This window comes from Acartia tonsa, chromosome 4 (assembly GCF_053477335.1).
Source record: "Acartia tonsa isolate MP-2025a chromosome 4, ASM5347733v1, whole genome shotgun sequence".
Taxonomy (NCBI): Eukaryota; Metazoa; Arthropoda; class Copepoda; order Calanoida; family Acartiidae; genus Acartia; species Acartia tonsa.
In genome coordinates this window covers 24116749-24405106 of record NC_137263.1, presented here as the reverse complement: position 1 = coordinate 24405106, position 288358 = coordinate 24116749, and the positions used below count along the sequence as shown (strand labels likewise).

At 32.0% G+C, this 288358-nt stretch overlaps 16 protein-coding genes and 3 long non-coding RNA genes across 37 annotated transcripts; 8 read left to right on the top strand and 11 right to left on the bottom strand.

Moving 5' to 3' along the window:
- The first annotated feature begins 105277 nt into the window (after positions 1-105277).
- On the top strand, positions 105278-114747 carry LOC145316529 (stromelysin-1-like). The gene is made up of 13 exons (XM_080157102.1): positions 105278-105422; positions 107636-107675; positions 110057-110171; positions 110377-110498; positions 110596-110670; positions 111230-111343; positions 111892-111970; positions 112134-112227; positions 112786-112919; positions 113189-113348; positions 113601-113741; positions 113821-113960; positions 114224-114747. The coding sequence occupies exons 1-13, from the start codon at positions 105359-105361 to the stop codon at positions 114665-114667; spliced, it is 1722 nt and encodes a 573-aa protein (XP_080013228.1). The 5' UTR covers positions 105278-105358; the 3' UTR covers positions 114668-114747.
- A 557-nt stretch (positions 114748-115304) lies between these two features.
- LOC145316531 (uncharacterized) lies at positions 115305-116795 on the bottom strand. Its single transcript, XR_013878561.1, has 3 exons — positions 116718-116795; positions 116297-116422; positions 115305-115473 (listed from the first exon to the last, which is right to left on the bottom strand). It is a non-coding gene; the product is annotated as an uncharacterized LOC145316531 (long non-coding RNA).
- Positions 116792-122557, bottom strand: LOC145316527 (uncharacterized). Its single transcript, XM_080157099.1, has 5 exons — positions 122516-122557; positions 121368-121463; positions 120904-121000; positions 118678-120258; positions 116792-117676 (listed from the first exon to the last, which is right to left on the bottom strand). The coding sequence occupies exons 4-5, from the start codon at positions 120249-120251 to the stop codon at positions 116926-116928; spliced, it is 2325 nt and encodes a 774-aa protein (XP_080013225.1). The 5' UTR covers positions 120252-120258; positions 120904-121000; positions 121368-121463; positions 122516-122557; the 3' UTR covers positions 116792-116925.
- On the bottom strand, positions 122554-128213 carry LOC145316530 (chromobox protein homolog 5-like). Of its 2 annotated transcripts, XR_013878560.1 has the most exons (8): positions 128093-128213; positions 127082-127121; positions 126155-126237; positions 125175-125211; positions 124643-124792; positions 124302-124395; positions 123224-123450; positions 122554-122836 (listed from the first exon to the last, which is right to left on the bottom strand). XR_013878560.1 is itself a non-coding variant. In XM_080157103.1 (7 exons), exons 1-7 carry the CDS (start codon positions 128155-128157, stop codon positions 123389-123391), a joined length of 531 nt encoding a protein of 176 aa, XP_080013229.1. In that variant the 5' UTR covers positions 128158-128213; the 3' UTR covers positions 123212-123388. The 2 variants fall into 2 exon arrangements, 1 of the variants encoding a protein (XP_080013229.1); XM_080157103.1 differs by lacking the exon at positions 122554-122836 and having other exon boundaries at positions 123212-123450.
- Positions 128214-128825: 612 nt separating this feature from the next.
- Positions 128826-129776, bottom strand: LOC145316532 (uncharacterized). The gene is made up of 2 exons (XR_013878562.1): positions 129613-129776; positions 128826-129078 (listed from the first exon to the last, which is right to left on the bottom strand). It is a non-coding gene; the product is annotated as an uncharacterized LOC145316532 (long non-coding RNA).
- A 1135-nt stretch (positions 129777-130911) lies between these two features.
- On the bottom strand, positions 130912-145725 carry LOC145316528 (lysosome membrane protein 2-like). Of its 2 annotated transcripts, none has more exons than XM_080157101.1 (19): positions 145600-145725; positions 144970-145098; positions 144524-144621; positions 142737-142848; positions 140852-141011; positions 140155-140257; positions 139703-139803; positions 139074-139158; positions 138729-138814; positions 138322-138372; positions 137772-137874; positions 137204-137293; positions 136574-136699; positions 135075-135163; positions 134726-134888; positions 133560-133702; positions 133245-133373; positions 132670-132805; positions 130912-131254 (listed from the first exon to the last, which is right to left on the bottom strand). In XM_080157101.1, exons 2-18 carry the CDS (start codon positions 145067-145069, stop codon positions 132700-132702), a joined length of 1845 nt encoding a protein of 614 aa, XP_080013227.1. In that variant the 5' UTR covers positions 145070-145098; positions 145600-145725; the 3' UTR covers positions 130912-131254; positions 132670-132699. The 2 variants fall into 2 exon arrangements, with proteins under 2 accessions (XP_080013227.1, XP_080013226.1); XM_080157100.1 differs by having other exon boundaries at positions 131183-131262.
- Positions 145726-150400: 4675 nt separating this feature from the next.
- On the bottom strand, positions 150401-153404 carry LOC145316525 (uncharacterized). Of its 2 annotated transcripts, none has more exons than XM_080157096.1 (2): positions 153342-153404; positions 150401-152816 (listed from the first exon to the last, which is right to left on the bottom strand). In XM_080157096.1, exon 2 carries the CDS (start codon positions 152767-152769, stop codon positions 151603-151605), a length of 1167 nt encoding a protein of 388 aa, XP_080013222.1. In that variant the 5' UTR covers positions 152770-152816; positions 153342-153404; the 3' UTR covers positions 150401-151602. The 2 variants fall into 2 exon arrangements, with proteins under 2 accessions (XP_080013222.1, XP_080013223.1); XM_080157097.1 differs by having other exon boundaries at positions 150401-152679.
- A 1184-nt stretch (positions 153405-154588) lies between these two features.
- Positions 154589-172236, bottom strand: Sec16 (endoplasmic reticulum export factor secretory 16). 5 transcript variants are annotated; one of them, XR_013878556.1, is made up of 17 exons: positions 171753-172236; positions 170353-170831; positions 164025-165424; positions 163678-163794; positions 162103-163047; positions 161835-161988; positions 161139-161452; positions 159832-160126; positions 159444-159625; positions 158974-159157; positions 158415-158660; positions 158241-158311; positions 157962-158079; positions 157536-157670; positions 157201-157377; positions 155217-156953; positions 154589-154767 (listed from the first exon to the last, which is right to left on the bottom strand). XR_013878556.1 is itself a non-coding variant. In XM_080157094.1 (16 exons), exons 1-16 carry the CDS (start codon positions 172234-172236, stop codon positions 155454-155456), a joined length of 6801 nt encoding a protein of 2266 aa, XP_080013220.1. In that variant the 3' UTR covers positions 154589-155453. The 5 variants fall into 5 exon arrangements, 1 of the variants encoding a protein (XP_080013220.1); XR_013878557.1 differs by having other exon boundaries at positions 154589-154812; positions 155268-156953; XR_013878558.1 differs by having other exon boundaries at positions 155268-156953.
- On the bottom strand, positions 172109-175822 carry LOC145316524 (uncharacterized). Its single transcript, XM_080157095.1, has 4 exons — positions 174592-175822; positions 174140-174345; positions 173264-173672; positions 172109-173136 (listed from the first exon to the last, which is right to left on the bottom strand). Exons 1-4 carry the CDS (start codon positions 174811-174813, stop codon positions 172897-172899), a joined length of 1077 nt encoding a protein of 358 aa, XP_080013221.1. The 5' UTR covers positions 174814-175822; the 3' UTR covers positions 172109-172896.
- Positions 175823-176251: 429 nt separating this feature from the next.
- cert (ceramide transfer protein) lies at positions 176252-185439 on the bottom strand. 11 transcript variants are annotated; one of them, XR_013878551.1, is made up of 15 exons: positions 185114-185424; positions 184557-184759; positions 183939-184248; positions 182984-183057; positions 182572-182677; positions 182249-182485; positions 181783-181936; positions 181264-181346; positions 179762-179928; positions 179240-179323; positions 178260-178343; positions 177743-177868; positions 177042-177501; positions 176832-176916; positions 176252-176429 (listed from the first exon to the last, which is right to left on the bottom strand). XR_013878551.1 is itself a non-coding variant. In XM_080157093.1 (12 exons), the coding sequence occupies exons 1-12, from the start codon at positions 185300-185302 to the stop codon at positions 177805-177807; spliced, it is 1755 nt and encodes a 584-aa protein (XP_080013219.1). In that variant the 5' UTR covers positions 185303-185439; the 3' UTR covers positions 177619-177804. The 11 variants fall into 11 exon arrangements, 1 of the variants encoding a protein (XP_080013219.1); XR_013878549.1 differs by lacking the exon at positions 177042-177501 and having other exon boundaries at positions 177656-177868; XR_013878546.1 differs by lacking the exon at positions 177042-177501 and having other exon boundaries at positions 176252-176383; positions 177656-177868.
- A 547-nt stretch (positions 185440-185986) lies between these two features.
- Positions 185987-193655, top strand: LOC145316518 (elongation factor Tu-like). Its single transcript, XM_080157092.1, has 9 exons — positions 185987-186176; positions 189942-190033; positions 190374-190507; positions 190725-190885; positions 190994-191116; positions 191702-191898; positions 192105-192176; positions 192568-192806; positions 193304-193655. The coding sequence occupies exons 1-9, from the start codon at positions 186032-186034 to the stop codon at positions 193497-193499; spliced, it is 1359 nt and encodes a 452-aa protein (XP_080013218.1). The 5' UTR covers positions 185987-186031; the 3' UTR covers positions 193500-193655.
- On the top strand, positions 193605-194883 carry Lamtor4 (Late endosomal/lysosomal adaptor, MAPK and MTOR activator 4). Its single transcript, XM_080157091.1, has 3 exons — positions 193605-193741; positions 194070-194129; positions 194615-194883. The coding sequence occupies exons 1-3, from the start codon at positions 193669-193671 to the stop codon at positions 194740-194742; spliced, it is 261 nt and encodes an 86-aa protein (XP_080013217.1). The 5' UTR covers positions 193605-193668; the 3' UTR covers positions 194743-194883.
- On the top strand, positions 194742-198336 carry Tango4 (transport and golgi organization 4). The gene is made up of 4 exons (XM_080157090.1): positions 194742-194883; positions 195723-195824; positions 196717-196834; positions 197118-198336. Exons 1-4 carry the CDS (start codon positions 194788-194790, stop codon positions 198182-198184), a joined length of 1383 nt encoding a protein of 460 aa, XP_080013216.1. The 5' UTR covers positions 194742-194787; the 3' UTR covers positions 198185-198336.
- A 9-nt stretch (positions 198337-198345) lies between these two features.
- LOC145315405 (selenoprotein F) lies at positions 198346-199792 on the top strand. The gene is made up of 4 exons (XM_080155386.1): positions 198346-198409; positions 198781-198968; positions 199020-199118; positions 199682-199792. Exons 1-4 carry the CDS (start codon positions 198346-198348, stop codon positions 199790-199792), a joined length of 462 nt encoding a protein of 153 aa, XP_080011512.1.
- Positions 198979-213936, top strand: LOC145316515 (radical S-adenosyl methionine domain-containing protein 1, mitochondrial-like). The gene is made up of 14 exons (XM_080157089.1): positions 198979-199118; positions 199682-200277; positions 201873-201976; positions 203907-203991; positions 204547-204611; positions 204975-205111; positions 205293-205353; positions 205584-205652; positions 205871-205907; positions 206240-206396; positions 206671-206756; positions 207449-207613; positions 213301-213406; positions 213739-213936. The coding sequence occupies exons 2-14, from the start codon at positions 200142-200144 to the stop codon at positions 213929-213931; spliced, it is 1401 nt and encodes a 466-aa protein (XP_080013215.1). The 5' UTR covers positions 198979-199118; positions 199682-200141; the 3' UTR covers positions 213932-213936.
- LOC145316519 (uncharacterized) lies at positions 209453-213238 on the bottom strand. Of its 2 annotated transcripts, XR_013878544.1 has the most exons (4): positions 212629-213238; positions 211269-211348; positions 210701-210892; positions 209453-210583 (listed from the first exon to the last, which is right to left on the bottom strand). It is a non-coding gene; the product is annotated as an uncharacterized LOC145316519 (long non-coding RNA). The 2 variants fall into 2 exon arrangements; XR_013878543.1 differs by having other exon boundaries at positions 209453-210892; positions 212629-213233.
- A 661-nt stretch (positions 213937-214597) lies between the features above and the next one.
- On the top strand, positions 214598-230723 carry LOC145315403 (proton channel OtopLc-like). Its single transcript, XM_080155385.1, has 27 exons — positions 214598-215338; positions 215693-215755; positions 216582-216627; positions 217196-217265; positions 217582-217686; positions 218072-218143; positions 218586-218659; positions 218879-218939; positions 219052-219168; positions 219655-219756; positions 220596-220719; positions 221643-221735; positions 222060-222116; positions 222261-222283; positions 222714-222778; positions 223286-223382; positions 223845-223921; positions 224196-224253; positions 225214-225267; positions 225497-225624; positions 226469-226547; positions 226970-227040; positions 227514-227576; positions 227984-228070; positions 228427-228518; positions 228941-228994; positions 230531-230723. The coding sequence occupies exons 1-27, from the start codon at positions 215214-215216 to the stop codon at positions 230574-230576; spliced, it is 2103 nt and encodes a 700-aa protein (XP_080011511.1). The 5' UTR covers positions 214598-215213; the 3' UTR covers positions 230577-230723.
- An 8469-nt stretch (positions 230724-239192) lies between these two features.
- LOC145316513 (tubulin alpha-1A chain-like) lies at positions 239193-249343 on the top strand. Its single transcript, XM_080157087.1, has 5 exons — positions 239193-239321; positions 240016-240097; positions 240788-240928; positions 241672-241973; positions 248453-249343. Exons 1-5 carry the CDS (start codon positions 239319-239321, stop codon positions 249281-249283), a joined length of 1359 nt encoding a protein of 452 aa, XP_080013213.1. The 5' UTR covers positions 239193-239318; the 3' UTR covers positions 249284-249343.
- Positions 249344-259109: 9766 nt separating this feature from the next.
- Positions 259110-269381, bottom strand: LOC145316512 (uncharacterized). Its single transcript, XM_080157085.1, has 14 exons — positions 269300-269381; positions 268319-268467; positions 265464-265549; positions 265031-265084; positions 264408-264634; positions 263972-264052; positions 263421-263600; positions 262849-263090; positions 262565-262659; positions 262017-262393; positions 261575-261766; positions 261315-261389; positions 260492-260629; positions 259110-260050 (listed from the first exon to the last, which is right to left on the bottom strand). The coding sequence occupies exons 3-14, from the start codon at positions 265524-265526 to the stop codon at positions 259987-259989; spliced, it is 1788 nt and encodes a 595-aa protein (XP_080013211.1). The 5' UTR covers positions 265527-265549; positions 268319-268467; positions 269300-269381; the 3' UTR covers positions 259110-259986.
- Between the last annotated feature and the right edge of the window lie 18977 nt (positions 269382-288358).

Here is a 288358-nt window from a genome sequence, read left to right as displayed (position 1 = left end):
TAAAGGTGGATTTTTCAAAAATTCGCAGCCTTTCAAAAGTAGCATTTGCATTTGGTAATAATATTATGCTTTCTTCATATTCGGTGTGACTTTCAGTTTTATTTGACAAATTTTGTTCATTATCATGGGGTTGATTTAGAAATTCATTTACTATTTCTTTTCTCATTTTTTCCCTTTCTTCCCTGTCGGGTTTTTTATTGAGTTGTTGTTCAAAATGTGCCATTTTATCTGCCATGGCTTTATTTGAGCTATGTCCTACTGTACTGTGTTCTTGTGTATTTAATAGGACTTCAGAAAATGATTTTTTTGTATCAATGCTTATCCCTAAGTCCTCAGTAGTTTCAATATTTATTTTTGAACTCGTGTTAACATTTTGTTCAATAGGGTCAGGAGTCAGGGGATCTATATTATTAAAATTTATTGGTTCATTATCTGGAAGACTATTTATTGGATTTTCTATTATTTTTTGCCCTTCGTCAGGGAAAATTGGAATAGGATCATTTATAATAAATTGTTCATCTACGGGCATAATATCTATTGGATTATTATCCTCAATTGTTATAGGAATTGGGTCATTAAAAAGTTGTTGATTTTTATCTGAATTTGTATCCTTAACCCCTGAATCAAAATTAACATTTTGGTCATCAATTTTATTTGAGCTTTTTTCAACATGTGTTTTATTGTCTGATGTCTCGGGGACAGGGATAGGTATACTTGTACTTTCCTGCTGCACATTAATATTTCCTTCGGATGGATTTTTAGCAGGGACAGGAGGCAAAACTTGTTCTAGTAATTTTTCTGCTAAAGCTTTTGATTCTTGCAATTCCTTTTTACTAGGCTTTTTGGTTTTATCCTTTTTTGCCCTTTTATTGCGGGTTGTTAATTCCTCATATTTCTTAAGAACTTCGTCAGCTTTGCCTCTAGTTACTGCTAAAATTTGTACATCCGTGTCCTTGTTTATAAAGTTTTCTTTGTCCCTAATAATGGGTGCTGCATCAAAAATAGCAAAATTTTCCCCTTGATATACAGGCTTTATTTCCTCCACCTGAAAGTCAAGTCTTTCAGTAGCATGGGGCATTAGACGACTGATAAAATTGGCCAGCTGTTCGTCTGTCCGAATAGATAGAAAGGAAACCATTTTTCCAAACCAATAGAGAATTTTTTGACTTAAGTAGTCAAGTTTACTCTTACGATTTTCAATTTTCTTGTTTCTAAGGATCTTATAACAAGCCACATTGTCTGTCAGTATTAATGTCCTTGTACCTTTGATCTCCACCTCAAAGAAGGTGAGGCCCTCGTATATGGCCAGGATCTCTAGGTACACAATACCTGTGGTCTCCATAACTTTGGGGGCCACGGTTTTTGAGAAAAATCCTAATATCTTTCCTCTCACATTAATATCATTTAAATTATTTTTCATGCTTTTTTCGAGGAACGTATAAACTTCTCTGTCACTGACGTCTAGATTCTGAACTGTCTTTTTGTATTTTCTCTGTTTTATTTCAAAATTTTCTTTTACTCCCAAATAATAAAAATTGTCATTATTAACAAAAATTATAATTTCAGAGTTGGAGGATTCAGTGAATCGCTGGTAGAGCAAGTTCTCGAGGATGGATCCGTCTTTGCTTGACAGGTAAATTATTCGAAGTTTATGCTTTGAAAACATTGAAAAAGAATAGAATAGGAATGTCTGAACGTATGGATTATTCATCGGTAGAGCCCCTGCTCTAAGTAGATTTATTTTCTCTACAAATATTTTATTCATTTCTTGTTTAGTCCTTACAACATCGTCAGATGTGACTTCCAAAAGATAGCTTAATTGTGAATACATTGTAAAATTATTTGAAAAAATTTTATACCAATTTTCATATGAATTTGAAAAATCTAGTTTTAAGAAGATTGATATCTGATAAAATAGTTTTAGATAATCTGATTCTTTAAAGAGTACCCCTATCTCTTCATGGCCATTAAAATATGCTTTTAGTTCAGCAGGCATGTCCATAAAGTTAGGCAGCTCGGATTGAAAAAGGTCTTTAATTTCAAATCCTAGCAAGCTGGAACCTATGGCATGCTTGCTGGCGTCTGTGTATAACATCTGAAAGTCTATATTTCTTGCTGGTTCATTGCTGAGATTATCAGATGCAAGTATTTCTTTGATTTTATTGAAGTGAAAATCGGCTTCTTCATTCCAATCAAAATTCCTTACTTGGGGGAACAAAGCATTCATATGTCCATGGATAGGTAGGGGCAAAAGTGATCTATAATATTGAAGATTTCCTATAAATGATTGAAGTTCTTTTAACGTTTTTGGAGCCTTTAGTTGCATTATATATTTGACCTTTTTGTCAGGGATGGTAATCCGTCCCTGGCCTATTTCATAGCCCAGTACAACTACTTTATCTTTGTTTAAGTCTGTACAGAAAGTACATTTGTCCAAATTTAATTTTAGATTTAGCCTATTAAGGCGGGATAAAAAAGTTTCTAGTTTGGCGAGGTGGTCCTCGATGTCTTCTTCATACCATGAGAAGATTGAGAGGTCATCGAACCAAACTAGCAACAATTCTATTATGTCATTAATTTTTAAGTCATTTAAATGAATATTTGATAATATATAATGCAACAAAAGGCTGGGTGTTCCCGCATAGCCTGTGATGGCTCTCTTGAAGCGGAAACACCCAAAGCTGGTCACAATGCAGGACACTCCTGAATCAAGAACTTTTTGGGATAGTTTAAGATTATAAAATGCATTTTTAATATCTACAAAAGTCCCATATCTTACTTTAGGTAGCAGATTTTTTAGCGTATTCATCGGATCCATTGTGATCGATGATACGCTGTAAGGAATACTAGCATTTACCCCCCTAGAGTCAATGATTATGCGTGGTGGCGCCTGTTTATCCTTACGGGTCGTAAGGAAAACAGGTGACCCAAACTGCTGGCTGGGTGGGGAGCATTCTATAATGTCCATTTTTAAGCATAGGTCTATGAAATATCTAAGATGGAGCGTATCTGTTAGGGAGAGATTATAGATTTTAGTATTCTTATCATAATTTTCAGGGCAAGGGAAATCCATTTCTTCAATACTTTCCCCAATATCGAAGTTGTGGGACGCCCCACTTTCAAATTTTAATAAAAGATTAGCTACTCTTTGTTTTACATTTTGGTCCTCTATGTAGCTTAATTTTCCTAATATTTGTTCTAAGGTTAATGGTGGTGGGGGTAGTGGCGCAGTCAACTCAATTCCCTCTTTATTATCCCCAAAAATATCTGCTATTTCTTCGAGACTTAATTCATTTTCTGGTTGTATTGTATTTACACTATTTATTTTAATAATCTTATCTATGTTAACATATGTTTTATCATTCTTAAAAATATCAACATTAGAGCGGGGCTTTATACGTTTTTTAGCACTATTTTAAATGGTATCTTATCCAATAGTTTATTTACAATATTTTTTACTTTATTCTTAACATATTTTATTATATTTAGGATGGGTTTAATTAGATAATCGCGCGTTTTTGACAGAATATTGGAACCTTTTTTTATTTTATTAAGCTGCTCTTTAATTCCATTGTTTCCTCTCAAGACAGCGATTGATTTAATTGAACCCATTTTAGGTGCTTTAAAACCTTTTAATTCTAAATTTTTGTCTTTTTCAGGTTGGCAAGGCAGGAGAGAGATCAGAAACCCGCCTGGTTTGATTATAAGAGGATTTTCTCCTACATTTTCACAGTATACCGCGAGTTTATTTTCCCCTGTCCTAGTTATTGAATACATTTTGTATTTTATTTTTATTTGAGTATACATATTTGAAAGGTGTGGGATAAAGTGTTCTTGTTTTGGGTCTTTATCTTTGACTTCCAGTTCTATTAGTTTTTCTTCTCCCTTTGCTAGTTCTAATTTTTTGATATTGACAGCAAAAGGATTTTTTACCTTCTTTCTGTTAGGATTTATTTCTATGAAGACCTTTTGCCCCTTTACTTGCATGCCTATATTGCAAGTAATCAAAAATGGGCGTCCTAATAGGCAAATATTTTTTTCTTTAAGTACATGGAAGTCCAAGAACACTTTTCCCACTCCTTCAAATTCGACCCCTAGGCGTCGGGCATCAATGACGTTTATTGCTTTGCCTTCTACTGAAGACAAACGGTAGGCTGAACAAAGCTCCATCTCGTGGTAATTAGGCAGCACTTTTAGTAAGATATTTTCTGATACGCAGTTTACTGCGGCCCCAGTGTCTAGTTCAAAAATTATTTTGCTGCCATTAATTGCCACGGGAATTTGGATCTTGTCCAGCACGCCTAGGTGGCTTTGAATTGCTTTAATTTCCAAGTTTGTTTCTAATTTGTCTATATCTATTATGTCGGTTGTCCTCTCAGCCAGCAGTTGCAAGAAATATCTCCCATTGGGTATATTGACATATAGGAAAATTATTGTCAATAGCCCATATGGAGCAAGATAATTTCCCAACAACATGGCTGTGAGCACAATCATAATAATTGTCATAAGTTTATTTTGGTTTGGGTATTCGTGTAAATAACTCAAAAACGATATTGTTTTTGCAATTTTTACACGATTCTCCAATGATAATTCATTTTTAAAATAATGTTTTTTATGTTTTATTCTGCTTTCAGACTCATCATCAGGTTCTAAAAATGACTGCTCAATGTTTCCGGCTTTATGTTCTTCCCTAGCAGACGCTGCATTATCAAATTCGTCCAGGTAAAAACAGCCGCTAGCGATAGTTTCAACTTCAGTCTGTTCGTCTGTTTTTATTTTGTTTGCCATATCTATGTTAGCTATGGTTTGATTGATATTCAATAAGTGTTCCTCTACAGATTTATCTCCCCGATACTCGAAATTTTCAAATATTTTTTCCAATCCGGATTCGGAGATTGATGGGGGAATTTTTTCATCCTCATCTGAGCTAAAATCGCTACTATCTAAGTCACTTAAGTCTGATATAGAGTCTTTGTCACTATCTAATTCAATTTTTTCGATTTCGGCCATGATTTCAGCCCTAGTTAATCCTGTAATATCTGTTAATAGATCGTTTTCATCTATATCATATTCAGGGGTATCTTCCATTGAAGGGTTTTCTTCGGAAAGAATTTTTAAGTCATTTTCTTCAATAGATTGGGTATCATCAGAATTACTACTAACATTTTTTATTTCTATTTTAGGATATAGCGTTGTGTGTTCAAGAAGGGTGCTATTGGCTTTATCTTCGTTCGAAATGGGTAAGTTGCTATTATTGCTATCATTAATTGGTTCGTTTTCTGATTCTTTAAGCTCTTGTAGTTTTTCGGATATACCCTTTTTTACAATTTCTTTGACAGGTATGGTTTCTGTCAAATTGATATCTAATATTTGGTCATTATTTATACTATTACTATTTACAATATCACAGCTGTTACCTTCATTTAAGCTGCCAGGGGCTGCTGATTTATTATTTACAGATTCATCTTGAATATCATAATTAAGTGGAATATTTACAGGGTTATTTTGTTTGTCTTTATTGGTTGAACATTCCAGTAGTTTAATTTCTTGATTTTCATTATTTATTTCTGTTTTTAGAGTGAGTGTAACTGCCACTGGGATGGATATTTGATGTTTGTTTATAGCAGGTGAGTTTTTCCCTTTGTCAGGGGCGCCGGGTATTTCCCAAGAATCCGTATTATGTATTTTATTGATTTCTTGAGAAGTACTCGGCGGCCTTAGCCGTTTTTTTCCGCTGGCAGTGGTAAAGTACACGCTGCCAGTGGATGATGGCGTCTCGTTATCCCATAATGTAGGCATCTAGGGCATTGTTCTTGGGCCGGTGTCACATTGGGGTAATAGTGACAATCGGCACTACCATGGGTGTCAGAATTACATAGTAGGCAAACGATGCGATTGGCTAATTCCTTCTCTTTTTTCTTTTTGTCCCACCATTCCCCATTAGCTTTCCTAATAGCAGGGTCTGGGTGTTTAAGACAATGTTTGCTATAATGTCCTTTTTTGCAATGTTCGCAAACAGGTTTAGGTTTTGTAGATACATCTTTGGCATTTTTATCATTTTGTTGTCCTTTGTTTTTGCCATTATCTTTTGGTGTCTCTTTTTTGGCTGTTAGGGAATTTAGGCGATTTTTTCCTAATTGATTAACATTCCCGTTTTTCTGTTTTTCCATCCTTCTTTTTCTGTCCACAGCTGCATGATAATAGCTGCGATTGTTGCTAAACCAGTTTAGTATTGTCTCTTTTGTGCAATTTGGTATATTTGTCGTTGCCAAAAATGCAGATTGCAAATATTGCGGTACCAGATAAAAACACACTTTTTCTCTAAGTTTAGCCATTTGATTTTCGTGGGAATTTCCCGTTTTTTGCAACATTGCAGCTAGATTTATGACAGCTTTGTTAGGTCTGTCCTCGTCCTCTGTCGTTATCCTATAGGTGTGGAAACGCCTTTCGTAATCCTGTGGCCCAAGTATTTCGGCACCTATGGTAGTTAGGATGGCTTTTACAAAATCCTGTGCACTTAGCACATTAGGATCTATTTCTAGCATGTCCAGTTTGTTCCTTGATTCTGGGTTAAAATAGTGGATTATTATGTTGTTGTAGGAACTATGGGTGAATGGTTTTATATATGTTTCTAGATATTTAAAGGTGTTGAAGAAAGTAAAGGGATTTGTTTGTTCCCCGTATAGATTAGGTATTTTGCCAAGATATTTTATTTGGCGGAAAATGCGCTCATGTTCTGCGGTACCCCATACTAGATTGTTTGGGATAAGTTTCATGATTTTTTTAATATTTAGATCTGTATGGCTGGGCGAGTCTTGGAGAAGGAGCCTCAATTTATTCATCTGTTCAGAGGTTAGTTTATTTTCTAATAAGTTCATTTCGTTCATTTCCTCTCTATTTCTATTATCTCTATTGTTAGAGGATGTTCGTCTGTCCCAATCTGATTCCGTATCAGATGAACTGGAACTTGAACTTGATGTTGGACTACTACTGTCTCTGCGTTTATTCATTCTCTTTGGCATTGAGAAGTTTTTATCGTCTTTCCTTCTGTCCTCTTTGTCGCTATCGCTTTGTTTGTCTTTTTGTTTGTGGCGGTGTTCATGATGTTTGTGATGTCGCCTATCCTCAAAGCCATGAGGATTGAGAGGATCATAGTGTCTGTATTTTTTATCTGTGTGTTTTTTATTTTTTCGTTTTTCTGAATAATCGCTAGATTCAGATTCATATTCTGGTGGATCTGATGATGGTTTATTTTCTTTTTTATTTTTAGGCTTTGTGCCTGTTTGTTCTTGTTTTATTGTTTGTATATTATGCTCTATCTCATTTTGGGGGTTGAAATGTAATTGTGGCCTATGCAAGATTCTATTTCTGCGTCTGTTATTTAAAACAAACATGGCTGGTATAGTGTGAACCTCAGGCTCAGTTTGAATTCGAGGTATTTCCTCAATTTGATCATTTATATTTTCTAAGTGTAAATACTGCTGTTCAGTATTATCTAAGTTAGGTTGATATTCAGGGTTGTATGGTGGAGGATTTAATACATCCTCGTCTATATTATCAATAATATTATCTTCCATTTTCAGGACATATATTCGAGGCTAGAAGAAAACGATGTTAATTCTGACTATGGATATCTAGCGGTAAGACTTATTTAGTGGCTTTGTAGCCCTCTCCCCCCCTAAAGGAAAAGTTAAATCTTACCTGGGTTTATCCGGTAACGGAACCAATTTTATGGGTCGCCTCCGGGTTCCAGGGACAAATGCAATCCTTTATCACAGAACCACAATCTCTCACCTATGTCTCCTTTCCAGATCAGCGACGCATTAATCCCTGTTTTAACAAATATATTTAACCTTAGAATGGTGATACTATTTTACACCGATCCTAAACCCAAATATATTTAAGGGATAATCTTTTGCCTATAAGCCCTATTCCGAAAATGGTATTAAAATATTATCGATAACTTTATACTATTATTTGTGCTAAGAAATTTTTTTATTCCTAGGTAGCTAACTTTGCCGACACTTTTGGACTGGAAGTATCTGTTGTGATTACTAGAGCCATGCGAACATGACTACAACATTCCGTTCAGCTGCCTATATCCCCGTGAGGCGTGAAATTCTTTGTTAGGTACCTTTGTCAGGTAAGAAAATCACTAGGTTAGCTCCGAACCGATCTTCCAGAGTATTAACAAAGCAAAACTACCTTTAAGACGTGAACTTATTTAGAGTTCTAATCCGAAAATGTTAAATTGTCCGAATAGGTAACGATCTCCAACTTTCCTATACTTCAGAAGCTGGGGGAGGATACAGTTGTTAGTATCGGCCGTCAGATAGCGTGCTATCATCAACCGTTGGTAGCCGAGCCACCACTGTACCTTCCCTGTGTTATTCCTATTTAGCCCCGTAGTGACTTGCGACTTGCTGGTACCTAGTACCGCGCTATAGGAGTTCTCTTCAGAAGAAAATTTGGAGATAACTATCTGTCCGGATCCCTAATCCTTTAGGCCCTAAGAAGGCCCTATCCTTAAATTTATCTCAATTGACCAAGATCAAAATGATATTCTATAATTTATTTAACAAAGTATTATGAATTTATCTAACAAAACTTTTTATTTTTTAGGTGTGTTCCAAATGTAAAATCCTAAGTTTGAGCCGCCAAGACTCTCAAGAAAATTCCAAAGAAAGAGAAGGGAGTCTTCCCTTAAATTTTAGAATTTTAACAAGAGTTTGTGTGATATATAAATTCCGTAAAACGACTGCCTTTTTCTCTCTTCCAGGTTCACTTTTATAGGCCTGAGGCCTATGCAAAAAGGAGAGACAAAAAGGATGACTTTTATTTTGTGTTGATTTTTATGTTTAATTAAAAATTGGCGACCTGATTTTTAAGATTTTGCATTTAATAGTGTGTGTTTAATTCAACTAAATCACAATATTCATTTCATAAATTAGTAAGATCACATTTTATTTTATTTTACATCAAGAATACATTAAACTATTGGTTTCGAATTAGTTTTTTCTAATGATGTTTTTTCAATGTCCTCTTTAATTCTTACAGATTTTCATTCTTTTAATTTAGTTTTTTATCACGAAACCTCTAATTTTATGATTCTTGTATTGTTTTACTAATGTTAATTTATATTGACAATATTTGCTAATAATTTTTTAGCTGTACTATGACCATTCTATTAAAAAGGTTATGTTCTCTAATATTATCTTTTAGGGTCTTCGTTTTATAGATCTTATTTCCCCATTTTAATAAATAGGTCTTTATACAAGCTTTTTTACTTAAAAGTTATATTAAATTGTTTTAAATCTGTCTAATTTTGATAATATTTTTATAATCTCTTACTTTCATTAGAATAAATACATAATTTAAGGTATGGGTTGGATTTTTCCCCAGTAAAGCTACTCTACAAGTTATTCATAGAATCGGTTTAGGGGAAAAGGACGAACCACTTATATGGATGTTATCATCCTTTTTAGTTTTTGTTCTATTGCAAACTAAATACTGATAAACATCTAAAGAAACCAAAAAGTGGAAGGTTTTTTCTGGCTAATATGGAATAGTTAAATATTTTTTTCAATAGTGTGGCACATTCAAAATAAGGGTACATCCTTACGGCTAATCGTCCGAAAATTTGACTGTAAATGCTTTATCTCTTTGCATAATTCAGAACTTCTTCAAAAATTGCTTTGAATGAAATAAGCTATAAAACGATAATATATTTTTTCACAATTTTTAGATATTATCTGTCTAAGCTTTATCTATTCATTCATTTTAAATTAGTTATAGATTGATAAATTACCTATTACTTTGTTCATGAATAACACAGTAACCACTTTCTTTGTGAAATAAATAAATAAGTCATTATATATTTTATTTTTAACATACTTAATTGTCTTTTTAGAGGATGGGATCATTAGTGAAACTTATAATAGTCACTTATAAAAATTCTAAAGATTATGATAAATGAACTAACAAATCAAAATTCAATAATTTTCTATTAGGTTGTTTAGCAAACGAATAATAACTTTATTATATGACTTTGGGGACTAGTGTATTAAACAGCTCAATGTCCCCTCCCTCCCTGCTCTTATACACTGAAAGATTGAAAATGTATAAACAATGATTGTTAAAACAGATAATTTGAAAACAAGGATAAAAAGCATCAAAAATAGTACTTACTGCAGAAGCAGCTTATAGATCCTAATAAAACTAAAGTCACACAATACCAATGGCCAATGATAGGCCAGTGTTTTTTTACCATTGTTCAATTACAATGTATACTGGCCTATCATTGGTCATCTAAATTTTATGACGTCATTTTTTATTAGGCACTATAAGCTGCTTTTAGTTTCAGGCGTTTTTTCTACTCATTCCTTCCCCTTCGAATTCAGATCCCCTAGATGATAGGGACACCACCACTAGTTTTAGTATATAAAGGTAAAGCACTCTTAGGATTATATTACCGGCAAATTAATTCTTTCTCTGTTTTCATTGCGGAGGAGGAAAACGGATAAAGAAAACAGGGTAGCCAACATTTTAAGCTACTTTCCACATATTCAATTATTTTTTTCAATTAAATTTCAATTTAAAAAAAGGAAGGATGTCCGTATGTCCCACTAAGCACTGGACAGATTCAGTTCTATTTTAAGATCTGATTTTTACAGATTTTAAGGAAGTACGGTCGGTTTAGAAAAACAATATTTATACAAATTAGTCCTTCCCCTTTCTACACATAGAAAAATGATTTTAAAAATTTTACTGATACTTCTCTAATGGTGATGCTCATAAAGACTAGGGACGAATCCAGAAAAATGATAAAATGAGTGTTCCATAAATTAATTCGGCAACTCTGATAGGAATATTATCGGCTTAGATTTTATGTGTTGACTTTAGGCATCTGCCAAGTATTTTCTTTGTCTTATATTTTGAAACAAATTAATATTTATTTTAGTGGCGAGGCTTTTATATAATTCATATATGGGCTCTGTTTTAAAGGGGCCCCTATAAAATCTAAAACTTTGTGAAGCTCACCTTATAAAGGAAACTCATCCGGTTCTGTAGTTATTAATATCTTCAGCTTCAGACAAAAAAAAATTACTGCTATAGAAAACAAATTTAAAATAGTTAATATTCCTTCATATTCCTACCTTCATTACATATCTTCCTGACAGTTATTTCAAAGTAAAATGTTTTCTTTTAATCCTAACACACAGACACACACACATGCTTACGTGCACGCACGCTTAATCCTGCACACCCCAAACTTGACGCAAAACCCAGGGAAAAGGTATCAAGAAGATTTATCCCCTAACTAAAATAAAGCCTGCAGGAAAGTTACATTTTAATCCAATAAGAAGACATACATAACATCTTTGCAAAGAGTTGCATAAATTTTTACAGTAAGTATCTGAATTAAGTATTGATTGATGTTTAGAAACGATACCTGCCAAATTTTGCTCTAATTTACAACTTACATGATACATATACACTTAATTTTATCCGTACCTATTCTCTGAATTTAATGTATATGAAATATTTTGTTTTTATTTCATTAAAACGAAAGTAAAATCATATTTAAAACTATTTTTAAAATATGTTTGACATTTAACTTTTATTGAAATATTTAATGCTAGCGGCTGCTCCCTTAGCATCTATGGGCTCTGCATTCAAAAAGATAGGAAGGGGGCAGAAAAAATAGCCTAAAACAATATGACTAATAGCTGCTCCTAAAAGAGTTTTTACTTGTAGTAATAAAAATTATAACAAATGTTAGTGGCCAAAAAGCCTACTTGCAGATTTTTCAATAATTTATAGGTACCAAAGAAAACCACTAATACCTTGTTTCTAGTTGACAAATTTGTGCTTTATATGCAGCTTTATGTTGGTGGATTAAAATAAGATTTAGTGTGTAATGTATCTTGGTTTTTATTCAAGTTTTTATCAACAAATATTTGAATACAAGTATTAAGAGATAAACATCTTAACAATTCTCCCTCCCCCCCCCCCCCCACCCCCTCCTCAATTCACTCAAGATTTCTCCCTAATTTTTAAGACATGCTTTAAGATTGAACTTAAATCATAAATATAGTTTAATTAATTTTAAAATGTAAAAGAGGTTGGTTCTGGTTGTATTCATTTTCATATATGTGTATGTCTGTCCCATAAAATCTCTTTAACTCAGTGCACCGCGTACAAATTGTGTTCAACTTTTCATGGTAGCTTATTTCATGTCAGGTTTACTTATTAAATTTGATGAAGTTAGTTTAGTCATCGTAAGGGAAAAGTACCATAAAAAATTATCCTCCTTAAATATCTTTAATTCAAAACTAAACATTTAGGTGAATATACGATTTTTATTGAAAATCATTTATAACCAGGGATCTCAAGGGATAAGATAATGGACAATGAAAGAGTTTACTTCCCCAATGCCGAAAAACAAAGTTACCACTTCTGTAAATCAAAGTTATTGGTTAAAATGTTAAGACACCAACTTATCAAAATGCTATAAAAGAAACCACTTGTGTACCAGTGTAATTGTAAAGTTGATAAGTTCAAATATTTTCAATTCTCTTCTCTTTAACGTTTATCTTTAAAATATTTCCCTCTGAGTAAAGGGTATCAAAAATAAATACTTTTAACACTTAAAAAGTCGTAGCTTATCTTTAGATTTCTTTTTTATGAGTATGTAATCTTTAAATCTCGTGTAGAAATTGTTAAAAGAGAAACAAGAACGATTACATCTGATATTAGCGAAGCTCTTTAAGGAAGCAATAGAATAATGAACTTGAAAACATAAATAAACAAGGATGACAACATCCATAAAAGCGAAGCTCTGAAACGGGAGGACAAACGGACATTAACACTTGTATAATGTCAGAACTGAATAATCAGAATGCGAATGTATAAGAGTCAAAGCAAAATTGTAAGTAAACTTGTTGAAAAACTGCTTGATACATGATAATGATTATGGACATACTTACATTTTTAGGACTTGATTATAGAGTTGCTTCGCTTATAATATTGTACTTTGTTGTCCCAGGAATCAGTATACCAAAAATCAGACCAATCGGATAATTAGGTCACATACAAATTTGATGTTAAAAATGTAAAAAAAATCAACATGTTTAAAATGGACGTACGGACATTTTGGTAATGATTATAGAGTTGCTACGCTTTCTATCTCGTACCTAACTATTACAGGAATCACCATGCAAAATTTGAAATCAATAGGACAATTCTAACTTGCCTAAATTAACGAAAAAAGCTATTTAAAAAAGTAAAAAAATCAACATGTTTAAAATGGACGTACGGACATTTTGGTAATGATGATAGAGTTGCTACGCTTTCTAAATCGTACCTAACTACTAAAGGAATGACCATGCAAAATTTGAAATCGATAGGACAATTCTAACATGTCTAAATTAACGAAAAAAGCTATCCGTGACGGACGGACGGACGTACGGACGGACGTACGGACGGACGGACCGACCCTAATTATAGAAAAGCTTCGCTTTTAAAAAATAAAAGAAAATTTTGTTGGTCATATAGCAATTAACAATTGTTTATATTTACCGAGCATTGTAAAGCTCTGGGCATGCCTTTGTTAGAAAGATCGTGTAATTTTCTCCTTTTTTTTACAAATGTTTATATGCTATATAAAGATCAGATATAAATATCGGGCCATCCTAGTATTACAGAAGGACAGGCAGACAGAAAGGCACATAGAATAGATTCACTTCAAAATAAGGATATCGACATCATTTGTAATGGTAACTGGTTCAGTAAATTTAAGCAAATTTTTTGTTGCATATCTTTATGACAGCAAACTAAATCAAGTTCCAATAAGAAACCAATAATCCCATATATTGGCAGACAAAGAAAAATAGGGATTAGATGCTCGTTGATCAGAAAAATACAAAAAAATTATGATTTACCAATAGTATTGTGGACCACATGATTTAATGGGCAACTAATTATTTATTAGTAGGAATCTTCACTAATATTAGGTGTACATTTTTATAGTAGCCTAGATAATTTGTATTTTTCAAAGCGTTTGACAGACGTTTGAGCTGAGCGTTTAGAATTATATATAAGCTTTGCAGCAGACAAAGGTGAATAGGTATTTAGAAATTTAGAAAGGGGTTACAATGTTCATGTATAGGTGATGAAAGAAAGCTACAACAGTGAGTTTAAACTGAATATGGGTTACAGATTATATTTATTAGATCTTTTCATTAAATTCAATCCATGTAATAAAGTAGTAAGTTATTTGGTTGTGTCTAGAAATATCTCGTAAATGGCTAGACTCTCGGCTGCACAATTTTTAGAAAAGTTTACTTTTTGGTTCTCGATAGGTTTTAACATTTTATTCGGGGAGGCAGGAAAAAATAATCTCCCCATCCTCACTAAGAGAAATTACTTTTTATAAAAAAAAAATAATCCACCCTTTCCCCCCCCCCCCTTCCTTCTAGCCTCCTACTTACGTTGGGCCATAAGAAGCAATGAGATTCAAATTTGAAATTGAACAAATCAAAAGACTAAAGCTTAATATACATTGAAAGTAATTAATTAAAGAATGCTACTTAAATTTATAAATATCTCCTAGGCCTAAATACCTAGAAAGAAATACTTTATCTGTAAAATGTAATATTTATCTTTTTTCAAGAAATGCAGCCAGACAGAATTTTCAGTGCTATGTATGTATGTTTAGGTAATATAGGCATACTTTTTTATCTTGCAAAGTACGTTCTAAAATATTTCATTTCCCTACTCTGTTCAAATTTTTACATCAATTTTGTATGTAATTCAATTAATGTAAATGTTAATGTAGTCTTTTGGTAGGAAAACTACTCTATAATTCTATATGTCCTTCATTATATTTTCCTATACGTCTGAATGCCTATCTGAAATACTGGGTTGAACATGAATTTCTTGACGACCAATTGGGATAGACTGCTTTGCATCTTGTCTACAATTTGCTACAAAGTACTAAAGATTCATGTAGAAAAAAATCTATTTTCTCAGCTGCTATCTAAGATATACGGCTGATGTGTTTGTGATGATTCTACTTGCTTATGATTATCTATTCTGTAACTCACGTGGTCCGCCAGTCCCCTGTAATGCTCTAGTGGACATACAATTTTTAAGTTAGGAATGCGATTTTCCAGTATTTATAAAAGATAGATGGCTAAATTTCAGTGTGAATGTTCTGAATCTGAATTACCATATTATTATCATTTGTATCCTTGTTATAGTGTCAAGAATATTTGCCACGTATCTTAGAGTACAGCTTTAAATATATTTATTTATGTCAATATTTCAAATTAAAGCAAAAGCTTTATCATATACTTTTGAATATATTGAAAAAGTTAGAATTTTTTTGGATTTTTTTAAGAATGGGGGAATGTGCGGATTAAGATTTCATGGGGCAATATTTATTCAGGAGGATTCTTTTAAAATGTAGTTCAAAACATTGCTATTTCATTGTATGCTATGCTATTAATCGTAATTGTCCTTACTATTTCCATAAATTCTGCAATGCAGATAAATATTATAACATTATATCTCATTCAAATGACCCAACAACTTTGTAACTGGGCAAACTTGGCTCTTTTTTTAATTGCGGAGCTACTTTATAGTTCCAAATATTAGTCTTTCCATTGGAAACTTTATTTTCTCAGCTCCTATTTGAAATAGACGTCATGTATATTTTGTAGTTAATTTCGAGACTATAGACTCATTTTTTTCCGTACCTCCATTAATTGATAAAATAGTAATAAAGTTTTGAAAAAATGTTTTAACGGCAATATGCCTCTTATAATCCTTTTGAGGATTCGTAGACGCGAAAAAGGGTTTTGAAATTCTTTATCTCAAGCGCGACTGATAGATATTGTTCCCAAACTGTCGAAGTAAAATTTTATTTGAAATGGGCGGTGCAAACAAAATCAAAGTTAATGGAAAAAGGCGTTTTGGATTACAATAAAATAGTTAAATTTTAGAATATCAAAGGAAAGCAGGGGCTCGTCAACTGAAGCCGCATTATTTGAAAACTGCTGCCGTAACTGTGGGCGCAAGTTGGGTTAAATCCTATCCTATCGATTTAAAATTTGGCATGATGATTCCTATAACAGTAAGGTACGATTTAGAAATCGTAGCAACTCTATTATTGTCTATCAGAAAGTCTGTACGTCCATTTAAAACATGATGATTTTTAAAAACTTTTTTGTATGATAAAATAATCCTATTTTTGGAATACTGATTCCTAGTACAACAGGGTACACTGATATGTGCAAAGCATTTTTATAATCAAGTCCTAAAAATTTATATATGTTCTTAAAGAAAACTTATTAAGTTCTGATACTATTAATGTTCGTTTGTCCTACAGTCTGATTTATAGACATTGTCATCCTTGTTTCTCAACATTTTCAACAATATCCGGTTCATTATCTTTTATAAATTTTGCCTTTTTATATGATTCTTATGAAGAATTTATTCCCTATTGTCCTCTCTCTTTGAAAAAAGGTTCAATAACACAAAAAAGTTTGGGTTTGGATTTAAATGCAACTCAAATTCCCTTTTCTAATCCTTGTAACTTGCCAATAAATACATAAATACATACACCAAGACACATAAATAAGCCAGAAGCTGAATGTTTAAGAAGGGTACTGTACCATGACTTCCGCATATATATTCAAAAAGTGTTTATTTTTTGCAAAATATCATGGTTATTGAATAAAAGGTGTTTACTGTTTAAAGATGACGGTGAACCAAATAGAAAGGTGCAGTTTTGGCTGTAGTGTTGATTCGCGGTTCTGATGATTTATTAATATTATATATTGCGGCAGTGATGGTACGTCAATTAGTGTTGCTTGTGACGAATTTGAGCGCTTTGCACTGTGTCTTATAGTGTCTTAAAAATATTTTTTTTCTGTGCGCTTTACATACTATGATGACAAAATTCTGATACCAAAAATGAACAGCTACGATACTTATATTACATGAATTACAGTTTTGATATAAACTATTCACGACATGTTTAAAAAACACAGAAATATCACCTATTGAGTTTTTAAAAACACATTATTTTTATATCCTTTCATTTGTAATTCGTATCTATTATAAATGTATAAAAATTCATAAATTCATAGTTTGCATCATGTTTACCTCGAATTATACTATTCGAAATCAAAACACTGTACAAAAAAACTTTGTTTCGTCACATCCTATGAATTAGTGTAGCCATATGCTCAGAAATTTGAACCTTGTTAGAATTTGACATTTACACATGAGAGCTGGCACTAATAAATCCAAAATCTCAAAAAGTTCCCGCTGCAAATAAATTAACCCCAGTTTTTATGCACTATGGGTCAAACAGATAGTTTTTTGAATTTTTTTGCGCTTAACTTTTTAAGCACTTTTCACGGTTCTAAATATATCTCAACCATAACATTTAAAAGTTTTAGTATTACTAAGTAATAGTTATTTTTCGCATCGTATTATAGACAGATCTCCGCGGGTATTTAAATGGAAAATATAAGATTAAAACCAGTTCTGTTAGCCACCGTCCGACCACCTGGAGTAACAAGACTGGTATTAATTTATGATTTTTATTTTAATATTCGTGGAAAATTGTTTGTAATACGATGCTATACATGATTTTTCAGTATAGCAGAGAAGATTTGAAAATGATTTTCATTGTTTTCCCGCATAAGGACACAATTGTGTTTGTAGGTTTAAGTTTGTTGAAAATACTTATTTAATAGTCATCTGCTAAGAAGTGTGTGTAAACTTTCCAATTTGTAAACATTATGCAACAAGAAAATTCATGCAATAAAATAATATTTGTGTATTTTCATTGTATTTGTTTTTATTTTTACTAACATTTGCCAAAATAAAAGGGAAAGCTGCCACAAAGGGCGTAGTCAAAGAATTAAGAAAAAATATTTATTGCATCGTATTATAGACAACTTTCTGGATAGTAAAACATTAAATTATAAGATTAATTCCGGTTTTGCTAGCCTAACAAAACTTTTATTATTTTTCATTTTACTATTTGTAGAAAATTGTTATAATACGATACGATACATGTGCATAATCTAAAGCTTTAAAAAAACTAAAATCCCTTAAGACATATCCCTGTTATACTCTATTACAATGTCGGTGTGGCAGCATTTTCGCAACGTTTAAAGATCATAAAATGCAAAAATTTCTCAACATTTCACTAATTTTATGTTATATCACGTACAATAAAACAAAAAGGCAGCTTTCCTGAAAAGCACAGCATATTCAATTCAACCTTTCTGAAGCTAATATGCATGCTCATTATCAAAAATATTTCTATTTATATTATTTCATTTTTTTAAACTGCTCTCTATCAAATAGATTTGCATATCTTAGGTTCTTTGCTAAAATAAAATAGAAATTATTCGCGCAAATGATTAGACACTGGCAATATCGCGAGAAACATGCAATTTTGGCGCGCCTGCAAATTTTTACAATTTTGATAATTTCATGGCAATCACTGAAATAGTCACAGTTCTAACAAGTGTATCCTCTCACCTATTTCATAAATTTACAATAGTTCAAAGTTACATTTATCATAATTATGAAATGTAACTGTGTTTAGTGCCCTATTTAAATGGAGATAGATGTCACCGCTTTCGTCCTACCTATTCTATTGACGTCATAGTAGAGGGAAAGAGAAAGGGAAGGGGAAAAGAAACCACCTTGAAAAGAGATAGGGTATAGGCGTCAGTAGCAGAATATTTCCATAAGAGAACAAAGTGAGTTGTAGAGTGAATACGAAGGTTCACAAAAAAAATCATACATTTACAGTTTCTAACCAATAATTAAGTAGAATTGTTTTTACACTGTGTTCCTATTGGTCCATTTAAGGGATGGATCATCTTGACTTTTATATATTTATTACAGCATCTATCTTCAATAACAACTAGAATTAGCCCGCAGCACATATATTTTTTAGTAAGTCGGTTTTCTTATGCCATACTGATTTCTCTCTAAAGCTGTGCTACAGTAAAACATACTTGTTGTTCTTTTCAAAAAATTACTAGAAATCTTATGAAATTGAACATTCAAATAATGTGACAAATCTAATATTGTTCCCAAATTACAAAAACAATTACTAATAGATATATTCTAGATACATACTCTCTAAATCAGCCAATAGGAAAACAGTTTATGAAAAATCCAGCCATATCATTGGTTGAAAAGAGTACAAATGTGGAGTTATTTTTTATTTCTCTCGCATAATGAATCAGCTCCAAATAGTCGCATTTTTTAGGATATAAAAAAAAAGTTCGTCGCTCTTAATAGTGGAATGAATTAGATATAAATATCAATAAAAAAAAGGGCTCGTCTTCTTGGAATCCCTTTTTTAGTTTGGCGTATTTTGGATCAGATTGTCCATCTAGATATTTTTTGAATTACTACAACTTTTCTCATAATTTTAAATTATTGAAATTATGATCATAACTCTATTATAGAATGTTGAAAAAAGGGTCAAAAATGATAATCTGCTTAAATCATAGGGAAAGAAATGATATGATAATGAACGAAAGTCAATATTATTTCTATATAAACTTCTGTCATTAGGCAGCTTTAAAAAGTTATTTATTGGTGATCCTTATAATAAAGTAACAGGAGGTTTTTCTGTGCGTACAGAAGGATTTCGCTAACTGCAGAACCGATATGATTCTCCTTTACAGTGTAGCTTCTCATAGGTCCTAAGAAGTTCATAACTATTTTGGAGGAGGGTACCACCACCCTGCCAAAATAAATTACCCCACTCCAAATGTTTTTTAAGTAAAATTAAAAATGGGGTGATGGTGGTTGAGTCCTCTAGAGGCGTAGCCGCTAGTATATGAGAAAGTGTTGAAGTTTTTAAGGCATGAACCTTTTTTACTTTTTTCTTTCATATATTGATTAAGAACGTAAAGACGGAAAAACAAAAAAGCTTTGCTTTCAAGAAAAAAATAATTATATAAAAGAAATTTTGTAATTCTGATGTTAAGATTAATGAAATATAAAAACATAAATAATGATTACATGATGAATTGTATATTATTTCAAATTATCTACAGACCATTTTATGAAGCAAGAAAAAGTGGCTCCACAGATTATGACGTCATACGATAGAATAACCAAGGATAGGCAAGCATAAATTTTACCATTGATGTATACTGGCCTCTCATTGGCTATTCTATCGTATGACGTCATAATCTGTGGAGCCACTTTTTCTTGCTTCCATTTTATCAAACTATCAGAGGAGTTGATTTCTGAAAAGTAGTTCAACAAGAGAAATTACAATATTATTGTTTTACCAAGTACTTTTCAATGTAACATGATCTAGAATTTATACCATAATAAGCCTTAATTTAGTGCTCTTTTTAAATAAGTTCTGGCCAATAAGCAATTATTTAGACCAGTTAACTTCAACTTGTAAACAATCAATTTATATGTTAAAAATCAAATTTGAACTTGAAATAAATTAATTAATTGTAAAGACAAATTAACTTGATAGCATTAAAATGGTTAAAGAAATAATTACTATTCATAGAAATATCCCCGAATAATAATTTTTGGGAGGTTAGTTGCAAAAATATGATCATCAATATTAATCAGTTTTCTCCTCAATGGTTTTTTTCTTGTGTCAGAAAAAAAATATTTTCTCCAATATAAAAGTTATATTTAAAGTATTGAAAATATTAGAGGAGAATCGGTTTTTGCTAATTTTTAATAAATTTAAATATTTTGTTTAGAAACCTTTAGTTAGACATTTTTAATTAACTTACGGTTATTTGTTAGACGTGACACTGTTATAGGTGTTGCACAAGATTTATTCATCAGATTGGTGACTGGGTTACACCACCCCCTTACCCCCACTACATTTTTTTCAGTTAAGAAAGATAGGATAAAATTGCACCACCACATGACTTCTAAATTGTAGAAGAAACAAAATTGGTCACATTTTTTGGTCTCCAGCTGATTTTTATGGCGTGGCAGGAACCTGGGGGGTCCACATTTTTCTTCAACTAAACTAGATACTCCATCTCTCACTCTCTCTCTCTTCCTCTCTCCCTCATCTCTCTCTCTCTTTCTCACACATCCAGGGTAGATGGATATATTGCAGCAACTTTTAGTCATTATTTAGTCTATGAAGCTACTCTGCAAATGATAATGATTCTCTAGTCGGTCAGTCTCGTTGTTTTTTCCAGTTTTGTTTGTATTAGACATGTTGACTAAAATCATCACCTTTCTGCATAAACGACCCATGCTACTCAAATTAAAAGAAAGACTCAAAAGAATATTTTGTCTGCATAAGTTATTTTTTACTTCTTTAGAATAAAGTATATCTAGGAAACAAAGCATATGTCAGTTGATATATTTTAATCAAAACAACTAAAAGATAATTATGTCTAAATAAAAAGTTGATTTTGCTAGTAAAATTTTGCTTTTTCAATCCAGCACTACCAACAAATAGACACAATTTATATTATACTATCATTAGCTCCTAAAGATAAAGGCTTTTTACAAATTTGTCGTTTTTTAAAAGATTTAAAAGTTAAGGTTTTAAGTGGTGAAGATACTCTATAAGGCTTTTTTTGATATGTTAGACTTTTTAAAAGTAAAACAGCAATGTTTTAATCATACTATTGTTGAGTTAAACAACGACAATACTAACAAAACAAGAAAATGATAGTTATCTGTCGCATTTTATTATAGACATTTTTCTAAGGAAATAAATTTTATAATTTTTATTCTGATACTAATAGAAAAAGTTTTGGATCATGGAAAGAAAACAAAGTCATTCCTTAATTAGGACAGAAGTCACCTTCCTAGGAAGGACATAAGTAGCTTCCCTTATGTGAGAATTTGTTAGATGAAGGGCATAACTTGTCTCCCTTAACAAAGATTTTGCAAGATGAAGGACATAGATAGCCTCCCTTCACCACACAAAACCTAGCTTTTTGGTCCTTCACATAGCAAAATCTTGCATAAAATAGTTTATCTGTCCTTCACATAGCAAATTCTTGCAAAACCTAGCATTTATGTCCTTCACATAGCAAATTCTTGCAAAACATAGCAAATTCTTGCAAAACATAGCATTTATGTTCTTCACATAGCAAATTCTTGCAAAACATAGCAAATTCTTGCAAAACCTAGCATTTATGTCCTTCACATAGCAAATTCTTGCAAAACATAGCAAATTCTTGCAAAAAATAGCAAATTCTTGCAAAACATAGCATTTATGTCCTTCACATAGCAAATTCTTGCAAAACATAGCATTTATGTCCTTCACATAGCAAATTATTGCAAAACATAGCAAATTCTTGCAAAACATAACAAATTCTTGCAAAACATAGCATTTATGTCCTTCACATAGCAAATTCTTGCAAAACATAGCAAATTCTTGCAAAACATAGCATTTCTGTCCTTCACATAGCAAATTCTTGCAAAACATAGCAAATTCTTAGAAAACATAGCATTTCTGTCCTTAACATAGCATTTTGGTCCTTCACATAGCAAAATCTCACAAAACATAGGTTTTTCTGACCTTTTTCTACCAGGAGATCAGAACTAAATCAGAACACACATAACAAGAGTTTTTACATAAAACATTAAGATTATCAATTATGCATTTAACTCTGCATAAATTATGATAATTCATTATTATTACCCCTCCCCCCCCCCTATTTAAAATTTACCCCTGCATAAATTATGATAATTTATGCTGAGTTAAATGTACTGTTTGAACTTCTATCTAACAGGATATGAGAACTTAATCAGAACACACATAACAAGAGTGTTTACATAGTACATTCAGATTAACAATTATTCAATTGGCCCCTTTTTCAGTCCATCATATGACTTGGGAAGGAGGTTGAGGAGCATTTTATGCAGCCTAAATTCCACTATGCTATGCCACTTTTCCTAAAAGGCGTCATAGCTGGCCTCTTTTGTGTCCATCATATGACATGGGAGGTGGTGCCATGTAGGAAAAGTGGCATTGCATTCTTGGGAATTTAGACTGCATAAAATGATCCTCAACCTCCTTCCCATGTCATATGATGGACTGAAAAGGGGCCAGCTATGACGCCTTTTAGGCCCTAGAATGCAATGCCACTTTTCCTACATGGCACCATAGCTGGCCTCTTTTGTTATGTGTGTTCTGATTAAGTTCTCATATCCTGTTAGATAGAAGTTCAAACAGTACATTTAACTCAGCATAAATTATCATAATTTATGCAGGGGTAAATTTTAAATAGGGGGGGGGGGTAATAATAATGAATTATCATAATTTATGCAGAGTTGAAGGCATAATTGATAATCTTAATGTATTATGTAAAAACTCTTGTTATGTGTGTTCTGATTTAGTTCTGATCTCCTGGTAGAAAAAGGTCAGAAAAACCTATGTTTTGTGAGATTTTGCTATGTGAAGGACCAAAATGCTATGTTAAGGACAGAAATGCTAAGTTTTCCAAGAATTTGCTATGTTTTGCAAGAATTTGCTATGTGAAGGACAGAAATGCTATGTTTTGCAAGAATTTGCTATGTTTTGCAAGAATTTGCTATGTGAAGGACATAAATGCTATGTTTTGCAAGAATTTGCTATGTTTTGCAAGAATTTGCTATGTTTTGCAAGAATTTGCTATGTTTTGCAAGAATTTGCTATGTTAAATGCTATGTTTTGCAAGAATTTGCTATGTTTTGCCAGAATTTGCTATGTTTTGCAAGAATTTGCTATGTGAAGGACATAAATGCTATGTTTTGCAAGAATTTGCTTTGTTTTGCAAGAATTTGCTATGTGAAGGACATAAATGCTATGTTTTGCAAGAATTTGCTATGTTTTGCATGAATTTGCTATGTTTTGCAAGAATTTGCTATGTTTTGCAAGAATTTGCTATGTTTTGCAAGAACTTGCTATGTTTTGCAAGAATTTGCTATGTGAAGGACATAAATGCTATGTTTTGCAAGAATTTGCTATGTTTTGCAAGAATTTGCTATGTGAATGACAGAAATGCTATGTTTTGTGAGGTTTTGCTATGTGAAGGACAGAAAAGCTAAGTTTTGCAACTTGAAGGACAAAAGCAGCCTTCCTAATGTAAGAATTTGTCAGACAAAGGACATAAGTCACCTCCCTTAAGTTAGATTTTGTTAGATGAAGGACATAAGTAGCCTTCCTTAGACCAATTTCCAGTGACTTCTGTCCTAATTAGGAATGACTTTGTTTTCTTTCCATGATCCAAAGTTTTTAAAATTACAAAATAATATGATGGAATTACGAAAATTCTGAAACAATAAAAGTTGTGTTATTCCAAAAATAACTATAGGGACGGGCGAAGTTATGGGAGAGTGAAAGAAAATGAATTAGCTGCACTAAAAATCAGTAACTAACAGACAGACTGACAAAACTTAAAGAGCAGGTTTTAAAGGTTTCTCAATTAGAATTGCACTGCGAATTTTAAAAGAAAAAAAGTTGACCCTTAAAATTCCACCTTGAAGTGATACTTTTCTAATAGTTTATAGTCCACTAAGTCGTAAGCAGTAAAAATTAAAATCTATTATGTCCCTTCTAACGAGATATTGGCAACTTTTTGCACACATTTTTGCAAACGGCAATTATTTCCTTTATTTGGAGTTTTGGTTAATAACATTTTCATAAAAGTTTTCAGTAATAATCATTTAAGATCCATTGTTGAGAAGAAATGACTGAAAAAGTGTGTTTCCATGCAAAATAAGCTTAAAATCTAATGATTTTAAAAATTAGCGATTTAATAGTAAAAAAAAAATATTTTTAACTTTTTGATAGCCTGAATATGTTTAATTTAGTTTTTTTTGTATGATCTATTCTTTAAAAAGACAGGCATATTCTTTCAGATTTGAAAAAAATTTAAAAAATTAAAAATCAGAATTAATCCAAATTAATCTATAGCCTTTAAAAAATACTTTTGATATTTTTAACCTATATAATCAATAAAATCAATGGAAAATAAAATATTTTTATAAAACAAACTTTTGGAAAAGGTTTAAGATAACTTCATAAAAGTAGCATTTAAGTAGAATATTTTTCTTGTCTTTAAAAAAAATGCAAATTAAACATAGTTAACGACTATTTAATTAGCAAGAATGGTAATAAAATATTTCAATAACTGCTTAAACCTTTTTGTGGCCATGTTATTTACTTAAACAGAAAATCTATTTTGTCAGAATTATAAAAATAATGAAGTATTTTTAAAAAAGCTTGCAAAATAAACGTAATTTTATCAAACTTCCTCACAGTTTATAGAGGGTATTGTTGTAAAATGTTAATTATCAAAATAAAATCTTCAATTTACAATGTTTAAAACACCTAAAAGTAAATTCTAAGCAAAATTAGATTTATTTCCTAGATTTAGAGTAGCTGCACTACTTAAAAAAACATCTAGTATTAAAACCAATCAGCTGATCAAATTGCTATAGACATTATTTGTTGGGTTGTTATTAACTGAAACATTTATTTTCTTTTTAATTCTAAAACGATGCTTGCCATGCTAAAAACGCTACGCCCCCAGCAATCATTATGGGCACTAGAATTTAATCCCCTCTATTTTTTAATTTAAGTTTTACAAAAAAAAAACAAGGACCACATCTGTTCAGCGGATAACGAGTTCCTTTGCTAGAGACAGATATACATACATCCCGTTATTTCCATATAAGGACTAGCGGCTACGTACCCCTAAATCCTCTAGGGACACTTGGGGATAGGAAGGGTAGGGAGGGGGGGGGGGGGGTGGAGAGTCGCAACTACACTTAAGATCATAGTTTTTCAAAAATTTTAGAGGGTTATTTTTTGTTAGGAGCAATTTTTATATTGTGGAGGTACCCTTTCCCAAAATAGTTATAAACATGGCCAGGACATATGTATATAAAGCTTTAATGTAAAGAAAAACCATATCTGTCTAGCAGTTAGCGAGATCCTTTGAGAAAAATAGATAAATAGACATCATGTTACTGTTATATAAGGATAAAAATCAAAGACACCCAAGCTTTTTTGGGATTCAAATTTAAAAAAGAGTTATGCGACAGGTTTGTGGGTAAAATGATGCACGGAGTATCAAAATGCAGTTTCACACTAACTTAAAACTTATATTGTGGGATCAGAACAAAAATTTTAGTATTATTTTTTTATGAACATTCTTCTTATAAATATTTTTGACAAACTGAATTTGTGATATATTTTTATTCATGAAAGTACCCCCTTGCAATTTCAGAACAAACTAACATGCTAAAATTTATTGGGTTATACTTTGATCATTGTCAAAATAAAACATTTATGACAACAACCATTAGTAGCAAAGTACAAAAAATCTTGTAATGGTCAAATGCACAAAGTGAGAGCAGATGTTAAGTTTTCTTAACAAATACAAATGAGAGGAGAGAATATGTAATATGTCTTTTGAAGCATGACCAACAGACAGACAAAAAGGCATTGTAAAGAATAAATGTCAAAAGAATCTTCACTGAATATTTCAGTTGTCTCCAATAAGACCTAAGAAAATTACATTTTCCCCTTAGTGTTACGGACTAACTAACACACAGAAAAAGTGAATTATAGAGTAGCTTCACCACTAAAGATTTGATTCTGAATAGTATTAGCTCAAACACCCCCTCACTCCTAAACAAAGCAGCTTCACATTGCTGAAATCTAATATGAATTATCATAAACATTAACAGTCCTTTTAAAGAAGATTGTAATTATAGAGTAGCAGCACTTAACTACTTAACTATAATTAAAGAAGAAAGTTATTTGTAGATACAAATTTATTTAAATATGCTCTGATGAAAATTCAATTGTAGCTCTCAGTAGAAAATAAAATATTAATAAAAAAAAAATAAAGGCAGCCGTTAGTAATATTTAAGTAAAAAAGGACCTAAAAACAAAGGTTGTTAAATAAAAGGATGAAGAAAGCGAAAATTTACTTTGAATCACTTATAGTCGGAAATTTATTATCAAACAGGGGACATACACAGAAATTTTAAGACCTCTAGCTCTAATAGTGGCTCAGATAATAGGGGAGGGGGCGTCGAACACCACCCTCCTCACCCCCGACCGATAAAGATGCGGCAAGGGGCCCGACTGTTAAGAATTAAGTAAATTATACAATATGACATTTAGTCAAATTTCAAACAAATATTTTTTCATTAATTCATTTATAAAAATCAATATTATAAATATGAACTCACAAAGAGACGTTGTATGTTATCATAATACATTTAGTCTGCTATGTAAAACAAAACAAATTTTTTTCTTCTTTCATTGCAGGGATGATTCTGGTACAAAAAAAACAAAAAAAAAACAAATTATTTTTAATTTAATTTGATATTACCGTACAATATTTTTTTATATACATAATTTAAGAAATATATTCATAACATCTTCACCTGTCATAAAGACGACATATAAAATCAACATCCTGATAAGGATATTAAAGTTTATGTTAAAAATTTTCAAATTCATTTTATGCTTAAGAAGGAACGAGAAGGAATTGAATCTCAACATTAACTTGTTATTTTGCTTGTATATTTATCATATTTGTTTACAGTTTATTGGTAAAGTTTGGTAATACTTTATTTCGAGTCTATCATGCAGTGATTGGAAGGGAATAGAACATGTGTGCCTTATTAAAAATTCCATATCATCTTCCCCTTAATCTTAATGATTGTGTATTAGTTTTTCAAATCATGGGACAAGTGCAATAAAAGATAAATAAATAATATGATAATTGCCATTAAGAAAAGTGTATTATATTTAACTTATTTTGCCAAATTATTGCACAGCAATTCATCAGGGGTGTGTGAAACCGAAACGGAGGCACAGACCATCCAAATTTAAATTTTAAGGAGATTCTTGACAACACCTCTACACCAACCTACAGCATGCCAATGGTTTTACTACTATTGAACGAAACAACCTTGTTTAAAAATATGTATGTACATCTTTAATTAGTGTATGCGCCAATACTTTAGAAAAACGACTAGCAAACCTTTTTTAGACGAATGTATAAAAGGCCTTGCAGACCATGATTAAAACAATGATATTACTTTCATAATCAGCGTGGCTATAATAAAAAACTAAATAAGGACTTTTTCAGCAGCTGTTTTAAGCCTTCTTAAAGGTAGGTTGTAACAATCTGTGAACATTTAAGGTACGGTCAGCCATTTTGCTGCTAGCTGGTTATAAAGGTTTTTTTTGCGCGAAAATTTTCGATTTTAGCAACATGAACTTACTAGATGAAAATATGTATATTGAATTTAAAGAAGGAAGATAAGGTCCATTTGCTTGATCTACTCACGGACAGACCATATTCTTAGTGTGGCTGCACCACTAAACTAAGGAAAGGTGGAGTATTCTGTACATATATGCTTACACTAATTACCACCATTCATTATAATACATTTTGCATAGCAAAACTTCTTTTATTTTTTTGATATGTCCGTCTATACGCGGTAACGGCTAGCTCTGATAGTTATATACAAACGGCTATGCCCCTAATAATCTAGGGTCCCTGAATTCGAGGTATCTTTAAAATAACCTAAAACTATTGTTAAGCTTTCCTAAAATGGAAAACTCAATCTGTTTAGTGGTTACCGAGACTGAAGGACAAACATAAACGATATTACTACTTTATACGATAGGATAGGTACGTTAGTAAATAATATTATTCTAATAGTCTCGTCATTGCTTAAAGATTCTTTTAAAATCTAGGATGCATAGCAACTTTAAACATTCATTTTTTGGCTTACTTTTTATATGTGCTGGCATTCTTGTTCATATTTTAATCTCTAGATCTGATTATTTACAATGTATTCATATATGTAGAACCAACACAGTCTTCTAAACGATAAAAATATTTTTATTAGATTTAAAAAGGTTTGGGTTATTTAGGAAGGCGAAGAAATTCCCTCAATGACGTTATAAAAATAAGTGGTGAGGAGAGGAGGAGTGGGAAAGAAAACCCCTAAAAAAGATATGGATAATCCCTCGTTTTTATGACGTAACATGCTGATTTTTTGAGGGACTTTCTTCGTCTGCTTATTTAGAGAAACAAGGATAAAATTACCTTTAAGAAGGGAAATGTACATTTACCTTTTCAAAAAGGAGACCAACTAAACTTTTGTTTTATATTAACACTTTATTGAACACTGGCGGCTACACCTTCTAGAGGCCTCCTGTGGCACTTGTGGAGGGTGGTGGTACTCTATTCCAAAAAAGGTATAAACCTTACCTGGACTTATGAGAAGCTACCCTGTAAAGGAGAACCATAGAGGTTCAACGGTTAGCGAGATCCTTCGGTACAAACAGACAGACAGACATCCAGTTACTTTATTATAAGGAATTAATACCTTTTTTGAAAATTAAAGAAATACTGTGAAGTTTGAGCATAGAATAAGGAGGAATAGAAGTGAAAACCCTAAATATTTCTGGGAAATTTGAAGGAATCTTTGACTTGCGCAGTAAAGACAATAATGCTAAAGTACAAATCACACTGAATAGTTGGACAAAATCAAAAAAGTTAAATTTGTGTCAAAATCTAATAGATACTGTTAAATATTTGTTTAAAGCCATTAAACTTAGTTTTATATTGTATAATGTAAGATTTGTCCGTGAATAAATTGCTATCATTTACTGTGGATAGTAGGTGCTCTTAAATCCTTAAAAATATTGGTGTCAAACTAAGAATATCACTACTACAACAAACCTCATGTGGTGGTGATTCCAGCATTAGATGCTTGGTCGTTTTAGACAAAGATGAAAAGTTACTTTATATGTACACCTTGTTTTGATAAGTATGATTGACCATGTAATTTTTAAGGGTCAACTAAATGGGTACAACCCCCCCCCCCCTCCCCTACCTCATGTTCATGTATGGATGTAGTTGCTAGTATGTATAATCAGCTGTTTGAAAACAGCATAGGAGCAAAACCTATCATATAAATGCTGAGACCAATAATTTTGGTACATTTTTGAAAAGTAAGTTGCTTACTTAATTAAAAGGCTTTACACATAAATTCAATTTTAATCCATTGTGAATAGGGTAAAGAAAGCTGGACACTTGGCTACAAGGCTTTTAATAAATTATTGCAAAAGGAATTTATTTTGAATATTTTTTTAGAATAATTACTTAAATCATGTGATTTACTAACAGCCTTATAGACGTTTTGGTCTTTCAAATGTTCCAATTTTAATTCAGGCTAGCCAGGCAGAATCTTCTACCTGGATTCTATTCTATACTTTATCTTCTTTGAGTTTGAGTTTTTTTAAGTAAGTAAATTGTTTTGTTCCAGATGATTAAAATGAAATGAGGGGTACACGGTACACACAACACTCTTTAGGTACACATTAGAATACACATAAGACATGTCCACAATTTTTACTTTTTAAAAAACTTTATTTTTCCGAAACTACACTTTCAATAAAAATGCAATGTAATAAAGTTAAAAGAATTAAATTGTTTTTTTTTATAATATTTCTTTTAGAGTTGTAAACATTTACTTATTTTTAAAATTATAAGCCTCAAAAAAGGTACAAGAACTTTCATAAATAATTACGTGAATAACATAGAAAACAAGGGATTTGAATTTAAAATAAATGCAGGGATCTAAAGGTTTAATGATGTACATCCCTAATAATGATGCACAAATTCATCCCTTCTGTAGATTGCAATTAGCGGTTGAAACGTACACTCAACTTAATGACCATCCAATTAAAATTCAATGAAAGTCTCCAAAGTTGTTAAGCCAAAGAATAAGAAAACGTTTTCATAAAAATTTTGGGACTAGTGTAATTAACAGCCTATTGTCCCCTCCCTTCCTACAAAAATACCAAGAATTAAAGGATAGGTTATGCCTCAGATTTCTGGGCAATCATATCGTAAGTTTATAGTATTTTTCAAAATATACTCAAAACGTCTAACGATGGGTGATTTCGTAGTGAAATGTTACTGTCTTTCAATATTTTCTAAATACTAAAATAACCCTAAAAATATACAAATTCCCTAATATTTTTGAATAACAGGAAATTGAGACTTCACACCTTCCTCAGTATTTTCATACGGATAGAATGGGTCAACTTATACTAGATTTGGGATGTAGTTGTAAGATATACTACATATGTTCATATATCTTTACAATCACACATGGTCAGAAAATAATCAAAATTCCGGTAAATATGATCAAACGAATATGTTTTATGGCCTCGCAAGAATTTTACGACTTTGAATAATAAGGTTTCGTGAATAGATTTATTTTCTAACATCAAGCAATCTTGTAGCAAGGTTATCTTTAGTTAAGCATAGTTGTTATTGCTAATTTCTCTTGCTTTTTTATCTAGCGGCAATTTTAGATTTGCTCAAAAAATTTATCATTTTAAATTTTCATTTTGGCGGCATTTCATGCTTAATGAACCAACCAATCAAAATTAAATAAAAAAAAATCTCCAAAGTTGTTATTGCTAATTTCTCTTTTTTATCTTTTTTATCTAGCGGCAATTTTAGATTTGCTCAAAAAAATTGCTCCTTTCACAACACTGAATATGAATTGTATTCAAATTATTGGAGGGAAGGCAGTTTTTCTCCTATTCACCTATCTCTTTTCACTATAAAAGAAAAAAAAATGCTTTTGACCTTTCCAGTTACTTTATGTTCTGTTGTTTTTGTCAGTTCAAATACAGAAATAGGATTTTGTAGATTTTAATTATGTATTATTTGTGAAAAATGTAATGTAAACCCCCCCCCCCCCAAATCATATTTCTTAAAATATCTTATACGTGAGTCACACAAAGTAGAGAAACAGGTGCATATATATTGTTCATAAATTCCGACGTGGGGGGGGGGGGGGGGGTGGTTTAACAATTATGCATCAATGATCAGATTCAGAAGTAGCTATTTATTTATCTAATATACCAACCAAAGTTTTTTTTATAATATCTATTTGAGATACTTAAGTTTTCAAAATATTGCTTGACTTTTATACAGAATAATTCTTACAACATTTCTGTACGAACACCTTGGCTGACCGTAATATCATGTTACCAGTTACCACCCCCCCCCCCCCCCCCAATATTCCAAGGCTTAATCCCCATAAATCATACATTTATAAGGTCGAATTTGATCCACTGACAAGAGTTCTTGGATTTATTGTAACTGGTTTCTACCCCATCCCTTATCCTCTACCCCACTTTTGCTTTCATTACAAAATTCTTCCATCCAAACTTAACAACGCTACTCAATAATGTAGCTCACCAAATTTACACATAAACTGACATTAAAATGCGAAATACATATCATTCATTATGAAAATGATATATCCAAGTGCGTCTGTCGATAAAAAGAGAAAGACGCAATCACTCATTTAGCTCTTTATTTTTAATTTTTTTAGTTTAAAACTAAAAAAACTGTACTCAGCTAATCCTTGGCTGATTTAGGCTTTTAATTATATCCTGGCTGAGACAAATTTAGATCCGTTGACTAATCAAAAATCGGTTCAGTTAGAGGGATACCCAACGTCTCATTTTATTGCTACCCAAGTCTTATAACTACGTTGTAATAATATGTAACCCCCTAAATTAAGTTTAGATAAATGTGTACTATATATATTTAAATCACGCCCCTACCGCGTGGGTTAGTTTGGCAATCCTTTGTCAACAACCTTAAATAAATACAGGAGACACTTTATAATAATTTTACTCGAGTTCTGTACGAACACCCTTGTTGACCGTAATATCATTATCATGTTACCTTCACCCGCCCCCCCCCCCCCCCCAATTGTTAAAACTTTTCTGTACGAACATTGTTAATGAATTCCGGCGTGGGGGGGGGGTGGTTTTACAATGATGTATCAATGATCAGAAATAGCTATTTATTTATCTAATATACTAAACAAAAATTTTTTTATAATATCTATATCAGTTACTTAAGTTTTCAAAATATGGCTTGACATTTCTACAGAATAATTCTTACAACATTTCTGTACGAACACCTTGGCTGACCGTAATATCATGTTACCAGTTACCACCCCCCCCCCTCCCAATATTCCGAGGGTTAATCCCCATAAATCATACATTTAAATAAATACAGGAGACACTTTATAATAATTATACTTGAGTCCCCTCCCTCCTCTTACAATTGAAATAATTTCTTTAGTAATATAAATAAAGACATCTTCTTACTTTACTTTACCAAGTCCGAGCCTTACCAAGGAGAGTGCAAAATCTGTCAGACGACACAAAACAAACGGACCAATGAGAGTTTGAGTTGGCTGGGTTAGCGGAGATTGTTAAATAACAAATTAGCTTTAATAAATAATAGGTTTATTTCATATTATTCAAACAAAATTGAAAATACAAATACAATACATTATGATCCTGTTACTTTTAATTTAAATTTCAATTGTATTACTTCATTGATAATTCAATAATAAGTTTATTTCATTTATTATTCATACAAAAAATACAATATTTATTACAACAATGATTGATCTCAAAACAAACCTCATCATGGCTTATCTTAAAAAATCCGTGAGGTTTGATTTGGGAACCAAATCATTGTATCCAAGGAACATCAGTTCCTTAAAGGGCGAATATAGTTTCAATATGATATGAGCTTATATGAAAGGTGCCATTACATACTTTTAAAATATCTATGTTAAATTTAAAAAATCAAAAAAATCCTTAAGTAGATTTTGCAATTTTTGCTTTTACTTCAACACATGATAAATGAGAAAGTCAACAAAATCGTTTATTTTACCCCTTTACAAGACTTTTTTTGACTAGTTTTCTTAAGTTTAATTGATTATTACATTGGCATCCATCTTAATTGATAATTAAAGTGTTTATTTTTTTTATATTATATACTATTTTATTGATTTTTTAAAAAGCATAAAATAATTTGCGTCAATTTGCGTCCGGAGTAATTACTAGGGTAAATAATACATTTTAAAGTTTTTTTTCTGTATAAAGATCAATGATTAATTCTTGATGATATAATTACCCTAGTACGCATTTTTCAACACACACACACAAACGCACCGATCGCCAGATTTTCTCCAGAAAAAAAAATAAGAAAAAAAACACTATTCACCTATTATTTTTGTCCTCTTTAAATTAATTATAACAATTACCATATAATTTTCATACTTACATGAAATAAAATTTCTCCTGTAAAGGTTTTTTTTTTTAAATAAAATTCATATACTTTACACTTTGTTGGGGAATATTGTCAAGGAAGAAATAATCCACAATACAAAAAAATAGATTGATAACTGGTTTCCACTTTTATTACGACTATCATTTAACGAAAGCTTTTTAATTCAACCTTAAACCGAAGCCTTGTGTGATGCTAGGGTGTTTGGAGTTCTTAGGGAAACACACTTATTACATAAATTTATCCTGAGAATGTTCAGGTTTTAAGCTATAACAGACTTATACATTTGGATATGTCAATATCTTAAAGTTACTTATAATCTATGGAATTGCACGGTTTTTTTGAGCCCATATTATATTCAACCTGTATTCGCCCTTTAACCAGGTGGCCCTTTATGTTATACCTCCTTTCGCTGAAAAGCAATTTGAGGTGGGAAAATATTCTTTCCACCCTCGAATTGCTTACAGGCAGAAGGATAAGGTTCCCTAAGAGCTCCCTGATTTGTGATGGGTACTGGTCTTCTCCTATCAGGTTGGCATCAGTTCCATGGATGAGCTCCAGTGTTGCTGATCTGGAACCCCTCTTCTGTGCTCCGTTAGTCCATTTTTGATAATAGTCTGTCAGGGTTATGGCATTTTGATCGTGCTATTTTCTTAATCCTTGGAAAAGTTCTGATCTCAAGAGTGCGAGTTCATCAATTTTCTTCTTTGCTTTCTCCTGTTCTTGTTTTTTTCTATTGGCCAGCTTTCTTTGTTCGAACATAGCTACGAAGATAGATGATCCAAGAACATTTCTTCTTGGTAAACACTGCTTGGGCTTGTAGTCTCAGTCTCCTCCTGTTGTTCTGCTAGTCCTGAATCATTCTCCTCGTCCCCTCGATGCTGGTGGCTCTCCTTCATTCTGCTTTTCATCCTCATCAGACAATTTAGACAACTGGCTCCTGATTAATCTTTCTCCAATTATTTGTGCACAATGGTAGCCACGTTCCAGGATCCTGTTGGCCATTTCTTCATCAACTAGCTGACTGGGAAGTTGGCATTCCTGTAAATATAAAGAAATGAATATTCTTAAAGCCTTAAACTTAGTTTCAATTTTAATATCTTTAGTATGACGAGTATTCAGTATTTGCTGCTATTTGATAAAAATTACATTTAAATTAAATTTGATAAAAAACATTAAATTTCTCATACTTTAACATTTTAAGAAAACTTTATCTCAATTTCCATATCTTTATTATGACGAGTTTTTGTTGCAATTTTATTATTATTATATACAGGGTGGGGCAAATAAGACCGGACATATTCTAACTTCTAAACAAATGAACATAAAATCCTCAATTTTAAAAACTGGCAAGCAAAATAGGTATATGACTATCAGATTATTCAATAAAATCGCCGCCAGCCTTAATCACCTTCTCTACCCGCCTTCTCAACCGCTGGCAGGTCCAGGTCAAAATGTACCTGTCCAAGCTGGCGTAGTTCTCCTTGATAGTGGCAATGAGGTAGGTCTTTGTGGTATGGGCACGTATATTGGTGCATGCTTAAAAGTAGCCCCAGGCCCAAAAGTACATTGAATTAAGATCAGGCTGCTAGGAGGCCACATTTCCTTAGGAACGTGAGTAAACGCAGGATCTAAATTCGCCCAACATTTAAGCTACTCTTATACACGGAGGCTCTTATTTGGACCACAGTTGAGCTAGAACGACGTTCTTTACCTTTTTTTGAAATGGCATGAAGTTTCAGCTAGGGTTGTCAGCGCAATGAAAATGAGTTTTAAAGTTCAATATGGGTCCCTGAAGTCAAGAACCAAGAAATTTTCACACTTATGTGACTTTTTTTACAACTCAAAATCTGCCCCGTTTAACTTTGCTGGAGTACTACGGCCAAGCCATTTCAGATAGAGAGCTCTCATTTCCAGTGTCTTACTTATGTATCTAACAGTATCCCCAGCAAGTTGCATAACTCTACCTCACCTACAGATGGGCTGAGGTCAGATTTAGTGGGCCCTAGTCGAGAATCAAGATTAAACCACTGGCGCGTTTGGAATCTGCCTTGTTGAACACATGCATGGCCAGCTCATTGTACACGTCCATCTTTGTCCAAAATTTTTTTTGTGCTAAAAGGTCATTACCTAAGCTTTTTATAGTGTGGTCAAACGTCCTGATTGGTCAAGTAGTTTTGGAGCTATGGCCGTTAAAAGTTTGTCCGGTCTTATTTGCCCCACCCTGTATATAATAATCATTTACCTGCACCATTTATAGGTTCATCTTGCTAAAGGGGTGCAGAACCAACAGCGTGGTCCACCCTTCACTATTCAGCATTTTCTCCACCCGCTTTTTCAGATTGGCATACACTGTGGCAGCAAACCTATAAATACAAATAAAATAAAATATGTTTTTAGATGGTTTTGTTTGTGTATTGCTAATTATATTGCTATCATGAATGAACACTCCTCCCCTCCCCTCTAACTACTACTTTGCTTCAATTTTATTTTTGATATCTTTAGTATGGCGCATTTTTAGCAACTAAAAGGCATCTTATTTATTATTAGCAAATAGTAAAAAAATAAACACCAACCTGTTGTCACACAGCTGCAGGTTATCCAGATGAGAAAAGCACGTGTCCAAATTACTGAACATGCTAGGAATGGTGGCCTCCAGTCCTTGGGCGCTCTTGGTGATCCACCCCCTCCAGGACAATTCTGATGTCTGCTAGCAGACCATTCTGAATGGCAGATGGCCATTTTACATCTTTGACTAAAACATAAAAAATACTTGAAATATTATGTCACCACATAAAACAATAATTTTAACTTTTATTTATAATTTTGTGTCACCACATAAAAAAAATATTTGAAATATTATTATAACTTACTTCCTTGTGCCTTCAGAGATTGTTTTACTTCATCTAACAAGTTCTTATTTTTCAGCAGCTTGAAGTATTGCACGACCATATTCACTCTGCTGCTCCACCTTGTATCCACTGGTTTTACAAGTCTGAAAAAAAGATAATTAAAATTAAATGAGCTCAAAAGTTAACCCCAATATAATGCGTAGTTAGTACAAAAATAAATGTGATCACGTGATGAATTTCATTGGTCAAAATAAAAATATTATGCATTCACCCTATTGGTTGAAATCCTTTCCCCTAATCTTTTTTATAGAACTCAAAAGTTAACCCCAATTTTTTAGCCCTAAATATACCAATTATTTTCAATTAAAGTAAGCTTATCCTTTTATAAAAAAAAACCCTATTTTAATACACCATTTTGAATTTTTCGGCCATTTATATTCTATACTTTAATTCGTGAACATACACTTCGAAATCAATTATAATTAGTTAATAGTTACAGCATGACCACTTATATAAATGATAGAAGGAGAAGCTTGAGGATTCTTCAGCATGCGGAGGCAGAGGAGGCTGCCCTGGACCCGGTCCCTGTAGGACCAGGTGATGACCCAGTTCCACCTCCGCCACCAAGAAGTGGCCCGGAGCCCGCCGTCCTCAAGGTGGACTAGGACGTGGACATGATGATGGCTGTCACGTTTTTAATATTCAAATGGGTAATAATTGTAATATTAATAACCTGGATCCTTTCCCTAGAGTTGCGGAGCCACCAGCTGTCCCTGTCCCTGGAGGACCTGATAATGAAGCAGTTCCACCTCCCCCCCCTGTGCCTGGAGTTGCGGGGCCACCACCCGTCCCTAATGGAAGACCTGATGATGGACCAGTTCCACCTCCAGCTCCAAGAGGTGGCCCTGTAGCCCGCCGTCCTCAAGATGGACGTGGGGCTATCAATATCCATATGGGATCGCACTGCCAATGTAACAACAATACTTTTATTTTTTATTGATTGGCAGTAAATATCATGTAAATATCTGTGATATATTTAGATTTTTTGTTTTGTATTATAATTATATCTGTACTAGTCCTCCATAGTTCTTTAATTGTTTGTTAATAAATTTAGTGTAATATAATATAATTTTGATTTAATTTAAGCATAGCTACTCTTTAACTACAACTGTCCATTTGTATGTCCGTCTGATATTTTACTAGACGACTAACTAAGACTTCTGTGGATGTTGTATTCCGTTTTTTTAATTGAATATTCTTAGAAAGATTAATTTAAGTGTAATAAGCAAATTATCGGCGGAATCCAGTATACTGCGCATTGAGCACAAATATCCCTCCCCCTTTTTTATTTTTATTCTTAATTTAGGTTAGGTTAAGTTAAGTTAAGGTTAGGCTTGCCCCGCAGGGTGAGAAAAGAGGTTTAGTTAGGGCCCCGCAAGGGTTAGCGCCCCCTACATGGGCTTGAATTAGAAAAAAACGGAAAATCTACTATAAAGGGGGCGATACATCCCCCTGAGTTAATTTGTTTCAACCACTAATTATAATCAATAAAAATATTATGATACACCAAACCGACAAGGTCTAACATTTAAAACATGACCTACGATCAATGATTCATTTCATCAGTTTTTTATAAATATACGGCTTTAATTAAAAAATTAATCGCGCAATTGAAAGGATTTGCCTTTTACGGTTGACTGCTAGGACAGCTATAATTCTTTTATTTTGTGAGAAAGAAAATAACCTGCATTACTATTGCAAACATTTTTTAATTTCTCAAAGATTTATTTCTTTTTTAATCCTTTTTTTAACATTCAATGATTCATTTCATCAGTTTTTTATAAATATACAGCTTTAATTAAAAAATTAATCACACAATCGAAAGGATTTGCCTTTTACGGTTGACCGCTAGGACCGCAAGTAAAGAGGTCTTCACCCACTTAGTATATAAAGGCAGGTATTAAGCTATTTCAGCTCAGTATTGAGAACTTGCTAACAGTCTAAGCATACATCATTCCAGTAACATTCCACAGTCATCACTATTAATATTATTTTATTCATTATTCATCACTTTGTGGCAGTTACCCGCAACAAGAGTAGAATGGTCGTGAATGCAGGCGATAATTCACGAGTTGTCGTTCCGGCACCGCAGCCGCAACCGGAAGCAGTGGCCATACCAGCCCCCATGCAACCACTGCCAGCCCCTGTACAACAACTGCCAGCCCCCACGCAACTCCCCCCTGGAATTTAAAATTTCACTGGCCAATTTGCTGCGGGTGTGAACTTGACGTTGACATTTAATAATGTCATGTTCACCAACTGCCCCCATCATCATTAGTCCACCATCTACTTATTAACCATCATTGTAAATAATCAACAGTATTACCATTCATCTCATCATATCCACCTGTAAATAATCACCAGTAACCTTATAAATCTAATGATTATATATTTATTATATTATTAATTAATTGTAATGTAAGTTTGTAACATATCCCAGTAACCTTCATCATTCACTAGTCAGAAACCTTTAAATGAGTAACCATTATTAGTAACTTTTTATTTAACTAACTATTGTAAATAAATTTAAAAATAGTAACTTTCTGAATTTTTTTATTACATGTTATTGGTCACGGATAGAATATAGATAGATTCAGATTACAATTACACGATTTTTTCGGAATTTTGTTACATTTTATTGGAAATATTTATAGCAATTTTTTTTGGAATCTTAACCCGTTATGTAAATTTTAACTAACTATTGTAAATAATAGTTCCTAGTCTACAAGGATGACAACATCCATAAAAGCAAAGCACTGAAACGGTAGGACAACGGACATTAAGCATGAAATGCCGCCAAAATGAAAATTTAAAATTGCAACTAGAAGATAAGAGTAAGATAAATGAGCAATTTTTTGAGCAAATCTAAAATTGCCGCTAGAAAAAAAGCAAGAGAAATTAGCAATAACAACTTTGGGGACTTTTTTTATTTAATTTTGATTGGTTGGTTCATTAAGCATGAAATGCCGCTAAAATGAAAATTTACAATTGCAGCTAGAAGAAAAGAACAAGAGAAATGAGCAATTTTTTGAGCAAATCTAAAAAAAATGGTTTTAATATTATGATTTTACATTATGATGCTAGACATATTTTTAATAATAACCAGTAAATAATAATATACGGGAGTGGTTAAAATTTTAGTACATTAAATATCCGTAAGAGGATGAATATTTCAAATTGTTTATCATTTTTAAAACTTTCATTGGTAAGAAAACAAATAAACACAAATGAAATCTAAAGTTTTCCAAAACTATTTTAAGAAATGTTAACTTAAATATGTCTAAATATTGTTTTAGGTTCTTCATTGATTTTATAATTACCAAAGAAAACCATTAGAGCCCCATTAAATCCACAAGCAATCAATTGGGCTATGAGGTGAAAGAGCATGCATTGATGTTCCCATTTGGCCATGATAAGTTGGTAGATTAGTTAATATACAATTCATTCATACCTCTTCTGAATGCAAATAACAGGCTTCAGTATGGAAAAAAAGCATGAGGCACTCTATCAGATGAAACAAATCATGTAAATAGGTGCCCTTTTAAATCTTCATGCTATCAATTGCTTTTAAAGGCAAAAATGCCTTCTTGTAAGGTTCCATATAATCATCATTTTAAGGGGAATTGGAAATCTGATTACTATTAGGTATTAGGTGAGGTCTAGATATGTACACAAAAAGGGCAGGGGGAATGAAATATTTTCCCCTCATCAAAGATTATTTATATATATATAGATGTTTAGATTAAAAGGATTAAATAAATTTGAAAAATATTTCTAGAGGCATTTCATTTATTGTGATAGTAGTTTGATTTATTTTTACATTCATACAGTTACTTTGGAAAGCATCATTCATCACTTCTCTGGTCTGATCATACATAAATGTTCTGCTATTAAATTACCCAAGGATTGAGAGGATAATTCTACATATGTACCACTAAAAGGGACCCTTCAACATTGCCTGTTTCTCCTCTCAAACATGATACTATCTTGTAAGGAAATACTTTTACAATTGCTATTTTTATTTTATAGTGGGCTCTATTTGTCTATTCTATGATGATTTGGAGTTGACTTCAAATAGGGGAAAGCAGTTCAATATTTACAGAGTTGAGTTTTTAAATAGCTTAAAATGAGAATACACGGCCTCCCCCAAAAAAGAGTATGGGGGCCCCCCCATACTCTTTTTCACTCCCCACTCCCCCACCTCTCTTTTAAAGGCACACGATAGGGAAATGGAAGAGGGAGGTGTGAGCAAGGAGCAAGGGATATGAAGTGGGAAAAAAGGGGTAAGCATTCAATAGTTGCCAACTAGAAATTACATTTTTCTAATAATGTAAAAGGATGTGGTATTAAAATATTACTCGTAAGATATAATAGTAAAAGAAAGCTAGAAGGATTATAAAAAATATTAGAAATCTTATTTTCATTTTTAGTTGGCAACCATTACTAGTATTAATGGCACCTTCCCCTTTTCTCCCTGTGTATATCGCTTGCTCCTTGCGTTCATCTCCCTTCTCCCTTTCTCAATCAACATATCATGTGTCCCAGCACGCTTGCCTGCCTGTGGCAAGAAACTGGCCCGACACGCCTGCCTGCATGGCAAGAATATGAGACGGCACGTTTGACTATCCCTTTTCTTGCTGTTCAAATCCCTTGCTCCTTGTCTCCACCTCCCTACTCTGTTTCCCTATTCTCTGCCTCTAAAAGGAGATGGGGGGTTGAGGGGAGTAAAAAAGAGTATGGGGGGCCCCCATACTCTTTTGGGGGGGGGGCCGTGTATTCTCATTTTAAGCTATTTAAAAACTCCTCTCAGTACAAAGGTTTATTTTGTACAGCCTTCCCTTGTTCAAAGGCAGCCCCAAAACATCATAGACTATATAAATAGAGCCCAATATGAAATAAAACAGCTAATGAAAAACTAATGAATTTGTTAAATAGGACATTGATACAGAAAAAATAATAGTTAGAAAATATACTTATTGCAATGCCACAAAAATATAACCTTTAGGAAATATTTCATTGGGAACATCAATGCATGATGTTTCACCTCATAGCCCAATTGATTGCTTGTGGATTTAATGGGGCTCTAATGGTCTTCTTTGGTAATTATAATATCAATGAAGAAGCGAAGAAAATATTTAGACTATACATATTTCATTGTTTTACAATTACACAATCAAAATATTTTTAATTGGATATCTATGTATTATTTAATGAATGATACTTCCACTACCAGTTTCCTCCTATTCTAAGGGTCATTTTATTGAGGCACTTTGGCATAACATTGATAACAATAATTATACTGAATATAACTGTGAATTACTAATACTACATCTCTCTAAAACCATTTGAGGGCGCCTAAACTTGTGTTTCCATAATTCATTATTCCTCACTAGTTCTGATTGCCTGTTATGTTAGTTGCACTAAAATAAGCTGAAAAATATCTTTTTAGACATTTAGTCCAACATTTTTAGACCTTAATTGCAACTTTTTCAGTTGTCAAAAAGCAAAATTGATAACAACAGTATAAAAAGCAGAAATTTATCTCTATTTTGTAAGTATGAATTTTATTAACTCCATCTATGTTAAGAGAAATGCCAACAAATCTAAAGGTTTGTTTAGCACAGAATTGTGTCAATGAATTTTAGTTATACTGTAGCAAATTTAAAAATATGAGTTTTAAGGCACTTTTTATATCAAATTTAGCAAAATTTTTGTCATGATTCTAAATAACTAAATAATTCCAACTATGTATCAAATTTTTGTATCAAATGTATCACTTGCTTCGTGATCACTTTAACCCCTTTCTTTCACACGTTTGACCCCAGTATGAAAATTACAGAATTTAGCAATATATAGCCCTGATTTTAATATTTTGAAGCCTTAAATTAGTTTTTGAAACTTACGATATGTCTGTAAATTCTGGGAACATCTTAAAAAAAAAAAGTTGATCCTAAAAAGGAATGTACTCTATATCAAAAAATACAAGAATTAAATATGTATATGATATAAATTGCATTGTTTTAAACATGTTTTATTAGCAGGAAATAATATACATATAAATATGTCAGATATTTTAAAGTAAGATATTTAAAAGAATTCCTAGTTTAGCATATCTTGCATATCTTATTGTGTTAAGAAAAAGTCTGGGAGGTAAATGTGCATTAAGGAATAATAGTTTCTAGGAAAATTTAACGGACAGAATTTCAATAAACATGTTATAATAAATTCAGGTGCTTTCCCTCTTGGTGCTTTAACCATGCGGTGCTACCTAGTACGCAATATAACCTAACATGACCTAAAACAAACAAAAATTTAACCCCACCCTTATTTATTCTTTTTCAAAACAAAGGGTGTAGTTCATTGCTCAACAGGCAATGTGAGGGAAACCGCGGATATCCATCAATGCTTTTTTCTGTTTAATCCATTAAAACATAGCTTCTTACAATCTTGAGAAATGAGAAAACAGATAGCTGCCTAAATGGCAGTAGGATCTTTAAAAATGTGCTTACCTTCGGCGGATTCTATTTTTTCTATAAAAAAAAGTACCTTTAAATTTACCAATATTTATCTCTTAATGTACATGTTAGTATTTTTATTAAGATGTATTGTGTATTGTAATTTATTTTTCATAAATATCTTTTCTTTATTATTAAAGGTACTTCTTGCGCATACGTTCGTTCTTGTTTAATTTATGAATTTATGTACATGTTTAAAATTTGATGAATATTCTTTTGTGCTCTTATGACTCATATGATTAAGTTGTTACGATGAAGCTTCAGATAAGAGTAGATATCTTAACTTTCATATTTCAGGCATGAACATTTTCATTATAGATAAGCAATGCTTTTACATAATTACGGGGTCGGTCCACCCGTACGTGGCTCATATCGTTAATTTAGGAATGTTAGAATCGATTTCAAGCTTTGCATGATGATTACTGTAACAATTTTTAACTTATATTTCATCTTCCTACTATCCTATTACAAAACAACGTAGTAAGGATTTTTTTGTGTGGAGCTAAAAATTTTAATAACTACTGAACTGATTATGTTCTCCTTTTCATAGCTTTAAATAGGTCCTTGGATAGTTGTAAGCTATTCTATTTCGCGATTATGCATTGTATGACAATAAAAAAATAACGTCCTTATGTCTAGCATAAGGAGATATATGTTGATATGATATCGGCCATAAATATTTCACATTGAGAAAAAATTAATAGTAATTTCTCGCATCGAATTATTAACAGCTTTCAGCGGATATAGAATGTACAATTATATAATTAAAACCAGTTTTTTAGCCCCAAGGTGCCGAATGCACGGGCTAAAAAAAACATTTTTTTATTCGTAGAAAGCTGGATATAATACGATGCTAGACATAGTTTTTTCGTATGGATGAGAACCAGTTCCTATCCAACGGATTCGAATGAATACGAGAAAAATTATTTCTTTGAACCATCATTTAACAATTAAAGATTTTTTTGTGTTTTTTGGGGGGTTGTCTATTCCAAAGAACCTCGCTAACCGCTAAACCGATATGGTTCTCCTTTACAATGTAGTTTTTTAAGGCCCTGAGAAGGTTTAGGGAGGGTACTACCACCCTTCCAAGATAAACACCGCTAAAAATAAAGCTCCCCCCCCCCAAAAAAAAAAATTTTAAAACAAAAAATAAAAATGGGGAAGGTTATACTTCCCCTTATATACCTCAAGTGCCCCTAGATACTCTTAGGGACGTAACCGCTAGTATAAACATAAACAACTATATGCAACTAGGCATATTTAATAATTACATTAATCATATACACACCCTCATGATTAAGTCATGTCATAAATTTAGTTATATAAGAATTAGAAATTTTACATTTTTACATTTTCCGGGGAGATGATAGAAAAAGTTATGTTGCCACCTAGTAGTAAAAACAGCTTATTTACTGGTAATATTTTTGGTTCTTTCAAATATTATTTTAATTTCATGTTAAATGTAAAAATATTTTTTTAATCTAAGCATTAAGCTTATTAGACATAATATTTTATTATTTTTATTATTTTCTAGCATACCACTGCTGACAGGTCACGTAACCTAATGTTATTTTTTATGTTAATTATGTACAGGCTAATTAATCTATTTAAATAGGACATTAGGAATTAAGAAACACAGGATAGGCCAACCGCAGCTGTATTCAGCTGCAGGTTTTTATGACTAAGGTTTTATGTAAAATTGTTTTTATGAATTGGCAGCTGATTTCATAGAAACTCAACAATTCGCAGCTCCAGTCGTTTAGGGCTCTACGTAATTCGTCTGTTCTCTGTAGCAGCTGCAAAATATAGCCTGTGGTGTGGTTAAAAATTTCTTTCGAACCTTCCTAAAATCATTATATGAATTGTCCTAATATGTTGGAAAACTAAATACATAAATAATTATAACATTTTAATGTATTACTATAATAATTTATGTGAACGACACTGATATCAACAAACCACAACCCTAAGTTTCTGTCACAATTTAAGAGTATGCATGCGACTGCCATTCAGTCAACAATCTACAGTCGCCGTCAGACTCCTTTAATAGTTATATTCTAACTGCAATAAAAAATTTTTTACATCAATCCTAAGCCGCAGAAAAGCAGGAATAAAATTATGCGGCTACCGGGCCTTGAAGTAGCACATTATTGGCAATTATTCCACCACCTTACTTATGGACAATTCATTGCTGGAATTTAAGGCATGTTGCAAAAGACAATTTATTTTACGCTAAAGATTCAAAATATTTTAAGTAGCCAATCTTTGCTGCTATAAAAAGGAACAAGTCTACCTGCTTTTTAGATTTTATAACATCAAAATATGATTAAGATGATAATTCTTATTGTCTTAAACAATTGTTTTTTATGCCCGTATGAAAAACTTTATATTGTCGAACTATTAATTTTGCAACCTCATTATAAAATTACTTATTAAAACAAGTTTAAGAAAGTTTATATAGTTATTATTTTTTAAAAGAAGAAAATATGCCCAACTACCCAACTGTCTAGTTATTAGGCCTATTTATATAGTTTTTATCTGGAATATAATTGAGTTTAAAATATACCCAGAATATTCGAGGAATTTTAATTATTTCTATTCATTACTTGTCACTGTATAATGTGTATTGTAAATACTCAATAACATGAATGGTAACATTCATAAAAGCCAAGTTCAACAAAGCTTACTGAAGGAGAAACGAACATAATCAATCAGAAGCAATTATTCTATTACTAACGCCATTAAATATAGATACAAACGTTCTCTATATAAAAAGAATGTATAAAAATCAACTACATCTTAAAAATATGGTGTAATTTTGTAATTGTAATCATAATATTTTGCCTAGTCGAGCTAAAATTTAGCAATCAAAGTCTCAAATAAATACGTTGATCCTTTCATGTAAAAATTATTTTCTTGATGCTACACTTTCTACATTGAACTTTACTGTCAAAGGAATCTGCAAAAAAGTTTTTACAAATTGAATTTTTATGACATGCTTACCAATTTTTATTGCATTATTTAGTTTGAAACGCTTCAATTGTAGAAAAGCTTTGCATTTAAAAAGAAACTTCTTATTTTTTGTAAATTAGGTTAAACGGTTAAATATTATTTTTTGAATAAGACTACTCTATAAATTTAAAGATAGTTCTGTCAGTTAGTTCACAATTCAGTCGTGCTCTGAAACGTTATGCTTAACACGCACTATACAGTAAAGAAATGGGTTTATTCAATGATTAAATGAATGGATTTTTTGTGATAAATAATCCGACTTATCTGATAAAATAGCCTAAAAACAGTCAATACCAGACTTCCAGAAATTAAAGAGTTTAATAAAAAAAACATACAAGCATTCATCTTATTGCATTTTGATCTGAACAGTAACACCCTTTAATTAACATAACATTTTTCTTAAAAAACATGTTCATACGATCACCCTATTACTATATTGTATGGAATATTCTTGAAATGTGATGTAAATGGCTGTTGTCAAGTCTCTATTATGTCTTCAAATTTAGAAATTGACTCAGCAATTTTTCAAAAGTCTGAAAATAAGCTCAAGCTCTGTTTGTTTTGCACAAAATTTTATTACAAGGACGAGATCATCCAGTAGAAGCGAAGCTTTTTGAAACCACAAGTTTCCAATGAGAGCAACCACAGGGAGTAATAGAGAGAGAGAAGTTTTATTAGCAGAGCTACTTTACATTTTCATATAAAAAGGACAATTTAATTTCACCTCAATTTTTATTTTTATGGTTTCCATCAATGTAAATTGCATGATAGTCCTTTTGATTTCCTTTCCAACTTCTTATCATTCAAATAATCATTAAGTCTATTTTATTATATAAAAAAGTATAATTTTATTTGTTTGAGCTACATCATTATCTTAATTTGGTTTCCGTCCAACCATAACTTTTTAACGGATTTCTTTAGTTATTTTTTTCATAATGTCTTCATCTTTATACAATTTTTAAAGTGTTATACTTAATTTCTATTTTAATATTTTTAAAAGCGAAGCTTTTCTATAATTATTAAAAGCGAAGCTTTTCTATAATTAGGGTCGGTCCGTACGTCCGTCCGTCCGTCACAGAGAGTTAGCTCTTTTCGTTAATTTAAACAGGTTAGAATTGTCCTATCGATTCCAAACTTTGCATGATGTTTCCTATAGTAGTTAGGTACAATTAAGAAAGCGTAGCAACTCTATAAACAATACCAGAATGTCCGTACGTCCATTTTAAACATGTCGATTTTTAACTTTTTTGACAACAAATTTTTGTATGTTAAAATTATCCGATTCTTCAGATTTTTTGAAAACTTATTCCTATTACAACAAGGTACAATGTTATAAGCGAAGCATCTCTATAAACAAGTCCCAAAAATGTAAGTATGTCCTTAAACAGTATCATCTATTTATGCAGTTTTGCAACAAATTTTCTTATAATATTGTTTGTACTGATGCATTAATATTCTGCTAATTCAGTTCTGACAATCTACAAGTGTTAATGTTCGTTTGTCCTTCCATTTCAGAGCTTCGCTTTTATGGATGTTGTCATCCTTGTTAAATTTATTTCTATGATGGAAATGTTATTCCCCCGGCTGCTTATTGAGATAAGCTTCTTAAATTTAAAAAATATATAAGTTGCTTTGTCAGTCCGTAAGTTTTTATGTTTCTAAAAAAATTTGTTTTGACTTGCATTTAACCCCGAAAAAACTTCAATTTATTATTTTTAGGGATCTCGAGGGATAAGACATTTGGTGAATTTGATTTACATCTCCAATGATGATACACAAAATTATCCCTTATAGAGATTAAACTATTGGGTAAAATGTTTGGACAATGCTATTTTATTCCTCAAATCAAAGTGCACAAAGTTTGGCATTATCCTCTTAGAAATTTTTTTTTCAATTTTTTTCAATTTTGTTCACCCCCCCCCCCCCCCCCCCCCCCGACTACCAACGAACAACTATTTTAGGTTAGGTTTTAGGCTAGGGAGCCGAGCGCTGCGGCTAGGCAGGCAAGGGGGCCGAGCGCTGCGGCTAGGCAGGCAAGGGGGCCGAGCGCTGCGGCTACACAGGCAAGGGGGCCGAGCGCTGCGGCTAGGCAGGCTAGGAAGCCAAGCGCTGCGGCCAGAGTTCATAGTTCGAATGAGTGAATGTGTTTAAATAACGTTGTGTACTAGTATAATCAACAGTCCAATGTCCCCTTCCTTCCATTCTTTAAAAAATCAATTATGTTTTATTAACTTTGCTGTAAGTATTTTTTTTAAATCAAGGAATACTTTTCAAAAAGTGAAAATATATAAAATTTATTATAAACATAACAAGGATTTGCAGGTTTATTCCTTCTTTAAATCTCTTTTATGTCTTTAAATCTTCAATATCAATCAATTAACGAGAAGTTAACGTATTTTAGTTAACAGATTCAGTCGGATGAACAAAACTTGGAGCTTTAAACTTTGGTTATAGAGTAGTTTCGCTCCTAATAATATATTCTAAGTATAAAAGATATTCTGCGGAAACTTTGAATTGCATGATAGCAATACTGCAATATTACCCATAGACTAAATTTTAGTAGATTAAAATCTAGGAGTGTTTCTATATTTTTCTGTTCTGATTTTTAAAACCTCAATTGGGTGATTTTCTGACCTTCTCTAGAAATTATACAGGGATAGAAAAGTCGTATTTAAACCAACCTCCGAATACAAACTATTTTCCAACCTAAGGGCTGCCCAGTTTCCTGAATTGGCTATTATAAATACCATGTACAGACCTATGGACCGCACAGTTAACTGCAGGGTCTGCATTTTAGTATGTATACCCAGTATTCAACTCTGGGCTGCCCAGTGTCTAAGAGGTTAACCTATATTATATACACACTGTATGTACTTATCCAGGGGCTATCCAGGTAGAGTGTCGTACCTACTAGGAAGTATGACTGATTTTCCAACCCTTAGGCCCTTGTATCATTTAAACATTTAGCTTTTTCTGAATTCTGTAGGTATCTATTCCTTACATTCCTTAACTCCTAGTTACTTTGAGGTTTTCTCCATTTTTTGAGAATATCCCCATTTGGATAGAAAAAGCATGCTACCTATCGTATTTAACGTAGATGATCAAAAAATGTAAAATTTATTAAAACAAAACCAATCTATATATTAACTTGTCAATGGAATGAAATGGAAAGTTGTAGAAAGAGTTAATGTATAGAGATAGATAGATGGATGGATGAAAGGATAGATAGATAGACGGAGGGTATAATATCTGTTTTCAAGGCCAGAGAGGACATCAACTTTTACTGCTATTTTCACGCCCAGGTTTACATTTATTCAATCTCATGTTTCCTTTCCATTACAAAACTACATATAACAAAGTAGTTAATTGTAATTCTAAATGCCTTTGCGATAAAACCTCGACTGTGGTATGACACAGCATAACGCATCCGTTAGTTATTGAATAGGTAATTGGTTCGAATTTTGGCACAACACCGCGTCATAATTAAAGACGTAAAAATGGTTCCTACCTCTGATGTGTCAGAGTAAGGTGAATGCTATGGCCTTAAATCGGCGCATCTTATTAACTTTCACAGTTAGAACTTTCAGACAAAAGTCGTGCAATTTAATCAGATTTCACATCCTTGGTTAAGAATAGGTAATGCAATTTTTAACAGTTTTTTAATTGATAATTTCGCGTAGTTTCATTATTTATCTTTTAAATGATAGAATTCCTTTTGTAATCGCATGTATTATGAATCAATTTCGATATATTGAACACTCATTACAAGAATTAGAATCTAATTTATCAGAGAATATTCCCCTTGAATTTAGCATGTAATGTTTACCTATCCACACAGTGTAATATTGAATTCTTTTACTTTACAAAGGGAAACAAAGTTTATTGGGCTATTATATGTTCATTAGACCTGTCCACTTTTAATTGAATTTTATTTTTACAATTATGTATCATACTGTGTATGTTTATACTTATTAATTAGTTGTGTTTATTATGAAAATATAAATATTGGACAGGTCTAATATTCATGTTATAGAGAGCATATCATTCTGTGTGTGTTTATACTTAATAGTTAGTAGTGTTTATTATATTGGACAGGTCTACTGTTCATAATACAGAGAGCAAATCATACTGTGTGTGTTTTTACCTAATAGTTAGTTCTGTTTATTATATTGGACAGGTCTACTGTTCATACTATAGAGAGCATATCATTCTGTGTGTGTTTATACTTCATAGTTAGTTCTGTTTATTATAAAAATATGAATATTGGACAGGTCTACTGATCATACTATAGAGAGCATAACATAATGTGTGTGTTTATACTTAATAGTTAGTTCTGTTTATTATAAAAATATGAATATTGGACAGGTCTACTGTTCATACTATAGAGAGCATAACATAATGTGTGTGTTTATACTTAATAGTTAGTTCTGTTTATTATAAAAATATGAATATTGGACAGGCCTACTGTGCATACTATAGAGAGCATATCATACTGTGTGTGTTTTTACTTAATAGTTAGTTCTGTTTATTATATTGGACAGGTCTACTGTTCATACTATAGAGAGCATATCATACTGTGTGTGTTTTTACTTAATAGTTAGTTCTGTTTATTATATTGGACAGGTCTACTGTTCATACTATAGAGAGCATATCATACTGTGTGTGTTTTTACTTAATAGTTAGTTCTGTTTATTATATTGGACAGGTCTACTGTTCATACTATAGAGAGCATATCATACTGTGTGTGTTTTTACTTAATAGTTAGTTCTGTTTATTATATTGGACAGGTCTACTGTTCATACTATAGAGAGCATATCATACTGTGTGTGTTTTTACTTAATAGTTAGTTCTGTTTATTATATTGGACAGGTCTACTGTTCATACTATAGAGAGCATATCATACTGTGTGTGTTTTTACTTAATAGTTAGTTCTGTTTATTATAAAAATATGAATATTGGACAGGTCTACTGATCATACTATAGAGAGCATAACATAATGTGTGTGTTTTTACTTAATAGTTAGTTCTGTTTATTATAAAAATATGAATATTGGACAGGTCTACTGTTCATACTATAGAGAGCATATCATACTGTGTGTTTTTACTTAATAGTTAGTTCTGTTTATTATAAAAATATGAATATTGGACAGGCCTACTGTGCATACTATAGAGAGCATATCATACTGTGTGTGTTTTTACTTAATAGTTAGTTCTGTTTATTATATTGGACAGGTCTACTGTTCATACTATAGAGAGCATATCATACTGTGTGTGTTTTTACTTAATAGTTAGTTCTGTTTATTATATTGGACAGGTCTACTGTTCATACTATAGAGAGCATATCATACTGTGTGTGTTTTTACTTAATAGTTAGTTCTGTTTATTATAAAAATATGAATATTGGACAGGTCTACTGATCATACCATAGAGAGCATAACATAATGTGTGTGTTTTTACTTAATAATTAGTTCTGTTTATTATGAAAATATAAATATTGGACAGGTCTACTGTTCATACTATAGAGAGCATATCATACTGTGTGTTTATACTTCATAGTTAGTTCTGTTTATTATAAAAATATAAATATTGGACAGGTCTACTGTTCATACTATAGAGAGCATATCATTATGTGTGTGTTTATACTTCATAGTTAGTTCTGTTTATTATAAAAATATGAATATTGGACAGGTCTACTGTTCATACTATAGAGAGCATATCATACTGTGTGTGTTTTTACTTAATAGTTAGTTCTGTTTATTATAAAAATATGAATATTGGACAGGTCTACTGTTCATACTATAGAGAGTGAATACATCATACTGTGTGTGTTTATACTTAATAATTAGTTGTGTTTATTATGAAAATATGAATATTGGACAGGTCTACTGTTCATACTATAGAGAGTGAATACATCATACTGTGTGTGTTTATACTTAATAATTAGTTGTGTTTATTATGAAAATATGAATATTGGACAGGTCTACTGTTCATACTATAGAGAGTGAATACATCATACTGTGTGTGTTTATACTTAATGATTAGCTGTGTTGATTACTATATTAACCTATCCTATTCCTAAACAAAGGAACTAATTTGTTGATAAATATTGAAAATATTTTTTTTTGCAATTTTTTTCCTAATTCTATGTATCTGTAGTTTTTGTAGTTGAATCTCACAAATTAAAAAAAAGTAAATCGATTTTTTAAGGGTGGTTACATATCTCAAAACAAAAAGCTGAACCATTCAGTACACAAAAAAGTTCAAATTGAAATTGTTATAGAGCTACAGGGTGGGGCACATAAATCCAGACTTTTTAAAACGGCCATAGCGTCAAAACTACTTGACCAATCAGGACGTTTAATCCCACTATAAAAACCTTAGGTAATGACCTTTCAGCACAAAAAAATATTTGGACGATTGGGGACATATACTCCGAGCTGGTTCAACAAGGCAGATTCGAAATGCGCGCGGTGGTTTAATCTTGATTCTCGACTAGGTCCCACTTAATCTGACCTCAGCCCATCTGTAGGTGAGGTACGGTTACAAAACTTGCTGGAGATACTCTTAGTTACATAAGTAAGACACTAGAAAAGACTAGAGCTCTCTATCTGAAATTGCTTGGCCGTAGTACTCCAGCAAAGTGAAACTTGGCAGATTTTAAGATGTTAAAAACGTCAAAAATCGTGAAAAATTGTGAAAATTTCTCGGTTCTCGATTTCAGCGACCCATATGGAACTTCAAAACTCATTTTAGATTATAGATTGTGTTGACAATCATAGCTGAATTGTCATGCCATTTCCAAAAGGGTTAAGAACGTCGTTCTAGCTCAACTGTGGTCCAAATAAGAGCCTCCGTGTCTAAGGGTAGCTTGAAAATTGGGTTAATTTGGATCCTGCGGTTACTCACTATCCTAAGAAAATGTGGCCTCCCAGCATCCTGATCTTAATTCAAAGAACTTTTGGGCCTGGTGCTACTTTGAAATATGAAAAAAATACATAACTTTTCAAAACTAAGGGCATTAAATTTTTCATTTTGGGGGGCTTTCAGAGGTTTTAATTATTATAAACCGCATAAAAGTTTTTCTTTAAGATAAAATATCCATTGTCTCATTTAAAATCATTAACTTATTTTTTTACCTTTGTAAGAAAAAAAGATATGCATGGGACCTATAATTTATTGATGATATCAACTTTTTTGAATATTATATTAAAAGGTGTAAGATAAAGAGTAGGGTCATTACTGTCAAAATTATTTTTTATATTTCAATATGCATTCTCAATTTTAAATTTGTGAATCAGGGAACTTGATTAACAAATTTAATTCAACTTACAAATGCTCAAATATTTAGATATTTTGTCAGACTTAACTCAGGCTATACATACTTAATTTGGGAAGTAACTAAAGGGAAGTGGGTTAAAGGAAGTGAAGTTACAGTATAAGACAATCCTTATATTAAAGTAACAGGATCTGTGTCTGTCTGTGTATTCGCTGAACCAACCTGGTTCTACTTTACAGTGTAGGTTCTCATATGTCCTAAAAATGTTTTTGACTATTTTGGGAGAGGGTACCACCATCCACCAAACAAGATGAACATAATAAAATAAGGGATAAATGATTAAAATCTTTCGCCAAAGATTGTTTGTATGAAATCATGTCTCTTGTTCAAAAATATGAGTAAAAATATTGAATTGAATACTCTAGTATTATATTATTTGAACATTTAATGAAATTCAAATTTTGAGTCAAACCATTGAAACTAATATTTTGAAATAAATAATTAATAGGAGTTAGTATCGTGTTAAAAAAGCACTTTTAGGAATATTAATGGATTAAAAATAATGACAACATGCCTATGTCAAAGCAACTCGTACTCTTTTAAAATAAAAAGTATAAATGAAATTAGATGTATTAAGAAAACTGATATAAAAATTGTAAATACTAGGGTGACAATATTCATAAGATTGAAAATTTATTAACTGATTTCATTATCCCATTGCCAAATTTATTAAAAATTTGCGGCCACGTACTTAGAGACCTCTAGGAAAACTTGTTAAATTGGGGAAGTCGACTACTCCCCATTTTATTTTTTATTTTAGCTTTGAAATTAAAAATTAGAAAAAAAATTTGGGGGAGGTTAATAGTGTCTCAAAAATCAGCCTTGTTAAAAATGAGAGATTATCCATCTCTTTTTTAGGGATTTTCTTTCCCATTTTTCCTCCATCTCCCTTATTTTTATGACGTCATATGGCTGATTTTTGAGACAATTGTTTAGCTACTTAAATAGTATTTATCCAGATGCACTGTTACATATGTACGATAAAATACCTTAATTTTTTATTTACTTCGCTACTTAATATCTAACTGTTGGTGTTTCACAACCATAGTGACGAACAGATCCTAATTATAGAAAAGCCTTAGTATAGTAATGTATATATAAGGTTAATTAGGCGGAATGTTATATATAAAGTTTTCAATGCAACAACAACAACATGCATTAATAATAAACAACAAAAAAAACAAGGATAAGTAGAGCTATGTTTAGCGTAGCTTAAAGTAAAAATAACAACATTTTATATAAATAAGGATTTATTGAACATTATCTAAAGTAAAAATTATTTTCATATAATCACTTATTAATGTATTTTAAATTTTTTAGTATGGCTTCACAAATGATTAATAGAACCGGTTCTCAGCCATACTGAAAAATCATGAATATTATAATAATACAGACAATTTTTCACAATCATCAAAATGAAAACATAAAATTAATACCAGTTTTGTTAGCCTGGGACTTCGGCCCCTCGGGTCAAACAAAACTAGTTTTAATCTTATAATTTTAACATTCGTGGAAAGCTGTCTATACTATTCCCAAGTTTGAGCAATTCTTAAAAATCCGTCAAATGATGAGAAATTTGACTTTTAATTTTCTAATGTCTGAAAAGCGTACTTACATACATACTTTAGTTTTAGAGTAGCTGTGCTTCCAATAATGCATCAGGAACAGCATTCAAACTTTCCTTGTATCCCCCCAATTATATTCCACTTTACATTATATAATCCTCCCCCTCTCCCTCAGGTATTTACCTTTTGTATTGGTGTATTTCCCCCTTCATTAATAATAGCGAAGCTTAACTACAATTTTGAATGTCTGTACTTCTGTCGTCTATCCGTAAGAGATAGTAAAAAGAACTAAATGCTATTTGATATTATATAGTTCTTTGGAAGGAATGTGATTTGCTTGGCTGCTATACCAAACTGACTTCTAGAATATACATTTCTGGTGAAGATTCCCTGACAAATAAGCATCCTTGTCTGTCTATTCCGTCTTGAACTATGCTTTCACAAGAGACAGACTTTGAAAAACTTTATATGAATATTCTTCTAATTGACCACTGAGTATCTATAAATTTTTATGTTCTTGAGCTGTTAATAAATGGTTTTATATTTCTTAACTCTGCTAGTTTTGTATGTTGTTATACTTGATAGTATTTGTAAGTATATTATATGAAAGCATTGATAATTTTACTCCAAGAGTGATTGGTAGAAAATATTCCTTGTTCTTTCTAAGTCAAAAAATCATTTTAAGGTTCTATTTGAATTTCTCACACAGGGGACTTCAACCAATAAATAGCCTGTAGTCCATGTGGGGAGCCTAAACCCTGCAGGATATCTAGCACCATCTTGCATTATGAAGCTATCAATGATGATAAAAACATAGAAAATAAATCAATTGTCAACTCTTTGAATAATTACTCCAAGTTGTGATGATTAGCTGGTCTACTCTTTGAATAATTATTCCAAGTTGTGATGATTAGCTGGTCTACTCTTTGAATAATTACTCCAAGTTGTGATGATTAGCTGGTCTACTCTTTGAATAATTATTCCAAGTTGTGATGATTAGCTGGTCTACTCTTTGAATAATTACTCCAAGTTGTGATGATTAGCTGGTCTACTCTTTGAATAATTATTCCAAGTTGTGATGATTAGCTGGTCTACTCTTTGAACAATTACTCCAAGTTGTGATGATTAGCTGGTCTACTCTTTGAATAATTACTCCAAGTTGTGATGATTAGCTGGTCTACTCTTTGAATAATTATTCCAAGTTGTGATGATTAGCTGGTCTACTCTTTGAACAATTACTCCAAGTTGTGATGATTAGCTGGTCTACTCTTTGAATAATTATTCCAAGTTGTGATGATTAGCTGGTCTACTCTTTGAATAATTACTCCAAGTTGTGATGATTAGCTAGTTACTGATTTTGGATAATCCATAAGTTTCAGGGATATTAAGGGATAAGACCTTAAACTAAAAATTGCTTTACATCCCTAATGCATGATGATAAACAAAATAATACCTTCTGCACATCAAAGGTATTGTATGAAAAGTTATTACAGTGCCTGTTTGAATCAACCAATCAATATTTAGTAAAAAGTTTTTAAGCTAATGAATATGAGAACTTATAATAAAAAATAAACTTTGGGTATTAGTTTATTAATTTTCTGTCCAATGTCCCCTCCTCCCTCCCTGATAAGCATACATCATCTCTAATGATTAGGTAATGGTAAATAAAAAGATAGATAAGTAAACCAGGACATTTATGTTCTTAAGAAGCACAGCAAAGTGATCTTTTTGTAACTTTACAAAATGTCTCAAAAATCAGCCATGTGACGTGATGACGGAGATGAGAGGAGAAGTTGATAAGGAAACCCCTAAAAAAAGATGGATAATCCCTTATTTTTATGACGTCACATGGCTGATTTTCGAGACACTTTGCAATATTTTTTCTTTTAAATAATCTTATATAATATATACAGTACTGAGTAATATAAAAAAAATGCTCAATAATGTTTAGTATCTAAGTAGTCAATTAAACATTTCATCAAATCCTTTAATAATTCAACAAGTATGACAATATCCATAAGTAAAGAAGCACATAACTATGAAAACTCTAAGTTATTTTTTCTGAAAAAATTGTGTAACATGTCTCCATATGATAAATTTTGATTAAAAAATGGACATTTTAGAATATGAATTAAAGACTTGAAATTGAATAAAATAATTTATCATTAATTAAAAATGTATCTATAATTTAGTTGACAAGCCGCATATCTATAAACTTTATCTACAGATTTCTATCTTTAAATCTCTCTCTCTCTCTCTTTCTCCCTAAGTTTATCCCCTCCCCCACCACCACCACCACCCTATGTGTTTTTGACAGTCTAGGTCACATTTTAAAAACCTGACCTAACAATTTAATAAAAACGTTATATTCATATTGCTAAATATACAGGTTTTAAATAGACTAAGGATGAAAATATCCATATGTTTCACTCAAGAAAAAGAAGACAAAAAAGATCAAAGAGGTTGTAATTGTGGGCAAGGAGATTCTTTTGAAAGCATATCTCACACGGAAGCGGAGAAAATCCTATTTTCAAAAAGTGAAAATCTCCCCCAGAAAATCTTTAACATATAACCGCATTAAATAAAATATCAAACATGTATTTTTCTGCTAATATTCACAAAAATTTTCATGCTTAAATTTTTATACTTAGCAGAAAAAAATCTTATTTCTACCATAATTATTAACGAACAAACTGATTTATGTAAAAGATGAAAATTTTCACCCGTAGCCGAGCAATCAGGCAGACAAAACTACCCCAACCTTTGATAACGAGGTTTTTTATTTGTGGCTAAGCTAATGTTTATTTAGTTCCTGTTTTTTTTTTTATTTTTTGGTGCGAAAACTAGAGGGGCAGATTTTTCAGATAGTGTCAAATATCAAATAAATCAGCAATTTTTAACAACGCAGCTACTTTTTTCATCTAGGTATGTCCGTCTGTTTGTATGTGTAATTGTGTTATTCCTTGCAGAACTTACTAGTGCTGATCTCATCTCTATATTCGACCCTGTTGTCCCAAGAATATGGCTATACTTTTCCTCGATGACGTCCTGTCCTTAACTTGATCCTTAGCCTCTCCCCATGAGCATTCTATCTCTTTAATTGTACCCTTCAGTGCTCCGCCTCCAGGTCATTTTTGCCTCTTCTTGCTTCGCATACCTGGGGGGGTTCCTACTTAAGCAATAAGAATCCTTTTCTGCACCATTCAAATAACAATGTCTAGTTAAATTTGACTAAAGTTTTTTTACATACATATCTTACATGCTTACATATAATTTTAGATATCTGGATTGTCGCTGCGTTACTTCGGTTTATGATTTTCTTGTTAATTCATTCAATTAGATAACGATGTTTACGATTCCTTCGGTCTTAAGATAGAATATTGAATCTTGAAAATCATTTTCAAATATTTGTCGATTTTTATTTCAGAAACTAACTTGAATATATGTGTACATTTTTTGGATTATTTATGTTATTTTTTTTACGACAATGTTATATTCCTTTTTTCACGTGACAAGGATTGGTTCAGCTTTTCTTTTTAACTTTGCACTAATTATGAATTTTATTGTAATTTTTGTGGTAAATTATTGATACATTTTAAAAAAATTATTTTATGCCATACTAATACATGAAAGTTAAATGTTTCTTGGCTAAAATTTTATTATTATTTTTTAGCTAATTGTACTCTAAGCTAATGATTAAAATATTTGTGCTCTGTTTGGGTCAATAATTACATATAAGCCGTGAAGTTATGTGTCAACATTTACACTCCCATACATGATACACATACACATACACCTGCATCTGAACTCCTATACCTGACATTCATACACATACACCTGCACCTAAACTCCTATATATGACATACATACTCATACTACTGCACCTAAACTCCCATACCTGACATATACCTGCACCTAAAATCCCATACCTCACATACATACACATACACCTGCACCTAAACTCCCATACCTCACATACATACACATACACCTGCACCTAAACTCCCATATCTGACATACATGTAAACATACACCTGCACCTAAACTCCCATACCTGACATACATACACATACACCTGGACCTAAACTCCCATACCTGACATAAATACTCATACACCTGCACCTAAACTCCCATACCTGACATACATACACATATACCTGCACCTAAACTCCCATACCTGACATAAATACTCATACACCTGCACCTAAACTCCCATACCTGACATACATACACATATACCTGCACCTAAAATCCCATACCTGACATACATAAACATACACCTGCACCTAAACTCCCATACCTCACATACATACACATACACTTACACCTAAACTCCCCTACCTCATATATATACACATACACCTGCACCTAAACTCACATACCTGACATACATACACATACACCTACACCTAAACTCCCATACCTAACATACATACACATACACCTGCACCTAAACTCCCATACCTGACATACATACACATACACCTACACCTAAACTCCCATACCTAACATACATACACATACACCTGCACCTAAACTCCCATACCTGACATACATACACATACATATACCTACACCTAAACTCCCATACCTCACATACATACACATACACCTGCACCTAAACTCCCATACCTCACATACATACACATACATCTACACCTAAACTCCCATACCTCACATACATACTCATACACATACACCTAAATACCATACCATAAATTCGTCTTTAACATACACATTACACATAGGTTTCCTTTTAGGGTTAAAAACTGGTTTGATACTGGAGGAAAAAGGATCTGAATCGGTGCCATATCGCCAAGAAAAAAGATGTGTTTCTTTGTGACTGCCGCAAAGGCAAAAATTTAAATTTATCTAAATTGGAATTGACGTTAGTGGACAATAAACCAGATTAATCGCTCACAATAAATCTGGATTTAGGGATCATTCAGTTTCATCAAAATCATAATTAGATTTTTTTCAATAATCTAAATTATAAAAAGTTCTAAGTTGATTAAGATAATATATTTTTAAATGTAATAAATATGTAATAAATGTTTTTTTCTGATGTTTATACATTTGTTTTGCATCCTGCACCTAAAAAGCTGGAGGAAAAAACGTCTTCGTTCATGGAAAATGCAATTTTAAGATGTAAACTTTATTGATACTAGATCTTAGCAGACACACACATACATACTTACATACAGACATCCGAATTCATCAAGCTGCTTGCTTTCTTATCAATCAGTAATAGATTTTCATAGATTAGGTGCGTGCACAGAAATTGATTTCAGTTGAGACCCCGGGGAGGCTTTAAAATAACACCCATTGAAATTGACATCAACACAAAAAACCAATTTCCCCCAGGGAATGTGCATTTCTTGCGAAAGTTTTCAAAATAAATTGAAAGGTCTTAATTTCGTTAACATTATCATTAATTTCGTTGGGAAATGATCATATTTTGTCGAAAATGAAATATCAAATAAGGCTTGGCATTATTACAAGGACATTTTTAAGTCGTAGCCGCAGATTTTTGTTAAATAAGAAGCTAAGGTCACTATTAAGTCACCATCAGCAGACGAAGCCGAAAAAGCAAACATATGAGTTGGTTGATGCTGAATTCAGCCAAGTTTAATATTGTTCAGAAGCCGCAAAAAAAGTCATTATTTTGCAGCTAATCATCTGTTCACAATCCGCAGCCGCATCTAAGCTTCCCTGAAATTACATTTATCTCTAATAAAAACAACAACAAAAACAATTTATTTATTTAGCTTATCCCAACCTTAAAAAGTTTTATTGCTTCTGTTCCTCTAAGAAAAACATAAAATTCTGCCTTATCTCAAATATTTATTTTTGCATCCTTTTACAAAAATTGAAAAAATAGATAAGTTTGAAATAGTTTAGTCTAGTAAAAATCAGGGATCTTGAGGGATAAGACAATGGAGGATAACTGTATACTCCAAATCATGATAAACATAATTACCCCTGTAAATTTTGGAAAAAGTGGACACTGTTAGTTTGTATTGAAATTGATTTTGATCCAATAAATTTTTTAAATCAACGAATGAGGTTTAGAAAACATCAGGAACCAGCATAATTTCCAGTCTAATGATCCCTCCTTTCCTGAAAAAGAAATAGCCTCTATTCATTAAATATCTTCAGAGAAAAAAATTATATGTTAGGCTTATCTATTTAATAGATCAACCAAAATGGAAAATGAGCATACCTACTTCTGGTTAGTTTCTCTTCTTGGTTTTATGGTAAATTTACTAAGCGTCTCAAAAATCAGCCAAGTGACGTCATAAAAATGAGCGTTTATCCAACTCATTTTTAGAGGTTTTCTTTCCCACTTTTCCCTCATTTTTATGACGTCAAATGGCTGATTTTTGAGACACTTTGTAAACTTTTGTATACGATTTTGTGTAATTCCAGCTAGATTATTCAAAAATAAGTAATGTTATTAATTAGCAAAAATCTTCCTATTCCTTTTTATTCTAATTATACATATAATACTACAATTCATAAAAAAAAAGATGTTAGTGAATCTTACTTTACAGAACTACTAAATGTAAAAGTTGCACGCATAAAAACAAAAAAAGCGCCAAAAAGAATTACAAAGCATTGTAAAATGTAAATGCTTTTTGGGCATTTTTTTGCCAATATTTGACTTTTTTATTATGACCACTTTATTTACAGCTGGCGGCGTGGTCCCCAGCCTCTGATCAACCCTGTCTAGTTTAAAGTGCATTTCGGGGGAAATAACTTTGTATTATTTTTGAGGGAGGCTCTACGGCTAATATAAGCAGCTAGTAGTAAAAACTATTTGTCAGTCGTAACTGTGTTTCTAAGGAAAAAAGGTATCCTTGTTTGTAGCGAAGCTACTCTTTTATAGGTTATGTCTTACGTCAATTCTTCCGTTATTCAAAGCTTCACTAAGTAACGGTACTAGTATACCAGCTGCACCTTTATCATCGAGGGTTATGTAATCAAGAAGAAACTCTTGACAATCCACTTGAGGCGCGATGTCTGATTATAATATGATTAACAAATTGCTATTCAAACATATATAACACAATATTCTTTTTATTGTTTTACAGTTTACTGTTCCTTGATAGCAGCTCCGCTAATTATGTCCATAATTGTCCTTGTTGCTAGTATGAATACCTCAGGTCAAACCTCAAATAAATGTTCATCACGAAAATAAGTAATTTACTCTTGTTATTATCAAGAATTGAAGGATCAGTAAATAATTAGTAAGTTTTGTATTAAACAGATAATTTTGAAGACGTAATTACTTACTAACATTGTTTAATATAAAAACAATAGTTTAATTTTATCTTTTTGGTTTATTTAATAATATTTTTTTGATGGAGGTTCTGCGGTTCTTATATTATACCTTGTTTTATATAAATACTAGTGGCTTCGCCCCTAGCCTCTAGGGGCTTTGCCCCAAGAGGTGATAAAAAAATTAATATTTATTGTTTTTAGTGAGAGAATGTTGCTATTATTTCATTCAAAATAAATGCTGGAATAAAAAATAATAAAAAGGGCAGCCTGCGGCAGCCTATACCAGAGCAAAATAAAAAATAAGGGGGGGATTTTTTTGTTTTTGGGGGGGTTAGGGGTGTCCCACCTCCCAAGAAAATAGCTTAAAACCACCACAGGACTAATAGGTATATAGCCTCAAGAGTAGAATTTGATCGGTTCAGTGGTTACCGAGATCTTAAGCTTCAGACGGACGGACAGACGGACGGACGGACAGACGGACGGACGGACGGACGGACGGACAGACGGACGGACGGACGGACAGACGGACAGACGGACAGACATCAAGCTACTTTGTATATAAATATATCTTTATAAGATCCATTAATTTGCTATAGGTCTATCCATTACAGAAGGAGAGACAAGATATAATTAAAAGTGGATAGAGGCAGATTCTGGTAATTTTAATCAACTTAAATCAAGTTATGTTGTTGTTGTGTTTATTGAAATCTAATGGTCCTTAAATGAACATGCACAATTAGATGATTTTTACATTTTAAACAGCCAAGGCCATTTTGCAGCCATTAGAGCCGTTTTAACATTTAGCGGCTACTTAAGAAGAAAAAAACAAATGCTTCTACTTTTTTTTCGCAATCTGTATTTACTTATCCATATTGCCTGGAATGTCCTACATAAAAACTTTTTGCAAAGTATTTATTCTTAATGTATTAAAATATCCGAATAACATTAATACAAGTAAGACATAACTCATTACAGCGAAGCTTAATAATTCAGACATTAAAAAAAAACAATTGAGGGAGAATGGGTCAATTTATAAAAAAAATAATTAGTGGAGGGGGGGGGGGGGTGTTTTATTTTAGAGATGAGGTAACCTTCCCCAAAATAATTATAAACTATATAGAAGATAGATATAGATATAGAAAGTACAATTATGAGATTAAAACCAGTTTTTTTAGCCCCGAGGTGCTGAAGGCACCGGCTAAAAAAACTGGTTTTAATCTTATGATTGTACATTTCTATATTCGTAGAAAGCTGGATATAATACGATGCTAGACATAGACATTCGTATGGATGAGAACCGGTTCCTGTCCACCGGATTCGAATGAATACGAGAAAGACATAACTCATTACAGCGAAGCTCAATAGTTCAGACATTAAAAAAAACAATAGAAGGGGAAGGGGTCGATCCTACACTTTTCAAATTGGTTTTATAAAAAATGAGTAGAGGGGGTAGTTATTTTAGAGGTGAGGTAACCTCCCCCAAAATAATTATAAACTTTTCCTGGGCCTATACGAACCTTCACTGTAAAGGAGAACCATATTAGTCCTGCGTTAATCACATATACACGGACAGAGAGACATTCTGTTACTATGCATAATAACAAGGATGACAACATCCATAAAAGCGAAGCTCTGAAACGGTAGGACAAATGAACATTAACAATTGAGTAGAGTGTCAGAACTCAATAATCAAAATATAAATGTATTAAAGTCGTATTAAACAAAATTATAAGTAGATCTATTGAAAAACTGCTTAAATGCAGGATATTGTTTAAAACCATACCTACATTTTAAAGACTTGATTATAGAGATGCTTCGCTTATAACAATATACTCTGTTGTCCTAGGAATCAGTATTCCAAAAATCAGACCAATCGAATAGTTTTTTAACATAAAAAATTGTTGTTAAAAAAGTTAAAAGCAACATGTTTAAAGTGGACGTACGGACTTTCTGGTAAAGTTTATAGAGTTGCTTCGCTTTCTGACTCGTACCTAACTCCTATAGGAATCATCATGCAAAGTTTGAAATCGATAGGACAATTCTAACATGCCTAAATTAACTAAAAGAGCTATCCATTACGGACGGACGGTCGGACGGACCGACTCTAATTATAGAAAAGCTTCGCTTTCAAAAATGAAAACAGGTAAAAATATCCTCTAAAAGAACATTCAGCGTGCTAGTTGATGAATAACAGAGATCTATTTTCTTTGTTTTGAAAGTCAATGTCAATATACACAACAAAAACAAGGACAAACACAAAAAAGTTTTAGATAAGGCAGTTTTACTTTTAACGAGAATGAACCACAAAGTTAATAAAAAGTTTGTTTCATTCTTATTTTAGGCTAGGTAAGGCTAAGTAAATCAGAGTAGGATCTAGCAAGGACTAGAAACGCCGACTTATAAAATTAAAATAAACTCAAAAGGAAGTAGGGGGTGTTAAATATTATCAAATGCACAATGAAAAGCAAAAGTACGTATAAACGTGAATATAAAGTATGTTGCCGTCAGACTTTATAAGTTTTTACAAGAAATGCTACGTTAAATAATCATTTGCTTGATTTTTTATCAAGGTATGAGCTTATTTGTTTACAAAATAATGCATTTAATAACTCCTTTACTTTTGAAAAAGTGTAGTATGCTAAGCATTCTAGAAAACACGCCGAGTGTTAGCAGGGACAATTATAACCTCATGTATCGCAGCAAAAACAAACCTTTGTTACAAAAAAGAGAAGTAATTTTCCTTTTAATATCTGCGGAAAGATGTCTATAATACGATGGGATAAATAACTGTTCTAAAAAAAGAGCTAGCTTGCAAAGGACGGGTAAAATGAGAGGTTTCACAAGTTTTCAACAATCTCTTTTTTATTATTATTATGAAGAAGTTGCGCTACTAAAAATGAGCATTATTCCCTCGCTGTATTTGATGTAAAAAACTATCGAGTTACAGCGGACGCATGTTTTCCTCTCCTGATGTTTCTAATACAAATGCAAAGTATATCGACTATACAAAAAAAACTAAATAAGTAAAACAAAAATTTGGCAGATAAAAGGTCATCATCACTAAATAGACCCCTAAAAACAGCTGGAATCACCAAATATATTTTGCGAATTAATTTTGTCGCTGGTTACAGTTGCTGAAAATTATAATGTGAAAATAAGATTTTTACACGAAAAAAGCTGGCTTGGCAAGGATGTCCAAGCTTTTTTTGAGAAAGGGAAAATAGGAGGTTCTCAAGGTTTCAGAGATAACACCTCTTTACATTTCCTTTTCCCTTTGGATGTCTACACTCTACATATGCAAAAAATTGCTTTGTTTTACTTAAAAAGTGTATCCCCCTAAACGTTGCGCAGAAGTTTTGGAATAACTTTATTTACTAACTTTGTTCAAATGTCACATATTTTACTCTCAATTCAGAAATTTACACTAAAAAAGATCTTTTAATTTTTAGATTAATGCTGTTTAATAAAAGAGAAGCACTTTAATATATTTGTTTGTGTGTCTGTCAGACTCTTTGTAATATAACTAATATTGATGCTTGTTAGAACTATCCTACCAATATTAAACCGTGTTTGAACATTTATGTAGCAATAATACATAATATCAAAAGCGTAGAAATCTTTCGTTATAGTCAGGGGGGCAGAAGGTGTTTCTTAAACCAATTTGGCATAATCAAATTGTTCCATTGATTTTGATTTTAAAAAGGTGATTTCTTGGACGTTATGACATAATGTCATATGCGAAAGCGTTGCATTAATTCATACATCAAGCAATATTGATTAATGAAATAGTTTGTTTGGTGGAAATTAAAAGCGAGGCTTTATCATCATTTCTAATTTTTGTTTGTTTCCATATCTGTTTTTAATCTTCACTTTTATTGATATCCTTAAACAAAAGTCTGTCAGTATATCTGATTCTTTACCCAAAGATCTCGCTGCTGGGCTAATATTTTAAATGCATGTAAAGGTGACTAGGGGAGAGGCCGCAAGTATTTCAATAAAATAAAATAAAAACAATCTTAGTTGTCAATGCTATATGTTTCTCTTAACAATAAAAATTGTGTAAAATTGTTTTTTTTTCTTAGCCCGCAGTTTTAGGAGTTGAAATTATGTAGATTGAAAGACCATGTATGTCAGCATAAATTTTAGATTAAATCAGGGCTTCTCTCACTACATTATTAAAAGCGAATATTTTCTATAATTAGGGTCGGTCCGTCCGTACGTCCGTCCGTCCGTAACGGATAGCTTTTTTCGCTAATTTAGCCATGTTAGAATTGTCCTGTTGATTTCAAACTTTGCATGGTGATTCCTGTAGTAGTTAGGTACGATTTAGAAAGCGTAGCATCTCTATAATCATTACCAGAATGTCCGTACGTCCATTTTAAACATGTTGATTTTTTTACTTTTTTAACAACAAATTTTTATGTGATCTAATAATGCGATTGATCTGATTTTTAATATACTGATTCCTGGGACAACAAAGTACAATATTATAAGCGAAGCAACTCTATAATCAAGTCCTTAAAAATGTAAGTATGTCCATAAACATTACTCTGTATCAAGCAGTTTTTCAACAATTTTACGTACAATTTTGCTTCGACATTTATACATTTATATTCTGAATATTCAGTTCTGACACTATACAAGTGTTAGTGTCCGTTTGTCCTACCGTTTCAGTGCTTCGCTTTTATGGATGTTGTCATCCTTGTTTTTATTTTAGTTTACATAATATTAAAACAATTTACAAAATATCATTATAAGCTTTAGTTAATTGTGTACAAAGTATCAAAATTGTTGTACTTCTTATTTAACATCTTCATAACTTATGAATTAAGAATTTTTTACCCAAGGCTTTGGTTTAGTGTGATTAGGGCTTTTTTATAGCTTAAAGAGCAAGTTGGGTATATTGAGAATTATATAATTGTTCTTTTATGGGTAACCTAATGTAAATTATATACAAACCTGCTTTAAATTTTTATATTTATAGACATGTAACAATTTAAAAATATTTGTAGAATTCCTTGTCTTCAAATACATCATATAATATGGAATATCAGAAATCCATTTTTTAAAGAACTTTCAATTTAGAGAAACATGACAACATCCATAGATTCTAGTCTAAACAAAATTGTACATAGATTTGTGGCAAAATGGCGTAAATATAGAATACAGTAAAAGGCCATACTTTTTAGGATTTGATTACAGAGTTGCCTCTCCTATAATACTTTACCTTGTTGCCTTAAGAATCATTATTCCAAACATCAAATGAATAGCATAATCATATCATACAAAAAATTGTTGTCAAATTGTTAAAAAATCAACATGTTTTAAATGTATGTACAGCCTTTCTGGTAACATTTATAAAGTTGCTACACTTTCTGAATTGTACCTAACATGCAAAGTTTTAAATTGATAGGATAACTCTAAAATGTTTATTCTTACAAAAAAACTATTTCTCTATCATATATTATCTTTTAATGAATAAATGGATTGCAATTAACAAAAGAGTAAGATATAGGGTTCCAGGACAAACGCAGGAGTCCCAAACGTCGGAGTGGACAAACGCAAGAGTGTTAAATTATTAATTTTATGAAGTATTTCTATACAGATTAGGTTAGGTTAGAATATGAATGAACAAATAAGCCCCCCGCAGGGGTTAGGCATTTAAAAAACCTATCAGATGGTCTAAAATAGGTTAGGTTAGGTATCCACTCCGACGTTTGGTACTCCTGCGTTTGTCGTAGGACCAGATATAGTAAAAAACAAAATAAAATATAATGAAATAATGTTTTTAATAAAGTTTTCTGCAAAGAAATAAAGTTTTTTTGTCGATTAATATCTCAGATACATTCACGATATGTTGTGAAAGTCATAAAATATATTTCTTGTAGTTTTTCCTACCTAGAAAAGTTTTATATTTTTTTCAATGGGATTTTCATGCAAATTTAAATAGGACAAACAGGCTAGTACTAGACCAGTTCAATATTTTCAGTTTAATTTTTTGGGGAACTGAAAGAAAATAAAAAATATACCTACACTTATATTGCGATAATTTAAAAAATTGCATCAATAGTTTTAACAACAAACATTACAAGGATTAGTGAGGTTAGGTTGGTTCCCCGCAATGATAAGGTATCTACAATGGTTATGCCCTTCATAAGAACAATGGTCTTGGGTTCACTAATTAATTAGTAGAACCCGTAGCATGTATAAATCAAAAAGGACGGATTTTTCAAAACTTAGAAACTTAGAAGAATGATTACTAATGAACTCGTCTAATACACACTTTCATATAAAGAGTTTTTCTTTCTTTCTTTGTCTTTTTTATGCTATTCATCAAATATTCCTTTGTGCTTAATTTTTATAAATTTAAATATGGCTTTGAAATACACAAATATAATATTTTTTCACATTATTATTACATTCTACGTTGCAGTGCTCACCTGAAAAGCATGTGCAAATCCTAACAAGGAGTAAGGTTTTTTGTCTGAAACTAAAGATCTCGGAATAAAATGGTCCGAAATGGATTAACTTTTTAGTGAAGCTTTATCATTTACTTAATGTATTTGGGTTGTTTTCGGCTATTTATCTGACCTTCCCTGCCCTCCCCTGTTTTAAGTTTTTTAAGTTTGTTTTTAATAGTGTTTATTTGTAGCTGAATAAAGTGTATAAAAAATCAGACATGTGACGTCATAAAATGAGAAAGTTGAGAGGAGAAGTAGGAAAGAAAACCCCTAAAAAAAGTTGGATAATCCCTCATTTTTAAGACGTCACGTGACTGATTTTGAGACACTTTGTCCAGCTACGTTTATTTTACCAACGAAAGATGAAGGTTGTATCATTTGTATTAAACTAGCAACTGCGTCTCTAACTTATTGGGGAATAATTATTTTTGGTTCTCACTAATATCATAAATAGAACAGGGACCTATTTCAAGCTTCCATGAAACGAAATAACTTCCTGCATTATATTACAGATTTTAAAAACATGAATCTCTATTGAATTGAACTTTATAAGTGTGAAAAGAAGGGTGTACCATCACTTCCACTAAGTAATCAACTTATCAAAATTATTAGTAATTTATTTGCTACTGTGTTTTTTGTGAATATAAAAAAGGATCTTAAATGGATAAGACAATGGAAGATGGAAAACATCACCAATCATAATTAACAAGCTCAACCTTAATGTTCAAAATTATTAGTTGTAAAGTGTTGAAACTACTACTTTAGTACCACATGCTTTAAGTCAACGAATATGATAACTATGGATAATATGGGTACCACTATAGTTTATAGTCCATGATAACATATACGAAATATATTACACACTAAATTGAATGGGTTGAGAATCCCATAAAAAAATGGTCCAACCCTCTATCCATAATAATTACCACAAAACAGGACTAGGGGGTGGGGGCAATGGAAATGTTTATTTTATCTTTCAAATAAAAGATTAAATAAGATTATAATTTTCATTTGTTAAGTTAAGTGACTCTTCTTTCTTTCTTTAGAGGCATATTTTAAAAATCAATTTGATATCTACATAAAAAGCAATATCCTCCTCCGAGGAGTAAAAAGTAATTTTTACGAGAAAAGAAGCAATTTCAACCTCCTAACTGTGGGAGGGGGCAAAAACTGACATTATTTTGGCTGAGCTGTCTGAATAACAATACCAACCCCTTGCCTACAATAGCTAAAGTTGAATCAATTGGATTTAAATTTAAATAATTCCTTCTGAATAAAATATATCATTGTTAGATCCAATCCGATGAAAATTTAATTTTAAATTTAGCAAAATATAATTTTTAAGGAGGAAGTTATTTCCTAGCCCCTCGTCTCATATGCGTTTTACACTCGCGGTAATAATTTGATGGCAGAGGGGTAAACAATTTTTAAATGCACGCTTTGCGCGCACAGTTTTACCATCCCTCTGCTTGATGTTTTTATTGATTGATTGCGGAGCCTTTTGCACTTAACATTGCGCAAACTAAAAAGAATAAATTTAATTGTTTTATCAATCTTTTTTGTGAATGTGTTATTTGCGGAATCATCTTTTTCCAAATCTGAAAATGTAGGGGCACCAAATAAAACACCTCCATAATCATATATGTATTGTGTACATATGAAACAAGGATGAACACATCCATAAAAGCGAAGCTTAGAAATTAAACAATAGAACAAACGAACATGACCACTTGTAGAAAGTCATAGCTAAATAGGCAGAACATTAATGTATACACAGGATTCTGATCAAGGATATACTTATATTTTTAGCACTTGGTTGTAGAGATGCTTCGCTTAAAATATTGTACCTTGTTGTCCTAGGAATCATCATTCTAAAACTCAAATGAATAGGATGATTATATCATATAAAAGTTGTTGTCGAAAAATTAAAAAATCACAACAGCGGTTTTTAAATTCTGGTAACGATTATGAGAAATGCTATAATTAAAATCAACATCCAATGTTTGAAATCGATAGGACGATTCTAACATGCTAAACTAACGAAAAGAGCCAACCGATACGTACGAACAGACGTACAGACTCTAAGTTAGGAAAGTTTCGCTTTGAAAAACAATTGTTATGAATTCAATATAATTTGTTCAAAACCACCTTCCCCCTATAAGAAAAATCAGCGAGAAAAAGTTTCCCTATAAAAAATTCTTAAATAATGATGAGCATTAAAAAGAAAAGTTAGACATTGTAAGAATGCTGTAATGCTAAAAGTGAAATAGTAATTTTCTGCTCTAGATGTGAGATGTATCATATTTCAAATTTCTGTGTTTTTAGTCCGCGTTCTAAAAAAACAAAACGTTTGCCCTTTCCTTTCAGTGTTTATCCATGGAGGGAAGGGACAGTGTACTGCAAATTATATATGTAGATACTCAAAGTTTTAAGAATTTATTTTTCATCCGTAGGCTGAAAAAATTAGGATACTTTTTTGTCCTGTCCAAACTTTTGAACTGAAGTGGTATTGTTGTTTGACATCAACAGGGATTTAAAATTATCCCTTTATATTTCTGTTATTTACCTAACTTTCCATGCTAAAATTTTATTGCTTTGACCTGAAATATAAAACAAATATTCTGCGGGGTGGCGAAATGTGTAAGAATAATTTAAAAATTAGGTAAATTTGTTTTCCAAGATGACTATTTTGTTGGTAGATAGGTACAACCTGGATAACGCTTATAAACCTTTTTTAATGTATATTGGAGTTATCTAGATATATATGTATATAAATTTGTCTGACATATCGGGTTTACCATTAAATGTATTAAGTAATAAGTATAGATGTATAACCTAGACAACTAGTGTTGGGGACCTTTTTCGACTGCGAGCAAATTGCTTTCTGCTCTTTTGTATCGTCTTGGCTGTGTTAATATTCCCGACGCTATCGGCTGATTTTCATAGACCCAATTCAAATGATATTACGGAATGGGGACATACAGTTACTTAACATATTCCCCTCTATAATTTTACTTTAATGGAATACCAAAATACAGCCCTATAGAGTAAATTTTAACGTTTTACCTCCCCACATCCACAGCATATAGCTATTCAAGCGGTTGCGCCCCTAGCATCTAGGAACTCTGTCTTCAAAGGGGTGAGAAGGGGGCAGAAAAATAGCCTAGAACCTTCCGAATTTTTTTTTAAATAGACTTAAACCAACCCCTGATTTATGTGAATCTTCCCTAAAGGGGACATCTCAATCAGTTTTGTAATTATCGAAATCTTAAGCTTCAGACAGAAAAAAATCTTACTGCTTTATAAAATACGAGTATGTTGTTAATTTAGGTTTGTTTTTTTTTTATCCTAATTTTATAATCATGTGTACTAAGAGAGCAAAACTGAGCTTAAATGTTTCAAGTTATGTAAATTGACAGTTAAAACTCTAAGAGAAATATGTAAAAACACATCTAAGTTAAAGAAACAAATATTCAGGGAATTTCAGCCGAAATAAAAAAAAAACATTTAAAGAAACAAAGATCCAGGGGATTACAGCCGCATTTAATCGCTGTTTTTGATTAATACACCATAGGCAAACGCCATGCACAAAAAATCCGCGACAGCCCTATTCGAATTTTAGAGTTTAGACTATCCGCAGCAATACACATTTTGTGGAGGATTTGCGGTTTCTATATTCTGTCAATCCGCAGCAAGTTGCCGCTGCTATTTTAATTTATTTTTTTCTCATTTTTGAATTCAGAAGGATAACCAACCGCAAAAAAAAACCAGCATTGATTTTCTCAACTTTCAGCAGTCAATAGGAGACCACAATAAAAATAAGCGGCTGTGGGGCCATGAAAATATGTATACAGTAACTAGAAAGTACTTTATTGCATAACTTTATCAACTATTTTGGACTTCATGTAGGGATAACAAGAACATAGTTTTCCATAAAAAGCCCAGCAAAAGAATAACAATGAATTTCCCTTTTTAAAATCCACAGTTTCCTGAAAACTGTGAGAGAGGACAAAATTACAGGTCTGTTAAATAACAATTGTGTTTGAATGGCTGCTAGTATGTAGACTACAAGAAAAACCCTCTTTCTCCTTTTTTGTGACAACATTCATCGTCGCATGTAAGTTAGAACATGCCCTAGCTTTGTATATTTAGAGTAGTTGCGTCACTATCTAAAAAGAATTTTTTTTCACAAGCTAGCTACAAAATGGAAATAAAACATTCTCTCACTTTTCAATTTATAATATGAACTAACTGCTGCGCCCCTGAACTCTAGGTACATCTTCAATTTGAAGAGGAGACATTGACCGGTAAATTTGTAAGCGAGATCTGAACAGACAAACGAAAATCAAATATCCTTCTTATAAATATTATACATAAAAAAGAAAGACAACATCCATAAAAGCATAGCTTAAAACGCAGATCAAACGGTAGAAAAAAATCGAATATGAACTCTTATAACACACAAAAATTAGTCCAAAAAAATCAGCATGTAATTTACTTACTTCTTGGTAAAAAGAGTTTCAGACCATATTTATGTAAAAGCTACGCATTTAAAAAGGAATGAATTAATAGATATAGGTCAGGAAAAAATATCGTTTTCATCTTTCACACAGAGTGAAGGCAATGTTTGAGATATAGATCTGTAATATATGTAGTTTTGTGTGTGTGTGTCCGTTTGTGTGTATGTGTGTGTGCGTTTGTGTGTATGTGTGTTTGTGTGTAATCTAATAAAAGCATTTGCTGATTAGCTGACAATATTTATGTTTGAGATAAAGCAAAACCAATCAAGATAACTCAAGAGTTACATTTTATTCTCCCCCTGTTTCCGTGTATACAACAAATTTTCAGCATTTCCAGACTGTTACTACCATTTTATGTCCTATTTTGCTGATCAGCCATGTTTCTAGTAGCCTTTTATTCTCTAAATTCCATATTTTTTGTCGTTCCCTTATTTTCCAAGCCCAAGGTCTTTGGTTTCTTGTAACCTAGAGAGAGTAAAGTATGAGGTAGTAAACAACATATTATGGACTTATTTTATATAAAAGTATCAACATCAATTACTATTATCACTCAGGCCATCTCAAAATTATATTAGAGAACAAAAAGGGAATAAAAGGATACAATCCAAACAAGTTTAAAGGCTTTTTTCATAAACCTTCTTTTGTACAACCTCGAGGCTTGGGGCAAAGTCAGTAGTTCAGAAAAAAAGAATAATAATGAAATGTGTGATAAAGCAGAGAATATTTTATTTAAATTTCCTTTAACTTCCCCCATAAAATCCATAAAACTCCCTTAGAAATTTGAAAATTTTATTCAAGAAGAATTTATGATATAAACCTAAGAGTCACGTTCCTGTTAATTTTATTTGGTGGTACTTGCCTGGAGTATAGTAGTCAGGGACAAGGGACAGTTATATTTATATTTGGTGGTACTTGTCTAGAGTATAGTTGTCAGGGACAAGGGACAGTTATATTTATATTTGGTGGTACTTGTCTAGAGTATAGTAGTCAGGGACAAGGGACAGTTATATTTATATTTGGTGGTACTTGTCTAGAGTATAGTAGTCAGGGACAAGGGACAGTTATATTTATATTTGGTGGTACTTGTCTAGAGTATAGTAGTCAGGGACAAGGGACAGTTATATTTATATTAGGTGGCACTTGTCTAGAGTACAGTAGTCAGGGACAAGGGACAGTTATATTTATATTAGGTGGTACTTGTCTAGAGTATAGTAGTCAGGGACAAGGAACAGTTATATTTATATTTGGTGGCACTTGTCTAGAGTATATTAGTCAGGGACAAGGGACAGTTATATTTATATTAGGTGGTACTTGTCTAGAGTATAGTAGTCAGGGACAAGGAACAGTTATATTTATATTTGGTGGTACTTGCCTGGAGTATAGTAGTCAGGGACAAGGGACAGTTATATTTATATTTGGTGGTACTTGTCTAGAGTATAGTAGTCAGGGACAAGGGACAGTTATATTTATATTTGGTGGTACTTGTCTAGAGTATAGTAGTCAGGGACAAGGAACAGTTATATTTATATTTGGTGGCACTTGTCTAGAGTACAGTAGTCAGGGACAAGGGACAGTTATATTTATATTTGGTGGTACTCGTCCAGAGTATAGTAGTCAGGGACAAGGGACAGTTATATTTATATTTGGTGGTACTTGTCTAGAGTATAGTAGTCAGGGACAAGGGACAGTTATATTTATATTTGGTGGTACTTGTCTAGAGTACAGTAGTCAGGGACAAGGGACAGTTATATTTATATTTGGTGGTACTTGTCTAGAGTATAGTAGTCAGGGACAAGGGACAGTTATATTTATATTTGGTGGTACTTGTCTAGAGTATAGTAGTCAGGGACAAGGGACAGTTATATTTATATTTGGTGGTACTTGTCTAGAGTACAGTAGTCAGGGACAAGGAACAGTTATATTTATATTTGGTGGTACTTGTCTAGAGTACAGTAGTCAGGGACAAGGGACAGTTATATCTATATTAGGTGGCACTTGTCTAGAGTATAGTAGTCAGGGACAAGGGACAGTTATATTTATATTTGGTGGTACTTGTCTAGAGTAAAGTTGTCAGGGACAAGGGACAGTTATATTTATATTTGGTGGTACTTGTCTAGAGTAAAGTTGTCAGGGACAGGATCTCTGTGTTTATGTGTCTGTCTGTACCAAAAAATCTCGTCTCTTCTACCCCCCCCCCCTAAAAACTTTTCTTTTTCAACTAAAAAGAGGGGACAATCAAATTCAACCCCCAACTGACATGTTCGTTCATGTAAAAGAGTTTTAGTAAATTATTTACGAAATATGGCATTTTTCACTTATTTTTTTATTCTTTTATCTCTCTTGTTACTTGCAGAGTTTAGAATATTTGACAGAAAATTATTGTTTCCACTCCCTTATCCGTGGAATCATTGGTAGTTCGTGGTGTTTAATCACTTTAACTTAAGAAGATGTCCTCAATTTACATTTAAAAATAGGGATAAGCATTTCAAATAAATCTGTAAACAACATTTCAATCAGCTAAGGTTAATTAATTATAGCTGACTAATCAAAGGATGAAATGAAGAAAAAATGTCATTTCTTACCATAATGTGTTCAATTTCTAAACAATATTGTGATCTGATTGTTCCCACACTTTAATCCTATTGATTTAATTAAGCAAAGGAATATCTGGACTTTATGAATTTGCTATTTGTAGACATAATATTTTGGCGGAGTGGATGGGACACCATCCACCCTGGTGCAGGCTATATAAAAAAGTTTCCCCTGTGTATAGCAAAATTTTTTATGTTTCCTGGTTCCTTTGCTAAATATTAAACATTTGGTACATTCAACTTTTAGTTATTTCATTTTTATGTTTAATTTCTTCGCATAGAATGATAGATTTCAATATCTATTTCTGGTAAAATCACAATAGTCCTATTACTGAAATATGACTATTTAAAACACCATATTTAGCTAGATTTAAAAAGATTTCTGGCCCTACAAGCTAGTGGCAATTACAGTAGTACTATAAAATAAAAGCCTTCAGAATTTATATAGAATAACCTTCTAGGCTAGGGGTTAATCAACAGGATACATCTGCCCCGCATATATCCACGCGGTTGCGCTTGAAAAAGAATAAGCAATTTGATTGCTGGTGTGACCGATAAAGAATAAGCCTCAAGGCTGCAGTTGTGACTGAAAACGAACATCTAACACAGCTGAGACTGTCTACGCTGAGAGGTATAGAGCAACTTAGAGTGGCGCTGCTAGAGGTTGTAAAGCTTATGACAGCCGCGCTTCTAAGTGCAGCTGAACCTGAAAGTGCCGACGCTGTTAAATGATGAGATTCCCTATGCTAAGGCCAAAGCCATTTGAACCAAATATGATATAAAAAAAAAATAATGATAGTAAGTGTGTATATGGATTTTGATCTAAAAGTCTCAAGTCATCGTTGGATAATAAAGTATAAACTGAAACAAAGAAAAAGTGAAGTGAGTATGGAAATAGTTTTATATTAGCGTAGCTAGGTTGGGCTGTTATACTTTTCAGATGGGTGTCACTGACTGACTCACTATGGTTTTGTTAAAACAATTTTAGTAATTAATTTCATTTTTTTATGAACATGAAAAACTGTAATTAATATGGTGCGAACGTTATAGGCCTTATTTCATTGAATTAAAATGCAAAGCAATGGATATTTTATCAGAAGAAAATTAATTTCGCTTTCAACAATAAACAATAATAATAATTTTAATGTTATTTAATGATACTTTTAGTTATCCCAAAATTCTGTATACGCCCCTAGTTTGGCTAAATAGATGATAATGACTATTTATAACAGTAGCTTATAGTCAAGCTAATATTCTAGAAAGAATTTCTTTTTTAAGTGTTTGATAATTAACTGGTGGGTTTGATTTTGAACAGGTAATATTCATTGTATTTTCAAAATGTACAAACACAGTGATTCTTATATCCAAATATTTATAACTTTTGGAAGCAGTAATTTTAAAGGTTTTATACATTCTACTTTTGTACTTTTAAAAAATTCCGTACACTCTCGGTCTACTGGTTGTCTGTCATCATTTAGACTTTGCACGGAAAGGGACAATCACGCTTAAATTGAATTATAATCCTTCTCCTTCCAATATTTGATATATTTGTAATCAAAGGCGGATTATCACACATAAGAGTTTGAAGAAGATTAATTTTATTTCATTCTGATTTAGATTCACTTTTTAAAGAAAAATTTGATATATACAGATATATCAAACCCATATAGTAAAGTCAGGCAATTGCCAATAAACAGGCGGGATGCATTACTAAACTTAGTTACAACTTTCAGCAAATTGCATTTTTTTCAGTTTGTTAGCTAAAATAGAGAATATCCAAATTGTATAGATCTTATGAGAAAGACAATGGGCAGCGATAAAAAATGTACATTTCAATGATAATAAACAAAATTTTATCATCCGTAGATAATATTATTGTTTGAAGGGTTTGTATTTGGATTGTTGGAAAAGTTAAACCAAACAATCAAGACTTTAAAAAAGTCCCCGAAGTGATGAATCCAACTAATGAAAGAACGTGTTATAAAACTTTGGGTACAGGTGTAACATACAGATCAATGTCCCATTTTACTCACAAAATGGCTTATAATATACATATACATAGTTATTAAAACGTATACATATATGAATAATATTTATATCTATAATACAAAGTAGCTTGATGTCTGTCCGTCTGTCTGTCCGTCTGACCGTCTGTCCGTCTGTCTGTCCGTCTGAAGCTTAAGATCTCAGTAACCGCTGAACTGATTGGGCTCTACTCTTCAGGGATTATACCTACTGGTCCTGTGATTGTTTTAAGCTATTTTCCTGGGGGGTGGGACACCCCAAACTCCCCCAAAAACTAAAAAAACCACCCCCCCCAAATTTTTTTTTTACATTTTTTGAAAAATCTCAGTAACTGCTTAACAAATTGGGCTCTACTCTTCTAGGAATATACCTACTGGTCCTCTGGTGGTTTTAGGCTTTTTTCTAGGAGGGTGGGACACCCCAACCCCCCTAAAAATAAAAAAATCCCTATTTCCAAATTTTTTATTTTTTTTTATTTTTGTAAACAAAAACCAGTAATTGGGTTGGGGGAACCCAACTGCACGATGGGGCGAAGCCCAAATGAACCCCCCCCCCCCAAAAAAAAAAAAAAAAAAAAAAAATTTCACCAAAAATTTTTTTTGGGCTTTTTGTAACTTTTAAAAATTGACATCTTTAAAAAGTTGTTGCAATTATAGGTATTAAATAAACTTTACAGAGGAGAGTTTTCAATTTTTGTGTATATGTGGTCCAAACAGTGGGACTATCAGAGCTTGCGCCGCATACAGGGTACTCGCTTATGCTCACCCCGTACGAGATATACGGTGAACAACCTGGGTTTAATTTTTACGAATTGAAATTTTTGTGCATACGGCGCACAACCTGGGTTTAATTTTACCAAAGAGTAATTCGGCAAAGAATAACTTTTTTGAAAATATAACTATAAAATTATTCTGGAGGGTTGACTTTCCATTACCTCATGGGGCGAAGCCCCTAGAGGCTAGGGGCGAAGCCACTAGTTTAAAATAAAGTTATATTTTTATCACATTTAATGTAAGAATGTTGCTATTATCATATTCAAAATAAATGCTGTAATAAGCTTTAAAATATTTAAACACTAGTCTCTCATTGGACACAAAATGACGTCCAATAAGAAAAAGGAATAAAAATATTGGAAAGAAAATTATTTTATTTCAAAATTAATTCTTGGCATTTTGGAATAAAAAATATAGGGGAAAGAAAATTATTTATTTCAAATTTATTTCTGGTCTTGAAATAATATTCATTATTTTATTTTAATTCGAGTGTCAACCAATAAGAAATAGGCATGCTGTTTTAAAAGTTTGGAATAAAAATTATTATTTTTTGTCAATTCCTTTTTTCAGAGTATAAAATGAGAATAAATTTTCCAACATCATTATTGATTTCTAATTTAACATTTCATACAGGGGGTAATATTTATTTTGACATTTTTTGTCATTCAAAATCAAGTGTCACAAAAATAGTAATATTTAACATAAAAAAGAAATTTTTAAAATAATTTTGTTTTCTTTATTTGTTGAAGATTTAAGCCCAAGCTTTTTCTGAGGGGGGAGACCCCCCTCAACCCCCCCTCTCCTGAGGGGGGAAACCCCCCTCGACCCCCCACCCCTGACGCTCTCTTCTTTAAAACTTTCATTATTTCTGTAATTTATTCTAACTATCTTATAAATTTCAAAACATGAGATAAAAAGGAAATAATTTGCTGTACATTATTAAAAAATTTAAAATTGTAAAAAAAATTCCAACATGATTTTTAATTTTAAATACAAGAATATTTTTTCCTATATGATATGTTAAATTTAAATACAGGAATAATTTTGTACTGTGGAATTGAAGAAATAAATGCTGTACATTAGAGTGGCTTGATTTTCAATGATTTTCTAATTTTAAATGTGCTACATACACTTTCTGTCTGAACATCATATAAGAGACCAAAAAATGAAAAGAAAATATTTTGGATAATGGGGAGGCTCGCTGATGCATGTAAACTTTTAGAAAAACACTTGTGGGGAGAATTTTTTTTTTTTTTGGGGGGGGCAATTATTTTTCTTTCAAAGTATAGCTTTATGCACCTTCCCAATTTTGTCTTGAAGAGTAGAATAAGAATAAAAAATCTGTTTTTAAAACTTTTTATCCTAGCAAGAAAAATCCATAAATAAGTTTAAAAACCAAGAGATTTTACATTTAATTTAAGATTTTTCATGCTTGGATGAATATTTTTTAAAACCAATTTGATATTCTTGTATTAATCAACAAGACAAATTCAAAAAGATGCATAAAGCAATAGAAAGAAAAAAAGTTGCACCTCCAGAATAAACTTCTAAAATCTTTAATGCATGGAAACACCTTCCCCCCATTTCACCTCAAGGACAAAATAAATTTTTTATATTTAGGTTTCTTATATGACGTTTAAACTGTAGATGTTGATTACAAATTCAATGTTCAAAATTGATCCACTCTACTGTACATTGTTATAATTTAATATTTGATGTGGGAATAAACATTAGACATAGATGGTCAATCTGACCCCATTTTTTTCTTTAAAAAAAACCTTTGTTCACTTTTTGTTGTATATGAAATACAGCCCTATAGGCAACATTATTTGCAACTAAATTTTGCAATGATATAATTTTTAGAAAGCTAACTTTATTATAAGAAATTAAATTATTTATAACTAACTTATTATATGTTGTGTCATACGCTTCACATTATATGATGGAAGAAATATTTTCTTCAAATATTTCTCCCAAGGAAAGCTTTAACCTAGGATATTCAACAATTTATAGCTGATACATAATGTAAACAAAATTCCCTTGTGCTGTCTCTAGGTTATTTCTATTGTATAAATGACCGTACAAAAGAGGAGGAGAGAGAGAAGGAAATAGACAGAAAAGTGAGGGAGGGGGGAGGGGGAAGATATATAGAGAAAAATAGACAGAGATACTTATTGTTCACCCTTAGATGATGTAAATATTTTGATAGACTTTTTTGAATTTAAGAAAAAGATAGAGAATGAGACAAAACCAAGTATCATATTTTATTAATATTGCTTATACAAGAAAGGTCATTTAAAATTATTTCACCAATATTAAGGTCAAGTGACAAAAATTTAAATTTCCACCTACTTCGCCCCCAGAGGGGGCAATAGTAGAAGGAAAATTCAAATTTTGATCACATGACCAAAATTGTTGAAATAATTTTAATATCCTTTCTAGCATTCACAATATTACGAAAATATGATAAATAACTATTATTGTATTTTTCTACGGAATGAAGAAAATTGAAAATTTCATTTTCTTTAAATTTCACCATTATTTATATAAAACATGACTTGGTGATTTGGTAAATCATAAATCATCAATAAATTATAAAATATCAGAATTGTTTCAACTTTTTCGCATAAATTATTTTTCCTGAAAAACTGGTTTACAAATAAAACTAAAAAAATGAATGTATTTTTGTATAATGATATAATCAAGAGTAGCTTTGCTCTTCAAAAGATTTGATTTCTAGAATTCATATCATCTGCTTGCAAATTTTAAATCTTTAAAAATCAAAGATAACAACACAGAAAAAAATCTTTACTCTTTTAAAAATTTCAGTAGTGTCCTTTGAAGTAAAATGTAAATAGTACTAAATCTTGTCTTTGTACTTCTTTATTAAAATATTTCCCTTATTATAAATTCAAAACTTGCTCATGTATAAATAGATGTAATTTTATTACAAAAATTATTCATATCAATTGAAATATATTTAATTTTTCCTACGATAATTTAAAATTAGTCTTATTCTAGACTTTTTAGAATTACACAATTTATTTTATGATTAGTGAAAGACTAAACATTCAATTGTAAAAACCAATGCATTATTTATCCTTTCATAAGTTTTTTCGACTATTTTGCTTATTTTGTATTGTATTTATTCACTTTATCTTATCTTATTACCTGATAATCACGTTGTTTTTTATCCATCATTAACCTTTTCTACTGGAAAATAAATTTTGTTATGTACATCACTACTTTTCGTTTTTTCCTTCCCCTTCAATAAAACGTAAAAGTGTATTTATAGAAAGAAATTCAAGCACTCTTTTTCTCATTATTACTTTTTTCTTTCTGTCTCATTTTCTTCTATCCTATCTATCTCAACTATGTCCGTAAATTTTGCTTCTATAAATTCATATAGCTTCGCTACATTTAGAAGTTAAAGCTTGACTATTTGATCAACAGAAAAGACTTGAATATTATTACATCAGAGCTACAAAAATCTGTTTGAATGTATTTCCTGGAAGAAAATGTTTGGTAAATTAAACTAAGAAAATAGATGTAAAGGGAAACTTGGTTTACAACTCACGGTGTGCCCGGGTAAAGTCAAGACATATGATCAATTGGACCAAGGATGTCAAAGCTTTTTTTCGAAATGGGGGGGGGGGGGAGAAGGATAAAAAGGCGTTCGAAACTCCCCTTTCATCTTTTTTTTTTCATCTCCCCTAAAAAATTTTACCCTTGGGATAAATTTTTACATGTGGGCGATAATTGTTAAATAATTTCTTGAGCTTCTATTAAAATAATGTTTCATACTACAAATGTACATAATTGCTTTATCTTATTTCATTATCTTATTTTAAATATGACCATCCTATATCAGAAATGTATAAAAATACATAAATTCATAATATCTTGGTTTGTTGAAGGAAGACTGTGAGCTGTATGCTTCACTGAATATGTTAAACTGTTTCAAGGGAATTTATTTATTTGGTCCCTTCCTTTTCTTTTATATTTACTAATTTCCTACTCAGATTTTGTCTAAACTAAAACTGGATGTTAAATTAAACCTTTTTTAACTGAATTAATTTCTTTATCGAAGAGATTCGCTTGACAATTGTTTCATAAAAATCTTAACCAATCAATTAGAACACAGCAGCTAGAACCCTAAACTAGACACAATTTTTCCGACCAATAACTACTTCTGGGTCCGATTTTGTACATTACATATTTGTACATGCGAATTTTCTCGAGTTTTACTAATATTTAAAAAAAAAGGTTACTAACAAAACAAAACAAAGAATTAAAAATGTAAATTCATCTTTTAGAAGCACATTTTTAGTGATTTACTAGTACTTTTTATACTTGTGTACATTCTTGGTCTACCTAGTCACTGTTTGCAATTTAGGGCAAATCACAAACACGGATTAATTCGCACACAGCCATAATCGACTGATAAAACCGCAGAAATATCCAGACGCAGCATGGCGCGGCTGACAAGCCGTGTTCTCCCTTTTAGAGGATTTTGCAAAAATTTCCCAACTATAACTGAGGAAATGGCTTGTTTTATGTATTCAAGTACATCTAAATATACCTATATGTGATTATGTTAAACCAAATCTATACCACAAACCTTATTTCACAACTCACTCCTAATAACAAAACATCAAAATAAAATGTAGAACATTGTATTGTCACTTTTTAAATTAATCATGTCTGTCCGTCAGTCTGTAATACTTTTTATACTTTCGCCTAGAAATAAATATTAAATATTATTTTCTTCCCTTTCTGACAACCCACTACCCCTCCCTTCCCCAAAATGCTTTTAACTTTGTATATTATTTCAGTACACTAATTTATTGTTCCTCTTTCAGACTAGTATTTTTTTCTATGATGTACACACTTGATTTAGAAAGGTATCTCTAAAATGAAAATATAGCAAGTCTTTATGTCCATTTCGAATTATGGACTTTGCATGCAATTGTGAATCATTCATGGAAAATACGATTTTAGTGCAAACTTTCGATTGTCATTGAACATTGGTATGAAATTTATGGCATTTGAATATCATGTTTGAAAACTTTAAATTTATATGACAACTCTTTAGTAAATTTGTCCAATGTTTGTCCTGATATAGAAGTAACAGGATGTCTATGTGTGTTTGTCTGTACTGAAGGATTTTGCTAACCGATATGGTTCTCCTTTAAAATGTAGCTTCTCATATATTCTAAGAAAGTTTATAACTAATTATGAGGATCTAAATTTTTTTTTATTCAAAGTTAGATTAAAATAGGTGTTTTGATGACTACCTCCCTCCATCCTCTCCCACCACCTTACGTGCACCTAGAGGACTCTAGGGGCGCGACCGCTAGTGCTCTTTATAGTGTATAGTACCGTTTGAAACTGTTTTTGAAACCTGATAGTTGTTGGCAAATAAGAAGATTAATTTGTCTGCAGGAATATAAATTGGAAATATGATCCACATAAACTCGGCATATTTATCATCAAAACTAGGTCTTCAAAACTATTTTATATTTTGCCTATTCATACTTTTCAAAATAAAACAATATGGCAAAAATAATTGTATCATCATTTTACAGTTTGTAAATCCATCAAGTAGTAAGATCTTTTAAGTTTCTCCTTTCTGTTCTCTATTAAAACGATTAGATTCTTCTTCTTAGGACGGCTGCTCGCATAGGTCGCGGTATGGTTTTAGGCTATTCTTTAAAAAAATATTCTTGAATGGTTTAAATTATTTTTCTGTTACCTTCATATTCTTTTGAGTATAGAGCCTCTGTATGTATGTATGTAGCCCAGATTCATGATCATGTAGGATTCAGATACACACGGAGATTGGAAGTGAGAATCCTTTGACAAAATTGTAGATTGGTGAGCTTGCTTCGCGCACAGCTGTGATAAATTACAAGCTGACCCTTAAATCTCCTGGAAGCTACTCAATTATTCCAAGCTTTATGAATGCAAAGCAACATAACGCTGGAAAATAAAGAAATAAAAATAGAAAATTGAGTATAGTCCTTTTCGTGGCAACGCTCCTTAATGGGAGATTCTTCGTATATTTCACGGTAGCTTTTCTCCTATTTCTAGCCCCTGCCTGCGGGGGGCTCTAACCCTGCGGGGCCAATTGCATAACCCTGCGGGACAATCACCTAACCCAATAAACCTAACCTAACCTAAAATAACCTATTAAAAGCCATTTTAAAAATACGACTAATCGCCCCTTAATTAAGGAGCGTTGCCACTAAAGGGACTATACCCAGAAAATGTACAAAGAGATAATTAAAACCAAATAAACTTCTTGTTTACTTGAATATATTCTCTTAATACTGGGTGCCTGTCACCCAAAAAATCTTCTGTCAATATATATTTATTAGTGCTCCACTAGTGTTTCCTCCAAATTTATTCTAATAATCTAGTAATCAATAAATTTCCAGTGTTTTACTTCTAATAAAGTTAGCAAAATAAAACTTTAAACTACTTTATTTTCTACTAAATAAAACATGGATAGTTGAACACATTATGGAGTACCTAAAATACATTTGTAGTTGCTACCACAGACTGTGTATGTGAATACAAATGTGAAACTAGAAAGTGTATATAATACCAAGAAAAAATATGAATATAATTTTCCCTACAGGATACTACTTGGCATCTACACATTCTATATCTTTCAAAGTTTAACTTATTTGAGAGAGAGAGGGGACAATGGGCTGTTTATTAAATTAGCCCCCAAAGTTTTTAAATGACGTTTTCTTAATCGTTGGCTTATCAACTTTGGGGACTCCAAGGAATTTTATTAGTTGTTTAATTAAGTTGAGTGCTCGAATGTTTCAACCACAAATTTTAATCTACAGAAGGGGTGATTTATGTATCATCATTGGGAAGTACACCGATTGATCGCCCATTGTCTTATCCATTTAGATTCCTGAACTTAATCAGAGCTCATTTTTAAAAGTTTGTTCATCTTTTAAGAAGAATTTAATGATTTTTCATGATAATCAAAATAATTAAGTAATGTTTAAAAAATTTCTTGACCCCTGTGATTTCAGTTTTCACTATATGTAGTTAGTAGTCCGCTGATTGGAAAATGAATTAATTTCCAAGATGACTTTTTGTATTATTTTTAATAGACAATTTTTATAAATTTTATAGATAAATTTTTTCTGAATAGTTTATTAAGACTGATTTTAATCCAGCGGAAATTAATTTAATTCTAATGTGATGTTTATTCTTTGAGTAGTTATTCAATGTTTTTCACGTCATTCCTTGTTTTGAAAATGAGGAATGACTCAGTCTCATTAATATTCATATTTTCTTCGTGGCCATAAAAAGATATCAGAAGATCTACCATTTATGTGTTTATGTATATATATGTGTGTGTATATAAAACATATTTAATAGAATAGTACACACATTACCTTTTTCAAGCTACAGATAATTTAAATTGAAAATCCAAAACAGTTTTTTTCTAAATTTGTTACGTTGTCTTAAAAAAAATTTTAGCTTTAACTATAGTGCTGAGAATTCTATTATTTTTTAAAGTTTATTAGTTAATAATCCTATTGTATTAAAGGCAGCTTTCCGCAGATATTAATTTTATAATTTTTATTCTAATAATTCTAGTTCTAATCAAGCGGATATTAATCGGTTAGAAGCCATAGTGTAAAAGTTTTCCAAGTTTAGTTGAATCTTTAGCATTAAACGTATCTCGTCCACCTCTATTATACCAAGTATAAATACATATTACATATACATACATATATGCATGTTTTATGTATTTTTTTATGGTATAATGTAAGAAAGCTGTAGCATGCCTAATTTTAATCACCATCTTTTACATCTGGCAAAAATAAGTAATTTTTGCAGGGAGGGAGGGGGCTCTTAACAAAACTAGCCCCTAAAGTTTTATAACAATGTTTTCTTATTAGTTTGCTTTTAGCAACTTTTATTGGATTTTGATTGGTAGTTTATTAAGTTGAGTGTCTAAACGTTTCAACTACTAATAATCGAAAGTTAGGTTAATTTTGTCTATTATCATTGGTGATGTATGTACATCAATTTATCGGGCCATTGTCTTATTTATCCCTTTGATCCCTGCATTTTTGGATGTTTGAAGCTAAGCTACTATACAGTGCCTGTCTGTCTGTTTCTTGGGAATGACATGATATCAAACCTATTTTGTCATTCTTAAAAATGACTGACAATTTGTGCTACATAGTATTCCTTCAAGCTTTACAGCTATAGGATGTATTCGTCCTTGTTAAAAATATATTCTTGTTATTTTTTATTGCATATATTTATATCTGTAGCAGTAAGACTTTATCTTACAGAAATAATTATGTAAATGTAAATATGTATACAAATATAGTGTGGACTATAGTTGGACTACTGTGTACTAGAGTGGCTAAATAATTATGTAAATATGTATACAAATATAGTGTGGACTATAGTTGGACTACTGTGTACAAGAGTGGCTACATAATTATGTAAATTTGTATACAAATATAGTGTGGACTATAGTTGGACTACTGTGTGCTAGAGTGGCTACATAATTATGTAAATATGTATACAAATATAGTGAGGACTATAGTTTGACTACTGTGTACTAGAGTGGCTACATAATTATGTAAATATGTATACAAATATAGTATGGACTATAGTTGGACTACTGTGTACTAGAGTGGCTACATAATTATGTAAATATGTATACAAATATAGTATGGACTCTAGTTGGACTACAGTGTACTAGAGTGGCTACATAATTATGTAAATATGTATACAAATATTGTGTGGACTATAGTTGGACTACTGTGTACTAGAGTGGCTAAATAATCATGCAATTATGTATACAAATATAGTGAGGACTATAGTTGGACTACTGTGTACTAGAGTGACTAAGTAATTATGTAAATATGTATACAAATATAGTATGGACTATAACTGGACTACTGTGTACTAGAGTGGATAAATAATTATGTAAATATGTATACAAATATAGTGTGGACTATAGTTGGACTACTGTGTACTAGAGTGGCTACATAATTATGTAAATATGTATACAAATATAGTGTGGACTGTAGATGAAGTACTGTGTTCTAGAGTGACTAAATAATTATGTAAATATGTATACAAATAAAGTGTAGACTATACTATACAGTTGGGACTAGCTGGACAACTGTGTACTAGAGTGGCTAGATAATTATGTAATTATGTATACAAATACAGTTGGGACTAGCTGGACTACTGAGGGTAATACAATTGTGTTGTGGTTACAATAAAACAGCTAGTTTAGAGTAGTTACGGCGGCATTCATCTCCCGTAATTACAAACTAAAAAACATGAGGAAAAAATTGAGTTTAGCTAACACTCAAGCCAACAATAGTCTACTCATATTCACAAATGTAATATATTTCATAGCTAACTGGATATGCCAATGGACAATAAAACAACTTACTAATCAATAGCGATTATGTGTAAAGTTTTAACTTTGGTAGCTTTTATAGTCATCCTATCTGTAGTATACATCATGCATGCGGGCATGGACAGTAGTATAATCTTCCTACTAGGGTTCGGCCGGATAGATATTTGGCCGGATGCCGGATATCCGGCTGATTTTAAATGCCAATAAAAAAGGGGATAGGTTTAAAAACTTTTAAAATCCCGATTGACGTCATATAAGAGTAATGGACTAGTATAATATGACGTTATTCGGGATGCTTTGGCTAAACGTTTTTATATTTATCCCCTTTTTTATAGGCACTATAAAGAGCTTCGGCGAAAAGGGATTTAGATTAATATGAAATACACTGTTCCTTCCTTCCTGATTACATATTTACTTGCACATCTCTAATAATTCAGAGTCTGGAAAACATTATCTATTCATCAGATATATTTATATTAGTAACTTGCCATCTAATATTATATACATAACAAGATTTATCATATGGAAAGTGGACAACATCCAACACATTTTTACATTTTATGCATAATATGTCTAAAAAAGATTTTATGTTTTTTGGGGAATGTGAACACAATAGAAAATAATGAACAAGCTAAGCATTCCCTTGTGAAACCAGGATTAAACAAAAATTTAAAACAATACCTTGAATCTATAATTGGGTAGAATCCCTGCGAGGCTAACCAGTACCCACTGTAACCTAACCTAACTTACCTAAAGTATAATAAACATGCAACCACCTTCTAATTTACAATTTATCTTTAAAAACGTTAAAGGGTTTTCAGTACTCAATAAGGTCTTTTGTGTGAAAGCAACTTTTATTATCCTTCAGGGCTTTTTGAGATCAAAATTTAATACAATTGCAATAGTAAAGCTACTCCAAAACTTACTTTTTAATAGTGAATATAAATAACTTTGTCTTTCCATCTGTAATCAATCTGTTCTACGGCATCTTATACTGGTTGTAATTTCAGTTCATCTATGTAGGATGATGTCTTTCTGTTTGTCCATCAATTAGGTTCTACTTTTTACCCAGAAATACTATGGTTTAGAATTAACTTAAAGACATCCCCTCCAAGAAAAATGCCACAACCCAAATTAAATATGAGCCTGGTAATGTAAACTACTGAAGAAAATTTGCAATGTTTTAACACATGCTAAAAGTGGGGGTCAATTAATCCATACCCCATCTTGGGCGAGTAGAGACACTTATAACAAAAATAATCCATTTATGCAGCTTGATATTTTGCACTTACACACTCACACAAACACCACGCCCACACCCAAGAACACACACACACACAAACATACACCATGCCCACCCCCACACACCTTATTTTACATTTTCTCACCATTTTCCCTCCGCATCAAAATTCATTCTGCAAATTGTATAAAACTTTGCAAAGTAATCTATAGTGCAAAAAAAATTTAATATTTTATCCAACGCATCTTTTATAGTAGATTGTGTCAGGGCATTCACAAAATGAGGAAAATTGTAAGATAAAACAATAATCCTTATGAAAAATTAAAAGGATCTCTGTCTGTCTGTCTGTACCAAGGATCTCGCTAACAGCTGAACCGATATTGGTAGCTTCTCATAGGTCCTGCGCTGGTTTTTAACTAGAGACTTTGCCCCCTAGAAACAATTTTAACAATCACTAAAAATGTTTAATATCCTGTATTTTTGCAAGGTGCTTAAACATCACCTAAACATATCTTTATTTCAGCTTGCCTGTGGAATGGGAAAAAACCAGTTCAACAAAATTTGTTAAACCGGTTTGCTTCATCCCTAAATTCACGTTGTTTTAGCAGAAAAATTACCAGCATACGAAAAAAAATTTATATGCCTAAATGTTAAAATATGTACATTCTTTTTTTTTAATGCATAAAACTATGTTGAGTATTTATAAAATGATACAGAGCTGTTGATGGATACCCAATTCTAAAACAATTTTAATCCTTTCCTAAACTTGGAGCATTAAGACTATTTTACACATTGGGCTATACCCCACAGTTTTGGGACAAAATTGTTAAAAGTCTGTGAGGCAAAAAATATTGTTAAGTGTCCTCATTTAAAGGACGCCTGCAAGAAATACCACGCTTTAACTGCTGAAAGACTGCCACAAGTAGACCCAATACCCCAAATTTAAAGCCTTCAGCTTCAATAACAAAAAAGGGATCATGTTACTTGTCGATGCAGCGCTTATCACATGTTACTTGACGATGCAGCAAACTCATACATGTTACTTGTAAGTGCAGCAATATCCCCCCTCCATTCCCTATAGAGATACTAATATGATTATAAATAGAAACAATTAAGATTTATTCGTTAGCTCAACATTTATTAGTAATGGTTTTGCATATATGCAAAAACATTATTAAATAATTAAACATGATATTGAATAGCAATCTGGTTGCACAAATTGTAAAATGCATTATCATTATAGCGATCCCTCCACATGTATTCATCCAAATAACTTTGTAAGAAGGTTCTGTGACAATTTCTCATTGCTTCAAGATGAAGGAAGTTGTTTGGGGTTTTGAAGTTCTTTAGAAATGACTAAAAAGCTTATTTTCAATAAAAATATAACTGACATTGTCTGCCCATCTCCTTTTTTTATCTCCCTTTATCATGTTACTTGTAGATGCAGCTCTTATAAACATGTTACTTGTAAGTGCAGCGCTGCATCGACAAGTAACATTTCAAAAAAGCATTTTATGTACAATGAAATTTTTGAAAGATTTCCAATGCTCATAAAAAAAAAACAATATTAAATTACGTCGCCTAGACACAAAATTATAACCTTATCTTTGTCAGAAACTTAGATTGCCGGTAACTGATTACATTTTTACAATAAAAACACCACATTTCATAGTCAAATTCTATGAAAAAAATTCAATTTAAATTGCATTTTTAAACAAAAATCATAGCGGAAACAAAGGGGGAAAATAATACAAGCTCAGCTGTGATTGGTGGTTAAGCTGATTCAGCCTTCTGATTGGCTACAGTACACTTGGTACAACGAAAGTTAAACTTAATTTTTTTTAATGATTTTGACTATAAAAATGGGTATTTTTTATTGTAAAAATGTGATTAGTTACTGGAAACCTAAATTTATGACAAAAATAAGCTTATAATTTTGTTCCTAGGCCACGTAGTTTAATTTCAAAGTTTTCAACATAAGCATTGCAATTCTTTCAAAATTTTCATTGTACATAAAATGTCATTTTAAAATGCCTAGAACTTTTTTGTTATAGAAGCTGAAGGCTTCAAATTTGGGGTATTTGGTCTACTTGTGGCAGTCTTTCAGCAGTTAAAGCGTGGTATTTCTTGCAGGCTTCCTTTAAGATAAGAAGAGAAGCTACTCTATAAGAAACACTTTTAACACGTATGTCTGTCACGTCTTTTCAGTTCACCTCCCCTTTCGTGTATTTTTCTCATTTTATAAATATAGTATTAACTGAAAATGCAAGAGTTTTTCATACTTTGTCGTTTCCCACTTATTTTCTACTTTTTAAAAATTGTAATATTGTTAATTATCTGCTTCTACTGGACATTATTGTCCTTGTTTTAATTTCATCCCAAAAACACTGACAGTATACCCTTGTGAATTCTTGAAGTTAACGCACATTCATTTCTAACATTTTTTTGGGTATTCAAAAATCACAACTTAAATTTTTAAAGGATGTACAAAATTCAAATTTACATAATAAAAATCAATATTTGAATTGTATTTAGCCTTTTAGAAGACATTACAAAAAAACATAATATAAATTCGATCTATTTTTTTAACAGAAAATCGAGACTTGAAAATTGACTAGAATCGTACGTGGTGTCTATTCCAATACACTGAAATCTCCAAGTCAAAGATTTGTTAATAAATTTAAATCTGTCTCTCTGGTTAAGAAATTGAATACAGGAATGTCAATGACAGTAACACGGTATACACTTTTTAATCAGTTATGTGTGTAAGAAAAAATATAAGATTATTCTATCCTTTTTCATAATGTGATAAGACTTAATCACCGTTTTTTTTATTTCTGGAAAGCTTCATTTAGGCTTTTTTTAGCCTATTTTACTGCTCTCCCACCCATAGATTCAAGGGTCACTGCTGCTCTTTTCTTTTTATTAAATGTTTTCTATTGGTGTGGACTACTTGACAATTAAAAAATCTATATTTTTTGCTGTTAATTTGTTAATCTAAATATGCATAAACGTATAAAAAGTAGTAAAATAAAATTAAACAAAAAGCCTTCATTATGACAGATATTTCTTTATCCTTTTGCATTAATGGAAGCCTTGATAACATCTTAAAGTCAGGTTTCTTTATTAGATGTGTTTCTTACACGCACTTCTTGTTCTTTACGGCTTGTGTTTCTTGGTTAAAAAAGAAAACTATTTGTCCTGTCCAAAAGTTGATTAGTTATATGATAACACAATAAGTTAAATATCACTAGAATGTCGTTATATCGATAATTTCATTAATGATAATTATTTACAAATAAGCCATATAATCGACAATAATGATGACAAACGACGACAACAACTTTATTAATTATTAAATGGTAAATTAAAACTGAAAAGTTTGTAAATGTATTTTAATTCATATATACTTTATATTTAAAGGCTGCATCCTTGTTAATTTAGAATGAATACAGATACCATCTAATTTACTCTAAAATAAGATTTCAAACAAAGACTTGCTTCTACAAGAAGAAAAAAACAAGAATGATTCGCAAAAAGATTGCGACGCTTCTAAAATAAATTCTTAATTAAAACGATGGCCTTTTTAAATTGTGTAAAAATATTAATTGATTAATTTAATATATCATAAGTTTCTCTACTTATTTCAAACAATTTGATATTTTTAAGTATTTCAATTTTTAATATAACGGTTCTAATCAAGCGAAAGTTAATCGAATTCGAAGTCATACTGGAAATAATAAAAAGCTAATTTTCTTCAGTTAATCTTTAAAATCTAATTAAAGGCACAATGTAGATGAGTTTAAATAATGTGTAATTAATGATGCAGGGGCGTGAACACATATTTCAGGGGAAGGGGGGGGGGGGGGTTGTCAACTGCTGAAATGATTAAAAATACGGGCGTCTGCAGCCGAGGATTAGTAAGAATCGTTACGAAAGGTCAGCTTCGCTGCAGTCTGTTCACTTTCTAGCAGCTGCTACTTCAACCCTTGATCTACCACATTTGCACTGCCTTCGTAATACATTTAAGAGGTACCGAATTCCCAAAATTTGGCAGACGGCTGCTGTTTTTTGAGAATAACTGTTTTTTTAATCCCAGCTGAACGCTGTAAAAGATACAGGAAGTATCCTTTTATCCAATAAGTAGTAAGCTTTTTTATCTGTAGCAAGGGATCTCGCCAACCGCTGAAACGATATGGTTCTCCTATACAATGAAGCTTCTTATAGGTCCGGGAAAGGTTTTTAACTATTTTTTGGGAGGGTATCTTCACCCTTCCATTAAAAGATGACCTCCTCCCTCATGTTGTATTTTATTTTTATTTTATTTAAAACTTAAATTGAAAATGGGGGGAGGTCAACTTTTCCCCCTTCCACCTTAGGTGCCCCTAGAGGCTCTAGCCGCTAATATATATAAAATAAAATACATGGCCTGTTACATAAATCCCCCCTCCCCCCAATATTCTTCTCCTTTTATATCATTAGTCATATCTTACACGAATCTCATTGCCAATAAAGTATCATTAATTGTATACAACGTCAGCTTTTTGCAACACATGCCCCCCACTCCCCCCTCCCCCACCCCCTATCAACAATTTGTTTCTTAATTACCTTTCATAAACTTGATTAAAGCTGCCTTAAGTATATTTCATTAGATTTCATTTCAGTGAACAAGCTAGAATAAAAAGATCGTTTTATTTGGCGTTGCCATGTTTTGAAAAAGCTGCAAAAAATACACTAATGTACAAAAAAGAAATTAGAATACATAAAGAGAAACCGGTAAGCATTACAGATTAACAGACAAGCTAACACTTGTTGAGAGAAGCTTGGCTATTTGCAAGAGAAGATATTCTATACCATTACCCAGTATCCATTAGCAAGATAAGATGTCACCTATTAATTCATCTAAAAATAGTTTCATTACTTGGATCTTACACAAAAAAATTTATGTTCTCTATTAAAGTGAAACTTACATCGAGCTAAAATAACGAATCCCCCCTTCGACCCCATTTACCCAATCCCTTCCTACTGGATGAACGAAATGACCAATAAACGAGTTACATGTTAGCAAGTTAAATTGACAATTTTTAATTTTGCAATTTTTCAAAATTTTGCAAAATGCAACGAAGAAAATTCATATGCTTTGCTACCTATTGATTCTAATATCATTGTTAATGTATACATTAAATATTACATACACAGTACTTGTATGAAGTTTTTGTCTTATATTCAGAATAAATTTAAAATGTTTGTGGCGCACCCTCGACAAATAAAAACATGAAAATAAATTGAAATTTAAAGCACGTTGAAATCATTTAAGCCATATAAGAAAGTTTGTCTATGGATGTATTATACAAGTAAATCCATTTTTATGTACTTAAAATAAATTAAATTATGAATGCATTTCATTTTTAAACTTTTTTATCGAAAGGTTTCGTGGTTTTTTAGTGAACAAATTTATATTTGTGTCCATAGAAAGTCTAAAGAAAAACAACAAAGCTATGAAGATTTGGAGATACATTTTAAAACTTTTTTATAAATCTATTTTATTAATGCTACTTATGTAAGTGTAGACAGGCATGTAAGAATATAAAGAATAGTTTTTCGCTTAACAAAATAATCCATAATAATGTTTTATAATAAGTTGATATTCGATCTCTGTAAAGCCTAGAAAAAGTATTTAAAGCTTGGTATGGCATAATCATATATTGTAGAATTCACTCCTAAATGGCAAGCGAGTTTGAAAGTTACGGATAGCTCTGTTATAATTGTCCAACCAAATTTTAAATTTTACTATTTAGGTATAATTTAGAAAACGTATCAAATCTACAATTGTAACTAAAAATGTTCGTAATCAATATGTTTAACATATTGATTTAGATAAATTGTCATATTCTTTTACATTATTTAGTTGATTTGTTTCCATAATTTCTAAATGGTGATTCCTAACACAATTAGGCTCCATGTAATAAAAGTATATTCTTAAATTATAATTGCATGCAGCCACTCTTTGTTTGTCAATATTCGTTTAACTTATTGATCTATGCTTTTGCTTTTATTGATGTTAAAAGTAGTTCATAACAGCAAATTTGTTTAGATTTTTAAAACAGATTAGTGTTGCAATCCCTGCACTGGTAGCTCAAAAACTTTTGGCCAATTTAAAACACTAACAAGTGCAACATGGCGGATTTGCGTTTTGTATTACCACCTAGCCTTCTAAATAAAATAAACATATATATAACATCCAAACTCCGGTTCTTTCCCAGTTATGAAACTTATGTTACAGGGAGGAGTGCTCTCTGTCTGTAAGTAATTGATGTCTCTCCTTTTATTCCCTGTCAACATTAAATACCTGATATTAGATACTCATGTGACATTCAATGGACATTAGTATAGTGCAGTTTATGTAATCTATAATTATTTTACCATTTGATAAAATTCTTTCTCGTATTCATTCGAATCCGGTGGATAGGAACCGGTTCTCATCCATACGAAAAAACTATGTCTAGCATCGTATTATAACCAGCTTTCTACGAATATAAAAATGTACAATCATAAGATTAAAACCAGTTTTTTAGCCGAACCTTCGGCACCTCAGGGCTAAAAAAGCTGGCTTTAATCTCATAATTGTACATTCTGTATCCGCGGAAAGCTGTTTGTAATACGATGCAAGAAGTAACTATTATATATTTTAACCTTATCTGTGGCCCGTTATCGCATTTATTAAGAACTTCTATTCAAGAAGCAGACAATTTCCTTATCAAAATATAAAAAAGGACAAGGATGACAACTCCAATAAATGCGAAGCAAATCGTTTAAATATACAAATGGATATATGAAAATATATATTAAAGAATTGATTTAGCTTCAAATAAGATACTTTTGACCTACTTTCTGTTTATTCGTTAATATAGTTATGCAATGCATGTATAACTTTTTCTTTTCTTCATTTAAAATTTTTTTATGATTATCATTTTCAAACAAATTTGTAAACTTATGTTGGCTATTACAGATTACCTGCACTTTCTAATTATGCCTTGTCGTTATAAAATCTTAAATACGGTTGATTAGGAGCTGCCCAGTCAGACCTAAATGTAGAAAAGCTTGGCTCATAAAAAAAACTGTCTTACGTCTCCTCTTTCAGTATTAATATGGCGTCATAGTCAGATAAACCAGGGGTGGAGAAAACATACACTGCACTAAACCCAGGAAATTGCGAATAGGATTATTTGTATGTTTGATTTGATTGACTTGTTAATTTTTTTTATAATAGTTGTTTTTAAACATAACCTATTAGGGCCGGAAATGTGTAGGAATGCCGTTAATCTTCTTATCATTTAAGCAGACTAAGCTAACTGAAAATAAATAGCCCCAACACTAGAAGACAACAAAGTCTAAAGTAAGAAATATAATCATCTTTTTTTTTCAAGATTGTAGCCGCCAAAAAAACAATGATATGATTTATCACTGATGCTAGAAAGAACGTCTTTTTTTCGTTGGAGCCGGACATAAGCCGCCCAAAAAACTACGTCGCTGGCTTTGTCCCAAGAAATAGATGTTTAAGCTCAATATTTGGGCTTGCTTAGGACAGTAATTGTAATCAATCTGTTAAGATTAACCTATATATCTAATATTACTTTAGAATTATGCTAAAATTTATTGCTCATCTATCCATCCCTAGATCTCTGACACCACCGGAACTCTTCGCTTTTTTTTCTTTATTCGCTATTTTTTAAATCCTTAATTTGATATTTGATATTTTAGTGGGTAAAAAAGGGGTAAAAATTACAGGAAATTTGGTATGTCAGGAATTATACATTTAACTTTTTAAATAAACTTTCTGAAATTCTACAATTAAATTAGATTTATACCACTGCAGAATAAATGATATTTTTCAGTTTCAACAAAAAATTATTTATTCTAAAACTATTTAGCTTTTGGTTTTTGACCAATTTTATTTTTGTCAAATGACATCAACTCGTCGTCGGTAATATTCCTTTAACTTATGAAGAAAGCGGATCTAAAATGCTACTGTTGGGTTTTGGATTGGCTAGTGCCCAGTATAATTCGGATTTTTAAATAAAGGGGGGGGGGGCGTATTATTTTCTGGCGAAATAAGGGATCCTACCGAAATTTCCTCTAGTTAAAAATTATGCATACAATGATACAAAACCAAAGAAATAAATACTTCCCTCATTTATATTAAAAAATCGTCACGATCAAATAATTTAAATTTTTTAGGATATTTAACACTAACCATGGAAAAAAAATCTGTTTCACTTTATGTAATTTGATTTAACAGGTAATTAGTGCTGACAGATAAATCAGTTTTGAAAGTTGCTAAAATACACTTCATTCAACATTCAAGCTCCTAGGTAAACTACAAAAATTCATAAAAATAAAAAGGTTTTTTTCTTAATCAAAAACTGATTTTTTTCATATAAGCTCAGTTAGAAAAATTATAAAAAGTTATAAAAAAATTGTGAATCCTCTGAGATACCTAATCTTTACAAAAAAACCTGTTGTAAAACTATTTTTGCCATACTTTAATGTGTAATAATATCATAGAATGATTTTTAAAGGTATCTTCTGTAAAGATATAGTCCACTTTAAATGTCTTAATTTCAGATTTGCAATTGTTTTATTTAGATATCTATGATTATTGATTTAAGTTCAGTATTACTATTCTTTCTTAAATTAACTTTTTTTTTTGGGGGGGGGGGGATGTTGCACAACTCCGCCCAATTGCCTACAATCTTCCCTGGACCAAAGATTAATATCCATGAAAGTCTTGGAACGATTGGTTTAGCCATTTACAACATCTTAGCATAGACATACATTCATACATTATTTTACTTTATTAAATACTACCTATGATTAAAATTTAAAATACTGTGATGCTTAAAAACATAATTATCCTTGTTATTGTAAAATTAGAATCACCTTATTACGGTCTGTTGGTTTAATGGTGTGAAACTAAGCAACTGAAAAGTTGAACGTTCTACTTCAACACTAATCATCATCAACACATTTTAGTAACTAAAAATAATATTTTAACACATATTTTCTTAAAATGTTTACTTGTTAGACAAATGACTTTTTAGTAAGAATGTAAAAAACTGGAGTAAGTTATTGCTTTTTTAATTATGAAAGAAAATACGATACATGCAACTTCATTTTATAACAAAATCTTGCAATCAAAAGGTTGGTTGCTACAGGAGAAAGAAATGAGGGTAGATTTATTTTCAACATTGTTCTTTTCCTCGCTGTTTTTATCTTTAAATTAAGCTCATGCATAAAAATTATAATTTTTGAGAGGTTTAGTGATTGTTATACTAAATCATTTTAATTATAATTGCTTGAATAGTTCTTATGAGAGTTATCTAATTCTTCTCCCTCCTCCTAATGGTCTAAAACCTGCCTATGACCAAAACAAAGATTTTTTTGAAATTTCATACAAAAACACATACGTAAATACATTTAATACTCTAGCATATACGATAGAAACATTTAAATCTTAATCCTACCTGACCTGAACTTTACACAATCTATAACTACTTCATAGTTTATGAGTAAATCGAGAAAAAAATGCTAAATGTTTTCAATAGAGGGATTTATATTGATTTATTTGAGGGATATCAAAACATATTATAGAAAAATTATTAGCATGCAGTTAACCCGCGACCGTGGCTCAACACGAAGCGCACTCGCTCGTCGTCGGGGAGGTGACAGATTCGAATCTCGGCTTGACACCACGTCATAAATAAAGACGTTAAAAATCAGGGAAGAAGGAAGGAAGGGGAAAATGGGCAATTAATTCAATTTGAGAGTTTTTGCTGAAAAAGCCACAAAAACCAGATTTATCCAGAAAATTTGAAGAAAATTTTAATCCATCCTGGCGGGCACAGGATGCCAGCAAACCTGGCAGGGTCATCCAGGTAATAAAGTATAGATCAAAAATATTTTTTTGACTTATACAGTGTGTTTTTTTTTATGAGAACTTTTTTGAAAGCAATTTTACCCCACTTATAGTTATCAGAATTTAATGATTAACGGCTTATTTTCTTTGTTTTTTTTATAACCATTTATAGAACATCAAAAAAATATTTCAGTTTTTATTTAAAAAGTATAGTAAAATCAAAAATTCAAAACTTAGGTGTCAACATCTAAAAAAGGTTTTAGCGCATTTTTCTTAAACTCAAATCTTCTACCCTTTGCAAGAAAAAAATTGGATTTTCAGTAGTCCACTTTGGGGGGCCAGTTCTCCCTCCCTGGTTGAGATATGGCCTTCAAATTTTTAAATGTTCTAGTACATGTCCCCAAAAATATCTGTATCAATTTTTAAGTATGTATTTCAACTTTGAAGCATTTTGCAGCCATTCTTGCAAAGGGTAGAAGATTTGAGCATGAGAAAAATGCGCTAAAATCATTTTTAGATGTTGACACCTAGGTTTTGAAATTTTGATTTTACTGTACTTTTTAAATAAAAACTGAAATATTTTTTTGATGTTCTATAAATGGTTATAAAAAACGAAGAAAATAAGCCATTAATCATAGAATTCTGATAACTATAAGTGGGGTAAAATTGCCTTCAAAAAAGTTCTCATAAAAAAAAACACACTGTACAAAGCATTTTATCTTTTCAAAATACTAAAATATCCTCTAGTATGAAATACAGGTGTTCAAGTCAAATTCAGGTTCCATGTATGATACTGCAGGTCCTGATCCTCCAGATCTCCAAAATCTTATAAAGATCCACTGCCGTTTTCCCGCCAACTGCGGCAGCTGGCAGCTGCCTAGTACAGCTGCGGCCACTGAAATTTATGTTATGATATTTCTAATATAAAAAATTACATTAAGATAAACATTTTCTGCAAACAATTGTTCTTCTACCTTCAAAAATAAGAAAATTACAGCCGTTTGAAATTTTTGTAAAAAAGAACCTAAAAACAAAGGTTGTTAAATAAAAGGGTGAAGGAAGCAAAAATTGACTTTGAATCACTTAAGTTTGGAAATTCATTGTTAAACAGGGGACTTGCAAAAAAAATAAGCCCTCTAGCTCTAATAGGAACTGATATAATAGTGGGGGGGGGGGGCATTGAACGTCCCCCCCTGACTGATAAGGTGCAGCAAGGGGCCCGACTATTATGGCACTGTAGCATGGCCAGATGAAAAAAGTTTTTTTAGTGTTAGGCAATGACTTTGACGTTACCGAACAATCATGACAAGAAAAGCAAAGATTATTGATATAAAATTTTGAACAAGTTTGCTTTTATAAAGTTCTTCATAAAACCACTCCTGAAGGGAGTTAATCAATGGCCATTTGTATCAGTTGCTTTGCCAAGGTCACGGAAATTCAGCCTTAAATAAATCTTATATAGAGTGATTTTATGAAAGACTTCATAAAAGCAAAGTTGTAAAGAATTGAAAAGTATGAATATTTGCTTTTCTTGTCATGATTGAACGGTAACTCCTAGGGGATGAAAATTGAACTTAAATTTTCAAATCTAATTTTCTCAAAAATTAGATTTAGTTGGATTTTAAAATTAGCAGAGGGTGTTATTAGACCTACTTACTGATACAATTGCAAAGTAATTTTTGACTAACACTAAAATAAACTTTTTTCATCTGGCCATGCAACAGTGATGGGTTAGGGTAAAGCGGGGCGATCTTGGTATTGGGGCGATGTCTTTATTTTTTTACACACCTTCATTAAATGACATTTTTCTCCATGTTCTAATCGACTGACAGAAAAAAAACACAAAATCAAATGTTCCTTATTAAATTGCCTACAAAAAAGTATAAAATGAAATTTTTGTGAGATGAATTTTTAGGGTACTTATTGGGTCTCAAAGTCGGACGACAAAAATTTTTTTTTCGATTTTTTTGCTTTGAGCGGAAAACGGTAAGTTGGACAAAAACTTGTAAGAGCTAGAGCTTAGACGTCTTCAGGGGACTTATTAAGAATCTAATGGGCTATCCATTTCCGTTTAAAACTTTAAAAAAAGCTAGTATAGTTTTTTCTTAAATCGACCAAAACTGAAGCGGGGCGAACTCGGTTTTTTCACTTTTTATACTAACTTATTCAATTTCATATAGGTATAAAAGTGAAATTTTCGAGAAAAGTCAAATTTCCCGTACTTTGAAAAAATTTGTTTTTTTTTGTAGAAAAAAATTGTCCAATCTTCATACATTTTTTGTGAATGTTCTTTATTACATTTAGCAACTTTAACTTTTAGGGCATGCTGTAATTAAATCAATATGTCATAGGTTTTTTGAAGGAAAATCGACCATAGATTTTGCCAAACTTTTCTTTTTTTTCAACTTGAATTTTTCAGGAAATTTTGCTACTATTTTTTTTTTTACCAAATCTATTCAAAATTGCCTGAATTTTAAGGATCAGGCCTTAAAAGTCATAAAAAGTTATTTTTTTTCTAGTAGTATTTTTATGTTTTTTATAAAAAAAAATTTTCGAAAAAAAAGTCAAATTTCGCGTACTTCAGAAAAATTAATTTTTTTGGTAGAAAAAATTGACCTATCTTAATAAAAGTTTTGTGCATACTCTTACATTTAGCAACTTTTACCTTTTGGGCATGCTGTAATAAAACCAATACGTCATCGATTTTTTGAAGCTTGAAAATGCCCTACCGACTTCGCCTCGAGCGGGGTGAAGTCTGTGCCGTTTTTAAGATCAATTTTGACAAACTTCCCAAAGTCCTAGGTTTACGTCCTTTTAGGACCTGATCGACTTTTCCGAGATATTTCTACTGGTCTTGGTCCCGTTTTAAAAAAATAATAATTACGATTTGCAGGTTCAAAAATCCGAAAAAAGCACAGAGTTCGCCCGCTTTACCCTAATTGTTTCATTCATAACAAATTCTGCGGCAACTGTGCGCTAGTCCCCAAATTCAGTCTAAATCCTTCACGAATACTTTAAGCTGTTACCCAAGGTTTGAAATCCTACAATATTGAATACTCGCTCCATCGTTCCCTCCCTCCTCCCCGGTTAAAAATGGTTCCTACTGCTACTATGTTAGGTGCGTGACATTAAAGTTAGAGTAGAGGGAATGCCTTGGCCCAAAACAGGCGCAACTCATTACCATGCAGTTAGGACTTCACAAGGTCGTGCAATCAAAGGGTTTGTTGTCTAATGGGTGTTACTTAACCTAATACCCCGGGTGCTTGGACAGAAAAAGAGACATTTGGTTCCCCTTGGTTATCATACATAGATTACATTTACTAGAATCACTATGACCAAAAAGACCTAGTTTTTGTTTTGATACAAGAGTGCGGGATATTTGTTCAAGAAAGAAACTTTTAAAATACAGGGGTAGAGGAAGAGAGAATAATTTATTGAAGCTCTTATATTTAGACTATTATTTCAATAATGATACGCCAGAATTCATTCATCTCAAAAAAATTTATCTTTTTAATGTTTGGTACCAGCTCATACCAATAACGAAATTAATTCGGAAGAAAATCACGAAACCTTTACGTGTTTTTCAGCTGTCGTTGGGTGGCAACACATCGTAAAATTGACGACCTCTCCATTTGCCCCCCAAATATTATTTTAGATTTATTTTGCTTGTTGGTTATACCTTATTCCTGGTTTGGTACCCTTTATTTGCTAAAAATGAAATATTTTTTCAACTATCACTGCTAATTCTAATTGCCAAAGATCGCTCCTTAAAAATCAGTAAAGATGAATGTTCATCAAGATGGACCATTTTAAACTGTTTCTCTCAATCATTGTTTGTTGTAAAATCTGCTCTAACAATTTTAAATAACATGGGTCTAAATTCCGATTTTCTAAATGATTTTCTTGAGTTTCTATTTAAACAAAAAAAATAATATCTCATACTTCAAATGTACATGATTTATATTCCTTAATTCGTAATTTATCTATTAAAAACATTTAAAAATACATAAATTCATACTTTGTTTCATGTTTAACTCGAAATAAATTATATAAAAACAGCAACATTTATTTTTGGCCTATAATCTAAATTTGCCTAATTGAAAAGTCGAACTATCGGTAGAAGGGTAGATACAATTGGAAAAAAGAAGGTAACAAAAATTGTTAGAAATGTTAGGTTAAACTTTAATTTAATTTATTTGATTGTAATTTGTAGACTGTTTATTGTTATTATCTGGACTGTATAAAATCATAATGCAGGATTATAAATCGATAGGACGATTTTAACATGCCTAAATTAACGATCATAGCTATATTTTACAGTTAGTCGTTCGTACATGATCGGACCTTAACGTAGAAAAGCCTGGCATATAAAAAACATGTTTTTGCGCTGTTAATTTTCTATATGCATGATTCATAGAAATTTTTATGAGCCATCTAAATCGAGTATAAGAAGCGTAGCAACTCCATAGGTAAGGATTGTCCACACCTACTTCCGAAATCATAAGCAATGATGAACTTTACTTTCCTTATTTACCAAAGGATCTCAAGTTTTAAATTTTTTAAAAAATATTATAGTTACCTAAAAAATGTCATGTCTTTTGCACATAATCATTCTTTTTTTCTAAGTATACATGCACAAAATTCTACAACGTCAAATTTCTACTGCCATGTTTTTGTTTTCAGTGGCTTTGATTTGAAAATAAAATATGATATTTTCCTCGGAAGTTAATTAGCTTGACCAAAACATAGGGATTTCTAATTTCTTCCTTACATGGAACTGTTTGTCGGGGGAATTGTTTTGTAAGATTATTATAAATACCCTAAAGGCTGAGTTGGGATTTTTAAAATGATAATGATGTGTGTGTATGTGTATGTTTGAGTGTCATAAGTAGAGTAGTATAGAAATCTGGAATTAAGTGATAAAAATGTTGACGTAACTTCATTCCTTATATTTCTAAAAATCCAACCATTAATTCAGTTTTTTTACAACCCCCCCCCCCCCACCCCTTATAAAACAAGGTGGGAGGTCAACTTAAATTCACTCTTGATTGCCAAAAAGTGTTGGTACGATTTGAGCGCACAATATATACAATTTTCAGTGACAGGAAAAAAATGAAAATAAAGTCTGATTTTCAACTCCTAAAGCGCCAAAATTTTGTTAGTTAGGTTTCGGAGATTGGAGCCGTGCCTTACTGCAGTTGCTTTTTAAAAATCTGGTAATTTTTTACTTTTAATGAAAATGAGTGGGTTTAACCCACCCCCCAAAAAAATGTTATAGACAGTGGAAGAAAAACACATTTCGGCGACCTTCACGCCCCATCCTACCTTGCCTACAAAGTTTAATTCCCCCCCCCCCTCCCTGAGTGCACACCCTTTTATCAAAATAAATTCTGTTTACACGCCTTGCATTATTAAAAAAGTATTAGTCGTAAGTTTATATAAATTTACCTTTGCTATATCCGTGACAACTACTACACTATATCCGCTCTTTCTATATATCCATAGCTTTAGTATTAACTATTATTAGTAAGTAGTGACTGTTGAGAGTGTACAGATGTGCCTGCTAGTATAAAAATGAAAATTTCTGTGCACTGCATTAAAAGTTCAGCCATGCGCATCCTTCTATTTATTTTCATAAGTTAGTTTTCATTTACTTTTTATATTTTATAAACGTAAATTCAATAGGATAAAAATTTTAAAGTAATGTTAGAATTTAAAAGCTAAATAACAGAATATTTGAAATAGACTTACAGACATTCTGATAACAATTATAGAGTTGACACGGTTCTAAATCGTATCTTACTATTACAGGAATCACTATGCTAAGTTTGAAATCGATAGGACAACTCATGCCTAAGTTAACGATATGAACTATTCGTTACGAACGGACGGACTGACCCTAATTATAGAATAGCTACCGTCAATTTATTTCATAATCTTGATAGTTCCTAAACTAGTTAATTATTATAGGTTTTAAAAAAAGCAAGAGGCCTTTTCTAATTCTCCATAATAAGTAGAGCGTGCCTATGCATGCCTACTTTGATTATCAAAATGACTCATCCTTTGTCAGTAATGTATAAATTTAGAAAATTATAAAAAGTAAGATAGTACAAGAATCTAGAAAATAACAACAAACATTTCTGCTAGATTTTCCTTTTTAAGTTTGACGAATTTTGTGGGTCAGATGGGCCATCTAGATATATTATGTCTATTGTACAAAGATAGGACAATACATGATGAATTAAGCTTTCCTCTAATTATGACGAGGGATTGGAGATATGCAGATATGTCTTATCGTTTTGTGTCAATTTTTATAGGAATGCAAAATATTATAAAATTTTGTATTTGGAAGAATTCAATAAATGAAAATAAGGATGACATCTAAAAAAGCATCGTTGCAAAGCGTTACATTTAATATTAAATATCATTTAGAAGTATTTTTAAAAATCTATGTAAATTTTTCACAAGAATAATTAAATATAGAATGCAGGTTTTATATGGAGATTTTTGCCTATTAGGAGCACCGACCCTAGAGGTTGGAGGGGAAGCTTTGTAACATAAGCAAAGTGACTATAAAATAAATTTGCATCAATATCAGGAATGAGGTATAACCAACAAGCGAAATAAATCTAAAATAATATTTTAGGGGCAAATGGAGAGGTCGTAAATTTTACAATGTGTTGCCCCCCAACGACAGCTTAGGTTTCGTGATTTCTTTACGAATTAATTTCATTGTTGGTACAAGCTGCATTAAGATGCTATACTGGTGACCTTCTTGAGGTGGATGGGGAAAGTCGAGACCCTTACCAAACTGACATCCTATTACTTTTATATAAGGATCATTAAATTATACTAATAATTTCATGCACAGGAAGAATTAAAGTTATGAAAACAAGGATGACAACATCCATAAAAGCTAAATTCTAAAATCAGACTGTGGGACAAATATTAACACTTGTAGAGTGTCAGAACTTAGTACTTATGCAGAACAAAACAAATAATTAAAGTTGTTGCAAAATTGAATAAATACTGTGTACTGTATTGTCCTAAAAATCATATAACTCAAATTAAAATGAAAACTATATCATTTCAAAATTTGATGGTAATATGTTTTTTTTAAAAACATGTTTAAAATGGACTTTCTGTTAATGTTTATGTAGTGTTACATTTTCTTAATCGTACCAAAATGTTTAAAGAATCATAATTGACAAGTTTAAAATCAAAAGGACAAATCTAAAATGCCGGAATGAATTAAGAGATCTATCTGAGGAATGTACGGGCGTAAAGCTTTGCTTTAAAAAAATAAATTTAACCTTAAAATATAACCACATCTATGTAATGTATAGTTTATGTTTATTATATTAATTGTCTTTAGAGTTTCATTTGGAATTTTAAATGTGTGAGTGTCTATATTATACAGCGCTTCTTATGCGCAGAATTATCCTTGTAATAACTTTATTGAGCAAGATAGAAATATTATTTAAGCTCCATAAAAAAATCAAAGCACAAAAATCATTTAACTGGAAAAAATGAATCAAAAGAATGATAAAGCTTTTTCGTTGAAAGGCTGCATTTTTGTTATTGGTGTACATTTTGACAAAAAAAAAATCAAAAATACAAAGAGGTAGAAATAAACTAAGAGGATCGGTTACTTGATTTAGAGTTATTTATTTTTAAGAAGACATCCTTAAAAGGCGTCGTTTATTCCCAACAATGAAAATCTAACTTTAATAGATCATTTAGATTTGACCTTCCATAATCCACCAATTTGAGACATACATCAACTTAAGTTGATTATAGCTGCTACATATATGACAAAGGACAGAAAAGATTAATAAACTTTTATTTTAGGTTTTCTACCGACATTAATTCAAGGACAGTCTAAAACCAGGTAACAAACTGACTTGAAGTGCATTACTGAAAAATTTGACCAATCATGTACCACAAAGTTTAAATTATATTTTTATTACCGAACCTATTATGGAAGTGATCCTGTCTGTCTGCCTGTCCTTCTGTCTGCAATGCTATAATGGCTAGATTCTTCTTATTAACGCTTCAACATTCTAACAATGTAAAGAAAATGAAAAATAGTGGGCTACCCTAACGATAGGGCGCACAAAGCTTCGCTCATTTCTTTCTTACTTTCTCTTTTCTCTCCTTTTCTCTACTCTTTTGATGTTAGATCATTTTATTTTATATACGCTACTTTTTGACGTAATGGTCTTTGTTCTTATAATTCAGAGCTTTCATTTGAGTAACAACGAAGAAAAGCCCAGTCGATATAAAATTAAAATATTTTGGACAAAAAATTATATCAGTCATGTGAGAAAAGGAAATTTTAATATTATCAAAGATAGGGCGATGAAAAAGGTGTGCTTAAGAGTCGACAAGTAACCCGCTATCGTGACTTAACACGTAGTGCAACCGCTCGTCGTCCTAGGTTCGAATCTCGTCTTAACAAAGCGTCAAAACTAAAGACGTAAAATTGGTCCCTACTGCTTCTATGTCAGTTGCGTGTCATTAGAGAAGGAGGACTTAAAGGCAAAAGTCGTGCTATCAAAGAGTTGGTTGTCTGGTGGGTTTTGCCCCGCTACAGTAAGAGTAGACCTTAAACCTAGAAAGTTACGGTTATGTTATGTTTGTTACCCAGTCGGAGGGAGGAATACACTAAGTTTAGACTGGCTAACAGTCCGTAACGTATAAATCATAAATATTGACAAAAAGTAGAATGTACATTCAAGATTTACTTAAAATTTTACAACTTAAAATACATTTGTACTCCATTTCCCCTTTTCACTAAAAAATATATTTATTGATATTGTGAAATTAACTTCAATTGATCTTAATTCGTTTAATCTGTTTTAAATTTTCAACATTCAAATCTTACTCACAAAAAATATTTTTCATAATCGTATTCAATGTAATGCAAGCCAATGCAAATCTTTACACACTTCAAAATTCTTATAATTTGTTTTTTGGCCATTATTTATCAAGATTTTTTTAATGAATATTTTTTCATCGATTTGGTTATAAAAAGAAGTTATTAAATTTTAAACCTTGTCCGAAGATTTCTGGAATTATTAGAACTTCTTTACTTGAAGCTCAACGTACTCAAATTGATAAAAAAATTTAAACTCAAATGTTCTTTAAAAGGCAGGATCGCCAGCCGCGATTTTAAAAGCATTTATAATGGCCTGTAAATTTTATCAAATTAAGCTAATTAAATGCAAAAAGTGTCAAATAGCGACCGCATTATAAAGAGAAATTTGGGTATAGACCGTTTCGTTGCAACGCTCGTATTTTTAAATAGAAAAAGGAGAAAAGCTTCTGTGAAAATACGAAGGAATCGCCACTTAATGGGCGTTGCCACGAAAGGGACTATACCCGAAATTTTAAATTTTTTGTTATTATTTACATTGATTTTTAACCCGAAATAGTGCCTTCGACCAAGGAGGAAAAGGACAACCCCAACTATCAAAATTAGCTATTCACCTCAAATATATACCAAGAGTTTACATAAAGAAATATACAACTTAATAGCAGAGATTTGATATATAAGCACTATTACATTCATGGGGAGAAAGTGAAGTTATCAAAGAACTTATTAATGTGTTGTAATTAAAAATCATATTATATTGTCTAATTTATCAGGGTAGGATCTGTATAGGTTTTTAAATATGATTGTCTTAATTACATTGCATTTTTTACTTCAAGGATAATCAGAATAATCTCGCTAATCAATGAACTGATATGGTTATCCTTTACAGTGTAGCTTCTCATAAGTCCAGGGAAGGTTTATAGTTATTTGGGGGGGGGGGGGGGGAGGGTACAACCACCCTCCCAAGAGAAATCGTCCTAAAACAAAATTACCTACCCAATTTTTTTTTTGTTTAATCATGATTTTGTAAAAAGTAATGCTAAGAGAATAAAGACAGGATTCAGCTAATACACGTACTAAGAAAAATTGCCAACTTGTCATTTATAACTTTCATATACACTAACCCTTTATGGGCATAAATATCAAATTATTGTATAATTTTAATGTGGATAGATTGGTTATCTAAATAAATTACCTTTTCAAGTATTGCTTAGAAACTATTTGATATCCGCTGGATTAAACCTCAATTTTTCTCGAATAATAAATTATGAAATATTATACAAAACACAGGCCTTCGGCCAACCAGGGCTAACGATTTCAAACATTTTACTATTCGCTGAAAGCTATCTTATAGTGCGATGCGATAAATATATATTATTTACTTTCTTATTTAGTGCGCTGTACTACCTGACAAAATACGGATACGTCCAACCACAAAATGGAACCCAAGCACTTTTAACAGAAGATAAATTGGATCAATACCTACTGAAAGCTGTGAAGGATTTCCAGGTATAACCTCATAAAGGCTAAAACTAACAACATGTATGTCCAAAAAGATGCAGCAAAAAAAGTTACTTTCTTATTAATTTAATAGTACAATATTTGGACCAATAAAACAATATCCTAACATATCTTAAAACAAGCATCAAAAGACAATGTACACACACACAAGATTGTATTGTAAAGTATCTTTCCTCTAATAATATTTGTTTAGGCATTTGCTGGATTAAACCAGACAGGACTTCTAGACAGTAAAACTGTAGAGTTAATGAACACACCAAGATGTGGAGTCAAGGATATTATTGGTCACGGAGCTACTGCTAGAAGAAAGAAAAGGTAAACTATCAAAATTTAAACATAATTAAATATTTTTAAATCTTAATTGCCATGTTTGTATGTTGTGACAATTTGCAACTGTTAAGTTAAAATCTAGGTATGTTCTTCAAGGAGGAAAGTGGAGAAAGAACGATCTTACATACCGCGTTTCTAAATATCCAGCTAGTACCAGGTATAATCATACTTACCATGTTTCTAAATATCCAGCTAGTACCAGGTATAATCATACTTACCATGTTTCTAAATATCCAGCTAGTACCAGGTATAATCATACTTACCATGTTTCTAAATATCCAGCTAGTACTAGGTATAATCATACTTACCATGTTTCTAAATATCCAGCTAGTACCAGGTATAATCATACTTACCATGTTTCTAAATATCCAGCTAGTACCAGGTATAATCATACTTACCATGTTTCTAAATATCCAGCTAGTACCAGGTATAATCATACTTACCATGTTTCTAAATATCCAGCTAGTACCAGGTATAATCATACTTACCATGTTTCTAAATATCCAGCTTGTACCAGGCCATTCAAATAACACGGCAACAAAATTATAAATCAAATGGTCAAAATATCGAATGTTTTAATAGTTGAAACCATCAGTTGAACTGATTGTATGTAAGCTATTTAAACCTCCTTTAAATTCCCAATGATTGTTGGTGCTAAATTAATATATTATGTTCAAGTGCATATATTTGAATGTAGATAATTTTTTTTCTTTTAGTTTGAGTAAGGCTGAAATTGATCGAGAAATAAAGCAAGCTTTCCAGTTATGGGAAGATGTGTCAAGTCTCACATTTGAGAGAAGAACTAGTGGCTCTGTTCATATTGATATCAGGTCAAACATTCAAAGCCCCCCCCCCCCCCCGCAGGGGCTAGAAATAGGAGAAGAGCTACTGTGAAAATACGAAGAAACGCCCCTTAACGGCCGATTCGTCGTATTTTAAAAATAGCTTTTGATAGGTTATTTTAGGTTAGGCGATTGCCCCTCAGGGTTAGGAATTGGCCCCGCAGGGTAAGCCGGGGGGAGGGGGGGCTAACTCTGCGGGGCTAGAAATAGGAAAAGAGCTACTGTGAAAATACAAAGAAACACCTCTTAAGGGGAGTTGCCACGAAAGGGACCATACCCAAATTTAGAGACAAATTATCAATTCCTTGTTTAAATATAAAATTCCTAATAATGCAATTTCACAAAGTAGAGGAGCAGCGAAAGGATTTTAATTTAAAATGAAAATACAAAAAATACCTACAGATTTTAATATTAAATTTTTTTTACATTTCTTTGGGAAATTTTACTTAAATGTAAAATTACAGGCATATTTCTATGTATAAAACAGATTCTATGGCGCTTTTTAGAAAAAAAATGCTTATTTTGAGCCTTTCAAGGTTTGAGAAGTATGAACATGGAGATGGTGATCCATTTGATGGTCCAGGTGGCACTCTGGCACATGCCTATTTTCCTCAGGTAAATTATTTTTTTTGCACCTTTATATTTTGAAAAATTTACTTAAAATGAGAAATAATGGGTGGTATTTTCAAGAGACAAAATTAATCTATCCTACAAGGTTTTGCAAAAGAATTTGACTGCTAAATTGAAAACAAACCCTTAGAAAAAATGTATGATTTAGTATGGTGGAGATATACATGTAGATGAGTCTGAAGTGTGGACTATTGATTCATTTAGAGGAACTAATCTGCTGCAAACAATGGCACATGAAATAGGTTTGTAGCAAATATAATTTATGATTATTTTCTAATAATGATAATAATAATGTTCATAATACAATGGATACAGTTTTTTCTTCTGTTACCTAATCTACTATTATTAATTGGTAATATCCTCTTAGAAATTTTTTTTTCAAGTTTAAAAATTTGAGTACCCCCCCTCCCCCCCGACAGAACTATGAACTCTGGCCGCAGCGCTCGGCTTCCTTATCAAAATAGAAAAAAAATTTCTAAGAGGATAACGCCCATTAATTAAACAAAATGTTACTATTATGGATCCTAATTACATATTTGATTTTTTATATACTGTACTAGAGGCTAGGTTTCAACTCAAGTGGGGTCTAGAGGGTTGATTGTGTATTTGTTTTCAAATAAAATAGTCTAATTTTCAGGGAATAGACAGTCCAAGCCCAGCCCACACACACATGAATAAAAAGTAGACTAATGGCATGTCCTGTATATATTTAAGCAGAGCCCAAACGATCCGGTGGTTAACTATTCCCTCAGCTTCAACAGGACAAACATCATTTAATTTAACAAAATTGTTTATTGCAGGACACAGTCTTGGTTTGTCTCACAGTGATTCCTCAAGTGCTCTGATGGCTCCATTCTACAAAGGTTGGCAGCCAAACCTGAAGCTAGATCAGGATGACATTAGGGGAATCCAAGCTCTATATGGAGAGTCACAAGTAAGTCTCCATGTCAATAATAATAGTAATCAAAATGAAAGTAAGCATTTTTTGTATAGATTATGAAAGACTATTAATATTCAATATTAAATCTAAAAACACTCGACTCCCTTTCTCCCTGATATAATGCATCGAAAGTTCAATTTATATTTTGATAATTTTTAGTAGAGGTTAAAACCTAATTGACATCAATATTCAACTTTTAGCACCACAAAGCATTAGATAATAAACTTCTACATTCTGAAAATATTTGATAAAACTATTTACAGCCAAAGCCATCACCACGGCCAACAACTCCAGCACCCACAACTTCCACTGGAGTCACCTTCCCTTCACCAACAGAAACCGAAGGAGCATCTACTCTGTGTGGAGACGCTAAAGTTGATGCCATTGTCAGAACTGCTGATGGCAATACTTTTGTGTTTCAAGGTTGACTTTGATTTAGTTTTAATACATTTTCTCGTATTCATTCGAATCCGGTGGATAGGAACCGGTTCTCATCCATACAAAAAAAAACTATGTCTAGCATTGTATTATATACAGCTTTCTAGGAATATAAAAATGTACAATCATCAGATTAAAACCAGTTTTTTAACCCGTGCCTTCGGCACCTTGGGGCTTATCTCATTATCTTAAACAAAAACATTCTTTTTTTCTTAACAAAAAAATGAATATTGATAGGTTCCCAGTACTGGAAGCTGACATCTGAAAGTGTAGCAGATGGATATCCCCGCAGTATTTCAGAAGATTGGCCTGGCCTGCCAGATGATATTGATGCAGCTTTTACCTGGCAAGAATCAGGAGCTACTTATTTTTTCAAAGGTAATTTTTAGTATCCATATTAAATTGATATTTTTCTAACATCTAAATGAAGTCAAGATAACTGATACATAATTAACAGGATCAGAATACTGGAAATTTGAGAACCAAGATGATCAGCCTGGATACCCAAAACCCATTGAGCTTGGATTTCCCGGAATACCTGGGGACTTGGACACTGCCTTTGTCTGGAGTGGCAATGGCAAAATTTATTTCACAAAGGTATTTTTAAGACTGCTGCACCTTTTAATAAAAACTAAAAGATTGAGTTTTTAAAGCAGGGGGGGGGGGGGGGCGGGGATTCTAGCGGCCATATCTCCTAAGGAGGGAGTTGTACCCCAAAAATAAACTAAATCCAGAATTTAATTAATCCTAAACATCCCTCAAAGTTGTGGAACGACCGGTCAAGCCGTTTACGATCTTAGAAGTTATACAAATAAACAGAACAGAACTAAATTTCCAAAAATTCAAATTCACTTTTCTAGGGGAATGATTATTGGAAGTTTGACCCAACCAAGAACCCGTTTGTACAGAGAGACAAATATCCACGTGGTATGGAGCTCTGGGGACTCCCATCAAACCTAGATGCAGCCCTACAGTGGGACAATGGAAAAACCTACTTCTTCAAGGAGGGCAGATACTGGCGTTTCAATGACCTGCGATTTGATGTCGACGACGGTAGTCCCAAATTTCCTCGACGCACAGGAGAATGGTGGTTTGGGTGTCCGCGTGTTAGTGCAATAGAATCAGGTCATGACGTTGTAGCTGTACTAGGCAGTGGTGGGGCTGATGCAGAAATTCAAGATAATAGTATACAAGACTCCAGTGCTGGCCAGGATGACTATGATTACTATTCTGCTACTGGGGGAGATGAAGATTTGGATGGAGGTTATGGAGGTGATTATATTATCATTATTGGTGGCGAATAAATAACCTTTATAATCATATATATGTATATTCCAATGTCATGATTTTTATGTGCCTAATAAATCTTTTATTTAAATCTAAATCCAATTAATTCAGTACGTTTCATTCAAAAATAAATAAAATCATTATTTGTTATGGTTGATGATATTTGATTATAGATTTTTAAAAAATCCAAAATCATACTTTTAAACACCCTATTACTTCAACACATAGACTGGACATCTAACTGCCAAAAGTGAGAACTTCTACAACCCCCTTCCACAAAAGCGTAAACCTGCCCCGGAACAATAAAAAATTCTGAAAATTGTTGAACTTTAAGTACGGCTGTTTACGAGATCATAGCTGACATACAGACAGATATAATACTATACTTTAAAAAATCAAATAGATCCAATTTAGTTAATGTCTTTTATTTTAGTATTTAAATGTTAAGATTGACATTTTTTCTAATAAAGGGGTATGTCTATGAAAAAGTGACTATTTCAATTTTATTATTTACAATCATGCAGGACGAAACAAGAAATAAGAGAGTCAAATTGGAAATGTTTCCACTACTAACAAAAAACACGTTGATGCGATTTTTATACACTAGGGTTTAACATTATTTGTTTTTTTTAGTAGTGGAAACATTACCTTAATGTTTTGAAAAATCTTCGAAATGAAAAATATTGAGAAAAAAATCCTCCAATGAAAACATCCAATAATATCCGTGTAAAATTGCATTTTTAAAAGCTCTTGGAACTACCTACACATATTCTTATTACTTCTGATAAAATTGCCTAATTTCTGCTACACTTCTCAGTTCTCTCTAAAAAAATGTTTCAATTACCTACTTATATATAATAGTTATTTATCGACACGTTCTATGGACAGTTTTCCGCGGATATTAAAATGAAACCCGTTTATAGCCCCGAGGGGCCAAAAGTCCGATCTAACAAACTTGGTAATAATTTAATGATGTAAATTTTCAATATTCGTGGAAAGGTTGTCTGTAATACGATGCTATGCTTGATTTTTCAGTATGGCTGTAGACGGTTCTAATGCAGCGGATAATATTCGGTTTTAATGCCATTCTGGAAAATTAATTATTTTCATTTAAATTCTTAAGACCTTCTACATTTATTACCCGGAGTTAAGATTCTGGTTACAGAATTATTAAACAGCCATTGTCGCCAAATATTTGTGATGAGCCGAGGATGAAAGACAACATCCAAAGGTAGCGATGTTCTTTATATAAGCAATCAACTTGTCTTAAAAATTGTACTGCCCTAAAGAGCTTTACAGATAGATACAGCCGAAACAAGTATGTTATAGAGAAAATTTTCATAAGACATTAAAATCTAGTTTTACTAAATAAACATTATTTTTACTCTGATAACAATTCGAATTAAATAATCTAATTTCATTTACCCTAAAGTATTCTAAACTTTTCTAAAGCATGACCGATAGACAAACAGAACAAGTATACTGGAAGAGCGTTGGTAAGGGAAATATTCTCACAAAAAAAACATAAACCGTCTATTTTATACAGCATTTAAGTAAATATAATCCCCCCCCCCCCTTCCTCAGTGTTACAGACGAACAGAAAGGTTAGTCAAAAAGTAACTTTCCTGATATAAAAAAAATATAACCTTATTACTAAGCAAACCATCTCTAAAACGACTTGACTTTTTGAGTTGTTGGTCTTTGGCAGCTTCTAGGCTGTGTATCTGGTTTCTTGTGTGATGATATCCAAATAGTATGATGCATGCGAAAGTCTATAAAATACAGAAGTAAGCTTTTATGTTGTCTGAAGCAAATGACTGATTAAAGAAAAGCTTCTTAAAGATTGCTGAAATATTTTTTTCCGGAACAGAGGACGCCAAAGCTTTATTTTTATCTACTATCATAAGAAATTAACTAGCAAAATCTGTAGGCACAGTAAGAAATAATTCTACCTTTTAAAATAATATTTCATTAACAAAAACATAAGAATCTGTAACTGGAAATGTCTTGCCTTTTCATGAATTATCCCTCCCCGTTTTTTTTTGTTTTTTTAAAGAACTGTTTTACCTTTATCATTAATTTATGAAGTATCTTGGCAATATTTGAGAATTCACAAAATTGTACTTATTCATTTTGGTGAGTTCTGAAAAAAATAAGAATTAATAATTCTTTGATATCCAAACACTTTGCAGATATTTAAAGAAAAAAAATATTGTAAATTCAAAGATATGCACATTAAATGATACACATGCATACAGATACAACTTTAGCAGGTTCACATCCAATCCTCAAAAAATGCCGATTTTTCATCTCTTGTATCAACATGGCAAAATGGATGCGCCTCTTTGTATCTTGAAATTAGAACCAAAACATCACTCTTGTCTTCACCTTTGACATTTTTAATTTTCAAGATCTTTAGAGGGGATATTAGTTCAGTGATGAATTGCCTTGCAACATTGGAAGATGAGTTTAGAATGGTCAATTCCTCCAACTTAAAACTGTTTCTATTCTGGTGTAAAAGAGGATTGTCATCATCTACTAATTTAATCCTATCTAGTTTTAGGACTTTCAAAGTTGAGCATGAGCTTGTAATAATGTCAGCAACAATCTTGGGTGAGAGGTTTGTAGCACTAAATTCTCTGAGAGGCAAGCTCATATTAGGTGCTAATGTAAAGTCACCGGGCTTTTTTACACCAATAAGCTCCAGACTTTGTAATGTATAACCCGAGAATGCAATCACAGAAGAGACCACTGTGGCTGGAACATTCTTACATTGAAAATTCTTCAACTGCATCTGTGTGAGTCCATTGATGGAAAATTTAACCTGCTCATCATCGAATAAAAATTCACTTCTCACTTGGTCATGGAATGATCCCGTGTGAGTTAAGCTTAAAGATTCAAGAGTATCACAAGAAGAAACTATTACAGAAGAAACAATAGGGTTTGACAAATTAAAGTTGAATTCGCACTTCAAGCTTTTCAATTGAAGCTTTTCCAAACTGTAGTTGAAAACTCTTACTTGTGTCCTGGACAAGAAACAGGTTTATATTGAAATACGTTTTACAGGGCCATAGTTAAACATAAACAGTAAGTATAGGTTTTGTCTTAACACTTAGAGGATTGGTTATTGAGCAAAAAGTTTTCTTTAGGGATGTAGTTTCCCTTTTTTTTAAAAAAAAAGCAGTACCTGAATTTGGATCCCACATTTTTCTGTAAAATAGTTAATTCCACCAGAAAGTAGCAATTTTTTGAATAAGTATAGTCCACCTGGAGGCCTGCAAGACCTGAACCTGGAGCTTAATTTAATATTTTTTTTCTTCAAACTAGTTAATTCTATTCACAAAGTAGCTACTTTGTAATTAGTATAGTATCATCTTGAAAAGTAAATAAATTTATTATTTACCTATCCAGAATCCGCCTAGAGGCCTACAGGACATGAAGGTGGAGCACTACTTAAAATTTTTCTTCGATTTAGTTAATACCATCTTCAAAATAGCATTTTTTGTTTTATAAGACGTTATAGTTCTATCTTATTTTCTTATTTTATTTATTTATTTACCCGCGCAGAATCCACCTGTAGGCCTGCAGGACCTAAACCTGAAGACCAAATCCATTTTTTTAAAATAGGGATACTAAATCCCCAAAAGGAAACATTTTTGCCAAATAACCTATCCTCCAAATCCCAAGGCAAAGCCTATACTTACCATTTACGCAAATGTGTAAAAACTCTCACCTCCCCCCATTGGTTCCTTCTTTGTAGTTAAACTTTTGAAAAATTTGTCAAAAAATTCAAAGTTCATCTTTGAAAAACAATATCTTGACCTCTATATTAGATATCAATGATTAGCCAACTCAACCTGAAAGATCTTACAAATGTCTACTAACATAATCAAATTAATCTTAACAAATTACCTATACCCTTTTGTATGTAAATTGTGAATAGGAAGGGAAAAAACTAATTTAATTCTTTTTTTGCGAAAATGATCAGCTATGATTTAGCGACAGGTATACGTATTTCAATACAAACATGTTTTCTGTCCAGATCACAGGTAAATTATCATAAAGGATTTTCTTAACTTCAAGGTGCTGTAAGGAAGCTGATGCAGCGGATATCAGTGAAAATACAACATCACTGTTTGTGCGGGAGCATTTCAATCGTTTCAAATTTAGTTTTGTGTTGCCGAGCTTGAATTTTTCTTCTAACAGGCTAATGGTCAATTCCTCAAGTGAAAGTTTTGACGCTTTCACAATTTGTAAGATGAACCTGTAACTGAGATCATGAGCATGAAAATGTGTCAGGGGTAATTTTACACCGCCATGAAGAGTACCAATGTTTAGATTATTTCTATTGTAACTGAAGTGTTTCAGTGTCTTCTTGGCAGATTTGACAACACTCATAGAAAAGATTTCTGGAGTTGAAGAGCACTTAAAGATGATTAGCTTTGAGAAGGTTAGAGTGTTGGGAAGTTCCTTATCCTGATATTCAAAGCAAGTCCCTTCATTACCCAATACAAACTCCTGGAGGGTTGTTCTTGACGCGTGTAGAAGCTCATTTAGAATACCAGATGGAATATCTTCAGCAACTAACTTTACAACTGGAAGATCTAAAATTGCAAGTGTGTTGCCTCCATAACCGCCACAAGCTCTGTTTTGTCCATTAATTGTCAGAACCTGCAAAGTTTTTCTACAAGATCTGAGTATAGCCCCTACAAGTCCTGTAGGAATATTGTTGAGTGTCAGCTCTTTCAGTCTCAATAACTCTGGATGAATAAATTGATCAGGCAGTTTGGGTGGTATGCTCCATCCCCAACTTAGATTCACCAACGTCTGACTAGTCGCTGTTAAGTATGATGAAAACATATTTAGATCTCCACAGTTGATGGAAAATTTCTCTAATTTGGTCAGTTTCTTTATTTGTACTGGAACATTTCCAATACAAAGTGATTTCAGACTGCCAACATGTTTTTCAACAAAATCAGTTGATATTTTTAATTTATCTGGTCTGTGTTCATCAATCGTATTTGCATTCTCAACAACTTCTCCAGTGATCAAATAATCGTACAAGTCATTGCTATTACCAACATCAGTAAGCTTTAGATTCATTAGATTAGGCAATTTCAGATTTGGATCCATCAGAAATATATGTTTGGGAGAGATGGGTATGGTTAAATCAACAATATTGTTCTTCCAATGATTGATCATGTTGTCAGCTACAATGATATCTTTTTGGTCATGAAATTGAAGATGCAGCTGAATGTTGTCAATTGTGCCATCAGAAATGTTTTTTATTTTAGCTGTCATCAAAGTTATCATTGTTTCTTCGTAATTAGAACTTATATTTATTCGCCAATTTTGCACACTGTCACCCAACATTCTTATTCTTCTAGAACAAGCCTTGGAGCACAAATTTAGATTCTTCTTATCACCAAGGCTCAAAAACCCAATTACCCGCTGATAAGGTCTATCTGGCATTAGACTAAAATAGTCTACATCATACGAACCAGCCGCAATTTGTGACTGTGGATTATTCGTTTCTATTCTAGGAGACTTCTGTGTGCTTGAAGAAGCTATTCCTTCCGCCCATTCTTGCCCTCTCTTCATTGTGGAGCTAAACAAAAATTCCATTGTCACTAGGCATAGTATATAGAGGTAAGATAAAATTGGACAAAAATTTTAATAGCATAACTAATCAATACTTATAGTATGTCCATAAAAGTAAGTTTCAATTTCTATATCAAATCTTATCCCAAAAAATGTCCATCTCCCACCCTTCTTGAACATATGGATGCGCGCATTTATGTATATATATATGACACACAAATAACCTATATCATTCCTCCATTCCCATTTCTGACCCTCCCACATTCTGAGCTCTATACATCCAAGGGAAAAGGTAATGTTATTCTGACAAAATTTCCCCACAACCCCCTTCCCCTTTTCCTTCCCTTCTTACCCACCCCTCTTCAGTTACTTAAAAAAATATACCTTCACCATACTTTTAAAGGTTTCGAGATTTTTTTTTAGAATTGATTGTTAGAATAGCTAAGCTTGTAAACTTCCATCCGTCTAACTCTATATGTTGTTTGTGTGATAAAAGACACAACTTTGTAACATTCATAAACATCTGCAAAAAAAGTTCTGCAATTAAATGGTTAGTTGTCCTTTACAGGTATATAGTTAGTTACACCCCCCCCCCACCCGCCCCTCCCATTTCACTTATGATAAATAATATATATTTCTCTCTAATCCTTACCTTGATAAATTTCAAAATAACTTATGAATGCGTCTTAATTGGTGTATCCTCTGTGGAGCGAAAATAAAAAGAGCAATAACAGGCCTTGACAACACACCTAAAAATTATGAATAGAGAGCGGGGGAATCATCACCATGAAACTTAAAATTAAGATACAAAAAAATATATCATTTGATTAAGAATTGCGGGAAAAATGTAAAATGACAAAAAGAGAAATTTTCAGCTATCTATCCTTGATAGCAGCCAAGAAAATTTCAAAACTGAAGTTGTTTGTAATTTGTTATATTACTATTTTTGCTTTCTATCTCTAATTTAAGTAAAAAATTACACTTTTTCTTTCAAAACTCTATGTACATAACAGTCGAGAAATTCACGTTTCCCCGAAAAAAGTAAGTTTCAGACGGACACAAGGATGAAAATAAAAATAAAATACATTTCCTAATAAGAAATCTAATTTGACTTACCTAATCGCTTGAACCAAAACAATGAATTTTTCATCCGCGTAACTAAAATGCTGCGACCGACATAAAAACAACAGCCAAGAATGTAATCAGCAACACCTATAATTAAGTCTTTTAAGAGAGGCATTTTATTTTCCCCAAAGGGGGGGAGGCCTAGTGTCACTTAGGAACTCGACTAAAAAAAGGAGTTACAGCGCTGGGATATTCCAGCAATTTCCTTTAAACTGATACAATAAGGAACTTTGAAAAACTACAATGTTTCCCTTTAATTTTACTGACTATCAAGACCAGATATAATGGTATTTTAAACAGCAGTACTAGTCATACCGCAATTTTTTTCTAATTCCATATTATATTATATTTTTGCAACTGTCAGGCAAGTCACATAACTGTATCTTTGTACCTTTGTGCTGGTTCCCAAAAGTGACATATACGCCCTTCCCCTTTGTAATCACATTTATTGTGCGTATATCTAAAAATATTAAACACCACGGTAGAATCTTTAGACCATAATGCTGTTATTGTAGTCTTCACAACATCTTCCAATTTCAAAAAGCAAAGCTGTTGCGGTTGCTAGGCTTTTAATACCTGAAGGGAAGAATGCACGAACGATAGCAAGTGATTTTTAGCACCTTACAGCTGCGAACCTGAGTATTTTAAGGTGAAAATACTAGGTTTATGCTTAATATAGTTATATCGACAAAAAAACTAAGCTTCACCTTGTTTTTTTTTTCAAAATTCAACTTAGAAATTATAAGCATTTTAGATGAAATATCATCAAATGTTTTGTTGAGTTCAAACTGTTGTTCCAACTAAAGTATTTTTTTTTAGTAAAACGAATATACCTAGAAAAAGAGGTGTTATCTTGTATAAAACTATGGTAAAACTTATTTGTTTTAGAAATTATAACTATATTAAACATAAATCTAGTATATTCACTAAAAAATATCCAGGTTCACTGCTAGAAGGTACTTAAAATCAATTGTTCTCGTTCATGCATAGTTCATCAATTTAATAAAAAAAAACATATTCCTTACAGTATTGTATAGCTTAAAACAACACAAACACTTATAGAGTAGCTTTGCGGCTAATGAGAATTTAGCTGTAGTTGGATATTATCGTATATTGAAGTTTTTAAAAAAAAACTTAACCTGATGTTAGAACTCATTAAGCACTACATTTTTTAAAATTCTGAAGAAAAAAAAACAATACTTTATAATTTTCATATAACATGATTTAAAAAAGATTATTTATATAAATACTCACAGTAAAAATAGATTTTTAATATTTTAAGATATTAATTGTAAGACTTCCTTACAGTAACAAGTATTTTTGAGAAATAATTTTGTACAAAAAACATAATAACAAATAAAATGAATAAACAGATATAATACATATAAATAATAATGATATGACAAAGAAATCATTTTTATATAAAACGTTTAGAAAAATTAAGTCCTTAATCCAATTTGCTAAGTAAATCAGGCACAAGTCCTTGTATTAAAAAAACGCAAAATGCTTTTCATGTAATATCCACTCGTTGCGGCTGTAGAAAATAAGAGCAAAAAAAACCCACGATGATAAATAAATTAGGCAGCGGATATTTAAAAGGGGGCTGAACAAAAAACTTGAAGTTGGCAAGAATACATATATATTACCTAATTTTAAGTAATGTATATATTTCTTTTTAAAATTTTAAATTGCATCCTAACAAAAACCGGCGTGCGACTTCTCTAACCATAGGTGGATCAAAGTTTGATGAATTGAAATAGTTTGCATCTTTACGAGGAAAGACTTGATTTTTTATCTTTATTTATACTGCATGTCTAAAAAAGGAGAAAACGTACTTTCAAAACTACTATGTTCTTAGTTATAAACTATTTACAGAATAAAAATCATATAGGTACAAATGTATTGATATTTTAAAGTTAAAAAAACTTGGTAACTGTTACACTGGTTAAGATTTAACATTATAATTATTTGTTCTCTGTACACAAAAAAAAGATGCATGTGTTGGCTGATGTTTATTTGTCCATTTTCTTGTCACCATCTTCTTCTATCTTGTCCTCTACTGCAGGGTTCTCATCTAAGATTAAGACGCGTACAGACAAAGTACCTTGTGGAGCACTGTTTGCAATAAATTGAAAATAAGGAGGGGGAGGTAGTTTTTCGTTTCATGCTTTATGTTAGGTTAAGCATAGGGAAAGAAATTTTTACCACCCCCCCCCACTCCTTATTTTTAATTTCTTTAAAAAATATAAAAATGAGGGTGGGGGAATAGTAGGTAGTTAAGTTTAACAGTGCTCAACAAGAACGTTGTGTGAAAGCATCAAAATTTTATATCGAATTATTTCAATCTTTAATTAAATGAATCCATTTGAAAGCAACTTTAATCTATTTCTACAAGAAACATTAAGAATTTATAAGGACAGAAAAGTGTTTTCCAATCTAAAAATATTTCTGTTAAAAAAATAAATAAACCAAACACAAGAAATCTAAAACACTCTTTTCCCCTTTTAAGCAATTATTTCCTGAAAATTTTTCCAAATGATTTAAGATACAACTCGGTTTAATTTTCAATTTTTTATTTAAAAATGTAAGTTGAAGTTAAAATTTTTCATAATTTTATTGACAAAAATTATTACCTAAGTAAATTAAAAATTGTCAGTGCTTTAAGCAATTGCTCTCTTTCTTAAAGACCCAAGAAAACGCACAATAAAAAAATGGCCTATTCACAAGGTCATAAGCCTGTCTTTCCCCCTAAAACATGCTAACAAAAGTAAGACAAACATTTCAGACAGTTGAAAGGTCACCAAAAACGCTGGAAGGACTTAAAGTTTTTTTCTTACGGATTTCAAAAAATCCGAACACAAAAAGATGGTTTTCATTGCAACCCTGGTTAATATAATTTCATTTAATTTAATATAAGAATCTTACCATCTTCATTGTCTTGTCCATCCTTTTCCGGTAGGTCTGGAATCTGAAAGGTATTGGCCCAGGTCAACCTCTCTTCGTAAAAATCCAATAGGAGCTAAAAAATCATATTTGAGATTGAAAATATTAAAACATTGCATTGGAGGGTTTTATAAAAATTAATTTATCTAAAATAAAATTTTTAGGAACAAGTCTACTTACAGGAAAAATTCAATTTATGTTCCTCCAACTAAACTGAATATGAGACATAATCTCAAAACAGTACAGGATTATTAAGACAAACAAATTATTAGATTAATTCCAGTTTTGCTGGTCCCTAGGGAGGATAAAAAAATGGTGATAACCTGAGGGCACAAAGATCTGGCCTCCTTATTGTGCACCAGATCTGCTAGGTCAGAGCCAACCCACTTCATCAGGAAAAGAAGTTCGTGTCCATTGTCCGTAGCTCCAAGAATTCTCTCGGGTTTCAGTCCTCTTTCAAATCCCATGGGCAGCTAAATATTTCAAAGTTTTTTTCGGGATATAATAATAGGTCAAGAGAAAATATAATAGGTTCTCTCCACCTCTTGAAATTAATAGGGGGATAGTTCTTATCATATATTCTACATATGCGTTTTTCTACCTCCCTTACACTTTGCAATGTAGCTCATAATTAAACCACTGATAGCACAAAAATTGTATTAGAGATTAGAACCAAAAAAAATATAATATCCTGAGTAATAGAATACTAGAAAGATTTTAACCTAAAGTAATACATAGTTTTATTCCCATCTATTCCTGCCCTACCCCATCTTCTTCACACAGAAATTTAACTTTTTGTCGGCATAAAACACCCTCCCTCCTAAAATCCAATAATTCTAAAAAGAATCTTATTACCTTAACAGACTTCCCCTGAGTGCTTTTTCGACTAGACCTAGGCAAATGAAATTGGAGAGGCAGATTAGACACTTCTTAACCAAACCAAAAATAATTTACAACACTGAAATTGTGAATGTTAGTTGGCTTAGTGGGGTACAATGTGGAACCTTGAAGAAAAGGTGGTGGAACCGCCGATCTCGCTGAAAAGTTCAAATAAAAGGATTTGTTGGTTGAGAAAACCAAGTTTGTCTCATATGATTCAAAATTGTCTAATTTGGTGGAAAAGGCAAAAATAATTTCTGCGAGAAACAGCGGTTTTCGGCAAGATCTGCGGTTCCGCTGTCATTTCTTTAGTTTTATATTAAACCTCACTAAAGTAACTTTTATGCCAAATGTCAACGCTGTAAATCTTTTTTGGTTGAGTTCATTTGAGTTTTAGGTTTGGTTTCAAAAAGTGTATCATCCGCCTCCCCCCATTAAAAAATTACTTAATATGTACAATATTAATATCAACTGTATTATTTGTAATAAAAATAAAAGTGAAACAGTTTGCTACAATTTTAATCAAAACATCATATAATAATTCTATTGACAGTGATCCTTCCTTTATCTGAAAATATAGAAGGATACAGGGAGAGTAAAATAAGAAGAAAACTTTTTCCAGTATTGCTACAAAACCGAACAATATCCGCTAGATTAAACGCATTTCTGAGTCATACTGAAAATTCATGTATTGTATTACAGACAATTTTCTACGAATAATAAAATGAAAATCACGAAGTATAAACCAGTTTAGTAAGTACGGGCCTTCGCCGCTTAGAGCTAACAAAATGGGTATGAATATATTTTTTTCTTTTTCTATCCACGCAAAGCTGTCTATATATATATTATAATACGATGCGATAAATATCTAATCTTATTTTTGTTGTTTTACTTATTAGGGTATTATTTTTCATGAAAACACATGTAGTCTTTTTAAAAAAAATAGAAAGAATTACCCAGTTCTGGAAGCCACATTCTCCTCGTATTCCTGGATTAGTTCCAGGCAATCCAGGTTCTTCACTGGCTCCCACGTATTGTCCTGGAATTAGTTGTAATTATTGGTAATCAGAATAATTAAGGATTTCGAATTTACCTCTACGTCCAATATTAAATGTGTTAAGTAAGGCTAAGTATTAGGGTTGGGCCGGATATCCGGCTCTATAATTTTTTATACTTTACACCAAAAATCTCTGCTTTTTAAAATCTTAAATGGCTATAATTTTCTTATTATTGAAGCTAGAAGAACATTTTTTCTGAATAAGTTTAACTTTATGTAAATTTATATAAGATTTCTGAAGAAATTTTTTTTTACTACTTTAATATCTGGTAATTTGGCCGGTTATCCGGCCGTATATCCGGTAATTTGGCCGGATAACCGGATATTTGCCGGATATCCGGCGTTGGCCGGATATCCGGCCGGTTACCGGATATCCGGCATTTGAAATCAGCCGGATATCCGGTATCCGGCCAAAAAAGTATCCGGCCCAACCCTACTAAGTATAGACGTCTATTTAACAATTCATTTTTTTTAGGGTAAATTGGTTTTTTGATGAAGTCAGTTAAAAATTCATAGGCACATCCATAAATTATAGCTAAAAGAGAGGGTTAATAATTTTAGAGAAATCGTATTCCAGGTGTGAAATACTTGCTATAAGAAAAAAAGCCATATTATTAAAAAAAATTAAGAGAGACCATTAAGCCCGATTAAAGTTAACATCTGTGACAAATTCTTAACAGCTATGAACTGGGATTTAGTAATTTATTCTTTCAAATTACTATAAACTTTTCTCTTAATCGATTTGATTATGTGCCTCCTGATACGAGTTTTATATTCAATATTTACCGCATGTTTTTTTCAACCATTTGATGAAAAAATAGTTTACCTGCTCGCTATAACCTCTCCACTTTAGAAGATACTCAATTCTAAACAAAATAAAAAATTAGTCCTTTTTACATCTATTGAATTTAAAAAATAAAATACAATTCATGATATTTATTACCAATTTATTACATATTTTTTTCCGTACATCTTATGATTATTTTTGGGTTAAGTAAAGAAAATGTTATATGAGCCGTGCAAAGATCAATGGTATCCTATAGGGATAGGGCCCCTCGGGGTGAAAAAAACAAGTTATTTTAAAACTTTAAAAGAAGTCTTGTTCGATGGTCATTAAATAGAAAGCATCCCTCGTAAATGTAGATTTAAACGCAGCTATAGAGCAACATATAAAGAGATACTGTAGAGCTAAAATATTATTGTTCAGTTAGATTGTAAGGATAAGACATGAACTTATAACTACTTTGATAAAAAAAGCTTTGGACCCCCGGCTAAGTTAGAGAAGGGAATGAAAATATGAGGTCGGGGGAGAATAAAGGCAAAAACTACTAAGGCAAAAAAGCTAATATTAAAAGAAAACATTGAATTATAATAAACTAGTGGCTCCGCCCCTAGCCTCTAGGGGCTGTGCCCCAAGAGATGATAAAAAAAGTGAAATTCGTAAAAAAAATAAGGACCAAGGAAATCTTCTACAAAAAAAAGACCAAGGATATCTCCTACAAAAAAAAAAAAAAATGGGGGAGGGATTTTTTTGTTTTTTGGGGGGGGGTGTCCCACCCCCCAACAAAATAGCCTAAAACCACCACAGTAACAGTAGGTATATTCCGATCGGTTAAGTGGTTACCGAGATCTTAAGGGACAGACATCATTCTACTTTGTATTATAGAATTATCTCATGTTTCTTAGTATGTCCAATATCTATCATAGTGAAATACAAATTTATATCATGAATACTGTTATATTTATTATTTAAACTAAGGGGGGATGGGAGAATATCTTTTTTGCAGCAGGGAAAAAAATAAATATACACCCCTGTAAAAAAAGACATCATATTTACCTGCCATTCTTTCCCTTCCTTTTATCCAGAACCTTTTCAACGATATATTCATTTTCATCAGACATCTTTGGATTTTTATTTCTAAAATTAAGAATAAATACATTTATTTTATTGTTTCAAAACTCAGGGAGGGAGGGAACATTGGGCTGTTTATTGCACTAGTCCACGAAGTTTTATAACATAGTTTTCTTATTCGTTGGCTTAACAAGCTTGTATTGAATTTTAATTGGTTGGTTCATTACGTTCAGTGTCCTAACGTTTCAACCACTAATTCTAATCTGCAGAAGAGGTACTTTTTTGTATCAATATTGAGAATGTATATCAATTTATCGACAATTGTCTTATACCTTTAAATCCCTGTTCTGAACCTGAAAATATTGGATCCAAGTAAATAATCGTCGATTTTCCTCCAGAAAATCATAAGCATTGTGATAAAAAATACTAGGTCTTCTTTTAAATTGTAATTAAAATGACAAACGTGATTGTAAAGTCAAGCTGCACAAAAATTACGAAGCTTAATTACTAGGTAGAATAATATGCTAAGTAAACATGTAGGAATATTCCTTTCTATTTTTAAAACTTAACAAAACTGATGTGATTTAAAAGATAAGGTTTCAAAAATATTGCAAGTCTTTCAGCGCCCAAGATATAATACTACGTGTACTGTACGTGATCGATACAAATATCCTATCGTCTTTTTAATTCCCTCCAGTGTTAATAGAAAAAGAACAAATTTTTACTATTTATTTATTACAATATATTAAAACAAAAATCTTTTAATCAGCTTGTAAATCACACATATTAACTCTAATATTGTATCGATTTGAAAACTGATCAAGAAACAATAAAATATTTTTTTTTACATAAATACATGAACTACACACTTATTACATATTTTTATTTATAAGCTCTAGTCTACAATTTCAATAGTCTATTACGTGTTCCTTTCTTTACTTTATATTAAACTAAATTCTTTTTAAAGGGAACTATCCACGGACGAAAGCAATTGATTCTAAGCACCTTCCAGCATTGATCTATAGTATTTTTTTTAGTGAATATACTAGGTTTATGTTAAATATTTCATCGACCATAAAGTTAAGTTTCACCATGGTTTTATATGAAAAAAAAAACTTTGAAAAGTAAAGTATTTTTTTTTAGCAATATCATCAAATGCTTTGGTGAGTTCAAACTGTTATTTAAAAGCTTTGACACATAAGTATATTATTTTGATTAAAAATGTATCTTTAGAAAAAGGGTTGGTAACTTGTAATACTTTAAACAGTTTAATTAAAGTACTTTTACAATTTACAGCATTTATATAATGTTTTTCTGCCGTGTTATTTTATTTTATCATTTGATGATATTGCATCAAAAAACGATTAACATTTCAAAATTTTTTTCATATAAAACCATGGTAAAACCCAACTCTTTAGTTGACAAACCAAATATCAAACATAATCCTAGTATATTCACAAAAAAATACTATGGATCAATCCTGGAAGGTGCTTAGAATCACTTGCTCTCGTTCGTGGATAGTTCCCTTATACTTAATGTTTTAGATTAAAAGACAAGGCACATTAAGGACGATTATATAAAACTATTCAAAGGACCAAAACTGGGATTTTAAGCTATTTTTGAGCCATTTGACATGATACAATCAACCATTTATTTACATTGATATGAAGTAAGGGGGGGGGGGGGGGGTTAATGCAACCATCTCGTAATCAATGTTTAAATGGCACTTAAAATTCGAATTTTGATCTGAAATTTTGCATGAGTAATCCTTGGTAGGTCTATTTTCCCTAAATCGAACAAAAAGTTGAAAAAGTAACGGCTAACGGCTCGCCGTTTAGCTGTTTTTTTTGGCTATTTTTATGGCAAATCTGTCATAATTAACGTAGAAATCAACTTTTTGAAACACATTTTAGCTTTAAATTATGTAAAATGATACAAAAAAAAACATTTTTAGATTTCTAGTACCAGCAACTACCGGCTAGAACAGTTTGAAAACGTTTTAGAGCGGAAAAGAGCATTATGTGGAGAGAGGTTTCGTAATGGATTTCCCTTGAAAATACCCAACAAATGGCAAAACGGCTGAGCCGCCAGCCGCTTCTTTTCCAAGTTTTTTTTCGATTTAGGGAAAATAGACCTACCAAGGATTATTCATGCAAAATTTCAGATCAAAATTCGAATTCTAAGTGCCATTTGTACATTTACGAGATGGTTGCATTAACCCCCCCCCCCCCCCTAATGGCATTATGAAATTTGTGTACTAGCAGTTTCTAATTAAAGCTTTTTATAATGGGTAATTTTTTTATTATAAAAATAAATATCAACAATTGTGCTTTTTTGTTCTGTGCGTTTATCTTTATAAAAGATATGATTTGGGTAATTATGAATTTTAAAAATCTAGCACAGCCTAACATGATTTTAAAGACTAAGTTAGCTACCATATACAAGATTGGCATGTAAAATAGATTTTTTTGTTTTAGACAGAAAAGAATTAAATTTTAAATATCTTTGCCAACAAGTAAAATTTGGAGAAAATATTGGAAATAAAGGTCGAGTTTGATGGCTGCAGAGTATATCATTATTTTGAACTTCTTTCAAGTAAGATAGATAAATTATCAGACCCTGGTAGTAAATTAACATGAAATCTTATAAATAGTAAGTTGATTTTTGCTGTTGATATTTTTCGTAGCAGCAACCAAAGTTACCTTAGAAAAAAAGGGTAAATTAATAATGTAATAAAAGAACTTTAGTCAAAAGAGGGGTATTAACTGATTACTACAGTAGAACAATTAACAAAAAATACCTACACACACACGAAAAAATTAAATTACTATGGTATCATTTATATATAAATATTATACTTATTTCATTTTTTATGTAAAATTAAGTCACAATGCCTTTAATCATAAAATCAGTTATGATTAAAATATAGTTAGCGTATTGTTAAAATTGACTCCAATATGTAGTTGGACTAAGTTAGTGTGATGGTTGTTATGGCGAGATGTGAGGTTGTGGCTGTAGGCATATTTGTGCAGGGGCAAAATTAATGTAGATTGTCTGGTAATTATTGTTTAGATGGTTGAATCTTGTTTCTTCAGAAGTTAGCAGCTATGGTGAGAAAAGTTAACAAATTCTGTCCACAATCTTAATCTTACAACAAAACAAATATAAAGTTGAAATTAAATTGTTAGGAGATACAGTGTGGCCACAACCAAAAAAATACTGATACTGAAGAAAAAAAAGGAAATACTGAAAATACTGAATCCTAAAATAAGAAAAAATACTGAAAATACTGAAGAAAAAAAGGAAATACTGAAAATACTGAATCCTAAAATAAGAAAAAATACTGAAATACTGAACAAAAAAATACAAATACTGAATAAGTATTTTTTTTATACCTATGATTCCTCATTTCAAAATTTCATATATCATACCTTTATAATTTGGGGGATATTTTAAAGACCTTTTAATTTTGCCTCTTAGATTTTCTTGCACCAATTAAGCAGAAAATGACTGATAAATATTTTAAATGATTACAAAACTTAAATACTTTTTAGTTAATTTAAGAGCATGCTAAAAAACTTTACCTTTAATAATCATGCAAAGTACTCACCTTAGATTATTCATTCTATTAATAGACAAAAAAAAATATCTGAAAAAAATACTGTATAAAAGCATCTCAAATATCTAAAAAATTTATATTTGAGATGAAATTGAAAAAAAATGTATATTACCATCATAGATGTCCAAGCTTTTTATTTTTTTTTGGGGGGGGGTTAATTTCCCCCCCTGAAATCTGTTGGCAGGGGTAAATTTTTTTTTGGTAGGGGTAATTTAAATTTTATTACATATTTAGTATTAAAAATACCCCCTCCTTAATGGTTGGGGGTGCCTACGGCACCCCCAGGTTAGGGGTAAATTTTAAACGGGGGGGGTAAAATGAAAAAAAAATTGGGGGGGTAATCGCCCCTTTACCCCCCCCCCCCTTGGACGTCTATGATTACCATAAAAAAAACAAAATTAATGTACAAAGTTATAGGGTAATTTAAAGGAAAGTAAAGTGAGGCGCGAAGAGCCGAAAAAAATCTGACATCAACTACTTGAAAAAACATCTTATTTATGCAAAATTTTTTGGAATTTAAGAAATAATGAAAATACTGAATCATGAAAATTTCCAAAAACTGAAAAATACTGAATAAAATTTTCAAATACTGAATATTCAGTATTTACTGAAAATACTGAAGCCCCAATTTCCAAATACTGAAGAATACTGAAGATTTTGAGTATACTGAAGAATATGGCCACGCTGGAGATATGATTCTTTTATTACAGGTATTGTAATAATGCAAAAAATCCAGAGATAGATATTTTATGTGAAAAATTTAAAAGTATGTACATTTTGTCCCAATGTGTTCATTATTGTTTTGAGGATAAGTTGAAAACGAACTTAAAAGTTTTCTGAGGGTAAACGAGGGTTCTCATAAAATAATGATCATGAGACGCTTACTTGTCTTCTATAAGACAGACCCTAAAAAACTGTGAATTGTAAATCAAAATAAGGTCACCTTATCTGTAGACAACTAATGTTGTTTTGATTAGGAGGTAGGAATATTTGATGAGGGAAGCCTAGGTCTGAGATACCATAGAATCCAGACAAGACTGGATATCAACATACCCGCTCCAACAGCCAACAATACAACACTAAAAGAAAACAAAATCAACATTTTAAAATCTAGGTTTGAATTTTTTAGGTGAACCCTTAATAAGAGGCTGATATGGTATTTCTTTCAATCCCAAACTTTTTTTTTACATTTTATGACATAGAAAAGAAAGAAACTTTGTATATTTGTTTCAACCTTCTTTATTAAAATTACTAGCAGTTCATAGCATCTATGGGCTTTGTATTCAAAATGGTAAGAAATTAGGAGAAAATAGCCTAAATCCATTCCAAGACTTTAATCTAAAATTAAAATAGTAAAAAAAATCCTGGATTTAGTGAGAAGCTTCCCTAAAAAGTAGAACCTCAACCAGTTAATTAAATCTTAAGCATCAGACAGAAACCCTTACTACTTTATATTACAGGATAACTAATTGGTTTAATGAAAATTCTCGCCACCATAAATAAAATCTACCAACTTACCCCACGAGTCTTTTTCCTTTGGCAGGTATGTCCAGACCCAGCCTGATGGCATCAGCCATTTCAGGACTGGGGGTGTCAAAACCATCCTGGGCCCACAAGAAGGGAAGCACAAGCTCACGTTGGAATTTTCTGAATAAGTATCAAAATTTTAATCATTGAAAGGCCTTGCTTCTCTCATTAGTGAAGCAGTGGTAAGATTTATACTGCCCCCCCCCCCCCCCCCCCGGTAAATACACCAAATATGAATTTCTGTTTTTTTTGTTACCTTTTTTCTTCATCAGGTTTATGTTAGAAATAAAATCTTAAAAAACTTACGAAAGCATGGGAATATCTTCATCTCTGTTGATGATAACATTGAGCTGGAATCTGGGTCTGATGGCCAGAGGTATTCCAAGTTCTGGGTTCAGATCCAGGTAAAACTGATGCTGTTCCTTGTCTGGGTTCAATCCTTCAACAGCCTTAACAGATTTATGTCAGAGTTATGGCGTCTTTCCCTCAAAGTGAATTCTTAAGCACAAAATCCCCCTCACTATTTTAAAAATATATTGAGTTTTTTTTCTTTAGTCTCATTTTGGGTTTAGACAACCCCCCTCCACCTCCAGAGTTTTGCATGGAAAAAAAACTACCCTCCCCCTTCTTTTTAATTTATTCTAAAGATAAGGGAAAGTTGTACAATGCTCGAAAGTAATTAAAAGGAAAACACAGATATTATATTTTTATTAATTCTGAATCTTTTTGAATAGAACGAAGAACTTAAAAGGTTGTGAAGTGCGCGCGATAATTAATCCCCCTATTCCTACTCTATGTCATAACTAGTACTCTAATGTCAAAACATAAAAACAAAACTATGGCCAATTAATCCAGTAAAAAGGTATCTATTTTAAACCAGCAGGGTTATGACACCGCATGTGTAGACCCCACAGGGCCAGGACTCACCCGCAGGGATTAGTCAAGGATAAAAAATAAATAAACTAGTGAGGGTTTAGTGCTCTATTGGCACTTTGTGCAAATTTAAAAAAAAATCAGGGGTGTATATTCTACATGGGATCCCCTGCTCAGGAGGGGGGAAAAAAAATAAAAAATAAGTGGTTGGAGGGGAAAAAAATGTAAAAATTAAGAAAACTGAAAACATTTTTTCCATTCCCCCCCCCCCTCCTCCTTGGTGAAAAAAACCTTTGAAATTGTGGTAGGAGGGATAAATTAAATAAATAAAATGTTCTTTAAATATTTTTCCATTTTCCCCCTACTTGGTGAGAAAAAACTAGGGGGGAAAGAAAAATAAAAAAAATTGTAGCAGGGGAAAATAAATAAATCTTGTGCAGAATATACACCCCTGAAAAAAATTAAGCCTTATTTAGGAGGGGGTATTTACCCACCAACCCCCCACATATTCGTAGGGGGAAGGGGGGTAAATACCCCAATAAAAATATTCCTCTAACCTAGTTTCTAACAAAAATATTAAATAATGAATTCAATCTTACGTTGAGATAATGAGGGTCAGCTTGATAGAAATGAGGGTAGGAGAGAGCCATAGGGGCTCCTGTTGGGAGGCTTGGTGTCCTCTTACAAGGTCCCATATTGAGTACACCTGACTTCATGCAAGAGAATCCATCCACACAGTAACACGCATTCTTCTCGTTGCGTCTAAATGTCAACGGGTCTAAGTATAATTTTTTGTTTAAATTCAAATAGGGGCGATTATTTTATAGAAATTACCATTTTGGGATTAAAGAAACTTAAAAACATTCAAAGATTTAAGCACCGTGCAATGTTAAGTCATTCATTCAATTCAAAATAAAACCAAACTTAATAAAAATATAAAAAATTAACCTGGTTGGATCCGAGTCCAAATGGGAACCTAGAGCATTAACCGGAGGAATGTATCTGTTGGCTACTAAATTGTTCTGATACAATACTTCCTAATAAAAAAATAAAGATGTTAAACATCTGATGTTTATTTAGATAAACATGAAATTTTTAAGTGTAGGTTTCATGAAAAATTAGGCCTTAGAAAATTAAGAAAAAAAGAACAGCCTCTTCACGCATAAACGTAAAAACCCCAAAAGACTAACTCAAATTAGAGTTTAATTGTCGTAGATACGAAAAATTAAAAAAATTAACAAAACACGGTAAAGATACACTAAACTATTTTCTTTCGCATTTCATATTTGTTGGTGATAATACCGATAAAAAAGAAGGTATATACCTAATAGAGAACCACACCATGATGAGAAATTATGTTTTTTTTAATTAGCGGAAGAGGACAAAAACTAAATACTTTTTTTCAAATAATAATAAAAAAAAACTTTCACAATTATTTGGTAAGCAGATACTAAGACTTTATCTGTCATTTAAAGGGGGGGGGGGGGAGTTGTATATATAGTTAAGATATATAAGTTTTCCGGAATTTTAAAGTTAGGGGGAGATTTGAAATCTGCATCAAATTTTGAGGATTTTTTATAAAATTCGTTTTTTCTATAATTCTTTATCTAAAAGCGGAAATGCAATTTAAGTTAATTAATTTTGGCATCTGTGATTGGTGGATTTAAAAAATCTGCGCTCTGATTGGATGGCGTACATCATTCAACCAATTAGAGCGCAGGTAGTTTAAAATCCACCTATCCTATTGGTCAAAATTAATTAACTTAAAATGCATTTCCGCTTTTAGATAAAGAATTATACAAAAAACGAATTTTATAAAAAATCCTTAAAATTTGATACAGATTTCAAATCTCCCCCTAACATTAAAATTCCGGAAAACTTATATATCTTATTGTACAGTTATAGGAAATAAAAATTCAGTATTAAATTTTGCCCTGGCCGTGTGGGCTTGTTTTTATAGTTATCAACCTAATTTTTTTTGTAAGCTCTGTTATATGATAGGATCTACCTGTAAAATTTTGAAAATTGAATTTTTGGACTTTCCCTCTAGGGGCTAGTGGGGTTAAAGACCCCCCCACTAAAATTTTAAGTTATGAGCTTATTTTTAAAGATATCGAGCTGATTTTTTTAATGGAACCTTTTATTACATAGATGAGTTGATTAGCCATCCCATATTTTTGCACTTTACTTCTAGGGGCTTGTAAGCTCAAAACTTATAAATATGTATTTTGGGGGGTTGTTTTACCCAAAAGCCCCTAGAAGTAAAGTGCAAAAATGAAATATGGGGTAGCTAGTCAACTCATCTATGTAATAAAAGGTTTTATTTAAAAAATCAGCTCGATATCTTTAAAAATATTTGGTACTGAATTTTCATTTTCTATAACTGTACAAACTCCCCCCCCCCCTCTTATATCCATTTTAGATTTTATCTACAAATTAAAACCAACCTTTTCGAATTTTAGGTCAATTTTCCTGCACATGAGTGATATGAACATATCAATGACATCGCTTTGTCCGAGACCTGGAGGTAGAGTGGCACCATCAAATCCGCCAAGCTTGTCACATTCTGATCCCTGAAACATCTAGATGTCAAATTTTATTCTTTTTTTTCGGCAGTAAATCTAAGTAAACATACAACTACTAGGATAAAATTTGGTTAACTTAATATTTTGAATCCGGCAATGTTACTGGGATCGATTATCTCCAAATATCTATGAACTTCAAAGGCTGCTAGATGCCAAACAGATGAGCATATGATACATATTATGCCCGCCCGCACATCGTTATAAGCGGCGGCATATAAATAATTTGGAAGAGCATTTGTGTGTAAAGCGAGATTTCTGTGCATTATTGAGTAATGGCTATTACCGATTATCTCTGGGCCTTTTTTGTCGGATAAAAATTTGGGCGGATATAATATATATAGCTTGAGCCGTTTGGTCGTAAGCAGCCTTTAAAATTTATAGATTTTTGTTGAGATAATCGATCCGTAGAAAGTTTTACTTTAAACTGCACCTGGTCCAAGATTTTTTAATATTAATGTTATTCTCTAAATAAGAACGTCCAGGAAAATTTACCTCTTCCCACCAATTCATCGTTGGGCTATCATCAAACTCCTTGACCCAACCTTTCATGGACATATCTGCCATACCATGGTGGATTCGAACCTGAATTGTAATAATTTTTATGTTAGCTTGGACATATATGCATTTAATACAGGGTATATTACTGTTTGTTTAAGGTAGGGTAGGGTACCAAAAGAAGGTTAATTGAGAATGGATTCTATAAAATACTTTCAATTTGTGTCAAGGAGGGGAAGGGAACGGGGAACCCTTAATAGTCGTCTTAAACTTAACTGAATGATAATAAATATAAAAATCTACTTAAGAAAATAAAATAAAACCTAAAATGGATGAGGTTTTAAAACTAAGAGATCAGAAACTAAAACGGAATAATGCAAATTAAGATAAGATTGTGACAAAAAAAGATATAAGAGAAAATAAGTGAGTATCAATATAAAACACACGAGCAAATTTGAGGAACGGGTAAAATTGAACACGTGGTCATTACAGAACGACAGAGAGAAAGACTGACCTGCAGATAAGAGTGAATAACATAAAAGGTTAGTTCCTATCATATACTTACAGGTTTCCTGAGGGTGACATTCCTGTCTCTAAAAAGTCCCCAGATGCAAGAACAGTTGACAAATCCTCCCTTGGGGTGCTCCCAATCTTCAAATGGTCCATCCCTAAGTTAATTAAAATGTTAGTAATATACCTTAGAAAACTTCAAAATTATATTTTCATTTACGAAGGATAAAGTTGAGATTTTTTACATTTCTGTTGTCTTATTTTATTATTTCTAAAATACATACTTGAGAGTAAGATCATGTGATTTTTAAAACTTAAGAAATATTTTAATAGATCAATTTCCAGTATGGCTTCTAAACCGACTAATATCCGCTGGATTTGAACCGGTTCTAAGCCATACTGAAAAGTGATGTATCATATCGTATTATATCCAGTTTTAATCGGCATCTCAGGGTAACTGGTTTCAATCTTAAAATTATACATTTTATATCCGCCGCGGAAACCATGATATAAATAACTAGGTATTATCGTATGATGAATGTTACCAAGTGGAAATGGAGAGAAAATCCAGCAATAAATATTAAGTACTCTGAAAAAAAATAAACCTGAGTTCTACTTCCCAGTCTGGTTCAGGCTCAGAAACTGATCTTTTCTCTCTAGAAAATAAATATTATGTTATACTTTACTACTTTATCAATGAAGGCAACAACCATTATAGCGAATCTTATTAAAGAATGCATAAAGCATTTTTCTATATAAAGCTAAATCGACGTAGGTAAAAGTAAGATTTTTTTACAGGCGAGTTAATAACAACACTTACATTTAAATTTCATTTACACAATACAGATTTTTAGATAAAAAACCCATAGAGTCTGATCTTAAAAAGCAGCTTAAAACTTTTCTGACACAAATCCCCTTTTAACCATGGCGTGATAAATTATGATCCACGAACAAAGTGAAAATATTAACCAAAATTCATTAGCATTAGTAAAAAGTTTATAAAATGAAATACCTCTTAGCATATTCCTCCATGACTGATCTTTTCTTCCTCTTCCATTCTTCATCCAACCAATCATCAGCCGACTCTTCAGCTTTATCCTGATAAGAAAGGACTTCTTAGTAAATTTTAGATGAGGTGAATTGGCCTTAGAATTGATACAGAAACTAATCCTTTGGTATGTAGGCTAATTTGTGGATAAATCTCTGTAAAAAAGGAGGGGTGTTTAATGCAACCATCTCGTAATCATTCGAATTTCGATCAGAAATTTTGCATGAATAATCCTTGGTAGGTATATTTTCCCTAAATCGAACAAAAAGTATAATTACAAAATTTTGAATGAAAATAAAGATTGTTTACCTCAAAAGAGACGCCATCATCCTCAGTCTCCAGGGGACAATGATCTGGTGGAGATATCTTTACACAGGGTAGCTTGTCCTCATATCTACAAATAATCAAGTTGTATCTGGATGGAATAATGTATAACCAACAAGCAAAATAAATATAAATTAAAGAGGGGAAGGGGTCGATTATGCCACTTTTTGTAACCAGAAATAAAACAAAAATGAACTCCACTTAACTTTGGCATGACAGTTACTTTAATGAGGTACAATGTGGAACTGTAAAGAAACGGTGGTGGAACAACCGATCCCGCTGAAAAACCACAGATTCTCGCCGGTTTTTTGCAGCATTAAGAGACAAGCTTATTTTCTTTTATATTTGGATTTTTTGTTGGATTTATATTGTTTGTTCCTCAACCGTTTATTTGCAGTTCCACATTATAACTTTTTAAAGCAACTAACCACCAAATCTCAGCAATGTAAAACACTTTTTGTTAAGTTTTTTGTTTGTTTCAAGGGCTGGTTACAAAAAGAGGCACCTACAACCCCCCCTCCACTTTGTTGACATAATCTTATATTCTATTAAAACTAGCTTCCAAAGCACATACGACCTTCATCTGAATACATAAAAAATTGACAAAAGCTTACCCCCACAATAGTCCAGTAAAAGAAACATCGATGAAGGGAGTTCCTCTGCCTGTTTGGGTAACAAGATTCACCATAATTTGTTTAGCAAATCCTGTCTTGTCCTAAAAATATAAAAAGCTATAAAAATTTTATCAATACGTTAGAAAATATCAGATATCACAACATACCCACATGTCAGGTCCATGCACTCATACGCAATAGCTAATCAATCAATCACCGAGCATACAGAAATAGTTATTAACGCATCGTATTAAAGTTAGCTGTCCACGGATGGTAAAATAAAATATTCCACTCGTGGCTAACAAAACTAGTGGATATTAACTAAACGATTTTTAATTCATCATTTAAGGAAAATTATCTGTATAATTGCTCAAAACAGTTTTAATCCAACGGATATTAATCGGTTTTAAAGCCATAATTGAATGCAGTTTATTTAATATGTTAATGTTTACCCTTGCAGAGCTGAGCGCTGTGATGAGAGGAATATTAGGAACAGTTATAAAAGTTTCATCTGGATTGCCAACACTCTCTTCGGGGTCAAGGAAATAAAACTTCCTAAAATAAAGGCCATTAAATAGGATGTTTGTTAAAGTAAATGTTTTTATAAGAATCAAAAAAATAATATGGCAAAATATACATTTTTGAAGATCAAATGAGATGAATCGAGACCAGTTTCCATTTCATCATACTTTTTTTCTTTTTTTAAGGTCTTCAAAAACTAAGTACACTTTGAAATTACGTAAAACCAGGGTTGGCAGCTAAAATCACATGGTTTTTTCCGCTTTTAACCACCAACAAAAATCCATAGCAAAAGTCCACCTTGAAAAAAATGCTGTTTTCGCCTCCAAAAAGGTCCTAAAATACTATGTACTTTTTCTAAAGAAACTTCTTATTTTTTCTTAAAACGCCTGTCTACACAGAATAAAAACATTAGAATTTACAACAAAAAAGACTTCTTTCTATTTTTTTTTCAAATAAAAATGTTGCTTTCTAAAAGTAAGTTCTTTTGGTCGTAAAATCAAATTTTTTTTTTTACTGTGTAATTTTTTCCCAATATTTAACCAGTTAAAACCGGATTTTTCAAGTTCGCGGACTTTTCTAAAAAAGCCGGATTTTTGCCAACCCTGGTAAAAACAAATTTTAGCTTGCCTTGGTCTGTAGGTTAAAGTTTCTCCATCGTCATTGAATACCAGACTGTCCCTGGAATCTTTCACAGTTACGGCCTTGTAAACGAATGGTCCAACTTCCTGAAGTTTTGGTTTCATGCCAGCAATAACCTCATCTGGGTTGGTTACGTTGAAAGCATAGCCTAAAATTTAGTTATTTTTTATTACTGAGAGGCATAATCTTTACAATGGTATTGGTAAAGGCTATTTCTGAAATATCTCTTGAAATTGCTACACTGATCGAGATTAATCAATATTTCGGGAAGAACTGTAGTTCCTCTAGGAAGGCGGAAAGACGGAAAAATAGACTAAAACCACACCAGGATATTATTATAGGTTTTCTAAAAAAAGGATAACCCATTTAAGCCAAAATTTTTATAAATCTTTAGCTTCAACTCAAAATAAATTAATGTTTTATAAATATAGGTTATAAGGGGGACGTAACTAAAGACTTTTTGATGCAGGGGGGGGGGGGGTTTCTCTGGAACCACTTGATGAACCGTGCAGATTTTTTGGACTTAAGCTTTTATGGGTATGAACATCTCATGGTTTCGAAGTCACCCTCCTGCCTCCAACCCCTAGCCTTCCGGGGCTCAAATTAACCTTAAAAATGAACCTAACCTTAATTTTCTCAAAAACTATTTGACCAATAAATATGATTTCTTAGAATTAAGCTTTCATGCTAATAAATTATGTTTTAGATGTGAAATATAGATAGAAAATCAATCAATGTTAAAAAAACAACGATGACAACATCCATAAAAGCAAAGCACTGAAACTGTAGGACAAACGGACATTAACACTTATATAGTGTCAAAACTGAATAATCAAAATATAAATGTATAAGAGTTGAAGCAAAATTGTAAGTGTAATTTTGTTGAAAAACTGCTTGATACAGGATAATGTTTATGGACATACTTACATTTTTAGAACTTGATTATAGAGTTGCTTCACTTGAAACATTATACTTTGTTGTCCCAGGAATAAACATACCAAAAATCAGATCAATCGGATAATTAGATCACAAAAAAATTTGTTGTTAAAAAAGTAAAAAATCAACATGTTTAAAATGGACGTATGGACATTCTTGTAATGATTATAGAGTTGCTACGCTTTCTAAATCGTACCTAACTACTAAAGGTATCACCATGGAAAGTTTGAAATCGATAGGACAATTCTAACATGCCTAAATTAACTAAAAAAGCTATCCGTTTGTGACTGACCTACGGACGGACTGACCGACCCTAATTATAGAAAAGCTTCGCTTTTAACAATGTTAAGAAATATTAAATAAACATTAAACAAGGATGACAACATCCATAGAAGAGAAGCTTTTAAATGATAGAGAAGGATAAACAAAAAATGACAATAAGTTTAAAATAAGCATGTTTTAAATGGATATTTGGACCTTTTGTTAATGATTATTATGTAGCTACGCTTTTTAAATCGTACCTAAATGCTATAGAAAACATCATGCAAAGTTTAAAATCAATATGACATTTATAACATGTCAAAATGAACGGGAAAAAAGCTAATCCTCACAGACCATATCTAATTAAATAAAAGCTTTGCTTTGTAAGATTTTTCAATAAACAAAGTATTGAGTCCCAACTCTCACAAAATTGATTGACATCCTTCTTCTCCTAGAAAAGTAGACTTCGAAACCATGAGATGTTCATACCCCTAAAAGCTTAAGTCCAAAAAATCTGCACGGTTCATCAAGTGGTTCCGGAGAACCCCCCCCCCCCCCCCCCCCCCACTGCATCAAAAAGTCTTCAGTTACGTCCCCCTTTAAATAAAAGTCTTATATAAGCGTTTTGGCAAACATAATAGTAAAAAGATACTAAACAAAACAAAAAAGTTAAAACCTGTTAATTTGGCCTGTACTGGAGGATTTAACCATGAATTATATCTGTCTGAACCTGGCTTCAAAGGCATCGTGGACAACACAACCTTACTCAATAAGTTCTCTAGTGCTCCCTAGATTAATCAAGATGAAAATGTGGTTACAGGGGAAATACAAATACCTAATAAAGCAATAAAAAAAAATATTTGATTGAAGAAGATAAAACAATTTTTTTTAGATTGTGTTAGTTAGTCATTGAGAAGAGAACAGTTTTGTTTAGTAACTTCAAAAACATAAAAAATACCTATTAAAATATTTTGTAAATTATAAATGTTTACATTTCAGAAAAAAAATGATGAAATACATGTAATATTATTCCGAATTTTTGTAGTAAAAAATCACCAACTTAAGCAATCAATAATGAATAAGAATTGATGATTCAGTTATGAGACACGTTCTTCATTCATTATTTTTAAGGTTATCGGATAACTCAGCACATTTAAAGACTAAATGGTGAAATTATTCAGATGAAGAAATACCTAAATAGGTTTACATTTTTAAACACAAATGAATTGGGAGGACTAGCTGTAGAAAAGTTCTCATCGTGCGACATTCATTATTTCATTAACTTAGGAATTAAAGTAACTTAAAGGGAACTATGCAAGAACAAGAGCAAGCACCTTATAGCAGTGACTCTCTATTTTTTTGGTGAACTTACTAGGGTTATGTTAGATAGCTAAATCGACTACAAAAATTAGGTTTCACCATGGTTTTCTATGAACAAAACTTTGAAATTTCAAGCTTTTTTTGACGAAATATCATCAACTGTTTTGTTGAGTTCAAAAGTTCAAATAAAATAACACGCCAAAACATAATAAAATGCTGTAAATTATGAAAGTACACTAATAAAACTGTTTACAATATTACAAGTTACCATCCTTTTTCTAAATCAACATTGTTCATTGAAAAAGTTTACTTTTGAATCAGCCGTTTGAACTCAACAAAACATTTGATAATATTTGGTAAAAAAATGCATAGGTTACATTTTGAAGTTTTTTTTCATATAAAACCATAGAGAAACTTAAATTTTTAATTGATACAACGATAATAACCATAACCATAGTATATTCAGAAAAAAAATTTGGAATCACTGCTGGAAGGTGCTAAAAATCACTTGCTCTTGTTCGTGCATAGTCCCCTTTCAAGAATATTTTGTAAAAAAAAAGGGGATTGAGTGGGGTAGGCATATGTGTGACTTAAAATAATTTATCATTCCCACTTGCTTACAAAGAGCACCACATTTTTTATCAATTATGGTTTGAAATATACAAGTAGAAATAAGTAAATTATAACGTAACCACACTCCTAACTTAAATGCATGTTTTTTCGCCGAAATATAATCCTTTTCAACCAAATAAAAAATATTATTCTGTTGGTCTTGTTTTTTTTAGATTAAATAAATCCAAAAAACACATATTGTCAACAACATACTATTTTAAAACCAAGGAATACAACATCCATACACTCATAAAAAGTGAATTATAGAGCAGAGTTGTCATGAAAAAAGAAATAGGAGATAATGTGCAAACAATATTAGAAATTACGACATATAAATATTAAGTCTTTTGCAGCATGAACGATGGACGGACTAGATCCGCAAAGGAATCTTTATAAAAATATCAACTGACAATCTTTAATCGCAGTCTTGAAAATCATAATTCCCCATAGCGTTACGGAATGACCTACGGACGCGACGGACAGACAAAGTGAATACTAGAGTAGCTTCGCCACTAAAAAGAAAATACTTACAGATGCCAAAACAACAATGGCAAGAAGAATGAAGATTGCACCAAGAATACAGGTTGCCAGACAACAATTCTTAGTGTGCTTAGATCTACAACAACCTCCTTAACACATAAGAATCATATATTATGAAGATAAAACCTTAGAAATATAAATTAATTTTTCATTTTGTTTATTTAATTGATCAAAATAATAATTTTAATAGATAATATTTTCTTAATCCCGTATGGTCTCGTATACTAGATAAATTATGTTCAGAAACCATGAAAGCTCAACAACCATACGAGCCCCCATAATTCAAGTTCTTTAATAGCTTACAGTTTCGGTATTATATTTAAAATGGGATTCTTAAGTCCTGCTACAATTTACTTAGTACAAGAATTGCATACATTAGGTATTCGAATAAAATCTGAAAATTCATTAAATAAATTGCCCTTTACAAAAAGTTCTACCTTGAGTAAATAGCTTCTCCTGGCCTAGTTTATCATTTCCACCAAGAAAAGTGGTGGTTTCCCCATTTTTGGGTTGCAGAGGTATATCCCCACCAGGCATCTTCCTCAGCTTGTTTTTGAACCCAAAACCTTAAGAAAAAAAAATAATAATGTTAAAACGGACTAATCAACCGCAGCCTGTTAACAGTCCTAGCTGCAGTTAACAATCTTTAGACACATCCGCCAAAAATAGCGGTAAAATGATTTTTTCAAGAGAAAACGCGAATATTTTCTTCAATGTGAACCTGAAGACGTCTGTGACTAAACAACACCCAGCAATAACAATAACCATCTCCTTTTATTTTTAAAATAAAATTGAAAATAACGGGAGGATAGCTTTTCATTCGTTTAATATTCTGTTATACTTGGTACTTGGTATCCCCGTATGGTTAGGGCACCTGCAGAGGTTAGGCTCTCCCTTCATTTCATTTTGTTTTTTTTAATAAGGGTCGGGGAAGGGTCAGGGCGCCGCTCCGCAAAGAACTTATCTTCTAGATAAAGATAAGTTTTGAAAAATTAAAATTAGGAAGAAACAACCTAATGAAACTAAAAAATACTTCAATGTCCTTTGAGGCAAAACTAAAAACTTACCAAAAATATATATGCAATAATTTCTCCTAACACAACTCAGTCATTATAAGAATAAAATCAAGATAAAACTAAAGATCCTTGGCTTAGGTTCTTATCAAAGCCTGAAAAAGAAAAACTTGTTATCAATCATGCTTGAGTAAGGTTAATTTATATGAAAATTATGGAATGTTTATATGAAATCTCCATAATGATTATAAATTCTTATCAGGCCTATTCATGATAAAAATGAATTATAGTTCTTGAAAATGATTATGTAAATAAATGAACGTGTCTCTAATTTGCAAAACTTAAGCAACAAGGAAGAAACATTATTTAGCATACTATAAATCAGCCCAAAGGCTTTTAAAGTAATTTCCAAAATCTGCAACTTTTGAAAGTTTCCTCTGACCAATGATAATCTACTCTAGAAATCCCGACAAATCACTCTTTATTTTTTATGATTTTCAAAGCTTAAATAAGGAGGATATTAAAAGTTGACTAAACCAATGCACAAATAAAAGTAAGTAAATTACAGCAGTGATATAAAGCATTCTTTAGTAGCGAAGCAATAGTTTATTCTGAAGTTCGTCTGTCTAAAACGTCAGAAAGAAAACATATGCTTTTGTGTCTTAATCTATTTATGATTTAACGTCATAACTCATTTAACATTTCTCATAAAATGTGATTAAACTTATTTTATTGATCATATATATTTTTAAAATGACATGACAGGCTCCTAAAATTTCCATTAAAAAAATACTTTCATGCACTACTAGAAGGTGATTAGATCACCTAGGACTCGTTCGGGCATAGTCATATTTAATTTTAATGACAATTGACTATAATCCTTGTTTTAATTAATGGTTTAACAAATCCAAATTTTAGGGAGTTTATGTCAAAATATCAGAATATTTTTAACTTAAGGCAATAATGCATTGGAATATACCTATAAAAAAATATATATAATTATTAATTTGTTTATATCTTATCAGCTAAACTAAAATACAATGAGTAACAAATGATGAATAGTTTAAAATTTCAATAATAAACAAGATTAGAATTTATGAGCTCTGATGCCTCTTGAAAATAAAAAAATGTTCTATTGTGAAGAAACATACAAACTCCTGATGCTATGTAACAAGTAAATTAAATTGAATAATCCAATGAAAAATTAATAAGATTACTACTTTGGCTGATGAAAAAACGATATACTGTAAAATTATTTTAGCCTCAAAAAAACTCGCCTATGATAAGCCAAATTAAAAAAATAAATATGAAGGACAGACACCCCAACAATCTTTTAGAAGGCTTATGTTTTATAGGTCCTTGGGCCGAATAAAATTTTTGTTCAGTTTGGTAGAAAAGGTAAAATATATATGCATTTTTTTTTCAAAAGGCACAAAAATGTTATTGAATTGAGCAATAGCACATATGTCCATCACTTGTAATGTTTACTTAACAAACACCCCTCCCTTTTGTTTACTGAAAACTGTAAGTGGCTGATAAGCCTACTATAAAATATTATGTTACTAAATACTAAGCTACAAAGATATTTAATTACAAATTAACCAAAATCAATATTAATATCGAATCTTAAAAGAAATAAAATATTTATTTTAAAAGAAAGAAAACATAATCTTGAATAAATGAAGAGAAAGTTAAACAAATATCTTAGAGTATATGTGCAAATCATGTCACAATGACGTCAAACTTTACCCAAAAATTCTAGAATTAAGTTTATTTAAAAGATGAGATATCTCGGAACTGACTAAAATCAAGCTCATATTTTTTTTATTTTCATAAAGAGGAATAATATAAAAGTAAAAATAAACAATATTTTATTCCTAAGTAGCTCTTCCAATAAGATTAATATTTAGATTACTAGAACAACTGGTAAAAACTATTATTTGATAAAAGAATACTAAATTAGAACATAAACTCAAGAAAATTAATTTTGAATTGTAATGTTTAAAAGATAAACAGTCAGGGGTGTATATTCTGCATGGGATCCCCGGCTAAGGGGGGGGGAAAAAAAATAAAAAATTAGTGGTTGGAGGGAAAAAAAATGTAAAAATTAAGAAAACTGAAAACATTTTTTCCATTTCCCCCCCCTCCTTGGAGAAAAAAACTAAAAAAATGTGTGGTATGAGGGATAAAATAAGTAAAATATAGAGTTCTTTAAATATTTTTTCATTTTCCCCCCTACTTGGAGAGAAAAAACTAGGGGGGGAAAAAAATAAAAAATTTTGTAGCCGGGGAAAAAAAATAAATCTTGTGCAGAATATACACCCCTGTAAACAGTTAAAAATTGTAACTTTATCGACATTATTACCTAATAACTTTAGAAAACAATCCCATTAATGACCAAAACAAAAAAAAATCTTAGAATATATCTAAGACAAAATAGTATACATTAAAGTAATTCCAACGTCAAACTAAGAAATAAATATTTAAAATGTATCTTCTGTGTTTAAACAGTGAAATATAAACTAAGACTAAGTGCACCACTAAAAAGAAATTTCCATTAAAAATAAATAAAAAGAAACAGGTATGAAAATGATATAAAAGTCTGCAAGGTTAACTAGAAACTTATCTTAATTATATATTATTGCAAACAATCATTACTGAATAATATTTAAGATAACACAGGTCAGGGTTCAACTGTAAAGTTCATTTCCTAAATATAACACCATCAAACTTATGCTATTCTCATATGAAACAGGCAGGATGCGTGTCTTTCTGTACCGAAAGATCTCGCTAACCACTGGACGAAATGTCTCCTTTACAGGGAAGCTAAGTCCAGGGAAGTTTTTAATTTATTTTAGGGGAGGATGCTTCCTAAATTCCAAGACTCTCAAAATATTAATTTTTCTTCAATACCATGCGCGTGAAGGTAAAAAGTATTAATTGGAAGAATAACTTGGCTCAAGAACAGACGCAACTTATAATCAGGTGAGACTTCAAGACAGAGGTAGCATGAAATCAATGGGTTGGTTGTCTGTTGGATGAGCTATGGTCAAAATTGAAGATCTAATTTAGTTACATCAATATATGACATTGTGCTATGCCCGCCTCTAGAGGTTATGGTTGAAGAAACAAGAGGACTTAATTTATCAATACATTATAAAACATAATTTGCATTATAACACATTAACAACATTCTATGGGCAAAGCAGCTAGTATTTTTACAGCGATAGATTTTGTTAATAGCAACAAAGTTTCCATATCCCATGAAAGTAAAAAAAAGCGTGTTACATTAATAGAAACTGCGTATTTGCGTGAATATAGAAGGTGTAAGGAAAAGTGTATTTGATAATTCTTTAGATATTATACTGAATCCTAAATATTATCTGAAGTGTATTCAAATAATGTTTCTAAATAAGAAAATGCCAAGATCGAATGCATTAGGCCTAGACATTTCAGACAATAAAAACTATTAATCAAACTTGAATATCATAAATTATTAAATCTTTTTACCTTCCCTCTATCCATGATACGATCAGGTCATAAATAATAATGGCGAACTTTCAAGGAATTTAGAAAATTTGAGTCAGGCCGTTTGCATCTCGCCGTTGCTATACACACTCAGTTTTAAGTTAACCTATAAACTCTAGACTTTAAGGAAAGGTATACAAGTCAAAAGATTAAATGATGTAATTGTACACACGCTATAAAATTAATAATTCATACATAACAATCAAAATTAATATCCCACCCCCTTACTTTTTGAAATCTAAGAGTAAAGTTTTCGTTTTAAGGATATATATCATCTAGCATTAGCGTAAAGGGTGTACCATCTCCACTCAAAACAACACATTAAAGCTACTCATATTTTTGAGTATCAAAAAATTGTCTTTACTCTTTATCCAAGACTTAGCGACACAAGCACTTTTACACATGTTAATACAGGCCTGCATGTTTACGTGTGTCTGTTATGAGCTTAGAAAGCATATAGAATAGATATACAATTTTATAATTTTGAAAAAGATTTTTTAATCAATATTTTAGCACACTTTCAATTTAACATTTATAATTTGTAAAATACTTGCGAATTTGCCACTAGCCTCAAGGGAAGATTGAGGTTATAAAAAAAGCTTTGCCTTAAAATGAGTAAAGCTTATAGTAAAATTACAATCCGATCAGAACATTCAAAGAGCATTGGAAAAATAAAACATTTTTCTTCTTGATATTTTTAGGATTTGTTGTTTAGACATTGATAATTTTACTATTCAATTAGGTGTATGACAAATAATTCTAGAACATATACATTTTTTTTTACTTAAAACCAAAAACTGATTAATAACCACAATGCGTAATATAACAAATCTGGCTTTCTCTGCAATATTCACTAACAAATATATACATTGTACATACAACATAGAACCAAAGTTCCAACGATAACCTAGTCCTAGTACTAAATAGTAGAAGTAGTAGAAAGAAACAAACAGAAACTTGGAATGAAACTCTAGGAAGCAGACAGACAGATGGCGTGATCGGTCAAGGTTGCCAGTTCTATATAAATTTATCTTTTAAAAATAAAACAAAAATATTATTATATTTAAAAAATGCTTATCTTTAATTTCAAACAAATTTTTAGCGTTGGGTTTATGAAAAAAATCGTGTAATTAATATGGCAATCAGGCAACATAATTCTAACGCCGGGGGATTACGAGTAGAGTAAAAATGGAAGGGGGAAGGTAAAAAAAGGGAGAGTCTTACCAAGAAAATGGGAAAGGTTCTAAAGGAGGTAGGGAAATGGGGAAGTTATGTGTAAGTAATCAGCTGATCAACAACGTAGCAGACAATTCAACAAAAAATTTTTTTTCTCTCTCGAAGTTTTAATTTAACAGTAAATGCCAAATGGACTGAAAAAATACACTAATTTTTGAGTTCTCAATATGATAAAGGGGATAAATGTAGTTTAAACCCAAAATTTTAATCTTAGATTCAGTACACACTACACAGGCTTTCACAGACTAATTGCTCTCAAGACAAATATTTGACATTGCATTAAATAAAATAATACCACCTAAGATTAATTGCGATAAATACTAGACTGCCACTATGTTCTAATTACTAGCGGCATGATACAATAAATTGGCGGGAGAGGTGGGGGGGATTTGTACTCTCTATACATACAGCAATACAGACAGATTGACGGACCAAATGAATTGTAGAGTAGATGCTCATACATTGTTCATAAAAATCTTCACAGAAAATTCTGCTAACTTATTGAAGCAACTAAGTAAATCAAATTTTCCTTACAAACATGTTATGTACGTTAGAGCATGCATTACAGATAGACCTACAGATTAAGTATCATAAATTACATACCAAAAGGAAACTTTTTGCCAACAAGACAACGCCCATAATCACCGATTTCGCAAATGTCCCCCCCCCCCCCTTACTTCAAGTACACATTAAGTGCACAGAACACAGAAACGCGTGTAAAATTAGGAAAATATTAGGCAATTCTTGTAACTCTTAAGGAATTAAGTATTTCTCATTTGCATTTAAATTCAATAATGACCTTGTAATTTGGTCTTTAAGGCAAAATTTGTTAAAATTCGTGTTTTTTTTTTAAATCAAACTTCCCACATAAATTAAGAAAATAAGATATTAATGATCAATTACTGTCAGGGGTATGTGGGTTAAATTAAGCAATACATTACATTAAATGAAAAAAAAACACAATGTAGTCGACAGACGGACATGAATTTTTGCTTTTTCTCTCCTTCAATTTGGTTAAATCCAGAAACCTGTTTTAGACTTGGTACACCCTGACAGACTATTCAACTTTCCGACAATTCCAATTTTAAATTATTTGCTGAACCACAACCCCTGGAAACGTGTAACATTTTTTGTTCTGAAAAAAATTATTCACACACTGTCAAATGAAAGAAGATAAAAAAAATGAACAAAATGGTCTCAAAGATTCAACAAATCGTACAAAACAGAATATAATGTTTTTATTGAGGTACACAATTGAATCATGTGCAGATTGCATAACATGTTTATAAAAACTTATTCAACTGGTGATTCATCTTTAGCTTTCCTGTTCTTGAGACAAGTGGGCTTGTGAAATCTCCAGTCAAGCTTCTGACAGTTCAGAGAACAGTAGAACACATGTTTACAAGCGCTACACTTCCTAGCTGCAAACTTGGAGCACTCAGACAATTCACACTCATTTTCTTGGATTGGTAGACCTTCTCGTACCTTTACAGCCAACTGTAACGAACCTCGAACTTCAGTTGCACATCTTATAAACCTGTATTGCCTGTAGTGCCTTGGTTTAGCATTGTAATCCATAAGCATATCGATAACATCGCAGTAATCATCAGGTTTGTCGTAGAATAGCCTTGCAGTATCCATAAGAATTCTCAATTTATCCACAGCTGTATCGAAATTTGGATTTGCTCCGTGTTTGAGAAGAATGGCCATGGCCTCTTTGCGGTCTTCTGGGAACAACTGGAGAGCATGGTAAAGCGGAGTAAGTCCAGCACAATCATGAGCATTGGGGTCTGCTCCAAGAACCAACAGCTTTTCTATGATATCAACATGTCTGTTCTCATTCTCTCCATGATACATGTCTTTATATTCTTTCTTCATCTCGTCAGTAAATAAGATTTCCTTGTCGACATTAACCAATCTTCTGCCAATAATGGGGGCAAACAAGAGCGTGAACCGTCCATATCCCTCTCTTTGGGCCAATGTCAACTGAAGCTTTTGTTCTGAAAACTTGTCAATGTGCTCCATGAATTCTGTGTAGTTACCAAAGAAGATATCATAAAAGATGTCCGAGTAGTAACCCATTCCTATTGGATTATATCTGCTGCCAGGTACATCTACACCATACATTGTTAAAAATTTCCAAACAAACGCTTCCTCTGAATATGTCACACTAATCACGTTGGGATTATTGTAACTGATCTTTGGCGGATTTTTTCTTAGGAGTGGCACTAGTTCCTTTGTCTCGTAAGCATACCAACATTCCATCAAAACTGCTTTGATCAAACCTTGCTTTGCGAGATCTTGTGATCTGGATTCTTCAAGCTCTTGACTTGTAAACGGTAGTTGATCTCCACCAAATGGTTTAAATTCCTTGTAAATATTTTCCAGTATAACGTACAATTGATGATAGCTGTTACAACGAAAAAAATCAACAAATATGTCGATGTTAAAGTTTGGCATTATGCTTGTATTTACTTCTGTTTTCTATATTAACAATGTACCAATTCCTGAAAAATAAACTTTATTTCATACCTATTTATGATTCAAAATTAGCTTACCAACATAAAAAGATTTTGTGCGTATTAGACTTTAACATGGCATTCAATAACGCCCCTCTCCCTTATCACGTTTGATTACCTATTAGGGTTTCACGCGAAAACTGTTTTAACGCTTATTACTACCATATTTAAGCTATATTAGTAAAATAAAAAGGATTCGGCAACCTACTACTGACGGTTTTATGGGATAATGATGAGAAATCCGCAAAGATTAAAGAAAAACCTGCAAAATAATAGGCAACATTGAAGACCGAATAAGAAGCCAACGTAAAAATTATATATACCAGGTTCTTTATTACATGGTGCGAGTTACATTATAACTTAGGTTCTATGCATGTTGGTTGAAAGTCTGTGCGACCAGCCAATTTCCCCCATTCTTCAAGACACTTTTTTTTATCGTGATTCTTTCTTACATTCATTTCATTTTTCATCTAAACCATACTTTTACTTTTGATACTGGAAATCTAAATTCACCTGAATATTTTACGCCCAATTCTATAAAATCTAGAACATTTTTTAACGATCTATGAAATGTCTGAAATGAAATAAAATGCAATTTCAAATATTTGGCATAAAAGTAAAACACCTATTCAATATTCTTTTAGCAAAAGTCCTCATGTAGCAACCATGTTTCTATAATCAGCTCCTAATTCTTGTTATTTTCTTCGATGCTTTTGAGTAAAAGCAGCTTAGAAATGCAATGAGAGAAACAGAATTTTCTTTAGCAATATTTTTCCCGCACTAAAATGCTAGCAATTTAGAATACAAACTTTTCTTTACCTTTCGCAAGTTGATTTAAATGCTTTCACTAAAATTATTTCTAACCACAGAAAACCCCCTGCTCTTAGGCATTAATGGAATTTAATAAAGATAAGGTAATTTTTTTTTCGTTAAGCACAACACTCTTTAGCTAAACCAAGTACATATTAACCAAAGCAAAGTAGAGAAAATCTAAATTAATACAAGCTGTATTTCGATTTATAATAACATGATTTTCAATGCCTAACCCTACAATGCTACCCAGTACCTACACAATCTAGTCTGGGGTAAATCACTTAATAAATACAAATTAGTAATCCGTGAATCAGGTTAGAACGATGAAATTCGTAAAGGTGCGAGTATTTTAAAACTTTAAAATAGGAGAACTCTAAAATTTGGTATGGCAGGTGCTCTGATAACGTACAATATAGAACTGTGAAGAATCGGCGGCAAAACCGCCGCTGCCGCCGAAAAACGGAATATCCCGCCTTTTTCTTTTGCTTTTTCTCGCAAAATTACACAATAAACAAAAATTAGACAAACTAATTATTTTCTAATAAAGTTTTGCTCTGGACACTTAGGACTTTATGGAAAGTGTCAGGTTAAAATATAGGGGAAATTGATCAGAAAAAAGTTTATCTTAATTAATTCTAAATTGTCTAATTCGGAGAGAAAAAAACGCGAAAAAAATCGGCGGTTCAGCCGCCATTTTTTCACAAATCCACGTTATACCTCATTAAAGCAACCACCATGCCAAATTGAGTTCTACTCCTATTTTAAAGTTTTAAAACATTCACTTTTACGAAATTCTACGAAAGCTTCCACTCGGTTCCCTTTAATAGCAATAAATACTTTCATAACATAAGATTCCTTTCTTTAAACTTAATACAATATCTGATCATTTTAGAATTCCTACGAGTTCGTTAAAATAATCAAAAAAAAACTTTTTTGGAAACAAAGCGTCAATGAATAAAATATATTTAAAACCAAATAACATAACATAAATAATAATAAAATAATGATCACAATCTTGGTATACACATTTACAATTAATAATTCAAACAAAATACCATCAACATGTTTTTTCATTTTAATTCAAGATATTGCAAATATACCAAATTATTAAATTTCAAGCAATTTTCTAAATAAGGAAAAAAATAATAGAATAAGCATAAATTTATCATAACTATAAAACAATTACACTTTCATTTACATTCCAATAGATTAATTCTCTTTCCAAAAACTCTTAAAACTTTTTAAAATTTACCTCCTATACCTGCATCAACATTACTTTTTTATGTCCGAATATAATCTACACCATTTGTGAATTCAATTTATAATTACCCTATTTTATTATTCAAGAAAGCTCATGAAACCTCCGGGAGAGAAGGAGACTTGTTTTCAACAGAAATAAAGTTTGCAAAAATATTTCTAAAAACTGTCATTAAGATATGGAATTAATATTTACTTTCTTCTGAAGATTTAATCTTTCTTCAGGGTCAGTCAATTATTAAATTTAAACAACTACAATTCAGTGAGTAAAGATTACTGTACTTAAACTTATTTACTTTATTTTAAATAAATATCAACTTATCCAAATAATTTTAAATATGATAAATGAAAACTAAAAAGACACTATACATGATTAAATAAAATTTGTATCAAACTGTTATCTATGCACATGGCCCACCAAAAGTAAATAACAAATGTAATTAAAATAATTAGGCTATAATTTAAATTTTTTAACTGGTTTTCTAGGAATGGGTATTGAAACAAGAATGTAAAACTGGCATACGACTATAAAAATACACAAGCATTCACAATTGTTTAGAATGTTGGTGGAGCGGTCACACTTCCCATACTGCTGGGGTTAAACATCATGGGTACACCAGCCGGCACTGAGCTGGTCTCGGCTCCTGAGCCAACATCTCCAGGACTATCTAGCTGCAGAGATCCAGGACCTTCGTCTGGGGAGCCACTGCCGTTTGCAGTAGCTTCTACTGCACCAGGGTTGAACAGCATCGGTGGCAAGCTGGACGGCTGCTGCGACTGCATGTCATCAGCCATCATCATTGGTGGCATAGCAGTGGCAGAAACTGGTTTTGTTAACCCCGACTGACGATTTACATCAACATAAGCAGCACGCCCTCTACGCTTAGCAACTCTAAAGTTTGTTGGCCCTGGCGGCAGTGCACCACCTGGGTCTCCAGATAGCGCTGGTGCTACACCGGAGGGCGCACTAGGTTTGGGCTCTTGACTTTTTCTCATAAATGCAGGATCCATCGGGGGTGGAGCAGCTGGAGCAGAAGAATTTTCGTCTTCATCTGTGTTGACCCAGCGACCAAGCTTATCATCATAATATATTGTCTTATGGGTATCATCAGGCAAATGCACTTGGTTTGGAGCTCTTAATATCTTACCAATAAAGCCAGGCAGCCAACTAGACTTTTTAACCGGCTCAGATTTTGAAGCTTTTCCATTAGCTTTTGTCGGAGATGACTTGTTTGATGGCATATCGTTATTTGCATTCTTATCCTGCATAATATCATTGGAGGGCAATGAATTCTTCCTTGGCTCCGATTCCGAAATGGATGTTTTGCGGCTTCCCGCAGTTGGATCATCAGATATTTGAGACGGCATGTTGGGATAACTTGACATTCCAGGATTATTAAACCCATGGTATCCAGCAGTTGGAGCATCTGCAGGATTAAACATTGGAGGCATCACAGAATTAGTCACTGAAGGGTTAGCCTGGTTCTGTTGGCCGGGGTCTACAATATCTTGATAGCCACCACCAGAACTATAAGCCCCAGGATTAAACATTGTTGGTGGCGCTGGTTGTTGCTGATATTCATCAGGTGATTGTAAACTAGAACCATCTTCGCCATAAACAGCCTCTTGATTTTCAGGAATAGACGCCATGCCACCTGATCCACCCCAACCATTACTATTCTGATATTCCCCTGCACTATTGTAATCTTGATGTTCTACTGGCTGTTCCTGATTGCTTGCTAATCCTTCCTCATGTTCATTGTTATTTAACTGAGCATGTCCACCATCAACACCAGTTTCATTACTATGTTGTTCCTGTTGATGATTTATACCTTGTGAATCTGTCTGAGGCTGTTCCTCCTGATTCTGATAGTGTCCGGAATCATAATATCCTGATCCAGGTTCATTATAGGAATATGTGTTGGTAGATTCAGCTTGTTGTTGAGTGTACAAATCATTATAAGTGATGTTATGAACAGTTTCTCTCAATCTTGTCATCCACTCAGGGTCAGGAATTTCACTCAGCTCCCCCGAGCTTGTTGTGTATAGAGGATCCTAAAAAGATACATAATGACTCAATGAGAAAAACAATTCTTTGAAGATTATTCAAGTCTTTACTGTGAGATTGATATTATATGGCATAATACGAGAAATGCAACAACAACAACAACTAGAAATAATGAAAAAGAAAATAACCCTCAAATTAAAAAAAAAAACTTTACTTTCCCTGAAATACTTAAACAGTAAAGAGAAATTCATCTTTTACTGTGGCTTTTTATAATTCAATAAAAAATAATATTACCTGATATTTAAGTCTATCGGACAAAGTTTCTAGTTGTTGTAAGAAATCTGGAAGAAAATCTGTGACAATGCTGGTTGGATTATTGATAACATATTCAGCTATTTCTCTACAGTATGCCTGAGCCTGGTTGGTCAGGCCACATTCTAGCAGACGGATGGCGTGCAACAGTTTGAAAGGCTAAAAATAAAAAACATTTTAGGTAGGTTTCTTTTGTTTTGGTTGTTACTAAATAATATACCCAAAGAACCAAGATTTCCCCTTTATAAGTGGAAGTTTGATGAAACTTCCATTAATACAAAATTACAAATGAAAGGTAAAATGTATTTAGTTCTAACCTGCAGAGTAGGCATTTCAAATTCAGGACTTCCCAGTTTCTGTACAAACTCATAGATTTCTGTGCACTGAATAGCCTCATTTGTGGCAAACTCTTGCACAGATTTTTCTCCGGGCATGGACAACAACAGGACCAACTAAAAGATTTTTTAATATTTAATATATTGTTAGTTTAACTTTTATTAGGTATCCTATAATTTTTCATTTTTCTGTCAGCAGAAAACTATATAAAATACGATGCGATAAGTAACTATAAACTCATGGTTTAATAGACGTGGCCAACAAGAAATTAATTTATCTAATGATATGTTAACATTTCCGTGGACAAATTTTACAACTAAGTTTTGATCACAGGTAAGAAAATTATTATATCTAGCTAAAAATAATCTGATGTAGAATGTGATGAATTAAGCATAATTATTAATTACCTTAGAAGTTTTCTTAGAGAAAGTACCAAACTCTAACCCTGACACAATATAACAGAACTGAGCAGCATATATCTGTCCTTTGCTAAGCAGAGTGTCCCCCAGGGTTTTCATTGATCTCCTGGTAAAAATAAACGTTGTTTTACTTAAAACGTTAAATGACTATAAATATTAAAAGACATTTTAATTTGATTTGGTAGATAAACTTCTACAAAAAAAAGGTACTTTCTGAATTAAATGCCTTTTCTCTCGTTTAGAAATGGATATCTTCCATTATTTTACCTGTTTATATCGGAGCCAGGATATGGATTAGAAAGTATCATAGCTAAATGTGGCCTCCAATCTCCTAACCTCTAAAATCAAAAACAAAATGTCAGTAAAAATTAGGTTCTAAAACAATAAAAAAAATGTTTACGAACGTAAAAATAGTTATGTTTTCATACGAAAAACACGAACCTGATCTGCAAAATTTTTCATGGCAGCCGGAATCCTAGCTGACATAAGCTGGTACAATGTTTGTAACGGGTCGTTGACAGCTAGACCATTGGCAAATCTTGTCATAACACTCGCATATGTTCTCTGGTCCATCTTACTAGCCAGGAACAGAGCGTGCCCCCAGAGGCCAACACTCATGGCAAATTCTAGACCCTCCTGTTTGTTTCCGTGAAGCAGGTAGGATCTGAACTTTGCAACATACTCTTCCTAAAATGTATTTTTTGGGTACAAAAACAACAATGGGGTATTTTACCCTTAACTGGTAAAAAATATACATGTCATAAAACTTACTTAGGAAACCTTAAACTTGTCATTAACCGGCTGGGGATTCACATACTTTTGTATTCAGGAAAATAACAGTCCCGACTCCCCCCCCCCCCCCTCCAGTACAGGATGAAATGGATATAAGGAAAAGTGTACACTCAAGTGGCATAGCCTTCTCCATTAAAAGAAATTTTACCTATTCCTAATTAATTTTTAAATTTTAAGTTGGCTATATGTGAGTCCAAAACTTAATAACCTGGGACGCTCCGCTGTTGATGTAAGTCTTTGATGACATTGTCCTATCGACCACCTTTTCCCCGTGATCTTCGCTGAATGACGACATTGAACCAGTCTCCTCAGCATCCAACTGACTTTGACCACGATAAGATGAATTGCCACGACTTCTGTCTAGAGGCAGAGCTTCCATGCTGTTATTCATCCTAAAAACAGAAAAAAGGTTTATCTTTATTACAAAGCTTCATATAACTAGTAAATAAGATATACAATGCATTCAAAAACTCTCCCACACTAATTAAGCCTCAAATCCCATAAGAAACTTTGCGAAGATTCCCTGATTAAATCTATGACTAATTCCTAAGATGGCTTTCTTCCGAAATAAAAATACCATGTTACAAAACAAATTCTTTAAGCTTGGATTAATTGTACCCATTCTTGATTCAAACAGACATACTAATATATACTCAAATGTCAAATGATGCTACGTGCCTGCTTTTCTCAGTGATAAGAAGTCCCGCCAAGTCACTACCTTCAACCTGGCCTTTCTGTCTAAGCAATAGTATGAGCATCCTCCAGATTAACTCATAAGAATCTCTGTCAACCATTCTACGCTCCCGTGCATCATGAATCTTTCTTTCGCAAAATTTTATCACATCATTTCTGTGGGTCTCCTAAAAATAACATAAAATTGATAAAAATATCAATGTAGCGGATACAAAAATAAATGGACGAGAAGAAAAGTTTTTTTTCTCAATTTTTTTTATACTTTTAAATTTGAAGATTGATTTGCCTATCATTACTTCGTAAAGACATTCCTTGGTTGTTATACAGAGAAGTATTTTTATTAAGGTCAAGAATTGTATATTATTGTAATTACCTTTGGTTTCAAAGGTCCTGGAAAGATGGCCAGCTCGCGATACTCTTGTGTGTGCTGCATCAAAGAGGCCACTGAATGCAGCTCCACTGTAGCAGACTGACCTTCGCGTGGAGAGTGTGCCTCAACTTTGACCAACAATCCGCTAGCAGACAATCGTGCACACACATGGGGTCGGGAAAACATAAGAGGGGTTAGTCTTGCTGGCAGGATTGAAGATGAAGAGGTTGTATGCTCCATACTGGTGTCCTGTGGTCCAGCTATGGTCGATTCCTGACCAGCCTGTCGCGACTCAGGTCTAAAGAGAAAAAAAAATGACATGCATAATAGAGAAGCAACTAAAGAATTAAAGTCTGTTTGCTCAAATGTTATTTTAAAAAATTAAAGCATAAAACTCAAAGGTGGGGGCGGGCATTTTCTACACTAAAAGTAAAGTATCAGAGTGGATTCGTTCATGAAGTAAGTCGAATATGACATATATATTAAGCCACTTACGAGTAGAATAGAAAATATGCTGCAGGTATTGTTGAAGGGGTAGTTTCACGAAATACAGTTGAACTTAATTTAGTGAACCGCCTGTTTTTTTTCTAGTTAATGGATTTAACTACATTTATATAGCATATATTTGAAAAAAAATCAATTTTCTACCACGTAGATTTTAAAATATCAAGACTTGAAAATTGTCTTTTTGTAATATATGCAATTTAAAAAGACGAAAGTCTTGATATTTTAAAAACTACGTGGTAGAAAATTGAAATTCTTTCAAATATATGTCATATAAATGTACTTTAACCATTTAACCAGGATAAAATATGCGGTTCACTAAATTAAGTTCAAATACATTTCGTGAAACTACCCCTTTGTTAATTAACTATAACAATAGTGAGATAAAGGGGGTTGCCGTGGCTTAGTGGTAATCACAGTTCGAGAGTATGTTAACTCGAAATTGTCAGTCGCAATACGTTCATGTAATTTCTTACTGGTTGGGTAAGAAGATTATTGAGTGGTGTGGATATCCAATAGTCACATATTTAATATGAGAACAACTCTTTATCACAAGCTCCACTGCAGAGTGGGTGACTTATTTCAGAACACCTGTTATACTCGGCGAGGTACAAAGTGATAATGAGAAGCTTTCATGAGATAACGGGTCAATTCTAAATGTGCATTAACATTGAAGCTTGAGCTGGTCCTAGTTGCTATATTACAAAGTGACTTAACCTACTCCATAACGGCCTGGGTCATGAGACTAAGAAAAAATCTATCAATCATGAATTGGAGAGAAAAAATTTTTTTAATAACTTTTTTACCTATGTGTTGGTGAGAGCTGATGGAACTTTCTTGAGAACTCCTCAACTTCTTTATCCTCTGTATCTTTAACAACAACACCAGTTGTCTCGTTCAGCTCTTTATTTCCAGCTGCCACTGCTGGATTTTTTTCCTCAATTAAATGCAGGAAATTGCGTTGAAAATGCTGAAGAAGATGGTGAAGCACGGGATTTTCAAGCCTTAACTTCTCCATTAGCTGCGGCTGCTTGCCGTACGTGTCCCAATATGCTTTGTAGGTCTTGACATGGGCTGGGTTGGTCAAAGATTTCTCCATTTCCTGCACTGCTGTTTGTATCTAAAAATATCAATAAGAATAGCTATTGCTATGAATTTTACTGATTTTCTTGCCAAATTAAACAATTTTGAATCATTTGAGCCAAACATATTTACATGTGATATAAATTATAAGGAATTTCGAGAGGCAAAAAAATTTGCATGAAACGGCGGTTTTCGCCGATAACGGCGGTTCCGCCGCCGTTTCTTCATAGTTCCACATTGTTCCTCTTTAAAGCGACAGCTGTTCCAAATTTCAGTGCTGTAACTTATAAGTTCCTTTTACTTTTAGTTTTGGTTTAAAAAAGTGTCACACCCGCACTCTCACTTTTAACTAACTCTTTATTTTAAACTTTACTCAATAATATTTGTTATTCCCTTTGATATAATTTAAGCATAAGTACCTGATATTGAATTTGATACTGATACTGTTGTTGCAACAGCTGTGGAAAGAAAGCCATTCCCCCAGCCATGCCGCCACTCCCACCTACACGGCTGAACATACTCTCGTTAGGATCGAAGTGACTTACAGATCCAGCTCTTGAACCAGGCCTTGATCTAAGTAAAAAAAGTTGTTAGATTTTGTAAAGAATATTTACTTAATTATTTTTAAAGTAAAGGACAAGCTAAACTATGGTAATATTGTAATTTCTAGATTAAATCTCAGTTTACCTGTTCAGATGATCATCTCCATAGTAAGACTCTCTGTCCAATTCAGAATCAATTCTGGACCTGCCGTAATATCCATCCCTGTCTCTATATCTTCCACCCTGATCCCTTCTTCTAGCTCCTCCTCCTCCGTGATAGCTTCGTCTATCGTCCTCTCTATCACGACCATGAATGCTTCGTCGGTCGTCCTCTCGTCCATGATGACTCCTTCGATCATCCTCTCTTCCTGCTCCGCGTACACTTCCACGATCATCGTCACGGTCGTCATAGACATGACGTCTGTCATAATCGCGCCGATTGGGACGTCGGTCATAGTTTCTCATACTTTTGTTGCCGTTATAAAAATCATCATCGTCATCTCTGTAAACCTCGTGCTTTCTGTCTGAATCCTCATCTCTGTCAGTAGAAGAACGGTTTAGTCTATCGTATCCACGCACAGGCCTGGGTGCTGGTCGGTTACCTTTAGGCGATAAGTTACGCCTCGGTTGAATACGTCGCTTAGTAACACTGTTTCTCTCACTCTCAGACTCGGGTACATTTTCATCATCTGAGTCATATGTAGACTTTTTATAATCATCTCCCCTTCGTCTTGCTTGAGGCGGGGGAGGTGCGTATCCTGGTTGTGTAGCTTCTTGGCCTGCAACAGCACGGCCTGGAGTAGGCAAGGGCGGAGCCTTTACTGGAGGAGGAGGGCCTCCCATCACGGTTTCGTCACGCTTGTCTGAGCCAGCCGCTGCACTGCGTACTTCTGTGTTAGGGGACGGGGTTGCGGACGTCATCTGCAGCATGGATCCTCCTCCTGAAGCAACCTGGTGGATGGGGGAGGAGTCAAGTGGGGTGGACGTTACAGAGGAAACTGATCCATAATCTAGATCAGGTTGAGAGGGCAGCTGAACATAATTTCTCCCAGGAGGCATTCTACTATTTGAGGGAGGTGGCGGGGGTAATCTATAAAAAAATAAATTATCAAATTAAAACTTAAGTTGGTTGTGACTAGGTAAAAAACGAATAAGTCCAACACCCAAAGAAATTTTCTAACCCAATAATAGTGTTTCAGCAAAACTTTACTAAAAGTCCAAAATCGAAGGAAAATGATTTTACCGCAAATATTTCTAACGGCTGGTTTATATGCATTCCTCATATTCCTCCCTAACTACACTAAGTAAGGGGGGGGGGGGGGGTTAATGCAACCATCTCGTAATCAATGTGTAAATGGCACTAATCCTTGGCAGGTCTATTTAAATCTAAATCTAACAAAAAGTTGGAAAAGTAACTTCTTTAAACATATTTTTGCTTTAAATCATGTAAAATGATACCAAAAACCATTTTATGATTTCTAGTACCAGCAACTACCGGCTAGAACCGTTTGAAAACGTTTTGGAGCGGCAAAATATTATTTGGAGATAGGTTTCGTGGTAGATTTGCCCTGAAAATAGCCAAAAAAATGGCTAAACGGCTGAGTCGCCAGCTGTTAGTCGTTACTTTTACAACTTTTTGTTCGAGATGGTTGCATAAACCCCCCTCCCCTTTATGGTCAATTGATTTCCCTGTCAACAATAAAGACATCATTGAGCCTACCTTGATGAGGAAAGTGGAGGAGGTGGTAATGGTTGGGGTTCTCCCTCGACTTCCCTCGTCTGTACGGGGGGAGGTGCTACTGGCACATGAGAACTCACATCCTCTCCTTCAATGGTCCTGAAGTAAGGTTTCATAAGGTAAAATACTAAAAACAGAAGTTTCGAAAAAGAGAAAGCTTTCCTAACGTATTAATAATGAAAATTCGTCAAAATTACCTTATTTAAGTTTGTAAATGCTTTGTGTACTTGAAAAAAATATTTTTATATAATACTAAAATCTTGTCACTGAGATACATAAAAAATCCTGGGTTTTTGATACAAAGCTTTTTAATTATTAATAATCTTTACCTGTCAATAGTATTTGGGTACAAGTTAGGCCTCTGTTCAGTTGAGTCCACCTCTCCTTCTATTTCCCTGGCAGGTAGAGGAGGTACAATACCACTCACAGAGGTTGATCCTCCTTCCACCAATCTTTGATTTGTTGGAGGAATAGGCATCATCGTTGGAGGTGGTATGGACGGTGGAGGAGCAGCGCCAGACTCTCCTACAACCATGCGCTCAATAGATGGCGGCTCATCCGTACCTGCTCCAACCCGGGGAGGCTCGTTGCCACCCACCATTGGAGGCAGGTCTGAGGGTGGCTTGTTCATCTGCTGCAGACTATGACCCCCTGGTGATAAAACTGGTTGCAGAAGGGAAGAAGCCATACTGCTTGAAATTTCTTGGGATACTCGATTAGCATCCTCCTCTTGGAGCTCACCAGTTTCCATATAAAGATTTCTATCAGTACTAGGAACAAGCAGAGGTTCTGTTCTTAAAATGTCAGGAGCCTTATCTTGACTTGGTCTACGGGGAGGATTTGAGATGCGATTTGAATTTGCATCCCAGGATGATCTCTGACCAGATGTTAAATCTGGCATTGCACTCTCTATCTGATCCTTATAGAAATCATGATGTTGGTCATGAGCTAGAGCTCCACCAAAAGCACCACCTCCACCCAACATTGGATTAAAAATAGGCGGCCCAGGTGTAGCTGGGCCAGGAGCGTGATTGTCTAATTGCACATTGCTCGTAGCTGCCGACTGGTGGACAAAAGATTGGGCAGTTAGATCTGGAGCAGCTGATGGAATCTGATGATCCATTGGAGGAATATCAACATTTGCAATCTGATTAGACTGAACAGCACTATTTGACAAACTTTCATAATTATGGTGTTGTGAATCTTCTTCGTTTTGTCCAGTGATATCACCAACAGCTCCAGATGAATTAGGATAGGGATAGGAAGAACCTGGAAGTGATGCAAACATATCTGGTGGAGGAGCAACTTTATCTGCAGCTGTAGTTATGTGATTGTTTACATCATTTACAATTTCTGGCTGATTATACTGGCGCAGATCGACCAAATCTGGCGGTCCAACCATGGCTTGACCCCCGGACTCTTCCCAATCAACGACAGGTGCATCATCGTTATTCAAATTTTGACTTTCAACTGATTGCCTGGCTAATTGGGACACAGCATCACTTTCATACTGCAGACCTTCTTGAGGTTGTACATTATAAGAATCAAACTGTTCTTGGGAGCTTTGTTGCAAATCCTGGTTCATTACTGCAGGATAATTCACGGGATTAAATTGATCTTCTGGATATTGTTTAACCTCAAAATTTTGACCTGCAGACTCAGCATCAGGAGGAGAAAGGTCACTTGCTTCCTGCCCTATTTCCAAGTTTTCTAAACCATTCACTAAATCCTGCAAAATAATCAGTGGCGTGCGAACCGAAGGGGGCATTTGGGGCAATCGCCCCCCCCTAGCGACCAAAACGCCCCCCCCTGCCCCCCCCTAGCCACCGCCCCCCCTGCCCCCCCCTAAATGTTGAAAAATGCCCCATTTTGCCCCCCCCTGGTCAATAAAAATGCCCCTTTTTGCCCCCTACCCTAAAAAAAGCAAAACTATCCCAGTTTCAAAAAAAAAGATCAAGAAATACTCCAAAAAAAATTTTTTGGCGCTTCGCGCCAACCAGACAGTTACAAATTAATTTAACCTTACCAAATTTTTTAATTAGTGTAGAAATTAGGTTATAATCTTTTTTCACTGAACATAACAAACCAGGTAATAGGAAGTATTTTATTTTGTATAATATAAACTTTTTACCAAAGAAATTTTGTACATCCCCAATGATGATACACAAAATCACAAACCCTTATTTAGATTACAATTAGTGGATGAAATGTATGGAAATTCGACTTAATTAACCAACCAATCAAAATTCCATTAAAGTCCCCAAAGTTGTTGAGCCAACGAATAAGAAAATTTCATATGAAATATTGGGGACTAGTGTAATAAATAGCCCAAAAACCCCTCCCTCCCTGCATATTTGAAGAAAAAAATTTGCGCTTCGCGCCCTTCCAAACGGTTTCTGCTTTTTATCACATTGCATTGTATATTGTGTTTTTAGTAGCGAAGCTACTCTATAATTCACAATGTCCGTCCGTCCGTCCGTCTGTCCGTCCGTCTGTCCGTCCGTAATTAATGAATTTGGGGAAACGTGATTTTCTCGGCTCCTATAAAAGATAGAGAGCTGAAATTTTTTGACAACATTCCCATCATTAAGGAGCACAATTAACTATTAAACATCAATGGCGGTCAAACTGCTTTTTAGCAGGTTTTAGGCTATTTTTTATACTTTGCAAATTTTCCCCATATCTTTGGTGTTTATGGTCCGATTTTCAAAATTTTTTCAGTTAAAGATATCAAAATTAAATTTCCTGTCATTTGAAGAAAACAACAATGACGGTCAGACTGCCTTTTTGCAGGTTTTTGGCTATTTTTGTATTTATCACATCTTTACCCACATCTTTGGTGTTTATAGTCCAATTTTCAAAAAATTTTCAGTTAAAGATATTAACATTAAATTTCTGGTGTTTTAAGAAAAGAAACAATGGCGGCCAAACTGCCTTTTAGCAGGTTTTTGGCTATTTTTATATGTTTGACATATTTACCCATATCTTTGGTATTTTTGGTCCAATTTTAAAACTTTTTTGCATTAACAGTTTCAAATTTTTTTCCCCCATTGTTATGTGCATCTAGTATGTAATTTACTTTAACCGTCTTCATCATACAAAATAAAACAAGGTTTCGTGTTTATTTTCTCTAATACATCTATTCTTGATTTTAATAAATACACTTTAAATCTACTTCTACGTATTCCCATCCACAATTTTTTGTGCTTCGCTACTTATGGATGTTGTCATCCTTGTTATTTCTTTAAAAACATGTGTAAACAACAAATATTTAATCAAAAAGTTATTTTATACAGGGTGTTTTTTTTTTAATAAGTTAAAAGTATTGCTTAATTTAACCCACTTGCCATTGACAGAAATTATTAATCTATATCTTAATTTCTTCATTGATGTGGGACATTTTGTATGAGAAAAAAATATTTGGCGATTTTCAACAAATTGAGCCGTTTTTCCAAAGTACCTATATATGGAAGATTTTTGGATCATGACTAATTTAAAGAGTATGCAAAAATGCGTGCATTTTTAAAAATCAAATTGCGCGGCTTGTGCTAATAGTAGAAAAATGTTATGCATATCGTTAGAATTGTCATAAACTCTAGTTTTTGGAAATATATGTAACACATACATGCTATTTGTAGTATAGAAGCTACATTGGAAAATGTGAGAAATGTTGAAAATTTTAAGTAAGTTGGAACATTTTACCACGTAGCTCCTAAACTATTCGTAGCACAGGAATAGTTCTTAAACACCTAAAAACTAGAGTTTATGACGATTCTAGCGATATGCATAACATTTTTCTACTATTAACACAAGCCGCGCAATTTGATTTTTAAAAATGTACACATTATTGCATACTTTTAAAATTAGTCATGATCCAAAAATCTTTCAAATATAAGTACTTTGGAAAAACCGGTTTTTAAGGCAGAATTTGTTGAAAATCGCCAAATATTTTTTTCTCATACAAAATGTCCCACATCAATGAAGAAATTAAGATATAGATTATTAATTTCTGTCAATGGCAAGTGGGTTAAATTAAGCAATACTTTTAACTTATTAAAAAAAAACACCCTGTATAAAAAAGAAACAGCGTTGATATTTATCTAAGCCTTGTCTAAATGAATAACTTTATATGATGTCATATTATTTTCAGGATAAGTTTATCATTTTTTTTGTGTACATACCCTTACAAAAAGACATGTTTTTTTATGGCAATTTTCATTAAAAACCATTAAAACTAACTACACTCTATATTCCTAACCTGATCAAATACGCCACTCTTGTTGTCTTTAATTGATTTTAGTTCAAAGGGGGAGTAAAAATTTTAGGTGCCCTTCACACACCGCCCTTATAAATCTTTGGAAACACCACTTAATCAAAAATTAACAGAGTTTTAAAGTGCCATTTAAAGAGGGTAGGATATGTTGATATAACTTTTTAGCTTCTCTATAATTCACTATGGCTGTCAGTACGTAATGCTAAGGGGGAAATGTGATTTTTTCAACTGCAATTAGAGATAGAAGGCTAAAACTTAATGTTAACATTCCCATCATTATGGAGTATAATTAACTATTAAAAATTCATGGAGGTTGGACTGCTTTTCAGGACGTTTTTGGCTATTTTTGTATCTTTTAAATTTCAGGTATAGTCCCTTTTGTGACATTGCCTCTTAAGGTGCATTTCGTCGTATTTTCACAGTAGCTTTTCACCTATTTATAGCTCCTGCGGGGCCAATTGCCTAACCCTGCAGGGAAATCACCTGACCTAACTTAACCTAGAATAACCTTTTAAAAGCTACTATGAAAATATGACGAAATGCCCCTTAAGAGGCGTTGCCACAAAAGAGACTATACCCTATATTTCTAAGAGATTTTTATATCTGTAGATGAAAGGACAAGTAATTTTTTTGTGGATTATAATATTTAAAAAAATAAAATTTCTCGCTGATTCGAGCATCCAGTATGTAATTTACTTTGACTGTCATCACACAACATACAGGAAAAAGGATTTGTGACTTTTTCTACCTAAAATATATATTTATTTCAACAGATGCTCTTTAAATTTACTTGTCTGTATTCTTATTCGTGATTTTTTGTGCTTTGCTACTTAAAGATGTTGTCATCCTTGTTGTCATACAATAAATAAATATTTAAAATCAGTTCTACATATTAGGTTAATTTTTGGTAAATTATTTCCAAAATGAGTGTTTTATCTCCCCCCCCCAAAATTTTTTTAATGAGGTTATTCATCCTTCCTGTTGAGATTTTATAACATCCCCTTCCACCCATAAAAAAATTTTTGTGGTGGGGGGGGGGGAGGTTAAATTATCTTCTGTACTTTTTTTTCAAAGATGCTTTCTAGCTCCCTTCCCTTCGGTCATTGCAGGGTGGGGAGAAGGGATGGGGGAGAAGAGATGGGGGGGGGGGAAGATGTGGGATATAAATGGGAAAAAGGGATGGGGGAAGGGATGGGGAAGAAGGGATAAGAACTAGAAGGCCCATAATCAAATAATCCCACCCCTTAAAACGCCCTTATTTAAAATTAGTATATATAATCAAAATGCCCCCCCCTAAAGCAAAGTGCCCCCCCGGGGCACTTTGATTTAGGGGGGGGCAAAATTTTACAAAATCTTCAAAATGCCCCCCCCTAGACAAAGTGCTTCGCACGCCACTGAAAATAATATTATATGAATATGTATACCTAGAGGATGTAAACTCGTACAATATCAAAATAATGTTAATCAATTCTATTTTTAAAATCTATATAAATTGGAGAGATAAAAACAGGGGTGTATATTCTGCAAATTTGACCCTGATAAAAGGGGGGGGGGGGTGTAAAAATTAAGAGAACTGAAAACCTTTTTTTCCCATTTTTCTCCGTTTCTTGATGAAAAAACTAAAAGAATATGTGGGATAAATATAAAGGGAACTATCCACGAACGAGAGCAAGTGATTCTAAGCACCTTCCAGCATTGATCTATAGTATTTTTTTAGTGAATATACTAGGTTTATGTTTAATATTTGCTTTATCAACTAAAAAGTTGGGTTTTACCATGGTTTATATGAAAAAACTTTGAAATGTTAATCGTTTTTTGATACAATGTCATCAAAAGCTTTGTAGAGTTCAAAGGACAAATAAAATAACACGGCAAAAAAGCATCAAATGCTGTAAATTGTAAAAGTACATTAATTAAACTGTTTACAATACTACAAGTTACCAACCCTTTTTTCTAAATATACATTTTTAATCAAAATAATATACTTCTGTGTCAAAGCTTTCAATAACAGTTTGAACTCATCAAAACATTTGAAGATATTGCACCAAAAAATGCTTTACTTTTCAAAAGTTTTTTTCATATAAAACCATGTTGAAACCTAACTTTTTATTCGATAAACCTAATATTTAACATAGACCTAGTATATTCACTAAAAGAATACTATGGATCAATGCTGGAAGGTGCTTAGAATAACTTGCTCTCGTTCGTGGATAGTTCCCTTGGAATAAAATAAAGAGTTCTGAAAATATTTTTCCATTTTTCATGCTTCATTTTCCATGTAAAGTTTCTATAATTAAATTTGGGGAAGTGGCGCCCGGGCCGGGGGGAAGTAAAAGAAATTCAACTTAATTTACAACATACCTATAACTGTGAAAAAAGTTTACCTGATTCTGAATAGACTCGTGATCTTTTTGAACTTCAGAATCAGCTTGAGAATTTTCATTGCGTTCACCATTTACAGTTTCGGTGGTTGATTCTATTTGTTTGTCAGAATTCTCACTATTTTGTTGATGGGACCCTAATGCTTGTTGTTGTTGTTGATTAGCATAATAAGGAACCCACTGTTGAGCATAATAGTCCCAGCACCACTGACCAGAAGGATCCAGTATAAGCTCAAGGTTCTGCTGTTGCTGCGGCTCTTCACTATTCACCTCTCTCTGTTGTGACTCATCTGCGTAGCCACCAGCATTTTGGGCTACATTTTCTGTAACTTGATGTTCAGATACATTCACATCCTGATGTTGCCAATTTTGCTGAGCTCCACCTGATGAAGAATCAACGGATTGTTGTTGGTGTAGCTGAGGTGGTTGTTGTTCTGCCGAGGGTTGTTGGCTTTGCCAATTTCCTTGATAATCATAACCATCTGCAAATATAAAGGTTTAATAAAAAGTATATTGAAATTACTTTTTTCTTTGTTTAAAAATACTAACTGTACCTAGGTTACATAACATACAAGAACAGTAGGTAACAATTTTGACAAGAATAGTTTTTAAGAAATAAGACCCGTCAATTGAAAAAATTAAACATTTAATGCTTCCACTGCAGGTGTAAGTTAAAATCCGCAAATAAAAACCTATTTTATCTCAATTGCTTTTCTAAATATTTCTATGTAAATTTATCGTATTAAAATTGCCGTTGATATTAAATATCATAGCTGAGGTTTAATCACATGTTTATAGTAATAAAATGTAATGTTGTCTATTATATTGATAATTTACAAAATCCGATGAAAAACAGCGAGGAAAATTTAAAATGTCATAAACTGAATGTTCAAACAATTTGAAGAAAACTTTCGACAAATATTGCAAGATTATCTAGGTAAACTTTGTACTTTTAACAAAATGCCGAAAAATCTAAATGTAAGAGTTTCTTGGACAATGAAAAGCATCAAAAATATTATCGATTGTTTTTTTAAGACATAAAAAGTTAAACCTTATTCAGGGGTGTATTTTCTGCATACGATTCATTTTTTCAAATGCAAATAATCCCCCCCGCCCCCTCAGTTTTTTAGGAGGAGTGAAATTATTTTACTACTCCTTATTTTACTCATTTTTTTTGTTACCCTTTCCCACCTATCTTGCTAATTTTTACCCCCAAGGAGGGAAATAAATGTTTTCAGCACTCTGTATTTTTCCATTCCCCTCCCCCCCCCCCCTCCCATTAGCCGGGGTTCTCATACAGAAAATTCGAGAAAAAAAAACTTTAATTTGTATGAGAATTCTTAAATAGGTAAAATCTAGAATTCTTCTTAATAAAACTGATGTTTTATGATATAAGATCTAACCTTGAGGGTTTAAAGAAGGCTGCGAATATTGTTGCGTGGAATGGTTAAATCCCTGCTGGCCACTACCATCACCAGGATGCTGCTGAAGATCTCCAGCATACTTTTGATCACCACCAGAATAACCATTCTGATATGTCATAGGGTTAAAGAATTGTACTGGCTGTTGGGTGGCTGCAGAAGCTTGTGTATTGCTGTATTCTGCCTGACTGTTTCCATAAAGTTGTCCAGCGGCTTGTTCCTGTGTGGCTACACCAGGAGGAGCTGTTGAGGTTGCTACTCCACCGGCTGCTGGTTGTAACACATGGGCCGCCCTAGCCCGCTTCCTGTACATTTCATTAGAGTCTTGTCGTAACAAGTCTGAAAAATAACAGTTTTGAGCGTAAAAAAATAATTTGTTACAATAATACAACGAGATATAAACTTTGAATTTAGAAAAATATTCTGTAGAAAAAATATATATATATAAGCATATCAAATATATCATTTCTGTGGTGAACTAGAGTAAATATCACAACAATTTTTATATAATGTTTTGACAAAGGCCTTTTGTTTCGTGGTTATGGTGGACAAGATTATCAAAAAATTCAGATCAGTCATCCACGATAAATTTTCAAGGCAAATGGTTGACGAAAGCACATGTGTAAAAAAAAATAATAGGGTAGCATCAATAAAATAGACAATATTGGTACGAATTGGGCAATTAATAATATTCTTGCAGTGTATAATAAAATTGATTGCAACCTTTGGATTCAATTGAGTATTCATAATTTCATAAATGCGATGTGGTACTTGGTATCATACATGTATCATACTATATTAAAATAGAGAAGAATAATTTTTTCTCAGGGTATATTCAACAAAGCAGGTCAGGAGGTATCAAATCTTCAACCAGTAAATGTCACTGGTTAAAGAACGCAAACAAAAATTTTAACAAAAAATATTCATCTCTAAAATCTATTTTTAGTTAAATAAGATCATTGGAATGTAGATTCAGATTTTCACTAGTCTTTAGACGAGAAAGTTCAATTTTTTATGGTGTATAAACCATTAAATACTTATGAGTTCTGTTGCACGACAGATCTTGTTAGTAGGTAATCAAACACGTTCACATTTTTAGGATAGTAGGTAAGTAGTATTGATGCGATCACATTTTGCGAAGTGGAGCGGTATTAGCCTCCTGCCTGCGAATTCCCTCCATTTCCCTGAGAAAATGTTTGCTGCTTGCCTCTGGCTTCTTTGCAATGAAAGGCAACTCTCCGATTATTTTGTCCCAATTTATCGGAGCTTGCTTGCACAGAGGGGATTTGCTTAGTCTCATCAGTTCATCTTTCTCATAACAAATTCCAGGCTTTGGTAACTGAATGAACGAATCACACGGCTGCACCTACGAATAGAATAAGTATTAAAACAATGATATTAATTTGTAATCAGGCTTATGTTTAATTACCTATAATACTTTAATATTATATATTGTTTGTTTTACATAATTGGTGAAATTGTGATAATCCTACCTCGTTAATAACTGAAAAATATTCTTGCAATACATCCTTTGATGTTTTGACCAGATCTTTACTGTTTGACGATATGAGAATTCTGGAGCCATTTATAAGCAAGCTGGCACAATGATCCGGCGGATCCATCAATCCGTTACATGGATCCATTATCAAACTACTACCAGAACCTAGTCCAGTAGAGTTGATAGATATCCTTGCAGGCTTTTGCACAAGCTGCTTAATCGCATCTCCAGCCGGGCACACGCTATTGTTATTGTTATTGTTGATATTGGCTGGGGCTGTCATCATGGTCATGAAATTGTCAGCATCGGGATTTTTTGTTTTAATCATGTCACTGGTGTCCACATCGCCAGCGAATCCGATTTTTCTCATGTCTATGTCCAGTTGTGCTTCCGCGATTTTTTGTCTAAAATAATAAAAAACTTTAAAACAAGAATTATCTTTCAAGTATGGCTTCGAAACCAATTCATATCCACTGGAATTTAACAGGTTCTTTTATACCATACTTAAAAAATCATGTATCGTATCGTAATAAAGACAATTTAAGATAATAAAAACAACTTACGAGTTTCGTTGGCCCCAACGGATTAATCTATAATTTTTCATGTTACTATCTACGAAAAGCTGCCTTTAATACGATGCGATAAATAACTATTAAAGGTATATACAAATTTACTATAGTAGAGAGATGAAAAGAATTTGGATAAACAAGGATGAAATTGGACGAAAGGTGTATCTTTGTAATATTTAGTGTAACAAGATAGATTACGCCGAGCTCAGTTGTCATACAAAAAAGTTTACACACATGTTTCTTGGCTCACTTCTTTCACACACAAACATAAGAAAACCATAAAATTAAAGATAAACTTTTACCTGTAAAGAGCAGTAATCGCTGGATCGACCTGCCAATTGTTCAACCTCAGCTCAAGGATTTCCAGTAGATTCAGTCTTGTGATAATGTCTAGTTTAATGTCCCTGCACGCCTCTTTCATGGTTATATCCAAAACATCGAGCACCTCCTTCTTGTTTCTTTCAACAAGACTTCCTTTCAGGCGAAGCAGCTCTTTGAGTTGTTGAACCTAAACAATACGTATATCAAGGATGTATCCTTAAAACTTGGAACAACTAGAGAGCAAACTTTATGATTAGACTTTTGTAAGCTTTAAGTTTCTTTATAAAATAATAATATAAAGTAAATTATTCTCTAGTTAGTACAAGTTTGATATCATTATGAACACATCTATATGGAGTTTTGCAAGTAACAAATCGACAACAACCCTTTGTTACATAATAGCTGTGATGCTAAAAGTTAAGTTTTCGATTACCTTAATGCGTGTTCTAACATCATTTCTGGCCTCATGATTTCTCAGTCCAAACTCCACCTCATCCGTCAACTTTAAAATTTCTGTTAGACAGATGATATCCGGATCTGAGCGAAGGGGCCGGGGTTTCTCAATGCTGCGCCGTTTTATCGGCTGTGAGGGACCACGAACTAGTACTGCTGAATCCACCATTTTCGATCTGAAATTATTGTATACAATATACATATTTAATTTAATTAATTGCTAAATATATATGAATAGAATAATAATAATAATGAACCATCCCTTCTTTATATTTGTCTAAAGAAAGGAAGAGGGCAGGCATTAAAATGTTACTTTTTGAAATTAACGTACGCAAATGATCTCGATCTCAACATAAAAGTTAGTTAATTTGAAGTGTTACAGATTGGTTAATTAAAAGTAGTAAAATCAGAAAACATAATATTAAAAATTAACAGAGTAACCAATAATGCCGGCGATGTAAACCACCCTCTTCATGTGGTAAAACATTGCCGTTATTGCCAAAAACGTATTGGTGTGAAAACAGGGGACTTCAAAAAAACTAGCGCCGATTAATTTCACGTACACAGTCTGTTTGTAGTATTCATACAGCACTTCCACCTCGCCCTTTTAATTCCATTGCTGTAGATGTAATAAATTTGGCTTTTTTAGATATTTCAATTTTAATAACAATTTAGCAATGTAAATTAGCCAAGATCATATGTTGTCTTAAAACAAGCTATCAAATAAGATTATATAAACAATAACATATATACTTACAAGTACTACAATATATAAGAAAAATTGGAAACGTTAACACCTTATTATTTAGACGCAATTTCTCATATCTGATAAAATAAAATAGAATAAAGATTTCTATTTTATACATTAATCAACCGTTAACAAGATAAAATGATATTCCTTTTTACTATAAAATATTATAACTAGATAATTTAAGGTAAATAATTAGGTAAAAATGATAATAAAGTTTGATAGATTTTAAGTTCAAGGTTGCAGAATAAAGTATATAATATAACCACGTCAGCTAGTATATGTATTAGCATGGCACTGTTTCTAGTCACTAACATATAAAAGATTTAATAAAATTCTACTTTATTCAACATAAATTAAAAAATTCATATTTAAACTTTTATTTTTAGAATATATTTTGCTAAGAAACGTCAATAAAACGATCAATCTGCCGAAAAGCTGATAAAATATTACGGGAAAGTGAAAGGACAGAACAAAAACAGCTGCGTACACCTGACACATTTTTGTGTACAACAGAGTACACAACTTTTTATAAATTCTTTTTTATTATAATTTTATTTTCATTATTTTTTCCTAAATTTTCTCACGGAGTAAAATTAATAAATTTTATTTTATTTTCTAACTTACAATGTGTAAGCGTTTATAAAATTGGTATAAATGGTTATAATTAAAGAAGGCCTCATATTAGTTGGCTACTCTGTTCAGGGTAACCAACTCGCTTTATGGATGTTTTCATATAATGTCATAGTTTAAAAGTTTCAAATTAATAAGGCGTTTAAAAAAATATTGATTATTCCTTTGTGGGGGTAAGATGTAACACCTATATCGTTAGATAATAATTTATCAGTATAATGATGGCGATTCTATCTATTATTAATTTTAAAAAGGATTATAGTACATATTTATGTATTTCACTTCATAAACTCTATTTAAATAACTCATTCATCACAATCTTTTATAATCACAAATAATAATAAAAAACATTTTATTAAAAAAAACAACAACAATAAAATATTAAAAATAACTGATTTGGTCGTCAAGGAAGATTTTTTATGTTAAAAATTAATTATCTGAAGGAAAGATTTTAAATAACTTTTAATTAGTAAGGAAAATAGTTGCATGAAGTGCATTTAACAAGTTTGATTGCAAGCAAAAGCTTCAAGAATACCATCTAACATAAATACTTTTGCATTACAATATATAGCAATCAATTTGGCGCCACCAAGTCATCATGTTGTATTTGTGAAAACAGAACAGCCATTTTTTTTATGTTGCATATATCCAGAAAATATGATTTTCATGTTCTAAATTTTTAAAACTACATGATAGAAAATTGAAATACTTTAGATATATACATGTCCTTAAACTATTGAACTAAAAAAATATGCAGTTCAATAAATTCAAGTTTAAATGCACTACGTGCAACTATCCCTTTGTAAATATTTAAAATCTGTCTTGACGACAAAGAAAACCTTAATAATTGTAAATAAAAAATATTTTGGTCATCTGTTTGGATAGTTTAGTACCTAAATGAGTTTTTACAATAAAATATTGGATCTGGTACAGTTAATAGAAAAATGTTGCTGTAATCGATTATTTCATCTAAGACCTTTGCGTTCAGTCGTTTGACCTAGCAGTCGGGCTTTAAAGTCTCTGTTTTTTATATACTCGATACCAGCAACATTTTTCTATTAACTGTACCAGATTCATGTTATAATCTATAGAGTGTAAATTTTATGATGAAAATGAAAATTGGACAATCGAAAGAACAAATGAAAAAAAATAAGTTACAAAGTAATTGCATGATGTGTTCAAGAATAGTTATTTATCGTATTTTTGTAATATTGATCGGTATTCCAAATATTCAATATATAGTCAATGAGTGATCTTATGGCAAAACCCTCGCTGACTTAAAAGGTAGACACTATAAATTTTACCAATTGTGCACCTAATTGACACATATTCCTCATGTATGCAATTTTACAAAAATGCAATTCATAATTCTTTTTGCTTCAGGCCAGAATTTTGTTAATGGATTGTTCATGGGAAACTAAATACTATTGTACCAACAAATAAAGTCTAGGAATAATCTCCTTCTTGACATAATTATCCCTAATAAGTTGTATTTTATTATTATATAAGCTTTAATTTAGATTAAAATTAGTATTGGCCAATTAATTATTTTGTTAATAATTTTGTTTTATGAAATTATGTTTAATATTCTCATTACTTAAAAATGACAGCTTAAATGAAAATGAATTTGGAATCCTAACATTTATTTTGCTTTCAACTCTACCCGTAATGACACACTATAAACTAAATATTTTCTCTTTATCATTTTTTAAAAATCTAGGCCATTAAAAATCAGGTTTAATTGTTTTACATATTGTATAATTAAAACGTACATTAAAATTAAAATAAACTAAAATTTTTGATTCCCAAATACTACCACATCACAGGAGCCCCCTTAGATTTGTCAATCACGTACTGAGTAAAACGCTTCAGAAACCTAAAAATTCAACATGTAATTTAATTAAATGTTTAATAGATTGGTACAAATGCAAAATCCTATTTAAAAAAAAAAACTAAATTTGTTGTCTTGAGTTTGCATGATATCATAAAGAAACGTATAAAAATAATTGAGAGGACCAATTTAAATTATTTCTTCAATAATCAAATTGATAATAACTGCGAGAGAATTCTAATCCTATAGCGACTATATAAAGACTCAAAAGTTTTGATGTTTACAATTGCATAAGTATTGTTGGCATATTAAAAAAAACAAAGTTCACTAAGTTTATTAATTTGGTCGTGATATGTCAAATAACCTGCTATAGAAATTTTGCCTGTGCAGTGGTTCGTTATGAATGAAGTACAAATAGATCCAAAGAATTATTTACCTAGGATATTCTCTCTTGTAAACAGTGCGAAGTACAGAGGCAGGAGCCCAACCTCCAGGATTCACCACGGAGCAATAAGTAATTCTAAATAAACACGATATTCATTATCCACTCGTATTACAATAAATAAGCCCAAATTAAGAATCTAAAAAAGAAAGGCTAGGTAAGCTGCAGACACAAAAGGGGGGGGGGGGGGGGTGCGCGTAATGGCATCTGAACTTAAACAGTGAGCAAAATGGTCTAAATATAGCCTATCCCAGCAGGCTAGGTGGGTGGCTTGCAGGGGTTAAGTGCATTTTTTCATATTTTCTGTTGTCATGTATCAAAATATTTTTTTTGAGATTCGGTCTCCAACTTGCTAAATCATCTTAAATAGTGTCCTTAAGAATAGATAGTGTATTCAAGAAAAAAAAAAACTTAAGAAAAAAAAATAAACTAAGTTTCTACATAGAAATAGGCCAAAAATGGCCTAAAAATCCCATTTCCGCAGGGTTTTCTTATCTAACCAAAAAATAAAAATTTGGAATTTTTTTCCATTTAGATGTAGAACCTACAGGATTAGGCTTCTGTACCAAGTTTTAAGAATTTAGCTCAATATTTAGACCTTTTTGCTCACTGTTTAAGTTCAGATGTCATTACGCACCCCCCCCCCCCCCCATCCATATAAATTACTAAACTATAGTTAGGGAAGCATTTCATAGGTTCTAGGCAGGTTTAAAGGTATTTCCTGTCTTTGTTATAGATACCCCAAACTTCAAAGTCTATGGGTGCATTATCAATTACATTTTATAACACAATCTAAGATTGATTGAAATACGAATCAATAGGACATCAAGAATAAAAAGAAAGAAAAGTTATCAGTATAGGTATATTCTTTTTATTTATACATATAACTAAGCGAGATAGAGCTTGAATCTAGCTTGAAACCAGTTATTCTTAGGGGGGAAAAGAACGAATTAAAATGTATGAAGAATGCTTACCTGCAAGTTATATTATTTCTATTATTCTTGTCTAGACCCGGAGGGACATAAGTTTGACACAGAAAACAAACAGTTAAATCAACCCTAAAATAATAAAAGGATATAACTTTGTTAAATGTTGTTCTAAAAATAATAAGTATTTTATCTGTAGCTTAAGATTTCGATAAATACTGAACGAATTGAGTTCTCTACTTTATGGAACCTTCTTTTAGATCCATGGGTGGTTTTAGGCTATTTAATTTTTATATCTAAGTTTGGTTTTAGGCTATTTTTCTACTATTTCTTCGAATGCAGAGCTTCAAGAGCACATCAACTAGTTAATTAAAACGCATCTGCAGTCGCTAATTTTGCGCAATCAACATTTTTTAAAGCGTATAAAAAAAATATAAACTACTCACGTCTCCTTAAACATCGGCTGGATACTTAGAATTTAACAGCTGCCTTGTATTTTGGAGGCTTTCGGGCGATGTTATATTTTCCAAAGAACCTATTGTAAAGAAGAGTGAACAATGAAAAGCTTACCTTAAACATCCACCTCGTCCTAACGGGGCTTCAGGGTGGTCACAACTTTTATTGCAAACAATCCATGAATCCAGGATTCCGTCCTCCTTCGAGTCCAGGTCAACTTTGCGGATATGGGACCAGAAGAGAGCGTCCCGTTGAGCAGCAGGCCAGATTCGTTTGTGTACCTAGGTTTAGGATAGTTATTATTTTAGTTACAGGTGAACCTTATTTAATTCCTAATACTGGAGCAGTTCGCTGTATGTCTTTCTGTGCAAGTGTTAATTTTAAAGGTTTTGTCAATGTTAATGTTATAAACTTTACAAGTGCAAAAAAGACAAACAACTCTAATTCCACCCACAAACAAAGCTCATTTTCATAAATTAAATTCAGACTAAGTGGTTGATTTCCATCAACCGCTTGGGAAGTGTCATGTTGCCGGAAATTAGTAATTCAAGAAAGGGGACTATCCACGAACGAGAGCAAGTGATTTTAAGTTCCTTCTAGCATTGATTTTAAAAGTTATTTAGGTGATTAATATTATACTAGGGTTATGTTTAGGGTTGGGCCGGATATCCGGCCATTTTCAATATCCGGCCGGATACCGGATATTGAAACTATCCGGCCGGATATCCGGCTCTATAATTTTTTATACTTTACACCAAAAGCTCTGCTTTTTAAAATCTTAAATGGCTATAATTTTCTTATTATTGAAGCTAGAAGAACATTTTTTCTGAATAAGTTTAACTTTATGTAAATTTATATAAGATTTCTGAAGAAATTTTTTTTTTACTACTTTAATATCTGGTAATTTGGCCGGTTATCCGGTAATTTGGCCGGATAACCGGATATTTGCCGGATATCCGGCGTTGGCCGGATATCCGGCCGGTTACCGGATATCCGGCATTTGAAATCAGCCGGATATCCGGTATCCGGTATCCGACCAAAAAAGTATCCGGCCCAACCCTAGTTATGTTTAATATTGTTATTTCAATTTTAAAAAATAGGTTTCACGATAATTTTCTATGAATAAAACTTTGAAATGTTAAGCATTTTTTTTATGAAATATCATCAAATGTTTTGTTGAGTTTAACGGTCCAAATAAAATAACACGCCAAAAATATAATCAAATGCTCTAAATTACAAACGTACACTAATAAAACTGTTAACAATATTACAAGTTACCATCCCTTTATCTAAATTAACACTTTTCATTGAAAAAGTTTACTTTTGTGTCACAGCAGTTTGAACTCAACAAAACATTCGATGATATATAGTCAAAAAAAAACATTTTTGAGCTTTTTTCATATAAAACCATGGTAAAACTTATTTTTTTAAATTGATATAACGATATCAATCATAACCCTAGTATATTCACTAAAAAGCAATTTAGAATCACTGCTGGAAGGTGCTTAGAATCACTTGCTCTCGTTCGTGGATAGTTCCCTTTATGGGCTAGTTCCAGTTATTAATGAAACTACTTTATACATATCTCAAAAAGTCAATTGAAAAAAGGTTTTTACCTGAAGGAATATAAGAGTATCATCATCAATTTTTTCTAGTACAGACATGTCATCAATTGTATGTTCCCATTCTAATCGGACATCTAAACAAGAACATTATCTTGGTGCAAGAATTATGGTTATCACATACACATAAAAGTTGGTTTAACATTATCAAAACTCAGACTGTACGTGTCAAAAACTTTAAAACCACAAAATGTTTGGAGCTCAAAACATAATGAATGAATTTAAACAGCATTGAATCTTAATAGAGAATTACTTACATCTTCCTCTCCTAAACTTTTATATCATCTTTAAAAACCCTCAAATTATATTTTTTAGCATTTGGATTGATTACCTATCTAACTTGAGTTTTTGTTTACCTAAAACATTACCTATACATACTATTTGTAGTTTTTTGTTTGATGTTACGTTTGATAGTGACAAAGCTATATTTGTGGGATTTCGGATTAAAATTAAATATACAGTTAATTTGTTTTTACATTATGAATGAATTTTAGAAGAGATAAACCTTTTTACCTGGACTGAAAAAGTAATGACAAAGCTCTTTTGCAGAAACTCCTTTAACTTGATGAATAGCTTTGAGAGGATCTACGACCATTCCATCCACCTCTTCCTCTCTTTTATACATTTTCATCTCACCGTCTTCTGCAAATAGTTCCCAGACACCCTCCTAGAAATTATTTAGAGTTACCTACAATTACATGTACCTACTAAATGTCATTAATAGAAAAAAATACAGTTGTAAAAGCAAAGTTCAACAAATCTAAAAGAAACAAACTTTAACACTCATAGAGTAACTGCACTTTTTATATCAAAATTTTATACACATGTCATTGGACAGCTCAAATATGGCATATTTGATATCGACGTAATAACGTTTTTAGCCTTAATTATAAAAATACTTCGCTTATTGCATTGTGCCTAATCGCCCAAGAATTCAAGATTTCGAATCACATAAAATTAAGTAGGAAAATTAGATTACCCCAGGGCCAACAGAAATTCTTGCATATTTCAGCTGATTTGAAGTTGTGTCTTCTATGACAGGTCTGAGTCGATGTTGTATGCTTGCTTCTGCCAATGAAGATGATACTGTGCGTAAATGCTGCTGTTCTTTCTTTTCTAACTCTATCTCCAGCCTGTCTAGCTCAGATTCCACAGCATCATAGAATTCATCCTCGCCTATCTGGCTGTGAGGTCCCTCCTCAAAATCTGGACCACCCTAATTAGTTTTGTGATTATAGATACGTTGATATTAGGAAACTTATTTTGATTAAATTACATAAATCTAATTCAACCCTTCAGTACCTTAATAACAGGAGATGCCAAATTTGCAGCTGCTAAATTAGCTTCAGCTGTCCTACAAGCTTCTTCTGCAATCTTTCTAGCTGCCGTTTCTTTCTCCAACCTACGTCTAAACAAATATTCAGGGTATTACTTTTAAAGAAATATATAAGAAATAAGTGTTTTTAGGTCACAAGTAACTTTAAAAAGTAGTTGATATTTTTTAAGCATCATTTGGTCTTTTGTGTATTACATGTCTTCTTGCTTATTATTTCTTTTTGGCTTGAGCTTTTCACTTATCAACAAATATCTAGAATCTACTTTAAAATTGAGAACACATAATGGTTCTTTATTATAACATTGAATAGCAACAATCAAGATCAAGGTCTTGTCATTATTATTCCAACTGATAAGGGGGAAAAAATCTACAATTTACCTTAGCTGTTCTTCTCTCTGCTGCATAAGTTCTATACAATGAGAAATAGTTGCAAGGACGCCAGTTGTTGTTGCCTGGTAAAAGTTTTACAAATAATTAATATTATTGAATTAAAATCGCCTATGTATTCAAATTTGAATTTTATTTTGTAAATAACTTATTTCATGTATAGATAATAGATATGTATTTTGTATATGTACAATGTACACTCTTGAAATGTCTAATGAAAACTGATTTTATTACATTATTTATCTTATTATCATATTTAATACTAAGAGGGGGGGCGGATGTGCCACTTTTTGAAACCCAAAGTAAAACGCACATGATCTCAGCCCATAAAAGAGTTACAGCTCTAAAATTCGGCACATCAGTTGCTTTTGTAGAGAACAACATGGAACTGTAAAGAAACGGCGGCGGAACCGCCGCTCCTGCCGAAAACCGCCGTCTCCCGCCGAAATTTTCTTTGGCCATTTTTCGCCAAATTAGACAGTTCTTAATCATCTGAGTAAAAAAAGCGTCAAGTGAAAAAATTTTTTTATCTCAGATGATTGAGAATTGTATATTATAGCGTGAAAGGACAAAAAATCGGCGGGAAACGAAGATTTCTGCGGGAGCGGCGGTTCCGCCGCCGTTTCTTTACAGTTCCATATTGTTCTCCACTAAAGCAACTGCTGTGCCGAATTTTAGAGCTGTAACTCTTTTATGGGCTGAGATCATGCGCGTTTTACTTTTGGTTTCAAAAAGTGGCACATCCGCCTCCTTTATACATAAAAATAGACTAAAACCATCCCAGGACCTATGTTAAGCCTTTCATGAAAAAAAAGAATTTTAAGTAGTAAGTGATAATTCAATGGACAAACAAAAAACCTTCCTTTTTGGTATATAATAGGATTGAGATAATAAGAACTATTGGTGTTTATTCTTGCAATTGAATAGACAATAAATTAATATCTACCTTAAAAGTTATAGCTTCTGCTTTGAAATCTGTGGATTGTAGGCCGTACTTTTTGATAATATCACCAGAAATGACAGGTAACTTACAACGTTGACCATTACTTCCCAGGGCACTTGACATCTCAGCCGAAGCATCAAAATAACTTTGTAATGTTTCAATTTGCTTGCCAAGAATTTCTTTAAATGTTTCACACTCTGCCAATTTATCAGCAAGTTCAGAAGCTTTCATCTTTGTGGATCCAGTGCTTTGGGAGTTGGACAAAAGACTGATAGAGCTGCCATGGCGTTTCAGTTTCTCTTGCTCAATTTTTCTAAAAACATAAAATGTAAGTTAGAATTATGTCATCAAGAAATGCATTTACCATCCTACAATATGAAGTAGTACAGTATTTTTGTCTGTAGCTTAAGATTTCGATTGGTTTCTCCATTTTATGGAAGCTTCACATTGATCCAATGATAGTTTTTATCTATTTAATATTTAGGATGGTTTTAGGCTATGTTTCTGATTTCTCTACTCTTCGAAAACAGAGACATAATTAAAAAATGATAAGTGATAAAAAAAACCATGAAACTTAAGTAGACATAACATGTACTTTGTATACAAGTAATCAAAATAAACCTGTAGGATTGCAAAGCCAGTGTCCATTTCCCCCTTTCTTCCTTTGTGCTTGCCCTCAGGTACCAGGTACAATCAGTTACTGTCACATCAAATCTCAACTCATCATAATCATGAAGTTTAACCTCAGCTTTGCGAATACTGATTGCTCCACGACAACCAAAGTCTGTCTCGTTAGCAGACCTATAGTACACTAACGTGCCATCCTAAAATAAAATTACCTTTAATAAATAAAGATTTAAAAATCTTGAAGAACTAGGTAAGAAGTAACTTAAATACCTATTATACAAATAATATTGCTACTATATTCCCAATGCACCATGCCTCAAACCTGATATAAAATGCATGATTTGTTAATATGTTTTTTTCTTAGCATCCCTACGTATTCTGTAAACTTGTAGGTATTATTGGTAACTTATAGTTCTAAATCGCCCATTACCAAACTTGATTTCCATAAAGGTAAAAATATTTGTGAATGGCCACACCTTAAATTAGTATTATATGATTATTGAGAAACATCACCTAGGTGATTAGGAAAACGTAAGATATAAATTTAGTACCTTTAATGCCATAAATCTAGGCTGCCAGCCATGAATATAGTTGGTCCACTTGCTGAGATTCCCACACAATTCAGGTGGGTCATTATCCCACTGTTCCTCGTCTCCCTCACTCAAATCTGCAAGACCTGCAGGGGTGCTCAGAGAGGCTCCTCCTCCTGTGGGTGACTCTCTGTCATGACCCATTGACATTCTGAAACAGAAATAGTAACTATTTAATCTTGTTTCTAGATAATTACATTGAATAATCTTTGATTTATTTTTATTTCTTATTATTTACACTTACGCCTTATTTACGTATTATCGATGACAAAATTCCTTTGACAGACATGCCATATAAACACATTTCTATTTGGTTAAATACAAAAAAATAAGCTAATAATTTTTATAAATACAATTTTTAAATTTTGGAAAATAATAGTCACAACTAAAATGAAAAAGGTTGTAGCAATTGTAGATTAAAAAACATGATAGTTAGGGTAAAATAAACTTGTGCGCAATTTTGAATTGATGCGACACCTCTGTGATGTTCTGCTAATATGCTCAAAATGCCGCGGAGTATTTAAGAACATGGTTACAAATCTTAGTTTCAGGTAAATATTTTTCAGTATTAAAATCCAAATTATCAATCATTATTGATATATTCTAAAATTTCAATGACATTAAAAATTTTAGGAACATTTTAAACTAATTTCATTCTGTAAAGTGCTTGTTTTAATTTTTAAAAAAAAACGAAAAAGAATTGTGGAAGCCATGAATCTGTAGAATAACATCATGCCATTGCCAAGCAGAATTGAATAGTTGACGACAAAACAAAATTGTACCCGAAACCATCAAAATAAAAGAAGAAACGATTGAACATATCAATTCTTAAATATAATAATTACACACTTATAATCCTTTTTTATTTATAGATATATAATGAATTATTCACCCGTCCGCTGGTTACGGCTTGGTTGTAATGTTTACAACAAAATAAATTGCAAAAGTCGGATACAAAATATTTTGTGTTTCGAATTAAGAAAATTTTCAGTTTCCTCTCCTTATCTATGCGAAAATAAAACAGGTAGGTTTAAATATCATAAAATAGCGCTTCTATACAACTAACTGTATATATGTACCTAAGGGGGGGGGAAGTTTGTACACTTATAGGAAATGAAATTCAGTACCAAAGTTTGGGAGGGTACTGTGGGCTTGTTTTTAAAGTTATCAACCTAATTCTTTTTGTAGGCTCTCTTATATGACTGGATATACACGTATTTCTTTGAAAATTGAATTTCGGCACTTTCCTTCTAGGGGCTTGTGGAGCAATAGACCCCCCAAAACACTAAAAATATGAGTTCTGAACTTATTTTTAAAGATATCAACCTGATTTTTTTTATAATACTTTTTTTAACATAACCGAATCAACGAACCATTACAGATTTCATTTTGGGACTTTCCTTCTAGGGGCTTGTGGAGCAATAGACCCCTCAAAACACTAAAAATATGAGTTCTGACCTTATTTTTAAAGATATCAACCTGATTTTTTTTTATAATACTTTTTTAACATAACCGAGTCAACGAACCATTACAGATTTCATTTTGAGACTTTCCTTCTAGGGGCTTGTGGAGCAATAGACCCCCCAAAACACTAAAAATATGAGTTCTGACCTTATTTTTAAAGATATCAACCTGATTTTTTTTTAATAATACTTTTTTAACATAACCGAATCAACGAACCATTACAGATTTCATTTTGAGACTTTCCTTCTAGGGGCTTGTGGAGCAATAGACCCCCTAAAACACTAAAAATATGAGTTCTGACCTTATTTTTAAAGATATCAACCTGATTTTTTTTTAATAATACTTTTTTAACATAACCGAATCAACGAACCATTACAGATTTCATTTTGGGACTTTCCTTCTAGGGGCTTGTGGAGCAATAGACCCCCCAAAACACTAAAAATATGAGTTCTGACCTTATTTTAAAGGATATCAATCTGATTTTTTATAATACTTTTTTAACATAACCGAATCAACAAACCATTACAGATTTCATTTTGGGACTTTCCTTCTAGGGCTTGTGGAGCAAAAGACCCCCAAAAACACTAAAAATATGAGTTCTGACCTTATTTTTAAAGATATCAACCTGATTTTTTTATAATACTTTTTTAACATAACCGAATCAAAGAACCATTACAGATTTCATTTTCGGACTTTCCTTCTAGGGTGTAGTGGAGCAAAAGACCCCTAAAACACTAAAAATATGAGTTCTGACCTTATTTTTAAAGATATCAACCTGATTTTTTTAACACTTTTTTAACATAACCGAACTTGGTAACTTTTACAGATTTCATTTGGGACTTTCCTTCTAGAAGCTAGTGGGGCAAAAGACATGCTGTATTTGTTGCAATTGAAAAACCAATCAATAACTAATAGTTTTCTTTTTTTACACTGAATACTTAATTTTTTTCAATTATGTAGATAGTTTTTGACTTTTTAAAATTTTTTAAAATTTGTTAGGATACATCATCATTTTTAGTCTTTGTACAGTATTTCTATACCAAGTATTATGAAACCTTAATCTAGTTGTCTTAATGTAATTTTTTTTAAGAATACTACATAATATTTGAATATGACTGTGAATTGATTCAAGCGCATTTTCATTGGACCCTAGAAGGAAATCAAAATCTGTAATGATTACATAGTTCATTTATGTGAAAAAATTTCACATTAAAAAAATATTTTTAGTGTTTTGCTTCACTAGCTTCTAGAAGGAAAGTCCCAAAATTAAATCTGTAAAAGTTACCAAGTTCAGTGTTAAAAAAGTGTTTTAAAAAAATCAGGTTGATATCTTTAAAAATAAGGTCAGAACTCATATGTTTAGTGTTTTAGGGGGTCTTTTGCTCCATTAGTCCCTAGAAGTAAAGTCACAAAATGAAATCTATAATGGTTCATTAAGTCAGTTGTTAAAAAAGTTTTCTTTAAAAAATCAGGTTGACATCTTTAGAAATAAGCTCAGAACTCCTATTTTTAGTGTTTTTTTGGAGTCTTTTGCTCCACTAGCTCTAGAAGGAAAGTCCCAAAATGAAATCTGTATTGTTTCGTAGATTTGGTTATGTTAAAAAAGTATTATAAAAGAATCGGGTTAATATCTTTAAAAATAAGCTCAGAACTCATGTTTTTAGTGTTTTTTGGATCTTTGCTTCATTAGCCCCTAGAAGGAAAGTCCCAAAATGAAATCCGTAATGGTTTCTTAGTTCGGTTATGTTAATAAAGTATTATTTTTAAAAAAACAGTTTGATATATTTAAAAATAAGCTCAGAACTCATATTTTTAGTGTTTGGGTCTTTTGCTCCACAAGCCCCTAGAAAGAGAGTCCTAAAATGAAATCTGTAATAGTACGTAGATTTTGGGGGTCTTGCTCCACAAGCCCCTAGAAGGAAAGTACCAAAATGAAATCCGTAATGGTTTCTTCAATTTTCTTTTAGTGTTTTTTTGGAGTCTTTTGCTCCACTAGCTCTAGAAGGAAAGTCCCAAAATGAAATCTGTAATGGTTCGTTGATTCGGTTATGTTAAAAAAGTATTATTGAAAAAAATCAGGTTGATATCTTTAAAAATAAGGTAAGAACTCATATTTTTAGTGTTTTGGGGGGTCTATTGCTCCACAAGCCCCTAGAAGGAAAGTCCCAAAATAAAATCTGTAATGGTTCGTTGATTCGGTTATGTTAAAAAAGTATTATAAAAAAAATCATGTTGATATCTTTAAAAATAAGGTCAGAACTCTATATTTTTAGTGTTTTGAGGGGTCTATTGCTCCACAAGCCCCTAGAAGGAAAGTCCCAAAATGAAATCCGTAATGGTTTCTTCAATCGGTTATGTTGAATAAGTATTATTTTTAAAAAATCAGGTAGATATCTTTAAAAATATGGTCAGAACTCATATTTTTAGTGTTTTTTGGGGTCTTTTGCTCCACAAGGCCCTAGAAGGAAAGTCCCAAAATGAAATCTGTAATGGTTTGTTGATTCGGTTATGTTAAAAAAGTATTATTAAAAAAAATCAGGTTGATATCTTTAAAAATAAGGTCAGAACTCATATTTTTAGTGTTTTGTGGGGTCTATTGCTCCACTAGGCCCTAGAAGGAAAGTCCCAAAATGAAATCTGTAATGGTTGGTTGATTCGGTTATGTTAAAAAAGTATTATAAAAAAAAAATCAGGTTGATATCTTTAAAAATAAGTTCAGAACTCATATTTTTAGTGTTTTGGGGGTCTATTGCTCCACAAGCCCCTAGAAGGAAAGTGCCGAAATTCAATTTTCAAAGAAATACGTGTATATCCAGTCATATAAGAGAGCCTACAAAAAGAATTAGGTTGATAACTTTAAAAACAAGCCCACAGTACCCTCCCAAACTTTGGTACTGAATTTCATTTCCTATAAGTGTACAAACTTCCCCCCCCCTTAGTATTGTACATACTTAATTGTGCGAAAGCCGCTGTTACACCGGTAAAATAACAATAACATGTAAATAATACCTACAAATTTTGAAATTTAAGTACTTTTCTATGATTTTTGCTTACTCTCTTAATTTTTTAATAGTTGTATATTTACATAATAGTTTTCTAATTATTAAAAATTGTTATTATTGTATTGTTATGGACACATATTTACTTGTTTTTATTGTTACTTGGACTAAAATATTTCATTTGCTGGAGGTTGACTTTCAATTTCACATATATTTTGATGAATTTCTTTGTAGATTCTTTTCAGAGCCCAATAAATAAACTTAATTTTATTAAGATATACATTATATATTAAATACGTATAATTTTTAATTATTACACTTTTCAGGTAAACCTAACATTAATGTTGGTACAATCGGTCATGTTGATCATGGTAAAACTACCCTCACAGCTGCAATTACAAAAGTTTTATCACAAAAAGTAAGGAAAACATAATTGATCATAAATTGTAAATATTGACCAAATAAAGTATTATCAAGCACATTTCCTATCCTTGTAATAAAGTAAGTATGCCTGTCTGTCTTTTTGTAACGAAGGATCTCTCTTATCTCTGAATCGATATGGTTCTCCTTTACAGAATAGCTTCCTTAAGTCCCGGGAAGGTTACAACTATTTGGGGAGGGCACAATCACCCTCCCATGAGAAATCGCCCCTAATAGATCATAAATGAACAATATTCGACATAGTAATGGGTTACTATTATTATGAATCTAATGGTGTTTGTTACTTAAGAAATGTTTTCAATATGTTGTATGAGTAGGGAGGTGCTAAATTTGTGGCCTATGACGAAATTGATAAAGCTGAAGAAGAGAAGAAACGAGGAATCACAATTAATATTTGTCATGTTGGATATGAAACGGAAAACAGAAAATACAGCCATACAGATTGTCCAGGAATAAGAATTGATTTTACTCATGTTTTTTTCCCTACCTTCAGTTATATTTTATTAATAGAGCACTTAGCTTTAATTATCCAGAACATATGATGTGTAGCTTTTTGTGATTTTACTTAATATACCTAACTCTGATCTCCTAATCTAGGAGATTGGTACAATTTGATTAACAGAATTTTATCTTGAAAAGTAAATAAAAATCAATTTCTATTAAACAGGGCATGCCGATTATATTAAGAACATGATAAGCGGAGCAAGTCAAATGGACGGAGCAATTTTATTACTAGCAGCTGACGATGGAGCGATGCCTCAAACAAAAGAACATCTACTCCTTGCTAAACAAGTGGGCGTTAAGAAAATAGTTGTATTTGTTAATAAGGGGAGTGCTTTATTTTATTATGATATCTTTCCTTTTTACATTTTTTCTTTTAATGTTTTGATGTTACAATTTAGTATAACTAAGATTTAAATAAGCACTCCTAAATAGGCGGATAAAGTAGATTCTGAAATGTTGGAACTAGTTGAAATGGAGGCACTAGAAGTTGCAACTGATTTTGGTTTCAGTGAAGACACGCCTGTGATAGTCGGCTCTGCTAGATTGGCTTTAGAAGGTATCGTATTGTTTAAGTGTTGTATATGAGAACGAGAGCAAGTTATACCAAAGTACCCAAAAGAATTGATATAAAGCATTTTTAGTGTATATACTAGGGTTTATTATAAGCATTGTTCGAAGAAGGGAAAAAAAGTTATGTAAACTTTTTAAAAGATTTACTGCATAAATTAATAATGATTAATACTCATTGGAGTAATGGTTTTAAGGTCAAACTATCATTTGCTTTTCTTCATGCATAATCATAATCTTACTTTCAAGTTTTAATAAATGAGATTATTCTGTTTTTTTTTTAATTTCATTATTTTAATGTGAATAATATAAAGATTGCTTTGACTAAAAAAATGCTTTTAGGGGGAAAAATTATGTAAACTTTTAAAAAGATTTACTGCATAAATTAAAAAGGATTAACTCATTGGATTAATGGTTTTAAGGTCAAACTATCATTTGCTTTTCTTCATGCATAAATAATCATATTCTCACTTTTAAGTTTCAATAAATGAGATTATTCTGGTTTTTTTTTTAAATTTCATTATTTTAATGTGAATAATATAAAGATTGCTTTGACTAAAAAAATGCTGTTTAGGAGACAATTCTGAATTTGGAGTTCCAAGCATACTCAAATTACTAGAAGCCTTAGACAGTTGGATAGATATACCATCACGTGACGTCAACAGTCCTCTTTTGATGCCTATTGACAAGATTTTAAGCATAACTGGGAGAGGAACTGTTGCCGTTGGTACTATTAAGCAGGGAATGATGGTTAAAGATAAACCAGTTCAGGTAATGTAACATTTCTAAATCATTAAAGAAGATTTTGAAAGAAAAGGGATTTAAAAATCATTAGAATTGTGATATTCTTAAATATAAATCTTTCTTGCACAATTTTTCTTAAAATGGTCTGAAGAATCTGCTAAGAATAATCTATTTAAAGTAGCAATCATCCTACTATGTTTAATTATAACTTGTGATTACACTTATCTGTTCAGATTGTTGGATTTGGTGGTGTGTTTTCATCAGTTGTCGGAGGAATTCAGAGATTCAACCAAGATATTAAGGAAAAGAAATTTTCACTAAAAGTTATATGATTTTGATGATATGCATAAATAGTTAATATAAGATTATTTAAAGTATTATATATGAATGTAGCCCTGATTCTCTAATATTAGGATTCAGCTGCACAGGGAGATTGGAAGTGAGAACTAAGGGACAAGCTCGTTAGAGTTAGTTTATTTCATGATCCAATTCTCGAGAAATGGGGAAATACTATCAAAGTGGGAAAAAGTGGCTTACTGTTTTCTATATCAAAGTTTTTACTTTCATTTAATACATGTAAAAAAAGCCTTAAAATTTATTTCTTTAATTTACACGATATTGCAAAATCCATTTTTTGTCTGGGGTCAAAAGTTTGTTTTTCATTTTTAACGTTGAATTTTTCTTGATTTACAGGAAGCATATGCTGGTGATCATATAGGTGTCAATCTGAAAAAGATTAAAACTAATATTCTCCAAAAGGGAATGCTTATTGTTGAGCCAAAGTCGGTCATCCCAACAAATTATTTTGAAGGAACATGCTACTTCCTGACCAAATCTGAGGGAGGCAGATCCAAGCCTGTGTTGTCTGGCTACATTCAGATGTTGTTTGTTGACACCTGGAATATTGCATTCAGACTTGACATTCCTAAAGGAAAACAAATTATTATCACATAAGGATGAAATATTTAAAATTTCATACAAATAAAGAGGGGGGGGGGGGGGCGTAATGACATCTAAACTTAAACAGTGAGCAAAATGGATTTAAATATTGAGCTAGATTCTTGAAACTTAATTTTTTTCCATTTAGATGTAGTACCTATAGGACTAGGCTTATGTACCAAGTTTCACGAATCTAGATCAATATTTAGACTATTTTGCTCACTGTTTGATAGATGTCATTACGCCCCCCTCCCTTAACTTATTTAATAGAAGATTTCTGTTAAACACCAAAAAAAAATAAACATTATTTTAGAATGGCAAGAACTCCCCTATCAAAGCCAAAATGTTAGTTTTGAAAGGTTATTAAAATGTCAATAACAAGTGTAAGGTACAAGTGTTATTTAGCTTATTATTGGCATTATTTAACTCTACTATAATATTTGTGAACCGAAGTAATTAATTAAAAATAATTTGTTAACTCTTTAGATGAAGGGGATATGATTTTACCTGGAGAATCTGCCAGGATTAAATTATCAATGTTGAAAAAGATGCCATTGTTTCTTGGACAGAGATTTACCCTGAGAGAAAATAAAATAACTGTAGCTAGTGGAATCATCACCAAGGTTCACGATGCAATTGAAATGGACCCAAGACAAAAACTAGTTAAACTGAAAGTACCTGATAATTGATTAAAATATTTATACTTTTCTTTAATAGCTGAGTCAGGATTACTGTGGAAGAATCTTTTGCCTACTTTGTCAGTTAAATACCTCTTGATTTGGGTCTTCTTCTGGCGAAATTTTTAAGTTTATACTTATTTAAATCTAATTAAATTTCAGAAATAAGTGTTGAAATGCTATGAGTTTTGAGAAAGTTGATGGATATCTCGGCCATTTGGTATTGAAAACTGACGGAACTATTTTAGCTTCAGGTACAGTATCATTTGATTCAAGAATTAAGTATGTAAACATTGTCTTGTTGACTCATATACAATACCTACAGATAAACTAACATTTTTCCTCGATGGACATATTAGATATTGGATCCGAAACATATGAACTGATTGACTGATTTTCTTGTCTTTGCCTGAGCAATATTAACGGGAAATCTAAACTATTACAGTATGTGTGATTAAATTCAATCCATCTTCCTCGTGAGCTGTTAATAATCTACCTAACCCAACTGAATTTAATGAATTAAATATTTAAGCTTTAAAAAAATATTTTTAGAGGATGATTATCAAAGTTTTTTATTTGCAGGAGGAGATTTAGAAAACGACGAGAGAATTGCCGCGTCATTGTTGAAAGTTGTTTCATCTGGTAAGTTTTAGAATATTTTTTATCAGGATGTTATGTTGATTGTTATTTTTTCATCTGACCAAATCAAAGCTGTTGTTCATGTTTATGCTGCTCCTGATTTTGTATCGATTATTAACTTCATTTAGTTTTTCGCCTATTTTAATTGAAGAATAGTTATTTCTCGCATCGTATTATAAACGGCTTTCCGCGGATAAAGAATGTACAATTACAAGATTCAAACCAGTGTTTTTTAGCCCCGTGGTGCCGAAGGCACGGGCTAAAAAACTGGTTTTAATCTTATGATTGTACATTTCTATATTTGTAGAAAGCTGGATATAATACGATGCTAGACATAGTTTTTTCGTATGGATGAGAACCGGTTCCTATCCACCTGATTCGAATGAATACGAGAAAATCAGTTCCCACGTTTGATATTTATCGTTATTTTAGATATAAAAAAAAACATATTTAAAACCACATATAGTAATGTTATATTTATATTTCAGCTACTAAAGGAGACTTTGGAAGTGAAGTGGAGAATATTAGCGTCAACTATCCTGAACACAGCTACATCATTGTCACCAGTAACCAGAAAATAAACATCACCAAGCGCAATACCGCTGATATTTACTAATATTTACATAGTTCACAAAAAAAATCTTAACAAAGCGCACCAAAAATGAGGAATTTTAACGAGGAAGTGACCAAGCACTCTGTGCATACTCTTGTCTTTAGATCTTTGAAGAGGACCCATGACATGTTTGTTTCGGACAGGGTATGTCTTTAACTTTTAGATACATTAAACATGGACAATTATGGCCAAAAGTAGCGTTGTTTTAAAAAAAATATATTAAAAATCCATCTGAAAATGTGGATAATTTGCCAAAAAAAACCACCTTATATGTATTTGATAATATCTGTTTAACTGATAGTGGACCGCTAAATCTTTGAGGGGAAAATTAAGCATGCTTTTTGTTGTATTGTAAATGGTTTCATGGGATTGTGTTATTTTTAAATTTTTTAAGTAAAACGGGGGAGGGGGTTTTAATGCAACCATCTCGTAATCAATGTATAAATGGCACTTAGATTTCGAATTTTGATCTGAAATTTTGCATGAGTAATCCTTGGTAGGTTTATTTTCCCTTAAATCGAACAAAAAATGGAAAAGTAACGGCTGGCGGCTCATCCGTTTAGCAATTTTTTGGATTTTTTTCGAGGCAAATCCATCACGAAACCTATCTCCTCATAATACTCTTTGCAGCTTCAAAATGTTTTCAAACGATAGTTGATGGTACTAGAAATCTAAAAAATGTTTTTTTGTATCATTTCACATGATTGAAATGATTTGCCCTAAAAATAGAAACAAAAAAAGGCTAAACGGCTTACTTTTTCAACTTTTTGTTCGATTTAGGGAAAATAGACCCACCAAGGATTACTCGGGCAAATTTTTAGATCGAAATTCGAATTCTAATTGCCATTTATACATTGATTACGAGATGGTTGCATTAACCCCCCCCCACCCCTCCCTTATTAAACATTTTTTTAAATTTCAATGTTCTAGTATTGCAGTCACTCATCTACATGCTTTTTTATTTATTTTGCATCAACTCTTAGAATGAACTGCCACCCGGAGACCCCGAGGCTGACAAGGTTATGTCAGGTATAAAGAGCAGAGCCATGTATGGAAAAGTTAGAGAAGAAGTGGACAGGTTGAAGGTGAGCGAGCATTTGTATATTTACACAACTATTACAAGTTCCATGAAAATGGTTTAATTATAGTTATTGTATCCCAATGTTTTCCTTTCAAAATTAGCACTAATATTTTAAACAATTTTTGTATTGTATATCTTATATCTTTTTAATGAAAATAATAATAAATTACATAAAAACCTAAACTTTCGAGCATTAGTTCCTACCAATAAAAAATCCAATTTTTTAAATTTCTTTTGTGCACAACTATGACGTGGTTTAAAGTAATTTTTATTTTTACGTGCATAAATATTAAATAATATTAATCATCACTAAAGAAAACAAGGTATTTTAAGGGACAATGGATGATAAATTAATAGGCATCTAAAATTATGATAAACATATTAACTCCTTCTGTACATTAAATTTTTGGTTTAAAAGTCTGGACACTACGATTATTAAACCAACCAATCAAAATTCAATAAAAAGTCAAGGGTGTATATTCTACATGGGATCCCCGGCTCAGGAAGGGGGGGGGGGGGAATAAAAAATTAGTGGTTGGAGGGGAAAAAAATGTAAAAATTAAGAAAACTGAAAACATTTGTTCCATGTCCCCCCCCCCCCCCTCCTTGGTAAAAAAAACTAAAAGAATGTGTGGTAGGAGGGATAAAATAAATAAAATATAGAGTTCTTTAAATATTTTTCCATTTTTCCCCCTACTTGGTGAGAAAAAACTAGGGGGGGAAAAAATAAAGAAATTTGTAGCCGGGGAAAAAAAATAAATCTTGTGCAGAATATACACCCCTGTAAAAAGTACCCAAAGTTTTAAGACAATGAAACAGAAAACCATGAATACTAATGTAATTTACAGTCCAATGTCCCCTCGAAAACCAGTACCTAACAAAATTCTACCTTTTAGAACATGCCAGATTATCAGAAGCAAGGTGAAGAGAATGGAACAGAGAACGGAGAGAATGGAGCTGTGGCTGTATATAAACCTCCCAACATGATGGCCTCGGCTGTTAAGAACAATCAAGGTAATAATAAGCCAAAATAAGTTCATCTCGGTTCAAAGTTTTTATAACATCAATATGACAGTATAACAATTTGTAGGTAGTGTTAAAATTATTAGTTTTTTGATGTCTTTTTTATTAGATACCAATAAATAATATCAAGCCCTCCTGCAAATCGCCTAGACTATGGGATCTTTAAAGACGTTTTCATAAAGATTGGTTCAAAACCTTCATTGGTGATTGTGTTTATTCTTCCCATAGCTAAGATTACCTTTGGTTTAGAAGAAATAAATTGTTATTTGTTTAGGTACAGTTGCCACAGCTGGCGGCGGAGTTGTTGGAGCTCAGCTTAACCAGCTGGCTGTCAGGAAGGCTCCTAGCATGCCTAAACCACAATGGCACGCACCCTGGAAACTATTCAGAGTTATCTCCGGTCACATGGGTTGGGTCAGATGTTGTGCTGTTGAGCCGGGAAATGAATGGTTTGCTACTGGAGCTGCCGACAGAGTTATCAAGATTTGGGACCTGGCCAGTGGTAAGCTTAAGTTGTCTCTGACAGGTCACGTCAGTGTTGTTCGTGGTCTAGCCGTGTCGCCGCGCCAACCGTACCTGTTTTCCTGCGGAGAGGACAGGCAAGTTAAGTGTTGGGATCTGGAATACAACAAGGTTATTCGCCACTATCACGGACATTTGAGCGCTGTTTACGACCTCTCCATACATCCCACGCTTGATATCCTATTCTCATGTGGACGTGACTCCACCTGTCGTGTGTGGGACATGAGAACTAAAACCAACATCCACACACTGGGCGGCCACACCAATACTGTGACAAGCGTGCTCAGTCAGGCCACAGATCCCCAGGTCATAACTGGAAGCAACGATTCAACAGTTAAACTGTGGGATCTAGCGGCTGGTAGGACAATGGCCACACTCACCAACCACAAGAAGTCTGTTCGTGGACTTGTTATGCATCCCAAATTGAACATGTTTGCCAGTGCAGGACCTGATAATATCAAACAATGGAAGTTGCCAGAGGGAAAGTTTATCCAAAACTTGTCTGGCCACAACGCCATTGTTAATTGTCTAGCAATGAATGCGGACAACGTAGTGGTCTCCGGAGCTGACAACGGAACAATGTATTTCTGGGATTGGAAGACAGGATACAACTTCCAGAAGTTCCAAGCCCCTGTCCAGCCAGGTTCTCTTGACTCTGAAGCTGGAATATTCCAGATGAGGTTTGATCATTCTGGCTCCAGGTTGATAACATGCGAAGCTGACAAGACCATTAAGATCTACAAGGAAGATGACTCGGCCACTGAAGAGACAAATCCTATCAACTGGCGCCCAGAAATTTTGAAGCGCAGACGATACTAATTTTCCTCATTTTTTTTTGTATATTCTTGTATATTTTTTTTCTAATATTGTTATGAAAAACGTGCCCTGTATTTAGTAATTTTTTATCCAAATGCAAGTTTGAATTTCAAATACTACTTTGTGTAAAATTGGCTATTAATTTCAGATGAAAAGATAGAGAAATGTTGTACAGGTTGTTGTGCACCCTCCTTGTGGGGGTTCTGGACTCTTCACTCAGTGTTTTAGGTAACTTTTTACAGGTTTATGAGAATAACTTGTTACATTTCTATTTTTAGAATTTGTCGAAAGTCTCTAGTTTAAACATTTTTTGGATGTATCGTTTTCCGCTTTACATGCAAAAAATAAAGACATAGTTCCGGTTCTTGTACATTTCCTCATCAATTTTTCAAGATAAAATTTTCTAGAATTAATCTCTTCTATTCCCATTTAAGTAGTAGCCTATATTTGCCCTTAAATAAATTAAGATTTCAAAAACGGCTGGACAGTTAGGACTTATATTTTTTCTAAAAGTTTTTGGGCTTCTACCTCCACAAGAATAATTTTTGTTTTAGGATATGCACACTTATGAATTTTTTTTTAATAATATTTGTTTTTAGGTACTGAGTTGGACGCCGCCAAGTGTCTAGAGCTTGGCTTTAACTCGGCAAAACTATTGTGTTCAAGCTGTGATGATTTGAAACAGTTTGACCTCGGAGCCTTGTCCGGTGACTGTGCCAAGTGTTGCACCAGAGACGCGGGCAGCGCCACGCTTGAAAACACCAAGTACGAGCGCGCAATCTTAGAGGTGTGTGGGTGACGACTGGGTGCGTACCCGCAGGTCGCGGCGTTCATTAAGAGCGAGCGACCAGCGAGGTACCCTGGTCTGACCATCAAGTATGTGCGTGGTGCAGACCCTGTCATCAAGCTTCTTGATGAAGAGGAGGACGTTGCTGAGGTTAGAATTAAAATTTTTGTTTGGAGTCGTATCCTTCAATATGAAATAGGAAAGTTTTTTGTCCCAAGCCAGATATATATCTGAAATTACTGGTCTGAATCTGTTGTTCTTTTCAGGGAAATTTTAAAATCAGGTTTTAGGCTATAAAAATTTTTTTGTCTTAAGTTAAAGATTTTGTAAAATACTGGTCTGGTTGGGTTGTACTTTTCAGGGAAGAATTATAAATATCTTCAGTTGGATTTAGGAAATTTTCCTGAACCCCCCCCCCCCCCCCCCCCAATTCAACTCGCCTACCCCTAAAGGCTAGAGACGAAGCAACTATTTGAATATAAACTAAACCTTAACGCAAATAACCGACTTGAAAAAAAATTAAGGATTTAGGTTTGTTGAACTCTAAGTTAATTTAATAATTGGCTTTCTGTTGTATGTTGTTTAGGCTAAGTATCAAAAGTTTTACTTATGTCTATCTGTACATTGAACTTACATTGAACATTTTAACTGGTGCGCTATTTTCTTATCATTTAACTATTGCCAATATCTATTACTATTTTTATTATTTTCAGACCCTTGCTATTGACAAGTGGAACACAGACTCCGTGGAAGAGTTCTTGGACACCGTCATGGTTCGTAAGGAGATAGAGGAGGACGATAATATCATCAACAATGAAGTCTAGTACATCTTGTCATAATTCAGAATCAACATATGAAAACTTTGTCTAACCCATTCTAAATTAACATAATTTAATTCTTTTCAAGACTTTTCTCTTTTTTTCAAAACAAATAATTATAAACTATTTTTATGTTCGATATTTTATATTTGTTTTATGTTTAAAAAATCTAACATTTGCATTTGTTATCGTGTAGGTTTTATTTATCCAAATATCTGTGATGTAAATGTATTATAAAATAGAAAAGAAAATGAAATGATAATCCTATCCTAAAAATTGCTGGATATGGTTTGATGAACAAATATTTTCTTTCAGTGTTTACAAAATAAAATAAAAATAAATTTTTACAGATGAAATGTGTTGTGCTTTTTTGCAAGTTGCACGTTGCAAGTTAGTTAACCATTTTCGACCATTTTTATTATTGGGCCATGGTCTATCAACACAAGGAAGAAAAACATTAAGCAGAAAAATTTCAAGCTTTATTGAAACAGGTTTACATTTTATATGGGGCTAAATACAGCAAATACTTATTTACATCAGGGAGTAAGGGAGGGGACAATGGGCAGTTAATTCAATTTTATGGTTGTGACCCTTTAAGGTTAAAAACCCAGATATTTCCAGATAAAACAAGTATTTGCAATATAGCAACCTTTAGTGGAAATTTTTGACTTTTTGAATTGTTATTAATTCGAAATGCACCATCCTTAAACTGATGCTTTACTACAAGCTTTTGATTCTAGAGATCAAAACCCTTGTTTACAATTCATTTCCATAATTGTTATTATTTAAACTTCGGAAAATTAAGGAAAGATACCATTTTACTTTTACAACATCTTTTACCCAAATTTTTTTTATTGTATTTATTAAAAAGTTAGACACGAAAAAGCCTTTAAATAATTATATTACAGAACTTTTAACTCAAGTTATTTCATTTAACGAAATAAAAATGAGATACCTTGCGTCAAAATTTCATACTACATAAATAAAATAGTTGAGAACATAAGTACATCTTAATTTTAAAGATCTTAAGGTTTAAGTAACATATCTTAGGATAACTGGTAGCTGCGCTCCTAGCATCCAGGACAGAAAAATAAAATAACACCATCTTGAGATTTTAATGATAAACAAACCTTGAACAACTCAGGACTTCGTGAATTTTCCCTAAAATTTTGAAATTAATCGGATCATTAATTACAGAAATATTAAGCTAAAGACAAAAAACTTTTGCCTTTACATTAAATCAATAAGAAACATCTAACATGTCTAAAGTAACGAAAAGAGCTAACCGTTACGGACGTACAAATGTGCGGGACCTAATTATAGGAAGGCTTTGCTCATAATAACTAATAATCTTAATATAATTTCTTTCTACAACGCACTAATCGGAATGAATTAACATTAAACAAGAATTAGATATAAAAAATGTAATGATTCAATTTACAAAATAATTTTCAAAATCAAAATATTCTGTCTGCTTGTTATTGTTTATCTTTTTGTTGACGCGCAAGTTTGCCGCGAGATTATGCATGATTTTGCGTGACGTCATTCATAATTGGTCCCCAAGATTGGTTAGAAACTGCTAAATTCTTGCATGTTCCCTTTAAGCCAGTCCCCAAAGTCTGAGACCCCTAAAAATTGAATATTCGATCCATTGTCCCCTCCCTTACTCCCTGTATTTACATACGAGTACTTACATTACATAAATTTAAACGAGTACAAAAAAGTTCTTCCAGGAACGAAGCTACTCTAATAATAGATTTTGCTTCTATCTGTTTAATCTGCTGGAGGTTTAAAGATTGCCAAATTAGCATCTATTCTTCAAAATACCGTGTACATAAGACTAAAGGGGAAAAAATAAATGTTTCGTACAAACAGTGTCCAATTGTTTTCATCAATAGTTTAGATCTACAGGAGGGTAATTTTGCTATCATGATTGCGGATGTCGTCAATTTATTGTACTATGTCTTATCTCTCAAGATACCTTCTGATTTGTTAATAGTCAAAAGTTGGGTTATCTTGACAGAATTGACACATAGAATAAATTTTAATTGCAGAATTAAAAATCAGCTAAATTTCTTTTTCTTAGAAGCTGAAGAAAACAACCCCGAAACTAAAGTTGGAGTTTATATACATTGGCCTTACTGTGCACGGCTGTGTACTTACTGTAATTTCAACAAATATGTTATTCAGGCACAAATCCTTGCGGAAATCGTTCTATAATAAATGATACTAAATGCTTTTGGGTAAGGTTAATAAGAAAACATAGAGCTAGACCTTTATAGCAGATTCTACGGCACTTTTAGACAACAATCCCTGTGATTTCAAGGCCCATGTTTAAAAGCCTTTTTCTGGGTCAAGGTTAAGCTATAAAAATTGGAAAGAATTTTAATGAATATAATAGATTTGAAATCTGCATAAAATTTTAAGGAATTTTTATAAAATTCGTTTTTTGAATAATTCTTTATCTATAAGCGCAAATACAAATTAAGTTAAATAATTTTGACATCTGTGCTTGGTGGATTGAAAACTATCTGCGCCCTGATTGGAGAAGCCTAAGTGACGTACATCATTCAACCAATTAGAGCGCAGGTAGTTTCCAATCCACCTATCCTATTGGTAAAAATTTATTAACTTAAATTGGATTTGCGCTTTTAAATAATGAATTATATAAAAAACGAATTTTATAAAAAAAATCCTTAAAATTTTATGCAGATTTCAAATCTATTATATTCATTTAAATTCTTTCCAATTTTTATAGCTTAGTCAAGGTATTCACTATTCCCCCTACTCTACTAATAATATCGCGCATATGAAGTACCAGCAGTAGGTACATTTTTAATATTAGAACCGTCGTATTAATCTAAAACTTTGCATGATGTTTTTTAAAAAGTACAATTTCGAAAGCGTGCCAACTCTGAAATCGTTAACAAAGAGACCTCAAGTTCATTTAAAACATGCTCCATTTTTATTTTTGAAATTAGAATTCCTCTGAAAAAAAGGTACAATGTTACAACTGAAACATTTCTATACTCAAGTCTTAATGTTCGTTAGATTTACCGTAATATAAAAGCGCTTCGCCGTGGTGGATGTTGTTATACTAGTTTGGAATTAACTGTTGGCCCAGACTCGAATCCATCAACTTCACGATGCCGAGTTAATGTACTTAATGTTACAAGTTATATAAGTTGACCAAATAAAGATATACCTGTTAAATTACTAGCGGCTATGCCCTCAGAATCTTTAGGGGCACTTGAGGTGGGAGGGGGAAAAGTGAAGATACCCATCCCTAAAAATAGTTTAAAGCCTGCTCTAGACATACATATAAGCTGAATTTAAATGAACACCATATCGCTTCGGCGATAAGCGAGATCATTCGCTACAGATCTTATACAGGGAGTAAGGGAGGGGACAATGGGCAATTAATTCAATTTAAGAGTTTTTGAAGAAAGGCAATGAAAACCAGAATAATCCCGAAAATATGGTAGAAATTGTAAAGTGATTGTTGATTAAATCTAGAAAACCATAAACTAAGAAAAAAGTTCCAAGAAAAAAAGCAATCATTTGAAAATAAGATTACCAGTATTACAGACTGAAATAACCATTCTGTAATTAATTACTAGAAATATCTCCCTGGAACTCTCCAGATGACAGGGAAAGAGAAAAGAGATTTGGGGGCAAGTGATGTGAACACGGAAAAAAGGGGCAGGCAGGCGTGTAGCTGGATGGGCAAGTAAATGACCCGCACACCTTCCTGCCCCTTTTTATCCTGTTTATTTCCCCCACCTACCTTCTCCATTTCCCTTTCTCGTCTACTTTTAAAAAGGAGGTGGGGATGAAGGGAGTGAAATAGTATGGGAGGGGGGCCGTGTATTTATATTTGAACTACTCTCTGTCTGCAAAACTATATATATTCAAAACTAACATAGCGAGTAACGGCATTTCTTGCGCAAGTCCCCAAACTCAGTCAGAGACTGCTAAATTCTTGCACATTCCCTTTAAGCCAGTCCCCAAAGTCTGAGACTCCTAAAGATTGAATATTCGATCCATTGTCCCCTCCCTTACTCCCTGGATCTTATATGATAGGAAAGATTCTATTAAAGGATTATGAAAAATAAAACAGAAAGTCGACCAAGAAAATATGGAAAAGTCTTTACTTAAAGAATGGAAAACATTAAGAAAAAAATATCCTCGTTTAAAAATAAGGAAACGTGTGGATTCTTCTTAAAATAGTTTTTTCCTTTCAAAGATGATGATATGCCAATTAAATGTACCCTGGATAGGTGGTGGATTACAGGCAAACCAATGAATAACTATTATTGGTTTTATTTGTTTTTATCAATTATGATAATGCTACAACGATATACATTTTAAAAATTTCAAGTAAATATATTCAAAGGGATAGTTGCATGAAGTGCATTTAACGAGTTTGATTGCAAGCGTAAGTTACATGAAGGCAAACTAACATATTTAATTTTGTATTACAATGCTGTTTTTGTGAAAACATATCAGCCATATAAGTTGCACATATCCAAAAATATGATTTTCAACTCTTGATATTTTTAAAAACTAACTGGTAGAAAATTGAAATTCTTTCAAATATATTTCCTATAGATGTAGTTTAAACTATTGAACAGAAAAAAATATGCAGTACACTAAATTAAAGTTTAAATGCATTTCGTGCACCTACCCCTTTATGAGCTGAAAATTGACCCAAGTTTTTCACTTGATTATAATAATCCATTTGTAACTGGAATGAAGGACGATTTTTTTTGGCGGAGGAACACCAAGTCTTATGAAACCTGACATTGTTGAATCTTTAATAAGGAATATTTTTAAATAAGATTTGATAATCTTTATTGAGCCCAGGGACTATTGAGCCAAATGATAACAGGGGGATAGGGATAACTTCTATAATACCGCGCGACTTAATATTCTGCTGAATTTTGGTATTTGTTCTGCCGACAGCTACCTAGTCTAAACTTGAGGGGTGGGGGGTGCAGTGGTTAATTTTCTTAGGGGTGAAGGTGGTGTTACCCTTACCGAAGATAGTTATTAATCTTTCCAGAAACCTATGACAAAGAATAATCATAACGGTCCAGCGGTTTGCGAGATCTTTCGGGCAGACAGACTCAGATGATGTTTCTTTATAATTAGGATAAGGGGGAGTTTTGAAAATATTGATGATAGGGAAATATCTGGTGGAAATTACGAGAACCTGGAAGTTTCACTAGAAGCTAATCCAGCAGATGTTAATAACAATGTTGCAGTTTTTAAATTGGCTGGTGTCACGAGGTTATCTCTTGGGATACAATCATTTAATGACAGGCAGATTAGCATAACATAACAAAATATCCGAATATTTTCTTTACAAATTAAAATTTCAAGACAGGGGAGGGGTTCCGTATACTTTAATACGTCATATATTGGGGACCCTATTTTGAGCGATCTTGAATTGTTTTCAGCCTATTAAATTGACTTAGATTAAGCTAATTAAAAAAAAACCAAGATTCTTGAAATTGTTCAACCGAGATCACAATTCCTTAATAGCGAAGCAAAGCCTAGTAAAGGTAATTTTTTACTTATTGTAGCCCATCTACTCTGTTTCATTAGCACTGCGGAAAAGTATAGATTAATCACCTTGTCGTTTTTTTACCAGACTTGGTATATAAAGAGATTTGAAAAACTTATCATTTTTGTACCTTATTCTAGTTTATTTAGATTGTCATGTCATCAAAATAATTTTTTGGTACCAAAATGGATTTTAAAAGGAATTTTTGATCTTAAATATATTTTCTAGTGTTTGTCTGTATTTGGAGGCCATGTCTCTGCTGATCTCATATTTGGGGCTCCTGGTCAGACAATTCAGGTTCTTGCTGTTTAAAAAAGAAATTAATTAAAAAATACAATTGCAAGATATCATAGAATTAGTGTTTTTTGTTGAAAAATCGCATTAAAAGATTACGAAGAATTCTGGCGGATGGGTAATAATTTCTAGGCATTTTATGTTAACGTAAAGACAGTAGACTTTTTTCATTTTAATAGAACAAAAGATTTTTTTATAAAAAAAATAATTTTGTTTTAAAGGAATGGAGACAAGATTTAGAGTTTACAATTAAACAAGGTATTATAATTATAAACTCATTTCCCCAATAAAAAATATTTTATATCTGTTTTTTATTCTAGTATCTTTTGTTAACTATTAATGAGTAGCTATGTAATGACAAATAATAAAACGGTCGTGTTTTTTAATTCATAAAAATTTTAAAAAGAAAATATTATCTTAATACTTTTCTTATTCTTTTTTTTTATAATTGAGTTGGGTTCAGCCTACATTTTGCTTGAGTGGGGTGATGCCCCTCCATAATAGCGGTGTCTATTTACAATAAATGCAAAAAGCAAAACCATGTCTATGATATTCGTTGCATCAATCTAAACTCTTTAAAATATTTACAGGTGTAAATCATATATCAACATATCAGCTGACCGTTGAAAGAGGAACTCAACTGGCTAAGGATGTGTCTAGTGGAAAGGTTCAACTACCTTCAGATAATGTCATGACAGAAATGTATTTAGATGCTGTTCAACATTTAGAGAAGAATGGACTATACAGGTTTATCTTAATTATTGTTGTAAGCTCTACAATAATGTCTGTCCGTCCATACATCCGTCTGTAGAAGTCGCCTAAGCTAAAATTGCTTAATTTCCCTTTTTAATTTTTAATTAAAAATTTTATATATGTATATTATATATCTTCTAATGCCTTTAAGACAAGATCTCCCGAAAAGGTTGTTGATCAAATTTGCTTGTGGTTTTTCCTCTTTCATTGTAAAGAAACTAAGGAGTCATTAATAAGGCTTTAATATTTTACAAATGTTTGTTTCTAGGTATGAGATTAGTAATTTTAGCCGGCCTGGTTTTGAGTGCAATCATAATATTGGCTACTGGAATGGAGGCCAGTATATTGGATTAGGTAGATATCAAATTTTTTCTTAAACCACCCCCTTCCATGTATATGTTCTATATAATCTAGTTTGCCTCCAATATTCCTAGGAATTTAGAATAAGTATTAAGTGCTTCTTTGTGGGTTAAGTACAATATGCTGTATAATAGTATAATCAAAGAAATCGGTACATTCTTTCAAACATTTTCTTGACCACTGAAACCCCCTACGTCGATTATTTTTCCTGTGGGGTTATATCCATTGGGGCCGTTCAAGCATTTACTTAACCTTTACTTACATGCCTTCTTGGAATCTGGATCACATGGATCTTACCTTTTATGAACCCGACCATAATCATCATGATTTACAATATACAACAATAGTAATAATTAATAAAAATATTTTATTTGTAAACATATATATTGTCAATTTGATCTCATGTAATAAATATTTTAGTATTAGTATTTACCTTACCTAAACTAATCATCAAAAATCCTTTTTTTAAAATTTCATTTGAGGAAAATCGCCAAGAGAAATCAAAATAATAATAATAGATTAGTTGTTATTATTGTAGAAAGCAAAAATGCAATATTGTATATATACAAACGATGCATGTTGCAATAAGTGAGAAAGTTTCCAACCTAAACTAATGACTACCAAATGATTACAAATGCGGGTTAAAGAATGCATATTTGAAATATAAATAAACTATTTCTATTTAGGTCCCGGGGCACATTCTCGTATTGGATACGGAGCCAACAGAATTGGAACAATAAACCATCCTAGTCCAGAAGTATGGAAAGGACAGGTGGACAGACTGGGACATGGTGTTGCCAAGGAGACGAAGCTTGATATTGATACTGTTCTTGGAGAGCTTTTAGCAACAGGTTTTACATTGTATTATAACATAACTAGATGTTACGCTTTTATAATCTAGGGGCTCCCCCCCCAAAAAAAATTATTTTAAATCATTTTCTCGTATTCATTCGAATCCGGTGGATAGGAACCGGTTCTCATCCATACGGAAAAACTATGTCTATCATCGTATTATATCCAGCATTCTACGAATATAAAAATGTACAATTATAAGATTAAAACTAGTTTTTTTAGCCCGTGCCTTCGGCAACTCGGGGCTAAAAAAACTAGTTTTAATCTTATAATTGTACATTCTATATCCGCGGAAAGCGGTTTATAATACGATGAAAGAAATAACTATTCCTCACCCCCCCCCCCCCCCAAAAAAAAGCTTAGACGTCCTTGCCCGGAACCTATGCAAATCTTCCCTAAAATAAAGACATAAATTTTAATGGATCCCAGGGACAAGGGAAGGCTATTCTGGCAAACAATAGTAAAAGGCATTATTTCACCATAATCTAAAATATTCTAGTTTGCAGCTACAGCAACTTTTAGCTTCAGTATGATCATCGAACATCAAATTATGATGAAATACTAACTTGATTTTGTCAGGTTTAATGAACACAAGTTTACTATAAGCCTGTCTAATGAAATTTCTGAAAATAGAGAACCATTTATTTCATTTCACAAGTATACAGTGGACTAGCTAAATTTTTTCTTGTTCTTACTTTTTTTTTCTAAAAATTGTATCATAAACAATTTTCAAAACAAATGTATGTTTAATGACTATTAAATTATGTACTTTTTCTATCTTTGACCCATATTATATTTTTTGTTTGAGACACCTAGCGGCCAGATTTTAAACTACATATTTAACAAAGTGCATCAAATTCTTTGCTTGCACATAAATATTTTAAATCTTGTATTTTTGAGGATAAATCTTAATGTATGTAAACACAGACAAACTAAAAGGAAAATGGGCATGCAAAAAACATTATCTTTGAAAAGATATCATCGTCATCCTATTATATAAAGTAGTAAGAGTTTTTTGTCTGTCCTGAAGGTTCTCGCTAACTGCTAAACCGATATTGTTCTCCTTTACTGTGAAGCTTCCTATAGGTCCTGGAAAGGTTTTAAACTATTTTTGGAGAGGTTTTCTTTACCCCCCTCCCCCAAAAAATATTTTTTAACTCTTTTTAAACGCAAATTTAAAATGGGATGAGGTCGACTTTTCCCCCTCCTACCAGTGCCCCTATAGGCTTCCAGGGGCGTAGCCGCTAGTTTGATTAAATAGAAGCCTATTTACTATCCTTTTATATAAAGTAATAGGTTTTTTTTTGTTTGTAGCAAAGGATTTCACTAACCGCTGAACCGATATGGTTCTCATTTAGATTGAAGCTTCTTATAGGTCCTGGGATGTTTTAGGCTATTTCATTTATATAAAACAGTCGTTGTGTGGTTTTAAGCTATTTTTCTCCCCTTTCATATCCTTCAGAGATAGAGTCCCCTAGCAACTAGTCCTATACAATGTATTATGGGTTTGTTGTCTGAAGCTTAAGATCTCAATAACTACTGAATCGATTACGTTCTTCTTTGAGAGAATCTTAAAATAGGTCCAGTAATTGTTTCAGGACATTCTAATTTCAGTTTTAAATCTTGAAATGATTTATTTTTGCAGCCAATCTCTGCCTATTTGAATCATAGCCCCTAGAGGCTAGGGGCGTAGTGTAAAGAGTAAGGCAACATATGTTTTTAAAAAATATAATACAGACTTAGACAAAACAAACTAACATTTCATTTTGAGTTATACAATAATATATAAAAGGAATTTAAAATTAATCATATATTTACATATCAATAAAGCAAACAATTAAAAATAATAACAATACATAGGTAGGTAACAATAAATTATAAATGATTACTTATATTTATTAAAAGCTTAAATATTATTTTATTTAATGTAATTGCTGACCTTTATAAAAAATATCAATGTAGTAAAATAATCTAAATTGTTTTCTCGTATTCAATCGAATCCGGTGGATAGGAACCGGTTCTCATCCATACGAAAAAACAATGTCTAGCATCGTATTATGTCTAGCTTTCTACGAATATAGAAATGCATAATCATAAGATTAAAACAAGTTTTTTTGGCTGGTGCCTTTGGCACCTCGGGGCTAAAAAAACTAGTTTTAATCTCCTAATTGTACTTTCTATATCCGCGGAAAGCCGTTTATAATACGATGCGAGAAATAACTATTCTCGTATTCATTCGAATCCGGTGGATAGGAACCGGTTCTCATCCATACGAAAAAACTATGTCTAGCATCGTATTATATCCAGTTTTCTACGAATATAGAAATGTACAATTATAAGATTAAAACTAGTTTTTTTAGCCCCGGGGTGCCGGTTTTAATCTTATAATTGTACATTCTATATCCGCGGAAAGCTGTTTATAATACGATTCGAGAAATAACTATTCTCGTATTCATTCGAATCCGGTAGATAAGAACCGGTTCTCATCCATACGAAAAAACTATGTCTAGCATCGTATTATATCCAGCTTTCTACGAATATAAAAATGTACAATCATAAGATTTAAACCAGTTCTTTTAGCCGGTGCCTTCGGCACCTCGGGGCTAAAAAAACTGGTTTTAATCTCATAATTGTACTTTCTATATCCGCGGGAAGCTGTTTATAATACGATGCGAGAAATAACTATTCCTATCTAGATTAAACTCCCTTTCTTAGAAACCCACCCGAACCAATTTTTCAGTTATAATCCTAAAATGCAAGTAACTCATACTATTGTTTAGAACTGTAATATTCTAAACTAATTACAGCTATAACAAATGATATATCAAAGCCTTAAATTCAAGTACACCTGGCTAACTTTTCGGCCACAAATAAGACATTTCATTTCAATAATATTTGTACCAATCTGTATGAATTAAGTCAAAGATCTCTTTTAGGATAATTTTATATTGTTATTGATTCTTCTCAACCTTAATTTGTTTGGTCATTTAGAAACTTAAAGGAAATTGATTTTATTTTATCAATGAGGTCAATCTAAAAAAGGTTTTCATCAGAGCTTACAATTATAAAAAATATTTCTAAATGACCTTGCAAATGTGTTGAGTCTTACTACTTTAAATTTTTTCATTATACCCAGAATTTTCCTCCATAATGTTTCCCACTAACCCTTTTACTACCCCTTACTGCTTTAAATTTGGCCCATGAAAGTTTTCAAATATTTCCAATGTTCTTCTTACTATTTCTTGTATATCTTCATTGGCTGTGCTCTAGTAATTCTCCTAAAATAAATATCTAAATTATTTCTTCTTACACACAAAAGGTTACTTTTATGCATGCCATTTTTTCAGAACTGCTAAAATCATATTTTTTTGACTAGCCGTTGTAGCCGTCCCACATATTCTTACAGCATTTTTATATATTTCTTACTTTAGTAATCTATCATTTTTCTTGCAAAATAACAATGTATATGATTATCTAACTTGTAGATAAAACGTAAAGATTTTAATGATTTTAGCAATAAAAAAAATGAGTCTGTCCACAGAAATTCTATGTTAAGATAAAGAGTATTAGTAGACATAAATATCAAAAAAGTTTAAGTATTACAACCAAGTGGAGGGAAGGAATTAAAGTAAAATATTAAGAGAATAATCTTACCTAACCCAATCATATTGATCCATCTCGACATTATCAATAACCTCAGATATAACTGCCTTTTCTATTTTTCACAGTCCATCCTTAACAAAGTAATTTTATAAAACAAATTCAAATATTAAAAAGGCAGTTCCACGAAGTGTATTTAACATCAAATATTTAATTTTATTTGAAGATCAAGGATATTCGGTTATAGTCCCTTTTGTGGCAACACCCCTTAAGGGGCGATTCTTCGTTATTTCAGGGTAGCTTTTCTCCTATTTCTAGCCCCTGCGGGGGGGGGGGCTCTAACCCTTCGGGGCCAATTGCCAAACCCAGCGGGGCAATCACCTAACCCAATATAACCTAAAATAACCAATTAAAAGCCATTTTAAAAATATGACGAAACACCCCTTAAGGGGCGTTTCCACGAGAAAGGGACTATTCCCGGATATTCTATAGAAAAATGAACTTTTCCACAAATATGCCAAAAAATATAAGAAAGTAAAAGTTGCCATTTCAGAAAAAAATATTGTAAGAGTATGATTTTCAATAAAAATACTTGGGTATAGTCCCTTTCATGGCAACGCCCCTTAAGGGGTGATTCGTCGTATTTCAAAAATGGCTTTTGATAGGTTATTTTTGGTTAGGTAAGGTTATATTGGGTTAGGTGATTGCCCAGTAGGATTAGGTAATTGCCCAGCAGGATTAGGCAATTGGCCACGCAGGGTTAGAGCCCCCCGCAGGGACTAGAAATAGGAGAAAAGCAACTGTAAAAATACAAAGATATGCCCCTTAAGGAGCGTTGCCACAAAAGAGTCTATTCCTAAATAGTTTAGAATTGTTTTAGAATAGCTCATGTATATAAATGACGTAGTATGTCTTTTTGTCAATCTGTTTTTTATGATTTGAAATTAAATTGACTTCAAACAGTTAACCTTTTGATGTTAAGTAAAATAAATGTAAAAATTAACCATAACTTGTGCTATTGTCCGTGTTAATAAAAAATTCTTAGAACTACGGGGAACCTAATTTTGATACCCACACCACTTTTGAAAATATGATTAAAAACGAAAATACATTAAAATCAAAATATTAGAAAACTTAAAAGGCTGCTTTAAAGCAGTCCGGCTGCTATGGATGTTATATGCTCAAATATGCGCTAGAATGATGGGAAAGTTGACAAAAATTCATAGGTGTAGCTTTAATAGTAGCTTAGTAAACCTAATTTCCCTCATAGTGTTACGCACTTACAGACGGACTGACGACGAGAATTGGATAGTGGCTTTGCTACTAAAATAAGTCAATTTTATTCCTATCCATTTGAAATAAAACACCCCCTTCAGCACGCCTCTGGTTGATAAATGTTAATTAAGATAGTTACCAGCAATGTACGTAAGGGCATTGTTTCTTGCAATGTCTGAAACTGATTACATTTTACCAAACGTTTCTGAAATTATTAGGTACAAATAGTATAATTAAAAATCACTTTACTTGATAAAGCTGAAATATTATGAATTTGTTTGCAATGCATTAAATTATCTTCCTATGATATAAACGTGTATTCAAAAATTTAACGAATAACAGGCCATGTTCCGAAATCTTTGTTGTATTTTTTATGAATATATATTCACACAAAAATGTAACACGATCTATTGGGCATTGTTTTCATAAATAATTATGGAAAAAAAAAATATTTTTATTGTTTAATTAGACCATAAATTGAAAATTTATAAAATCACTATGTTCAATGGATTGTTTGTTTTGATTAATATTCAGCTGTTTTCAAATTTAATAGTGTACACTTTTATGATGAGGTTTAGCGAATTTATACTCTAAAGTAGTTTACTACTAGCCGATTTTTATAAGAGTTGAACCATTCATAATATTAGATACTCATATAGGTTTCGTGATAAAGTTACATAATTTTAATAGAATTATTGGTCAGAAAGAACTTCCCTTGTCCCTGAATGGATCCATACTTTCGCTTTAGGAATCTATTTTGTGATTTGCGAATGTTTTGGTTTAGTTTGCTTATTTATTTAAATAATTTCAGGTTTACGTACAAGTCAGGGTATAGAAGCATCTGTTTGGAACAAGTCTTCACAAAATAAAATTGCATACCATCAATTTATCAAGTACCTGAATAATATTAATTCCAGGAAAGTGCAATGTTTTACAAAATCTTTTTTTTATAAGAAGCCTTAAATAATGTAAAGAATTTTATTTTTAATGTAACTAAGAAAGGGACAATGGGCTGTTTTTTAAACTAGTCCCCAAAGTCATATAATAACGTTTTGATTAAGAAGGGGTAATTTTGTGTATCATCATTTTGGATGTACATCAATTTATCAGCCATTGTCTTATCCCTTTAGATCCCTGCATATTTTATCTCCAAAGGGAGGAAATCACCATCACTATATTTCACGCAATTAGACTTCAACAAAACATTTGAAATTAGTAATACTGCAAAATTTACACTTTTACATTATAGAAATCAACAATCTACAGAAGTATTTGGCGTGAATGGTGATGTTAGTGATACATTTGGAACAGATGATCTTTGTGGGTTGATCTGGAACAACGAGAACATTAAAATTTTGCCCTCGCATCTTAGTATTGCAGATCATGTCATTGTTAATGTTTATTCTCATTTTTTGAAATGTATCAAATTAATAAATGATTGAAATAACCTTAATGTTTATGTTAACAAAGGTGATGCTGTCCATTTGTAGCGAAGGCGCGTGCTCGCATAAATACACAAAGGAGCGCTATTAAGTTAGAAAGGTCCCAAACAATATATCATTGACCAATTTTATTGGATAATGGAACAAAGGGACCACCCATAGAATAACATAGAAAAAGGCAAAACTAAAACAAAAAACTATGCGGTGAATACTAATCTTTTCAAGTATAATTAGAATCTTAGGCAAGAAAATACCAAATAAGTACTCAAATATTTATTTAAGGGCATATTTAGAGATTAGAGAATGCATTATCATAAATATTACTGTATGAACAGATATCCTACATATTAGGGAAGTTTTGCTACAACTCGTGTATTGCGGTTCGTTATAAAAAATTTAAATTTAGGTATGTTGGCACGGTTAGGCATAAAAAAAGAAATTTGGAATTACATTTTGTTTTAATACCTTTTTCTGAGTATTTTTTTACTTGTTTCTCCCCAAGAAAATCTTCTAAAGAAATTAATCTGTGAAATAAACTGTTATTGCCTGATTTTTGTTATTTTTATTGTAATCTGATTCTTTTTATTTACTCAACATTAACATTAAAATTAATTACTAGATTCAAATATAATTAAAGTAATATTAGTTAGTGCAATTTTACCATGAAGTATTTATCATAAAATTCTTTAACACAAAGTAGAACGATGTCTGTTCGAAGCTTAAGATCTTGGTAACTGCTGAAATTATCTGGCTCTAATATTCAATGAATGTGTACTTTGGTGGGTTGATTTTGGAATGTCGATCTATGGTTTTATAGGAGGACGGGCACACTTCATTCCCCCAGCGCGCCCGTTGTTTTTAGATTACAAAACCCTTTTCAAGTTTTGCAGGGTGTAGAATGGCCCAGTAACACTAGCCAATGTGTAGTAATGTTAAAATCTCGCAAATCGACCCGCCCTAACGTGTACACTTTTCCCGTGGTGGTTTTAAGCTATTTATAAATTAACATTACAACAACCCTAATTTTTTTAAAAAGAAAAGGCATAATATGTGAAACTTTTTTGGATTTTTCCTTTCATGGGGCGAAGCCACTAGTAATAATACTAAGTAGAGTGTTAGTTTAAGATTTTGCTCACTGCTAAGCAAACAAGGTTGTGCTTTTCTGGGAGTGCAAATACTGGTCATGTGTATTGTAAACCTATTTTCCGGAAAATGGGTTACCCCCCTCACGAAATAAAACCACCCATCCAATAAAATACGATTTTTGTTAAATAGACTATTCATGGAAGATGTGATAATATCCTCGGGGAATACTGAAAAAAATGACTCTGATACTAAAGACACCAACAATAGTACAACACCAACATTAGCTATGGAGTCATCTACTGATTCTGAAGCAGTAAATAGGCAAAGATTTTAAATTTATCTAGTAAATATTGCAATGTGAAGTAAATGTATATGGTGCTTTATCTCATAGTGTATATTGAGCATTGCCCCCTCCTCCCAAGAAATAGAAATACCCAGTACACAATTTACCCTTGCTTAACATGACTTAAAGTAATAAACAAACTACCCCTCACCCACACTATTTTTTACTTTATTTTAAAATAAGGTAGAGGCAGGTTTCTGTTTTTGATTAGGAACTATTAGGGAAATCCCCATGTATTTTGGTCTGAATCAATAGACTTTAAAATAATATGCTGGAGGTTTCACTTATTTATCGCCCATTGTACAGTCCCTAGTTAAATCTTAAATCTGTAGAGAAAGTCCGCCAGCATATTCTAGTCACAGAACTTTGACAAATACAGATTCCACTTCTTCTAGGTAATCTACTTTCTGATGATTAGAACTGAAAAATCTCGTATAGCATCGATTTACAGAAAATTTCGCAAGAAAATTAATATGAAATTATAAGATTAATACCAGTTTATTAGCCTCGGCCTTAGCCCCCTGGGGATCAACAAAACTGGTCTTTGATAAATAACCATTACCTATTAACAATACAAAAAAACGCCTCGTTGAAAATTCGTAAATAAAGTAAATAACTAAATGAAATCATAAAGATTGAAGTTAACCTTTTAAAAATAACATGTCTTCTCTTTATTTTATATTATTTTTATTTTATGTCTCTAACTGTAAGAAACAGTAAGTATTTAACTCAAATAAGTTATTTGACTTATGCATGCCTTTCTACTATCCTATAATATAAATCAGTAAGGGGTTTTTGTCTGTAGCTAAAGATCTCGGATAAGGCTGGTCCGAATGGGTAATTCTTTTCAGGGTGGTTTATAAATGTCTTTGGGTGGTTTTAGGCTATTTTCCTGACTAATTCGTCCTCCCCTAGAGTCTAGGGACGAAGCAACTAGTCAATAATACAAAGTAGCTTGATGTCTCTCTGTCCGTCCGTCCGTCTGAAGCTTAATATCTCGGTAACCACAGAACCGATCGGATTCTACTCTTCAGGGTATATACCTATTGGTCCTGTGGTGGTTTTAAGCTATTTTCTTGGGGGGTGGGACACCCCCAACCCTCCCAAAAATATGATATCCCCCCTCCAAAAAAAATTGGGGGAGAGAGTATGGTTCGCAGCCCCGAAGCCGCTAGTTACAAATATTATAAAACTTGATTAGCCACAACAAATGTAATCTAGACTTTCATCTCACTCTGGATTTGAGGTTCAATATGATGGATTGGTGGTAAGTTTAGATTTTTTAATCATCCTATAGCATTAAACAAAATTTAAATCTCCAATAATAGTTTTAAATAAATCAGTACTTTCCCTCATTGTTCCAATAGAGCACTGAGACCCCTCCCAGTACCCAATATAACCTAACCTGACTGACCGAATAAACGAACCCCCCCCCCCCCCTTAATTCAATATAAGTGGGAAGGGTCACCAATAAATCCATAAATTTTTCAGAACAACTCTTTAACATCATCAAAACTCTATACCTAATGAAACATGTTCAACCTGAAATCGGTTTTTGTCGATTTATTGATATTCATAAAGTCGTAAGTAAGGCTTAAGATCTCAATAACTACAGAACAAAGTGTGTTCTCCATTTTAACTTATGTCCCGGGATAATTTTAGGCTAATTTATTTTTATATTTAAGATTTGAGGTGGTTTTAAGCTATTTATTAGCCTAGATTCTAGGTTTACAGCCGCTAGTTCATTTTAAAATGGACTTTTAAATATCTGATATAAAAAGTGTAGGATTAGAAGAAAAGTAGAATGAATATGAATTTGGTTGATATATTTTTAGACCAATAATCTGAATGATTCAAATTTTCCTTTCCCTGGACTACGACCTTTGCCGAGAAACCAAACAAAAAGTAAGCAGTGATAAAATGATCATAGCTAGTCGACAGTTTAAACGGAAGCCCACTTTGAAAATACATTTTAATAGTTAGAGTGGCTTCGACCCATGAGGGGTAGGGCAAATCCCCACATTCAATATTTTTTTAAAAAATCTAATGGGCTGATTTTTTTAAAGATAGTGTTGTTTTATAATCGTCCAGAACCAGTAGGTATTTTATCTGAAAAGTACAATCTAAGCGGTTATCGAGATCTTCATGGAGAATCGTAAAAACAAATTTATTTACTTAAGAATTACGGATCGCCATAGATTACATTTGCTTAAATTTTTAGACTTTTTTCGGCAGCTGAGTGTTTTGGAGTTGCCCTTTAACCTTGCGATTGCACAGAGAAGTCTGACTTCAACAGTTTCTGTACTCTATGCTATAATGATTATAGGTAATATTTAAATTAACCCTAGCAATCGAACTGGTAAGTAAGCAAAAGTCTGCAGTAAAATCAAAAGATCCTCAACGCTAAAAAGAATTTTGTTTAATTTTGAACATTTTGCAAAATTACCCCCCACCCTTACCCAACTGAAAAATCAAAATGCCACTGAGGGGCATTTAAGGGAGATAGATCATTTAGATTACAGATTTTTAAAGAGGTGATTTTTAAGGTGGCGGTTTTTTTAAGGACATATTTTGTTTTGACTTTTAGATTTTGTTGATTGTTGAATGCATTGTTTATTATATTTGTCAATGTTCGTTTATCTATCAGATTTATTAAGCTTAGCTTTTATGAATGTTGTCATCCCTGTTATATTTTTTTATTATATCACTAGTAACATGCATGGTTTTTGTGTCAACAGAATTAATAACTGAACAAGTACCAATGGATTTTTTTGAGACAAAAGGTTAATATTTTCTTTACGTTAAATCTCATATGAAAGAAGTAGGATCTTATTCTTAAAATTAAAAAGTAAGTCTAAATCTGTCTAAAATATGGTAATTACGCTTTTCAAAAAAGTTTTCAAAGCATCCAAAATATGAGGCTTAGTCGCGGCTGTCGACTCCAGAGGTGAATTTTTTTTAAAAAATTGCCTCCCCAAAATCAGTTTGCCTCACTAAAATTAGTGAGGCAAACTGATTTTAGTGAGACAAAAGTTTTTTTAAGAATTCACCGTTGAAAAGCCTAACATGGTCATCTCCATGATAAATTATTTTCCCCTACCGTTTTTTACAAATTCATTTTTGAGGGGTTTCAGAAAGATATAATCTGATTGGAGTACTCTAAACCTTCCTTATTGGACGAAGTTTTACATTGAATATATATCTACAATATAATAATTATTTTAGGATTTTATACTTATTTATACACAGTTTCAATTCTCTTCATGGTCTATATTTTCCTATATGTGCTAAGAGCTAAGGTAATTTCTTACAAAAAAATAACAAAAATATTGGATCAAAAGTACTCTTATTTAAATGCAAATCTGCTCTATTTAAAGTAAAATATTCTTTCTTGTTTATGGATTTTAATATCTGTATATATTTTTGGATTAATGCGCATTCAAATTTTTATATCTTTAATGGTATTCTTAGCTATGCTACATATGGAGGTATTTGTCTATTTTGATATATATATTAAGAGTGTTCCAAGGCATAAAAAGGAATTTCAAGAGTTTATCAACAAATTTGCTGCAGCAACAGGTTTTTTAAAAATCTGCAATTATACTTTCACATTTTTTTCATGGATTGAAAATTTTAATGTAAATAAAAATATTTTGTAGATAATTCTTTATCAAATACAACAACAAACTAGGTGTTGAGGTGACCGCTGTAAAAAGTCAACCTGGTCTTCAGAGTGACGTCATGAGACTTTCTTTCCTGGCTCCGGCAGATGAAAATAATCCAACCTCGTCTCCGGATCAGATGCTGGGTAAAAATGTTTTAAAAGGGGATAGTTAATGGGAGAAGTCTTGTATGATTTTTTTAGGAACGGAGATACTTTATACTTATGGTCTCCGTATGTCCGACAGAGTAATGGATATAGAATACGTGGATATTGTGAGAGAAATTCTCGCATACAATAATAAAATGTTTCTCCCAGTTGGCTAATAGTACGATGTCCCCAATCCCTATTGAATTTACCCCATCCCTTCCCCTGACCATGGAGGAATGTATTGACCAATATCTGAGGACTATACAAGCAACCTAAATAGACGACAAGAATTCTCTGTCACAATAAATCACAAAACTGTTGGGAGTTTCAAATCTGACGATTTTAGACCTAAATCTTACAGCTAGTATCATGGATAACAATATTTAAAAAATAAAACTATTATTGAAACGTTAATTAACAGAAAAATGCAAAAGTTTAAGAAACTCTGAATATGAGAATAAATTCCAAATTATTTTAATACAGTAAAGATGATGACGTCAGAGAATGATAAAAGCCATGGAAGTATGATGTTGAGAATAGGTGCCATAGCATTTGGTCTTGGTACCATGATCTATACAGGATTAGGTACGGTTTCATTTTTTACATTCAAGCTAATTTTGATTATGTTATGATTGTAAAAAGCTGTGTAATTAAGCAACGCATGAGTCTTATTAAGATTTACCTAAACTGTAAGTGGACAATAAAAAAAATTCTTTTAATAAATGTTCTTAAGTTGGGGCTTCTGTGGTCTACTAGTTGGTTAGAGGTATTATACTAAAAGTTTTATGTAGTTTTTATGTAATTTTATTTTTAAAAGTAGAAGTATTTATGTGTAGAATTTTATGTTTAATTATTGTATCTTTGACTTTAACTTAGCCTTCGATAACCTCTCCCACAGAACAGCAGACCGCAAGGAACACAGTTATAGTGTCTGACTGATTATGACGTAACAAAAAAAATTAGCCAATGAGAGGCCGTTATTGACCAATGGTAAAATTTATAGTGGCCTCTCATTGGCTAATTTTTTTTGTTACGTCATAATCAGTCAGACACTATTACTGTGTTCGACCGCAAGTCTCAATCTAATAATTTAGAAAATTAGTTATAAATCTATCAAAGAAAATTCGTAATGGTGCTTTGCCTTATATTGCCTATCGGGAACTAAACTCTTTTTTTTTATATAAATTGGAAAAATCCCTGCTAAATTAACCTGGCCTAAGTAATAAACAACCAAAAGAAAATTTACCATCCCTTCGTTATTTTCAATTTATTTCAAATTAAGAGAAGATGATTTCTGTAGTCGATAAAGCAATTTTAGGGGTAGTACCTAAGTACATTCTACAAGATGTAATTAAGGTATAAACAAATATACATACAAAAGGAAGCTGAATTTAGATATAAAAAAATTAGCGTAATTTTTTTAGAATTTGTTCATTTCTTTGAGATGGATCCATCTTGTGATAAAATTGATGTTCTTCATGCTATTAATCCAATTCTTCATATGGTTTTCACCTTTATGCAAATGTATTATGTTTTTATGCATGCAAGGTATATTTTTTAGGAGCAAAGCTTTTCTTTAAATCTAGATATCCGCCCGTATGTCAGGAAAGTTTCGGGAAATACGCAATTTTCCCTATTTAACTTTTAAATTCCTGTGTGTCCATAATGCTAAGGATGAGATTTCAATTGTAACGTAATTCTTTTTGATATGGGATTAAAAATTTTCTTATGAAGAATAAGATTTCCCAATTAAAGATGATGTTCGAGAAATTCCTCTACATCATACTTTTCCCTATTTATCTGTTCAGCTTTTATTTTAAACAATTTTATTCAATTATGCTTTGCATTTTATTTATGTACATTGTACAAATATGTACATGAATTATTTCGATTAGCCCACAATTTCAATTCCCAAAATGTTTTTTTTTTCTGCAGATTTTGCTTATTTAGTAGCGAAGCTTTTGATATACATTAGCCTGTTTTATAATTAAAAACTTAAATTACCTACTAACAGCGTTTTTGAATAAGTTTTACTATTTAGTGCAATAAAAAATTCAACAGCACTATGTTAGGAACCGGGAAGGAAGGGGACAATCGCAGTCCCCAAAGTTTTTTAATAACGTTTTCATATTCGATAGCTTAAAAACTTTAGGGACTTTTAATGAATTTTGATTGATTGATTCATTAAGTTGAGTGTTCAAATGTTTTAACCAATAATTGTAATCTACAAAAATGGAAATTTTGTGTAGCATCATTAGGGATTTACATCAATTTATCGGCCATTGTCTTTTCCCTTTAGATCTGTAGTTAGAAACTTTCTTCAGTATGTTGTATTACAGCATTTTTTTGACATATTAAAATTGTACTTTTGGATGTAATCGTGTTTGTTTAATACACTGCTCCAGTTACTAATGCAGATTTGTATTCCCGAAGGTCTAAAAAAAATAAATGAAATGCATTTTTGAATTCAGGTTAAATATTCAGAGAAATAAGATTGTGGCCAAGTTTGGATTGATGCATATGCTCGCAACAAATTGTTGTATTTGGATACGCACTTTGGTCAGGTCAGTTTCAACAGGGATCAAGGGAGTGGAGTAAAATTTGAGGTTCCAAAGTTTGATAAGGGGAAAAAACCCTTAACCCACCCTTTAAAATTCATGTAGTATATAAGTTGGTCCGTAAGTCTATCAGTCATTCCACAAAAATACAAATATTAAAACATAAGAAGAACATGTGTGAAAAATGTTAACGTTTTTAAAATTCTATCCTCCAAATCATATTTCCGTATTTCCATCCATAATTTTTTTGTGCTTCGCTACTTGTGGTTGTTGATATCGTTGTTTATAAATATATTAATCAAAAATTGATTTTATCAATTACAAATCAAGGGAATCAGCTCGTGAAATATTGGTATCATCAGCCCTCAGATCTGAGACAACAGGATAGTGTCTTACCTTTCATTTAGAAATATTGTTTGTTAATACATATCAACTTAAAGGTTTTTAAAGATATTTAAAATCTCAATCTTCTTACCATAGAATTAGTAATAAACTAAGACTTTTGATTAATTAAAAAAATTATTAATAAAGCAAATTTCAATTGTCCACCAAAAGTTTGTATGACATTAGCAGAGGCGTTCAAAAGTAAGGTGTATCCACCCCTATAGAAAAATTTAATTGAGTGGTGCACTACAAACTCCTAGGTATCCAACTACTAAACCTCTCTACACCTCCCTTGACAAGGGTCTACACCCCTCTACTACCTTCAATGGGGAGTAAAAAAATCGACATCCTCCTTAAATTTAAGAGGGTGGTGGAAAAAAAGACTTTTGAGTGAGTGGGTCGACACCAATGAGGGTGTATCCACCCCCTTCGATTTTGGTTTTAGGGGAGTGTTAAATTTTTTGGGTGCGCCCTTGGTAAAACCCTCTGCATGCCGCTGGTTGACAAGATTGTGGCAAAATAACTGGAAAATTAAAATACAAAAATCGCACAACCCCGTACTAAATGAAATCTGAAATTATTGCATACTAATATGAACAGGACAACTAGAACATGAAATTATCCATCAACAAATATTTGGTGGAAACCATACACATCATCACAAGGTAGATAAACTTTATTTGTACGTTTTCCTATAATTCTCTTAGTCCTAAACCAGAACTTAATCTCTCAGCGACTCTTACCTACTATCTTAGCTTCCGACAAAGCTTGAGGGCTAAATTTTTATGTAGTTTCCTTTTATTTTTTATTTCTTTATTGTGTTTATTTACGAATATTAAATTGGGAGATACAATATTAAAGTTTGTATGTTCATTGGTTGCTTCACCCCTAGCCTCTAAGGAAAGGTTGATGGATGTAAAGAAAATGGTCCGGCAATTTTCGAGAACTTTAGCTGCTACTGCACATTACGGACTGTTGGCTTTACCTCTTTGTGTCCCATTGCCCAAGAAAATGGCCTAAACCCAACACAGGACTAGTAGCTATATTTTCCTGAAGAGTAGAGCTCAATCAAAGCAGTGTTTGTGAAATCTTAAGCTACAGTCAGACAGACATACATCATTCTACTTTGTATTTCAGATATGAAATGTTTCTTCTATATTTTACCTATTTAGGGCCAAGAATGTGAAAGTTTGGATATTTTGGGAGATACAATAGAGAGCTGTTCTGTCTACCTGTTCCCATTTATCATTGAGTATTCTATGATTGGAGGTCAAAACTTATGGTTTCCATTTCTTTATAGTAGCCAGGGTCTTTCATTCAGCCAATTAATTCCATTTGAAATTGATGAAAATTTAATGTTTTGTTTGCGTAGATATGGCTTAAAACTTGTTTTTTTGATGTAGCTGAATGAAAGTGGGAAAGATAGGGAGAAAATAAGGGAAAACAAAAGGGTTTTTATGGAAATTTTCACTTAGAATTGTTTGTGTGAATTCACATTCTCTAGTCCCTGAAAAAAGCCAGCTGCATTAAAACTACATGAAATTTACGTCTAATTACAAAGATTATTTCCTTATGCATTTTAAGATTCTAAATACTTTCTACGATGTACATACTAACGCTGGTTGCTAATGTTGATGCACAAGTTGAGGACATAATTGTCCTTGTTTCTATACTATTTATAAAATTATCTCCCAAGATTGAAACACTAAACTATTTTAATGTTTATTCTAGGACATATTCTATATAATATGTGGAGAAATGTTGGAAGAAAACCTAAATTTTTGATGATTGGTTCTCAGAGTTCACGGGTTAACTATATATTTAACTGTTTAGAAGGCTAACAACATCAATTTCTTTTCGTCTACTAAACATATCAGCTACTTTGTACAAAATTGTCCTTGTTTCGTCAACTATTATCAAATTCTATTATTAAGTTATTTATTGCATCGTATTATAGACAGCTTTCTGCGTATGGTAAAAGGAAAAACTTAAAGATTAATTACTGTTTTGTTTGCTCCGGTTCTAGTCCATCGAATATTATTCGGTTTACGGGAAATATAGATTGAATATCTTAATGTTTAGAACAATGGAAATATAAAGAGTTGGGACTGGTCCTCCTCATCTACTGGACTTTTTCTTGGTAGGCACAAATTAGTTATGTTCTCATTTATAAAACAAAAGTGTTTTTCTTATACAAAAGAGGTACACTGTCCCTTTGTTCATATGTCTGTACTACAGAATCTTACTAACAGACAGTCCAACTTGACAGAGAATGTTTTATGTTCTTATTAGGTTTTTGATTATTTACTAAGTATATTTGCGATAACTTTTATTTAATGAAATCTTCCAATTTTTAACATGTACAAAATGGCCTGCTTAATTGCTTCAAGATCCATGTCAGATCTATATAGGAAATAAATGTCTATAAACGAGCTCAAGTTTTCCAAGGAATATTTGTTTAAAACTCATAGTGCTCCAATAATCCATAATAAACTCTCATTGCCCAGAACGATAAGACCCATTATTTTACTTTATTAAAAATAAATTCCTTTTTTTAATTTCATGTTGCTATTTACCTTATATCAATGTATTTAATTTCTAATCATAAAAAAGAAAATTTAGATTTATAATATAATAAATTTAAGAAAACTCTATTTTAAAAGAATTCGATTGTGGCGACACTTTGTGTGTTCAAATATTAAACTAAAATTGTAATCATCATCATTAACCCTTTGGTGATGGTAATGTAAAGAAAAAAATATAATTTAAAAAATCTTTTTAAAATCATTTAGATTATTAAATATTTACTTTCTTTTAGATAGTAATGCCGGGTGAGGAAAATAGATTTATTGAGAAATAGATATGCATATAGAAAACTAGCCAATAGGGAGATAATTATATCGAGCCAACTCTAGTTTATTTATATCTTTTATTTCCCTTAAGGTTTTATTGAAATGTGGTATTAACTAACCACCTGCTTCACTGTGAAGGAGAGCCATATCGGTTTAGAAATTTGCGAGTTCCTAAGCTACATACAGATAGACACCCTGTTACTTAAATGTAAGGAATAAATTTGTGTAATAATGATTCTTTATTTCAGGATTGTCAGCACTAACAACTTTAATCATCACACTAATTTTATATTTCTCATTAGGTAATACATAAATCTAATTTTTTAAACAAACTATGTGCAAAGCTGAATATCGACAGTCAAAACTTAAAAGATGTCAAATGTTGATATGATTTTCGATCCTTTAACATCATCGTAATGTTTTTTTTAATGCAAAATGTTTTACTTCAATTTAAAATTATATTTAAAGAAAACTAACGTTACTTACATACAGAGTGAAATTGAACCAAGATTTTGAATTGTTTTATTTAAGTAAATCAAGAGGAATTTCACTTGATTGCCGTGTTGATAATAAATGTTAGTGACACCGTCATCAACACTCTCATGATCATTGCTACTATCATTGGTTTCTTTCAAGTCAGAAATCTTAAATTTGTCCAGGTTAATTTATATCATCGCGGCTACCCTTTACGTGGGCTGTTCTTGTGTTCGTCCGTTAGACGTTGAAAGAGAATAACGCCGTTCCAGGCAAAAAGAGCCCTGTTTGATGTATTATTTTCTAATTTTGCCAAAACTTTTTTTTATTACTGTTAAGCAATTTACTTTTCTTATTTTAACAACAATATTATATTTTTATAATTTCCGTGCAACATGTATGGGTATTATTATTCTCGTTGATAAAAAGCACTTACCTATATAAAGAGGAGAATATATGAGGTTTCCCAGAAAAGCAAACTTCAGTTCCTCCTGCTATTGCAGAAACTTTAAAAATCATATTGTCAATATGCAATAGAATTTCCTAGGCTTGCCTAGGGGCTTAGGTTTCCCTAGCCTTACATCAATCAAAAGGAATATGCAGAAACCCTGACTACTAGGCTAGCCTGAGAAATGTTTTAGGATTTTACCCAATATGAACTACTAGCAGCTGCGTCCCTAGTATCTGGGGACTTTCGAAGGGATATTAAAGAGCAGAAAATAGCTTAAAACCATACAACGACTTTTTAAATAAAAATAAAACAGCCTAAACCCATCCCGGGACTTATAAGAAGCTTTATTCTTAAGGAGAACTGAACTTGGTTGGTAATTTCTTCTTGATCTGAAACTTGGCAAGTTTACTTAGAAATAGGAGAAAGTATATCAGAACCATATCGGTTTAGCGGTTAGCGAGATCCTTCCCTACAGACCAAAAAGCTTGCTACTGTATAAAATAGGATATTCATAATCACGTTTTACTAGATATCTTCTTTACTCATAAACATTATTTATTCATATTACTCTTATAAAGAGTGAAAATGAGCACGACACCCTCTTGATTATTGGTGCATTTGGTATATTCCTTTATGCAAGCTATACCATAGTCGCAGGTAAACTTTTTAAGAATCACAATTTAATTCAATACCAAAGAAAAGAAATGATATTTAAAATACGTCTTATAGACAAAACTGTAAGGAGTTAAAAATATTAGGGTTAGTAAATTTACTTTTGGCTTTGCATCTACGGACTAAACCCCGAGAGGTCACAACCCCAATGCATCTATTTTTGTTTTTAAAACGAATTTTAAGAGGAAGGTTTATTTTCTGGGGAGCTCTGCTCCTTTGACAGTGGGATACAACCTCCTCATATTATTTTTTTTTTTGGGGGGGGGAGGCGTTCAGCATTACATGAATAGTAAGTATGTTCCCTACAAATAAGAGCTTAATCGGTCCAGCAGTTACAGGGATATCAATCTTCAAACAAACTTCGTTCTACTTTGTATTGTTACCTTATACTCATCCTAAAATTCTAGGTTCTTTAAGTCCTGAATCGTTGGAGCCAACAGCTTTAGTAATTATAAATGGAGTCATGGAGCTTCTACAAGTATGTTGCAATTTGAATCATTTGTTTTGTGATTGTACCTAGAAGCATTGATTGGAATTTAAATTTTATAAATGTGGCTAGCTATAATGGAAATGTTATCAAATTCTGTTTTAAGATATAATTTTCTGGAATATTTCATTGACAGAATCTCCTGTATAGCATTGCTCCTCAAAATGTAAATTATTTTAATAATGTTATTAATAACATTCATATTTTAGCAGAACCCCCACTCCCCTTAATTTTGAAAATAAAGTCCAAATAAGGATAATAAATGTAAGGTGTTTGTTTTGAAACAACGTAGTATTAGGAACAAATTGGTTTAGCATTGAAAAACTTCAACCTTCCCTTATTTTCAAAATAATAAAGGTTGAATAGGATTCTGGGCTTGCTAGGAACTTTAAGTGAGAGTACCTTACATGCACAAAATTTAGTCTTCATATACATAGGGAAACAAAGATATTTCTTAATTATAGGTAAATCTTCAGTTACTTTTTGTAGCAGATCTTAAACAAAAGAAAATACGAGATGAACAACAGGTTTTTATATTCTATTCTTATTTCAGTCTACTTTAATATTTCTTTCATGGAATGCGTGTTGTATAAAGACATAGTTTTCTTGGATATGACTGTATGTATCTTGAATAATAATTTCTAGTTTCATGATGAAATGGTAAATTTTTTTCAAACATGATTTCATCTGTGGAAAGTCAGAACAAAAATTAGAATTGGAATTGGAATATTTTTGAAACATATTTCACTCCTCCTTCCCACCATACCAGTATTTAATATATTATCATTGGTTTGCATTTACGTCTTACTACATCTTCGCATCTTGACGTGTTATGACTTTAAACGTCTTAATCACTTCAAAAATTCAATGTATTCTTTTATATGCTTGAAAATAATAAAATTAATTAAAACTTTTAATCTATCCGTTGTGAAAGATCTCTAAACCTGGACGCCAGGTGATAACCTTCCTGGTGTTCTGCAACCTTGGCTTGTGGATTACCTATAATTTTGAAATTCAAAAGGTAATTCTTATGTAAACTAATAGGACGTATGTCTATCTGTAGCTTAAAGACTCGCTAACCACTGGATCGACATGGTTCTCCTTTACAATGAAGGTTCTTATAAGTTCGGGAAAGTTTTATTAGTTTTTTGGGGTAGGAAACCTTAACCCCACCAAAAGAAATCATTGCAACCCTTGAAAAAAATACACCCAAAAATTATGAACAACTAAAAAAATGGAATATATCATTTCTAATTAGTTTTCAATAATCTTTTTTTGATCTTATTTATTTAGAATCGAGAACCAAACCGTCTTAGTTAAGCTTTATATATTTAGGTTAGGCTACACCTAGTAAAATGTGTTTTAATTTAAAACTAGGTTGCTGCTACTCCTGATCAGCTCAAATTTTACGGATTTTTTCCTTGGATTGTAATTCAACGTTTAACTCTTCCTTTGTGTGTGTTCTTCAGGTTTTTTGTTATAGTTTTAATCTTCAAGTTAAGCTACTCTTTATAAGTGATATTGTTTGTCTGTCATTCCTTCTGTAGGTAACGCTGCTTTCTATTTGATTCTCTCTCCCTTTTTCAATATAACTTAAATTCAACCTAGTATTAAAGCTACTCTATAGGTTGTTATTTCCTTCTTTCATATAAACATTTCTAATTCAATCAATTGGATCCTGTCGTACTTTTTCAATCCAATCCTGTCTAACATTTGTTAAAAGCTTCCTATAAAAGCAAAATCAAATTGGTCGAATCGATTAGAAATCTTTTTAAAAACGACCTTAAAAAATATTTGTCAAAATAAAGCTTTTTATGAAAATATTTGTCTATAATACAAAAAAAATTATGTAAAAACTAAATTCAGACTAAATGTAATGTAAACATTTCAGATTTCATTCAACTGTTGTATTTGCAGAGTTATGGAAAAATGTTTATTTTGTAAAGTAAAATTTTATTTATTGAATAAAAACAAGGATGATAACTATATACAAGTGGTAGCAAATATACTTTATTTCTTACGCAAATGCCTTGGCCCCAAACAGGCGCAGCTCATTACAATGCACACACAGTTATGGAATCTTGACGAAAAAGATTTTTTATCCAATCTTGACAAGTGAGGTATTTTTGGAAAGAGGAATATATATAGAAAACGCCTATGAAAATTAGAAAATCCGCAGAAATCATATTTGCAAGTTATTTGCAAAAATCTGCAATGTTAATTTGCAAAATTAATTTCAATGCTTAAATGACTTATTTAAAAAGAAATCTTTTTATGAAATGTGTTTATCTATAAGTTTAGAACATACTTAAGGCAAAAAAAAATTCTTTAGTGTTACTTTTTTCACCTTATATATGAAAAAAGCAGTTTCTCACATTTTATGATAAAAAAAGGTATAGGAACAAAAAATATGTTTTTTCTTGATGTAAACACAATGATTGGCATAAAATCTATCATCCTAAATGTAAAAATCAGATATAGAATCCTATTTAGAGCAAAAATAGTGCAAAACGTAACCAAGACATTTTTGCAAAGTATGAAAATCTGAAGAAATTAGTTCTTTTTGATTTTGATATACATATCAGATAAATGTATATAAAATTAGTGATCAAAAACTATAAAACATGTTATAACTTTTTCAACCCTATCATTGATTAAAATGCACTTTAAAGTGCAATTTAATCAATGACAATGTTTAAAAAACTTATAACATGTTTTATAGTTTTTAATCACTAATTTTATATACATTTATCTGATATGTATATCAAAAGCAAAAAGAACTATTTTCATCAGATTTTCATACTTTGCAAAAATGTCTTGGTTACTTTTTGCACTATTTTTGCTCTAAAAAGGATTCTATATCTGATTTTTACATTTAGGATGATAGATTTTATGCCAATTATTGTGTTTACATCAAGAAAAATCATATTTTTTGTTCCTATACCTTTTTTATCATAAAATGTGAGAAACTGCTTTTTTCATATATAAGGTGAAAAAAGTAACACTAAAGAAATTTGTTTTGCCCTAAGTATGTTCTAAACTTATAAATAAACACATTTCATAAGAAGATTTTTTCTAAATAAGTCATTTAAGGCATAATTATTAATTTTGCAAATTAGCATTGCAGATTTTTGCAAATAACTTGCAAATATGATTTCTGCGGATTTTCTAATTTTCATAGGCGTTTTCTAAATATATTCCTCTTTCCAAAAATACCTCTCTTGTCAAGATTGGATAAAAAAATCTTTGTCGTTGAGATTCCATAACTGTGCACAGTGAGTATCTCCAATCAAAGGGTTGATTGTCTGCTATGTACTGTACCACGGGTATGAGGTGAAGGACAGAGTCTAGCCTTGAGTTTACAAGTTGACTGTTCAGTCCAGGTGCAACTCACCCATACGACATATTCACATACGAAAATACAAAATATTTGATTTTAATCTAATATTTATTTATCTAATACTAATTTGAATATTATTAGGGAAAAAGACTCCTCCGACTCAACAAGTGGAATGTCCTACAGCTAATTTTCTTTATACACATTACACAAATAAAACAAATTTATATATTTTATTTCCCCCTCTCAAACTAAACTAGATAGCCGAGTTAGAAATATTTGTGACTAAACTGTAATTTTTCTTGTAATAAATATCTATAAAAATAAAGTTGAAAATCTCCTTGAGAAAAAGTAGTAAGGTTTTTATGTCTAAACTAGTCAACTTTTCAATTAGGCTTTTAAAATGTTTTGGGGTTAGCTTTATCTGACCTTTTTCTTTTCATGGATATCATATATTTGTCTTGTTGCAGTTTTTAATTTCTGATCTATTGGGAATAATGGGCTACTTTCTTTGGGATTCTTATCTAATTTCTGAGCCATGCTATTGTAAATTTGGATTACTTTCCACAATATTATTATTTAATTTCTGAGCCATGCTATTGTAAATTTGGATTACTTTCCACAATATTATTATTTAATTTCTTAGCCATGCTATTGTAAATTTGGATTACTTTCCACAATATTATTATTTAATTTCTGAGCCATGCTATTGTAAATTTGGATTACTTTCCACAATATTATTATTTAATTTCTGAGCCATGCTATTGTAAATTTGGATTACTTTCCACAATATTATTATTTAATTTCTGAGCCATGCTATTGTAAATTTGGATTACTTTCCTCAATATTGTTATTTAATTTCGCTTTTCTGTCCTTAAAAAGTTTTGCAATAAATCATGGGGATAATAGATTGCTTTACACTGTTTATATTTTGCCGCAGTACAAATTTGGGAAATTGTTTAACAAGGATAACTTTGTAGGAAAGCGGTGCAGCTCAAAAATAAATTAAATAAAAGAACATTATTATGTAGCAAAGAATAAATAATTTTGATATTCAGTTATTTAGTGACAATGAGCCAATTATTAGTCACTAAGTATACATAATTATCAATCAAACTTGCTACTTCTATAACGTTTAGCTAAATGCGTCGCCCATAGACTATGGGATACGAGAGGAAAAATTCAGAAAAATAGCCTTAAACACCCCCACGGTATGTTTAAAGGTTTTACAGAAGCAAACATCCTATTCAAACCAGCCATTTTAGAGATCTTATACTTCATATAGAAAAACATTACTCCTTATATTAAAGTATATAGTCGATACAAACCTTACACCGCGGCTCGCTCACTTATAGAAATGGGAAACTTATAAAAGTTTTACTCAACATACAAAATCATTACAATTTTCATGAGAAATACGCATTTTATAAGGCATAGAAAACGCTCTAATTTTCGTTCTAATTAACGTAATATTGAAATTTTTTTTGGTTATTTTATTTTACATATACTTTTATCATTTTATCAAAAAAAAATTTATCTTTTTTTATCATTTTTTGGAGAAATTAATGCTTAAACTAAGGGTATCTTTAGACGCAAAATTGACGCACTTAGAATAAAAAATGCGTATTGAGTACAAAGGGGGGATAATTTCAAGTCATGAATGTTCCACAGATATCTTTTTTTTCATAAAATTTTAATGTTTAGTCCACCCCACGTCACCCCAAAAATTATATATCAATTTAGGAAGATAATTTTTGTAGAATAATTACAGAATTTACATCTTTATGTACTCTGAAAGTATAGTTAAGATCAAAGGCGTGCAAAATGTTGGTATAGGGGTTGTTTACACCACCCTTGTAAAATTAAGGGGGATGGATACACCTCCCTAGGTGTCCACCCATGTCCACCCTCTTGACAAGAGCCTACACCCTCAGATACACCCCTCTATAAATTCCAAGGAGGTGTAAAGGAAATAAATTTACACCCCTTAAAATAAAGTGGGGTTGGGGGTGTTTAAGGAGAGTGTATATAAGCAAGTCACAGATTCAGATAATTCTATGCTATCTATTTTTAGATTAATTAATTACCAGACTTTACTAAAAAAATCTTGCAATATAATGTACAACTGTACTGTACAACTTTTAATTAGTAAATTGAGACATGAGGAAGCTCTCATACATATGTAGGGGGGGGGGGGGTTAGTTAATGCAACCATCCCATAATCAATTAATCCAAATTTTGTTATGAAAATTGGCATGTGTATTCCTTGGTAGGTCTGTTTTTCAAAATTTAACAAAAAGTTAAGCTTAAGGGGGGGGGGGGGTTAAGGCAACCATCACATAATTAATGCACAAATGGCACTTGGAATTTTGAATTTCATTACAAAACTTGGCATGAGTAATCCTTGGTAGATCTATTTTCCCAAAATGGAACAAAAAGTTGGAAAAGTAATGGCTAATGGCTGTTTGCTCAGCTGTTTAGCCGTTTTTGGGCTATTTTCAGGGCAAATCCATCAATAATTACGTAGGAATCATCCATTAGGGATAGGTTTTAATGGGTGCTGAGCTGAAAAATACTACCAAAAATAGTGGCAGCTGGGTAATGGCTTATAAGGATATAAAAAAAATTGAATATTTCCATGGAATTAAACTTTTCTTAATTAACATTATAACCTTATGTCATGGACATATTACTAAAAACACTTTTTTAATTTCTAGATTTCGCTGTCATAACAGCTGAAAACTGCCAAAAATGGCTGAGAACAGCTGTCAACAGCCAAAAGTATATATTGAAGATTAAATCATCCCGCCCTGGAAAAATTTTGATAAAAGTTTTGCCCCCAGCAAAAATGTGGTTGATTTAAGCAAAAAAATGACAACCCCCCCCCCCCCCTTTATTGATAAGAAGACCATTAATTTTATTTGGGGTTTCCCTCAAAGTTTTTACACAGATAGTGTTAATATTTATAGTAAATTATGACCTCAAATATTGTATTATATATGTATGCCATTTTGACTTTGTAAGATGTGACATGTCTAGGGTAGGTTTTTTCAAAAACATACTTTTGCTTTTATGTATGTTAAATTATACCAATAACCATATTTTAATTTTCAGTACCACCCACTTACCAGCTAGAACTGACTGAAAACAGCTGGGAGTGGCCAAGAGTATGATGAGTAGATAGGGCTTTTGATGTGTCTAAGGGTAGGTTTTTATGGGTGCTGAGCTCAAAAATACCACAAAAAATACCACAAATACCATATGGCAGCTTGCTAACGGCCGCAGCTCAGCTGGGAGAGGCCAAGAGTAGAATGAGTAGATAGGGCTTGTGACATGTCTCTTGGTAGGTTTTTAACAGTCTGTGTAACAGCCCCAGCTGCCAAATGGATGGACCTCCACTGTTTATAGTAGTATTTTTGAGCTCAGTACCAATAAAAACCTACCACTAGACATGTCACAAGCCCTATCTACTCTTCATACTCTTAGCCACTCCCGGACATTTTCAGCCAGTTCTAGCCATTTAGCAGCTGGTACAAGAAATTTTAAAAATGGATATTTAAAGCAAAAATATGTTTCAAAAAGTTGATTCCTATGTAATAAATGATAGTTTTGCCCTGAATATAGCCCAAAAACTGCTAAACGACTAAGCTGCCAGCTGTCAATTTTCCAAATTTTTGTTTCATTTTGGGAAAATAGATATACCAAGGATTTTTCATGCCAAGTTTTGTAATGAAATTCGAATTCTAAGTGCAATTTGCTCATTGATTACGAGATGGTTGCATTAACCCCCCCCCCCCCCCTTAAACTTGAGTTAATTCCTTTAATGATATTGATAGATATATGTTTATAACTTTTAATATATTTTACAATAGTGCTCAAAGTTAATGTTGGGAGGGATAAATATCCCAATCCTCTTTTTATAAAAAAATTTTAAAATGTAATAAATCTCTTATGAAAAGTAGTTTTGGTAAAATCTTAATAAAATCACCCTTGATTTTAGTTAAAGGGGGCTGTTAAAAGTCATAAGTGGGGTGTCAAAAAATTTAGTTGTATCTCTTGGTACAAGATACCACCTTATCATTAGTTAAATCTAATTTTTTATAAATTAAGTGAATCATTCTGTTAGACCAAGGGTAGAAACTCAGCAGATAGACAGACAGACAGGCAAGAAAAATTATCAAAGTTTGACTATAATAGACAATTAATTAGATAAAATCCAATAGAGAACCTGTGAATAATCAGACAGACGGAGGGATAGACAGACAGACGGACAGACAAACGGACAAACAGACAGACAGAAGGACAGGTAAATAGTAACAGACAGTCTTTGAGGCATTAATAAATTACAATTAGGCTATGCTAGATGATTCATTGAAATCCAAAAGAGAGGCAGTTAGACAGATAGACAGACAAGTGGTGGGACAGACAGACAAAAGGACAGACAGACAGAGGGACAGACAGATAAATGGGTACTGCCTAAGAACAGTTTTGCTGCTATATGAATCATTAAAACCCACAATAGAAAAGAAATTTACATTAGTTTCTTATTTTGATACTCAACGCCCCCCCCCCCTCCCCCACTCAAAGGGGTTTATTATTTCTTAAAATCAATAAGTGACTTCTCAAGAAATATGCTTTGACTAAAAATCAACCTAATTGTCAGTAAAAACGTCATATTTATGCATATTTACACAGTAAATAAATTTTAAAATTGTATTCTGTTGTAATGAATAACTTAAGGGGGTTGTATGAATTATCAAAAACCTAAAAAAAACTAATTTGGTTAAATTAGTCCAAGTAATGATTGATTTAGTACAGCACATATGAATATGTTGTCAATTTCCTATCAGAGCCCCTGTGCTTAGTTACTGTAAATCTATTCTATACTATGATCCTGGATTTAACAGGGGTGGTTTATTGCTTAAATCGATATATTATTATCTGGATGTACTCTGATAAAGTGATCCTCGTACTGGCTGAAATAACGGTACTCCCCAACCCCATACACCTCCTTTACTCCATCCATTCCCCTCCTACTGGAGGAACGAACTAACAAATATATGAGGTTAACAATCTAAATTGATGACTAATTTTCTACTGGCAATATATCCACGTATATCATATATCCATTATTGCGTAGTGTTTAACGACTAAATATAGACTGTAGGCCGCGGCAGGATTGCCTTGTAACTTTCACCTAAGTGTTTACGGAAATACCCTAGTATTAAGAGTATCAGCGCTGGTAATAATTTATACGGGTATGAATATTATAAATTATATACAATAACATTTTATTACTATACACATTAAACATAAATGTTTCATAAGATCTTACATTTTATTTTTAAAAAATTTTTAATTAGTAATAAAAATACGCCTTTGTCATAGGATTGGATGATAATATTTAATTAAAAGAAAACTGTTTTACCAAAAATAATATATCTTGACTGGGCCAGCTTTTTACCAACGTTGAAATAACATTCATGACTATTTTTAATGGACAAATAGTTTTTCTTCAAATTGAATATTCCTTAAAAAATTATTTAATTATTTTTTTAAAATGCTAAATTAAATTTAATAAAGCAGTAGTAAAAAATTCTTACGATATCCAAAAAGGGAGAAAAAAAGAGACATTTATTTCTTGGTATTGCAAATTTGCTTGCAAAATATTAGATTGTTATTGTGGTATAAAAGAACCTGAAGGGATTACAACAATAACAAAATTGTCTGGACACTAGGCATATTTGGAATTAGTAACAAGTGTGGATATTTTCAATAAAAATAATTGAAAAGTATTAATAAAAGTAATTTAAATAAAATGTAGTCATAAAAACTTTAATAAATAATTAATTTATATTAGTATTGGAGCTCTCACTTACAGACAAAGTTCGTGTGATTAAACGGTTAGTTCACCTGTTGTGTATTTTTTTTAATTTGCTTGCAAAACTTTCGCCAGTTATTCTTCTTTATTGTTATCAGCATACTCAAAAAGAAAATATATTTTAGCGGATAAATGGATGAAAGATTTTTTACATGTCCGTAAATTGCGGTGACCCCTTCTTTTACGCTTACGATTGTCTATAATCTAGATCAGACACCTAGATTTCAATACTTTGGTATTGGTTACAACTACCTTTAAACTCTTGCATTATTCCTTTTTAGTAGCGTAGCTACTCTATAATTCACTTTGTCCGTCAGTCCGTAACGCTATGGGGGAAGTAGGATTTACTCAGCTCCTATAAAAGATAAAAAGCTGAATTTTTTTGACAACATTCCCATCATTAAGGAGCACAATTAACTATAAAACGTCAATGGCGGTCGGACGGCTTTTTAGCAGGTTTTAGGCTATTTTTTATTTTCCACATTTTTTCTCATATCTTTGGTGTTTGTGGTCCGATTTTCAAATTTTTTTCAGTTAGATATATCAAAATTAAATTTTCCGTCGTTTGAAGAACCAACAATGACGGTCAGACTGCCTTTTTGCAGGTTTTTGGCTATTTTTATATTTTTTACATTTTCCCCCATATCTTTGGTGTTTATGGTCGTATTTTAAAACTTTTTTTCAGTTAAAGATATCAAAATCAAATTTCCCATTTTTGCAGGTTTTTGGCTATTTTTATATTTTTTACATTTTCCCCCATATCAATTTATGGTGTTTATGGACCGATTTTCAAAATTTTTTCAGTTAAAGATATCAAATTAAATTTCCGGTCATTTGAAGAAATCAACAATGACGGTCAGACTGCCTTTTTGCAGGTTTTTGGCTATTTTTATATTTTCTACATTTTCCCCCATATCTTTGGTGTTTATTAATCGATTTTCAAAATTTTTCAGTTAAAGATATCAAAATTAAATTTCCCGTCGTTTAAAGAAAACAACAATGACCGTCAGTCCCATCCACGAAATTTTGTGCTTCGCTACTTATGGATGTTGTTATCCTTGTTAAATTCTGATTTGAAATTATTATATTCACATAATAAAAATTAAAATACCATTACCTGCTAAATAAAAAGTTTACTGTAATACATCTATATTTAAAAATATTTAATTAGTTTGTAAAAACACCATTGTGAAATTTCCAATAAACCAAATGGCCAAAATAATTGTCGCAAAATTTTGTTTTTAAAAAGTTTTCCCAAAACAATTGCTACCTAACCCAAATATTCTGTAATACAAATTTATTAGAAGTAAACTATGGCTGGGCATATGAGTGCATTTCTATGTTCTCAAGTGTCAACCCGCGGCATTAGCTTGCATGGTTGCTGTCGGAGAGGTGTCGGGTTCGAGTCTTATCTACACCGCGTCATACAATAGACGTTGAAAATGGAACCTTTTACTGTTGTGTCTGACACATGACACTTATAGTGAAAGTAGGGAGAATGCCTTGGCCCATGAAGGCGCATTTCATTAATTTGCACAGTAAAGACTGTTAGACGAAGGTCGTGTAATCAAACGGTTGGTTGTCTTTTGGATGTTACTTTACCTTAGATCCTATAGTGGGCGTTAGAGTGTCGCATCTCATTACAGGCAGAAGACGCACTGTCTATTCTCTATTTTCAAATAAATTGAAGGAGAATTCCGGCCCAGAGAGGAAAAGGTAGCACCAGTGGCAAATACCTTTGATATTTCTAAGTTCCTTTTACCAAATGTGATCTCGGGCCTTTATTGAAGAGCAAAAATCGGAAGAATAGTTAAATCTTAAAAACCTCTATATTGTAAACAAAAATCATCCTTTTCATAATGTAATAGGAATATCTGCTTTATTGGATAAAAATCCACATAATTTCTACACTGGAATAACTGAAATGTTTATGAAAACATTTCAGTGGAATTGGCAAGGGAACTTTGCATAAGTTGAATACTTTATGGAGCACCATAGCCTACAGAGAATTTTATATTTTAAAATTCATGGATATTCTCTTTTATGCATTAAACTAAAATTAACTTAGATGTTACATAAAAAGTATTCATTATACAATGAACGCAATCAATTTTTTTAGAATACAGCATAAAATTTTCTCAGATTATTTGAAGAGGCATCGTGCTGTTATTTTAATGGTAATTCTTAACGTTGTACAATGAGATGATTTCATTACAAATCAAATTTAATCTTTACCACGATTGAGATAATATTAAATATACCACACGAGTACTTAAACTTTTCAAAACAAGAACATTATTTCACCACTGCATTGAGAAAAATTATTCGTTTTTCTGCATATTAGTTGTCAAATCACAACAATAAAAAAAACAATACTTAGAATTATAGTAATTTTTTAAACAATATCCTCTGCATGGTTTAATTTGGAAAGTTCTGATGACGAATTAGCAGACCTAATTGATAATCCTGTGTACGCCCTGCCTGAGCCCAACAGTTGGTTCTAAAGAAAAGAAGCACAAGACCGGCCTCTCTCTCTACCCTTCTAACAAAGTTTGGTCAATAACTGAGAAATAAGGCCAGTAGTTGATCACGTGATTAAATAACATTCATTTCTTTAAATAGTTCAATTCTTAAAAGTATGTCATTTCCTTTTGTAAACAGTATTTTGAGCTAAAAAGAAGGATTAAATTCAATTATAATTACTAGTTATTTTTTATCACAATTTTATACCAAATATTTTTCTTTCATAGTTTTTAAGGATTGTACTCGAAATGAAAATCCCTCGTCCACAAGTGAGTCACGTGACGTGTCCTCCTTCACCACAACCCAAGCAATGCCATTGAATTCTTATTTAATAATAACTTATAACTTGAGGGCCACGCGAGGCTATGCCTGCCCACAGCTAAAGGAGAGGGGTGTGGGGGCGGGGGAATTGGTTAGAGGTGGGATAAGTTATAACTTTTTTTGATTTGAAGGTCCTTTGATCATTCGGTTTCAGGGTGAGTCCTAGTGTGCACCACAGTAACCTGTCTACTTACACATACATACATCATGGTACGAGTTTTAAATTGTATTTTTAAAAATATAATGATCTATTGATAAAATCTTGGCAATTATCAATAAATATAAATGTTTGTCAAGTAAAAAGAAAATTAAACTCTATTACAGAAATAACATAGAAAATTTTTATTGAATGACAAATATTTATTAATTGACAAAAGTATCAGAATTGGGAATTGCTGCAAGTCTATCTCTCAGTCTGTGTGTTTGTGTGTTAAGATGTATACCGCGCCGGTCCAAAATATTTGCATTAATTTGTGTTCAATTTTTAAACTATAATAAGTAATTGTCAGACTGTGTTTAGTGCCCTAATAAAATGGGGAAAGATTTTACCGCTTTTGGCCTACCTATTCTATTGACGTCATTTTAGAGGGAATGAGAAAGGGAAGTGGGAAAGAAACCTTCTAAAAAGAGATGGGGTATATGGTATTTCCTGACGTCAATAGAATAGATAGGCCAAAAGCAGTGATATCTATCCCCATTTTCCTAGGGCACTATAGACACCTACTTGTCAGACTGATACCAGATTAATTATCATATTCTTTATTTTAGCGTAAGTGTTTTTCTATCCATATTGGCCAGGCTGGTTGCCAGATTTATTATTATATTCTTTATTTTAGCGTGAGTGTATCTCTATCCATATTGGCCAGGCTGGTTGCCAGATTTATTATTATATTCTTTATTTTAGCGTGAGTGTATCTCTATCCATATTGGCCAGGCTGGTTGCCAGATTGGTAACGCCTGTTGGGAACTTTACTGTCTGGAACATGGTAAGTCATATATCTGCTACGCTTACTATTAAGCTTTTTAGCCTCAAATTTAAGGGTTTCCCATATTTGGGTCAGGTTTAGACTTCCAGCAGATTTAAAAATATAAAAGATTAATTTTCCTGAGGCTTACAGGCAGCTGACGCGCAGCTGCCGTGCCCTGATTATTCGCCAAGCAAACTAATTATAAAAACAGTCAATATGTTGAATATCTAATGATATTTTAGTTCGTAAAATTGAGCAAACTAGCAATATTCAAATTTCCGTCTGACCTTTACCTTTATTATGATAAGCTGTTGACAAAAGTACAGTACTCTATAAGTCTACAGGTCCAATTCAATCAGTACAATTTTAAATGTTCTTTTAGTATATCAACCTACTTTAGAGGGACAGTAGATTCTGAATAGAAATGGATTATCAAAGTCAGACCCCAACTTGATTTTCCCGTATCGCTTCTAAGCCGATTAAAATCCGGGGGATTAGAACCGGTTCTCATCCATACTGAAAAATTATGTCTAACATCGTATTACATCCAGTTTTCTACGATCTACGATTCTAAGCATCTCGGGGCTAAAAAACTGGTTTTAATCTTGTAATTGTACATTTTATATCCGCGGAAAGCTGTTCATAATACAATGGGAGAAATAACTATTTCTCTCCTATCTTTTGACATATAAATACTTGCTTGTGTAGGAATCCAGCCTGACGGTCAGATGCCCTCCGACAAGACCATCGGAGCTGGTGATGATTCCTTCAACACCTTCTTCTCCGAGACCGGAGCTGGCAAGCATGTCCCGAGGGCTGTCTTTGTGGACTTGGAACCAACTGTTGTAGGTGAGCATTCATTTTGAGCTTTTGAGCTGTAATATGTATAAATCAGATATAAATTGGTAATTTGTTTTCTCGTATTCATTCGAATCCGGTGGATAGGAACCGGTTCTCATCCATACGAAAAAACTATGTCTAGCATCGTATTATATCCAGCTTTCTACGAGTATGAAAATGTACAATCATAAGATTAAAACCAGTTTTTTTAGCCAGTGCCTTTGGCACCTCGGGGCTAAAAAAACTAGTTTTATTCTTATATTTGTACATTCTATATCCGCGGAAAGCCGTTTATAATACGATGAGAGAAATAACTATTAATTTTCTTTTTTATTGAAAGTGGGGAGAGAGGTCTTTGGACATTTGAGTAAAACACTAGTGGGAGAAAGGGTTAAATAACTGTATCTCCCCATCGCTAACCTTGTGCAACCTTTCTATTGGGTCATTGAAAATCAACCAATTGTGTCGCACAGCCAAGTAGCAGAAAATAATTTGGAAGCAGACGAAAAATGTAATTGAAAAAGGAAGGGAGGTAGTTGTCTGTATATACATCTATACTATAGATATGTTCTTTGGACTTATGTAACATTTAATTGGCAAGCTAACAGAACTACTAAAGATCATAGAGAACTGAAGAAAAAAATTTAAGATTATTCACGAAACCTTTCGCATTGAATTTATCCAGAAAATGACTGCCCGTTTGATATATTTATTAGCTTTTATATTTTGAATATGTTATAATAATTTTGTAGATGAGGTTAGGACTGGAACCTATCGCCAGTTGTTCCACCCCGAGCAGCTGATCACCGGCAAGGAGGACGCGGCCAACAACTACGCGAGAGGCCACTACACTATCGGCAAGGAGATTGTTGACCTGGTGCTGGACCGTGTCCGCAAGCTGGCCGACATGTGCACAGGTCTCCAGGGATTCCTTATCTTCCACTCATTCGGCGGCGGCACTGGATCTGGGTTCACCTCCCTGCTGATGGAGCGTCTGTCTGTTGACTATGGAAAGAAGTCAAAGCTGGAGTTTTCCATCTATCCCGCCCCACAGGTATGACAAATATCCACTAAAGATGAACTATTTTGCCGTTTAGTTTACCCAAAATCAAAATAATATTTCACATGATATAATTATACCAAAATTATTACATATATAAGATAAATTTAAAAATCAAGAAAGAAATAATACATATTGTCTCTCTACTTTATTAAATAAAACACCTTCCTCCTTTTATATCATACACACCAGCATACATAAAGTAGAATTTTGTTTTTTTCTCGAAATAAACATAAAAATATAAAATTGTTTGGAGGAAGATACATTGGACTGTAGATTATACTATTTTTCCAAGTTTTAAAAACACGTTCTCTGATTCGTTGCTTTAAAATTTTTGGTTTTCTTTTATTAAATCTTGATTAGTCTGTTTAAACCAGCATTGTCAAAATAATGTTCAAATAATGATTTTAATTAACAGAAGAGTTAGATTTGTTTGTCATCATAGGGGATGTAAATCATTTTATAGTTCATTACCTAACCCTTTAGATCCTTGATAAAATTTATTAATTATGGGGGAGGCTTTTGGTCATGTAAAGAAGACAAACTTTTTCCAAAAAAGGACTGACATATCCTTCGTAAAGTTTGAACTCAAATATGTATGAGCTGGAATCGTTTTTAAGGTTTCCATAGAAGCGTCTTGGTATGCTTTACAAATAGCTCGACACGACATAGTGTCTCTGATATTTGTACTTTGTTTGTTTAAAGTTAAATTTTCAGACGTTTTCTCTTGCAAAGTACACTTACAAAGTACTTGAAATTTCAGAGATAGACCCTAGTTTATGTCGAGTTATTTGTAAAGCATTCAAAGATGCCTCGGTAAAACTTTGTCTTCTTTACATGATCCAAGGCTTTAGTTATATTATTTTGTTGTTTGCTTAGCATAATTGTTGCCATAATAGTTGTTTATTCAAATCACATTTTTGTGGGAATAGCATACAAAGTCTCAAATATGCTAATTCTATTGACTTTTCATTTCTTTACATATTCTTTAAATTTAAATTTTTCATTTTCTTGTTTATTATTCTAAACTTACAGTAAACACTTTAATATACAAATATTGGGAAAATTGTTTTATTCAAGAAAAGGTGTTTTGAAAATATTGTTTTGATCGATGAAAAAATTGCTTTAGTTTAGAGTAACTAAAAAAACAAAAAATCGAATTCTTGCTTTCTTTAGAAATAACACAACTTTTAAATAATTGTGTTTAAGGAATAGATCTATAGTATAGATATATATATACAGATAACTACCTCCCTCCCTTTTTCAATGACTTTTTTCGTCTGCTACCTAATGGTTTTCTGCTACTTGGCTGTGTTAATATAAACGACACTATTGGTTGATTTTCAATGACTCAATTGAGAGTTGGCACAATGACACTGCAATGTGGAGATACAGTTATTTAACCCCTTTTCCCTTTTGTGTTTTACTCTAATGTTTAAAGAATTTATTATTTTAAAAACGTTTATTTTATACTTTTCACTGAGATAATTTCTTGTTAATTTAGACTATCATCTTTTATTTTATAGAGTTATTGATTCTTATGACATTTGGGTACAATGTTATAAGGATAGCATCTCTATAACTATATCTTAAAATGGAAATGCGTTTACAAAAATCTTCTTGTATAAAAAACCATTTTGCGATACAGAATAAAATAAAAATTTGGATTAGATGATGTAATTAAAAGAACTAATAAATGTTATCATCCTTGTTTTTTTTTGAAAGATTGTCAGATGTAAGTGTGTTATTTATTCTGTGTATTAATGTGTATATAAATGTAAGAGGAGGTCAATTATAATTATCTGATTATCATGCACTCAAGTTATTATTATGTACGAGTGTAACTAAACCAATATAATATAATTATTATACACAATAAGAATTTGGGATCTATAAGGATAAGACAATTGATGATAAATTGATGTTCAATTATGACAAACCTTAGCCTTAGCAGGATCAACTCATTTAAGGCAGGCAAAAATTCATGAATAAATTGGTTTGTTGTCTGTAAATTCTAAAGAAATGATAAGTATAAAATAAAAATTACACTTTAAAAAAAAGGTTTGGTTTTGAATAAAAGGGGTTAAGAATCAGTGAAAATATTAATAAACCGTCCTTTAACCTACTAAATTGTAAAATTGGTATTTGCTATGAAGTAGTGAATTTTGATTGGTTGGTTTCTTAATTTGAATGTCGAAACGTTTTGTACAGAAGGGATAATTTGGTGTTATCTTTGGGGATGTACATCAATTTATCGGCAATTATCTTATCCCTTTAGATCTCTGGGTATTTCAGTATGAAATCTAAGAGTGCTTATCCCTAAATATTTGTAGATGAGTGAGCAATCTCTTGTAAGTTGTAACATGGCATTATTATTATGCTTCGTAAAAAGAATAGTTTCATTAAGTTCTATGGTTAGTGCGGGGGGAGTGGTTACGCTTGGTAGGGGGGAGGAGGGGGGGGGGGTGGAGTCCGGATGTATATTAAGTAACTCAACCCTGTAAGAAAACTCTATTAAACTTGGAAGATTTGTGTTGAATGCAAATTAAAATGTTTATGTCGACTCCAATGCATTTAATTAAATTGGTCGAGGGAGACACATTGGAATGTATAATTATATTGTACTGGTACAAAAAGTCTTTTATAAAATTTGGTTTCAAACTAGTAGTGTCTAAACTTTTCAACCAATTATTCTTCTCTACATATTGGATAATTATGTTTATCATTATTGAGTTTGTATATCAATTTATCGTTTATTGTCTTACCTCTTAAGATCTCTGGTTGTTACAAGAGCTAAAGATAGATATTTTGTTCATAATACTTGGCATTAAAGGCTTTTTATATTCTATCTACATTATTTTGATACTGACGTCGCCACTATGTTGATATAATGACAGCACCAAAGTTAACAGGGAATGTTCTACATAAAACTGTGGGGGGAATATTTATATTTACATTGCTTTACTTTAACTTTTATTAGAAAAGTAAAGTTTTATGTAGGTAATTACCTAATTTCTTACTAAATTGTCCGAGTCCCCAGCCTATAAAAGAATTTACTTTAAGTATTCAGGGATCAAAATAGATAAGACAGTTAATTGACGATAAATCGATGTACACACACAATGAGAATGTATAAAATAACCCCCCTTGTAGATTATCATTGTCGGTTGAAACGTTTGAACACTACTAGTTTAGAACCAACCAATCACAATTCAATAAAGTGCCCAAGGTTTTTGGCAACGATAACGATGTTATAAAAGTTTTGGTGCCAACGTGATTTGATTTACAGTTCCTACCTTCCTGCTCTTATTAAGGCACACTTTTGTTTAGGGGGGGGGGGGGATTGGTTCAAAGTTTTCTAGGGGTTGAAACATCGAAAAGTTCTACAATCTAGGCAGCCGTATTGAGATCTTACAGGTTACACAAACATTTCTTGCTACTGCATTTTTATTTCACTTTTAAACATTCTCTAAATATATGTGCATTCATGTAGCTTTAACCGATACATTAACACACACAAACAAGGAATAAGTAAATTTTTTTTTATAAATCTGTACTTATTGTATTTCATTCTTTAGAGTTATTAGATATATATTATTTACTGCTTCTTTGTCATGCACAAGACGTAAAAAATATAAACAGTCGCAACAAATTGCCATGAACAGTTAATATTTGTAGATAAAAGCATACAATTAAATTGTAGGTTTTTCGTAATCTGTAGGATATGGTCGTCTTTAAAAGAGTTATATTTCTTTTATTAAATGAAGAACCAGCTAATAATTTGTTCATTATAAGCATATTACCACAGAAAACTAAGATTTAGAACCCCTTTTTTGGCCTGTTTAAAGTTCCATTTATTCCATACACACAAACACAAATACAGCAACCAAGAGTTAGGGAAAGAATCACCAACTGTGGACCATCTAAAACCCCCCTTTTTCCCCAATAACTTGAATTGTTTAAAAACTGTGTCAAATGATAAAAACCTCATATGGTTCCATAACCCTGCAGGGTTGTATTAAATTATTAAATCCTACTTAAATGTTTAAAACGGCCCTGGAGACATTGAATATTGGACTTTAAATTTTACTGCATCTTCAAAATTTATAAAAAAATTTCTCATTTGTTGGTTAAAAATCTTTGGTGGCGTTATTGAATCTTGATTGGGTAACACAAAATTGAAGGGTCCAAACTTTTCCCTTCATAATTTGAATCTATAGAAGGCTAATTATGTTTATCATAATTGGGGTTTACATCAATTTATTATCTTATATCTAAAGATCCGTGTGTTAGAATACCATTTTTGAAATAAAAAATCAAGGGTGGAGGTAGGGGAGTTGTTACACATGGTGATATGGGGGAATTATCCTAGTGGGGGAAAGGGTTCCGATATTGGGTACAAGATTTATTATCTGTAATATTTGCATAGTTCAACCATTTACTTTTCTTTTATGGTACCACACTAACATGCCCAGGGAAAGAGGGAAAGAGGGAACGATGGGGTTGTATGGAAATTTTCCCGTCATTGTCCATTTCCACCCTGGCTTGATACACTACAGTGCAGTTATAACCATTATTTTCTTTTAAACACATTCATATTTAGTTGTAAAGCATCTCTTTAAGTGATCTTTTCCCTCATCTACTACGGATGAATTAACTTATTTTTTTAACTCATATTTACTATGTATTTTTCATTCAATGATTTAAAGATTTAATTGATTTTCCTGTATCACTTCGAGACCGATTAATATCCGGTGGATTAGAACCGATTCTCAGCCATACTGAAAAATGATGTCTAGCATCGTATTATAAAAAAAACTGGTTTAAATCTGATAATTGTACATTTTATATCCGCTGAAAACTGTTCATAATACGACGCGAGAAATAACTATTCTACGTTCATATATTCAATAATTTTCAAAAAAGGTTTCTAAAACTATTTTCTTTTTGTAATTTTCATTTTTGTACAAACTTGGGGTTGCGTGAATATGGTAAATGTGAAAAAATTTAAGAATTCTAATACACATAGTTTAAGAAAAATACTTTTACATATCATATGTTCTTCATGTGTCTTCATATCTTTTTATTTTCAAAATACATTGTTTTGTTTCCTAAACCTGTCTAGACATTTACTAAAGTTTAAGACATATTTCTCATAAGAAATTATTATCATTTTAAGCTAAATAATAGAACCTTACAAATGCGGTATTTTCTCTTTAGAATTGTGGATCCAGAAAGGTGAGAGTTTTTAAGGAAAAAATCATTAGCTTTCTTTTAATGACCTTCTGACCAAGTACTACAGATACTTTTGATTTCTTATTGAGAAAATTAATGCTTTCAAAGAATATTGAAATTTCTATATCTATTTTGAAACTAATTTGTTATTTTTTTTGTTTCGTTTGAAAGAAAAATTTTTTTAGATAATGTTTTTGGTATATCTTGATCCACAGCTCTGGCATTTTTTACTGCGGCAGTTTGCGTTGAATTGAATGCTTGGGTGGCTTTAATATTCTTGGGGATATTAATATTGACACAATCAAACATGGAATCAAAATGAAATATCCGGAGTTGTGTGTGAGTGTGTGTGTCACCACATTAGCACACTTTTTCTTGCATACAAATGTTAAACTTATTTGTTAGGTCACAATAATCGAGGGGGGAGGGGACTTTTTTAAAAAAATTTGTAGAAATGAAACTTAACTGGCTGAAGCAAAAAGAACTTTTCAAAATAAATAAATTGATTCTAATGTGGTTATCCTTGTGATGTTGTGATATATAACAAGAATGACAACATTTAAAAAAAGTGGTAGGAAAAACGAACATTAACACTTAAAGAGTGTCAGAACATAATATGTAAATAATATTAATTTGTATGTCCGAAAGTATTGTATATAAATATGTTGCAAAATTGTTTAAATACAATACTGTTTGTAAAAAGTGACAATAGTAAACTTCATGTGTCTGTGGATAAATATCTATAATAAAATTTTAAAAATTTAAATAAAGGAAAAATTTTATATTTTGCAGTAACAAGCCCGACTTGATAGAGTTAACTAGCTGTGAACATGAAATAAAAATATCTGCATTCACAATTTCTTTACATTCTTGACAAATCTTTACATACAAATTCAATTTATATGCATCAAACATAAGTTTTCAATATGTGCATACATTTTATACATTTTCTTCTGTAATTCTTTTACATTGTTGATTATGTTGAAGTCAATGTTGAAGTCAATGTTATTATGTCATTGGATGATGTACATGTCATGACATTTAAAGCTAAATCTAACATCAATTAAGATTAGATTACTGATTTACCTACCTAACTCCGTCCTTAGTATTTTGGATGTCATCATCAGTAATTTGATAAACCTTTTTATGACCTTTTCATTGTAACTCACGCGCTCCTTTTTTTTGTATGAATTGGTGAAATTGATATTTTACACAATTTAATGATATAATTATTATAGGTAGCAACAGCTGTGGTTGAGCCATACAACTCCATCTTGACAACCCACACCACCCTTGAGCACTCGGACTGCGCTTTCATGGTTGACAACGAGGCTATTTACGACATCTGCCGTAGGAACCTCGATATTGAGAGGCCAACTTACACCAACTTGAACAGGTTGATTGGCCAGATTGTGTCCTCCATCACTGCCTCCCTAAGGTTCGACGGTGCCCTGAACGTTGACTTGACCGAGTTCCAGACCAATTTGGTGCCCTACCCCAGGATTCACTTCCCTCTTGCTGTGTACGCTCCCGTAATCAGCGCTGAGAAAGCTTACCACGAGCAACTTACTGTTGGTGAGATCACCAACGCTTGCTTTGAGCCAGCCAATCAGATGGTGAAGTGTGACCCTCGTCATGGCAAGTACATGGCCTGCTGCATGCTCTACAGAGGAGATGTTGTCCCCAAGGATGTGAACGCTGCCATCGCCACCATCAAGACCAAGAGGACCATCCAGTTTGTTGACTGGTGTCCAACTGGTTTCAAGGTTGGTATCAATTACCAGCCTCCCACTGTGGTGCCAGGTGGTGATCTTGCCAAGGTGCCCAGGTGTGTCTGTATGTTGTCCAACACCACCGCCATCGCCGAGGCCTGGGCCAGGCTTGATCATAAGTTTGATCTGATGTACGCCAAGAGAGCCTTTGTTCACTGGTATGTCGGAGAGGGTATGGAGGAGGGAGAGTTCTCTGAGGCCAGGGAGGATCTGGCTGCTCTGGAGAAGGACTATGAAGAGGTTGGTATTGACAGTCTCGAGGATGGCGAGGGAGAGGAGGGTGGAGAGGAATATTAAGAATTTTATCCATGCTAATATCATAACAGATTTCCCTGTAAATAAACAGTTGCAAGTAAATATTTGTTTTTCTTATTACATATTAATTTTATCATTGTACTACTAATTTTTTACTGTATTCCATGTTTTATTTATCATATATTTTCTAAAGTATAAATTCTAATTGAAAACAACTTAATAAGGTAAATATTACTATTTTAAAAAACATTTGCTAGAAAAAAAAGACAAAAGATAAAATAAACTACATATTATTAATATGAATTATAAATGGTTTGATTTTAACATTAAGTAATAATTTCTAGTGTCTGTTTGATGTATCAAGTTTTACTTTCCCTTGAGCATGACAGACAGAACATGCGAGTAATAGATTAAATTTCCATTTTGTAAGCTGAATTTTATAATCACAATAATTCAGCCGTATATATCAAATAGCAGTCGAATAATTATCATTTATTCTTTAAGACGGACAAAAATAGATAGTTATAGAGAAGCCTCGGTACTAATAAAAGGGTTAATAAATTGTAAATTTAGTCATTTACCATCCAATTTTTATCTAAATGATAAGAAAATTGAACGCTGTTTCCTAGAGAAGGAAATACCGAGTCAGTGAGGCCAAAAAAGCATACTTGTAGAGATGATGGTAAGCATATAAAAACAAGGATGACAACATCCATAAAAGCGAAGCACTGAAACGGTAGGACAAACGGACATTAACACTTGTATAGTGTTAGAACTTAATTATCATAATATAAATTTACTAGTGGCTACGCCCCCTTCCCTAGAAGCCTCTAGGGGCACTTGAGGTAGGAGGGGGAAGAGTCGACCTGATCCCAATATAAATTTGAGTCTCAACAGAATAAAAAATATTTTTTTTTCTTGGGGGGGGGGGGGGGAGTTGGTGAAGACACCCTCCCCAAAAATAGTTTAAAACCTTCCCAGTACCTATACAAAGCTTCACTGTAAAGGAGAACAATATTGGTTCAGCGGTTAGCGAGATCCTTCAGGACAGACAAAAAACACTTACTACTTTATATAATAGGATAAGAGTCAAAGCAAAATTGTAAGTAAATTTGTTGAAAAACTGCTTGATACAGGATAATTTTTATGGACATACTTAAATTTTTAGGACTTGATAATAGAGTTGCTTCGCTTATTACATTATACTTTGTTGTCCCAGGAATCAATATACCAAAAATCAGATCAATCCGATGATTAGATCACATAAAAAATGTTTAAAATGGACGTACGGACATTTTGGTAATGATTACAGAGTTGCTACGCTTTCTATATCGTACCTACTACTAAAGGAATCACCAGCCAAAATTTGAAATCGATAGGACAATTCTAACATGCCTAAATTAACGGAAAAAGCAATCCGTTACGGACGTACGGACGGACCGACCCTAATTATAGAAAAGCTTCGCTTTTAAAAATTCTCAAGTAAAAATATGTTGTATACTTAAGATTTGAAGAAAGAAGAAGTAGTAAGAAACAAGATGTATAAATCAACAGCCAGATAAAGAGGTTTATCGGAATCTTCTCAAATATTTGGTCAAAAACACTAGTCTTTGGAACATATAATCTTTATATAAAAGTAACAGGAAGTCTTTTTAAAAAAACTAAAATTGTAAGTTGGGGTGTCCCCCCATCTCATGTGTCTCTAGGGGAGTAGCCGCTAGTACTTTAAAAACTAACAGGATGCCTCCTTATGTTCTTAATATCTAGGAAACTTCAGAGGCTAGATATACACAGGTACTAATTCTTAAGGGGGGTAGAGATGGGAGAGGACATACGATGGTAAAAAGTTTACTAAAAATGACGACATTTTAAAGTATGAATGCATGACAAATTAAAGTATGAATGCATGACAAAATCAAATTCTGGCTACCTGGGGTAAGTGGGGGTAAAGGTTGATTTTTATTTTAGTTTTGAAAAGGAATGAAAAAAAGACTTTTTTTATTAGCGATTATCTTTCAATCTTTCCCTAGACCTATAGGAAGCTAAAATGTAATTAAGAACCTTATCAGTTCAGTGGTTAGCAAGATCCTTCGCTACACATAAATATTCTTTGACTTTTTATAGGAGGAGTAATTGTGGATGATATTGCTCACTAGAGGCTTCACTGGACAAGACTTTTACAACCCAACTATTGTACTATTATCTAATGTACCTGTACCAGGAGAACAGACGAATAACCAGGTAAAAAAAAACGGTTATTTGAAATGAAACAAACCTGTTCTAATGAAAAGGATGTCATATTCTTAATTAGTATCATCAGGGATCTCAAGGGACAAGACAATAGTCGATATATAGAGGTAAATCCCAATTGATGATAAACAAACTTACCCCTTGTGATATTTATAATTATGGACTGTAAGTTTTAGACAATGCTCATTTGAAACAATCATTTCGGGAAATAAAAAAAAAATATCCAACCAACTTTAAGTACCAGTGTAATTTACTTCCTAATGCTCCTTACCTCCCTTGGTATAATAATTAAAAACAAAAATATAATTTGGCTGTTTCTTAATAGATTTTGAGAATCTATGTTCCTAACTCTCATTTGTAATACCAATGTGTATGTATAAATCAGTGTGGTATTTGTATGGATCTTTATTTAGTTGTACAGTTAATATAATACTTATTGGTTAAGTTAGAATCTATGAATAATATTACCAATGAGTATCTACCCTATAAATTACTTTGTTCGTCTGTACATTAAGAACGCCCATAGCGAAATTGAAAACTAGAATTTTCTCAGATATGAGATATGGTTTGAAAATTTCTTGTGGAGAATCCTCTGATTAATAAACATGAACTATTTCTGTTTATTCGTTCATCTGTTAATGGTGCTGCTTATAGTATTTCTAAAGAATACAATGACCTACTCAACAGCATGATTTTGGTAAATTGTTAAAATTTCCCTATTTTTAGAAGTTATCGTAATCTTAAGCTGAAGACACAAAATAACTAACTACGTTATATATCAGAAATAGTGGCGCCAATAGCATCTAGGGACTCTGTAGTCAAGAAAAACATCCAAAGACTTTAAAAATATACATCTCTGGCACCTATGTGAAAATTCCATAAAATTGAGAACCAATCGGCTCAGTAATCATCGAAATCTTTATCTTCCGACAAATTAGCAGACAGATTAACAGCACAAGTAAATCAAAATCGTCTCTAACTCCCCACTGGAGTATATAGGACCCAGAAAACTTGTGTTGAGGATTGATTTCCAATACACGGCCAATTTCATGTACCCATCAGGGATACAGGGGGTCGGACAATTCAATTTTGCCGAGTTATAGCCGAAGATAAACATTTTTATGATAATTAAGAAACCAATCTATTATAAAAAAAACTTTTATTTGATAAATGGATGTAGAATATACCTGTATATGGTCAATTTAGGTTGCTAACATGGAACTGACGATATTAAGTTCTTTCATTCAGAAGGTGGATGATGTAAAGGGGGTGGAAGTAGAATTGTTATTTGAGCCCGCTGCGTGTTTTACTTTTAAGAGAACATGAAAATCTGGTGTAATAATACATCCATTATTTAACCATTAAATATCTGTCCTAGCTATGTCTGGTATTGTAAAAAAATAGGAAACGGCATTGTAAAATCACGTCTTCTTAATTTCTCAAGATATTAAATTTTATACCTATTGTCCTATCCCTGAATTTTTGTTTTACCCCTTGGGAGGGAGGGGATATGGACTGAAAATTACACTGTTACCCAAAGATACATTATCTTATTCATTGTCTTAAAAACGTATGGTGCTTTTATTGAATTTCGATTGGTTGGTTACAGTCAAGTAGTGTCCTGAATTTTCAACCAATAATTCCAAACTACATAAGGGATAATTTTGTTAATCATCATTAGAGATGTGTATCAACTTAACGTTCATTGTCTTATCCCTTTAGATCCCTGATGCCCCCACAAGCCACACACACTCACACACACCCACACCCACACACAAATACCAATCATAAGAATTTTATTATTTCTCCAATGTTTTTTATTACCAGCTTATACGATTATCTTTATATGATTTCTCATAGATATAAAACAGATAAATATTGTATATCTTTGTATTATAAGTTGCGGAGCTTCTCTAAAACAATGATTGTCTGTCCGCTCAGCTGTGGGGGATTAAATGTACTCTTGAAGTTTCTTTCAAAAAGCATCTTCTATAAATTATTTTGTCCATCTATCCATCTCTAACTTTTAGATTAAAAGAGTGGCTGCATGCTGTATGAAACTAGCTTCTGATATTTGTGATGATTCCTCTGATAATTGTATATGTCCAGCCATAAATAGTTTTGTCCAAGAACTACTCTGAAAAAATAATACTCTGTAATTAAATTTTTCTGACCTAAATTTAATAAAGTTTAATCTTATTTCAATGAAGGTAGAATATACGTGGATATTATGACAGGGGAAATTGTCGTCAATTTGGGTTGCTGTTTCCCCTTTCATTTATTGGTCAGTTGTTCAACCAGCGGGATGGGAGGTGATGGGGTAATAAGGGGAAGGGATGCGCATTGCGGAGATCGTTATTTTAGCCCGCTGCAAGTTTCACCTACATGATAATCTGGTGTAAAATCCAAGTAATAATAAAGCCCTTCCTATTTTTATGCTTTCATATTTATTATATTCATCCTTGTGTTTTTTAAAACATTTATTTCTGAAATATTTGTGTTCCAGTAACAGTTAGGGAGTTGAATCCATTTTTATAGAAGCAGAAATATAATCTATGATTATGGTTTGGACCCTCTAAAACTGTAATCTACCCTTCCACTTTCCCCTCTCTTGGTGAAGATATCTTCAACGCCGATACGATTTTTAAAATATAAGATTCCACTTTTGTCTCTCTTGTTGAAGATATCTTCACCAAGATAGGCAAAAGTGGAATCTTAAATTTCAAAAATCGTATCGGCGTTGAAGATATATTCACCAAGAGAGGGGAAAGTGGAATCTTACATTTCAAAAATCGTATCGGCGTTGAAGATATCTTCACCAAGAGAAGGGAAAGTAGAATCTTACATTTCAAAAATCGTATCGGCGTTGAAGATATCTTCACCAAGAGAGGGGAAAGTGGAAAGGTAGATTACAGTTTTAGAGGGTCCAAACCATTATCATCGATTATATTTCTGCTTCTATAAAAATGGATTCAACTCCCTAACTGAGTAATGTCCAAATTTCTCCCCCCCCCCCCCACTCTGCAATAATAACATCAAGTTTTTACATCATTTAATTTTATATCTGTAATTTCAGGAGTTGCTTTTGGTAGAATAAATGGATCATGGAAAGAAAACAAAGTAGTGGGTTTTGTCGTATTTTCACAGTAGCTTTTATTATGTTATCTAGGTTAGGTAAATTAAGAGCCCACCACAGGAGCTAAAAATAGGAGAAATGCTACTATGAAAATACGATGAAACCCGCTACTTCGTTTTCTTTCCATGATCCGAATAACTTATTTTGCTATTGTTATAATCCAACAATCCACCCTCTCATATCATTGACTTTTAAGTGATATTTTCTCTGAGACCATATCGAACCTAACCTAAAAAATGGACCAATTACATCTGTTTTTTTGGTCGATAGTGATATTTAATTAATTTTAAATAAGTAGCGGATACGCCCCTAGGTGCTCGGTATACAAAGCAGAGAGGGCTCTAAAAATAGCATAAAACCATTATATGTGAAGATTTCTTAAAAGAGAGAATCGGTACAATAGTTTTTGAGATCTTAAGTTTCAGACAAGTACCCTTATTACTTTTAGGATTATTGGAATAATATACTTAATGTTAAGTAACCTAGCTGTATATGTTTGAGAAAACGTGCTTCCGACCTTCCGCCTCCCCGCTCCAACTCACTAACCATGTGGGACTCTTCAGTGCTTAACCTAACCTTAATTAAGCATCAAAAATACTTTTTTTGTTTGCCGCACATAAGTCGCCTTTTGAACCCGAACGGGTACTTTAAAAGTTTTACTGAACGGACGCATTGTCATGGACATCTACTTAGCGTCGATTTATCCGTACTGCATACAGTTGGCTAATATACAGCTGCCGAGCCCTGGTAAATGTGTAACATGTATTAAATATATATGTATAATATTAAATATATATATATATAATATACATGGATGGAAGAATAATACTTACCAAGTGCCCAACTTTGCCCCATCTAAGGACAATATAAAAGTTTCAACAGGCCAAACTTTTCTAATACTTTACATAAAGTGGCCTCTTTAAACAGGATTTAAGCCTGAATATAGTGGGGATGGAAATAGTTTACATCATTTATATTTTATTTTATTAAAAGTAGAACAGGGATGACAGAATCCATTTGAAGGAGAAACCTAGAATAATACCAGTGAAGTGGAGATTGACAATTATTTTTTAAGTCCTTCATTCTATAAATGTTATTCAGCATTTCAATATGCAAATTAGCTGGAAAAAAATAGATTAAGTCCAGTTAATTATGACTATTTTGCATTATTAATTGTTACAGAAATCTTTATACAAATTTTGTAATTTTTTCAAAGTTTCAACACGCCAAAATTGGAGTTTAGAGATATTATTAGAACTGACGGACAAACCCCAAATATAAAAAGCTTTGCTCTTAATAATGCACATTTCAATAATATAATGATAATAATTTGAATTGCATCATGAATTGCAACTCATCTAATACTGACATCATATCTAGATTAGCTTTGTATCTAGCTCTAGCTCTTCAAGGTTATTTTAACACTGACAGATAATAAATGCAATGTGTCACAAAAATTTATTCATCTTTAATTGATTTATAATCAAGAGCCAATACTGGAAAAAATGTTAAAACTAAAAACAATGCAAATTTGACATTTGCAACGTATTTGACAAAAATACTAAAAATTACACACTGAATGGTTTCTGCTTGTTTTTACCGAATCCTGAACTGTGCGAAATTATTTTAAAACATTTTTTATAATACCAGGGATTCTACTTCCACGATGATAATAACAAAATTACCCCTTCTCTAGATTAAAATTACAGGTTTAATTGTATGTACACTACCAGTTTTGAAATAAACCAACCAAAAATCAGAAAGAGTATCCGAAGTTTCTGAGCTAACGAATAAGATAAAGTGGTTATAATAGTTTGGGTACCAGTGTAATCAACAGTCAAGTATCCACTCACTCTCTGCATTGCATAATACTTACTTCACTAAAGTTTGAATATTAGTAATATCCTGCAACCTAGGAATCAAAACTTGACCTTCAAATTCAAATCTCAAATTGACAAAGTATGAAATATGACACTTATATAGGATAATGTTTCGTAATCTTTCATTCCAAGATGTAATGTTGCCATAAACCAGGGTGGGAGGGGATATTAGATTGTAAAATCTGTTGGTACCCAACGTTAGCTTTCTGTACTTCAAATAATCTTAATTGAATTGTATAGACTTCGAGTTTGAATTTTTCAACAAATAATTATAATCTACAGAAGGGTTATTTGTTTGTCGTAATTGTGTACTTACGTCAATTTATCATCCATGGTTTTATCCCTTTATCCATGGTAAACAATTCAGCATTCTTGATTATAATGGACGTTGTTACATCTTAAAGCATGAATCATGGTACTTTTTATTTTTAACCAGTATTGAAAGTTTAAGAAAAAACAAACAATTTTCCAGTATGACCTCGAATGCGGTTAATTTCTCGATGCATTTTTCTGAGCCTTACTTGTATCAAAGACAATTGTCCACAAAAACTTAAATCTTAGAAAAATTCCTTTTTTATTTTCTTATCTAAGGACAATTGAATAAACTGCGATATTAAGATGCTGTATAATAGGTTAATTATCTATAAAACAGACTTTCTTGTAATAGTTAAAGATTTGCTACGCTTTCAAAATAATACACCAATGCTAATTTGAATTGTGCCTATAAGATCAGTCTAGAAATTTGTAGGAACAGCGAACAACGACATTTGTAGAATTTCCCAATGTCCATGTTTTTGGGACAAACTAATATATATCCTATTATATAAAGTAGTAAGGTTTTATTGTCTGAAGCTTGGGATCTCAATAACTACTAAAACCATTGGGTTCTCTATTTTAGGTAGGCTTGACATAGGTTCTGTGATTGTTTTAAAACCAGTTTTAATCTTATAATTGTACATCTAATATCCGGCGATACGATTCGAGAAATAACTATTCTAGACACTTTTTGTCTCTTCGAATACAAATTCCCTAAATGTTTGGGGCGAAGCTGCTAGTATAATAATAATGTTATTTAGAACACACCTGCTCAATTTTGAAAGATCTAATCAAAGATGGTATTCAGAGTTATGTGTATGTATTGAAAGTGCCTAATCAACCAAATAAAATGCTAATATATTTACATACAATTAGAAGTGGTTGCAGCTAACAATAATAGTGCTAATAAAGTTAATTTTGACTTAATTTTTTAATTGTTAATTGTTTTATCCAAAAAATTATAATCCCTATTATAGAGCAACAACCTTCGATATAAAAAATATTATATAAATAAATATATAAAATATCAGCCCTCATCCATCCTTTCCCCATCTTTACTAGTTTTGTGAGTAAAATAGGTTTCTAAATTGTTTTACCAATAGCCGCCATAATTTGCCAATCTTCTTTCTGATGGGTTTTCAAAAAGATAGACAGCCGCCAATAATTAGATATAATTTTGTTTTTTGAAACAATAATTTTTTTTGATGACTGGCATTTCAGCTGGTCCATTACTGAAAACTGATATTCCTCGTATAAAAGATGACTGTCTCTATGTAAGAATTTCGCTAACTGCTGAACCGATAATCTCAAAACTCTCAATAGAAATCGCCCATAAAAACTCTTATATTTTATTTTTTTTATTTGTAAAACTAAAATTCAAAATAGAGAATAACCGCCCACCCCCCCTTCCTTCAAATAGGCTAAACATGGAAATAAAGATGAAGATTATTTAGTTGAGGAAGTGCAACAGAGCATTGCGGATGGAAATCCATGTTTACAGGTTATGGTCACAATAATTGTGAGGCAGCTACCTTAATGGATACCAACATATATCTTTACCTTCCTTCAGTTTTTTTTTGGTGGAGAAATATTAAAACCAGCAGGGGCGTGCGATAGGGATCAGAACACTTCACCCCTTATGAGAGAATAGTTATTTATCGCATCGATTTATAAACAGCTTTCCGCGGATATAAAATGTACAATTATAAGATTAAAACCAGTTTTTTATCCCCAAGATGTTGAATGCATGGAACACAGTAATAGTGTCTGACTGATTATGACGTAACAAAAAAAATAGCCAATGAGAGGCCATTATAAATTTTACCATTGGTCAGTAACGGCCTCTCATTGGCTAATTTTTTTTTGTTACGTCATAATCAGTCAGACACTATTACTGTGTTCAATGCATGGGCTAAAAAATTTGTTTTAATCTTATTTTTATATTCGTTGAAAATTGGATATAATACGATGCTAGACATAGTTTTTTCCGTATGGATGAGAACCGGTTGTAATCCAAAGGGTATCAATCAGTTTCTAATGAATACGAGAATAAATTTTTACTACTTTTCATTTCATGATTCATTTTTGTGTTTAAATATAAAATATCAAGCAGCATTCTGGCGGCAAAATATGTATAGTTGTAAAATTTCGCCTCAATCCCCCCCCCCCCCTAATTAATTAAGGTGCATCTTAATTTTATTTAATGTATAATTATGATCTTAGAAATTAAAATCATAATCGATTTAAATTAAACTGATTTAAATTTTAGAAGAGAGATCAAATTACATTGTTATCAAATGTTTTATTTAAATAATGCAATCATTTACATATGTAGAAATATGTTTAATATATATGGTTTCAGCATTTATTTTACACAAATAAGTATAATAACACAATATAAGTTTATTTAAGAATATAATACGATATTTATAATGGAATACATTTGCCGCTTGTAATTTGTGTAAGGCTATTTTTTCAATGTCTCAACTGAATTGAAATGAAGGATATAACAGTTTTAAATTTTGGTTGTGGATTTTCAAACAAAAAGGCATATTTATTACTGTAGAGCAATTTACTGATAAACTAAATACATGTCTTCTTATTATTACTTTAATAATATTGGATAAAATCGTTTCTGAACTCAGATATAATTCTTGTTTAATATAACAAGGACCTTGTTATACAAGGATAACAACGTCCATAAAAGCGATGTTTAACAAATCGGAAATTGGCAAAAATTAACAGTTATTTGAATTACTTATATATAACTAGCGGCTACGCCCCTAGAGACCTCTAGTGGAATGTAAATTTTTTAAAAATTTACGTTAAGATCAACTGTTCACCTAAAATATTTTCTCTGCCGCGAGATGGGGTTTATTATGTTTTAGGTGGTACCCTCTCCCAAAAGAGTTATGAACCTTCCCAAGACTTATGAGAAGCTACCCTGTAAAGAACCATAACGGTTCAGCGGTTAGCGAGATCCTTCGATACAGACAGACAGACATACTGTTACTTCATTATAAGGATAATAAAAACAAGAACTAAATATTTCTAATTTTGCTAATTTTATTTAACTATCAAGAAGTACATAAACCCTAAAGTATAATTAATCTTCTCGGCTCAAAATTGTATATTGTGAAATAAGTTTTGTATTTATTAGTTTTCTACTGCCTTGAATCTCCACAATTAATGTCTGACAGTCTTTTTCTCATACTCAATCTTGGAGTCCTAGTAATATTTTACGATATAGACATGCAGGGGAAAATCAGATCGCAAACTTTATGTTTCGGTCAAAATAAAGACTTTTTTTTGCAACCTTTTTGCTAAAAAAAATTCAGAATAAACCTCGAACTAATATCTAACTAAATGGAGGTGTAACAATTCTATGAAATTTCAATTTTATAAAAAAAATTATATTTTTATTTTGGAGTAAGAAATAAGTATTATGGTGGGATAAACAGATGTAAAGGTTTAAGGATTAGTATGAACATATTTAGGCAGTGTGTTACTTTCATTTTATAATGTCTATGGCTACACGAAGACAATCAGTCATCTATTTCTTTTACGCTAATAGATCTGCTTGCCTGAAAATTGAAGGCAATTGATCTAACCGTAGGTAAAATCTAAATGGACATAATTAAATAGATAGGAATATTTGTAAGAAATGACCTTTGTCTAGAGAATTCTTCAGATAGAAGATTAGGAATATTAAGATAGCTTGTATCTGGAGGTTTCATCAGGAAGTTTGCTGCTCCAAATTCCATAACTCCTCCACCACTTGATGTAGCATCTACTATACTACTGGCTCTAAATAAAAATACAATAATAAATTATTAATTACTAGCAGTTAGAGCAGTAAAGGCCTCTAGGAGTATTTGAAGGGGGGGGGGGGGGGGTGGAGGGTGTTGAATTGGATAACCCAATTTTTTTTATTTTAGATTTAAAAAGAAACAGTAAAAAGAATATTTTGGGCCGGGATTTTTTTTGAGATTAGACAATTTTTTTAAAAGGGAGATTTTTCTTGGTAGGGTGGTGGTACATTCCCCCAAATAGTTAAAACTTTCCCAGGACCTATGAGAAGCTACCCTGTAAAGAAGAACCTTCGGTACATGGTGACAGAAAAACAAAGAAACATCCTGTAACCAAATCAGTTTTTTTTTATATTTTAGTGAAGCTTCAGTATGTTTGATTTTAAATACAAGTTTTAAAATGGCTTAGGCTCTTTTTTCTGCCAGCTCTCTTCCTATTCAAATACAGAATCATTAGATGCTAAGGACAAAGGCTAGAGTAACATAAAAAGCTATTAAAATTTAAACCATAATTCATGCTGAAATAAAGGAATTAAAATTATGATTTTTAATTTTGAAAAGCAATGCACAATATATCAACTTCCCCCAAAGTCCACTTAATTAGATTTTTTAGATGGATAATGGATATTTGTAAATTCATTTTGCCACATCCTTTTTCCATGCAAAATATACTAAATATGTACCTTGTCCTAACATCCGAACTTTTTCTCCTTGGAAGATGCATCCATTGGCTCAATCCAAAAATACCGTCCTCTTGTCTTAAACAAACAAAAACAAAAGTTATTTATTACATAAAAAAAATTTCACCTTGAAATTAATTTTTAAATTTTGAGAGATTATAATAGTCTTAGACAAATGCACGACCGAAAAAATATTCTACTGAAAGTTTTTTTTCTAATATAATATAAGCCTTAAAAAGTATAATTTTCAGCGTTTTACTAACCTACTTGCAGACCGCTCAAAAATATTCTGCATAAAAGTTCCATCCAATCCTTCGCACCCAGTGTTGGTCTCTCTTGCCAGCTTCCTGTAATATTCATCACCACCAGGACCACTGGCAGCTGCCTTGCTCTCATCCAGGTCATCTCTGCAGAAGAACCTGTCTGGCAATTCCTCGGGCCGAACTTCTTTTAATCTAATGGTGAATAGATAGTCAGTAAGAATACATAATACAGTAGTCTGAATTTGCTGTAAATAAAGGTGATTTAAAGTAAAAATGGTTGTAATTCTATTCAGGGATTGAAAGGGATAAGACAATGAAAGATAATTTCATATGCAAGTTTTTGAGCCAAAAAATAAGATATCGTGGTTATTAAACTGTCCTTGGTTACCAGTGTAATTTACAGTCCAATGTCCCATCCCTTACTATTCAATTAAAAATATACCTGAGAATGCCAAAGCCAGTGATGGCAATGCTAACAATATTGATGAGGGTGATGAAGAGACTAACAAGACCTAGAGCCAGAGACTCGACAGCCAGGTTGGTGGAATAATGAGGCAGGTACGCCAATATTGTCTCATTATGCCCTGGCAACGCATAGAAGCCAGCCATGGATTTTTCTCCAGCAATGGCCAGGACAAGTGCCAGGGCCCAAAAGAAGCCAGCATTAACCGCTGGTGGCAAGAGAGAGGCTGATATGGCAACGCCGACTAGAGATCCGGAATTGCCACCCAGCACGCTGAGAGCTATGCCAGCTCCGCTGGGTATGGCGACTAGGACACCGACAACAAGAGAACGCGGAGATCCTCGAGATAACATTTCCTAAAAAACGTTAAAATAAAGAATCCACTTTGTTTTAATATTTTGGGATCTAAAAATATTGATTTAATCATAATGCTATTAATTGAATGTCGGCAATAAAACAATGTTCGCCCCTAGCCTCTATGTCAAGTTTCATAAAATAGTAAAATTTGTTTGAAAAATAATAAATACCTGTGTTGGCCACTCTGGAAGCCTTATTAGCTGGACAACAGGACAGATACACAGACCAAGGATAAATCCAACAAATATGCAAAGTAGCAGAGCCTACAGTTTTTATATTGTTAGTATTATTGATACATTTCAATTTATAGGATTATATGTAAGGATTGTGTCATATATTGCATGGTAATAAGTAAGTCTGTTTATTTACCAAGATATTCCGCACCTGACATAGCACAAATTTGAAAATACACAATTTATAGAAAAAAATAGGTAAACAATTCAATAATATTCCTGTGCTTCATGAATGATCCCTTTCATGGTGAGATGTCTATCTCTAATGACAGCTCCAAATACCCCGGCCAAAATAGGACCCATGAGCGGGGAGACAAGCATGGAGGCGACCAGGATGACGCTGGAGTTCTCCACAAGGCCAACAAAGGCAATGATGCTGGCGAGGAGCAGCAACAACAAGAAGTCGAAGGTGAACATGGCACCCTCTCGGATACGGGTCACAATTTCAGCCATTATGTTTCTTTTTCAGAGCAATTGTTTTTTTGTTGTCGCGGGAACGATGAAAGTGAAACAGAAAATCTAAACGTAAATTCATGCCTTAAATTCTGTAATGATCTTTTATCTTATAAAACTATTTTGAATGATATTCATATGATATTCACAATCTTTGTATGTCGTACAATTATTTTATAAATTTTATCTTTCTAGTTTACGATTTTGTTAATAATTCGATGACGTTTTTTTAGATTTTAAATAAATTATTTTAACATGTAATATTCAAAATAGTAATTATTTGCGTATTGAACAATTCGCAAAATTTGTCCTTTTGTGTAAAAACACATATGCTCTCCTTGATTTGATACTAGCATAAAACTTGGCCATCTTTTCACAATTTTTCTTCTCCTCCTCAGATATTGGAGCAAAGTGAACAGAGAGAGGGAGGACACTCATAGAGGAGCCAGCTACCCGGCCTAATCCAACTTTTTGCAGCTCACAAATCAATTTTTCCACATAATTAGACCCAACAAAGAACCTAAGGCCAGGGATACAGGAATAGAATTATAGGTGCCAAGGGGCGATGATAGTTCTTTTTTGTGTATAGTCCCTTTCGTGGCAACGCCTCTTAAGGGGCGTTTCAACGTATTTTCACTATGGCTTTTGATTTAGGTTAGGTTAGGTGATTGCCCCGCAAGGCTAGGCAATTGGCCCCGCAGGGTTAAAGCCCTCCGCAGGGGCTAAAAATAGGAGAAAAACTACTGTGAAAATCCGAAGAAACGCCCCTTAAAAGGCAAGAGTCTTACCCCTGCAGGAGACAGTCCAAAACCCCACTTAATTAAACCTCAGTTACCCTAACCTTTTAAACTTTAATTTCTATATGAATTGTCCTATCCCCGTATCCCTGACCTGAGACTGACATAATGTTTGTCTTCTGTGTTGTCCGATAAAATTGGATCCTTCACGTATTTCGATATCTTCTCTCGAACTGCAAGTAGGTTTTATTTTTTAACATGAAATGATTTTTTTTCTCGTTTGTTTATATTGGTCACTTTTGTTTTATTTGGGACATTAAATTAGATATTCATAATGCTAAATTTAGCCTGAATTTGCATTCCAATAATCGGAAGCAGCTTATAGTGCCTATTAAAAATGACGTCATACAATACAAATGACCAATATCAATTTTACCATTGGTCAATTACAATATTACTGGACTACCATTAGTCACTAATTATGCACTATACGCTGATTTCAATAATCGACTGCAATGTTTCCTGTCTTAAATGTCATCCCTTAAGATTGAAATGGCCGTTTGGGCATTTAAAAAAAAAATAAAATTCCTAAAAGTTCTAGATCCACAGGCTTCTCAACAATGACAATCGTGCTCTTCCTACGGAGCTTGTAATCTCTACTGTTACCAGACACAGATGATTCAAATGCCTGGTTCACAAATGCCTGCCTGATGTTGTTGTTGAAATGTTGCTTGGATTTTTGATAGTACTCGTCAGTACAATCATCCTGCTCCAGCTCCTTCTTCTCCTTCTCTAATACTTCAGTTGGAAACATAACCTTAAACATGCGAACATTTTTGAACTTATAAAGGTAGATCTTTATGACATCATACAATACAAATGACCAATGATAGGCCAAAACGCAGACTAAATTACCAATGGCGGGTCAGTATTCATTTTAACTGACCAATGGTAGGCCAGTATGACGTCATTTATTACGGGCATTATAAAAATCTTCCTTTTTAATTAAGTAATTAATGATGTTTAGTATCTTTTGCAACCTTACATAAGTGAGGCTTAGAGTGGCTCTAGATGAGGGTGTCTAATACTAACAGATTTCCAAATCCTGATATGTAACTAAGGTGGAAATTAAAGTATTTTGTTGCTTTGTTACAATCATTAGCCCCTTTGAAAAAGCTGGAACTTCAAGGGAAGAACCAAATGATTTTTGTACCTGGAACATGAATGTGGATGAATCCATTCCAAGATCTGGATTATTAAGGTCAACCTGTACAATAAAATTATATGCTTTCACGTTACTCTGTTTAAAAAGAACAGTTATAACAATTAAACCTCTTTTTCATTTAATATTTTAATAATAGTTTAAGGTAAAAATAAATACCCTGCATTGCTTACATTCTTCTTCTAACAAAATTAAAGAACAAATTTAAAAATCACAAAACCTTCTATTGAAGATTTCTGATAGTTTTTTTGTAGCTTAGAATTTTTCTATTCTAAGCTTTATGAAAATTGAAAAATATAATCTGATAGCAGCGAAGTTTTATAACTAAAAGACAATTATTAACGCATCATTTGCACTACTGACCAACATTAAGAATTAAAGCGTAGCTTTTCAATAAACATATCCATATGTACTTGTGACATACCAGATCATCTAGATTGAATGGTTCAAAGGTTTCTCTAATTGTAAATGGTGTTGGCTGTGACATTTTTAATATTCTCTATTTTACATCTAAAAACAAAAAAGATTACGAAATTAATATCATTAGCAGCGGACAATTTTAAAGTGGAACGGTGTCTGTCTGACCATTTACCTTTATATAGATCTCGGTAATCGCTGGACCGATTTGGCTAGTTTTTTTTCAAGGAAGACTATGGTTTGTCTGCCTGTCCGCCTTTTTTTAAGATCTAGGTAATCTCTGGAGCAATTTGGCTTTTTTTCAATGCATACTGACACTTATTTAAGAAAAGTTACAAACTTAACAACACTAAATAAATATAACAATTATATATCTAAAACTTATGAAAAACTATACGTACTATACGAAGCTAAATCTTTTGATAAAATGACTTCAGTAATTTGATCTTTAATTTGTTTATAAAATAATTAAAGATCTGGTAAATTCAAGTTTAATGATGTTAAATAAATTCAAGGTAAAAATTATATAAAAATATGTTATAATTTTAGCTAGTAAATTCTTAAACTTGGTTTAAAATTGTAAAAAAGTATACATATCTCTTAGCAGACAAAAAAAAACCTTTCGACCGATGTAACAAATTTTCCTTTCTAATTTGCCGTTAATCGAAAGAATTTAGTAGTAGTTTATGATTAATTAAAGCTATGATTCAGATGCACACACGGAGATTAACTTTGAAGATCTTTTAGCCAATAATATGTTCATTCTCTCGGCATATTCTTTTTATTGGAAATTCAACGTTGTGTCATCTCCTCAAACTAGGTAAAAGTGGACATCAAAACTTGGTCTACAAAGAAATTTACTAAAGTGGTATGTAATGAAAATAAAACATCCGTAAAAACTTTTTATGATTTTAAATAAAATGTATAAAAATTAAAACATTGATGAACATTTGTATTTGGCCAAAAAATAATGAATTCTAAGTAATTTTTATTTCTCAATAGTTAATTGTCTACTCTATATTGCATACTAGAGTGGTTATGCCCATAGCATTTGGGAGCTGTGTATTATAAGGCGCTGAGAGTGGCTTAAAATCACCTTAAATCCGTCCTATTCTTAGACTTAAACCAGAAAATAAAATAGCCTAAAACCATCACACAAACTAAAATTAAAACTGAGAACTTAATCGGTTCATTAGAGATCTGAAGCTACAAATAAGAAACTCTTACTAAATTTTATAATAGACAAGCGGATGCGCCATTAGCATACAGGGGCTCTGTATTGGTTGTGATAGGAAAGGGCAGAAAATTAGCCTAAAACCATTTCAAATAGTATTCAAAAATAAAATAGAGTAAAACCATCACAGGAACTAATTGAAGGTTACCTAAAATCAAGAGGCCAATCAAATCAGTAGTTATCAAAATCTTAAGCTAAAGACAAAAAAACTTACTATTTTATACAATAGGATTAATCTAAAATAAAACTTAGATCACAACATTATTGCTTATCCACTCTTGTTGTCGCCAATGCAAAGTTGTCCAGAGAAATAAAATTATGTGACAAAGTTTCCCTGAGCTCAGATCTCCCAGAGGGATATCCCACTAGCCCCCCCCCCCCCCACCCTTCTCTCCCCACATCACCCAATATCCATGAAGTTTCCATGTTTATGTTTAATCCAATACTAGCAGGGAAGGGACAATTGACAATAAATTAATCCACATTAATTACTTTCTCTTTAAAATAATTAAGATGTACTAAAGACGGAAAAATAAGGGAGAAAAAATAACGTCTCATCTATTGTATCATCCCTGTATCCCAAAATATTAGTCATCAATACACATCTGTTGTACTCCAAGGATAATCCTTTATTGCCAGGGAGGCTGGGGACTTTGAGTTTTAAATTCAGTAGTACTCAAAGTTTTATAACTGCATCTCAATAACTTTGGGTACTTTTTTATGCTAATTGGTTATTTCAAAATTAGTGATGTTCGTTCAAATATTTTATGTTAACCAGTAAGATTCGTTTTTATTGGACCCTACCTTCAACTTCTGTTCAAATTGTAGCATTTTATTGAAACACAATTTTGGAGATTGTCGAACTAATGTTATTTGATATTAATTCTAATATTATTTTTGAGCTAGTTTACTTGATACATACGTCGACATTTTGGACAACGTTTATTATTGCCACTGCTGGAAACCATGCAATAACAACAATTCTATTACGTTATTCTTATTTTGTTATTATTTTTAATCCATTGAAACTTAACTATTTTAGAATATTTCCAGATTTTCTTTTTTTCAATCAAGAAATTAATTAGAATAAAAATATAGATACAATAAAAGATAGCGTCAAAAACTAAACTTAATAAAAAACAAGCCTTGATTGTTAAAACTCAAGGAAAAGGGTTTTATGAAAAAGAATTTTTTTGTATTATGAATATATACATGGTCTTATAGTAAATAAGTAATAAGTATAATAAATTATGCATTGTAAACATATATTTATATATGTACATGTTTGTTCATTACACAGTTTGGAGTATAAGTAGACATTAGCGTGATTTGTGAGAGGTATTGAGTTTGAGCCTGGACAAAATCGCATCATATTTGAGCCATTGAAAATGGTACCATCTGCTGCTATATTTAGCGTGTGACATTCAAAGTAATATAAGGGGAATTCCTTGGCCTTTAAACAAGCTTAACTTATTACCCTGTTGTGGTGAAATTACACCAGAAGACGGTTAGTTCAACTTATAGAGTGGGTATGCTTTTAAATAATGAAAAATGTTCTTTTTTAAATGCAATTTAAATATATCAATCATTTTTAATGTATCAATAGGACGAATAAAAAAAAATCTTACTTGTAAATTTGTTGGGATGCTATCAGAAAAGAAAACGAACTCCTACACCAAAATCTTGGAGTCCGTCGGTCGCCCTGACGATAACTTGATCAGCCAGGCCAGGAATCAAAAGCTTAGTGCTTTTACAGGATTCAGTAACGCATTGAATCCTAAATTTTTTGCTCTTAAAATATTAACTTTTATGATAGCTTCTCACACGATTTAAATATTTACACTAATCAAAGGCCATAATAAATTATAGCGAGTCAACTCTACATTTAGTTTATACGACAAACATTCCCCCATTTGACTCGGTATATATTAGAATGACCGTGTATGGTTATGTGGCTGAATATCGGTCAATTGTTTGAGGCGCTAGCTCGATTCCTACATTTTTAAGTTTTTATGATTTTCTTAACTCCTATTCAAGATAGACGGCTGAAATTTTCAGGGATTAAATACTTTCATATTCTGCATACTTTTATGAAGTATTATCGAGATTTGCTTATTGGTTTGGATGCTAGTTCGATTCGTAGATTTTTAAGTTTTCATGATTTTCTTTACTCCTATTTAAGATAGATTTTTATGGATTAAATAAGTTAACAGTTTACATATCCCCACACAGTTTCATTAAGATTTGCTTATTAATTGAGGTGTTAGATCGATTCCTAGATTTTCAAGTTATAAATCTTACGAGGTTTCGTGATTTTTTAGTGTAATGTTTTTTATGAAACTGCTCCATAGTTCATTTTTGCCGGATATCCCTCCATAATTTTTGTGCTTCGCTACTTATGGATGTTGTCATCCTTGTTTGAATCTATTTTGTGTAAATATGATTGAAGCTTTTATCGTTAAGCTACCTCTATTAATATATATACCTTCAAACACTAGTACAATAATAACATATAGATCAGTGTATCACTTTATAAAAATTTAAAGAGAAAGAGAGAAAGAGAGTGAAAAGATATTTCATAGCTAATGTAAATAAGTAAAATATTTTACCTTATAATAATTGAATTCACTGTATAAGAACTAGTCACTCTTCTTGAACTAAGTTCTACTTCTATATATTGTTTTATTTGTTAAACAATGGCTCTACTTAAAGTTAATTACATAACTTAAATAACTTAACAATAATTGTTTTTTAAAGATTTTTTTATAACACTTGTTTGATTATGCTACGTGTTTACTTTTATTTAATAATTTAGTAAAAAGTTTTTAATCCCACAAATGGGATATTGTGAGAAAAACTTTGGGAACCAGTACAATTTACAGTACATTAATAACGTAATGGTTTGAACAATGATATAAAAAATTAGAACATGCAACTAAAGTAAAGAGTAATACACTCAAACTCCTCACTGTTGTTGTTGGTTGAATATAATAAATGTAAAGATAAAATTAGGAAGATGGTGCGAAGGGATTATTGGATAAATAAAATCCAATTTATTACATCAATGTGTTTGGTACATAGATCTACAAACTGGGTGTCCCAACCAAATCGTCCAAATTTCATTATTACAAAAACTAAGATAAATCTGACAAAAATGGATATTTTAAAAAATTTAATTTGTAACTTACATAAGACAATGAACCAACGTTATAGCTGCATGGCTTTTTATATATTGATTGAATTGTTAGAATAGTATTTAGAAATTAAGAGAAAAAAACATTATATAACTTAATCCGTGTAAAATTTATGTAAAATTCATGAAAATTTAGAAAGTTACTTTTTTCGTACTGTTTGAAGAATTCGTATAATTTGATTTTTAAAGCATGGAATAATTTGGTATCAAAAACGTAAAATTTAATCATGCATAAGACGGATATTTTTTAATTATTTGCAGAGTCGCTACGTTTTCAATAATATACATAACTTTATATCAAGCAGTATTTAATTGATAAAACAACCCAAAAATATAAGAAAAACTTTACATTTTATAAATCTAAAAATGTAAAATATGTTTATAAAATTTATAAAAAGTGAAATGATTCCGCCTCTACTCGCCTACAGGTATAAAGAAAATGTGTAGGATCAGACTATATAAAAGAATATACTCGGAATATTTCAGGGATGCAGGGAGGGGTAACTGGAAGATAATTTTATAATATTTCGAATATTTGCGCGTTTACTCGAAGATTAGGGTGGTTTCTCTCAAAGTTACGAGCAAGCAGCGAAACCCCACTACCATACTTCGGAAATAAATCTAAAATATGAAAGGATGGGTAGTTTTCATGTGTAATTGTTTTACCTTAGTTTAGGTAATATTGGGTAAAGGGTAGCCAAGCGTTTTAGATCACCGTATGTACAAGCCCCGCAGTGGTTAGGTATAATAAAAGAAAACTAACCCCTACCTTTTTTTATTTAGTAAAAAATAAGGGGAGGGGGGGCGTTCTGTGCTCACCAGGCACATTGAGAGGGAACCCTCCAAGATTAAATCTAAATTTAATGGATTAATAATTTTTCTCGTATTTATTCGAATCCGGTGGATAGGAACCGGTTCTCATCCATACGAAAAAACTATGTCTAGCATCGTATTATATCCAGCTTTCTACGAATATAGAAATGTACAATCATAAGATTAAAACCAGTTTTTTTAGCCGGTGCCTTCGGCACCTCGGGGCTAAAAAAACTTGTTTTAATCTCATATTTGTACTTTCTATATCCGCGGAAAGCCGTTATAATACGATGCGAGAAATAACTATTCTTCACTTACATATCCTCATATCAATGTAAAGCCTAAGGTATCTTTTCCTTTTCAATGTTTGAGATTTATAGGACCATTATGCCGAATACAGCTCGACATTTCACCAAACTTTATTTGTATATTCTTCAGAATTAGGGAGGATTTATCTTTCAACAAGGATGACAACATCCAAATACACAAAATTCAGCAGATTAGGGAAAGGTACTGAGTTATCTATGCTTAAAGTATGTAATTAGATTGCACGTAGTCAAAATATCGTTACAGAAATCACTTCTAGGTAAACAGCTTAAAATGCCTGTAATTTTCAACTCTAGTTTACGTTTATGAAAATCAATATCTAAAAACGATAAGAATGGATGTCATTAAACAGAATTAAGTTGATAATTTTTTTTAAAGATGAAGGGTTTTTTAGTTTTTTCGTTGAGATCATGCTAACAAAGGAATTTATTGAGTACTCCATTTTATGTAAGCTTTAAATAGGTCCCAGGATGATTTTAGACTATTCTTTTTAGGTCTTGGTTAGGTTTTGGGCTATTTTCTGCACTCTATCTACTTCTTAGAATAAAGAGCACCTATATGCAATGCAAGGGGCGCAACCACCAGTGATTGTATTTAGAAATAAAACAAAGCAAAAAAATGATTCAGTTTTGAATTATTTTTTCTTATAAGATGTATGAAATGTCCAAGATTTTTGTCATGTAATTTCATGCCAATTTTATTTCTCTTTTTCTCTTTTCTTTTTTTTGACATACATTCTCTATTATAATCTTTAATAAAGAATATTTTTCTAACATTCCAAAATAAAATAAAAAATCTAATAATAAAATAGTTTATTAACGAACAACTAAAAAAAAACCGATGCAACCAAAATATAAGAGCAAAGGCACTCCCAAAAATTATTGTGTTTTTGCCTATCCTTGTATGCATCAAATTATAAGCTTTATTACTAAACTTCTAATTAACAGATTAAAATGTGAAAAGTTGGAAGGAATATTTACATTTATTCAGATAAAAACAAATTTCATAATTATGTTGTTGTGAAATGCAAAATGGTATCCCAGTATTTAGAAAACAAGGAAGAAATTGTCCCTAAGTATCACAGCAAACAGACACATAAAACTAACGACGTAACACTTAAAATTCTGATATACACAGCAAGAGAATTAAAGATATTAGACAGAAAGGTTTAATATAGAGTTTACACAAAAATTAAAAGCAAAACACGAATGCGATCGAAAAGAAGCACGGTACTGACAGTCAATTTAAATTAATTCAACATTTCTTGAAATTCACATTATTTACAGACTTTGATCTACCATTAAATATCAAGTAAAAAATAATAGTAACTTTAAAAAATTTAAAAGCAGCTACGGATTCTCAATACAAATGTCATTGTTAGTTCAAACTACTCTCTAAAAAACAGACCCCTATCTTTCATAAAAGCTGTGAAAACCTTACTGTCAGACATAAGAACAGACGAAATAAATAAGCCTAGTTATAGAGTATCTGCTGTGCTATTAATTGTCAGGTACAACAGTGGACAAAAGAGAAAAATGTGAACATATTTACAAAAGTTTAAAGGTGAAGCAAGGAATCCAGGAATGTAAGAAATTCCCCTAGTTCATTTCAGGAGGGGACAAGAGATCTAAAAATTATTTTGTATTACTTTCAAAAAAGATATAAATTACAACTTAACATTTGAAAATTTTGTCTCTCAATTGTGACCATTTTATTCGATGAATAAGCATGGGATCAAATTATTTTTTATGATAAAATATCTTCCCTTTCTCAAATTCATTTTCAAGATTTAAGTTATTTTTTTAGGAAATAAAATAAGTAGTCCGTGGCTACGTTACAAGCCTTTTTAGTATAAAGGTTTTTTTTTACAAAAAAAAGTTTAGGATTATATCATAGAATATGTGAATACGTTTAAAATTTTCAGTAGGTAATATAACTTTAAAAACATATTATTTTTATAAATTATTTTTAAACTACCTTTCATTATTAAAGTTTTGACTTAATTGATGTTTTTTATTATAAAAACAAACATAATCAGTCTAAAACAAAATAATAAACAAAAATATAAAAAATACTTGTGTCACTAAAAACTGAATGTTAAAAAGAGCAAAAAGTTTAAGGCAACTTTGTAAATTTAGTTAACGAGGCAGAATATCTAGGACAAAATAATATTCATATCTAGCTCAATATTTTCTTAACAGGGGACAATTTTTGCATAAACAATTTTAATATTCAATAATTTTAAAACAGAATACATGTATGTTAAGACGATGGTTTAAACCTAAAATAAACTTTGTTTCTGCTATGTTAAAAGTTTAATGACTTACAACCAAAACAAAAAGCGATTGAGCATTTAAAAATTTTATTAATTCATATTTTTTATTTAAATTTATTGGTCATATGTTTAGCTTAGGCAATCTATTAAAATGAATATAAAGTGCTTCGCCCCAAACCTAACATTAATACTCTTGTTATATTAGTTTGTTTTACATTATAAGTTCACATAACCTAATGTATTTTCCGATAATCTTGTATCATTATTAGTAATAAAAACCTGGACACAAACAAAAACGTATAATTACAGCTGAGATTTTTCTAACAAGTATGACATGGTTCAAAACAAAGTAGCTTATATAAAATGCTGATTGTGTATACAAAATTTAAATAAATTTCACCAATTAGAGTAAGAAATTGAAAGTTATTAATAATCTCCACCAACATTGTATTATGTATTTTTTTCTTATAATTTTTATCATATTAGGCAATCAAACGCTACGACAAAGTCTAGCTGATCTTAATTTAATCTTATAGGCATTTGACGATATAAAACCGGTGGATTTCTTTCTGAAAGATGTTCTCTCCCTTGAAAGAAATTTTGTTGGTCGATCTCCCATCCTCTAATAAAGTGCCCATTTATTGCAATTTTGCTAAATACATAAATAACAAAAATTAAAGACAGGAGGGCGAGGTTTATTGATTAAGATAGGCTATGAGTGGAATTTAAATCATGAAAAAACCTTAATAATTGGTTTTATTCGTTTTCATACAAAAGACTGTATTAAATAACTGTTTTTTGTCTGCATATCATACGATATTATCAAATATATTTTATACTCAACTAAACCTCTGTGTATGTTATATAAAAAAGTTGGAAACAGCCCATCTGTAATCTACCCAGGTTCTTATCCCCTGTTTTATCTGGGAGTCAACACTAACAATGTAATGTTAGCCTAGATTAAGGATACTACTCACCAGTTCTTATAACTACATTAAACACAAAGACATACGTACAAATAGGACATAGGCAGTACAGCAATATTAGTCTGACAAAATTAAAGAAGATCAAAGTGCAATACAGTAATCTAAAATATTGATATTTATTGATTTTATCACAAGTTTTTTAGATTTTAGTTGAACCAGTAACATGTATACTAGTCTCTACAGGTTTATGTGTTGTTGTGTGTGTATGTTTATGTGTGTGTGTATGTTTGTGTATATGAGTGTGTGTTTGTGTGCTTACGAACCAATGGAGGAGCCAAAAAAGCATAGGTAAAGTTGTATAAATAAACAAAAATTGTTATAAGATTGATTAAAAGATATTAATTTCATATTTATCAATTACACTAAAGTATTAACGTACCGACATTTGACATATCATAATCATAGAGTATCATCGCTTGTGATAAAAAAAATCAAGGATATAAAACATGAAAAGTTGTAAAAAAAATATTCCCCACCCCCCTCCCCAACCTTGCATGCCGCCCGCACAAATAAGATTAAATATGGGTTAATGATGTCCCCCACCTCCCCCCAACCCCAACTTATTTATGAATCTGTATATATTAACTAGATCAATATAATCATTAAGTAGTGTGAAAGAATTTGTGGTATCTAATTTACTATCTAGTATCTACTCTTCCTATCTATCAGTTTCCTATCTATCATTCATTAATGTTCTTGATATTTCCCAGTTTGATAATACCAGGGATCTTAAGGGATAAGGCAATTAGGATAAACAAAATTACCCCATCTGTAGATTTATATTATTAGCAAAAAATTGGACCATAGATGTTTGACAACCCCAAAGTTTTGGAGTTTACGAATGAGAGACCGTGTTTATAAAACTTTAAGGACCAGTTTATTTTTCAGTATAATGTTCCCTTCCTCCCTGGATGAAACATATTAACATATCATAGGGAAGAGAATTTGTTTTAAAATTTTCTCACAGAACATCTGAATTTAAAGCAATTTTTCTGAAAATAATAATAATAATATGTTTTTTACGTCTAAAATAAAGTGTTTTATTATTTGTTTGTTGAAGGCCCGTAAAACACAAAATTGTGCATAAAATCAATTGTAGAAATTAGTAAGACTTTTGGTTTGACTGTTAAGAAACGCAAACCACAAAACCGATTATGTTTTTCATTTTAGGGAAGCATCCATAGTTTTAGACAAAGCCCTATTATATAAAGTTTATTTTTTGAAGTGTATCCAGGGAAATTTTGTTGAACGTTTCAAGGACCGACAAACATCGCTTTTAATAGAGTATCTGCTCTATTGGAAATAAAAACCCAAATGTAGCGTGATAAAGTGTCTCAAAAATCAGCCATGTGATGTCATAGAAATTAGGGATTATCCATCTCTTTTTTAGGAGTTTTCTTTCCCACTTCTCCTCTCATCTCCCTCATTTTTATGACTTCACATGGATGATTTTTGAGATACTTTGTCCCTCTACACCCCAATAAGAAATAAATGAAATAAAGATAAAAATTCGAATTTTCTTTTTATACCTACCACACTTTTTTTTAACTTTTAGAATAAATTCATTTTGTATTGATAGATTTTATATAGAAATTTTGTTTTTATATCAGGTGTTGAATAGAATCCATTTGGATTAGAATCTTTTTCATAACAGGGGGAGGATAAACCTAACTAATTTTTACAAATATATACTATGTATATGTTCGTGTTATTAAACGTGGAAATCTAAAGTTTTTAGGAACGGCTATGTTCTAAAACAACGATTTAAAAATACGTCAAAGGAGAGCAAAGCTTTTAGAAGAAGCATTTAATTAAGGAACAAAAATGTATCTTAAAAAATCAAAATCTTAAAATGAGAAACAATAATTTATGATTTAGGACAAAATTAATCAAGTAAAATGTTTATTGTATAAATGTTTGTATAGTTTTAGTGTGAGTGTAAACCTTAAAGACCGACAGACCGTCCCGGTTGACTTGTAAAGTAGTTTCGCCACTAAAAACTTTTTGAGTGTAATACATTTAGTAAATTTTCTTTGTATCAACATCTGTATGAACCTGAAGAGCAAGGAATTGTTGAAAAATTTTAAATATCTATTCGATTTCTTATCAATACTTTTATGAGAATGGCTTTGTTCGTTCGTCTGATTTACTTTTTGTTTAGTAGTCAAGCTACATTAAACTGAAGTCTTTCCATACGTTTGCCTATATACCGTGTCACTTATTACTTATTTGTGTAAATCAGAAATAATGTCAGTTTATTATTGCTACACTATTCATGGATATTAATTTTTCTCCCATTTCTATATCTAGGGGGGTATTACCCACTTACAAAAACCTTAAACCTAATGATGACCAATACTAAGATTTTCTAAGTATTCGATCCCGTCGTTTGCGAGATCAAAGTAAAAACTCACAATTCACTTTTTTAGTGTATTAATTTTGGAAACTTCGACTCAGTAAATATAATATACATATATTTGTATAAATTAAAGTTTAATTTCCCCAAAACATATTGGATAAATGGAGAGAAATTTATCTGTGTCAAAAAAGTGAATATTTTACCTTCACATTTTTGAGCAAAAAGTAGGAACTTTCTGTTTTCCGTTTAGGTTTTTGTATTTTTAATTTCTAGTGGCACAGCTTCTTTATAGAAGAAGTATGTGGGTATTTAGACTATGCGATTGCGCACGTACTTTAATTCATGTTTCGCATGACCACAAGAAAGATCCTGTAGTCGAATAATCTGTTTTTCCAGTATGGCTTTGAAATCAAATAATATCCGCTGGATTTGAACCAATTTTGAGCCATGCTAAAAATCATTATCGTATCGTACTGTATAAACAATTTTCACAAATACCAATATAAAATTCATTTACTAAGTATATTTGCGATTACTTTTATTTAATAGATTTTTCCAAATTTTAACATTTACAAAAGGGCCTGCTTTATTGCTTCAAGATCCATGTCAGATCTATATAGGAAATAAATGTCTATAAACAAGCTCAAGTTTTCCAAGGAATAAATGTTTAAAACTCATAGTGATCCAATAATCCATAATAAACTCTCATTGCCCAGAACAATAAAACCCAATATTTTACTTTATTAAGAATAAATAATTTTTTTTTATTTCATCTTGCTATTTACATAATATTGAAGTATTTTATTACTATTCTTAAAAAAGAAAATTTAAATTCATAATATAGTAAATTTAAGAAAACTTAGTTTTAAAATGAGTTGATTCTAGCGCCCTCCCTAATGTGTCCAAATTTTGAAACAAAAATTAAAAACATTTTAACCCTTTCCTGACGGTTATAAAAAAATATATATTGGAAAATAAATTCCGTAATTTAAATTGCATTTTTGAAAGAATGAAAATGGCTTTATTATAAATACGTATTTGAAGATTAAATTAAGAAATCAAAAGAAAATGGAAGAAAAAGCAAGTTGGAGAGAGTTTTTTTTTAAAACAAGAAAACGCTAAGGCAGAATGTTAATACGTTCATAGTATCAAAGGCTTTTATTATAAAATAAATAACTAAAATCAGCTGGACAGAAATTCTAACGTAAGTAGTTGAGCTTGAAGTAATCTTTATGTGTAAGTTGATATATTTATCTCTTTCTATTCTAAATGCATAAGAATATTTTAAACTAGCGGATGTGTACCTAGCATCCAGGGGCTCTCAATTAAAAGAGGCAGAAACAGGCTAGAAAAAATAGCTCAAAACCATCTGAAAATGAAATAGTCTAATACCATCATGGGACCTATTTAAAGCTTACCTAAAATAGAGAACCCAATTGCTTCAGTAGTTATTGAGATCTTAACCTTCATAAAAAAAGTGGAAAAACATATTTTTGCAGACAGACTGACGGGCCATTTGAGATGCAGAGTAGATGCTCATCACCCTGTAAAATTTTACCAGGGAAAAATTCATCTTTCTATCAATCAAATGACAATCAGAGCATTACCGATAGACTGACAGACCAGGTAAATTATATAATGGATGCTTATTTGTAAAGGAGAACCATATCGATTCTGCGTTTCCCTTCAGAAATTGATGTCATATGGAGGGTTACAGACAGACTAACCGACTAAATAAGGTAGAGAGTAGATATTCATCTATCAGGAAAATCTTCTCTAGAAAAAATCAGTCGTGATCGTCTATCTACTTTATAATTTGATAAATAAAATTTTTACATTTTAAATTAAATGCCTTGCAGGGTATTTCCGACAGGCTGATGGAATAAGTAAATCACATATTGGATGCTTAAAGGTATAGGGTATATTCTCAAAAATTAAAACCGTCTATCTTTAATAGCAGATGGTGAATTATGTTTTACCCTCAGACGGACATTTCTAATTAAAGAGGGGCTTCGCGTAAAAAATATTATATTTAATAAAAAAGCAAGGTCAGTTAAAGTGAGGATTAGGGTGCTTTCCCATAACGAGTGCATATCGAGCATTGAAAATACACTTCCATATTTTACAAATAAATTGTAAATTAGAAGGGATAGTTTTTTTTGCATAAGCTATTACATTTTTACGTACTTAATTAACTAAGATATTTTATCAACAAGGTATATTTCACTAATTTGACATTTCAAATAGAGTATATATATGGTTAAACTTTGAGTGTGTTAAAAAGACTGGCTTCTTCTACAGGTAGTTTGTGCTTCCTTCTTGTCTGGTTGTCCGCACGCGCAGTATGCATGGTTGTGGTTTATATTTTTCGGAGGTGTTACAAAAGTTGTAACATGCTCCCCCCTCTTTATGAGGCCAACGAGGCAGGAACTTACAATCATTCAGTAACCTGGATTATCTTTTGTAGATTTAGAAGTTATTTTCAAAAGTCGTCTTCAACATAGTAAATGTTTTTGTTTTCAGGTTTCGATGACAATATGATGATTCAACCAAAATTGCAAGGTAGAAGCTCGCGGAAAATATGAATAATTTGGAGGAGAACTACAACGAACAATTGTGAAGAAGTGGCGCTGCTTCGTATCATTATGATTAGTTTATTACATAGTAAGCAATATTATATATTACAAAATATTAAAAAATGTTAATCAATATCATTTTCTTAATCAAAGGGAAATATTTACTATTTGTATTTAATTGGTAATTGTCACTAAGCATAAAAAATATCAAAAGTAAATGATTTTGTAACTTTAATTTTATTGCAAAAAGTTGATTCAATTTTTCATTTTGAGTTTTCATTTATATTTAACATATTAAAATACATAGATCACATATTAACAAATGTTTTAAATTACATAAATTTTGTATTACAATTATCAGTGAATTATATTAATTTTGTATCATAATTACTGGCGAAAATGTTTGAATTGTTAAAGAAAATTTATTATTTTTGCAGTACTATGTAACACAATAAAAAATTAAGAACAAAGATAAATGAATGTCGCCAAAATTATAGTATATACGAATTGTTGATTATAATTATAATAAGAATTGAATATCATAATTATTGTTTTTTTTGTTTTGTTGATTTTCTTTATATTATAACCAAATAAAGTATGACAACTTGGTTATTATATTGATTCGAACAAGTATTTAATTATAAAGAATGGTTTATAATAATTTCTTCAATCGAATAAAGAAGGGATTATTGATTGATTTACTTTTCGATTCTATTAGCCAATTAAAGAATGAATTAACGGCTGACATGTTTTACAACAACTAGATAAAGTTTGAATTATCTTTTTATAATAATTATTCAATCGAATAAAGAAGGAATTATTGATTGATTTACATACTGATTATTAGCCAATTAAAGACTGAATTAACGGCTGATATATTTTACGCGATTTTATAAAGAGTGAATTATAAAATGTTGACGCAATTTTATAAAGAGTGAATTATAAAATGCCTAATTTAGGGACAGGTAAATAATATACCAGCTTTAATCATTTTATAAAGAGTGAATTATAAAATGTTGACGCAATTTTATAAAGAGTGAATTATAAAATGCCTAATTTAGGGACAGGTAAATAATATACCAGCTTTAATCATTATTCTTGATTAGGATTGACTTGGGGAGATATAAACACAGGTTCTTGTGTATTAGCTGGCGTATACCTTGTACTTCTTCTTGTATTTTCAGTTTTATTTTTACAACAAGAACAAGTAGCCATAGAGCGGGCGTTGTTATAACAAAATATAACAAATTTTTTAGCGGCAGCGAATAAAACAAGAACTACGCCAGATATAGCTGAATATATTAAGCCTTTGAGTAATATTTCATTTTCCTCTGGGAAAAAGGATATATTAGAATCGTTTTCTGTGTCAATAAAGTTTAGATTAAACTCGGATATAGTGATAAAACCTTTTGACACTATTATGCCTTCATTAAAATAATTACAACCTTCCGATTTTGTACAGTGGTATACAAATAGGTCGAGTATAGAGATTTGTTTGGCATAAGATATATCTTTAAAGATACATATATCACTAGGTTTTTTTATCATAGAACATGTAGGTTTGTTTTGAGTTATTTTACTTACATAACCATATTTAGCATCAGAGGAGGTGGATATAGTTCCAAATTTATTATCGTCTAATTCTACATAAGGATCAGCAACTAAAATTTTACAGGTTTCAGCACAAAAAGGCAAGGGGTAGAAAACATTTTTATTTTCGAATTTATTAAGGTAATAATAAAGCTTATTTCCATGACGAGAAAAATGTGTTTTATCTTGTAGGGCTGCACACTTGAAAAATTTTGCTGACAAAGGTTTATCTTGATATTTTAGCTCGGTAGCGTAAACAATATTTAGAAATTTTAATTCATTTAATATGGGTGATAATATATTGAACATAGCGTCTTCAGATTTATAGCCTTCCTTAAATTTATTACTTAATTTAGTGGTGTCAATATTAACCATTTCTCCGTAATTTACGGTTCTAGTTAAGGTATATGTGTTTTGAGTGGCTTTAATGTCCATAGCTTTACTATATACGTCAGCCAAAGTTTGGGATTCCGAAATTAGCTTGGTAGCATCAGCCTCCCCTAAGCCAAAATCAAGGAGTTTTTTCCTAACATTCATTTTGGGTTCCTTTTCTATGCAAACTTGGGGTGTAGAAGTACAAAAAGAAGCTATGTCTTGTTCATCCTGTACTGATCTTAACTCTTCATAGGTAAGGTTTTCAAGATCAACGGTACACGCTTTTTCAGGTTCACTTAGGGGAATGTTTGTAAAGTCTAATCTGAGTGTACCTGATACAGACATAAGTATAAGTTCAAGGAGCTGTCTCCTCAATTCATTTAAGGGCATAAATTCTTGTTCTGATTTAGTTGTTTCTGAATAGGCTACTCCAGTGTGTTTTAATACCTGTTCATAAGTGTGCACAAGATATGTTCTATGCCTATTATTTACCCAACAAGCGAGTATAATCTTAATAGCGTGGTACGTTGAAGCTTTAATCTGCATTGAAGATTTTTTCGGCTTATTATAGTGTGTATCTAATTTTCTTACAAGATCAATTACACGCTTAACCTGTTCATTAATTTTAGCCTCTGTGTAAGGGTCTGGGGCACTAGTTTCTGTTGTACTAGTAGTAGTAGTGGAACTATCTTGATTAGAACTATCTGAATCAGAATTACGTTTAACTCTGCCATCAGATATTTCATCTAGAGCGTGTTTAAGGGCTGATTGAATGTTAGTTATATAGCAAGTAGTTTGGCTGGAGGAGTAGGAGTTTTTACTTTAATCAAATCACTTATGGCGAGGACTTGTAATGAAAATCCTTTTCTCTCGGTGAATATTTCGTCTACTACTACCAAGGGTGAAAAGTGGGATTTTCCAAGTTTCAATTTTATGTCACCTTCTATATCTGCTTTATCTAGGTGTAGGAGAAGAAACAGCAAAAGGATATTCAGCCATTTTATTTTCATATTGTCTGAAAGAAATAAAAATATGATTTAAATAAAATATTTAATATTTGTTATTGTTTATATAATACGGCTTTGGTAAACAGTATCAAGGAGACCACAAAAATTTAATATAATTTTTGTACAAAACATTATACATGTAATGTAAATATTATACGACTCAACAAAATTGTAAGTAAAAGGAATAATTTTTTAAAATTAAAAATTATAATTAAATCAGAAATAGGTATAATACGGCGCTATTGGTACCATAACCATAATAACACCCCCCTTTTTACAAAAACTGGTATTACTATTGGAAAAAGGCGGTAAGTTGTAAGGTAACTTTGTTATTTAAACCAATTTATTTAATAGTTATTTTACAGATCTGGAACAATTAATATTTCTATAGAAAAATAATCAATAATTCATAATAGAGAATAAGTGATAAGAAATATTATTAATATGTTTATGTGATATTAAAAATAAGGGAAGGGGGTTAACCGATCATTAATTTTACTACTAAAGCGTTAATATTTATAGATAAAAATGGAAATAAATGCGTACCAATTGTTGCAAAATATGCAAAATTTGATAGTGTTAGGTCTAGACCCAGATAAGTGTCTAGATGGTAACCCTTTCCTATTTTTGCATTATGTTTTAAAACCAGAGGTATTTTTGTAATTTTTATTTATAGGCTATTATATGACGTAGTAAGTAACAATTAAAGTTGGTTAAATATTAAGGTAGTAAGAACAATATTAATCTAACTTTCTTTTCGATTTCTGATGTGAAATTATAAGCAAAAATTTACTTTATTAAATATTAATACTAAATTAGGGCGTTTAAGGAACCATTAATTGTTGTGTGTTGAAAAACAAATATTTTAATATTAATAATTCGTAGGATTTCGAGCCGAAATTAAACGATGTATGTGGAGTGGGGTTTAACAACGCCGTTGTGAAGCAGCTTGAGCTAGGAAATGAAGATAGGTCTTATCCTTTATTGATAGCCCTGACTTTCTTCGCTACATATTCCTGCATCATCACTTTTTATTTGTTATACAAAGGTATTTTTTAATATTACATATTGCAGTAATAAAACAACAAATTTTTATTTTATTTTTTTATTAGCATGTTTGGCTGCATTTTTTTGTTACATTTATACATTATAATTATGCGACAATAATTTTTACAATCGTGGATGCATAATACATAAGGTTTAGCAAGTATGATTGCATGATATATTATACGTTTACAATAACATTTTTGCAAGTATGGTTGCATAATACTTTATAGGTTTATATTTATCAAAATAAATACGTAGATAAATACATGTTAACAGGGAAATAGATCCGTAAACATCTTTTTGTGCATAAGTGTCATATTTTATTTATTTAATTAATAAGCGCAATTTGATTCTTGAAATAATAATAAAATAGGTTATACTCTAATGCAAGCAAAAAGTTTTATTTGATCTATAATTAGTGCTACATTTAGCAAAACTTATTATATCAATTGTTTAATGTGTAATTTTAGTCAGTATGACAACTAAAAAGTTTGATAGGGATTCTATATTTTTAGTCTGTATGACGACTAAAAGTTTATAGAAAATTTATATTTTTAGTCTGTATGATGACTAAAAGTTTATAGAGTTTTCACATTTTTATGTGTATTTTTGAATTTTAGTCAGTATGACAACTAAAAGGTTTATAGGGTTTTTATATTTTTAGTCTGTATGACGACTAAAGGTTTATAGAGATTTTATATTTCTAGGCGACCAAAAGTTTTTATAATATCCATATTAATCCGTGGGCGTAATTAAGGTTATTTTATTATTAACTATTTAAAATGTTGATTGCAATAACAATCAGCTCATTTTACAAAAACTTTTCATAATCATTTATTGCAAATGATCCTTCTTTTAAATAGATTTATTATCATATAATATGCATATAATATTTTACAAATTTTTTATAAGTACAGATAAGTAAATATAACATATATGAATATTTAATTATGGGCTTTTCTTTTTTTATTGGTCATGGCTGCTCCCGCTGGTGTAGGGCCGGCTGCAGTTATGGTTAGAAAATGTTGTATAGCTTGAATAAACCCTTTTTCATCTGATATTTCTTTCGTTATGACTTGGTTGTTTAAAATATTTGTCATTAAATTAGCGAAATCTGCGGCTTGCTCAGAATCGGTTTTCTTTCCAAATTCTGGGTCATTGAAGGTATTATTCAATGTTATCGTGATGTCTTTAACCACAGAAAGTGCGGCATCAGCGTTTTCTTTGCAGGATTGAAATCCAGTGTCTTCACATCCCCGAAAAATTTCGTTTTCAGGATTTTCAATGTCAAAGGCATGGGACATAATGTTGTAATTCGCTGGCATGTATTTTTGACACATATTTAGTAGCCTAGTTGTAGCATTTAGAGTTTGTTCTTTGTCATTAAGAGTATTTTGAATTGTTTCAACTTTAATTTCTAAGTTCTTATTATCATCTGCAATGTTTTTTATTCTTTCTAGCGAATGAGTGTACTGATTGTCCTTCATTGTATAATTTGTTAATGATTCTTCATATTTCTCCTGTAAGGATGTAATTTCAGGTAATATATCTGTTGAACTTTTAACATTGAGTTTTCTCATAATTCTGGTTTTAAACTTTTCATCTTGATCTCTATCATATTTCAGTTGATTTAATTCTTTTTGGACAAGCTCTAAAGTAGAGTTTTGGTCATTTTGTTTGCTTATTTCTTGCCTAGCAACATGCAAATCATTTTCCAATTCAGATAAAGTTTGGTTTTGTACTCTTAGATTTTCTATTTCTTCTTTTAATGATTGTATGGTGTTTTCAAGAGTTTGTTTTTCGCATTCAAGTTGCTGTTTTTCGTTGTCGGGGAGTGTACAGCTAAAACTAATATTTGATATCTTTGTCATTAATTTGTTAGACAGGTCATCAAATTTATTAGCAAGCAAATCTTGAATGGTTGGTTCTGTATTAACCGAGAGTACTTTGTTTTCAACCATTTCTGTGTCTTCTTCAAGGTTAACATAAGAATGTCCCGCTATTGTTTCAGACGGGTTAACAAATGAAAGTCCTGCTACTTGTTCTAATGGCTGAATATAATGATATGGACTAGTCAATGTTTGGGATTGTTCTGCAGTAGATGTTACATATGGGCCTGATATAACTTTTTGGGGTTTTTATTTCAAAAATATAATTTATGTACATTACATTTTAATTTCATAAGAAGTGTTTTGTTTGTTATTGACAATCTTTCCTACTATTAGTTTTTGTTCAAACGGAAGAAACGTTAAATGGTCGTTAACTTTAACTTTAGGGGCTAATTTTCTGTTGTACTCCAGCCTGGCACTGTTTATGCTATCGTCATATACTATTGTAACACAGGCTGCCTTAATAAAATCCCTACCTAATAAGAAGCAATTATCAATAACATTGTCAGTTACTAGGACGTCCAAGACTATATCACCATAATTTGGGAGATAAAAAGGGATTCTGAATAAACCATAACATTTTATATCATGGCCAGTTACTGACTGAAGGGTATTTTTAGCCTTTTTATAAAAATATTCCTTATAATTAGGGATTAAGTGTTCTAAATACTCACGGGATACGAGATTAGAACCTGCACCACTATCAATTTCAAACAGTAGTTTTGTATTGTTATGATAAATTTCAAAAATATAAGGCTCTAAACCAGTTCTATGATCCACTTGTTTAATGTAATATTTTGAATTTTTCGGCGCTTTTATTAGGTTACTATAAATACGCTTTAAAGGGCCGCTAAAATGTGCAGGTTTAAATCTAGTTTTGGAAGATTTGCATTTCCTGTTCAATTTTGATTTTTTAAATTTATTAGGAATAGCATATGTTAATTTACTAATTATTTTTAGTTTATACAGTGGGAATAAGCCTAACATTAAACTACTGGCGCATATTATATTAACACATAAAGCAAAAATATATATTGCTAGTTCAGGGTTTAATGAGCAGACGCATAGTAGGAAAGGTATTAGATAATATAAACCTGTTTGAGAAATGAATTTAAAATTAATTATAATATTCCAAAGGTTAGAACACATAAAAGATGTCTTTCCTATAAACTTTGACAGGGAAGGTTGTATATAATTCTTTGTAAGATAAGAATTTTTATTAAAGGGAGCATTTGTAGTAGTATATTTCACATTTAAATCATCTTTTTCCATAAAAAGTGTTTGTTTTGTCAATACATTACTACTTTCTGTTATATTTGTATTTATTAATTTAGATACATTTGTAATAGACGCGGTTTGATTAGATAAAATATCTGTATTGGCGATATTGTTATCGTTATTTTCGACAAGGACGGATTTATTTAACATAATATCTGTATTGGCAATATTTTTATCGTTGTTTACAATTAAACCAGATTCCATATCTGTGGTGACGATATGATTCTCCATACAATCTGTAACAGGTTTTTTGTTATATTTGTTATTAATATCTTCATTATCAGAAGAGGAAGAAGAAAGATAGTTAGTATCATAAGTATTAAGTTTTTTGCAACGTTTTCTTATGTGTTTACTTCGGATCTTTTTAACTTCTCTAAAAAATTATTCTTTACACAAGCATCTACAGGGTGATTATACATATAAAATCCAGCATCTTGACAATTGGGACAAGCAATTGGAATAGGTTTCACATTAGGGAAGTTTGGACATTTAGTGTCAGTGTGAGCCTTATCTCTACAAAGGAGACAAAATTTTATTTTCACATTCTGAAGATTTGCTACTCTAAGGCTATCGTTAGGGTTAAAAATACATTGACTATTTTTATGTCCTATCCTTTTGCAAATATCGCATTTTAGGGAAGCTTTATTTTGATAGCTGTTTAACTTAAAAACATTCTGTGGGCCATAATTGCATTCATCATCACTTAGGTGATCGTAAAGATCTTCTGCGCAAATGTCTACCTGCTCCCAGTCTACATCGACCCTTTTAACGACGTTTTTATGTACTCTAGACTCTTTAGAAAGAAAACTGTCGATCGAGGCTTCGTGGGTGCGCAAAAAATTTTCGAAAGCTGCAAGGGTAATTTGGCCATTTTGAATGGCAGCGGTTGAAGTGAGAAAATGACGTAAGCCGTAAGGGATGTACTTGTATACTGCACTAATAATTCTCCTATTTTTTTCTTTTTCAGAAATTATAGCATCAGAAATATTTTCTATATATCTTTTGTATTCATACAATATAGACATAATGGATTTAGAAGAAGGTTTAAACTTTGCAAAATTTTCATCGATGTCTAGCATATTTGTAATAGACCCATTGAGAAGACGATTAAGTTTATTTAAATATTCGCTAGTAGGGAGATCTAACGGGTTACCCCCAGCCATTTCCAATTTTTCTTTGATTTCCTTAGATATGGACATGTGAATTAACATATTGTATTCACATGGGCTAAAGTCCGAAAGATCAAAACTATCCAACTGATTTAAAAAGGCTTTAAGCCCTACTGTTTCTATGGACATCAATTGACGATGGATAACTCTTTGTTTTTGGAAAAGTTTATCTGCATTATACGTGTGTTTTCTATTTGCTAAGAAAGGGGGCTCAAGGTTGTTAAAGGTGTTACACTTTAAATGAGGGGCGTTGTAAGTATTCTCAGTGTTTTGTGCTTTAAAGATTTGTTTTATTTGTTGGCTAGTTTGATCTAATAGTAATTCTTTGTTTATTCTATCCAACCCTTTAGCCTTATTTATATGGTCCTCTATTGAAGAGAGAAGTTCCCTAGCATGAATTGTGGATAATCCCGTAGGAGATAAATCTCGTTGGTTTGACCTGTAGACGGGAATATCAGTTGTAGCGTAGCGATAATTCTGAGGGCCAAAACTAAGTATAGGGTTTAGGCTAGGAGGGGGTTGGCTGAAATTACCTTATTGCATTACTAGAACCAACCTGCAGGTTGGATATGTCACTTGCCATTTTGTTAAGACTACTTACAATTTCTCCCATATTATTTTTTAAAGCATTTAATTGATCTTCATTATTAGAATTGGAGTTTTGGGAATTAACTGGTGGAGTAGGGGCCGAAGGGACTAATAAAGGTGCTCTAGGTGTGTTTCTTACAAATCTTCGTCCGAAAGTTCTCCATCTATCCCTCATACCTATAGAACCTTCGTCATC

Excerpts from the sequence above, each read along its gene's own strand:
- LOC145316527 (XM_080157099.1), bottom strand. The coding sequence starts at position 120,251 with ATGAAGAGAGGGCAAGAATGGGCGGAAGGAATAGCTTCTTCAAGCACA. Across the intron at positions 117,677-118,677 it reads GTGATCTGGACAGAAAACAT|GACACAAGTAAGAGTTTTCA; the intron begins GTTTGTATTGAA and ends TTTCTTGTCCAG.
- LOC145315405 (XM_080155386.1), top strand. The coding sequence starts at position 198,346 with ATGTTGTACAGGTTGTTGTGCACCCTCCTTGTGGGGGTTCTGGACTCT. Across the intron at positions 198,969-199,019 it reads ACGAGCGCGCAATCTTAGAG|AGCGAGCGACCAGCGAGGTA; the intron begins GTGTGTGGGTGA and ends GCGTTCATTAAG. Across the intron at positions 199,119-199,681 it reads AAGAGGAGGACGTTGCTGAG|ACCCTTGCTATTGACAAGTG; the intron begins GTTAGAATTAAA and ends TATTATTTTCAG.
- LOC145316515 (XM_080157089.1), top strand. The coding sequence starts at position 200,142 with ATGTGTTGTGCTTTTTTGCAAGTTGCACGTTGCAAGTTAGTTAACCAT. Across the intron at positions 205,354-205,583 it reads CGAAGCAAAGCCTAGTAAAG|TGTTTGTCTGTATTTGGAGG; the intron begins GTAATTTTTTAC and ends TATATTTTCTAG. Across the intron at positions 205,908-206,239 it reads AGAGTTTACAATTAAACAAG|GTGTAAATCATATATCAACA; the intron begins GTATTATAATTA and ends AAATATTTACAG.
- LOC145316525 (XM_080157096.1), bottom strand. The coding sequence starts at position 152,769 with ATGCCAAACTTTAACATCGACATATTTGTTGATTTTTTTCGTTGTAAC.
- LOC145315403 (XM_080155385.1), top strand. The coding sequence starts at position 215,214 with ATGGAAGATGTGATAATATCCTCGGGGAATACTGAAAAAAATGACTCT. Across the intron at positions 218,660-218,878 it reads TATATGTGCTAAGAGCTAAG|AGTGTTCCAAGGCATAAAAA; the intron begins GTAATTTCTTAC and ends ATATATATTAAG. Across the intron at positions 226,548-226,969 it reads AAGCTATACCATAGTCGCAG|GTTCTTTAAGTCCTGAATCG; the intron begins GTAAACTTTTTA and ends CTAAAATTCTAG.
- LOC145316512 (XM_080157085.1), bottom strand. The coding sequence starts at position 265,526 with ATGTCACAGCCAACACCATTTACAATTAGAGAAACCTTTGAACCATTC. Across the intron at positions 263,601-263,971 it reads AAACATTATGTCAGTCTCAG|GTTCTTTGTTGGGTCTAATT; the intron begins GTCAGGGATACG and ends CCCTGGCCTTAG. Across the intron at positions 261,390-261,574 it reads TTTGAGCGGTCTGCAAGTAG|ACAAGAGGACGGTATTTTTG; the intron begins GTTAGTAAAACG and ends TGTTTGTTTAAG.
- LOC145316528 (XM_080157101.1), bottom strand. The coding sequence starts at position 145,069 with ATGCCTGGTGGGGATATACCTCTGCAACCCAAAAATGGGGAAACCACC. Across the intron at positions 142,849-144,523 it reads CCATTGTTGTTTTGGCATCT|GGAGCACTAGAGAACTTATT; the intron begins GTAAGTATTTTC and ends TGATTAATCTAG. Across the intron at positions 137,875-138,321 it reads GACTGGGAAGTAGAACTCAG|GGATGGACCATTTGAAGATT; the intron begins GTTTATTTTTTT and ends TAATTAACTTAG.
- LOC145316530 (XM_080157103.1), bottom strand. The coding sequence starts at position 128,157 with ATGTCTGATGAAAATGAATATATCGTTGAAAAGGTTCTGGATAAAAGG. Across the intron at positions 125,212-126,154 it reads AATGTGGCTTCCAGAACTGG|GTCTAGTCGAAAAAGCACTC; the intron begins GTAATTCTTTCT and ends TCATTTGCCTAG. Across the intron at positions 123,451-124,301 it reads TGGACAAGACAATGAAGATG|ATGAGAACCCTGCAGTAGAG; the intron begins GTAAGATTCTTA and ends TCTTAATCTTAG.
- LOC145316529 (XM_080157102.1), top strand. The coding sequence starts at position 105,359 with ATGAAAATTTCTGTGCACTGCATTAAAAGTTCAGCCATGCGCATCCTT. Across the intron at positions 110,172-110,376 it reads AAGCTGTGAAGGATTTCCAG|GCATTTGCTGGATTAAACCA; the intron begins GTATAACCTCAT and ends ATATTTGTTTAG. Across the intron at positions 113,961-114,223 it reads GCAAAATTTATTTCACAAAG|GGGAATGATTATTGGAAGTT; the intron begins GTATTTTTAAGA and ends TCACTTTTCTAG.
- Lamtor4 (XM_080157091.1), top strand. The coding sequence starts at position 193,669 with ATGAGTTTTGAGAAAGTTGATGGATATCTCGGCCATTTGGTATTGAAA. Across the intron at positions 193,742-194,069 it reads CGGAACTATTTTAGCTTCAG|GAGGAGATTTAGAAAACGAC; the intron begins GTACAGTATCAT and ends TTTTATTTGCAG. Across the intron at positions 194,130-194,614 it reads GTTGAAAGTTGTTTCATCTG|CTACTAAAGGAGACTTTGGA; the intron begins GTAAGTTTTAGA and ends TTTATATTTCAG.
- Sec16 (XM_080157094.1), bottom strand. The coding sequence starts at position 172,236 with ATGATATATTTGATATGCTTATATATATATATTTTTTCTACAGAATAT. Across the intron at positions 163,795-164,024 it reads TACCCAAATACTATTGACAG|GACCATTGAAGGAGAGGATG; the intron begins GTAAAGATTATT and ends ACCTTACTTCAG. Across the intron at positions 156,954-157,200 it reads CCGATAGACTTAAATATCAG|GATCCTCTATACACAACAAG; the intron begins GTAATATTATTT and ends GTATCTTTTTAG.
- LOC145316518 (XM_080157092.1), top strand. The coding sequence starts at position 186,032 with ATGAATTATTCACCCGTCCGCTGGTTACGGCTTGGTTGTAATGTTTAC. Across the intron at positions 186,177-189,941 it reads TCTATGCGAAAATAAAACAG|GTAAACCTAACATTAATGTT; the intron begins GTAGGTTTAAAT and ends TACACTTTTCAG. Across the intron at positions 191,899-192,104 it reads TTAAAGATAAACCAGTTCAG|ATTGTTGGATTTGGTGGTGT; the intron begins GTAATGTAACAT and ends TTATCTGTTCAG.
- LOC145316513 (XM_080157087.1), top strand. Across the intron at positions 240,098-240,787 it reads ACTTTACTGTCTGGAACATG|GAATCCAGCCTGACGGTCAG; the intron begins GTAAGTCATATA and ends TTGCTTGTGTAG. Across the intron at positions 241,974-248,452 it reads CCATCTATCCCGCCCCACAG|GTAGCAACAGCTGTGGTTGA; the intron begins GTATGACAAATA and ends TAATTATTATAG.
- LOC145316524 (XM_080157095.1), bottom strand. The coding sequence starts at position 174,813 with ATGTATATTGTATACAATAATTTCAGATCGAAAATGGTGGATTCAGCA. Across the intron at positions 173,673-174,139 it reads GCGATTACTGCTCTTTACAG|ACAAAAAATCGCGGAAGCAC; the intron begins GTAAAAGTTTAT and ends TTATTATTTTAG. Across the intron at positions 173,137-173,263 it reads ATTTTTCAGTTATTAACGAG|GTGCAGCCGTGTGATTCGTT; the intron begins GTAGGATTATCA and ends TTCTATTCGTAG.
- Tango4 (XM_080157090.1), top strand. The coding sequence starts at position 194,788 with ATGAGGAATTTTAACGAGGAAGTGACCAAGCACTCTGTGCATACTCTT. Across the intron at positions 194,884-195,722 it reads ACATGTTTGTTTCGGACAGG|AATGAACTGCCACCCGGAGA; the intron begins GTATGTCTTTAA and ends ATCAACTCTTAG. Across the intron at positions 196,835-197,117 it reads GGCTGTTAAGAACAATCAAG|GTACAGTTGCCACAGCTGGC; the intron begins GTAATAATAAGC and ends TTATTTGTTTAG.
- cert (XM_080157093.1), bottom strand. The coding sequence starts at position 185,302 with ATGTCAATGGGTCATGACAGAGAGTCACCCACAGGAGGAGGAGCCTCT. Across the intron at positions 184,760-185,113 it reads CTAGATTTATGGCATTAAAG|GATGGCACGTTAGTGTACTA; the intron begins GTACTAAATTTA and ends ATTTTATTTTAG. Across the intron at positions 179,324-179,761 it reads GGACGAGGTGGATGTTTAAG|GGTTGATTTAACTGTTTGTT; the intron begins GTAAGCTTTTCA and ends TTATTATTTTAG.